Source organism: Lingula anatina, chromosome 3, assembly GCF_051362555.1.
Source record: "Lingula anatina isolate TDL-2025a chromosome 3, LinAna3.0, whole genome shotgun sequence".
Classification (NCBI taxonomy): Eukaryota; Metazoa; Brachiopoda; class Lingulata; order Lingulida; family Lingulidae; genus Lingula; species Lingula anatina.
In genome coordinates, this window is record NC_141769.1 from 9,676,566 (window position 1) to 9,930,790 (window position 254,225).

A 254,225-nucleotide genomic window follows, 5' to 3' on the forward strand; every position below is an offset into this window, starting at 1 on the left:
ATGATATAAAAGAATTATAATTTCATGATTTGAAACCAAAGTTCTGCGTCTGTACGCAAAACTTATCTTAAATTGAAGTTTTGTCAAACCTAAAAACATACAACGGAACTAAGTAAAAAAATGCATTGTTTGCTATTAGTAGTATGTTGAAAAGTCGTAACTTTAATGTGTCCACCAAATGCGCAGTATTCGATACGTACGTATATCTTAAATTATGCATGGAGATTTAACATGGCAAGAGATATAAGAAAGGCACATACGGTATTTTTCAAAAGAATGATGGGTGTCAAAAGGAGCACTAATAATAACTTAGTACATATTATGAAAACGGGAGAATCCTACTTTTTATTTAATAGAAAGCTAAGATTTTTTAAATATTGAAAATCCGTTCCTCGAAAAATTGTATTATATTACAGCGTGCTATACAGAATAGATCGGCTTCACAACATTTTTGATTGGGTAATGTGAGTACGGAATGGACTGGAGGCAGTTAGCTTGTCATTTATTTTTCACGAAAATATATCAGATAATTTTACACTGTCCTTGAAAAAGCAAAGAGTGAAAGATAATGGCTTTTGTACAACATCTTGTTGATAATTTTACAGTGCAATTCTATTTCAATTAGCCAACTTCACATAAACATAAGGAATTAATTGCCTAATTTAGACTTTCATCACATCTACTGGGGAGTAGCTGTAGAAACTGGAAGGTAAACAGACACAAATAGAAATTAAGAACCTGTAAACTATGTATTTTAGATGACATCAAGGATGAATTTCATTTTATTCTTAAATGTCCTTGCTCTAGAACGATTGGGCAGAAATACAGCAGAATTTTTATTATACGCAGCAAAGTGTTTTCAAGCTAATTAAATTGTTTTCACTTAACAATTTTTCAAAATTAAACGACTTAGGTAAGTACTTAAAATGTGCATCGGAGTTAAGATTAACATCAGGCAGATGAGTTTTTATTATTACTAATAGTAGTTGTAGGGTTGTTGTTATGACTTAATATTTTTACAGCAAGTGCTTTATTTGCGAGGTAAACATGTCGTAACCGTGCAAAGGCATTACACGCCGCATTGTAATGCCCAGGCCAATGTCAGAGTTCAGGCAATGACGTCACCACAGGATAAATTATCAGTTAAGTATTAATTACCCCCCAAAATTAGGCTTACGCTTACAGTAGGTAAAACGTGATGGGCAGATCTAGAGAGAAGAGGGGGTCGGATTATATTGAATTTAGGTTCCCAGAAAGTTGTATTCCCCTTAAAGTCATTCGAATGCAGTATTGGGATCAACGAAATTTTAAACGCTAGTTTAACAATTGAATAGACAGGCACCTGGCTTCGCAAGGATATAACCTCCTCCGGTAAGAGAGGTGAATGGGTATGAATTGTTATCAGTAGTTTGAAGAGTCACCTTACAGGTAGATAGTGGTAGCTCAGTTTGACAGCTTCTTGAACTGGCTCTCACCTCCGGTGGCACGATTGTCGTCACCGGGCCACGTGGTCACGTAACTTATTAACTTCCAGACCTAGCTAAAAGGGAGTTTTTTTGAAGCTCAAAATTTGCAAAATTACCTCCAAATTTGTGCATTTTGATAAAGATATCATAAGTAGGGCATGTTTTCTGCAAAATATGCTCCGTTCAGGCCATTCTGACGGCCTGGCGATAAACATGCAACGACCCTTGTTAGTTTGCTAATTTCGTGTTGATGGAGTAAGCCTGTGTATGTGGCCACTTAGGATCTGTTGGATGGAGGAGGCAAACGTCTGTTACGCCTCTCTTCTGGTCTTAAGTAGCTAGTATTCTAGCTGACAATGAAAGAAAATCCCCGACTACACCCAACATATTGCTTGAGTCTTCAAGGTTTTCAAAATAGGTGCGTTTTTGTATGCATTTTATAATATATATTTAAAAAAACATGCTTGAATTCACAGATTTTACCTTTTATAACGATGTTGTGATCTGCCATTTCCCTCTTATCAGTGAACTGAATTGTTTTTCTTCGCTCTGCCACCAGTAGCGCATGCATGCTTCCGTTTTTAATAGGAGCGTCAACAAGGTCGGGTCTAAAACAGTTTTTTCTGTTTTATAATCGTTCAGTTAATGAGAGCAAGAAACCTTTTTTAACAGCATTTCACTCTTCTCGTTTTATTATTATTATTATTATTATAAGCTCATTTCAGAACTATTTTTATGTTTTGTTGTTGGTTTTTCTGCTATTTTATTCTTGTGGACGCACATCGACGCTTGTGGACACAACCTTTGCCTCTCTTATCGGTGTGTTATCGTTCAATTGGCCTACAAACTGATGCACTCTATTGTTTTCAAACTTAGTACCCTCTCATGTCAAATATATATTTAAAAATCAACTGATTTCCCAACCAGTTGTCGCTTGTGGACGCTATATAGACAGACCAATTTTGGTTACTGGCCTCACAAGTCAACTGCCCCAAGACGTCATCTTGTGTTTATTCGCCTTTTTACTTTTAAGGAAAGATGGTAAGTCATAATCTTATTATTTTTAACAAATCCTATCTTTTCCGTTGTATCTAGCTAGGGGCCTATATCTAATGTAGTTCTCTATTTAAGTAGTGCATGTGCAAATCTTAATAGTCGAAGCGGCAGCGCATGTGAATTTCGGTTTCGATATCACTACTAGTAGTTGTAGTAGTCGTTGTATTGCGGATATCATCGAAATTCATAAGGGTGAAATGCCTTGTGGCAAAAATGCATGACCAAAAATATGATTACGCATATAATTCAAAGATTGTAGGACCCAGGCTTGCCTCACAATTTCAGATAATTAGAAAGTGAGATGTACAATGCAGGCAGACCCTTCACTCCCGCCGAGCAGCGTACAATGGGAGCGTTTCGATAGTCCATATTGGTCCAAAAAGTCGTAAAATTTTCTCAACTTTTCAGTAAAAGGGTTCATTGGTCCAAAGCTTCTATTGTCCGAAAATTCGAGGTTTATTGGTCCGAAGATTCGATAGTTCCAATTAAATCTTTTTAACAGTTTGACAAGGGGACTATCTCTTCCTAGGAGAGCACCCCCCCCCCCCCCCCCCCCCACACACACACACAGACAAATGCCCTCCAGTACACCCACATGATTACCCCTGACAACGGTTCGTAGGAAGATCCCCTGATATCCGACTTATATCCGACTAAGCATAAATCAACAAGTCGGTGAAAGATGACAGACCACTCCACCCTCCAGCGACCTATAATCCAATAAACCGAGTTCGTAACTTGCACAAAAGATAGTATTTAAAAACTCTTTTGAATTTCCGCTTTCTGTTATATATATATCTCTAAGACTAAGCATAATATTATATAAATATAATATGATTCAATAATACATATGTCTTATCTGTTATATCATAATTACATTTATATGTAGTTAATAGTTATTATATTTATACTATTATAGCAAAAGTAAGACATCTCTATTTTGTTGATGTCGCCTGGACGTTAAAAAGCCGGCTAGCCTATTTATCTAAACCAAATAAGCACGGGACATTAAAAATATAATGTAGAACTGCAGTAGTTACCTAACAAAGGGCGTTTTAGCGCCAAGGACAAATTACATTCTGACGAGACTTTGTTCTCTTGATTAGTTCCAAGTGACCCAGAAGATGCTCAAAGGGACACGTCATCTTCCAATCAAGACTGTTATCAGGAAGTAAATATCAAGAAATGTTATGTGACTGTGGTGCTTTACTTGGATATAGGACTTTTTTTGGTGAAAAACAAATACTTCCTTTCCGTACGTACGTCAACTAATACACTGCCGTCCTCTCGCAGCCTGTTTGCAACCCCGAGACGAAATTTGTGCAAAATTGTTTGTAAATAATAACTTTTGCTGACTCGTCACATCATAATTTTTAGGATGATGAGTCTTAATGAATATTTGATATATATTTTTTATCCCTATTAAAGGCCATAACATTTTACAGGCAACAATTTGCTATATTGTAATTATTGTTAAAATATTTAGGATAGTGGGGTTATATAATAAAAGCAGCCTTGTTTGGCCAAATCACGAACAACTGATATTCTTTGCCTGCACTCTTGTTGTGAATGGGACTATGAAAGTTTGTGGTACACTGGGATGGAGGAGACGTAAATGCTTTTGTGTGTGCATGAATTGACTGCAATTTAGTGTGAACCCCCAGGGAGTTAGGTCGATCTAAATCTAAATCTCTGGATCGATCTAAATCTCTGGGAATGCACCCACAGAGTTACCTCTCTTGGCATTAGTACTGCCACATGTGCCCTGCATAGTGCAATTTACCCAACTGTTGCTTTGAAATAACAGCAGATCTCACATGTATAATAGGCCTAAATTAATAAACAAATGATAACCAGCTAATCCTTAATGACTAATAAATGTGCCCACAGAGTTATATATAACTACATGTACTATAAATACAGCCAAGTTACATTTGACCAATGAGCAAATCTACTTCATTAGTCAGGAAAAAAGAAAAATATTAGGGGGGACAGGTTGCGAAAAAACTGATTGCGACTGTTACCGCAAGATCGATAACCACGCCCGCCACCTCTGTTCATCGTCGTGTAAACAAGATAAAACGATGTATTTTAACTTGCCTGGAATAACAAGTTGCAAATAATCTTTGGTGGGTGCGGTGGTATTTTCTTCCTTTGGGAACATATAAATCATGTAAAAACCATCAATTCTTGAAACCGACCGCCATTCCTTATTAGAAATAGAAGTCCTAATGGGACCTGTATTCCTGACATAGATATGGGTAGGACTTCCATTCCCAGCGGACCATTTACACAGGTGTGAATATTTCGTTTGAAAAATGAATAAAAAAAGATGGGATAAAACAGATGTGAGAACAATGTTAAACGACTTGATATTGAAGTGCGTTATCAGGGGCGGATTTAGGCCGTCTTCTGGGTCTTCCGGAAGACGGTCAGATTTTCAAGTTTACATTGAAGTGTATCTAATTTTTTCTGTCGGAAGACGGTCAAAAATGGAAAATGGATAACCAAATATAATATGGAAGACTGTCAGGAAATATTTCTGGATCCGCCCCTGGTTATTGAAGCTGGGCAGCATGATTATGTAAAACGGGTATCAACAGATATAGGCCTGAAAATTAGAAAAAGAAGAAACGCGAAGGATAGGTGCACAGCTCATCAAGAGTAGAAAAGTTAGCTGTGAGTGTGAAAATGTTCAGAATTTGACACATAAATAACAATGTGATTAGAAAACCAACATTGCAGAGAATAAGTATGCTTAATGAACAATATTCTACATATCTAATTATTGATCAAAGTTTACTTCAAGTCAGCATTAATTTATTCGATTTGGTGATAAAATAATTATGTATTTTATTTGCTTCCAGGTAAAATACCGAAACGACAGCACTGGGTACCTTTAAGCTCCTTTTCCAAGTATTATGCAGGTGACAAGCTATAATAATATATAGCGATGCGGAAAATTTATTGACAAAAGAAAGCTAATCTAGTCTTTGGTAATACTTTTTTGTGGTATGAAAACTATCACTGCAGTCAAAGTTGCCACTTTGAAGGGCGGGCAGACTTTCAAACTGCAGTTTTAACTTGTTCTGATCTCTTAAATCTTTTTAACACGTTCTCATTTTTTGCGGTCCCAATTATCACTTATGAAACATTTATTTCTCTTTGTTGTGAAGAATTCACCCCTTCCCCAAAACTGAGTCTGTCCAAAATTGCTGCAATGTTTAAAAAGTGAATGCATGGCATAATGTAGTTTCTTACTTTAAATACAGGAAAAATGGTCCGCCTTCTCTCATTGGACAAGAAAATAAAGCTCCAGAAAAAATGGCCATTGCTGTGCGACAATTTGCGTCTAGTGGGGAAGCCATTGGTGACCCAACTTATCTCGGCTGGAGTTATAACCCCACAACAGAGCAAGGAAATTGAAGATGTCCCTCTGAGTTACGACCGCATAGACAAGTTGCTCCACTTCATCCTAAGCACCGATGATGAGAAGTTCAACAAATTTATCAGTGCACTGGAGGATATTGATTACAAGTGGTTGGCAACTGATGTAAAGGAAACTGAGGTCACCGATGATGATAAGAAGAAATATGTTGGTTAGAAATGTTATATCTCTATCTTTTTATCATTATGTCGGGGGGGGGGGGGGGGGGGGGGGGGGTCCATATTTCCAAAAATATGTCAAAACCAGCTAAAAAGTTCCTTACACTACAAAACAATATTTCAAATGTTCTTTTTGAAAGATCATTGATAACTCAGCTGCTACTTGCATTTTATGATTACGCGATTTTTAGCAATTTAGCTCGATTTTCAAGATATTCTACTATTTCGGGACTATCTTCCTACAACATGAATGAAAGTTATATAGGCCCAAGGAGTTATAACTCCTTGATAGGCCTGACAAGTTATTTCAAACTCACCAAATTCAAATAGATTTTTATTTGGTTTTTAAGAAATTTGTGTAAAAGGTTTATTTGAAAGGTAGCTAAATACTCAAAATCATGGCGGCATTGACACCTAATATCAATAACATCATCATGGTAATTCATTATTCATAGTTTTGACGACATTTTTCCTTTTTGATTTCTCATGATTTCATTATCTTTTTAGGGTATCTATACTGTATTACTGAAAAACTAGCTAGACAATGATGGCATCTAACTTGTCTTGTAAGAGATGCTCTGGCATTGGAATATATCAGAATAGTTGCTGCTGTTGTAGCATTCAATTAGTTCCATGCCATAACAATATCCAGGGGTGCAACACACAGCAAATTGAAAGAAAAGGTTCAATCATTACATCTAGAGCTGAATAGAAATAGGGTAAATGAGAATTTCTTTCAGCCAGATGCTCCTGAGTTTTCTTTCCAAGAATTATTCTAGGAAGTGAAAGATAACTATGGCCTACATGTAGTTGAGAGTGTGAAACGATGTGCTAGTGCACATTTGAATGAGTGCATAGCTTTGACAAAGAAGATATTACCAGAAATGGCAAAGGTTCTGGCTATGCAACGCGGAAAATTCTATGGATTTGGTGAATATCCAGTTGAATATTCTGTGTTTGATCAGTGTGAAAACATGGATGAGACCCCTGTCCACAACCTTCAAATGGAACGGCAGTGCGGTGACACGGATCAAAGATGGAGGAAGAAACCAAAACTAGAGGCTGTGGCTTGAGGGACTGTGGTAAAACAAAATAGCAAATTAAGGAAAACTGTTTCTACTGAATACCGGTGTAACATGAAAATTTGACCCATCCCCCCCCCCCCCCCCCCCCAGTCAAACTTTCATAATGAAAATCTGACTACCCCTATGAAATTTTGACTCCCCCCTACAAACCTTTAGAAATCTTATTTTATTTGAGTATATGACTTAATTCTACAACCCAAAGACTCCCCTATGAAAAAGCTATTTATTTGATATTTGATAATCATTTCAATACCTTTCCATTAAGTATACTTTATTAAGAACATATTGGAAATATTAGAAAGTTTGATTGTAAAATATTGGGTGAAAAAAAACGAAAAAAAAATCTTGAAAAATCTCCATTTTCATATCCATGGTATTTGGACTCTCATGAAGACAAAACCCCATTTTATATTTAGTTACCATACCATCATTTTCCACATAGTTTGCATTGTGACGTATATTTTGTTAGTATTTGAAAGTTTAGTGACAAAAATTTGGTGAAAATTGAAATGATCACCAAATATCAGATAAACAGCTTTTCCATAGGAGATTCATTGTTTGGTAGAATACACATTTTTAATTTTCTTCTATTTTCATAAAAACCTTTACCTGCAAACTAGCAAAAAGTGCCAATGTATCCTCTATTATGCATACTACAAGATAAAAGTCATACACTCAAATAAAATAAGATTTATAAAGGTCTGTAGGGGGAGTCAAAATTTCATGGGGGAAGGAGTCACATACGATAGAGACACATCCCTATCACTGCCAAAATGTAGTCCTGTCTTCAGGATATTCAATATCAATGGAGGGAAGAGAAGGATGTTAGCTCCACAACAGTTTGGAATGAGCCTGAAAAAGTTGTTGGGGAAAAAAGAAAGAAAGATCCACCATAAGGCTAACTGACTTAAGCTTCCAAAAAGAATTGAATTCTTAGTAAATTGAATTCTTATTGAATTCCTGTCTTTTTGAACTTATTATGAATCATTATCTAGGTGTTAGAACATTTAGTTTAGTTTTCGTATGCATTTAGTCTGTCAGAATTGTTAGTCACAATGAAATTTGTGTTAAAATGTAAGCATAAACATTGATATGAAAAACCATAATATCTTACAAAATACAGAGTTTAAGTATTTTTAGCGATTTTTCTCCAAAATACTAAAACTCAAGTAGCAGCTCTGCTAATAGAGATAGACTAATTTGGTTTTTTGTAGTTTGTTTTTAAGATGTATAAGCATCTTTTTATGTGGTTTTGGCACTGTTTTGGGGAAAAGGTTTAAGGACCCCCCTACATTATGTTTACTGTAGTTCTGAAGAAGACGTTTGTCCTACAAATTGCTCTAAACCAAAATTGTGATTCTAGATACACCAGTAGTAGTCCGTTATATAACAAGAAAGAATGCACAATGTTTTAGTTACTTTTAAGTTGATCATATTATGAAAGAAAATACTTTTATGAAAAGCAGCCTTTTATATTATAAAGACATCGCGCAGTTTAAAAATTACAAATAGCAATGATATAGACAAGTTGTTAAAAAGGAACTAGTGTAGTAAATAGTTGAAGTGACATAACCTCATATTATAATTGCCCTTAATTAAAATGCTGCAATGAGAATATATAGCAAATTCGAGGTAGACTTATATCATATTCCTCTTAGAATAACAATATGTATGAAAAAAAAAAAAAAAAACAGTGAAGTGGAGTGAAATGCTGCTAAGGCAATTCATATAGTCATAGATTTTATGTGTTATGTACATATTTTGTATATTTCAGAAAACCCTCAACGGCAGAAAATGCAGATACTGCCTGACATGCCTCTGTATTTTACTGGCAGAAAGCACGAAATCAGCCGTATCATGTCAAAATTAATTGAGGACGATAGTACAAACCGTTTTGTTGTTTTAAAGGGTGCAGGGGGGTTTGGAAAGACGACCATCGCAACTGCAGTTGGTCACCGGTTGAGAGATAACTACGGACTGAGAGTTGTCATGAGCAAATTGGAAAACATGGAAGCAGTAGAAGATGTTGCCATGAATCTGCTGTCTGATGTTGGAGAACCTCTCGTTGCATCTGATACCCAAACAGAGAATGTTCTAGTAAGCCGCATCTGTCACAAAATACGAGATCATAATCAACCCATGCTGCTTATTCTGGACAGCTGTGAAAACGTCATGTCGAAGTCCGGGCCTAAGTTTAGGGAGTTTCTAGAAAAGATCTGCAACTCCTGTCCCCTTCTTCTGCTTCTCTGTACAACTAGAGACTACATTTCTGAGAATGGTGTCACTCTCGAGGTTGGATGTCTACTCAAAGAAGATGCTATTCATTTACTTCAAGCAATTTGCAAAACCCTTACATATGATGAAGCAGCAAAAGTCGCTGAAAAGTGTGGGAACGTGGCGCTCGTGCTCAATGTCGTTGGCCAGCTTTTTAAAAATGACTACAACAGAGCAGAAATCATGGAAGGACTATCATCAGATGCTGGAGTTGATTTTGAATTCTTTAATTTCGGGGATTCTCGGCCACATTTTAATATCTACAATTGTCTTAATGCATCTTTCACACGACTTCCGAAAAATCTACAAGATAACTTCTGCCTCCTTTCTCTATTTCCATCAAGTTTTTGTGTCCGACATGCAAAGACACTTCTAGGACTTTCCTCTGAAAATGAAGCCAGAAAGTCACTGCAAGTGCTTGAAGATAGATCTCTGATCAGTTGCGACCAGGTTGAAAAGCGTTATACAATGCACAAGCTGCTCCAGTCTTTTGCCTCTTACCAAGTGCAGAAAGTCAGAAATCAAGCTATGCAACATCATTTTCTGATTGCGGCAATGCATGAGGACATCACTAACTTAAATGACAAACTGCAACGTGACAGCAGTAGGGAAGCATCCATATTTTACCACAGGGAAAGAGATCTCTTCTTGGAAGTAGTCAACGCATTCAGTCAACTTCCTAAATCGTCAGAGCAACGTGTTTTGTATCACAGCGATATCATGATTCTTGCAGATGCCATGACAGACATCGGTGACTACAGACAAGGTCAACGTGCATTTGAAGCGTTACAAGATTTTGCTGGAGAGAACAGAAGTGTATTGAACCCCGCAATGATAAAATTCAAACTTGGCCGGCTCAGTGCCCTCTATCGAAACAGAGAAAGTGCTAAAACTAACCTGAATGAGGCATTAGTATTCTTTGAAACAGACTCAGTTTCAGAAAGTGAAAGCATCGCAGCAGAATGTTGGTATTGGTTGGCATTTACAGCTTTCGAGGAAAATGACAACGAATCATGCCAAACTCTGATTAAAAGGGCTTTGTTACACCTTGGAAATGAAAATAGCGATAAGTATGCTCAGTATCGGGTTATGCAAGCCGTGTCACTGTCTAAAGAAGGAAATAGCAAGGATGATGTTATAAAAATATTAGAAGAAGTGACTCCTTCATTCAGTGACATGAAAGCAAGTTACACCACCTGTCACACTATTCACGACGCAGCAGTAGCATATGACAACACAGGGAAATCAGAGGAGGCCTTAGCATTATATGAGACATGTTTGGAGATTGAGAAAAGAGTATTTCCTGAGCATCCAATAATGGCTGCCACTCTTGGCAACATGGCATCAATATGTCAAAGACTAGGAGACACAGACAGTGCATTGATTAGATATAGGCAAGGATTACAGATACATCAGAAAGTCTTAGGTGACCATATTAACACCGCCAATACTCTACATCAGACAGCATACACAATGCACCAGATGGGTGATGTGGACGGGGCACTGGACATGTACAGAAAAGCACTGGCTATGTTTGAGAAAGTTCTCAAAGACAAGCCTGATGCTAACATGGCCACTACCATCAACAACATTGGTGCGATCCTGGAGGAGAAGGGCGACATGAGGGGTGCACTAGAGTACCACAAGAGGGCGCTAGAAATAAGGAAAAGTGTGCTTGGAGATGAACATCAAGATACAGCAGCATCATTCCACAATTTAGCAAGTGCACAACTTAACTCAGAAGACAATGACAATGCAGTGATATCATGTATACAAGCTCTACAGATACGGCAGAAGGTACTAGGAGACCACGTTCACACCGCCGCTACTCTAAATCAACTAGCATACACAATGCACCAGTTGGGTGATGTGGACGGGGCACTGGACGTGTCCAGACAAGCGCTGGCTATGTTTGAGAAAGTTCTCAAAGACAAGCCTGATGCTAACATGGCCAATACTATCAGCAACATTGGTGTGATCCTGGAGGAGAAGGGTGACATGAGGGGTGCACTAGAGTACCACAAGTGGGCGCTAGAAATAAGGAAAAGTGTGCTTGGAGATGCACATCAGGATACAGCAAAATCAGTTAAGCGGGTAAAACTTGCACAGAGTCTACTTTTTGCACAATATGTGGTTCTGGAAATAATGGGGGAACTATTTAACCAAGTTCTCAGCTATTTATTTAACAAAGTTATCAGCTCTTCCTCTTCTTAAATGGTCTGATTAGTTGTTAAGTTGCTGTGGCTTGAATGAAGAATTCATATTTAACGACAAATTTGTCTTTTTTCACTTTTATAGTAAGCCCCAGTAGCACAGCGCAGTTGCCGAGGAATGTTAATGTTTATATTATTATTATTATTATTATTATTATTATAGGAACCTAGTGCATTAAGACAGTGTATGCATTTGTAAATAAAGAAAGCGATAAGGTGACATGCTAAAAGCATTTTAAATGTTTTTACATTTTAACCCCCTCCCCATTTTTAGTGATAAAGTTGATTTAGTTTATAATTATTCATTTAAAATATTCTATATCATAATTGCTATGCACATTGCTTTATTCGTATTCATAAGTATAAAGTATTTTTGCAATTTTGGTAATTTTTTTATGATATGATGTGCTGTAAATAGTTACAGAATCTATCTAGAGAAATTATCACATGTTATAAACACTCATTTGTCTTTTGAAACATGTTTTTATATCTTATGTAAGCGTACTGTTAGGCTTCGTTCACATGCAATGTCTATTTTCTATTTTCTATTTTCGGTATGTCTTATGATCACGGTCTGTGCACTGAATATCCCGCAGCGTAATTACTGGCAGCGCGAGCCAGTTACTATAAGTTACTATAAGTAACTGGCTCGCGCTGCCAGTAATTACGCGGCGGGATATTCAGTGCACAGACCGTGATCATAAGACATACCGAAAATAGAAAATAGAAAATAAACATTGCATGTGAACGAAGCCTTAAACTCGTTTAAAGATATACTGAATACGACAACCGCCAGGCCCGTATACAGATGTGTTGGTGGTTCAAAATTTTATCTGGATAATATAGTGTGCTATTTTTCACTTAAGGTCAACTGAAGGAATTAACAGGACACATTTTCAGGAAAAGAACTCGCTCTTTGAAATTGTTGGCAAAAAGCCTTATTATAGCAAGATTTGTTCATTATACAGACTTGACATTTTTAAATGACAGTGGAATATTTTAGTTTGAAAGTTATGTCTAGGTACAAATATGTAGTCAGGTGTGTCAATAACAATTAATTGACTGCCCTGTCTGAAGCACTGCTGCATAACGTAATGTGTGGTGATTTCTTTGGGTAGTACTTTTTTGGCAGGTCCAACTATGACTTTGGCAGAGCATGATTTTGTAAAGCAAACTCAATATTTCGGCAGCGCCTGCACAGAAGATTTAGAAATTTTACAAACGAGTAGTGGATGTTACAGTGCGTAAACTGGGTGAAGCAAGGTATTACAACATTGTTGTTCTGCGCCAGGATGGCGCACAACAGATAGCCATTGACATAGAGATTATTGTGTCACAAGGAACACTCCACACAGGTACACAGGTAGGAAAAATCAAAGAAAAGTTGATTGAAATTCAAGTAGGGGAAAATCAAAGGAAAATGATTTGGAAAAAAATAGTCCATGTCAAGTCTGCAGATTGGTGTGTAGGGAGAATGAGGTGGTTTCTGACATAGACAATTTACATGCTTGTAAGTGTTTATAAATTCATAGATTAAGATCTAGAAAGATTAATCAAATGGTTATGCATATTTTGCATATTTTATTGCCTTGTAAAAATAGGCCAAATTAATTTTCTTTACAATTGCACAGATGTGATTTATCACTACAATGAAGTGAAAAGGCTGATTATTTTATTCATTTTTCTATAATTGGGTGAAATCCACCTTTTTTTTACCTATATAGTATTCCAAAGTGACCTCTATGTAATGAGACTGCATGCATTTAATCCATTCTTTGAACCCAAACAATTTTAATTGATTTAATAAAAAGAATTATAGGATGAACAACGGTAGTGGTGGGATCATTTCAACCAAGAATAATTATCAATTTTTCGGGTACATATAATCTTGGGATCACGACAAATACATTTTTATGTTACATTTTGGTGGGTTTACTCTATAGAATAGAACTATAAGGTAGTCTGTTTATTACCACTTAATGGGAATGTTTTAAGATTTATTAATTAAAAAAAGTATATGTAAATTCAACATTTCCTGAGTCATTACCACAAGTGTACGGAATGTGTTGTTTTGGCACGACAAACTGTGATGAACGTTTTAAACTGACGTTTTAAACTAATCTTTGTTATTTACGTACCATCATTCTTTCGAATCCTAAATGCAGAAATAAAAAAATCGTACGTTAATTATTACCATGCGTTTGAAGTACATATCTCGCTGAAGCCGAATAAACTCCTTTGTCTGTTACAATATTACTTGCATATGCATGGATATGTTATTTTGCATGGATATGTTATTTTGGTAGAACTTGCGTAGGCCTACTGATTGATATCAAGATCATTTGGGGTGGGGGGGGGGGGGCATAGGGAAGTTTGGCGAAGACAAACGATGTTTTTCGAACACTATATCTGTGTTTGTCCTTTACTTATCCTTTCGCTTGGGTTAATGAGGAGACATAAAGGTCAATTAATCAGTCAAGTTATATTTTAATAAAAGCGGCCGCTACCGGCCAAATTTCGAACACTATACCGTTGTATCTGTGTTTGTCCTTTACTTATCCTTTCGTTTGGATTAATGAGGCGACATAAATTCCGTATTAGACTATAACAGATTTTATCTATGAGTAGTAACAGGGCATCTTATTAGCTCTTATTATTTTTTCTCCCTTTGGAGAGCATAAAAGATGTCGGATGTGAAGAACATATTTTTATAACCCGAAGTTTCTTTCTTTCTTTCTTTCTTTCTTTCTTTATTTATTTATTCGATGTTCTCGACTCTTACTTAAGAAAGTTTTACATGCAAGAATTCAATAAAGCGTTTGGGGACATGGGATGGTTTGTCGAACATCGAGTAAATATTTTCATCAAAAACCAAAAGTTTTCTATCTAAATTATTAGTATTATTATACTTTTGTTACTGTTTTATTCCCTTATTCTCTCATTTAACTCTATATTAAGATTTGCTGTTTGCATTATTTTTGTTCTTTCCCATGAAAAAAAATTGTAAATAAAATATATCTACACCGCTTGGACACTATTGCCTCTGTGCCTCACTTGTTTACCTTGGGTATGTATATTTAGATTTGTTTACAAAACCGTAAAGAGCACTGTAAACCGCAGTTTAAATCGATACGCTTCCCGCGGGGTCGCTGGCTTTGTTAAAAACCAAGGTGTTGACTGTGTTATTGACCCGTGGTGTAGAGACAGGCGTTGTGAAATTGGGGCAGACCAGGTAAGCTGCAATTCAAGGCACTCTTTGTCGTCACCATTGACTTGTCAGTCAACTAAAAAAAATATAGTTGACGACCAGGGTATCATTATTTTTACCCGCCTTACATTGAGGTGTATGCAATTTGCGCGTTCCTATTAGAAGAGGTACGATCGAAGGTAAGTACCACAGAGTCGTGGTTGTTGTGTTTAAGATGAAAATTGTAGATATCTTAGTGTTAGAGATAACGATGCGTCATGTAAGATTGTTTGATTTTGGAAGATGGACATATTATCACGCACATGCATATTGTCTACCCTCTACCCGGGCCACAGGATATTCACAGATATGTCTTTTTATAAGTAGTCGGTCATTTTGCTATCTCTGGCCTTTCTCTATATAATCTGCCACCCTGGTAGAGGGTATGCTACATATTGTCGGACAAGGAGATTTAGTAAATTCTTAAAAGTGGGATGAAAGAACACGGCCACGCCTTTCGGGTTCTTTCTTGTTTGTATATTCCTGCTCTTGCTGAGTCTCTTTAATGAGATATATGATTAAGAAATCGCTTGGACTTTTACGAGGCTGATCTTTATTTCGCAAGGTGCTATGTACATCGTTTACTAGAAACACGCTGCTAGATATATGTAGTTTTTGAGGTCTTATAAAGTAACAGGATGGTGGCGTCCAAAACCCGTTAACAAATTTTAATAAACACTCACACAGTCATATAACCCCACCAAACCTACGACCCGCCACATCAAGTACATGTAGAAGGCTAGCTACTTGGCTAGCTATTTGTACAGCTTAAATTGGGTTTTTAACCGAACTGCTTTTGACGTTTTGAAGTGCTTTGAATAAAACATGTGTATTTTCCAGTCAGAAACTGCTCAGTATTGTATAAATCCCGAGGTATACGTTTAAAATGCATAATTAAGTATTGGAGACATGCATAAGTAAGAGCTATACTGAAGATGTTAACACAAAGGCTCACTGGCGACTGATCAAACCCGCAGTGTTATTTATTCCTATAGGCCTACCTAACTACCAGATTCGGCACCGTATGAGCCCGAATTCACCGGCAGGTCGGACCACACTGCCCGTTTTCAAGGTCTGCGTCAGGACGCATTTCACAGTATCATATCCCGAACAAATTTTATGGGTGATGCAGTACTCTCCAACCCCGCTGAGAATCATCGCTATCACAGATCGCGTAGTAGGCAAGAGCGGTGTCGCGTCTGATACTTCGAAGCGCGTACTGATACACTCCTTAAAAACGGACATTGTGGTCCGATCTACCGGTGAATTCAGGATCATTCGGTGCCGAATCTGGTAGTTGGGTAGGCCTATACTGTACACAAAGCACACAAAAATATATTAAGCAACTTTTTACAGTAAGAAAAAATTGCGACCAGTTACGACAAATTTACTAGAGACCTTTAAATCAACAAAACAAAACTGAAGCTGATCTTTACTTTAACCATGGAGTTATAACAGTTACAACTCCTTGCTTTAACGAGATGAAACCATAATTGAATTTACGCAATCGTTTTTACTATTGAAATCATCAAACTTTAAAACTTGATTACAGATCTCTTTTATGAAAACAAGATACAGGTAATTAATAATTCTATCAAATTTGATATAATCTGATTGAAAATAAGAAATAAATTAAGTGTAATTTGGCCATGTTAATACGCTCACAATTGAATAAATAAATTGTCGCTGGTGATACTAGTCGATTACGATTGAACTGGAAGAGAAATGTTTTCAGGACGAAATGCGACTGCGGCCAAAGATGGTTGTCGCGTTCACGGTGTCACCTGTGCTTGACACTACATCCAGTTTATTTCAGTGTTATTGAGGTCATATCGCTAGCGCTTTCTATGCCAATGGAATCAAACGACGGTTCATAGTCAGCCTTAAAGCAACATAAAACATAAACAGGTTTTGTTATTATTTCTGCCAGGATATAATATCAAGGCTGCATACAAACGAGTAAGTGAGTACTTAATGACAGCCTCGCCTTCCTTAGACTCGGGGCGGAAAGTGTTGTTTTCTATGTTCAAACTATTGTGGAGTAAGGAGTGTATTTCAGCAAGAACGTAAATTGTCTTCAACGTCCTTGATTTCAGATAGGTACAAACATAACTGGTTTTAAGATGACCTCTAATGTTAACCTTTCTGCCCCCCCCCTTTTATATGCAAAATACGGATACCCACCATTACTTCTAAAAATAAACTGGGTGACCAAATGTTTGTTTATTCTATAACATATGCAGCAATAATCTTGGTTTGCAAAGAGTGCTGCAGTTGTCCAAATTACGTATATTTTTAAACTTTGAACTATGAGACTGAAAAAAACGGCACAAAATTTTTTATCTGAGAAGTACTTGTATTTTTATATACAGATTTATTTTGAAGGCTTTGTATTGAAGTTAAAATTGACATCAAAGAGCGGAGTAAACACGTACAAAGTACTCTGAATGCACGCTACACTCCATCCACATTCAAAACTTTGCTGTACGGCTATTGAAATTTCTCGCTGAATGCATCAAATTTTGGGCTGTATTTAGAAAAGAAAACTTCACAGGTTCAAGTGCTGTTTTAGTGCTGTATCATTATATTATTAATATCTAATATTTCATCTATCTATCTCGCCCAAATCTTCGGACATGGTTCACTATAAAATTACCCACGATAACCCAATGGCATATATGCACAAATAAATGTTCATGGCATTTTACAGGGTAAAATAACCATTCACAACAATCTATTTCTTCCGCTCTTACCTCGCATCTCACCGACTGCAACTGACGCACGAGCAACTCCCTTGCAAAACTTCGATTAAAAAATCCAGTTTTTCCTCTAATTGGACTTTACTTTGTCATTTATATTAAGGATGTCATCTTTGATAGTTTTAACCTTTTTTTTCAGTTTCAGAAGAAAACAATAATGATCGCCTTTGCCGTTGTCCTAATTGCCTCGGTTGCAATAGCAACCTCTACTACGGTGGGGAAGCTAGCGGAGGTGAATGCCGACTTCGGTTTTCGTATGTACAACCAAATCAAATCCAGCCAAGGTGTGACTGACATCTTCTTCTCGCCCATCAGTATTTCCACGGCCCTGGGGATGCTGCGACTTGGCGCCAAAAATTCCACCTTGGAACAAATATCGACCTCGATGAAGTTTAACACTTTGGGCAACAACCAAAACCAACTTTTTAAAGACTTGAATGACATGTTGTACAACACAAGCAACAACTACACATTGAAGTCGGCCAATAAAGTCTTTGCAGACCAAAGATTCGCCGTCAGGGACACATTCTTAAATGGAACCAGGGACTACTTCGGGGCGGAGTTAGAAAAGCTGGATTTTCAGGGGAACCCAGAGGCAGCACGAACGCGTATCAACCAGTGGGTTGAGGAGAAGACAGAAGATAAAATCGAAGACCTGATGTCGCCGAGTAGCATCACTCAGCAAACTGTCATGGTATTGGCTAACGCCATCTACTTCAAGGGACTGTGGACTCAGAAGTTTGATCGCCAACTTACGTCCAATGCAACCTTTAGAGATGGACAATATGAGGTGAGATTGGGGAGCGTTTTAGTATCAAGAAAATAGCAAATGACACGATGATAATGGAAAAAGAAAATAGTCGAATTCAAACGGCGCGAATAATTTATGAAAAAAGGTAACATCAGCGCAATGAGACGCTATATATGAATAATATAGCACTACACACCAGGTCTTATTACTCCTGGACCAATAAAACATGTAGTGGGATAGAAAACTGATGATCATATTTTCAGTCAATTGTTTGGACTGATATTTCTTCAGGTTTTGAAAATTTATGCCTTCTAGTAAATTGCAGTAAAGGCAATTGTTATCGTTTATAAGTTATAAATATAGAAACGTCAGTATGTACAACATACAACAAATAACCAAGCATAATAATTTACATCATAAAGTATATAAAAAAATAATTTTAAAAATTTCAGTTCACTGTGCCAATGATGACACTGACCGACAAAAGATTCAATTACGCAGAAAGTTCCTCATTGAAGTGCCAAATCTTGGAGCTACCCTACGCAGGAAGCGTAAGCATGTTTATCCTTCTTCCGACGAACACGAGTGGGCTTGACCAACTCGAGAATCAGATCAACGTGGTGAGCCTGAACAGCTTGATCGGGGAAATGATGTCCAAAAAGGTGAACATTTTCATCCCAAGGTTTGAGCTGAAGGACTTGAAGTTGAATCTGGCGGACTATCTGAAGGCGCTTGGGATGACCCGTATGTTCACTGATACGGCTGACTTGAGCGGTATTGGTGGAAACCCTGGAGATCTGTATGTATCGTCTGCCGTGCACAAAGCGTTCATTAAAGTAGATGAAGAAGGTATGTCGAACATTATAGGTTTCTTAATCTTATTTTAATGGACGATTCCCATATAAATCAACGTTCTTAGTATTTCATTAAAAAAAATGGAGAGATGTTTTATCGGGCGTCAAGGGGGGGGTACGAGGGTTCGTCACCTTAGCATATCTCTGAAAACACATTTAGTTTAATGACTTTAGTGGCAGAGCGAGGAGATCGCGCGTATGTTTTAAATCTTTCAAAGTGAAAAAATTGATAAAAGCAGTAAGAATGCCTATATTATTCTAATCAAAACTATAATTTTGTGCACTTAACAATGATTATTTTTGTTATGAAAAATGCTATATTCAATCTGAATTTACCGGTTCGCAGGGACCGAGGCTGCGGCCGCCACCGGAATAGGAATAAGTATCACGAGCGTGAACACCGACCCAATTCCCGTCTTCAGAGCCAACCGCCCGTTCATGTTTCTCATTCGTGACAAGAGTTCTGGGACTATACTGTTCATCGGGAGATTGAAGAAGACCCCAGCAAGCACCTCAACAACGGCTCAACCAACTAGCACCCCAACCACGGCTCAACCAACTGTGGGAAGTGGGGCTGGGGCTTTCATAAATGACAAGAACCAAGCCCTTTTCTTCGTCACAGCCGCCGTTTACCTGCTTGCAAGTTATTGGCCATTCCAGAAATAAAACTACATGTATTTGACGCACAGCAGCTTCCAAGCTTTTTTCTAGATTTTCAAATCTTTATAAGCTTTAAATGTTGCTAACAAAATTCTTTGGATATGCAAAACATTTGTGTTATAAATAATCTCTATAATATATCCTCAGACAAAAAATTTATTATGTTATATGCATGGAGTCTAGTTACCAAATCAGGTGATTCAGGCAGTGGTCTACATATTATACATATTTGATCTTTTCGGATTGAAAAAAGTACGAGCGAAATATACAAAATATAATATAACAATTTTATTAATCAGCTTTTTATATTTGCTGCACCTGAGCTTTATTTGGTATTGTGTTGTATAACAAGGGATTGTAAGTGATTAGAACAACAAGAAATAAGAAGCAATGCTGACACATTTTAATCAATATATCCATTGTTTATATAATCACTTTGATTTAGTTATGACTTTGGTTTCAGAAGGATCAAACAAGACTGGTCTCCTTGTCAAAATAAAATATCGGTGTTTTAAGGACCAACTTCTCTATAAAATTTTAAAAATACTATTAAGTGACATTCAGAAAGTTTCTCTGGGAATAGCTTGCTTAATCTAGCAGTCCATGATCAACACTTCCAAGCAGCAAGAATGGATTCTGTGTTGGTTTTTGAACATTGTCATTGTCACTCATGCTGTCACTATCTTCGTCATCCCCATCACCTGACATACTAGAACGTTTACAAGCATCTTGCAGTCTTGCTATCTCCTCAGTGTCAGGATGATTTCCCCAGTGATCTGTCAATATTAAGAAAAATAAAACATAGAGTGCTTGGACCTGGTAAGAAAATGTAGAGAAAATTGACCCTTATGAAACTACACAAGTTAAAAGGTGCTTGAATTTTGTGTATGGTTGGTTTAGCATTTTTTACATTAAAAAAAGAGAAAAACCTTCCAGTTACTCACAAGACTATGTAAAGAGCCAACCATGAAAAATTGTTGCAATTAAGGGATGCATCCAGTAAAGATACAAAAGAAGCATGAGTAAATTCCCTGTTACTATCTGAATTTTTAGTACTGGTTTCTTACACAACATGAACTATATGGTTGTTCTATTTGAAACTTTAGGGATTTGGCATTTGGTTTAGTTTAGCTAGATTAATTTAAGGCATTAATTACTCGCTAATATACATCTTCAAATGAATCTGCTAATGGGGGTAATATCCTGTTTATACCAGCAATCATAATGACAACCACAATCAATTTCAGCAATAATAAGGATAAAACATACTGCTAGGTCCAGATAAACCAACAAGAATCATACTATATTCTATATGAAATCTCCAGGAAAGTTCTCACCCTGTCATTCAATCTAGATAATGGAAAATTTAATCTCTTTGTGTTACAGCTTTGTGGGTGCAGGCATGCATACATGTACATACGTATATACAAACAAACACAATGTTTTCTCTCTACAATAGCACTCCCCCACTCCCAGTCCAGTTCTTACCACTGACCTCTATGTGCTGTGTAGCCTGGTGGACGTAAACACAAACTAAGTCTTCCCTCCAAGGCAAGTCTCAGGAGATTATTGGCAGCTCTATACACATCATTCCGAGCAGCTTTGGCTGTAAGGAATCCTCTTTTGGCAGCCCAGGCTAGGGTAAATGAAGACACAAAGAAAGAAGTACAATAATGAAAATAAAATATACAGTCTTTTACAGGTTGTGACCACCAACTAAATTAGGCACTTTTTATTGGAGTTGCACAGCCAGTCTGAGTTAAAGAGTTTACTGGTAACCATGTAAATTTTAGTCACCTAATTCTAAATTACTAGAAGCTCATTGTGAGAGTCACTGTATGCTTTTTCTAGTTACTAAAATTATAAGATGGAAAACACATAAAAGAGGGGAGTTTCCAGGAATATCTGAAATTCTCAGTAATATGGAATCTAATTATCTTATAAAACCTGCTTTCTACAATCACCAATCAGAGCATGGTCTTCATCATAAGTTTTGAGAGATTTAATTAACTTTGGAGGCTCAATGATCACACATGAGGAACCCCAGCCCTGAGTAAGAGGAGCTGTTATAAAGAAGACGTAAACAAGGTTTTACCACTGGCCTTGATACTGTCTACTGAAATATTGGGTGTGTCAGTGTGTCCTCAAGTCAAACTGTTCAAGATCTAATATATGTCTAATTTCACCTTATACTACAGTGGTCACCTTACCATCACAAATCTCCCAAGCTGTCCAACGCTGAGTATTCCCCTCATCATCTGAATGCTGTATTTTTAATATGTGCGTTAAAGGGATTCTCTCAGCCATATATCCCACAACAGAGTAGGGTTCACGAACTTGAGCAATTGGGTATATTCCCGATAAAATCTAAAATAAGAAACAAAATTTTCATACTAATGTCTGTAAAGATATGTTTTGTTGGTTGCCACAAATTTGTGTTCACAAACTCTATACGCCTATGGTTAATAAAACACACCCTTAGACATAATTGTACACCAGGTTAGGTGTATTGTACTATCTGACTGGGGTAAATATGTGAGGCTAAAAATGCGTTTTGCTAGGACTCATTTCATCCCTGTCTGATTTGATAAGCTGGTCATAGGGTGTAAATCTAATCCACTGCCATGACTGTAATTGAGAGGAAACATACGGCATTATATTGGCTCCCCTTGGTGAGCTAATCATAATGGTGATCATAACCATAATAAGACTGCCGGCTAATATTGGTGAAGCAAAGTTTGGTTAATCTACTTCAAAATAGATCTTTAATTGCAATACATTAAAGCTGGTCAAATAGTCACAAATTATCACCTGAAGAGGTTTTGGCACCAATGAGGGAAATACGAGTCCAGGACAGTCACATAGTCGTACTGTATCCGTGAGATAAATTGTTTGAAAATGTTTTGTATGACCAGGAGTTCTTGATACACTCACAACCTGTAAAAAATTAATTAAAATGTTTAGATTTGGATAACTAATATATAAACAAAAGAGTAGTAACATATCTATGGCATCATTTTCTTCAATTTTATTATTTTGAGTTAATACGTTTTAATCTTATTTATATATTCCACTGCACACTATGTGTGAAATATCTTTGTGTAGAAAGTTTTTTTTTAATCCAAATTTTCTTAGCTAACTAAACCCATTTGTCAGTTCCAATTTTCTAATTTTTTGGGTCACTCTCCATAAAAAAATGAAGACTTGGATTTTAAAATTAGAAATTTAGCATACCAATATGGGCTCACATATTTTTATTTTATTTACAGTTTTAAATAGGATTTACTCATACCTTGGTGATTTAGGTAAAATTGTTGAAATTAACAGAAATTGCTTTTCCAATATAAAGATGCAAAGATTTCATTCAATAAATATTTAAGTACCTTCCTGCCAACCAATGCATTCATCAGTGAGGATTTTCCAACATTTGGGAAACCTGAAAGTAATTTAAGTTTATAACATAAAACTAGCTGTTTCAGGGGTTCACCCTCACCATTACTACAAGTGCTTATTTTGTAAGTACATGTCAAGGAAAGTAATACACATTCCATTCTAAAAATTATTTTTTAAATAGAATCATAAAGTTCAAAAGTAATTTTCAAGTTGCAAAGTTCATACACTTTGAATGAAATGAAATTGTTAAACTAGAGTTTGTATCTTTTGATAAAACCATACATGAGTTTTAGGCCAAACTCTCCTTCTTACCAGTGACCTTGACCTGAGGTAGGAAAGTATTTTACCTAAACATCCTATAGTCAGCACCCCATCTTTGTATCTCTCGTGTTCCTGGTAGGACAAGTCTAAACTTTCCTGGCTAGCTGAGGCCACAGTGTCCTCCTGGTCACTATCACTTTCCACCTCATGCCTATCAAAATGACCACTGTCCACCTTTCTTCTCCAACTTGACAAGTCCACTGAAATTATTTTGAATAGTAAATTTGACATTATATTGAGAATTACTCTCTCCAGGACACTTTTTCTTCCCTTCCAAGTTGAGAAAAGGGGGAATAAAGAGTGTAAAAAGGCGCTTGAAAGAGGAAAAATTCTTCTGCAAACTAGCCTCTAGGATAAACACAGCTCCAAGAAATGTATATATCAGTCTTTAAAATCATATATAACTGAAATATCAATAAGAAACAATGGCTGTATGGAAAAGATGCTTAAATATTAAGCTAAACATTTTAACAAGTTGAACATTATTCCAAAATCTAAGATATAATTTCCCACACAATTCTAAAGATACAAAAGTACCTCTAAAAATAAAAATTTATACCTGATGGACTGTGATGCTAAAAAATTAACTTGATGCCCAATTTTATTTTCTAGCTGGTTTATGTGACTGTTGAGATCCTGAATCAAGTGAACCACTTTCTTTGCTTACCTTTATCTTTGACAATGCTTTCACACACATCCAGTAACTGTTGGGGTCCCACTGCAGTATCTACCCTCTTTTGTCGCTTTCTCTGTAATACTGTACAAAAAATAACCATCATGATGTTTACTTGATAAAACTAAATTTCAGTGACATGTTATTTAATTTCTGGGCCGGGTAACTTGAAAGCATTGCGTATTGCGAATAGCGATATCACATGGCGGCTACAATGTATTATATGGGGCGAGTATGCGTGAGTTATGGAATCGAGATGCTTGCGCTCGGTCACAATGCGCAATGCTTTCGAGTTACGGGGCTGGGTATTTATTGAGAAAAAAATGCTCATTTACCAGTACAGAGAGCAGATTAAGGAGACCAAGACAGAACAGATCACTCTTTAAAGGACAGAAGAAAAAAGGAAAGGAATTAACAAAGGTAGAAAAAGGAAGGCCTCGCATTTTCAACACACCAAATGATAGTAACCTTTTCCAGACAGACTGCTTCTTTCCATGGCATCTTTAGGCTTAGAGGTGAACAGCACAATGCTAAGTTCTGGAAACTTCCCCTGTAGGTACTCTCTCCAAGCCACAACCAGTGAGGGAGGTGCCAGATCTATCTTATTCAGCACCACAATAACATGTTTTCCCAGTTGCCTGGTGACATGGTCATAAAGTGCTGGGGAAAAGTGAAGAACCTGGAATGATGAAGTGCTTTTATTACTTCAGACTTACTATTACTATAAATATAGGTAAAAGATATGTGTTGCTAAGGTTGTTTAGCCTCCCCCAACCCCCATTTTTAAATATATCAGTGATAAACACAAGAAACAGGGGAGCCTAGAGAAATCACCCCCTTTTATTTTTCTCCCTCAAATTTGCTTCCTCACCACATCCAAGCAACTGATAGGTTTCTGGTGATACATTAATATTGTCTTTTATTTCCGTATGTACACATAAAACCTTAATAGCATATGTCTTCTGTATTTGTACAGATTGTTATGTAATTTAGGTCAGAGGCCTATAACTACAACAAATAAACTCATCATCAACTACTAGGGTGAAAATGAAAAATCTGTAATGGTCAAAATATTGAGAGTTTCATACAAGCTAGGTTAAATTATCATCCCAAAGGCACAGTTTTTGTTATCATATTCAGGCCTACCCAACTACCAGACTCGGTACCTAAGGATCCTGAATTAACCGGTATATTGGACCACACTACCTGTTTTCAAGGTGTGTGTCAGATCGCATTTCAGAGTATCAGCCAGAACACCGACAGGATGAGCCCTGGCATGCTCGGCTGTCACCTTGATTGGATAGTAAACGATTGTCGTAAAATCGCTATATGATTTTAAACCGGGTGCATAAATTTGAAAGCCACCTAGATGAACCTTTGACTGCCACATTAATCTAATACAATGCAAAAAAGCCCTATCAAAAGTGGTTAAAACATTCAAACCGAATGTCGTAAAGTCCCCATATATCCCCATAGAGACAATAAAATAGAGTACTCTAAAGTAAGAGTACAGTTTAAGGTTGTTCAGCCGAGCATGGATGAGCCCGCAGTCGTGCTACAAAATTTGTTCTGGGGTATGATACTCCGAAATGCGATCTGACACACACCTTGAAAACGGGTAGCGTGGTCTGATATACCGGTTAATTCACGATCCTTAGGTGCCGAGTCTGGTAGTTGGGTAGGCCTGATATTCTCAGGGTAAAACTTCTACTGCAAAATAATGCCATCAGACAGGTGAAAAGATATATATGTATTCTTTTCTTCAATTACTAATAAAATGTAGAGACTCACATATTCCCCTTCATCAAATACTGAATAACTTACTGGAAAGCGAATATCAACAATCAACAGCAAGATCTCAGACATCTCCAACACTCTCCACAGTTGCCTCCATGTCTCCAGGTTCAACTCGAAATAACTCAACTTTTCCACTTCATGTTGTTCAAAGATGTTCTCTAAATATTGCTGAAGGTGAAATATTCCAGTAATAAATTCATCAAGGTGGTATTATAACAAGTGGTATTTATCAGTATCTAATAAATAAATAAAAGTGGATGATAATTTTGAAACATTTGTGTACAGTATATGACTATACCTTTTTTTAACCTGTCAATATCTATGTTTTTAAACTGCCACACAATATGTTTTATTCAAATTGCAGTACCTGAAAATATTCTTCTTCATTATGCTCCAGCTCTTCCTTACTAAGTGTGTAGTTCCAGGGAGGTCTCTTGGGGATGTCAAGCACTGTACCAGGCTGGAACACCTCGTCAAAAGCAATTTCTAAAGATTCCTGAAAAATGAAATCATGATTTAGAGAGATGTAAAGAAATGCTTTATGGAAATATTTAGCTGACTGCATATTTTAAGCAAATAGCAGCCATATTCAATAGTACTACGAAAAAAAAAAAAAGTGAGGGCTTTTTATAACTTGCATATAATCTTCATGCTCAGAAATATTTTCTAAATTCCACAATGACAATTCTAACAATCCTTCACTTGGTTAAAAAGAGAGTTCAATGTTACATAAGTCACTTTCTACAAAAATCATTGCTTTTTCATCATTGTGCAAAAAGCAGCTAAAACAAATGAGTGAAAGGATCACATAGTAACTCTACCCACCTCAGGCAGCATATTAACATAAGTTGACATAGCTTCCCGTTTTCTTCTCTGAATTTCATCATTGGATTCTTTCAGAAAATGAAGCTTGTACCTGCAGAGAGACTTTATCTTGAAAGTTGCAATGTAGATACTTACCCAAGCCAGTGTATTTTCAGCTTTTATCAAACAGTTGAATAATGTGTTAAATAATTATAGTCTCACACATGGAGATTCTGTGTCATTATGTCTTAATGTGAGTGGCCCAACCCAATATATAAAACAAAGTAATAAAATAAATTGGAAAAAATTAATAATTGTTATCAGCTTCATACAAGTGATTTACCAACAGACAATGATTCTGAGAAACCATCTGCTCTTCACCTGCTGCAAAAGTGAATGACAATGGCACTTTCTTTTCTACTAAGTTATCTTTTTCTTGGATGGTGAGAAAAGCTAAGATTTTCAACTTTTGACAACAATAGCTCTATATTGCAGATTTATAGCATTATTACTGTATCTGATACCTGTTATGGTCACTTTTCTTGTCTACTGCCTGCGTTGCTGCAGTCGGTTGTTCATTCAGCTTTTCCACCTTCACCTTTTCCACTTCTGATTTATCAACAGATGGTTCATCTTCAGCCGACTGATCAGAACTTGCAGAAGCACTTTCTTTCCTAGCTGTGAGAGCATTTTCACATCGAAAAAATATATACTTCATATGACAGCTAAATCAGTAAGTAGTGAAACATGATAGATGTATCATCATAGGTGGCAGAAATGAATGAAAACTACCAGAAACAGCAGAATCATGCTGAAAGTACCATGTTACCTGTAATCTCTCAAAATCTGAGTAATCCCTACATGTGTACATTAACATGTTTCTGAGAAAGTCATTATTAAAACCACTAAGCCTTAAACTCTGTGGTGAGAATTTAGTTGTATCTCCACTAAACACAACTCAGTCATATAATAATTCTTTTTTTACTGTAGCTAAGTTCAGTGATACTGATAGAAACATTATCATATTAACAAAAAATAGTGTATAATGTGTGTTATGAATGTGATCATTCATGGTTCCAAGATACTGCACCAACCAAAGATTTCAGTGATGTTAATCACTTTCTTTGGAATAAAAACTGCATGCTACACATCTACAGCAATATGTATTATGCAACTCAAAGAAAAGTTTATGATTCTGTACGTAATCATTCTATTCAAAAGAGTAACCTTTTAATCGCAATCTCTTCTCCTGAAGCTGTTTCTTTTTAAGCTTCCCACTGAAAGGCTTCCTTCTTGGCATAGTGATAAATATACTGAAAAAAAGAATGTAAGCAATAAAACTCCTGGATGTACCTTCACAGGCTGTTTTAGGCAAAATGAACTTCAAAGTTTTGTACATATTGATCAAGGTGCCAATGGTATATAACTGATTAACTATATACATTGTACTGTACTCAGAGGTACTTCGGTCACAGCTGCAAAATCATTTAATCCACTGACCATAACATAAGATGTGCAATGCATCAAATCATTGTAACAGATCTACATACTATTACATATGTCCTGCCCGATTTATTAGAAGTGATTGGTACATGTTGCCCAAACATATGTGTACATTAATCTATTGACAACTCAACAATGTTTAATCACAAAATCTTCGCCCCTGTGAATCTATAAATACATATCTAACCATATGATCACATGTAATTTTGAAGCAAAAACTAGCTTCTTCACACACCTTGCTGAAGATTAGTTTTCACCTCTGTTTTTCCATGAAGGAAAACAAATTCCGATATCAATTTCTAGTCTCTGTGAAGTCATGGTGCAATCTCTAGGGCGCAGCCATATTTATGATCTCGCACTAAATATCAAGTAGCATTAATAACATGATTTATATTAATTTATAAAGATGAAATACATGTATTAAAATTATTTAAAAAACCCAAATTAATAACATTTATTTTTTAAATAAGAAACTTAAGCCTTTTTGGCAATATAATTCTCCTCAGCGATTCAGTACGGAGCTGCAATCCGCAAGATGCTTTCAGAAATTAGGTCGGTTGTTTTCTCCTGGTAAATACGATGAGTCACTTTTGACACTTGGAAGATGGTAGACGAGAATGGAATTTCCATTCAACATCAATCAGCTGTTAGGAGATGAAATAACATTACTTCATGGCCGAATAAAACCTCACAATAAGATACGAGACAGGTAAACTTGAAACACGACAGATTGTTACCAAGCTGTTGAATTGAATTGTTACTTGATGTTTAGAAATTAGATAATTTACCACCATTGTATAATTATGTCTTTTCGTCCGTTGCATACTGCCATTGAGAATTTATTTAAATCAACATTTTACAGGCCAAATGTCATTATGATGAATTATTGATTACAGTGGTAAGAACCACTTCATTTGTTATACTTAATTGCTCTTTATGTTGCCTGACATGGACTTAATGTGCTACCTCTTGAAAAAATGTCAATATTTAGATAACTGCAAAAAGGCATACAGCCATCAAATTGGTTGTTAATAAACTATGGGCTCACAAATCTTATAATAACCTTTCACCTACTGTATATTCAGTGAATCACTGCTGAAAGTTGCAAATGCCCTTTTCACATTGTATTATGCTTATAATTATACTTCTATGTATATGTACTTACATATATCTGAAGTGCAGCATTGTGAGAGATTGACAATTAAAGGATCTGGCTACTATGAAAAAGAAACATCAAGTCTTAACCTTGGGAACTTGTGAAAGAGAGTTTAACTCTCCACTGCATAAATACATGCTTGACTAATCAAAATGTTGTGATACAGATACATCATTTTACTCTAAAATGTGAAAAAAAAAGGCTTGCCAAGGCAAGATTTTTCATGCTAGGATGCTATTGGGTGATTATTTGGACTGTCGAGTATCATAAGTCAAACCTTACCTCACAGTTGATAGGTGTGCCATGATGTTTTCTATTTATTGGGTCTGTATACTCAAATAGTGAATTAATTTATTTATATTTTTACAGCTACCACCAGTACAGGGATCAACTATGCAAAGTGATAGACAAACTTGGTATAGCTTCAGCAAAGGTAAGGCTGCATGACAGAAGACATTGAGTGATTTTAATTTCTTGAATACATGTAACATCAAAAAAAAAATCCACAATATTTTTATTACAAATTTTTTTACATTTACCTTTCAAAAAGCTTGTTATAACTTAAGTGCCTTATTATTATTAATCTTTTGCCTGTGCAGTAGATTGCAAACAAATCCTGAGCTCCAAATGTCTATTTTCGTTGATTAATTTTACAAAATAGGCCAAGAGAGTCAGGGTGGGTTGCATTGGCCACAATTTCTGCAGATTTCAAACACTTTGAGAATGTTATTGTGATAACATATTTAACATGTAGAATGCACATTTAGAATAATAACAGGTATTAATACATCAAATATTGTTTTTCAGGCGCAGGGCCTTCATGGTGCCATCACCTCATCAAGCAAGTTGGAATTCTCGGATCACAACCTTTATGTGATGAAGGATGCAGAGGGAACAGAGTAAGATTGGGTTCCCATGCCTAGATCCATCTGGATTGGTCTCTCTCCCTGGGGAGTCTCACTAAATTGCTATCAACTTAACCGGCTTAAATGTCTGTCAAGCCTACTGAATCAGCTAGGGTAAAGATAATTACCCCCTAACAGTTTTACTAGGTGTGACAGACATTTAAGCTGGTTAAATTGATAGCAATTTAGTAGACTCCCCAGGGAAATAGATCAATCCAAATATCTGTGGGAATGGTCCCTAAGTGTTAGAGGATATCCAGCATTGGGTTAACTGTTTTTAGAACAGGTTTGAATGGAATATAAAAATGCCAAGGTCTTAGGGGAAGCATATTGTATCCTTTTTTTGGTCCCTTTATTATTATTTGTTTTGCTTAATACATCCCTTGATTGTCATTTATATATCCCTTGTTTGCATTTTACTTTTCAATTGGTTATCCCTGCTCATCTTTTATTTATTTCTCATGTAAACCCTTGTTTTTATTTTGTTTATTTTAAGTAGCTTGTAACCTGTTATTATAAAGCAGAGCTGTCAGCATTAGTCACATACTGTAGGCCATATTGCCCTAATTAAATTTTAACATTTACTGTTATGTCTCAGTCTGACAATCATTATTTGGATGGGATGTCTTTCATCGTACAGTTCATTTTATTGGACACTGATAGCTGTTGCATATTAGAAATATGTGTCAGTTATTTAACTGCCTTCATTTTAAGATTCTGAAATGACTTTTAAATTGTTTTTCATCTTACTTTAGGGGCAAAGGAAGTGCAGTGGGATTCATCAAAGTAGGATATAAAAAGCTATTTGTTTATGATTCCCATCACAACCAACATGAGATGGCGCCACTTTGTGTGCTGGATTTTTATGTCCATGAGTCGCGGCAAAGGATGGGCTGTGGGAAGAAATTGTTTGAACATATGTTAAAGGTAGCTACAATTTGGCCAGTCAGTTTGTATTTTTCATTAGCAATTGACAAGAGACACACATCTGTAGCAGAACAAGTCGGGGGGTTTTATAAGGGATCATAAGTCCTTAAATGGACGAGCATATCAAAATAATGAAATCTTGTCTATCTAGGTGCATGTAGTAGCCATCAACTGATACTGATTACAATAAACTTATTGGTAACATGATTTTTATGGACATTACATGATGGCGCAATACACCACACCAGTCATCATTTTATAATATCTTTTGTTATGATTCTGTTTTTGAAAAAAGGAAAAAAAAAAAAACGATGTGATCATTGTAAAATTGAACCAGGGTCAGTAATTTTTGGAAAATTTGTTCATTCATTTCTGTATTCTACTTAAAGCCAGTACATTGTTAGATCTTGCTGTCCTGAAGGAACAGTGGGCTAAAAAAATCTCATTTTAAATTATAACCAAATGACTCATTTATTTTTATGAAATCATTGATGGACTTAATTGCATGCTTGGAAATTTTTTTAACCGAAGTCATTCTTTGTATATATTTAGCCAAATCCATGCCAGTAAAGCCAGATTGATGTAGACAATATGATTCTGCATAGATTGATCTAGATCCTGTAATTCCACTATATGTATGATGATATATTATTCTTCATTAAGGCTGAGCATATTAAGCCCCAGCATCTAGCCATTGACAGACCATCACACAAGTTCCAGTCATTCCTTCACAAACATTATAACATGAAAGCAGAAATTCCTCAGGTCAACAACTTTATGGTCTTTGAGGGCTTTTTCAGGGACAGACCTCCAGGTAAATAATGAAATTAATTGTAAAAAATCTTCATTGTGTGTGTTTTTCTATATTTTCAAATTGTTGTTACTATGTGAGGCCATTTCACTGTTTCGAAAGCTGATTTTTTAAATTGTTAAAACTGTCCTATGATTGTTGTTATAAATGTAATTGTATATTTCATATATGCCAGCTGTCTTATTTTAACTGAAGGACACAGTAACTGGTTGTCAAAGAATCCATTTGTCTTTGATTATCTGTCTTAGTTCCATTTCTTAAACAGTATTTAAGTAAAATGATAAAACTATTGAAGTTGCATTGGAGAGATTGTTGTGGTTGGCACTTTTTGGATAAAAATGAGTGTTCTCCAGATTTTTTTTTCTTGTTCTAGAACCTGAAAGGAAGAGAGATTTTCATGGCAGACCACCTTTACATCCATATAGCAGAAGTAGAAGTGGAAAAAACAGGGGTATGAGAGAAATATAATGTAGAAGAAAATGTTTTTAATGTTCTTTTTAACTGAGTTTTATAATTTGTAGATGCAGAACAACAAACAACACATATAATCTTAATACATGACATTGTGAAGAATACATGTAAGAGTTATAAAATTTAAAACAAGCACACATACAACTATGTTTGAGGTTCATCAACCATAATTGCTTGAAAATAAAAGAAGACGACCATGAGGCTTGCATCAACATTTTTGTCAAATCACCTGGGCATGTGCGAGCACCATGTTGGCCACAAGCTAATGCTTGGAAGAAAATGTTCAGCTTGTGTTAAATAATTATCATCTATGATCCAACTACAAAGCTAATGAATATTTTTGCTCAAGTCTTATATTGTCTTTTATCTCCAGGTCATTTGTACGAAGAACAGAGCTCACACTCCGCCCCTGCTGCAACCACCTCAGGGAGACAGTCATCACTTTCTAACAGCAATGTACCACTTACTCCATTAGAGAAAGAGGTATGGTAATTACTCAATAAGTTAAAACAATATTTATTTAACTCACCTCAAGGAGACAGTCGTCACTTTCTAATAGCAGTTTACCACTGACTCCATTAGAGAAAGAGGTACGGTTATAATTGTATAATTAAAAACACAGTGGATTCATAAATCACCCATGGCAGGGAGACAGTCATCACTTTTGAACAGCAATGTACCACTTACTCCATTAGTGAAAGAGGTCAGTAATTTCTCACTAATGTTAAAGAGCATGAATTATTAATCCCTCCCCCCCCTCAAAAATGTTTTGTAACTTTTAATTTTCCACAAATCTGATTGTATTTACCTTTCTGACCTATTTTCATGTGCAGAGAGATCTTTTGAAAGATATCTTGGTTCCTAGATCTGGTTCACGGGAGCAGTTAGCCCAGTATGGCAGCCAACCCAATCTTACCAGGAGCAAGTAGGTCATATTAATGTTTAAAAAAATTTTTGCAGTAATAATTATTAATAAGAGAGATTTAACTCCTTTTTTGCCCATTCCCTTTTTCATATGTATCTTGGTTTAGATTTGATTATCTTCCTTGTGTTAAGCTCTGATTAAGGTTCACACTGAAGTGAAAATAATTAGTTTACTAAATTATAAAGAAATATTTTGATATAGCCTTAACTACAAGAATTCAGCTGCTTATGATGATTGTGTATATCTACTCTGCCTCATAGTTTCTGTTGAATGTTGTAAATCCTTTATCTGCCTCATTTCTTAAAAAATACTTTTTTTTTGTTTGCTCAATGTGTTTTTCTTTCAATTGAGTGTTTTGAATTATTAATTGTATGCAAGTGTAAACCTATATTTACTTTTAAGAATCAGTAAAAAAGTGAAAATTGGGCATCTATTTATACACAAATAAATTACATATGTTGGGCTTCATTTATTTCCAAGAACTTGCACAATAATCATGATATAAAGAGATCAAACTTATACACTTTAGTATAAATTTTTTAAAGCTAGTTAAAAACAAACATAGATTCATGCGTGTGTATGTGTAAATTGTTCAAAACCCAATTTTAAACCCTTCCAAGCCTTTAGTTGTAATGTTGTTGTTGTTCCAGTTCTCTGACTTTAGAGCTGGATAATCTGTCTCTCAGTGCCACACATGCAATGGGTGCTCAGGCCAGTAGATATAGCAGGTACACTAATGATGGCACACCTACCAGAGAGGAGAGGAGGTAAATGTCTCTACCCAATACTAAAAGGCATATAATATGTAGCAAGGCTTTGTATAGCTAATAGAAAAAAATATGTCATCAAGGTGTCCTATCCAAAACTGTTGAGAATATTAAGATTTGTAGTTTAAGCTTGTAACCAAGCTGTTGATTTTTAAGTTTTATTGTACACTACAAAGATTTTTACACACAATGGGTGGCAGTGAGGAAAGGAGGTATGTGTATTTGTTGTCATTTCACACTGTAAACTGATTTGAGACCCATCTTTTGCTGTTGTTGTGCATAGAATCATGTTAGATAGTTTGTGAAAAGCATTGAAGAATTTTTCAGGTTGTCTTTGGGCACATTGATGATAAAATTGATAAATCTTTGCTATTTTTAAAAATCACTATGAAATTAAAAAATATGTTCAAGATTTATTTTGGGGCTGTTTTCAAATGAATTCTATTCATTTTTTACAACAAAAGAGCTACTCCTGTAAAGAATCAGCAGCAGACAATGTTACAACAAGGGCAAGGTCATGGCAGTGTGCCAGGATTAGGGTCTCTCACAGGTTTAGGTCAAGGTCCTGGGCCAGGTCAAAGTTCAGGAGCCAGAGTGACACCTGTAGAAAATGCTGGTGGTATGTTGAAATTGAATACTGCTTTGATGTCGCATAGTGAAATTCGCGAATCATGCTATTTTGCAAAATTTACACAACAAACAGCTATGTGGTAGTGAGATTTGGTGTTGCTCAGAAGTGTCAAATAACAGTTGGAAGGTGCATGTAGGACATTGATGATTTTTCAAAAGAAAAGAAAATGCAATCCTTTCAATAGAAAAACAGTAACGAGAAGCTGTTGCTTTCCAAAAATCTGATCATACATAACATAAAAATGATTTGTAGAAAGTTTGCTCTTACTTAAATGCTTTAAAGGCCTCTGCAAACTGGCAAAAGCAGTAGTTTTTATTTATGAAATATCAACAGTCGGTGGTTACTTGGTGATATGTTAGCATGAGCCGAGCTGTAAACACAGAATATGTGAACCAATTGATTACAGATGATCTGTAATCAAAGTATTAGTTAGACATTTTATTTAAATTTTTTAACAGGATGAAAATGGTTCTCATAATAGTAGCATTATTATATTTTTTACAGGTTCTTCCCCACCCTTGTTAAAAAGAGGTGGCCCAACTGGTGTTTCAGGTGCCCTTAATACACACCAGGACTACTTAAGCAGAGGTGGTCACTTAAAGCTGTCACCAGCGGCCACTGCACCTACACAGGTGGTTAGTCCAGCTGCTGGCAGGTAGGTTGACTTGACATGAAATTCAGGGTACTGAAGGTGAGGCTCCTGTATGTACTCTCAGACTCACTCAAACACACACACACATTGTTTAATTGTTGTCTGTGGGTTTTTTCAGTTGTTTCTCTCACTGCTGTCTGAATTGTGGAAATTTGTACTTACAGTGAAACGAACACTTCAACTCCACCTAGAGCAGCCAAACCTTTATCTATGGCAACAACATGGAATATTTTCGGTGTGCCACAAGCCAGTCAGAGTCCAGCAAGTGCCAAAAAATGGTCCCATACAAAGCTTTGGTAATTAATATAGAGAAGCATCCAGATTTTCAAGAGTAGTCCCGTTAAAAACAAGAGTAGTCCCATTAAAAACTATGGTATGCTGTGGAGACTAGTGATATGTATTTGCAAGAGGGTAACAAGCTCAGCTGTTGGAAGGTGAATGTAGGAGATTGATGATTTTCATGAAAGAAAAGAACACTTTAATCCTTTGGATACCAAAACAGTTACTGACACTTTCCAAAAAATCTTATCATTTACATCATAGAAGTGATTTTTAGAAAGTTGGCACTAATTAGCTTTAAAGGCTAACTCTGAGGAAAGGGAAATTTGTGAAAAAATGCTAGCATGCCAGAGTTAACAGCTGTGATGGAAAGCACAATTATGGATAATTTTGCCATAAACATTATTGTTGAAAAATACACCTAAATCCCTTAAAGCATCCTTATCATGTAGACTTAGCATTCATGAAAAAGAAACTTGTCTAAAATACAAAAAGAAAGTTTTTAAAAGTTAAAAAACAATGTTAAAACATACTATGACAAAACTATTTATTAAATGATAGCTAGGACACAAAAACTAGCAAGTGCGTAGATTCTTGGTAACAGCATTTTTTTTTTGCCTAGAAATATATCCAAGCATGTGGTTTGGTTCAGAAACAAGTTGTCAATCAATACCTCAGTAATACTACTTCCCTTGTTGCGATTGGCATATGACATTCCCAGTGAAAGTTGAAAAAAAAACTTTTTTCTAGACATAATTATGAATGGCTAAGTGCCTGTAAGGCATGTCAGTGTAGTCTCACAGTGTACAGTACCTACAGTGGTTGTTGTTTTTATATACCTGGTTGTATTGTAATTATGTAGTAAACTTAAGGGAGCATTCAGAACGAGCTGATCTGTGGACTAGCGGATCAATTATGGCCGACCCACTTGAAAGCTTGCCGCATAATCCCCTAATAGACACTGAATAGATTCCCCGTGGGGATTACGCAGCAAGCTTTCAAGTGGTTCAGCTATATTTGATCTGCAGATCTGTAGGTCCGCGGATCAACTTTGGTTGCGAATGCTGCTCAGTACAGTAACTGTAATCTCAGAGACTGTCAAGTATGGTTGGAACAGGGTGCTGTCAGTGGGTCTGAAAAGTAAGTAGTTGATGGACTAGGTCATTCATAAGCTAAAGGATAAAGTTGGAATGTAACCATGTTTTGATTATAGATACGTAAAAATCACTAAAGATTTACAGTAGGTTTTATTTCTGTAGATGTAGGTTTAATGGCTCTATTCTTGTGTCATGTTCAAATAGTGCCTTATTATTGTGAATTTATACCACAACTTCACAAGGTACACATTCAAACATTTGCGTCCATTTTTACTTGTCACTTACCCTTTTTAGGAACATAGTTTTTATTTTTAAATTTTTATTTATAATAGATATATTGAATTTGTTCATTTATGTTGTGATATTTGTATTGGGTCATTTGTAAGTTTGCATTTTTATGACATTTTATGACCACATAGGTAATGTAGGTTGCCAGAACTACAATTCAGTGGGGTATTTTTTTTTTAATAAAAAATGAATTATGTTACTGATACATAGTGTCTGTAGTCTTGCCAGCAATGTAGATTTCAAAATGTGTTGATACAAATTCTGTGGCAACAGAAATCTGCATGTAAAGAAGGGAGTTGATTGTCAGAAAATTGAGAATCTTTTTTTTTGTACTATTTTATTTTTACAGTTGGTTTAATTTAGCTCATTGAAGTTCTTGGCTATTGGGATTATGGAATATATTTTATTCTTTATTAAACAAATGTAACATAAAGTAAAAAAATGTTCTTATGTCATATCATAGAGGTAGGTGTAATTTCATACATGAGAAGAAAAGTGTACTACTCCCGTACAGAGGTGCAAGTTCCCAACCCTATAAGCATCTGTTAATTAAAATTACCACTTTCTGCATTTGTCATTTGCCTGGTTTCTATATGTCACATTTACATGTAATTGGCTTTTTATAAAATAATGTATTTGAAATATTGTTCCTATCATGTTTTTGATTATTAAGTTGTATAAGAATACAGAACTCTCAAAAAGAAAGGTACTGAAATTGGCGTAAAAGTTATAGTGTTTCATGTCAGAACAATAATGACTCCACCTTTTTTGATGGGGATATATAATTTCTGAATAATTCAATTTTGTTGCTACCACTCAACAGGAATGTTTTAACTTTGAGAATTTATGACTTGAAATAAAAAGCAGTATCTGTAAAATTCACGATTTCTCCCCACTGAAAAGATTGCGTCAATTTCATAATACCTTTTACTTTGAGTAGACTCACTTTCTTGAAAGAATATTTCACTTGCTAAATAAGGTTAATAAGATTTAATCAAAACAATAAAATTGCCCATAAAATTATATTTATTTTAATCCCAAATATTTGTACACTATACAATATGATTAACACATGAAACATCACTTAAAGGTACAAACAGCAATATCACATTGACTTTTGATGATAAGTGTCAATTAAAAAAAAAAAAAAAAATAGGCAGTACAATAATACCCTGAGATTCAGTTCCAATGTATGCCAGCTTCTTCTTTTTAACATCTCTGTATGACTAGCAGGCAAAAATAGAAAAATTCAAATATGAAGAAGCTGGTTTGCATTAGGTCTAAAACTCGCGGATATAAATCCAATAATTTCATTCATTCAATTACCCTTGAAGTACAGGTCATGACCCAGTTCCTAAATATTGAACAAATATTTTTTCATACCTCTTTTCAACTCGTCAACATCTTTCAACCTGTCTACACCTTTCAAGTTTCAACAGTAATACAAACTGACCATGAATGCTAATAAAATAAATAAGATAGCTAACATACATATATACATAATTGGCAATAAATAAATACTATATTTTACAAATGTAGTTTTAACTAGAACCACATGGATTGCCAAGAACCATGTAATCTTTTGTTTGCACATTAAAAAATAAGATGTCATATTCACAGCGCCAAGGCAATTGTAAAATCCTTTGCACCTTCTTACAATCCTATCCTTGTCAAAATATAAACAGAGCAACTGAGGACATTTCTACCCCAAATAATCCCTATGATCAATTCAAACAGCTGAACACATAAAAATGCTCCTGGGAATGTTATGAATTTCATAACGAACTATTTTTATTTTTAAAATATCACATAAAGCATTTGATCACCCTCTCACACCTGATGTACAATTAACTTTCTATAGTCCCTAGTATTGTGCTGTGTATCATACTTGTATAAAAGAAAAATACAAGGATCACACATGACTGCTACATCCATTTAGTGTCTAAATGATGCCCAATAAACGAACAAGTCAACTACTCATATAAGTAAATGTATATTCCATCTATTCATTTCATACCTCCATTTACACTACATTCAAAGCATTTACAATGTCCATATGGTTAAAGCAGCAGTGCTTGTGACTGTCACAAATCACAGGTGAGCAATTTCCTTAATGTAGCCACAATATTGAACTTCGTAATTTTAATTTGGTTTCCCACAATAGTATAATCCTCTGCATAAAGCACAACTTTCGGAACGAGCTGACATGTTTTCCTCCACTTTATTTTTTAAAGTGCTGCAATCCAACAGCTTTGTAACAGCCATTCCCCTCAGGTTTAACTTTATACCTGACAATTTAAAAGAAGACCTAGAAGTAGCCTCACATTACACATTCAAAATATATAAGATATGAAGCAACCAGGTCTACTGGTGCCAGTAAAGAGTTTAAGTTATACCTGATGTGAATTCACCTCCATTAAGACTAAGACTGTGCACTCTGTCACAGCTATATACACGGCCCCAAAGTACACCATCAATTCACGTTCCAAAAATAACTATGAGAAAAAGTCATGCTGTTTCTATGGCAAGTATGTGAGTCCAGTCATGTCAAGTCATCAAGAATTTTGTGGCTCAGTTGTCTGAAGACTGTCATTCTGAATTAACTGTGCCTGCATTTCGACATCTTTGGAGTTAATTGCCTGTGCCCTCATTGTCTCCCTGTCAGCCCTAAAACAAAATGCATGAAACAACCACATGAAAATTAATCTATGATTAATAAAACAGATCAAGATTTTTTTCAACACACAAAAAGGACATTAATTTTCCAAAGGGAGGACAAATACAGTCCCAGGAAGAGAGGCTCAATTCCCTTTTTTGTCAAATCCAATAAGTATGCAGTTTTACCCTTTTCTATTTATTCATTTTGGTACAAGTGCATCTTTTAAAATGACTATGACCAAACTGATACTGTAAAGAATTTCAAATTAATAATAAAAATAGATGTGATAATTACAAAACTGATTCTAGACACTCACTTTTTCCCCAAGGCCATCATCCCATAAACAGCAGCTGTGACAAATATCAGTCCACAGCCAAATATAGTGGTTATCTCAGCACACATCAGCACAGGAAATACTGACAACCTGGAGGGGAAAAACAAACCAACCACATATATTGATATTTTGATGTATTGATACATATGTAGATACTACTGAAGTCGGACATGTTGAAATCTCTTGAGGTAATGCATGATCGAGGGCCACAAATTCTGAATCAACATTTTTATGGATTACAAACAAAACAATCCTATTGAAAATACTAAATTCTTTCAGTTCAAGTAATTACTGTATCCTTTACTTACACTCCATATGATATAGCTTTCTGCCAGTGTGGCCTTGCATCTGTGAAATTACTACACTTTTGGGCAAACTCTATACACGGACAGCAGCAAGGAGCTTCTACTATCATTATGATAAATGATATAGTCCTATAATGGAATTTCAAAATTTAACAAGAAAGCATGCTGATGAATGATACCATACAAGAATTTTTTTTAATCAATATAGTAAAACTATTAATTAAACAGGTAGAAATATATACATTTATATGAAGGCATCTCAGAGTACCAAGCCAGTACAAACTTTACTTACTAGTACACATTCAAATACAAGCACAAGATAAAAAAAAATACCTGTCAACTTTTAAGTTTTTTTCTGTTTCTTTTAAGAAAAATATATCTATCAAAAGTGTTTCTGACAAGAACCGACAACAAAACAAATATATTTGAAAGAGAGTCAGACATCTTTGGTTATTAACATAATATTCTGGGTAGACAGATAGCACATCATTCTTATTTGCATTAAAGATGTTAGATGATTAAGCCACCCTTTAAAATAATGGTTAGCATTCTGTTACATATAAAATAATCTAGACTATACTTTTGGAAGATAATGAGGTCATAAAATTACTTCTTTGGTCGAAACAAAATTACTTATTTGGTCGAAACACCTCTATGGTAAAGCATCCTCAAAGAAAAGTCATTGGCAATAAATATCTCTTTTTCACATTGATAAAAATATAATTCCAAGCAGTAATATTCCATCCAAAGTTTAAAAGATAGAAACATACACTAGGGACATTACAACAACCTATTTGGAGGAGGAAAAAGGAGACCTTCAACAATAAAAAATCTCATTAAAAAAAGTCACTTTTTGCCATTTCATTTGCTAAGTGGCATGCAAACTACCCATTAATTTTTTTTTCACATATACTAGTAAATACGATGTTCAAAATGACTAGACAAGAAAATTATTTATCACCCAATTAACATAAATCTACCTCGCAAGACAGCCAGACTCATGACCTTGGTACAAGTTCACTACTATTTATCTTTTAGTAAATTCACAAAAGCAACATCCCTTCAGTCTCATGGTAAAAAGTGAATCTATTTACATGTATCTCTATCAAATATTCAGCCATAACACTGCTCAATGCATGAGCGATATACATATTACTAGATACCTGCCATATGTCTTAGTCACCAAGTGACACCATTCATTAATAGTATGTTATTCCTTCCTTAAATATCTGATGAAATTTTGACATTCTATAAAGGAGTAAAGAGCATATTGATTATTCCTGCTTTTATATAATTATGCAATCATGTACTACGGACATGTCAGATCCTTCTTTAATGTATCATTTGTGATGGGTCTATTTACATCATGTATGCATGATGTACCTGAATTTTTTCCATATGGGCACTCATGTTTTACACCACACTTTAGCCTACATTTTCTGGCAAAAATAGATGATGGAGCAATATCTCAACTTTTATCACTCATTTCAATCACATTTTATTAGTTTTAACTTCATAATTTCAGTTTAAAAACCCAATTTTTACTGCTCATGAACAAGAGCACCACATGATATGAAGCATATACAATGAATGGCATCACAGTGTAAATACTCACATAAGGGTGATGCCTGCTACTAAACACATTGGAGTAATTGTTATACATGCCACTGCTCCAAGAACAAAGGCAACTAAAAGAAAAAAAAACACAGCATATGTATAACAAAATGTGCATACTTTAGCCTGAAATATAGAACCTAAAAAAAAATCAAACAGGTATACAATGCAACAATGTACAGATACTGGGTAAGTACTGTACAGTACTAAATGATGACTGAAAATAAAGACAAGTCATAATGATAAACCATTATATATTAAGAGACACTGTTTTATATTTAAATTTCATAAGCATTTTAATTATTAGTAAGAACAAGTGAACGTAAAACAGCCTTCTCTGTCAACAAAATGTCAATGACGGCAAATGTCATAAATGCAATCATTGAATCAGTCACTCACTTGACGATCCCACGGTCCCGAATGCTTTGGCAGCTATTTTGTACCATTTGGGCAAGTCATTATCTTGAGGTGGCGGAGGCGCTCCAACACTTTCATTCTGTCCCATTTTAAGTTAATATATTAATGTTTTAAAGAAAACACAGAACCTATATGTTTGACTGGAAAAAATACCGTCTTCTGTTTTCTGCTTTCGTGGGCAATCTCGTTCTCACCTAAACTAACAGGAAGTCGAGTAACATTTTGTTTATCATGAAAACGTGGAATGTTTTATTTTTTACATTCACACCGTTAATGATATAGAATTGGATGATTGAAAATTAATATTTTAAAATTTTCTAATGAGTGTTAGTTTAAAAAGTAGTGTATCAAATACCCGAATTTGGTCATAAATACCGTTCCGCTATGCGGTGTAAATAGAAAATCATATAGTTAGTTTTATCCTAGTTGACCGATTTAAACTGAGTGAACACGTGAACATTTAATGACCCGAAGTGAGTCTGCAAAAACCTTTGTATAAATTGTGGACCACAAATTACTTTCGGTCCATGTTCCTGTTAACGTCTGTTCACGTTGGTGTGTGAAGCACTAATACTGTGAAATGTTGGGGAGAACACTGAAAATTCTTCGTGCGGCCGAGGCTCATCTGGTGCAAATGCATCAGTTTGGAAACGTCAAAAAACTTTCCACGAAAGTTTCCGAGCAGTTAAATCAGCTTGCCTTCTTTGACGATGAATCCCAAGCATCAGGACAAGTTGCTCAAAGTTTCAAAGGGATGGATCCAGATTTTCCTTGTGCTACTAAAAAGTGAGCAAATTTTAAAGATCTGCCATTTATTGCTCTTTACGACTCTAAAATCCAAGTTTATAACTCCCGCTTGATTTTACTTCACTACAATGCTTCTTTTGTTTTATAGTTATACTTAGTACAATGTAACATGATTACATAATTATATAAAAGCAGGAATATGCTCATTAGTCCTTTATAGGATGTCAAAATTGCATCAGATATTTTAAGGAAACGTCTTCCTTATCACACCTGGATCTACATACGAACGGGTAAGAAAATTTTTGGATAAGTTTCAAATGGGCAAAGGAAGTAATGATTGGATTTTAGTGATGATCTATTAATTAATTTATTAATCAATGATTACATTTTCAGGACAGGTCACAAATGGGCAAGTTTCATGAAATTTTCAGGTTAGGTCAGAAATGGACAATTAAGGGAAGAATTGGTTAGATTTTGATGATGATCACTCAATTTATTATTGTCTTGGCAGTGCTTTTCTTATATGAGAATGTTATATGGGCTGAAATAGTCAGCTTAATTGGATTACACACCTTGGTATTGATAAGAATACAGAAATGCTGGTGATTATGGAAGTACGTTGAAAACAAGAGGAGGTGTGTCATTCAGTTAAGCTGATTGCACTTAGCAGAGTCCCTGCAGAGTTGGAGCTATCTACGAAGAGCTACTTGTATGGCATCTATGGGAATGGGGTCTTACGGACCGTTCATATGAAAAATCTAAAAATCTGAATACCCCATGGCGTAATTACTGGCAGCGCAAGCCAGTTATTTCCAAAGGTGTAATTATTTCTCGGCTGCGCTCGGAGGAGATTCTGACACTTTGACGAATGCGCAGTAGTATTTCTAAGCTGTGGAGTTCATCAGTTTAGTTGTGATGACTCAAGCATACAGACACGTAATATGGCTAATGGTAGTGCTTGTTGTTGCACAAAATCGACAAACACATTTTTCAAAGCAACTGGGACCGCAATTTACTTTCTAACTTCTTACTGCGCATGCGTCAAGGTATGAGAATCTCCTCCGAGTGCAGCCAAGAATTAATTACAGCTTTGGAAGTAACTCTCTCGCTCTGCTAGTTAATTACGCAGCGGGGTATTCAGGGCACATACCGTGATCACTAGATACCGCCAAATGGATTTTTAGATTTTTAGAAAATAGATTTTTCATATGAACGCTCCCTTAGACTCTGGTGTCCCAAAGTGTCAGCAGCTAGGGTGAAAGGTTTGAATTGACACAGAGTGCAGCATTATAACATTCACAAACACTGCTGGTGACTGTTTCATTCAAGTGCGAAAAGGTAAACGACCTCATTTTGGGCACATCTAAAGGTCTTTTAAGTTTGGTGTTTACTTTATACCTACTAGTCATAAAAATGATTATTTAGCAAAACTTTAAGAACCAAGAAAAGGTGCGCTGTTTTGCACTTCTTGCTGCACCATGGATATCTGTTTTAAATTCATCCATGATTATGCAGTGCAAAAGAAGTAGCTTTTTTTTGAGCCATCAGTATGCTTTACAGACAAGAAAAACGTGTTTAAATTTTTTGCCACCTGAGTTTTTTATCTCATGACTAATATAGTACTACGCGATTACATCTGAACATGTGAATAGTACAGCTGCATGACCTTTGTATCTTCACCAATATTTGTGTTAATGACAAGCAACTTTATGAATGACAGAAAAGATTAAAGAAGGTTTTGCCACATGACCCTTACTTAAATAAGGTACACTTGAAACTGTTACCTTTTAGCACCTTTTGAACTGTTTTTTTTTTTTAAGTGGTATAATGAAACCAATTTGAAATAAGGTTTTTAAACAGATTCTATTGAAAACAATGATTGCAAGCTGAGCATGTTTCAGACATCACAAGCAACATTACCATGTGCATTTGTAAGTTTCCAAAGACAGTTTGACACAAAACGTACTTTGTTGGAAATTTCATGGATGGTGACATTACTAATAATCAATGATAATTGACTACAGAATATATAAAAAACTTTCACTATGCAATTTTTTTCAAATATGTGAGGTGAAAAGTAATGGGTTGAATGATATTTTAAAAATATAATCAAGAAAGTAAAATTTTACTCCAAGGCATATTGAAGAAGATCAGTTCAAGGAACAGACTATAAATAAAGTACAAAGTCTGTGAATTGATTGTAGTTATACGCATGTAAATGGTATTACATTAAATGATCCCAATTTGTCTTTTCAGATAATTTTTAAGATTAACTAAATTTTCATTAATTTCAGCCCCTCAGCTGGTCCAGAGCCCGAGTATGACAATGTGGTCTCAGGTTTCAAACTTTACCACCATCAAGAGCCATTCTATTTCAAGTATAATGATGCTGTGTTACCAGAGCTGGAAATTGCCTACGAAACATGGGGAGAACTCAATGAAAGTAGAGACAATGCTGTCGTAGTACATGCTGGGCTGTCAGCTAGTTCTCATGCAAAAAGTCACAAGGTACTTTGTTAGGTGTTTTGTAGCAGGAATTCTAAGGTTTCAACAAAAACAGTTTCAATTCTTTGTACTGTTACTTATTTGATCATGCTAGTGACCCATCAGTTACTGTTGGAAGTTTTTGTGATGAGACCTTGTAATAACATTGTTCAGAAGTAAAATTAGAATGTCTAACAGTCCAAATAAACTCACAAGATATAACAGAAGAAGTTTTGCTTGGAATATTGAAATAATAAATTTAAAAGGCATTGGCAGATTGTATAAATGTTGTATTTGTTTAAATTGACTTGAGTAAAAAGTAAGTGGCATTTGTTGTTCGCATGCAACCTTTGTGGGACTTTTCTCAGTGTAAGTATATGTATGTATTTTGGGCAGTTAATATACATATAGTACATAAGGATATTAGAAAATCGTGAAAGCCCAGTCTGTTTTCAGTGTGATAGGTCATCTGGCTTTATTTCTGGCTTTATTTCAGTCAGGGCAAAATAATCAATTCAGATGTAGTTTAATCATACATAGTTTACAGACGTGCCAAAATAGAGCAACTATTTCAGTGTGTTATAAAAAGCATGCTTGTTTATAATAATTTTATAATGCCATGACTTGAAAACATCTCAACTACATGTTTGTACAATGAGTCCATTTGCCCCTTATTTCCCTTGTTGTTGTGTTTGTGTTTATATGTTATGCTTATAAATTCCTATAACTATGAAATTTTAGACAAGCACAAGCTGCTTATCAAGTTTAATACCAGTTTATTTGCCTGAGGTGCTCTACTTACAGGTCATGTCAACTAAGGTAATCCCCTATAGTCGTAGGTTGATATTGATACACTAATATCAACAATAGTTCTATAATTCCAGATAACAGGAAATGTTCTTGTGTAGTATCTGGCCCTTATTTCAGGACAATCCGAAGCCTGGTTGGTGGGAGAAATTTGTTGGACCTGGCTGTGCCATTGATACCAATAAGTTCTTTGTTATCTGCACTAACACTTTAGGGGGATGTTATGGAACCAGGTAACAAGCTAATGTGCTGCTGTCAAATAAATTAGTTCAGCATGGTGATGGGTGCTTAAGTGGAATGATGCAATACTTACCATGATATTAAAATACAGCATGTTGTAACTCGAGACATTTTGACTAATGAAGAAACTACAGTGAGAATCTTCATATAAATATGCCTGATATTCATACATATATGTAAATCTGAAGCTTTTTAACATGCAGATTATTATCAAAACACTGTCTAATTAACCTTTGCATCACAAGTGAAGAAACTTCCTGTATATCTTTTATTAATTTTTTTCCAGTGGACCCTCATCTATTAATCCTGTCACTGGTAAGGTAAGAAAAATTCCTGTAAAATAACTAATTTCTGTTTTTCTTCATCATTGTGGTTTCATTCTTCCTTAGTTGTTTAATCTCAGAAAATTTGTAGAAAATTAGTAAAGATCAAAGTATAGGTATAAAAAGACACTAATATATTTTTAGAATATAAGAAGTAAACAATATTATAATATAATTTTCAGCGGTATGCTACAACTTTCCCAGTTGTCTGTGTAGATGATATGGTACAAGTACAGTGGCTACTGTTGAATCACCTTGGAATCACAAAGGTAAGGAAAGAGAGAGAAAGAGGAGAATGTTAAGATCATACTATTGGTTTAGGTGAACTAAATTGCATGTTGTATAAGTCAGTTCACTCATGGATGTTTTTTTCCAGTTGCATGCCTCTGTTGGATCTTCCTTAGGTGGGATGTGTAGTCTTACAGCTGCTGTACAGCAACCAGAAAGAGTAGGGAGGTGAGAAATGACTTAATACATCAGTTATGCTTAGTGGTCATCCTGGGTCATCCAATTTTATCATAATTTTTACAAGTCTACAGTAGACTTTTCCCAGACCCCCCCTCCCATCCCCTTCAGAGGGTACAATGCTAAAAATGATGACCTTTGAGAGCAATTTAGATCCTCATTTTTGTTATATTTCAAAAATGTACTAGGGGCATTAACCCCATCCCCTCCAGCCTGCGGTTTGTGTACTGTGAAAATAGTGATTAAAATAGATGACCCCTTAGACACATTCGGTCAAACCAGGTGAAGCATTTCAACAAAAACAACTTTGTAACAAAACATGTTAGCTTGACTGTCTCAAAATGTGTACTAGTAGACAAAAACTATAAAGGTATCATTAATAACATTTGGCTTTTTTTTGTTTGTGATATGTAAAAAATCAATAAATGTTAAGCATAAAAAAAAGGTGATGGAGGAAATGTATTAAATGTTTTTTTTTTTTTTTTTTTTTTCAGGTTGATCTCAATATCGTCTTGTGGGCAGTCCCATGCCTCTTCCATAGCTCTGCGCTACCTTCAGAGGAAAACGATCATGACAGACCCAGATTGGAATAAGGGCTTCTATTATGAAGGCAAATATCCTAGAACAGGAATGAAGATGGCAAGGTGCTTAAATTTGTCATGAATAAAACATAATTTTGGCCCATGCTTTAGTCCATGACTACTGTTGAGTACACCAATTAAAGTAAAGGAAACGTGTCATCAGTCAGATAACAAAAAGAATAGCGTTGTGGTGGATAACTGGGAAAGTGCAATTTTAGATGGTATCTCGCAGGATATTGATATAAGATCCAAGTTTCCAAATATCTAATAAAAGGGTTATTGACTTTAGCTTTGGGTTAACATGTTGTTTGGAGACCTCATGCAAAGTCAAGAATTGAATGATACCTTTTCTCCCTAGGGAGATTGCCACCTTGGGATACCGTAGTGGACCAGAATGGGGCAAGAGATTTGGGAGGAAGATGCTGAACCCAGGGAAGCCAAGCCTTTGCCCAACGTTCCTCATAGAGAGTTACCTGGACTACCAAGGGGAGAGCTTCTGTACAAAGTATGATCCTAACTCTTTGCTGTACATTTCAAAGGTTGGTGAAATGTTTTGTTTTTTTTTTTTCTGTTCTTTTAAGATGAGTTTTTATAAGTTCATTTACAGAGCTTTACCAGATTATAACGGAGGGAAGCAATCATTGACAGTCCACTATCTCAAGATATCCAGATATTATAATTAACCTCCCTTTCATAGGTAAAATGCAATTTATGACATTGCTACGTGTTGTTATCAATGTATTCATTGTGGAATTTTGAATCTCACAGGAAGAGTTGTTATCCTTTTAAACTGTTGCTCACTAGGTGGAAAGTGGTATCTGATGTTTTTGTATAATGAGTCTATAGTATACATATGTTTGTGTGGTACAGAATGTTATATGTATTTGTTTTGCAGGCTATGGACCTGTTTGATGTGGGTGAAGATTATGGAGGCAATGTCCAAACAGCCCTGTCCAGGATTGAATGTCCAGTCATGGTCATTGGTGTGAAAACGGACATTCTGTTTCCAATCTGGCAGCAGAGGGAGCTAGCATGCAATTTGAAGGAAGCTGGTATGTTTTATAAACAGAAAACTGTTGTGAAAAATGTTATACATTTAAATTAACTTTGTATCAAAAAGAAAAGTGCAAAGTCAAAAAAAAAAAAAAAAAATGATATAGGTTTGTTCAAAGCCAAAAAATAACTAATAATTGTCTTTTTGTACATGATCAGAATAAATACTAGCATTATAGCATATCATATTAATTAAATAAATTCAATTAATGTCATTTTCAAACTGATGAGAAATTTATTTAAGAGGCAAAGTGTACAATTTTAAACATGCTACTTGTCATATTTTATATCTATTAGGCAACAACGCTGTGACCTTTTATGAATTAGATTCCATTTATGGTCATGACACATTCCTTCTTGATCTGAATGGTGTTGGGTCTGCAGTAAAGGTAACAACAATATATGAATTTTGTAGCATGAATCATTGCTAAATAATCATCTTATATATTTTAAGGTTAATATGGTGTAAATTTTCCTCATGGAATACTGCCTCAATTCAAGTGCATGTAACTGAACTAATTTCATTTTTATCAGGGATTTCTTGAGACAGAATTAGCAGAAAAGGGAAGAGCTCGACCACAGAAAGATTTGGATAACGCAGTGCAGTGACTTAAAATTGGACTAGCACATTCGTATCTGTTTACAACAAAAGCGAAAAGTGAACATGGATTTCCAGAATTCTAACAGCTTTCTCCCCCAACCACAACTGTCACAACAGTGGCAAATAGGGGCTTGATATCCAGACAGCCATGAACGCAAATGGCAGCATGGCTACCAGACACAAGTGCGTGCAGCATACAAGGTTTATGGACTTTAATGAGAGGGCAACTAATTCATTACCATAGACTTAGTGTACCAATGACATTACAAAAGCCTGTAGGTAGGCAGAAAACATCTTTAACAATAACTATGCAAACAAGCTAAACTATGATAAGGGGCCTATTGTTTAGTGTTACTGGTGCTAGGAATATTGAATGGAGATGGGAATTTTTAAACATAAATTTACATTGTATTTTCACATGAGAAGTAATATTTTGTAATAATTTTTCAATTGAGTGGTAAAGCTTTAAGGCAGGTTTGCCTATTTTTTCATTTATTTTTGTGGATCCTTTGTATGAAAGGTCATCATATTGCACCCTTTTTGGCAAGTACAGATTTTAAAGCTTCTGTAATGAAAAAACCTAAGAATTATTTATTCTCAAATAATACCAATTTCTCAATGTGGAAGGTCAAAAGTGCCAAGTCCATCAGTGTACATTTTTCATCACATTTATGCATCTTTGTTCTCGCAAAAAACATCTTGAAAATCATTGTCTTAATATATAAATGAGTTGTAAACTCTTTTACAACTATTGACATTTCATAATTTTTTCTTTCTGCGGAAAAAAATAAGTGCAGTATAATGAATTTCATAAAATGGATCATTTTGTGTGGGATTTTTTCCCTCTAAAGATGCCCAATTCATTTTCTTTGAATATTATTTACTTATATCAGAAAGGCAAGTTCCATCATTTTCAAAAAGTAAATTAAAGTACAATGTAGACATATTAAACTACACTTTACGTTACCCTATTGTAAAATCAGTGGTCTCAACGGTAAATTAAAAAAAAAAATGAAAATACATTTTTTAAAAAAACATTCCATTATGCCCCTTTAAAGCACACTTAGTAAAATGTTTTAATAAATCTACTATTTATTGACAAATTGCATGATAGTTGCAAAATTTTTTTTTTTTCAATGTTATGAGACATTTGTATAATTTAAACTTTTCAAATAATGTATTTATTTATAAATGTTCATAGGTCATGTTTATATAAATATATTTATTACATTTATCATCCATTCAGAAGTTAATCACTCACAAGTTTGTGAATAAGTAGGTATATTATTATCAGTGTTTGTTAAAAATATTTATTTTGCAGTTTCTTTATCACTGCACAGTATTGATTATAGCAATAAATGCAAATAATTATTATGCATATTCAGCTTTTGGTCCAACATGAATGTATTTAAAGCTGAGTTACACATTGCAATGTTCTATATCATGTAACTTGTTTATATTTTCATATAAACACCTGGAGCAAAGAATATCTTGCTGTACTGAGACCCAAACTTCCAGGTTTTCAATTGCAATAAAAATGTTCAATAAACACATTTTGTGTAGTGTTATTGCCAAAACCAACCAAATAGCTATGAGTTTTTGCCTTGAAATCATTCTTTTTTTCTTTAATGAAATACAATAATCTTGTATTTTAATGCATGTGTTTCAATTTCAAAAATCATGATAATTAAAATAAATATTCATTAATTTTCAAAAATAGAAAAAAAAACGACAATTAATTACTTGTATTTATTAAAGTTTATTTTATAAACTTGTATGCTGAACGTAAACCCTCAAATGTCAATGCAGCATTAATTTTTCATCCAGTTTGCTGTGGCCATTTTCCTGACAATGTCTCCATGCTGGGGATATTTTTGTAGTAAGTCCAAACCTTTCTCCTCACTAGTGCTCCAGTCGCCCAGTTCAAAAGCTGAAAAATGGATTAAGAAATTTAATATGTTAAGTAATAATCTACCAGGGTCACAAATTGATTTTTCACTTCATATTCACAAATATGTCTCTGGCTAATTCATGACACTTTTCTCTGCAGTAAGCTAAGTTCTTTAACCTGTAGCCCTGGTAGAGGATACCTTTAGGTAGACTTTTACTTAATTACGCTGTCATCGCTTTTAAACGAACTGAAATATCAAATATGTGAAGTAAAAGGGTAAGCTTTTAACTATACAAAATGACCATGTTCCTGGGCCTTTTAAAACATTAAAGAGGATCACCTGGAGCTAGAACTGCCCCAAAGAAAACAGCTTCCGATGTGTCCATCAGTTCAAAGGCGTACCATGTCCCATGGTGGACCAGCACCTGGTAGTGAGCCTCACTGTGGGACAGAGTGTCGCCAAAAATCTTGCTGGAATAATTTCCATCTTCATCAAGGAAGTGAAACTGGAATTAAAGAAGACATCTATGTGTGTTAATGTTTAGACACTTATTTACTATGAGATATTTAGTTGATGCCTTTTTTCTTACAGAAATGTGCACGCACAAACAGACACACACACACTCAGTGACATGCTAACATCCACACCTAAACATATATAGAAATATAGATAAAGAATATCATATTTATTCCCATCTCATATATACTCAATCTCTTTCAAAATATAAATAATGTTGCTCATTTATGAAGTGTGTGTTACTTTGCCTTCAATTTTTTATATACACTAATCTTGTGTTGAGAAGAAAATAAACATGCAATTGGTGGCAATTTCTTCTGATTATGTTAATATTACCTTTATAGCACCTCCTCCATGATAAATGAGCAGTTCATCAGACTTGTGGATATGCCATGCCAGGCCATTTTTGCCCGCTTTTAGAACCATATAAATAGAAGAGCCTGCTTGACGCTTGCCTTCATGACTGCAAAAATAAGATAAAAATTGACTTCACGTTGTTGAATCATTAATCTGAAAGGACACAATCTTTTTTATTGAAAAGTTGTCTAATGTGTGTTTTATTTTGAAAGCTATCTCATATTTTTCATTATTTTAAAAACAGTTCTATAATCATTTTGTCTGTAGACATGTAAATGAATAAATCAAGATAAAAGTTTTAAAATCATAGTACATGTGCCATATTCTTCATTTCTGATGTATGTATTCATATTTTTTTGTTTATCTTTTATTAATATAAAATAAATAAATCCCTTCCTTTGGAAAATTAAAATAAACTAAAAAAAAGCACTTAAAGAATACACACTTTCCCAAGGACAGCTCAATTCTCATTACTAATTGATTTATTTATGGATCACCACTGAAATTTGGTTATAAGTTACCCCATTTCCAACTTATCCTGAAAATGTCATCAAAGAGATGGACACAGAAACAAAAACATATAATAACCTCCAAACATGGAGGTTACAACTGCAAACCAATGGTAATTTGTAACCCTGTGTTATCTGTACCTTCCATTTGTGACTGTCACAGAGTGCTCTGTTCTCCACACTTCACTAAAGAATCCACCTCGACACACAGGGTGCGGAGCCAGCTGTAACTTTGATGCGATCAGTTCCATCATCTCTGTATCAAACCTAGATGAAATATTAATGAACAAAGATCAATGAATTGTTTTTTTTTTATCACAGAGGATTTAGGGAAAACAGTTACTTGTCAATGATCAATTCAAGTTTTTTTTTAATATTTCTGCAACAAGTTGGAAGATACTTAATGAGGAAAATTTCACCTTGATTTCTTAATACATAATATATAAATTGTCCTTTGGTTTAATTTACTATGCAATATCCTAATTCTTTTTCTAATTCATCAAAAGATATAATTCACACCAGAAATAGTATGAATTTCTGGACACTTAAAACAAAATTAAGAAACTATCTTTAATAAATAATTATATATAATGACCCTTTAAAATTCCTATACTACTTATGCCCACTGCTAGGGGAGACAAAAAGCCATTGTTTGACAAAATTTATATATTTCAGAAAATGAAATCAGAAGAAGAATTCAATTTTTTCAATTGAATTTCCTCACTTTTCTGGTCGGACCAGAACACTGTTCATAAAATCTGAAGAAGCCCTGTTAGTAGTGGCTAAAGCCTCAATAATGTCTTTATGCTGGGGGAACAATGGCACCAGTCCTCCCTCTGGTGGTGCTGACCAATCTTTGAACTCGAAACCTGCAGAACAAGAAAAAATATTTTTAAATAACAAGAATAACTAGAAAAGCACAGACCTCTGCAAGATCAGTTTAATTATAAATTAATTGACTAATGGACACCTGTCAAAATCTACTTGATTCCAAGTTAGACCATTTACCAAACAAAGCTACTCAGTGAATTTAGAGTAAAACAAAAATACAGTTTTGAAGTTATGGGGTGAACATCAACAAAATTGTGAAAAAAAAAAAAATTACTGTAAATGTAAACTTATCATGCTGATTTTCGAATGCAACCTGCCCCTTTACCAAACAATTAAAGCCACTCAGTCAACCTTAAGTAAAACAAAAATATGGTTTGGCAGTTATGGGGCTAACAACATGTGTCAGACAGCGACAGAGACAACATGGACAACATGGGTCAAGAAAAGACCAATCAGCATTTATAGTGTCTGTATATAAAAACTTGCCTGTTATAAAATTTACTAACCTGGTGCCACTACTTCACTATAGAAGGCATATTGCAGTTTGTCAGTCAGTTCATAAGCAAACCAAGAACCATGTGGAATAACAACTTGAAAATCTGCTTCTTCATTTGTCAAGGTGTTGCCTAGCAACTTACTTTGGTATTTGCCATCTGGGAGTATAAGGTGGATCTAAATATTACAAAACAGAAAAAGCTATTTTATCTTTTCAAACAATCGTTTTTATTTTGTGATAGGAAATAAACTACACCCTGGAGATGATTAAATTAAGCAGTCTAAAATGCTATTGCAAACAGTTTGAAATCATTGAAAAATTTACCTTTAAAGGAACACCATGGTGAAAGAAAAGAACTTCATCTGACTTTAATTTATGCCATGTCATCTTTTCCTCTCCACTCAACAGAAGGTATATAGAGGTTCCCGCCCTTCTGGTTTCATCACCAAATCTTCAGAAGAAAAGAAAACAGTATCAAGGAGCTTATCAATTGTTTGACATTTAGTTGAGAAGTACATGTGGTATAAAGAGATTCTTGATTATATATACATAGAACTATAGTATATCACAGATGAAACCGTGTTGCATCCTCATCAGAAAGGCTTTATATGATCCATCAGTGACAAGCAAAATTATCCATAATGAAAATGCAATTATTTGTAAAATTAAACGTATACATAAGTAAGAGAATTTTTTTCAAGAAAAATTCACTTCAGATAGGATATACCTTTAAAAATATTAATTTTAGTATGCACTTACTCTCCAGTGTCCACTTTGACCATATGTTCTGTAAACCAGGTACATTTAATCATTCCAGTGACTGAGTGAGGCTCAAAGCCCATACTTGTGGCAAACGTTGACAAGTTCATTCTAAAAATGAAGTAAACAACTGAAAACAATTAATTCTTCATTGTCAAGAATAACCTTGTGTCATAAAGGGTGTTACATATTTTTTCAAGTAAGACAGAAATATAGATATATATAATAATAATTTGATAAAATAATTTGTTTGTTATAATTCAGAAGTGGGTGCACATTCTGTAGTTTACATATATAATAATTTTCATGCTTAGGGATTATTTGTTAGGCAACATCTCTTTGGTTTTAAGATCCCCTTGTTTGCTGCATGCATGATGTATGAATATTTGGCCACTGATGTCCAATGTTTGCCTAAAATAAATGTGCATGTGTGTACAGGTAATATTTGTACAGTGTAGCTGCACCAGAATGTACTCTTTTCCTCACAACCATAGTTACAAATTAATTTAGCCACCACCCTCAACTTCAGGAGTTTTGTGTAGAAATAAGTCTATCAGCATTGGGCCTTTTGATTTTTTCCCTGCCATATGTAAAATTAAAAAAAAAAGTGCGTTTGCTACAGCAATTAAATTAAGTCTTTGAGGGCTTGCTTTGCAACATTGTTACATGTACAGGAACATTGCACAAAATTGTTTGATATACAGACGTTCACAATGTTCTTTAGAAAATGCTTTTAATGAATAAGCTAATAAATATGAACTGTCTTCTTTAACCGCAAGTAAAAGAAGATGGACCTTTCAGTGCCGCTCCGTGTCCTGAGGTTACCCACATGTGGACTGTTTACACGTTATCCCATTCTAGGTCACCTATTTTAACGGGCTGTTTTTTTTATTGGTTTTTGATTGGTCTACACAAAACGGTGTCATGATATACCACAATTATGGATAAAAGCTTACTTGATTGTGAAAGACATCCAGGGTTTGTTTCTTTAAAAAGAATAGTTAATGATAAATTTATAGTATTTATTTATTTTCTTTACTCACTAATGATATAGTATTCACATACTTGAGACATTTGACGTACAATTGGTATTACTTTTATGGTAATGTCATGTGACTTCGGCGGACGGAGACGAGCATGGAGGGAACATTCAAAAGCAATACGACTTTATCAGAAATATTTGTTGATTTTACGGTTTGTACCGTTGCAATTTTTGTAATTCTTTATTTTTCGATTATGATGTTCCATGAAGTAGAGCATAGTTAGCCCCTTGTGCGAGGTTCTTTGTTTATCAATGTATAATTCCTAGAAATTTGTTCCCTGTCATTGTATTCAAATTGTAATGTACTGTACTAATCACTTGGCTTTTTTCTAATAGAGCCAGAGACTTTAAGTTTGATATACAGATATCTGTTTAACTGGCTATGAATTAAGTTCTCTTTTAGATCAAAAGTTCTTCGGGTGACACCGTGCATGTCCTTTTTTCAGATGTCACTTCTTAAATCAGACAAAAGTCGCCCCACCTGATATCTACCCCCTAAATAATGGCATAGAAACTTGAAATATTTGTCACATAATTAAGAAAGGGATCAAGGAATGCATACTTAATTGAAATTTGGTTCTGACCTTTTCCCAGGCAGAGTAAAGTGCATGTGAAGTAGGCAAAGTGAAATAAATTTTGTTCACAGGTGCATGTAATATGGGAAATACAAATTGAGTCAATGTATATTTCGAAGCATATGCAGTAGAACTTGACATAATGTTGGCTTAATGGGGAACAATGGGAAGGAGGTGGCAGAAAAATTAAAACAAATGTATTTACCTAAATTTCCAAAAAAATCTGACATGCAGGTTAAAAGCTCAAGTCATTGTTCTTATAATATACATGGAATATATTTTGTTTTGCAGCAATTTGCCAATATTTGAATTAAATGAACAAGTTTGTTCTTTTAAATTTATATATTCATCCTTTCCTAGATCATCAAGATATTGCCCAAGTGGTAGTACTAGCTGTTATTAGCCATTTGTTAACTCTGGTCGGTTGACTATGCAGTATTTATATCCTTAGTTACGAAGCACCATGACATGTAAAATTAAAAGAAAGCTGATACTCTAGGGATGCTTTTTGTGTGAAGAACAACCAGCGCCACATTTAATCATCTGCAATACCAACTAATATGTGGTGTTTTGACTTGTTAAGTTGTATACAATGTCTTACTGAGTAGTTACGTTTCTTGTCCCAATAATAATGGTTTGAGTATCAGGAGAGAGAAGTGCATAAATTAGACAGCAGAGCTGCTCAGTTACTTGAGATACTGGGTTCTCATCCAGGCTATGGGCCTTCTGTGGTTGACATATGATGATGTGATCAAACTTTGTCCTGTCTGACTAGTGCAGTTGAACCATGCTTCCACGTTCTTTTCTATTTGTTTATTTTATTTTATTTTTCTTTCCTTATATTTACAAATGGATACATTTATTAGGAAATGATTGATTAACTGCAAATAAGTAAACACTGGATAAACCCAGGTTGCATATATAGTGTGTGTGTTTTTTTTTTTTTACCTTATTCTGTTGAAAATGCAACATTTGAAAGTTAAATTTTATAACTAAATAGTTATGATAATAACAAGAATGATTTATCACATGGACGATAATACTTTTTGTTAGTAATAATTCATTTCTAAAAAGTTGAAAACTTCTGCCATGTAAAACTACGGAAAATGGCTTTTATGTCCTGATTTCTTTTTAGGTTGGCTATGAGATATGAGCAGAGTAGGCAGACAAGCGGTAACAAGAGGGGGAAGAGGAGGACAACCACTTGGGTCAAGGGTTAAAGCTCAACCTGTGCCTGGTGGGTCAAGGGTTAAACAACAAAATCCTCCACTTGAAGATAAAACTAATCTGAGAGAACCCATGGCAGATAGAGGAGGTGAGTGATTTCATATATGTAATGTTAGCTCTTGATATCAATGTTTCAGGAAAATTATCAGAAGTTGCAATTTACTTTGCTGTACTTCCACAGGTTTAGTTGTGTACCTTATTGTATTAGCTTGCAACTGGTGTGTTCGATTTCAATAAATTGATTCAATATACTAATAAAGGGTCCATTCCCATGAAACTATTATTCCACATAGATTGATTTTTAACTCCCTGGGAAAACCTCTGAATGCAATCAATTGGAAACGAGGAGTCCTGTCATTCAGTTAAGCTGATTGTGTTCAGCAAAAGTCTCCCCAGAGTTCGATTGATCTACATAGAGCGATAGTTTCATTGGAAATTGGTCTTAACATGTATCAAGATAAACAGCATGTTGTATGTAATTACTATTCTAACATTTAGGTCAGCCTGGGGTCAGGTACATTACAGATGACCTCATCAGGAGAGTGACCAAAGAGCAGCACCTGGACCAGGTCACTGTCCTCAACCTGACTCTGTCAAAGGAAGGAGGGAAGAAAATAAAAGTATGTTTTAAAAAGATGCATTTGATTTTTTTCTCTCATTTGTTTGCATGTTGTTGTCATGAGATAATCTAGTGTTCAGATTTTTGTAGAAATGATCACTATGACAGTAACATTTTATGTATATTTATAGCTTTTTGTTATGAATTATTTGTGAAATGTTAGGAAAATGAGTAAATATTGGTATGAGTTAAAATGTTTTATTAAAGTTATTTTTCATACCATTTTTGGTGCATCTAAATTTTAACAAAATTTGTGAAAATAATCAATATCATACCTTATTTTACTAAAAGCAAAATTTGATACAAATTCACAAGATCTGTCATTTTTTATCATGTTTCAATTTTATTCCAGTACATAGAAAACTTGGATGGCCTAAGACGCTTACAGGTGCTGAACCTCAGTTGCAACATGATTGAAAAAATGGAAAAGTTGGAGAAACTTACAAAATTACGAGAACTCAACCTATCTTTTAACCGGATTTCAAAGATAGAAGGGATAGAGACACTAGCAGCCCTTCAGGTTTTGAATTTGACTGGAAACAACATAGAATCACTACCTCACTGGCTTGGAAAGAAGTTGAGATCTCTGAGAGTGATTAGATTAGCGAAGAACAAACTGCAGTCTGTAAGTTCCATCTAGTATGAAAAAGACTGGATTTATCAGGGCTCGACACTAACGCCTCTTCAAGACTGGCAAACACTCAGTTAGAACAGGTGAAGTTTCAGGGTGGGCTGTCCGATGAACAGGTCATGTTTTATGAGTATTTTTGATCAAAAATCTTGAAAACAAATCATTTTCATTGCATGCTGCACTTCCTGACACTGTCATTTGTTTATAATTATAAATGAATAGCCCTAGCCAGTTACAGGTTCTATTAATAGACAAGTTAGTGTCCAGCCCTGTTTATTGCTTATCTTTGATAAACGACTTGATAGGTCAGCTTTGCAATTTATGCCCTTTCTTCTTATGGATATGTTTAATTTTAAAATCATCTTATATCTTCCTGGGGAGCATACAGTCTGAGCAGTAATATATGAGGCACCCAGAATAAGTAACTGTAATTAACATGCTCTGTCTTGACTAATTGTTGAAACAATCTGCTTTTTAAGTCACTCATAAGTATTCTAGGATATTTTGGCGGTTTCTTACTAGTACTTAACCTGAAATTCTTTAATGTGGGTAAAAATGTTTTCTTCGGCTTATTATTGTTATTATTATGATAAGTTTTTATTGTTATTTTTTCCTTTTATTTATTTATTTATTTATTTTAGTTTTGTTTTATTTAGGAATCCTGGCAGTCAAGTCGGATATTGTTATATGATGCTCATATTAAGCCAAAATGAAGAGTAGGTCATACTATACTAGCTAGTGTTTGTCAGAATAGCCTCCACAGTAATTCACAAGCAGTGGTCATTGGGTGAGCATTTAACCTTAATCTTGTGAAGAATATTAGGTTTTTTGACTCCATGGGCCTTCCTTTTCCAGCTAAGTGAACTTGCCAAGCTGAAGAATCTCCAAGACCTCAGCCAGCTGACTGTGACAGAGAACCCAGTCACTGAGCTGCCTCATGCACGTCTTTACCTAATCTTTCATCTGCGGTCGCTGGAGGTCTTGGACGGCCAGCAGCTGGACATTGAGGAGAGAGAGGAGGCTGACCATAGGTTTCAACAAGGTTTGTGTATCTAGAGTGTATGGTAATTACTAGGATCTTTTCAATGTGAAAAAATTATCCATGTAGGACACAAACTTATTTGCCTGATATAATGTCGGTTGGTTTTTATGATATAAAACAACAACCTATTTTATTTTGATGAAATTAAGATTCTGATCCATTTATCTCACAGGTGTACACACTTGTGCAAGCACATGTGTGTGCACGCAGGCCTGCACAAGGCAGTCATTTTGTCTCTTCCACTGTCTTCATCCCCTTGAAAAAAAGATGCTTCTAAATGTCCCAATTTGACTTCAGATGAAATAGAGAATTTGGAAAGGCAGCTGGAGGACACTCAGCGCAGGCTTGAAGAGCTACAAGATGAGCACAACAAGTCTGTCCATGAGATACAGGAGAAAGAAAAACAAGAGAGGTCAAGGAAAAAGAAGGCAGGAGCAGCAGAAGAAAAAATAAAGGAGATGGAGAGAGAAATACAAACCAAAGATGACCTGGTAAGTCGGTGGGGTTTTAAGCTCAAATTGTGGAAACAGTATCCATGAATTACATCCAGTCACCATTTAAGTAGTCTTGAGACTTCAGAGACCCTTTTCAGGTTCAGTAAGAGAGCATTTGTTACTGAGGAAAATTAGCAGCACAAGTTATTTTGGTAATTTTGTTTGTGTTCATCTTAGAAGTGAGGCAATGGATGGGAAAAAAATTGTATGGATATCTTGAGGTAACACACCAAGTCAGTTTTAAAACTGCATTATTTCCTTATATTATCTTTCCAGCTGAAAAGGAAGACTGCTGAGCTGACCAAAGCGTGTCAGAAACACTATGAGCTGGAGCAAGAGTTGGCTTTCTTCAAAATTGATGCCAAATTTGAAAATTTGGGGAAAATTCCAACCCCAGGAAATGGGGTGAGTGCATATTTACAGCATTTGAAATGTGAATGAAGTATTTAAAAAAATATGGTTGTAAAATTGTTGTCTAATTTCTCCCAGTTGGGGACAATGTATAATTATATCTTTAATTATTGGTGTTTGACTTTGTACAACTTTATTAAAATAAAAAGCTATTTTGTCAGAATTTTAAATGTTATTTTAAAAAATCATTATGCCCTTTACATCAGTGCCTCAGGTGGTACTTTGAAAGAATAAAAGTGAAAATACAAAACTTATTTTCAGTAAAAATAGCATAAAATGTATCAACACAAAGGTTGCCATAATGTTGGGGATACCAATAGGTTGCAAATCTGATAAAAATTACATGTAAATGTGGCAATTTGGACCTGAAATTGATTCATTTTTGTGTCAGTCTTTCTAAAATTTACTTTGAAAGATTCCCCAGTCACATTCTTGGTTTTGAGGATCTTTTCTCTGTATAGGATGTTGAAGAAAGTGAGCTAGGTGCAGAAAGCCCATACATTGGCAGGGCAAGGTACAAAAGTAATGTGTATGCCTTTGAACGAACCCTTCCCAATGGGTCAAAGCCAGTTAAACTGCACCAGATTCAGCATGATGTGGGGGACTCTGGGATAGATCGTGAAGTCCGTGATAAACTCCACCGGGCTTTAGATAACCAGCTAGGTGACAAGCAAAAAGCCATAGACAGAGGTGAGTGGGAATGAATTAGGAATAAAATAAAGGTGCTCTTGAGTTATGCATCCATTTATATATATTTATATATTCATTCATCTATTTATTTGATTTTGTTATTTTTGTTATTGTTATTTTTGTATTTGATTTTTTTGCATTGCTAAAGGAGTAATTATTTATAAAAAAAAAGGATAAGGCTATTTTAAATTATCAGATTTTTTTTTTTATCTTTTACAGCAATGTTTAGATGTTGGTTTTGTTGTTTCAATGCATATGATTTTTACCAGTTTTGCCATACTTGCCAGTTAAAGTTGAAAACAAAGACTTATTTGAAACTGAAAGTTTCTTTATTTTATGATACAACAAGACACAAGGTTCACTACAACATCAACATGTTAATTGTGACAATTAGTTTTTGAAGGCTAATAATGAAATTTTACAAGAACTAACATTTAAAAAATACCTGCAGTGCTTTACAACTAATGTTATTAGAATATTAATAATACCAATACTGCAAAAAAAAATAAGTGAACAGGGATAAGTGATGTGAACACCATATGGCTTATCTTTGAATTAAGTCAAGAGTGCATTTTTAACATTATATATATATATATTAGGACAAAATGATTATATCTGACAATTCCATAAATTCCATAAATTGTACAGGAAATGGAAAAAAATTGATAATCTGTTCACAATGAAGCAACCAATACATAAATGAACAGGGGTTAGGGATATGAACTAAACACAATTCAGTTCATCTTTGAATTAAGCCAAGAATACATTTTTGACATTATATATGTATATTAAGGATGAAAATTGCTAACAGTACCATAAATATTGTATGGGGAATGAAAAAAAATCATTTGATATTTTTTTCACATTGAAGCAACCATTTTTTATTACTAGTACTTGTCTAAAGGACCTTCCATTTCTGTATATCATGTATTATCCTATCTTGGATATTTTGTGCCAGTTGTAATTTTTTTAGTTTGACTGGTCTGTGCACTTGTTACTTGTTTTACAACATTTTCAATTAAATAATTAAGCTCTACTTCTATCTCAAAGCATAAGATTTCATAAGGAAATACTGACACCAGGTACTTCCATTAATTTGTTTTTAAGGTCTGAATTGGGAAAGAGTTATGGCCCTTGCAGGATATAAAAACTAAAAATATAACCTTGAGACAGTTTCAGACACTTATATTATACCTTTAAGATTTATTTAAAAAAATAAATTCACGTGATAGTATACCTTTAAAATTAATTTTAAAAAATAAATCCACATGGTTTTGTTTCCCCCTGCAGTTATTTCATATTAACAAAAAGAGTGATAAGTAAAAACATGGTACAACAGCACAACAAGAACTGACAATTGTTTTCTTATATGAAATTCTGTACTAGGGCATAGAAACATTACATTTGGTAGACCTGTTTTCAAGCTTTACTTTTCTAATTTTTACTTTCACAGATGAAATTCACTAGTCTTTGTCTCAAAAACAAGAAACTGAATATTTTAGTTTACCTCAATTGAGCTGTGCTTCATTTACTTTGGGACTCCAGTGGCATGTCAAATACATTATATCTGTTATGTGGCCATTGTGTTGTTTTTGAAGGCCAGAGAAACTGCCAGCATGAAAATGCCTTGGAGACACCTAAATACAGTGGCCAAGTAGCAAAGGTCTCCAACTGATGCTACAGACAGGCCTACAAAGATCAAGCCCACACAACCAATCAAAGTTACACTAGAGCTCATGGCCACCATCTTGTAGCAAGAATTAATGCTCAGTAAGTCTGGATAAACAGCATATGCAGTTACCTTTCCACATTTGCTATGTGAAGCCAGACGAATACATATCAGAGCATTAAGAAATGCAGCCAGTGAGGTCGGTGCCACTATGAGGAGAAGGTAGGATTGGATACTACCAAAGAAACATGACCCTTGGCAGTAGAGCATTTTTACAGGGACAATATCCCACATGTCTGACACAACTCCAGCTGATACCATCAACAATGGGATTGTATATGTGGTTCCAACATATGCCAACAGATGTCTCTTTGGGCTTTTGCTCCAAGACAGGCTGGATGTTATGCCATGAAATGCCGTGAAAGACATACTTGTAAGCCATAGAAAACTTACCAGCAATAGGAAATGAGCCGTTGCCATCAGAGCCATGCATGCAGTGCCCTCTTCCAGGGCAATCATTGCTGGCAGGGAGGAGAGTAACTGACCCAAGAAACATATCATTGTGAGATGTATTATCATTCCGTCTGCGATATTCTTACAACCATACTGAATAACATATGTGATTAAATGAACTAGAAATATACCCCATGAAACAGGAGGTAAAACCCAAAATTCAAGAATAGCCATGGAAATTACACTATCAGACTTTGGTATACTTTTGGTTCGATTTATTGTTTTGGGTATGTATTTTAGGAACTCCGCAATACTTTGTTTGCAGATTAATACGTTGTCCTCAAAAATAACAGCTTGACTCCGGTTGATGGTGATTTTTGCTTCAGCATATTCAAAAGAAAAGTTGAAGGCATCATATTGTACATTTGTGACATCTGCCATTGAAACAACAACCGCAGAGCATGGGGAAGTTTCATAATCTACACCATTTGCAAGTCTGAATGCCTCACTTATTATTTCCAAAGATACAGTTTTATATGAAGGGGTATCATTGAAAACTTGCATGGAAAAATCTATTTTCAAAGGGCTTTCTGCTTGATAGAAATAAGTAAAAAATTCAACATCTGGCAAAATACTGGATAAATTTTTTCGAAGTGATGCCTCTGCCATTTTGATAGATTCATATGTTGCATGTTGACCTCCTAGTTTCAATGGGAAACTAACAACCACTCCTATTTGTGAGAATGGTTGCACAGAGAATGCTGCCTGGCATTCCATTTTTGAATTAAGGTCTAATCTTGTTAGTCCTAAATCTTCGAAACTGAAAATTATTTCAGGACATAAAAGACTGTTGCTGAGAACATGAATTGGGATATTATCATAGTCAGTAAGTGTAAAGATAATATCAATTCCCATGTATACCCCAGAAAATTGCTGAAGCAATGGTATACAATCCTTCTGCCTCGCATCATAGTCAAACCGAGGGGGACAGTCTCTGTTTCCACTGGCACACTGAAAAGAAAGCCAAAATAAAATGAACAACAGAATCCAAATTGGTGGAAGTGTGCTGTCCATGAAGGGTACTTATCAACAGCAACTTTTTTCTGGTAATTTAAATGCACGTAATAGATCTACAGGCCAAGAGTAAGATGGCAAGGCAAAGAACGTTGGTTATTGTGAGACTAAGCCACTTCCGTAGGCCAGTTTTCTTAATGTAATAAGTCTGTGAATACTGAAGGGATGACTTTTGCCATGGGTGAAAGTTTTCAGTATTATGTCTGATTTAAGGATTTTTAGTCTTCATTTTGATCTTTTTTTTTTTCATATGGTCTTAATGCGATGAGAAACTGCAAGGTACATTTTCAGGATTTTCAGTTTCACTTTCACCCATGCTGTGGCCTGCTTCAACACTTTTGCAGTGTACAACCCCGATTACTTTGAAAATTTTTGTTTAGGATTATATAAATTTTCCTTTTTACTGTGGGAGTTCTTTTCTGTTTCCATAAGCACAAACTAAGTTGACCAATAGTCATGATATTATCGTCAGATAAATGCGTAAGAAGATCCTGTTCTGCTATTTCTTCCTGTTATGACTTATTGTAAATGAGAAACACATGCAAAAGCTAAATGACATTCGTAAAAATTGATTTGAAATTGGTAATTGGTAAAATGAATTCAACAGTAATAAAAATCACTGACTGATGAAGTTCATCTATTCAGGTAGATTAATGAGTAACAAAGAAAGTCAGATAAAATGATAAAAGAGCTGCAATTGCAGTCTTGTTATCATTGTACCACCAGCGTTAGCGCTGGCGGTACACATGGTTTCGGTCCCGTCCGGATCGTTCCGCCGGCTCCGCCGGCTCCGCCGGACGGCTACCGTTACCGCTTCTCCTCCTAGACGGTAAGGGCCCCCGTACCCATCTCATGGATTTAGGTCACCTATAATCTCAACTCGTTCCACGTAAAATTTGGGCTTTGTCGGTATTGGGGTCTGGGTGTGGCACTCATTACAATGCACCCTTGTCTAAAAATGGCAAAATTAAATGCTAATTATCTACCCTACGGAAGGAGTTATGGGAAAAATTTCTATAGACGGCTTTCCAAAAGTCATATGTGTAGATTTCAAATATACCCTTGGATTTGACCTTTGACCTTTACTTCAAGGTCAAATGGGCCAAAATTTTCAAAAAAATGAAATTTTTTACGAAAAAAATTTTTTTTGCCCTGTTATTCAGACACTACACAGACTTAACCAATAATATTATTGGAAAGTGTTACCCTTCAGGTCATCTTTCATTTCCATGAATTTGGGGTCAATCGGTGCATTTTCACGGGAGTAGCGGCCATAAGATACCGAAACTGAAAACTGTCTCTAATTCGGGAACCGTTAATGCTAGAGACCCATTCTTTTTTGCATTTTGTAGAGCATGTAAAGCCCAACACTGGAGGTGGTCTCGTTTTTTTTGTATTCCATACGGTTTTCGAGTTACGCTGTATCAAAAAGTACATATTGGTGGTAAAAGCAAAATGTGCAGTACGGTAATGGATAATAAATTTTGAACTCTGGAAAAATAAAACATAAGGCTTGGCAAAGCAGACAACTTGTGTTCAAAAATGACATTATTTCATCAAATTTGAACTTCTGAAACTTCAGAGCACCTCCTATTTCAAGAATTTTGACCAAAATGACATTTTCTTTATTTTAATTAATTTTTTCTGTACGAAATTTAAGGCACATTATGGTAACTCCAAAATTATAACATTTAGTCCCTTATATCTCCAAAACTGGCAGAGATAGGTCCATAGTTACTATTGAAGTTGAATAGGAAGTCATATACTGGCTATCTTTCTGTGACCTTAAAATTGACCTTTGACCTACTTTTCACCATGAACTGAACTTTGCAAATTTTGCTTCCCTTTTATCTCCAAAACTGGCAGAGATAGGTCCATAGTTACTATTGAACTTGAATAGGAAGTCATATACTGGCAATCTAAATGTGATCTTGAAATTGACCTTTGACCTACTTTTCACCATGAACTGAACTTTGCAAATTTTGCTTTCCTTTTATCTCCAAAACTGGCAGAGATAGGTCCGTAGTTACTATTGAACTTGAATAGGAAGTCATATACTGGCAATCTATATGTGACTTTAAAATTGACCTTTGACCTACTTTTCACCATGAATTGAACTTTGCAAATTTTGCTTTCCTTTTATCTCCAAAACTGGCTGAGATAGGTCCGTAGTTACTATTGAACTTGAATAGGAAGTCATATACTGGCAATCTATATGTGACCTTAAAATTGACCTTTGACCTACTTTTCACCATGAACTGAACTTTGCAAATTTTGCTTCCCTTTTATCTCCAAAACTGGCAGAGATAGGTCCATAGTTACTATTGAACTTGAATAGGAAGTCATATACTGGCAATCTAAATGTGACCTTAAAATTGACCTTTGACCTACTTTACACCATGAACTGAATTTTGCAAATTTTGCTTTTCTTTTATCTCCAAAACTGGCTGAGATAGGTCCATAGTTACTATTGAACTTGAATAGAAAGTCATATACTGGCAATCTAAATGTGACCTTGAAATTGACCTTTGACCTACTTTTCACCATGAATTGAACTTTGCAAATTTTGCTTTCCTTTTATCTCCAAAACTGGCAGAGATAGGTCTGTAGTTACTATTGAACTTGAATAGGAAGTCATATACTGGCAATCTATATGTGACCTTAAAATTGACCTTTGACCTACTTTTCACCATGAATTGAACTTTGCAAATTTTGCTTTCCTTTTATCTCCAAAACTGGCAGAGATAGGTCCGTAGTTACTATTGAACTTGAATAGGAAGTCATATACTGGCAATCTATATGTGACCTTAAAATTGACCTTTGACCTACTTTTCACCATGAATTGAACTTTGCAAATTTTGCTTTCCTTTTATCTCCAAAACTGGCAGAGATAGGTCCGTAGTTACTATTGAACTTGAATAGGAAGTCATATACTGGCTATCTTTCTGTGACCTTTAAATTGACCTTTGACCTACTTTTCACCATGAACTGAACTTTGCAAATTTTTCTTCCCTTTTATCTCCAAAACTGGCAGAAATAGGTCCATAGTTACTATTGAACTTGAATAGGAAGTCATATACTGGCAATCTAAATGTGACCTTAAAATTGACCTTTGACCTACTTTTCACCATGAACTGAACTTTGCAAATTTTGCTTTCCTTTTGTCTCCAAAACTGGCAGAGATAGGTCCATAGTTACTCTTGAACTTGAATAGGAAGTCATATACTGGCAATTTACTGTGACCTTGAAATTGACCCTTGACCTATCTTACATCTTACGAAGAACTTAAATTTGATTGTACCATATATATTTTTTGCAAAAGTTTAAAAATTCTTGTTGATTGCATTTTTACAGCTTGTCAAGCACAAAACTGGTGGCTGTGTCCCTTATTTTGTGTATGTGGGGGTCTATACGAATGCGCTTGCTCCAGCTGGTGGTACAATATTCGGAGGCGGTATCGCCTCTCTGATCCTCTAGTTTAACTTGACAAACTCTGGGTGTAAGTTATAAAATAATTGTAGGCCTTGTTTACACTTTAAATTTTATGAACTCAGGAGAAAAGTTTAAAAATTACTCCAAATGCAGTCTTGATCACACTGACTACTCGGTGGTGAGTAGTGGTCATATCATTATCATATCATTATAAGCACTACAGTAATTACATGATTTTTTTGAATGGGGAAAAATGTGAATTATACGGATACTAAACATTCCTATTGAGTGTTAGCAACAAAATTTGAAAGCAGGCTTCTCTATAGTTTTTTCTGTGCAGTAAAAGCATCACAAATACTATATAGAAATATACTTTTTATGATTAGAAGGTGATGTATCTGAAAGTTTTATCATTTTTGCCCATAGAAAAGACCAAATTATTATGGTTACAACAGGATTCATCCAGTATATGCAATAATACAAGTGTCAAAAATTATACTTCTTTAATGGTGCAAGCAGCAGAAGACAAGTGCACATAGCTGACTTATCCCATGTGGCTGGCACTTAGGATAACTACACTTGTATTTCTCTTGGAAAGCGTTGATGCATACACTTCAGGCCTGTAGCCAGCAATTTCAAAGGGATGTTCTTTTTCTGAAAAATTGGACCTTTTACAATATAATCCCCATGTACCTAGGTCAAATTTTACCCAGAGTAGACCTTTTTCCAGCAAAAAGGGGGGTTCTTTCGAACCCCCCAAACCCCCCTGGCTACGGGCCAGCACTTTTTGTTAGCAAAATACAATTGCAAATATCCTATTGTTCAAAGTGTCGATCATGGGATAAGGGATGTAATAATGAGACCATGCGCATGACCCCATCCTGCTGTAGATCTGTTATCAAGTACAGGGCATCAAACCTTTTTTATGTACAGACACAGATGTGTCTGTACATATAGCCATCATCTGCGTCTGTCGTCGCCGTCGTCGCCGTCGCCGTGCACTTTTACCGATAACACGATAAGTGGAAAACCATTTTGCCTTTTGATTTGAAACTTGCAGAACTGATGAATATTCATAATACGCAGGTCAAGTTCGAAAATCAGCATGATCGGGTCACTCTTAGGGAATTTATGCTGTTTTTTCACTTTTTTCAACATATATGCAGCACCGATAACACGATAAGTGGAAAACCATTGTACCTTTTGGCTTGAGACTTACAGTACTGATGAATATACATAATACGCAGGTCAAGTTCGAAAATCAGCGTGATTGGGTCACTTATAGGGAATTTATGCTGTTTTTTCACTTTTTTCAGCATATATGCAGCACCGATAACACCATAAATGGAAAACCATTTGACCTTTTGGCTTGAAACCTACAGAACTGATGAATATTCATAATACGCAGGTCAAGTTCGAAAATCAACATGATCGGGTCATTTTTAGTGAATTTAGGCTATTTTTTCACTTTTTTTCAGCATTTTTGCAACACTGATAACACAATAAATGAAGAGCTGTTTTACCCTTTGGCTTGAAACTTACAGAACTGATAAATATTCATAATACGCAGGTCAAGTTCGAAAATCAGCACGATCGGGTCACTTATAGGGAATTTATGCTGTTTTTTTTTCACTTTTTTCAGTATATATGCAACACTGATAACACAATATAAGAAAAACAGATTGGCCAATTGTCATTATACTCACAGGAGGGGCCAATCTTACTAAAACGCAGGTTGAGTTTGAAAATCAGCATAATCAGTCCATTATTTTAAAAGGTAATGCTGTTTTTTCACATTTCCTCACATTCAATTCTTAGGCATGTTAACAGTCTCATTATTGAACTAATAAGATACGTAAATGTGTTTGTTTGGCATTTCCTGCATCTTTACAACATTGTTAGTTGATTTTGTAAAAATGATGGTAAACTTGTTATCATGTATTGTGTAATAAAGTGTCAAAAATGGAAATACACTCATATCATTGCAGTTTGTCAGATGCATTCATCCACTATGTTCAGAATCTCAGAATGGAGGAAGTTGGGCATTTAAAACTGTTCTATTGATACTTTTCCCATCTCATCAATTTTCTTCATTGGTCATATAAAAATGGCAGTAAACTGTTTATTTTGTTTTATGTTTAAAAAGTGTTAAAAATGGAAAAAAAACCCATTTCAGAACAGTGCTGTATTGTTTACATTTTGGCATTTTCAATATGTGACTTTGAAGTTCCATGGGCCTGAAGGCTTTTGCTAGTCACATTTTCTGAATAACCATGATACTAATATTTTATAATTAAAAATTGATGGTCATTATGCTGTAAAACATTATGTAATATTGCATGAAAATTTGAAGAAACCCCTATTTTGGGCACTGCTCCCATGATGACCATTTAAGGAAAATCATGTCACTTACTGTTCTCAAACTTACAGGAAAGAAACATGGGACTAAAATACAGCTCCAGTAGGCAATGCAGTCTGTTTGGTAAATTTTTCTGGCAATTAAACAGTTTTTTGTGAAAATTTAATTTTTCACTTATTGGCATTTTCAAGGTGTGACTTTGAAGTTCCATGATCCTGAAGACCTTTGCTTGTCACATTTCCTGAATATCCGTGATACTAATATTTTATAATTTAAAATTGATGGTCATTATGCTGTTAAACATTATGTAATGTTGCATCAAAATTTGAAGAAACCCCTATTTTGGGCACTGCTCCCATGATGACCATTTAAGGAAAATCATGTCAATTACTGTTCTCAAACTTACAGGAAAGAAACATGGGTCTAAAATACAGCTTCAGTAGGCAATGCAGTCTGTTTGGTAAATTTTTCTGGCAATTAAACAGTTTTTTGTGAAAATTTAATTTTTCACATATTGGCATTTCCAAGTTGCGACTTAGAACCTCCACGGGCTTGAAGACCCGTGCTAGTCACATTTTGTGAAAATCCATGACACTTATATTTTATTATTAAAAATCGATGGTCATTATGCTGTTAAGCATTATGTAATGTTGCATCAAAATAGAAGAAAACACAATTTTTGGTGCTGCTGCCTTGATGACCATTATGGAAAAACCGTGTTACTTATGACTGTCAAACTTTCAAAAAAGAAACACAGGACTAAAATGCAGCCTGAGTTAGAAAAGCAGTCTAATTGGCTTCTTTTTCTGGAAGTTATACATTTTAGTGTTATATTCATTATCTTTTTTGGCATATTCATTGTGGGACTCGGAGCTCCCATGGACATGAAGCCAAATGGTAATCATATTTTCTACATGTCCATCCTATTTATAGTCAATAAACAAAAATTGGTGATAATTATTCTCTAATTTATTATGTAATGTTACATCAAAATTGACAATCTTTTTGCACTGCTACTGCAAACATTATGAAAAGAAAACTGTGCTAGTTATTATAATTTTAAACTTACAAGTACGATTTTTAGGATTGGCCTTCAGCTCATGAGAAAACCAGCTCTGTTGGATTATCATGTTTATTGTATTTATGCATTTTTTGTGAAATTTTCATTTTTCTCATTCTGGCACTTTCTAAGTATAAACTTGAACTCTGATGGGCCTGAAGCCTTATGCTTTTACTTTCGTCTGTGTTACCTGTTGTGCATAAGTTGATGTTGACTGTGCAGTTAAACATAATGTATTAATTATTGCATCAGGATTGGTAGTCTCCTATTTTGGGCATTATGGTTTTGTGCTTTTCTTAAGGTGTGACTTATGGGCCTGAAGACCTTTGAGTGGGTCAGTCTATAAATTACCCTTGGGTATCACTAGATTAATTTCAGAGTTATAAAGTCATTTGCTTTAATAGGCCATTAAATGAGATTACGTAAAGCACACTTGTTGATATTTCCCTGTAAACTCCCAAAGGTAAAGCTCTCTGCTAGATTAATAATAAGGAAGCAGTGATAATTATGCAGGTAAATTTTGTTTAATATTGCAAATAAGTTTTAAATATATATATATATATCAAACTGGAAGATTAAAAGTTTGAATAGCAGCTTCATTGGAATTATATTTACCTCAAGCTCTGCCAAGGAGGTTATATTTTCACCCCTGTTTGTCTGTCATCCACATGACACAAAAGGTTATGGACTGATTTTGCAGAAATTTTCAGGAACTGTCGGAAGTGGGCCAAAGAGGACAATGATTAATTTTTGGTGGTGGTCCGGATCAATAATCAATCAATTATCAATAATAATCAACAATTGCTGCCTTGGCAGAGGTCTGCACTCTCAAAGTGCTTTTCTAGTTTTGTCGTTTTCCTTTATAATTTTTTCTCAAACACTTGCATTTGTGACTTTTAGCCCCAGGCAGGCTGTCATCTGCCTGGGGCTCTGCACATTTTCTGTATTTCTACATAAGCAGTTGTATTGTTTTTTATGTCTTTAAACATTATGTAATATTATTTTATGCACTGTCATCATTTTTCAAATATTGAGACTTTCATAAAGCGAATTTGAACTCTCATGGTCCTGAAACTGTAATCTTATTGAAGGGGTGGATTGAGACCATCTTCTGGGTCTTCCGGAAGACAGTCAGGTTATTAAGTTTATATTTACTGGTATCTATTTTTTTCTGTTGGAACACCATCAAAATGGAGGATGGATCAACATAGATACTTTGTAATACTGTCAGAAAATATCTCTGGGTCCGCTCCTGTTATTGACCATGTTACCTGTTGTGCAAGATTAAAATTCAGTGTTGACTGACAGTGCTATTATAAGCATTATTTATTATTGCATCAAAATTGACAAAATGACCTTTTTTGCATCTTTATTTTCTGTTTTTTGTCTGTACATTTGACAGCTTTGCTGCCTTGTTTTTTTTTTTTTTTTTTTTTTTTGTAGTTGTAAAAAACAGCACTTCTACAATTCTACAACTTTTATCTATATTTCACAGAGTGTTTCTGTGCTATTCATTATCATCATTCAAATCATGATTTTCATTATATTAAGTCTCAGTGTTTACTATATGATATACCTACCTGGTCAGTGCTGGACTGGAACTGTTGTGAATCTTTGCAGTGGTACTTGCTGTTTTCTTTGTCCAATATTGGGCCAACAGATAGAAGTGAGGAGAATGCGACGATGGGACTGAACTCGTATCCAAAATCTCCTGTCCTTGTTTTTTCTGAAATGTGAATGATAACTTAAATTTAATAGCTCTTCCAGAAGAAGCTGCTATAAAGATTGAAAAAAAGATTGTTTTGAGAAAGAGAGAGAGAATTTCATTCACATTATTAAGGATGGTAAAAAAAAATTAAAAAATTACATGTTTTATTAATATAAAGGAGCTCAGTTTTTGTCCCTCAGTAAAGTAAAAACTAAAGTCAAACTGATTATCAAATGGGTTCATTCTCAATGAAACTATTGATCTATGTAGATCGATCCAACTCCATGTGGACTCTCACTGAATGCAATCAGTTTAACAGATTAAGATGCCTCTTGTTTCCATCATACTCTCATGATCACCAGCTTTTCTGTATTCTACTTTATGCCAAGTGGAGTCGTATTCATCTGATTGCGTTCAGCAAGAGTCCTTGCAGAGTATAATCAATCTATATAGAATGATAGCATCATTGGAAATGGGCCCTATCTCTTTCAGAACTGATGTTAAACACATAAAAGACTGCTTTTGCTTACCATTATTCCCACAGCTATATGTACCATTATAGAAAACGCCTTCAAAACAGAGAAAACAGAAAAAGTTTTTAAAGAGTGTTCCATCCACATTCACAATATTGATTGGTCCTTCTAGACAAAGATCCTCTAACACTTCATATGGTATTTCAACACCATTCCACTGAAGACTGGAAAAATATTTGATCACTGGTTGCTGCATGATCTTGGCTTCGTTTTCTTCAGTCATGCACAGTCGCATGGCCATATCTGTTGTCGCAAAATAGTTGATGAAGCAATCTGAGTCGGCTTGTAAAACTTCACCAATGACTTCATCTGCGGTGGACATGTTTTGGAATTTCAGTGGGCTTTGGGTTGCGCAGCCAAAAGTGGCATTCCAGGGATCAATGTCTGAGATATTGTGGCATTGTGAACAGAATATGTTCTTGAATGAGAGTCCAGACTCTCTGTGGTACGCAGGAGTATAATGTAAGGTAAGGTCAGTCATGTTGGAACTGTTAGTTTCACACTTCATTCGAATGCCTTCATCCCGCCAACTCTCTGGGCATGTCGAGACAAACCAAAAATAGGGATGATTGATCTGTTCCTGTTTCTCTGCCAATGGAGGCAACTGGCATTTCATGTGAGCTAGGGTGAGATTAAAGTTGATATTTTGCTGCACATGGTTTGAACCACATTTTTGCTCCTTTGGCCAACAACAATCATTAAACATGTGGCAGAATCTGTCACATGAACATTGAATTTGGAAAAGCCTCTCTGCATAAAAATCACTGGCTAGACAGAGTAGTACATTTGGTTTTGGAACATCGATGGCCTTGGCAATCTCAGTTAGACTCTTATTGGCCTCAAGGGTAGGTACTGTTGCAACTTCATTATTTTGATATTCATTTGTTGCAGTGCCTTGAAACTCAGTCAATTCATGGTTTAGTAAATGACGTCGAAACCTGCCAGTTATCCATTGTTCAGAAAAATTCGAATTATGGATTTGGTGTCTTTTGTTAAGACCTCTTACCCTTGCTCTTGTTTTGGCCTCCTCAGGTTTGATGTCTGCATTTCTGGTGTTTACAAGAAACTCTTTCTTGTCTTTCATTAAAGACCGATTTCCCTTTTTTGTGGCGTTCAATTCTGATGTTGGCTTTGAGCTCTCTTCGATACTTTTTGAATGATAAAGTATAACTGTTACAAGGAGAAAAACTGCAGCAAAATCTTTAAATTTCCCCATTGGAAAATTTCCCGATGAAAGTAGAAACCCTGGCCTTGTTTTTCTCTAGACACCAAAAAAAATTCAATTTGCTTGGTCTGAACGGTTAGCAAATTTGAAATGAGGAGGAGCAACTGCCGCTCTTTAAATAGTTTTTGGCAGCATACTTTTGACGTTGAAACAGCCAAAAATAACAACTGCAATTAGTTGTTTTTCACTTATTTTGCTTCACCAAAGGTTAATTATCTTGGTTGTTAAATTGCTGGCACTAGACTTGAAAGACTTCGCAAGAGTCCACTAAGTTCTTAAGAAGAGTTCATAAGAAGACTGAAAAATAATTTTCAATTTTTGCAAAAATTCTGATTATTGAATACTTTACCTGATCCACTCAATCTTTTAATTTTTCTTCTTGTCCAGTTTGAATATAATAGTATGATCAGGATATCAGGTTCTTTTTTGTTCATATTTTTGGCAATATCAGGATTGGATTGAGACCGTCTTCTGGGTCTCCCAAAGGACGGTCAGATTTTCAAGTTATCATCGATAGGTATCTAATTTTTTCTGTCAGAAGACACTCGAATTTGGAGGATGGATCAACAAAGATAATTTGGAAGACTGTCAGAAAATAGCTCTGGATCCGCCCCTGAATATTCTTATTCCCCCCCCCCCCCCTCCCCCCAAGATTGTGGAAGGGAAATAGCGTGTGGACACCTTTGTTGATATTAAATAGTTTATGCAGGTTATGACTTATTAATTGTTTGGCGTAAGTTTTTGTTTGTATTATTATATTGTTTATACCTATATCATCAATAAACTGAGCTGCCCAAAGGCAACTCCCACATGCACCGAAAATAGTTTTTACCTATCAGCAACATTTTTTTAATGAGCACAATTATATAATACCAATTTTCAATCGTATTAATTTTCATTTTGTACTTTTATTTGTATAAATATGACAATAAATTAAACTATAACTATTATTATTATTATTATCTACAGTCAACTGAGCTGCAGTGTTTGTACTTGCTATTCATCCAATGAAATTCTTAATTTTGGTTAAAGCTGTTCTTTGCCAGGTTGGCATAAGGGGTATGCTTTGTTATATTTCCTATTTTTGCAATACTAAGCAATAAAATGAATATGTCCTCTTATTTTTAATCATTTATTTATTTAGCCCCATTCTTTCTTCATGATGTTTTTTTTTTCATCTGATGCATATGCGTGATAAATCATAAAGTGGTCAGTGCGTGACAGGAAATTCATGAAGTACTAGAAAATTAAATTCTCATAACATCTACAGTCAACAGGTTGAAAATGCTGAATTCTTTCAAGTGAAAGCCAATGAGTGTTGAAACTGTTGAATTCTTTCAAGTGAAAGGTAATCAGTGTCACTTAGTCTGTTTGATTTTCATTGGCATCTGATTGCATAAAATGTGACGACAGGACAATTAAATAGAGACAAATACCTCCCACAGGGGGTTGGCACATGCTGGTTATATTTAGAAATAATGTGTATTTGTGGTTCAACTGAAAGTTCCATGGGTTTGGTCTGAAAATACCAATTTTCTGCTAACATTTACATTTTGCTTACTGTGTACTGCAAACTCCTATGTGTCCTTATATATTATCAAGATCATGACAAGTCACATTTAGGGTTCCCCTGAACTGATGATTACTTGATTTGGTGTTAATAAGTGCACTCTTAGCAAGGTTTCCTTTTATTTATTTATTTATTTATTTATTTATTTATTTACTACTCCAATATATGATTTAATACGTACATTATTATGGTCATTTAATAGAAATTAAATACAGTTTGCCACAGACAAGAAGTTTCAGGTCTGTATATATTGTAATAACTAACATGTGCTGTGCCATTTTTTTTTATCATAATTATATGATACTATTGAAAAGTATAGAAATCCACATTATGGTGCTAAGACATGTCCATTTTATTTCATTTTTCAGCCCAGGAGAGACTTAGAAAACTTGCAGCAGACCTTGAGCTGACAGAGCAGCAGGTGCTCAGGGCCACACAAGAGTTACACCGTATAGCAGCCGCCGCACAGCGCCCTCTGTCCGAGCAAGACAAGCAAGAGATACGACAGAAGCTGAGCAAAAAGATGATGACTGTGAGTTGTTCATACTTATAATAAAGTCTTCCTTGCACTCATACACTCATACACTAAGGTCTCTGAATACTCCATTTATTGACTGATAAATATCTGTCAGGTTTCAGTCCTCTGCAGTAATGAGTCCAATGCTGTTGACTAAAATGGTTACATGATTATCTTTTTATTGTGATAAAACAGTTATTATATACCAGGCTGCATATGACATCCAATAAACAATTCAAGACAATACATTATGCGGATGTGACTGAACATTCTTAACAAGAGGAAAATTCAGTTAATTAATATCTTTGTTAAATAATGTCTTTTTTACATGGGATAGGTCAACCAACTTAGAGACTCTGCCTCTCAGATGGAAGATGATATGCAGCATACTCAAGAGGAAGTGGAACAACAGAAAGAGGGGATCAGAAGGCTGAGAGAACAACTGAAGAAACTAGACAGCAAGGATGTGTTATATGTTAGCTATGATTTAACTATACATTTGAATTTTTAAAAAATAGCCTTGGCAAGATGCAAATTAGCACCTTTTATAGGTTAATTTCAGTTGGCACCTCACTTTGTTACTTTTCACAACTGCTTGGATTTTGATTTCAAATGTGACTTCATATTAATATTTATATCCAGAGCTATTTATCAATGTTAGATCCAGTATTGGGCAGAGATGAGAAAACCATTTTTGATCTAAATAAAAATACTTTCAGTGTTAATTATAAGGAGGATATTTTAATTTTTATTCATACTTTCATTCATTCATCCACTTCTTCATTCAGAACCAGGTGAAGGCAGAAATGGCAGACAAGGAGCAACAGCTCCAGCAGAGGACCCAGATGTATCACGACCTACAGAACCAGCTGGAAGACATGCTGGCGAGAATAGCCAAGGAGCAAGCTGAGATTAAGAGACTTGAACAGCAGTTAAAGGAAGGCAAGTTAAATTTATTTGCAAAATTCAGTATTGCGTGTTCCAGAAAAAAAAGTACAGATTTTCCTGTTAAAAAAAATATTATAGATGACAGGACACTTAAACAGTGGTAAATTGATAACTGTAATGTAAGGAATTATTGGAGAAAAAGATGTTTGTGTTATTATGATAAAAAGTTACCTTTATCGCTGATTTTAGCTAACTATGACTCCTCTTTTTCATCATTTGTTTTGCAGCTGTACATGCATGAGCAAGATAATGACATAATTTTTAACAAGCTTATATTAATTTTTAAACAGTTTTTAAGAAACCTGGAACATAATATAAACTTGTATTTCAATGCTTTGATATACAAGAAAAAGTATTCTTTAATAATAAATGTATATAATTTTTGAACTCAGGTCCAGTCAGTTTTTTCACAGCACAATTACATAATCTCAATTACAGTTTTTCTCTCAATGATTCCAGGCCAAGCCACGCAGAATGAAGAGATCAAAGCTGAGCTGGAGGACGTCATTAGTGGCCTCCAAGACTATCTGACCAGTGTGAAGAGGAACGCTGAGAGCCAGCAGCAGGAGGTGGATGACCTAATGCTGGAGAGAGAAGAGCTGTTAAAAAGGCTGCAAGACATGGAGAATGAGATGAGCATCATGGACTCAGAAGCTGGAGATTATAGGAAATTGGCTAAGGTGTGTATGAAGACATAGTGATAATTGTTTGTTTTTATGATCTTGTTCCACATTTTTATATATTTTTTTTAATCATTTATAAATGACATTTGATTACATCAAATAAATAACACTGGTAAAAATTAATGTTGTTTAAAAAAGTATAACTTTTAAAAGTGCAGGATGCATTAATGATAGCTGTTTAATCTGTATAATTTTCATTAAGGACCTAAAAACATACTTATTACAAGGATCTGTAAGTAAACCTTGTATTTTCTTAGAAGGTTTAGAACTGTGAAACAAAAGTCAAATTTATCTGTGAATTTTATTCCCAACTTTCCTACATGATACAACTAAAACTTTCTCAAAAGGTAAAGCAAAAAAAAAAGTAAAAGCCTACATTGGGGGCATCAGGTGATATTCTTCACTTTTATCAATAAAATGATCCCTCATTCTACAGAGATTGAGAGAGTTAGAGGAGTCACTACAGGCACAGCAAGACATCAACGCCACTCTTCAGCAACAGCTTGACCAGAGTGTTGGACCCCTGGACAATACTACTGCAGAAGATCTTGACCGCGCACAGCGACAGATAGATGAGCTGAGAAAGACACTGATGAATGAAAAGAAGAAAGCTGATGTGAGTTCTTCAGAAATGTACTGATTTCTGATTTAAAAAGACTGTTTTACCTAAATAGAAATTATGAACAGCTCTTACTTGGTTGGTGGTAATGATATATTAAAGTAATGAGAAATATGAGAGAAAAACTGTTATGCCGTGGGCATACAGTGCATGTAAAACCTTAATATAAAGATATTTTTTCTTGAACATTTCAGCAGTTTTCCTTTTTTGGCCAACTTAGGTAAAATAGGTTTTGATAATTTAGGTTTTGGGAAGTGGTACATGTTTACAATTTTGAGAAAAAGGAATTGAAATATTCACGGAAATTAAATACTTGCTATATGTTTGTCTAATAGGGTTCCTTTAACTTTTTCTGTCAGGCTGAAAGACGTGCTATGGAGGATGCTATGGCCAATGAGAGGGAACAGCTACAAGCTTTACTGGCAGAGGCCACTGCAGGGAGAGAAGACACTGGAGAACTCAGTAGACTGGCTGCCCAGCTGGCAGCTTTACAGGTAAAATAATCCATTGGGTTTTTGCTATTGTCGAGAAAAAAGTTTGTAAGGTTGGAATCAGAGAATTAAGTTGAGGAAAAGGGTCTTAGAGTACTAACAGGCTGGCCCTTGGCTGGCATTTGTACATGCAAATAAGTCAGTTTTCAGTTTTGGTAAAGTTTCTGTTAAGAAATTAAAAATTATTTCCTTCAGAATGAAGGTATTTAGCTTACAATTTCAATTTCAAAAATGCTAAAACAATTAAGAAAGAATATTTTTCATTCAAAGCATTTTTTGACCTTTTATTTATTGAATTTTTATTATGTGTAAAAGGAGTCCATTTCTCACACTTGAAAACTTTTCCTACCCACCAAGTAGAAGTTGAAATGAAGTTAGATATTTAGACATTATGGAAATACAGAATTTTTAAAATCATAAGTACATCTTCAACTCAAATAGAAGGATATTTCTCACTTTTGACATTTTTTCCCTCTTCCCTCCCCCAGGCAGACAACCAGGCACTCAGAAGCAGGATGAGAGACCAAGAGAGGGCAGCACAGGACAGGCTCCAGGAGACCATCTCCCCTGATGATCTGTATCAGAGGTTGCAGGAGGTCATAGCTCAGTTAGACAGGGGACAGGTAAAGTTGACTTTCCAATTGCTATTTTCTTTCTCACAAACACACAGAGAGAGCAGCATGGGTACAAGTACAGTGACCTTAGTATTACTAAATGTATGAAAAAGACTTGTCAAAAGTCATCATTTTGAATATTTTGACTCCATTAACTTGATCACTGAAAAATTATTGGACAGTTTTAGATAATTTTACTTATTAGACAGATTTTCCTCTTCTTAATTGATTTTTTTAAAAGAGATTTCATGAAATTTGTTATCGTGTATTTGGTAGTAGTATATATTGCTAGAATGTTTGCCTAAATATAATTTTAGCCTCCCAGAGAGAGTGAAATTCAAGATGATATAGGTGGCGTTCTGGCAGATTTACAGCAGTACTTACAAGAGAGACTTGATCAGCAGAACAGAGAAGCAAAGGATGCCAAGAGGAGCCAAATCAAGGTTCTTTTTCAATTTTGCACTATCACAATAGTCAGTTGTGCTTGTTGAATAATCCTTGCAAAATTGTTTTAATGTCTGTAAAAGGTTCAAAGTTTATAATCTCCATTAGAATAGATGTTGTAATGCATCATAGAGAACATTATCATCTGAATTTCAGGCAGAGGCAGAGTTGAATATTTTGAAAGATAGACTGAAGAAATTAGAAGACCAGCTTAGAAAAGAAAAGGATAAAGCTGCAAAGCTTAAGGTATGGAAGAATTTTATTTTAATACTTTCACGTAGCAAGTATATGTTATTGCCTGTGTAAATGCTCCCAAAGCAAGAGATCTTTGTTGTCATGCCAAGTATCTACACATTTTGATTCAAATTAGGTGATTCCAAAAAAAGTTCCATTTTTAACTGCAAGTAAAAGTTATGGAAAAAAAGTTGTAGGTTAAGCTAGGTATTTTAGATGGAGGTCAGTGTATGCCTTTGTTTTTAAGGTCTCTCTCCATGCCTTTGTTTTTACCTTGAATATTGCAGGCTGACAAGAAGAAAAAGGAGAGAGATTCAGAAATAGATAAATTGCATGACGAGTTGGCACGACTGAAGGATGCCCTCAAAGCAGCACAGTCTACCCCTAAACAGGTAGTTTTCATCGTTGCCAAAACTATGATATTTTTAGATGTGCAACTTGTTTATTGTATTTCTGAAGACAATAACATGTTATTTTCACCAGAATTAAAAATACATGCAAGCATAACATTATTGTATATTACAAATCAATGTGGACTCTTTGGTAGATGGGTAACATAGAAAATGGTGTCATTTTAGGAGATGGGTCAAGTATACTTTTGAAGAAAAATATAAAATTCATTTTTCTACTTTTCCAACTTGCACATTTTTTTCTAGTTAGATTTGCCATATTATTATTATTATCATAACATTTTTTTCAAAGGAGTTTTATGGTATTTTTTTTTTAGTCTGGCCTCCCAGCAGAGTTCCTCCAGCCTACTCCAAGGTATGACACAAGCACAGAGGCCCCCAGTTTTCAAGATTCTCTCACCACGGAAGAGAAGGCCATGTTTGACCAGCTTCAGAAAGAACTGGCAGAACTCAGAAAACAAATGGCTGAGGCAGACAGCAATGCTGCCAAGAAAGTGTGTGAACGGTTTTTAAGATTTCCCCTTGGTTACTCTGATTAATGTGACAGTGACTTTGGAGATTTTTGGCAAGACTTAAATAGGTTACTTAAACAAGTGCATGGTTTGCATGTGTGTTTGCTTCCTAAAAGTTTTACACATATGTTTGCATCTAAATAAGTAAATTAAAAGTTAAATAGTAATGTCATCAAAGATGGGGATATAAAAGCACTCAACTTGTAAATTGGATAGCAACACCAGTAAAAGAGAAATACTAAACCAGTTTCTTTTCTTATTTATTTGTTTGTTTTTTAGCTTCAGGATGCCAATCAGCAGATTTCTCAGCTACAAAATGAACTTAGGCAAAAGGAACAAGAAAAGAAAAGACTGTCTCAAAGGGTAAAATCGGGATTTTTTATGTCACTTAGCTAAGTGGTGTTCATGTGTATTCAGTGTGCATTAAAATGTGATAAGTTGTTTTTGTGTGCTTATTTAGCACATGTTTTGTGTATATGTGCATGTGTTTGTGTGCAGGTGTGTCGCTGTTTTCAGGCCTTTCCTGTAAAAACTGTATGTGTAAATAAGTGTATATAGGCATGACTGATTTTTGTCAAGTCCATGCGTATATTACTACATCAAACTCAAAAGATAAATGAAAATAGAGATTTAAATAAATAGATAAATTGAGTAAATGAATAGATAAAAGGTTTTAAAAAATAGGCAAAAAAGGGTGAAAATGAAGATTGTCTTTATTTTCCTACAGAAGCCTCCAGATGACCCGCGAGTGAGACAGCTGGCCAATGAACTGGTCCAGACCCAGGGGGAGCTGGACCTTCTGCAGCAACTCCTGGCAGACAAGGACAAAGAAATCCAAGATGAAATGAGGAAGTCCACCAGGTCTAATCAGACTGTGGGTAAGTTGCACCTGAACATTGCTATTTGTTTGTTTTTCAATTTAAATGGGGGAAAGTGTCAGGTTGCCCTTTTGTTTCGAATAGGAAGCCCTTTTTCAGGATTTTAGGACGGTGAAATCATAGTTAAAAGCAATCCAGCTTGATGCAGTATTTTCTTCCCTCTATTTTCTTATGTACGGTAGTTCTTATACCTTATTTAAGCTGGTTCTTTATAAGCATAGTTGGGCTATTTTTTTTCACAATCCATTGTAAATGAATAGTAAAATAGTAAATTGAAATACATACTATCTAAAATACTTGAATATATGTTTTAGCTGCCCAGCAGGAAGAGATCACAGGATTACATGACATTCTAGAGGCACAGAGAGATGAAATATTACGTCTGAATGATCTGCTGGACAGACTGACTGGTGGACCACAAACAGGTGAAACACATAATAAACTTCAGATGTATTGATTTGAATATCTAAGTATTCATAAATCCAGTTATGTTATTTTCATTCCATCATTCAAATTTGATTTTAAAAAAGATTTGGGTCCTATTATTTGATGCAATTTTTTTTACTTGAAAATATATACCATACAGGTTCTTATATATACTCTGTGCACCTGTCTTGGAGTACACATTTTATATGGAATTATGCACCATGTAAGTTTTCATTTACTTAAAGGTCCAGGCTATGATGAGGAACTCCAGAGGCTATCAGATGAACTGAACAATTTAAGGAACAAACTCTACCAACAGAGACCACAAATCCAGGGTCTGGGCACCCCCCAACGAGGCCCTCAACCTACACAGGTTATAGCACACACACAAGGAAATATTTCAATAATTGGCAGAATAAAATCTTCCATCTTTCTTTTGTTTTAACCAAATTGAATTTTCTTTTCTGTTGAACAGAAGCTTCCCAGACATTCTTATGTCCCATATGTGCGTTTTTTCTGTCATTTTTTCTTTTAATTGTTTTCTCTTAATTTTTTTAATCTACACCGTCGCAATTTACTTGGTTTTTCAGCCCATGCCTGTTGGGACAGGATCTCCACAGTTTGATCCATACTCAGCACGATCTGGAAGATTCTATTCTCCTGCACCTGGGGGAAGAGGGATGCCTGAAAGGCAATATCCTCAAGGTATGTATACATACTAGAATATCATTTTTTTTTTCTGTTTCTATACATTATATTTAGATGCTTGAAATTTGTTTTTTAATTATGACTTCTTTCTCTGTATCTCAGAATAAGATATTTGTTGTATATTTGAAATTAGATATAATTGTTATTTTGATATTTTAGATAAGTTTTTTTGTAAAAATGGTAAGAAGTGATGGATTAACATTATATGATACAGCCCTATAACCACATAACAAGTTTTGGTTGAAAAACATACATGGATATCAAAATTTCATCCATTAACATTATGATATGTATATCTTTTCAGGTGAAGGTGGTGGAGATGGTGGTGGACACCCTTCAGGCACTGGACCTGGATCGACCTTCATTCCAGGTCAAGGTCAAAGAGTGACCTTTGGTCCAGGTAGTCCAGGAGCTACATATATTGTCAGAGATCAGCCTTCATTGGCAGGTCAAGGTCAATTGTATGTACCTGTCTCACAAGCTGGGGTCAGTGGAGGTCAACAAGGAGGTCAAGGTCAAGTAGGCGGTCAAGGTCAATCTGGTGTAGCTTATGTTCCTGTAGGTCACCCAATAGCAGTGCAACCATCTGGACCAGTGCAATATGTCCCAGTAACTCCTGGTCCTGGACAACCACCTGGTATGCTATTACCACTTTATATTCATTATTGGTGTTGGTGGCGTAGTAATATATACTTTGAGTTTTTAAACTTGCTTTCCCTCTCCTTGTGATTACTTTTAAAGAGGATTTCATGTTTATTTTATGATGCTTATATAAAGGAATGATTTAAGTTTTACAAATGCCATCACAGATCTTGGTAAAATGACACCATATCTGCATCAGTTTTAACAGATATATGTCCTTGTTGTAGCTTCTCTTTTAATGCAAAATTTCTTCAAGACAGATCCATAAATTCAATAAATGTGGAGAAAAGAGAATGTTGCATTCAATGATATACTGTGTTGTGATGTACAGGTAACTGTACTTAGATTCAACATCATTTCAGGAGATGGCCAGAAGATGGCAGCAGTGAATCTACCAGGACAAGAAGTGCTTTTCTGTAATGTGCCCGAGCACCATGACATGGTAATAGTTTGCCTTAATTCATATTTTTATAAATGAAAATGGACACAGTTTGGTCACCAGTGTTGCACTGGAATTTTGCAAAGGAACAAATAAAATTAAGAGAAGTAAACATGTAGAAATAATGATATCATTGTTTCATTTTTACCATTTTTACAGGAGGATTACATCGCACAGTTGCAGGAGAAGATTAAAGAATTAAAACAGAAAATAAAGGTACTAATAAAGAGAAAAACATATTCCTTAGGCTTACTCCTGTTAAACTGCTGTTCAGCAGTTATTTTAAAGGAAGCAAAATAAATTATTTGACTTAACTTTGCACCTAATTTAATAATTTAGTTTGCAGAGGGTTAAATTTCATGTTTGACACTGGTTTCTCCACCCTTAAGCTTTTTTTTATCATTTTCAGAAACTGGAAAAGAGAGAGATTTTATCAGCAGAAGCAGAGAGGAGCGCAGTGAAAAGACTGAGAGCTGAATTGGAGGTATAAACAGGGTAACATCTATGATACATAGAATGAGTATTTTTTCTGTTTTGAATTTTAAGTTAACCAGCTTGTCTGTCTGTCACTTTTCATTAGATGCACTTACTCAGAAACATTTACTTTTATTTCTGGTAATATTCATGGGACAGTTTAGTAGAATTAAATACATTATAGATATTTTAATAATAGACCTACTTGATTTCTGCTGTGTTTAAGGAATTCAAAGCATATTGTACCTTAATGTAGCAATATAAATTAATATATAATGATCATTTTTCTGGAAATTTCTTTCCTTAATTACCAAGGAAGGTATATCCTATCAAAAACCTGTTGGCAAAAAACACCTTATTATAAACTTGAAACTCACTAATAGTGTATAGAACACATCATAATATTCTTTATTGTTTAGGATATGGTAAACCTTGGCAATTAATAATAATTGATAAGTGTTGAAATTTCCAGGAAAACTAATATTTACTATATATATGTTTCACACCCATATTGTGTCTTTAGGATCGGCGTGATGAGTTGGAGGGATTGGATCTTGCAATGGAAAGACAAAAAGCCTCCCTTCTCCACATGAAGGAGGTGGAAGAAAAGTTGAAGGAGGAAAGGGAAGGAGCCCTGAAGGAACTGGAAGAACTCAAGAAAACTAATGCCAAAACCAATAGAAGAAGGTAAGTTTATGTATATGTCACAGGATAGTTGGTCATTCAGTAGAATCACAGACCTTATTATTAATTGATGGAAGAACCCATCTTACAACCTTTTGTGTCATGTTTATTAGCATTATTAAATGACTGCTATTGTATGTAATTTCCATATGTTCTTTTGTGCCATACTTAAAGTTTCAAGTGATTGGGCCTTAAATTTTAAGTTAAATTCAGTAAAAGATATGCATTCTTATATTGTATTTTCAGAGAATTCCTGGAGGGACGATCACAGTACAATGTGGCAGACTCAGACTACGAATACGACTACAATCCCAGACAGAGGAAAAGTCGTCTGAACTACTTGGAGGACGAGATACAGTGCCTGGAGGAGACCCTTGCCAAGAGGAGGGCAGAGTTGAGGGAGGCAGACAGACTGCTACAGGAGTGTCAGGGGGACTTGCAAGATGCTAGAAATCAGGTGAGGTGGATCCTTTCTGATAATTACCTCCTACAAGAAAGGTCAGGTTTTAATTGGTGTTCAAATATCGCTGTCAAAGGTAAAAACGCCAAGGTTTAAAAATATTTCCAATTTCTCCAGGCCAAGACCACCATCCAGCAGTATGACCAGGCCAGAGAGGGCCTGGCCACCACTGTCCAGCAAGCAGAGGAGATAGAGAGGAGGTCCAAAGAAGCTGGTGTCCAGCTGGTTCAGGCCCAAGATCAGATAGAGGACCTTCAGAAGGAGATCAGGCAACTGGATATGGAGAAGGCAAAGAAAGAGGCCACTCTACAGGGTATCCTTAAGGTATGGGATATTTGTTTGTGGTCAGCGCATGTGTGAGCACAATTGCCTTCTGCCATTATTGGAAATTGAACAGAACGTACTTAAAGGCTTAAAAGGCTGCCACTCTTCAAGATTTTGTCTTCCGTTAAACATTTAAATTGAAAAATTTATTTTGTTTGTTTGCAGTTTTATTTTATTGCACATTTGTTTTGTATCATTTTATGTGCTTTAGTTATTTGTTTATTTATATTTAAACAAACTTCTGCCAGGTTATCTCTACAAAAGATGAAGAGTTTCGCAACTTGGATGAACAAGTGAAAGATTTGGAAGAGAGGTATCTTGAACAAGTATAATTTTAAAGTAAAATTAATTTAAAAACAAATGGACACTTCCCATTAAGTCCCTATTGATTAAGATTTACAGCATGCCAGAAATCATAAGTGAAAGGCATTTTGTCTATAATTGCCATGCGTGTCTTGTGTTTTCAGCGATAGATTGGATGCTAAAGAAAGTTTTTATTTTCAGACTGGATCAAGTGGAGGGTGAGCTAGGTCTGGCAGAGGAGAGAGAGAAAGAGACTCTGGCCAGTCTCAAAGACTGCGAAACTTTGCTAGAAAATAGAAGAACAGAGCTTGGAAAGATCAAATCACAGGTAAAATACAGTACTGAAACTTTCATGGTATGCAGAAAAATATGTATGTTTTAAAGTAAAGGGGTTAATGGCAGTTTTTATACTTAGTCTATATACTTGCTCTACTTTAAGTCTGCATTTTCCGTTTTTTCACCTAGATTGTCACTGAGTGGACACAAGACGGTAATTTGATACAGATTTGTTTGCAGTTTTATTTTATTGCACATTTGTTTTGTATCATTTTATGTGCTTTAGTTATTTGTTTATTTATATTTAAACAAACTTCTGCCAGGTTATCTCTACAAAAGATGAAGTTGCTATTTAGTATGTCTTTTATTTATTTGTTTGGTTGTTTATTCATTTGTGTCACTTATTTTTATCTAGATTGACTCTGAGAGGACACAACTTGAGAACTTAGACCACCAGGTGGGCAGGAGAAGCACAGAACTTCAGCTGGTGGAGGAGAGCCTGGCCAGGAAGCAAGGAGAACTCAACAAACTGATGAGAGAGGCAGAGACCGAGGCTAGTAATAGACACAAGGAAATACAGGTAACATTCAGTCATTACTTTATTTAGCCTTTCCTTATGCCACTGTAGCATAGTGGTATGAATATATCATCAAAGGTTAGGTAAGCTAAAAGAAAAAGAGACAGAAAAACATAACATTTTTGCATAATTAATAATCGGTTAGGGAGGAAAATGTCTTTGCTGTAGTAAAAATGTGGAATGTATTGCATAGATTTCATCTACATTTTGTCACCATTTAACAAATTTTCATGGTATAAATACCCTGTTACAGAAAATTATGACAATTGATAAGGATCCATATCACACTAGTTACATATAGGTGTCATATTTAGGTATTTAAGTTAAAAATAATTTTTTAACTTCACTAGGAGTTACGTCTGACAGCACAGGAGTTGCAAGCACAACAGCGCACTCTACAGGCAGATATTGGTGACAAACAGGACCAGTTGCACACCATTAAAGAAAATATCCAGGAAAATGAGGAGAGCCTGCAGACCTTGACCTCCACGGTCAGCAAGAGTCGTGCCGAGCTGAAACATGTAGTGGACATGGTCAAGATGGAGAAATCGGAGCTTGATCAGGTCAGAGAGCAACATGGAGCCAAGCTGAAGGAACTGGAGAGGACGCAGATTGCTCTCAGGGAGGTGAGGTCAAATTACTGCCTCTCCTTAAAGAACTTGTAGGATTTAGCTAAGAGAAGTAATCAGAAAGAGCATGTTGTTAATGAATGTGTCACCAGATGTGTTTATTGGAATGGAAAATTTAGTGAATTTCTCAGTAATACTATTCAGTTTTCATCACTTATTGAGAAAACTGTTATGTTCACCTGTATTGAAGTATATTTTTACATTTTGGTGGCTTACAGATGCTGTTGTCAAAGTCCCTGAAGTTTGTAAAAATTGCCATTTTACCAAAACCCAAAGCCAAGAGGCAGCACAGTTATCAAGGACCACTACAAGTCACAAATAAATAATAACTAAAAAGTAGCAGGAGCAACAGTTTGAAATAAGTACTAAAGCTCACACTGATATACTATCCATAAGTATTTAGTCCTCAGTATTAAAAATAATCAATATTAATATCTTTAGGAAAAAGAAGACTTGGAATACATGCAAGGAGAAACTGGCAAGAAGCAAGTGGAATGCGAGAGGTTAAAACAGACCTTAGAGACTCAGAGAGAGACCACAGAAAGCCTGAAGTTGGAAAAAGAACTTTTGGAGGACAGCATTAACACCCTCGCCAAGGAGAAAGACCTCATACAGGAGAGCTACAAGTCATATGATGATAAGGTTAATCAACTGAAAAGGTAAAATCTGTCTGTTCTTTGCCTTTTTCAGTAAATTTCATGAGCAAAAATTTCAAGAGCATTTCTATTAGAGCTAACGGTACTCATGGTTTAAGTCCTGGTCCGTCTCATAATAGTTTGTGGACACCTTTGTCGATACTAAATATGTAGGTTATGCAGGTTATAACTTCTAAATACTTGGGTGTAAGGCTATGTTTGTATCATTATATTATTGTTTATACTTATGTCATCATTACAGCTGCGCCCCCGAAAAACAACTTCCACATGCACCAAAAATAGTTTTATCTGTCAGCAAGACATATTTTGAATGAGCACAATACAAGTTTCATTTTATTCTTCTTTTTGTATAAATATGACAGTAAATTAAATCAGAATATTATTATTATGATTATTAATATCATTATTATCTAAAGTAAACTGAGATGCAACTTGCTTGTACATGCTGTTTACCTAATTAAATTCTTAATTTTAGTTAAAACTATTCTGGGCCAGGTTGGCTATTGGGGTGTGAGAAACGATCTTTGTTATAAAATATTTCTTATTTTTGCAATACTAAGCAGTAAAGTGAATATGTCCTCTTATTTTTTTAATAATTTATTTAATTATTTAGCCCTTTTCTTTCTTTTTGAAGTTTTTTTATGGTCTGATGGACGTGATAAATCATTAAGTGGCCAGTGCATGACATTAATTCATTGAGCACTAGAAAATAAAATTCCGTGACTTCTGCAATGGACAGGTTAAAAATGTTGAATTCCTTCAAGTGAAAGTCAGTAAGAGTTGAAATTGTTGAATTCTTTCAAGTGAAAGGTAATTAGTGTTTGTGGCCATATCACTTAGTCTGGTTGATTTTCATTGGTATCTGATTGCATAAAACGTGACGACAGGACAATTAAGTAGAGACAAATACCTCCCACAGGGGATTGGCTCATGCTGGTTACATTTAGAAATAATGAGTACCTAAGGTTCTACTGAAAGTACCATGGGTTCAGACTAAAAATACCAATTTTCTGCCATGATGTACATTTTACTTACTCGTTGTGTACTGCAAACTCCTTATGTGTCCTTATATATTATCAAGATCAAAACAAATCAAAATTGGGGTTCCCCTGAACTTATTATTACTTGATTTGGTGTTAATTAGTGAACTTTTAGCAAGGATACCTTTTATTTCTTAGGTGAAAATGATGGTAAATCTGTTATCACATATTGTGTAATAAAGTGTCAAAAATAGAAATGAACTTGATCATTGCAGTTTATCAGATCCAATCAGTCACTATGTTCAGAATGGAGCAAATTAGACATTTAAAATTGAGCTATTGTATTCTTTCCCATCTTGACAATTTTCTTAGTTCATCATATCAAAATGACAGTAAATTATTATTTGGTTTTATGTTAAAAGTGTTGAAAATGAAAATAAACTCATTTCAGGACAGTTATTTTTTGTTTACATTTTGGCATTTTCAAGGTGTGACTTTTGAAGCTCCATGGGCCTGAAGACATTTTCTAAATATCCATGTTACCTACAGTGCATAATTAAAGATTGTGATAATGCTGTTAAGCATTACGTATGTAATATTGCATCTAAATTGAAGAAAACACTATTTTGGGCACTGCTGCCATAGTGACCATTAAAGGAAAACCATGTCACATGCTCTTCTTAAACTTACAGGAAAAGAAACATGGGACAAAAGATTCAGTTGAAAAACACAGTTAAAAAACCAGTCTGATTGGTTAATTTTTTTGATAGTTATAGTTTTTTTGTGAAAATTTAACTTTTAACGTATTGGCATTTTCAAGGTGTGGCTTTGAACCATGTTTTGTTTATAAAATGTTAACTAAACAGTTCTTCAAATTCTATCCCATCAGTTTGGTATGAAATATAAATGGAATATGTATTCTTCAGAGCACATCTGCAACTTGAAGACGGCATTCTTGCTGGACAGAGAAAGCAAGAAAGGTTAGAGACTCAACTGAAGGAGATTGAGAAGGAGGTTACCGAGGCAACAGCTGATAAAGAGGCTCTGGAACGGGATTTAAAGACCTACACTCAGCATATTAAAGGTGAATATGTGTCAGTTGGTTTATCATTTGTTTCATTTAAGATTAAAGCAATTCTCCTTTTTTTTTTTTTTTTTTTTTTTTTTTTTGCAAATTTTCTTTGGAGTATTACAGAAAAACTGCTAATATTAAAGTGAAATACTATCAAATGAAATTTTCTTTCATATTTTTAGGTAAAAAATCTGAATTAAAAGGGTTGAAAGAAAACCTGAACGAAACTGAGCAGAAGAAAGAACAAATGGAAAAGGTAATTTACCCAAAGAACATGTTAAATTTTGATTCTACAAATGTAAATTTGCCCAAGAAATTGATTTTTTTGGTTGTATTAATAAGTCAGTTCGGAATCCATATTTCAGACAGGGGCGGATTTAGGCCATCTTCTGTGTCTTCCGGAAGACGGTCAGATTTTTAAGTTTACATTGTCCAGCATCTAATGTTTTCTGTCGGAAGACGGTAAAAATTGGAGGATGGATCAACAAAGATAATTTGGAAGGCTGTCAGAAAATACCTTTGGATCCGCCCCTGTCAGAGAAGTTAGCAATCAATCACTAGACAACCGCATGATATTCAACCATTCATTGTATTAAAGGGGAAGCTTGTCATGTATGGATAGAAATGGAGTCATAAGTGAAAAACATTACCATCTTGTTTGTGATTATTTTCCCATCCAGCAATTGAAGGAGACCAGAATGGCCACAGATGGTGCTCTGGTGGAGTTGCAGCGTGTCCAGGACTCAATACGTCAATCTGAGCAGACACAGGAAGAATGCTTCAAACAGCAGACACAGAAGCAGGACCTTATACGCCATCTGGTGACAGAGGTAGAAGAAAAGGAGGCGGAGCATCAACGTATGCAGCAGGTACTGTATTTCATTTTTCTGATTATTGAATTACATATGTATAAAACTAAAAAAATGTTGACTAGCTGTGAGAATAGTAAAAAATAGTGAAATTTAATCTCAAAAAAAATTCTTTGTAGTACACTAAGTTGAACTTTCACAGCCATGAATGGAAAGTTATGAAAGGTCTTAGTACTACTGATTATATCTGCAGTAACTGACCCGGCCCGCACAGTCAATCAACATATTCTGATCATCTGATAGTATTTCATTTAAACTCCTCAACAAAATTTTAGTTCACAAAATGCAAACAAAGTAATTGAGTTAATACTCATAATATGTGATCCTTGAATAGTTTCTGATTCAAAATGATTTTTTCTCTGTTTTCATTTTAGGTTCTCCATAGAGTGAAAAAGGAACTTGAGAGAGAAGAAACTAAGTTAAGCAGAGTAAGCATCTCCCTTGGCTTGTGTGTCAGTGTGCACGACAGGTGTGTGTGTGCATGCATGAGAGAGAGAGAGAGAGAGAGAGAGAGAGAGAGAGAGATTAAGTTTTAGTCATCTTCTCATTTTTTCCCTATGTTACAACCCATTGCTACCTCACCTTAATTGGTAGGATTTTCCCCACCTTTTTTCACTAGCATCTCTCTTTGGATAGTTATTTGGTCAGTTTTGTTACCTTTAATAGCTACATGATGAATATTGAATAATTGCTGCTGCATTGTTGGGTTGATATGGAATGTTAACAAATAAACAATGATCTATAATTTTATTCTTCTTTAGCTTCTCAGTAATGGTCGTCTTGAGTTGGAAAATATTAAGACAGAGGCTGCTATGAAACAAGATGAGCTGGATCAAAACGATAAACAACTTAAACAGTTTAAGGTATGTATATTAAGTTTGAATTGTAAGCCTGTTGAAAAATCCCTATATTTACAGACATATAATTTATCTCATTTCATTTAATTTATTTTGACTGGGCTCCCACAGATTTAGATCGATCCATCTGGATCAACTTAACTCCCTGGGGGTTCACGCTAAATTGCGCACAAAAGTTAATTACCCCTCACAGCTTTTTAGTAGGCGGGACAGACATTTAAGCTGGTTAAGCTGAGAGCAATCTAGTGAAACTCCCCAGGGGGATAGATCGTTCTAAATATCTATGGGAATGGTCTCTTTGTTGACAGAACATGCATTTTCTGAAACCTTAATACATTTTGAATTACAATTTTTTTCAAACTTGTAAATTTTTAAAAATGATATTTTAACAGAAACAAATGGAAGAGCTTCAACATACGGAAGAAAAATTTGTGGAATTGGAACAAAAAGTCAGTCAGTTGGGTAAGTTACATAAATGTACTAGACACATGTTCTGATGAGGTTCCTTTTGCCTCATAGTGGATAGTTAAAGATTACTGTATTAGATTAACAACTCCAGGGCCTGTTTTCAAAAGAACTGTAAATTGGTGTTAACTTTTCGACCAAAATTTAAGTCTACTATTTACCAACATAGAACAGTAATATGTAGTCTAAACGCATTGCTAATATTTCAGACCAGTATTTATTTATTATGTATTTATCTTTAATGAAGTAGACTAAATTAAATATCCAGCTGAAATTCTTGTATGAATCTGGTCCCTAAATGGTATTGGTAACCAAGGGATCATCTTGACACTTTACTGATTATTGTTTTTATCTTTTGGATAAAAGATAGTGCATAATGCATTGGTGTCAATTCATCTAAATTTTGATAGAAGGAGCATTATGCTGTTGAAAACAAATAATGTGGATAGATAGAGCAACTGAAGTTCTATAAATATGTATGAGAGTCCTTACCTCTGATAAAAGCATTTTTATTAGTTAAATGATACAATGTTGAGGAAACTGACAAAAACATGCATGAAAGGCTGTATCCACAAATTAAACTGTTGTATCAAAAACAATGTTTGATGAATTATATCCTGTTTCAGAAACTGCAGTTTCAGAGGCCAGTAATCAGAGGTTATCTTTGGAACGGGTAGGTTCATGAAAAAAAGTGAAATATGGGGATAGTTCTGGCAAAACTGGGTAGAGACAGATTGTATTCTTGATAATCCTGGATGGAGAAGAATAGATGAATAGCAGTGTAATCTAAAATGCTATACATTCTTAAGTCTTTTCTGTCACATTCTGGAAGTTCATATTTCTTTGTGATTTCTCTTGACATCATGTCACAAGAAGTCTTGTAAATTTTAAAGGATCTTTCTAGATCCTTTTACCAGTAGATCTCAAGTAGATGCTGTTTAATATCTTAAATCTTTTAATGCAACTTGATTTTTTTTCATTTATTTTTGAAGTCTTTAGATTAATAATACTGTTTCACAATATCTTTAAACTCACATTTTTATGAATATTTGCTTTTTTGATTGGGCCTTTAACAAACCTGCTTATTTGTCATATTAATGTTAATTTGTGATGTGATATTTACATGTTTTGCTTTAGCATTATCATAAAATGGCATTTGTCTTCTGATTTCATTGTACCACCAGCGTTAGCGCTGGCGGTACACATGGTTTCGGTCCCGTCCGGATAGTTCCGCCGGCTCCGCCGGACGGCTACCGTTACCGCTTCTCCTCCTAGACGGTAAGGGCCCCCGTACCCATCTCATGGATTTAGGTCACCTATAATCTCAACTCGTTCCACGTAAAATTTGGGCTTTGTCGGTATTGGGGTCTGGGTGTGGTACTCATTACAATGCACCCTTGTCTAAAAATGGCAAAATTAAGTGCTAATTATCTACCCTACGGAAGGAGTTATGGGAAAAATTTCTATAGACGGCTTTCCAAAAGTCATATGTGTAGATTTCAAATATACCCTTGGATTTGACCTTTGACCTTTACTTCAAGGTCAAATGGGTCAAAATTTTCAAAAAAATGAAATTTTTTACGAAAAAAATTTTTTTTGCCCTGTTATTCAGACACTACACAGACTTAACCAATAATATTATTGGAAAGTGTTACCCTTCAGGTCATCTTTCATCTCCATGAATTTGGGGTCAATCGGTGCATTTTCACGGGTGTAGCGGCCATAAGATACCGAAACTGAAAACTGTCTCTAATTCGGGAACCGTTAATGCTAGATAGACCCATTCTTTTTTGCATTTTGTAGAGCATGTAAAGCCCAACACTGGAGGTGGTCTCCGTTTTTTTGTATTCCATACGGTTTTCGAGTTACACTGTATCAAAAAGTACATATTGGTGGTAAAAGCAAAATGTGCAGTACGGTAATGGATAATAAATTTTGAACTCTGGAAAAATAAAACATAAGGCTTGGCAAAGCAGACAACTTGTGTTCAAAAATGACATTATTTCATCAAATTTGAACTTCTGAAACTTCAGAGCATCTCCTATTTCAAGAATTTTGACCAAAATGACATTTTCTTTATTTTAATTAATTTTTTCTGTACGAAATTTAAGGCACATTATGGTAACTCCAAAATTATAACATTTAGTCCCTTATATCTCCAAAACTGGCAGAGATAGGTCCATAGTTACTATTGAACTTGAATAGGAAGTCATATACTGGCAATCTAAATGTGATCTTAAAATTGACCTTTGACCTACTTTTCACCATGAACTGAACTTTGCAAATTTTGCTTCCCTTTTATCTCCAAAACTGGCTGAGATAGGTCCATAGTTAGTATTGAACTTGAATAGAAAGTCATATACTGGCAATCTAAATGTGACCTTGAAATTGACCTTTGACCTACTTTTCACCATGAATTGAACTTTGCAAATTTTGCTTTCCTTTTATCTCCAAAACTGGCAGAGATAGGTCCATAGTTACTATTGAACTTGAATAGGAAGTCATATACTGGCAATCTATATGTGACCTTAAAATTGACCTTTGACCTACTTTTCACCATGAACTGAATTTTGCAAATTTTGCTTTCCTTTTATCTCCAAAACTGGCTGAGATAGGTCCGTAGTTACTATTGAACTTGAATAGAAAGTCATATACTGGCAATCTAAATGTGACCTTGAAATTGACCTTTGACCTACTTTTCACCATAAACTGAACTTTGCAAATTTTGCTTCCCTTTTATCTCCAAAACTGGCAGAGATAGGTCCGTAGTTACTATTGAACTTGAATAGGAAGTCATATACTGGCAATCTAAATGTGACCTTAAAATTGACCTTTGACTACTTTTCAACATGAACTGAACTTTGCAAATTTTGCTTCCCTTTTATCTCCAAAACTGGCAGAGATAGGTCCATAGTTTCTATTGAACTTGAATAGGAAGTCATATACTGGCAATCTAAATGTGACCTTGAAATTGACCTTTGACCTACTTTTCACCATGAACTGAATTTTGCAAATTTTGCTTCCCTTTTATCTCCAAAACTGGCAGAGATAGGTCCATTGTTACTATTGAACTTGAATAGGAAGTCCTATACTGGCAAACTAAGTGTGACCTTGAAATTGACCTTTGACCTACTTTTTATCATGAAGTGAACTCTGCTAATTTCTTTCTCTTTTAACTTCAAACTTGACAGAGATAGGTCCATAGTTACTCTTGAACTAGAATAGGAAGTCATATACTGGCAATTTACTGTGACCTTGAAATTGACCCTTGACCTATCTTACAAAGAACTTAAATTTGATTGTACCATATATATTTTTTGCAATAGTTTAAAAATTCTTGTTGATTGCATTTTTACAGCTTGTCAAGCACAAAACTGGTGGCTGTGTCCCTTATTTTGTGTATGTGGGGGTCTATACGAATGCGCTTGCTCCAGCTGGTGGTACAATATTCGGAGGCGGTATCGCCTCTCTGATCCTCTAGTTTGTGTGGCTCTTTGTTCTCTATTATTAACCAATCTCTCAGGACCAAGACAAGCTGCTCTCTGAGTTGGAAGAGGTCAAACGCCATCTACATGTGACCTCACAGGTAAATGTTGATTAGTAGTTGATTGAATTCACATAACACATTCTTATAGTAGGTACTTCACTATTGTTATTATTATATGTTTATTATTTTATTTTAATATTATTCATTTATTTTTATGTACAGACACAGATGTGTCTGTACATATAGCCATCATCTGCGTCTGTCGTCGCTGTCGCCGTCGCCGTCGCCGTGCACTTTTACCGATAACACGATAAGTGGAAAACCATTCTACCTTTTGACTTGAAACTTGCAGAACTGATGAATATTCATAATACGCAGGTCAAGTTCGAAAGTCAGCATGATCGGGTCACTTTTAGGGAATTTATGCTGTTTTTTCACTTTTTTCAGCATATATGCAGCACCGATAACACGATAAGTGGAAAACCATTTTACCTTTTGACTTGAAACTTACAGAACTGATGAATATTCATAATAGGCAGGTCAAGTTCGAAAATCAGCATGATCGAGTCACTTTTAGGGAATTTATGCTGTTTTTTTCACTTTTTTCAGCATGTATGCAGCACCGATAACACGATAAGTGGAAAACCATTTCACCTTTTGACTTGAAACTTACAGAACTGATGAATATTCATAATACGCAGGTCAAGTTCGAAAATCAGCATGATCGGGTCACTTTTAGGGAATTTATGCTGTTTTTTCACTTTTTTCAGCATATATGCAGCACCGATAACACGATAAGTGGAAAACCATTTTACCTTTTGACTTGAAACTTACAGAACTGATGAATATTCATAATACGCAGGTCAAGTTCGAAAATCAGCATGATCGGGTCACTTTTAGGTAATTTATGCTGTTTTTTCACTATTTTCAATATAAATGCAACACTGATAACACAATATAAGAAAAACGGATTGGCCAATTGTAATTATACTCAAAGGAGTGGTCAATCTTACTAAAACACAGGTTGAGTTCGAAAATAAGCATAATCGGGCCATTACTTAAGAAGTTATACTGTTTTTTCACATTTCCTCAGATTCAATTATTAGGCATGTTAACAGTCTCATTATTTAACTAATAAGATGCCTAAAAGTGTTTGTTTGATATTTCCTGCATCTTTACAACATTGTTAGTTGATTATGTAAAAAACATGGTAAACTTGTTATCATGTATTGTGTAATAAAGTGTCAAAAATGGAAATAAACTCATATCATTGCAGTTTGTCAGATTCAATCATCCACTATGTTCAGAATCTCAGAATGGAGGAAATTGGACATTTAACACTGTTCTATTGATACTTTTCCCATCTCATCAATTTTCTTAGTTGGACATATAAAAATGGCAGTAAAATGTTTATTTTGTTTTATGTTAAAAAAGTATTAAAAATAGAAATAAACCCATTTCAGAACAGTGCTGTCTTGTTTACATTTTGGCATTATCAAGGCGTGACTTTGAAGTTCCATGGGCCTGAAGACCTTTGCTAGTCACATTTTCTGAATATCTGTGATACAAATATTTTATAATTAAAAATTGATGGTCATTAAGCTGTTAAACATATGTAATATTGCATCAAAATTTGAAGAAACCCCCATTTTGGGCACTGCTTCCATGATAACCATTTAAGGAAAATCAAGTCACTTACTGTTCTCAAACTTACAGGATAGAAACATGGGACTAAAATACAGCTTCAGTAGGCAATGCAGTCTGTTTGGTTTTTTTTTTTTTTTTTTTTTTTTTTTTTTTTTTTTTTTTTTTTTTTTTTTTTTTGGCAGTTAAACGTTTTTTGTGAAAATTTAATTTTTCACATATTGGCATTTTCAAGGTTTGACTTTAAAGTTCCATGATCTTAAAGACTTTTGCTTGTCACATTTTCTGAATGTCCATGTTACTAATATTTTATTAATAGCATTTGATTGTCATTAAGCTGTTAAACATTATGTAATGTTGCATCAAAATTTGAAGAAACCCCTATTTTGGGCACTGCTCCTATGATGACCATTTAAGGGAAATCATGTCACTTACTGTTCTCAAACTTACAGGAAAGAAACATGGGTCTAACATACAGCTTCAATAGGCAACGCAGTCTGTTTGGTAAATTTTTCTGGCAATTTAAGTTTTTTGTGAAAATTTAATTTTTCACTTATTTGCATCTTTATTCTCTGTTCTTTGTCTGTACATTTGACAGCTTTGCTGCCTTGTTTATGTTGCATGTTCACAGTTGTCAGACTGGGTTGTTTTAATTTAAATATACATACATTCCACATCACCAGTCACTATTATTCAGTATAGCCAGCACTCCTCTGATGGTTGAGGAATATGTTATTTTCATTCAGGTACTTAATAGGTTTAAAATGGACCAGGTGTTTCATGTTTGATGATTGCTCTAGCACTGCAGCACTATATTTGCAACTAAGTTGGTGTGTTAGAAAAAATTATTATTAATTCTAACTTATAATTTTTTTCTTACAAAATGGGTAGCTAGTTTGCACATGTATGGTTTGTTTTTTTACTGTACCCTTTATTTGACCAACATTTTTACTGTAAACATTTTGACTGTTAAACTCTCATTATAACATTTGGTTAAAAGAAAAGAATGCTGTGTTTTTCTTTTAATATAACAAGGTTGAAAAGTTGATAATCTTTAAAAATCTCAAGGGCCAGTTTTTATAAATAAATTAATTTCTTTTCTTTTTTTTTAAATTTAGACCTATTTAGTTATTATAACTGTTATTTTATTTTAAGGAATATGAGCAACTGCAGGAGAACTCTGCCAGGGAGATTGCAGACTTGGAATCTGTTGCCCAGGACCACTGTCGCCGTGCCAACCGTCTTAGCCAGGACCTCAATGAACTGAGACAGGAGTACATTGAGGCCAAGAGGAAGGTGAGCCATTTAGGAATACACAACTTGCTTTTTTAACTAAAAAAGAATTGAGTGGTTTAATTTTTATAAGTAATTTTGGGATTTGTGAGTTTTAAAGAGATGTTCCATAAGTTGTACAAATAGAGTCGGTATCTTTTTTTTTCTCTTTTTAATTACTTGATAAATTTATAAGTGAGAAATCTAGAAAAAACTTGGACATTTGAATAAGACAAGCATTTAGAGTGTGTGAGTTATCAAGATACTATTTTTAGTTTACTTTCATCAAAATCTCAGACTTGTTCACAACTGTAGTTGTCAGTAATCTGTACTCTTTAAAATGAGAACTTTTGATGTCAACCATGCTGCCCCACTTTGCTCAACAGGATTTAAAAAAATATATATATATATGCATCTAATTTTCATTATATATAATATTTACTGTTTGCAGATCCATTGAAACTATTTTCTCATTTGTTTTTCTGTTGTTGTTCGTATAGCTGATGTCACAGGCAGAGATACTTGACAAGGAGCAGAAATTAGAAGAGACCATTTTTTCTCTTAAAAATGACATAAGACAGGTAAAGTTTTAAACATTTTTCTTTTTATTTACTTATTTTATTTTCGAATTATTCAGATGTGCCAGCATTGAAAAAATTGCATCTTTAAAATATAAAATTTATTGATTGTGCATCACATGACCTCGGGACAACTTAAATCAGTTCACCTGAAGGCCTTGTGATAATGTGGAAAGACCATGATCTTAGTTTCAACACAAGATCCAGTATTTTTTTTTCATTATCATCTGCAGGAGTTTGAGGCTGGTATAGAAGACCTGAACAAGTCTCGAATGGAAGCTGAGGAAGAACTTGAGCAACTTCATGATCAAAAAGAACAACTGGAGATGCATTTAGATACTCTGAAGGAAAATTTGTCAAATGTAAGACTTTCCTGCTAATTCATTTTCTTTTTCTTTGAATACTTTTTTATTTTTGCGTGTTTTTGATATTTGTGTGAAAAGAAATTTAACTGCCCTTTTTCACAGAACTTGTCAGTGTCGGGGAAGTGACGAAATTTGTGTGAAGCTTTTTTTTTTAATTTTTTTTTTTCAATTTTGATTGCATCCAATCAACACTGTGACAGTTGTCTTAGGTAACTGGTACATATTTAATCAAGGGAGCTGAATGAAAGTATGTTGAGTATTTTGATAATTTTTACACAATGTCTCTTACATATGCAGTGCACTTAAAATAATGTGTGCAATAAGTAACTTTGCTGTCATCATCCCAAATATGCCAATAAAATATAGCACAGGTGCTGAACTTACAGGTACTTGCCCCAATTCTAGTGTGCATCATAAAAGTTCAACCAAATAAGTGTACTGTGGGTAAAAGAATATCTGAATTATCAATACTATGCTTACCTCTGTCTTTTGAGTTCAACCCTCATGGTAATAAATAGCATCACACTTCACACTGAGTCTGTGACATTTATGTTCTATTTGTATTAATGAAGTTCTATTTTTTTCTACATTTTATCCTTCCTTGCTATGCCCCATCTTCATTCACTTACAGATCAGGTCTGATGCAGACGTAGGTACATCAACAGATCTGTCAAGGATGACATCTGCTCTCAGAGGAAATGAGGAGCCAGGCAGGAAGAGCGAGGAGTCAGAATGGAGGAAAGAAGCAGTCAGAGAAAAAATCAGACAGGAGCAAGAACAACTCAGGGTAAGCAAGATTATGGAGAGGAGACATTATTGTTAGGAAAATGGTGATGGGTTTGAAAACAGGTTTTGGGTGGATATATGAATAATGAAGACCTGCATAAGTATGTAGGTAGATATGAGAAGAGAACTTAGTATATGATAAACAGGTCCACATTAGGATAAGGAGACAAGGCATTTGAAGATCAGTATGAGATCATGGATATCTAAATTATGGAGATTCACATTGAAATGAGACAAGGATTTGTAAAAAGGTGGAAGGATGGGCTGAGAGATTGACCTTATTATCATTTTGAATGGGGCTCACATTTGTATCTAAGAACATAGCTTTTCAATCATTGATAACATTTCAACTTTTTTTTTTTATTTTCAGCTCCAGCTGAGACAACAGATGTCCAAACATTTAGATGCTATCAACACTGTGCGGCAGCAGTCTGAGGGAACTTTGGACAGCTTGAAAAGAAAGCTTTTTAACTTGCAGGATGTAAGTTTAATATCTGGTGCACTTTTTAATACTACAACAAGGAATAATAAGCCTTTTTTCTCACTACTGGTATATAATAGACTGTATGTGTGTAAATGAGATATTGTTCATTACTTAATTGAAAATTATGTCATAAAAAATGAAGTTTCCGACTATACTAAAGAAAAACTATTGGTTGTAGGTGTTATCTAGCTCGAGGGGAGAAATGTCTGATTCTTTGTCACCTAGAAGATCACAGTCACTCGTGTCCTCAAGATCAAGGTCCAGATCACCAGCCAAGGTACAATTCTTGGACAGATCAGAATCTCAGGTTGTTATCTTCTTCATATTGTGTGGCAATACTTTTTTGATATACAGCATGTTCAACATTAAAAAAAAAAAAAAAAAAAAAAAAACATTTAACACAAAACTTTTCAAAGATTTGTTGTTCACTTTATATTCTGACTATGAAAGAGTCAACTGAAAATACCTTCTGTCAGTTGAGCATTCTATACCTGAAAAGCAAATGAGAGTTTGTACAGGTTTGTTAACCAGTTACTCCTCCAGAAAATATTTCTCTGGCCTAAATAGAATTTTTTTCTAATGTTAATATTTGTGTTTCATTCTCTTTAGGATGGTCAAACATCTAGGTCCCCTGTACGAAGCTATTCTGCCAGTAGGTCCAGGCCCAGACACAGACGGGAGGACTCCATGGATAGAGTGCCTGTCAGAGGATCCCCTTCAAGTGAGCATGAGTTGTATATCTTGTCCCATAATTAAGCTAAATTGGGTGGTATTTTTTAATGTAGTCTCTGAAGCTTTTTATAGCTTAAAAAAGAAGACAGAGTACCTGTCAAAAGATTTGTTTGATGTAGTCTTTTTTCCTAAATAAGATTGAAAACCCTCAAAATGGATTGCCTTAAGCTTTATGTGCCAGGTTTGTTTGTTCAGAAAACATATCTATATTTAGTTAACTTAGCCTAACTCCGTTTTGACTGTTTTCACAAAACCGTATAAAATGGAAGTAGATTTCTATGAACTTTCTGTGGAATTTTTGAGAATTTACCAATCATTTCACTTTTTGAAGTACTGATTAATTTTGCTAATTCAATTAATTTGTTTTATTTGCTGATCTGTGAATATGATGCAGTCAGGATATGTCAAAATTATACCAAAATTTCAGGTCCTGTTTCTGTGTTAAAACTGAAGATTCTGTCATTCTCATTTAGGGCAAGGCATACACACAAGCAGTGAAGATAGAATACAACAGTTTATGGAGTCTATATCAAGACTTAAGGAAGAGACCATGGAAGAGATAGAAAGGACTAGCAGTACTTATTATACTTTCAAGCCTTCAGTGTGAGACAATTTGGCAGTGTAGCCATTGTTTGTTTATTATTATTATTATTTATTAGTTACACAGTAACAGCATGTTAATTTTGCTCAAATTATTTCGTAAACAGTATTTCTGTATTTTATGTTAATTATTGAATCCTGTTATTTAAAATACTGGCACATATGAATGTCGAGATGTCTTCCTCTGCAAAATTAACTTAGGAACATTTTACTGAATAAAATGGAATCTCCAGTTAGTTCACAAAGTTTGCTTTGCCAGTGGTAATACAAGATCATGAAGACGATGCCATAGGAATCATCACCATTAACTGATTCTAGGACAATTCCCCCCCGGACAATTCCCCCCCGGACTATTCCCCCCGGACAATTCCCCCCCGGACAATTCCCCCCCAGGACAATTCCCCCCCGGACGATTCCCCCCCCAAGAAATATATATTTATAAACAAATATAAAGTAGAAAGTGTAAAGTTTAAAACATTTCATCTATTTTATTAACATTTTTAGTGTGATAATATAACTTCATCATGAAACAAATTATTTTATAACAAATTCCCTTTTCATTGAGTACAAGTACAGGAAGATTTATTAAGTATCTAATCGAAGTATAACCACTTATCCTTCAGGTAAAAGTGGGGTAAACAGATGAACAGGTAAACAGATATTTTATAAATATTTTAGTGTGGTGGGTGATGGGTGGTGGTCAAGCAATTAAAAGTGACAAATAGTCCCAGGGATACCTGGATAAGCGAGAAAATCTGTTTACCCCACCTCTCCCTAGAGATGCACCTTGATTCAAGATTTACTGAATCAAGGGGGGGGGGGGGAGAAATAAAGCAATTAAAAGTAACAGTTAATTCATCAAAGGGCTACCTGGATGAGTGAGATCATCTGTTTACCCCTCCTTTACCTGGAGATATATATTCTTTGATCAGATTTTTAATAAAATGTTCTGTACTTCTATCTCGAAAATTTCATGTACTTGTACTCCAAGAAAATAAATTGTTTAATAAAATAAATATTATCTATCCTTGATTTGCATCATCACACTAAGAAATATTCAGAAAATGGATGAAAAGAACTTTGAACTTTGTATTCTTTACTTAATATATGTATATAAATATATATATTCTTCGGGGGGGGGGGGGGGGGGGGGGAATTGTCCGGGGGGGAATTGTCCTGGGGGGGAATTGTCCAGGGGGGAATTGTCCGGGGGGAATAGTCCGGGGGGGAATTGTCCGGGGGGGAATTGTCCTGATACCCCATTAACTCTCTGCAGGAATTTGTCTTGCCTTCAATATTGTAACTGGGATGTGTACACAGTTACAGGCACATTTTACCCATGACATTGTGTCAGTGAAACAAAGCTTTCATCTTGCCTTTTACTTGTGCCTTTTATTTTAATCTTGCGATATTTGTTTCACTTACATTCATGAATATAGTGCCTTTTTATGCAGATTAGATTTTTAAGCCTGAAAATGCATTTTAAATGCAAACAATCCCGAATGTAAAATTTATACAGCATTGACCAAATTTTTTAACTTTCGAAGCTAACATGGTGGAAGCTATTGTTTGTCCATCATTTTTATTGTTTATATTACAGACTTTTACATATACATGTGTACATGCATGACAGTGTTATGATCTAGTGCTGTCTTGAGTAATAGATTAGAGTTCAATGTTTACTATATTAGCCATCTTTAATCTTTTTTGATACAGCAATTACATTCTGAATTTATTTTAAAAATTTATCTTTGTAATGAAATGTCAATTTAATGGCAGTCCTTTACAGAATAGACAAATGTTTGTGGTTGAGAGAGTAACAATGTAATTGCAGCACATGTATTGAAAAGTTACTTTTCAACATTTAGCAATAAACTTGTTGTATATTTTAAACTGTTTAACCACTTCTTTTAGTCCGTCTTACAATAAGCAATAAAATCCTGTTATTTTTCATTTATATGGTTTTGATATCACTTCACCTTTCATTGGCACAGCTAAGAGACACAACATTGCCTTAGTAAAAAATTATTCCTTTATTGGCACTGTTGTTTTGTTAGAAGTTAGAGACACAAAATATTGCCATACAGATTTAAATATTCATATCTGACATACAATACTGCTGTTGACATCTTCACAAATTTTAAAATCAAAGCAGCATGAAGTATGTTGCAGTTTTATTGACGCTGATCAATCACATTGATTGACAACTGTAAGAAAATGTTTTCTTAGATAACGGCTCTCACCATCGTCTGGAAATAGGGCCCCATAACAAAATATCAGGCCTGCAATACTACTGCAATCTGCAGTTCTTTGCAAATTTGCCGCAATATGGCTGCAAATTAGCAGCAATAAAATTCTTTTTGCAAACTCTTTCATTTTGCAAGGAAGTCTTATAAGGTTAAAATCTATCTGTACATCATACTTACGTGAGGAACAAATTTACATTGTCTTCCATTTGAACCACCAACAGCAGAAATAGCAAAATCCCCGTCACTGTAACAATGACTAATCACAGTTATACACTGTTTTGGAAACAGTATTTTTTGTGCTTGTCTTATTATCCAATGGACAGAAATCAGATGGGAGAAAAAGCCTACACCGGAAGGCTGCATTTAGTATTAACACTGATTTTAAATGTTTGCTTCGACAATTTAATGCAAAAGGAAGAACAACAGATGAGCATTCATATACAAATTCAATCTCCTGTAACTTTTATCTAGTATATAAAGAAACTTTACTTTATCTCTGGCCAAGCCCTTGAAGGTGTCCATCCCTAATTATAATATTGTTATTTAAAAGCAAAATTACATAGCTAAAGTTCCTAGATTCATAGAAAAGTTCATAGAAATTCTTTCCAGCTGGGACAATTTTGCCTGCAAGCTGTAGTAGTTGACTGTGCTAAAAATTCTATAAACCTGTGGTCCCATAATTTTTATTAAAATTAATTATCTGCAAACATTGCATTAAGCACTAACATCATTCTTCCTAGGCAAGAGATAATTGATCGGCAGCTAATTTTGTACGGTACGTGTGCTATATCTGCAGAACCAGGTTTCCCTTGGACCCCTGATTGCTGATGACATCTATGTGTGCTTGTGGCGCCTCCTTCAGGTCATATTTCCTGTGTACCACTGGTTTCAACCAGCCCTGTTCCATACCAGCATACATGAAGCTTCCCATCATTTCCCATTCATGCTGCAATGTAAATTTTTGATAAAAATCAGTCTGACTCAGTCATACCCAAGTAATAGTACGACAAGCAATACACAACCCAATGAGTGCTGTTTACCTGTCACAAGTTAAGGCACAGACAGAAGAAATCAATGCATTTATTAAATGTGTTATCAAGTAATTTAATTGTTTGAACCACAACCACATGGCTGTTTTGTACAATAAATAGATAAAGTGTCTGAAACTAAAAAATTTTTGATTTGATGCTTGGAACTAATGAACACCTATTAGGTTGATTTTTAATATTTTCAAACATTTAGAACAAAGGACAATCAGTGAGTGAATATATACAAATTTTTAATCATCACACAATGAATAAAGCAGGCATTGGAAAATTTACCTAATTAATAAACAAAGTTATTTGTAACTGAATTATATTGCAGAAGAATGCTTAATGGGGAAAGCTAACATGAAAAATCAAGCTCTAAAATTACGGTATCAACATTAAAGAGTAAAAAAAAATTTTAATAAATAAGCATACCGGTTCAGTCACCATGAGCATGACTCCAATAACTGATGTTTCAACTGTCATCAGTTGACGAGGGTTGATCTCACAACTCCCACGATTACCTATAATCTAAAATACAGTACTTGGGGGTAAATGTTTGAATTCAATTTATGAATACAATAAATGCGCACTCTTGTCTTTTATCTACACAATAATGAACATTCATTATCTGTCTTTTAATTTGAATCTCTGGTCGCATAAAAATAAAAAGATCATCAAGATGTGATGTTAGTAAAAAATATTATTACAAAAACAATGTGATGAAAAAAGTGATAGAATACATAATGGTCCCCAAGAAAATGTACAACTTACACATTATACATGGATTTAGCTTATAAAATGTTCTATAAAAGTATAACAATTTGTCTACCAGAATGCGGCCATGTTTCTTGCAAAGCATCGTGTCAGCAGGCAGGTTTACATTGGCCAGCATCTCCAATATAATATCAACTCCCTTACCATCTGTGGCCTCCTATAGGAAAATACAGATTGAAACATAAATACAGACAAATAAGAACTTAAACATAGTGAAAACATGCCCATAGAAAAAGTGAGGATCAACCCATATGCCTCTTAGTTTTTTCTCATCCTTCTTCATTAAGCCTAAGAATACTTTTGTCATCTTAATTCCAATTTCCTGTGACAGGACACATCAAACATCACCTTTATTTTGTCCAGGTACCCCTCTTCCTTGTGATTAAAAGCATGGTGGGCCCCATTCTCCTTGACAAGATGCAGGCCCTCTGCTGTGCTGGCAGTACCTATAACCTGCAGACCCAGGTTCTTAGCTATCTGACAAGCTGCCAAACCAACCTAAGAAAATAATATACAAAAAAAAAATAAAGTTTAATCTCATTTCTAGATCTGCAATTTCTGTAAATACTTATATTCTAAATATATTTCATACTAGGAAAATAAATTGTGGCACTGAGAAACCTTCAAGCAATTAAAATATAATAAAATATTTTTGCTGACTAGAAGCCTCAGAGAGGATGAAGACACCAACTTGTAATGCTGAATAATTATATGCAAACTGCCAATGCCTGGGGTCAATAAACATGTATTTGCCAGAAAAAATTACTGATAATACTGATCCACACATTTGAGTATCTTAACATGATATTTAAAAAGGTATCTTTACTATCTAGATGATTTCTATAATATGGTATCTGTATTGTGATGTTTACAATGAAAACTTACTCCCCCACTTGCACCATGGACAAGCACAGTTTCTCCTGGTTTAGCACTGCCCCTAAAAATAGTGAGCGAAATTCCTCTTACTAGTACAAGGAAAATACATATTAACCAGGCCATTGCTGTGGGGCAAACAAACTGCCCTTTCTTCCTGGCAAAGGTCTATCTAGGTAAAAACTGATCTAGTTAGTAATACATGAAAGTTTCTCGGTAAAAGGTCCCATGTTCCAGATAAAGACCCCTACCCCCTTTGAAATTGCTGGCTATGGGCCTGTTACCAGTAGTTCCAAAGTTATGGCTAGTCATCAGTGAGTTTCAGAAAGATTCTATGAACTGCTGTTATCAGTATGCTTCTACCATTTCCAGTAATTGCCCAAACCCAGGGTGTAGTAACTTCCATCAGCATATGACAAGTTACCAAACTAAAGAAAATAACTGAACTGTACCTAATAACAAGGGCCCTATATGCAGTGAAGTAGGGGACTCCAACACAAGCTCCCTGTGTAAACTCCAAGTTTTTATGGAGTTTAAAGGTTGTCCTGTCATCAGCCACTGCATACTCAGCATACCCACCAGAAGCTGTGCGAACTGTGTACACGTGGTCTCCTTTCTAGAAAAATTTGTTGCAGAGGTTGGAGCTTTGAATATGAAATATTCATTTATTTACGAAAATATTAAAGTCTAAAAACACTCCTCCCCCCCCCCCCCCATGCACACACACACATGCACACAGACAAATAAACTTTTTATCATTGTATATATTATACAATTTGTCAATTAATCTACAATTTTTATCTACTTAAACAGATAATTAATCAACGTGCACTTCAAAATTCATGTAATCACGTTTTTTCCTGGTTGCAACAGATGGGTTGTTATTCATCATGATATCATATAATACTGGTATCTGAACATTCCCAAACTCATTTCTTCATTAAATTGCAAAGCTGGAAACATGAACTTCTACTGTCTTTAACTCTAAAACTTATGGAGTTAAACCAAACAGTGAAGTGAAGTCACAGCAATCACTTACTTTAAACTTAGTGACCTCTTCCCCTAATTCCTCCACTATTCCTGACACGTCCATGCCAGGGGTATAGGGCAATGGTGGCTTCACTGTGTGCATTCCTGTGCGGATATATGTGTCCACTGGGTTTATCCCTGCAGCTGCTACCTTGATCAAAACCTGGAGAGATGTACTTAGATGAATATATATTAAGTTTTGAATAAACTCAATGTAACTTATTTCATTAACATTTTCAGTCTGTCAGTTAAGTGTGTATGTGTGTGTGTGCGTGTGCGTGTGTGCGTGCTTTAATCATACTTTCTACACCAGACCGAGCTGGTGAAAATGTACAGAGATAGATAGTAATAGTTATACGTAATACAAAAAAAAACTTTAACACGTACAGATAAATAGCACCAAAATCACATATATAGACATGCATGCATTGCTATATACACATACACATCCAGTATTTCAAAATCATAAACTAGGTGCAATCTTTATGAAGAATCAACTGTTCACAGCATCGATTGCATGCCAGCATCATACTATAAGTATTGTACATGACATAAGATATAGAAATTAATTATGCACGACCCTGTTTTCTACTATGTGAAATACAGTAATTATTTATAGCCACAGACATCACTAAGTGGAAGATGCAGTACAGTTTCTTTTCTCAAAAGCAAAGTTAAGGAATTTGGCCAAAGATATTATCACTGTTTTGTTTGGGTTGGTCATTATCATTATATGGTTTGCCCTCAACATAGTGACCTGTTTCAGTATTCAAATTGTGGCTGCTAATTTCTAAATTTGGTTAGGGTTAAATGTTTTCCTTTACCTTGAATTATATCAAGGTATTTTTCTTTCTCAAAAATAAGTTTAAAAGTTTTACATGTTCTAAACTTGAGATTTTCTTGTTATACCTTCTGCTATGCCATAGTTGTATACTACTGTCTGTAAGTCTAACACTAAAATCTTTGTGAAGTTTTTAAGAGCATGCTTTTTATGCATTCAAAGTCTTTTTTGGTGGTTTCGTTTAATCAAATTAAGTGTCTCATATTAAGGATTTTCTCAAACAGCCAACTGTAAAAGAGTACATTTCAATGCACGGATTTCTACATGGCAACTCACTTCTTTAATTTTTTTTCCCATTTTTCATACTCCATGTGAATGACCTAATTAATTACTAACCACCTGACTATTATTCTCACCTGACATTTCCCAGGTTTTGGAATGGGGACATCTTTAGCCAGCACCAACACCTCAGGTCCACCAAACTCACTCACTCGGATAGCTCGCATCACCTGGGCCATCAAACCACGAGTTAAGAATGGCATCTACAGCGTATCTTCCCCGGAAAGAAAACAAAAACCAAGAATATGCATATATATTAATCAGAGGATATTGGTTGAGCACCCTGAATGTTTAGGATGTTTCAACTAAGTGATACTACACACAGCTACAGTACCTTTAACGGCACTTGGACCTATTTTATCAGCAGGTTGTTTCCAGTTACAGAGAGACTTATGAAGTGGGGGTTACATGTAGCATTCAAGTAACCTTAAACATTTTAACGTCCAAGCTACATGTGAAATTCATATTTGATGGATTCTGTTATCTACATGTATAGCTAGCTTACATATAGTATGACAATGCAGAATACATAACAGCCAGAGCATTGTCAATCTATCTGGAGTATCTAGATTATTAATGTTGACTGAGACCTCGACTATTCGCACAAGTGACTGCGCAGTGCGCGGTCCACGATATAGCAGATATTACACTGCACCGACACATGTATAATATCGGTCGGTATACCATGACAGAATGAAACTTGATATTTCCCTAAATTAGGGCTTAATACTAAGTGTTGTCATGTTGTGTCTTGGTATACTTTTAGCTTTCTAGCTGAAACTAGTCAGGTGTCTTCTGACCAGCTTTAATTACCGGTAGCTAGAAAGCTAAAAGCTACGACTGGCCTGGTACTCACCTCAATCTTGCACACGTTTACAAAGTCGACCTAATTTTGTAAGTAGGTCAGCTGTTAGTTACCAAAGGTCATTTCATGTCAAGGCAATTTACTTACTATACAGTAGTTTGTTAGGAATAGAAGTCGTCCCGTTTCCAGAGTCATGCCTTGCTTGTGCTATACGTAAAAAAAGCAGCACAACAGAATACAAAAGCCTTTGAACAATCTCAACGGTGGCTAAACGGTGTCTCAACGTTATCTTTTACAACTGCAGTAGAATCTACGTCTGTATACTGGGGTCCGCCATATAGATAAACGTCACAATAAAATATTCGCCCCGATAGATACGTCTGTATACATACACGTCTCAATAGATTGACGTCTCGTTAAATTTACGTTCCGATAGATCCACCAACAGATTCCTATAAACCCACGTATCTTTAGATCCAGGTACCGCTAGATCCATCTATCTGACATCGTAATCGGCTAAAAGGCCCATATCAACTTGCGTTGTGAAATTTAGAACACATTTTTATGTTCTTTTTTGTTTTGTTTTGTTTAGAACACATTTACATGTAAATTCAGAACACTTTTTACGTGTTCGAATGTTGCATTTTGAGAACGCTTTAAACAGTGTTCTGACGCTAGAACAGTAATTAAAGTGATAATAACTCTTCGTTTCGGCCAAAAAATGAATTTTCCTGGAGTAAACAACAATTTTCCCATACTTACCAATGGTTAATGACTCCATTTTTACATTCAAAGTTAGTCCCTGGTTTTTTTCTAAAAAGTTTGGTTTTTTGTTAAAATCTCTTAAGAGATTTTAACAGAGTATAGCCATCAATGGAGGTCACGTGGTCTAAAGACAAGCTCAGATATCAGAATAATAGCTATAACAGCCGTTTTTGTGGGAAAACAGAATATATTATATTTTCATGAGTCATTCACAATGTTTTTATTGTGAAATACTGATTTCATACGAAGAGTTATTATCCCTTTAAGCGTTGTGAAATATAGAACACACTTTTGTTCTTTTTATGTTCTTTCACTGAGTATTGTGTGAAAACGATCTAGTAGAATAATATATTGCTGACTGCGTACTGCCGTTTTAAAGAAGTGCATTTTATGTACTGAGTAGTATACCAACCATTTCGAGCAATAGTGTACCTGTAATGGATCTATCGGTATTTGGATCTAAAAATACGTGGATCTATAGGTATGCGGATTTAAAGGACGTGGGTTTATGAGGACGTCATATCTATAGGAACGCAAATATATAGGACAGCAGAAAAAAATCGGATCTATCGGTATTTAAATCTAAAAAGACGTTTTTTCCGTTTTTCCTTTATGTATCTATCGGTAACGGGAGTATAGGGACGTGTAATATTTTGGGACTAAATTTTATCCGTACGTACCCTGTATACTAAACCAGCAGGCGGTCCCCAGCAGGGGTGACTGTATTCACGTAAGGTGCATGTTCATGCACTAGTACATGTAGTTTGATTCCCAGCTCTCTGACCTCCATGACAACATGAAAGACCCCTATTCCTTTTTCCGAGGAAAATTAGATTTGCTGGATTTTTGGGGGAAAATACACATATATATATACTAGCTTTCAAATAAAAAGTAGACAAAAACTTTAATTATAAGAGATTTTTGTTAGATTTAGAGACAGCAACATTCAACTTTGGCATATAGTAATTATATAAAATTTGATAAAAATTCAGGTACCAGAAGATAGTTTCAAGAAAATGCCCAAAATTGGCAAATATATATAACAGTTTCCCTACCATTTCTTTTAACTTAAATATTTATCTTGATATAAGTACAAAGCATTTAAACAGTTACACTCACACTTTAACAGCAAAAAAACCCATTCCTTTTTCGTTATTTTATTCACCACATCACTTGCTTCTTACTTAATTTTAAGCCAGTGCCCCGTATTATAGCTGCTATGTATCATAGGCATTAATAGTGTTAATTGATGGCAGTGGACCCATAGCAGATAATGACATTTTACCTACTATCAGCAGATTTCTGACTTTTTGGGAGCCACAATCGGACATCCCCAATTAGTTTAGTGTTTTCATGCATAAAACATTTTTGATTATTTTAGCAGAGTCCCTGTACGTAATGTGTATAGAGCTGCATCTGGCAATCAATGTGAAATTGTGTTAGAGAAGATTTCACAATTTTATTTCATTCAAATTTTGCTCATGCTTTTTGGGTTTTGTATACACTTTAACCCAGCAATGCACTGATCCTGATCATAAAGATACAGTGTGTAATATCTATGACTGTTTAAATATAAGCTTCTAAAATCTGTCATCAATTTCAGTTTTAACTATTTATTCACTTCTTCCGGTACGTGTATTACATTTAACTTCATTTGGGCTATATAAGTCCCAAGAAATAATTGTGATAGACTACATGTATGACCAATAATTGTTCTATCATGGTTAAACCAACTCATTTTTGTCATCCTATTGAATAAAAGATGATGACAAATATCAAAGCAAAGTTTGTTTTATCATCTTAAAGCCATTAATATAAGCTGTATGGTTATGGATTAAGGCAAACACATAACAGTATTCTAAAATCTATCTTATCAATGTGCCATAATAGGCCTGTAGTTGCCAATTTCAATACAAGGTAAGAGACTGACCCTTTTAACCCTTGCATGACCCAAATTTCAATTCAGATTGGACCTTTTCTGGCCAAAAGGGGGCTTTGTCAATGAGTGCTTTCCCAGAGATTTAGATCGATCTAAAGATTAAGTTTTAGATCAACCTAACTCCCTGGGGGTTCACGCTAAATTGCAGTCAGCCAAGCGGGCACCATAGTTAATTACCCCCTTACAGCTTTTAGTAGGCGGGACAGACGCTTAAGCCGGCCAAGCTGACAGTAATCTAGTGAGACTCCCCACAGGGATAGATCGATCTAAAAATCTATGGAAATGGGGTGAATGACATCCCCCTCCCCACTCCACGGGTCTGCACCCATCAGCATTGAAAAAAAGAACAAAGATCTTAAACTGTCTTTTTTTCAGCAGTTAGTTTCAATTTGGACATGCATTTGAATGCAAAAACACATCAGCAATTCCTTGGCCTGCTTGTTGAAACTTGCTGCAGATTTGGAGAAAATTTATCCCTCTTGCATGCATTACCATCCTGTTGGCTTTCTGAAGGATTTATTTAAAATTCTTGACAATGAGTAAAATTAAGGCACCATCTAGTGTCAAGCAGAAGTCGATAAATCCATCTGCCAGCCATACGTGGTGATCATACAACTGTCAAGTATGTCCAAGAGAAGTCAGTGTCTAATGTAGGATGGAAACATGTGGGACAGACTGTCATCAAGAAGGACAGAAAGCTGTAAATGCCGGCGACAAGCAGAAATGACAGCAACACAAGACTGTTGAACAGGGCCCCATAACTGAACATGGCCACCTGTATCTTGACACTGATAGCACTGCATCTTGTAGCACTGAATGTATGCTACATCTAAAGACCCCATTTTACCTGAAACAGATAAAGATGAAATGAAGGTTAAAATACATTCCACACAGCTTCTGATCATGCATTATGTCAATGTGAACCATACCAAGGCCTGGAATTTTACAGGTAATGCAAACATTCTTGACCAAACAACCATTTCAGTTTTTCCTTTTAATGCGTGAAATGTGTGCCATTATGAATGATTTTAAGTTAACTTTTGGGATATAAAAAAGGGTTACCAAACTTACAGGCAGCTAAAATGTTTAAGACTACAATCCTATAGCCTCCAAGCTTTCAAATTCACCCAGCGTTTATTTATTAAATTACAGTAAAATTCAATAGCCAATTTTCCCATTTATCTGTATGTAAATACCCACTTCCTCCTGGGACATATTTAAAGTAAGTGGCATATATTTATGTATTCTTTATAAAAGACCATCTGGGGTAGATCCAGAGATATTTTCTGACAAGCTTCCTTATCTTTGTTGATCCATTTGCCATTTTTTGTAAGTCTTCCGAGAGAAAAAATTAGATACCGTCAAAATAAACTTGAAAATCTGATCATCTTCTGGAAGACGCAGAAGACGTCCTAAAACAGCCACTGATTATGGTATCAATCTATATATATGTACAAAAAGTTTAATCTTAAAACACTACAAACAAAACATATAGCACTGACCTCATTCTTTTAGGCATGAAGTAAAAAAATCCGTACCATATTTTGAATGACACCAGTACTATATCTGCAGAACAAGGTTTCCCTTGGACCCCTGATTGCTGATGATATCTGCATGTGCCTGTGGTGCATCCTTCAGGTCATATTTCCTGTGTACAACTGGTTTCAACCAGCCCTGTTCCATGCCAGCATACATGAAGCTTCCCATCATTTCCCATTCATGCTGGAGTGTAAATTTCAACCATAAAAAGAAAATTCTCCTTCTTCACGAGGAAAACAAAAAAAGACAATTGTACTAGACTAACAGAAAAGACAATCTAGGCATATCAGATATTTTTATGATTTTTACTGAAGTCAGTTGATTATACATGTACAACAAACAATTAAGTTGAGGTGCACTGAATGCTTTTTAATACTTACAGATTTTATAGTACATGATGTTTTTTTTTTTTTTTTTTTTTTTTTTGCAGGGGGGGAGGGGGGAACTTAAACAGATTGTTTCAGATTATGCACAATGCTGCATACTGTTTACATATCTACCATAACCGTTATAAACATTGGATGTGCCATACTTATCATTGCTACACAACAGAATATGCCAGTTTTACAAAATTAGTCAAAAGAGCTTGCCTTAAAAACTTTCCAGATATTTTTAGTGAAGTGCTACTCACTTTCAAACAAAATTAAGAAAATTTAAACTTCACACAAGGGGAAAATTCAGCAAAAAATTTGATCAAGGTAATACATTTTTTATAAACTGAATTATGTAAAAAAAAAAAAAAAACTTAATGGGTGTAAATTATTTACCTGTTCCGAAATTTGTTTATTAATGGTATCAATGTGATAGAGTATAACAAAGTAACTTGCAAGTAAATATAAGCATACCCCTTCAGTCATCATAAGCTTGACTCCAATAACAGAAGTTTCATTTGTCATCAGTTTGCTAAAGTTGAACTCACAGTCCCCACGATTACCTATAACCTAAGACACAAAATTTTGAGGTTAATTGTTGAAATTCCATTATGACCACATTTTTGACACTAATCTATACAAGTAAAATCAATCAAGAATGAAAATTTAATAAATGTTTATTCAAATTTGATTTTAGGAATTTAAAAAATAAAATAATCATCAAGCATAGTTAACAGAAAATACACAGTATGAATTTAAATACAGCATGAGGAAAAATTGTACATAATGGCCTCCTTGAACTTTTTATTAGTTTAAAGAATCTTGAATGTTATAATATTGAAAAAAAATTATACCATAATTCGACAATGTTTCTTGCAAAGCATTACATCAGCAGGCAGGTTTACATTGGCCATCATCTCCAATATAATATCAACTCCCTTACCCTCTGTGGCCTCCTATTAGAAAATACAGATGAAAATATTGACAAAGACATCACCTATCAAAACACATATAAGAAAAATCATGCAAAATGAAAATGAAGGTATCAGTAATTTTTGTATTTTATATAGGTACGTAAGTCTCTTTCTCTTTTACCCTTCTCCATAATGTTGATGCAATCTGGAGTGAAATTCCTATCCCCTGTGACAGAACACATTAAAAATCACCTTTATTTTCTCCTGATGCCCCTCTTCCTTGTGATTGAAAACATGGTGGGCCCCATTCTCCTTGACAAAATGCAGGCCCTCTGCTGTGCTGGCAGTGCCTATAACCTGCAGACCCAGGTTCTTAGCTATCTGACAAGCTGCCAAACCAACCTAAGAAAATATACACACAAAGTTCTGAATATACTACCCATAGAGCGCATTCTCAACGAATTAAGCCAGGCTTTACAAAGCCGGTGACCTAAAAATGGCGGACGTACATGAAAGAAAAACCGCCTAATCTTTTAATAGTCTCTCCGCCTCTCACACGCCTCCCCACACGTCGTCCCTGCGGGGTACAGTAATTAAATCTCGGCTCCGAACATTAATATTTCCGTGAATATCTCTGTTGATATTATCTCCGTAGATAGTCGATTCATTGCTGCTCTACGGGCCAAATTATTCCTTTTTCGTCTCTGTTTTCAAAGATAATAGAACAGAAGAGCTTTTTTCCTTCGATCGCCTTCAGCCGCCATGGTTTCTTCACCACGAGTATAACTGATGAGCATGCGCACTTAATATTTCTCAGGTAGCTTCCGCATGGCGAACGGAGCCGAGATTTAATTACTGTACCCCGCAGGGACGACGTGTGGGGAGGCGGAGAGACTATTAAAAGATTAGGCGGTTTTTCTTTCATGTACGTCCACCATTTTTAGGTCACCGGCTTTGTAAAGCCTGGCTTAACTCGTTGAGAATGCGCTCATAGACTAACATTGTCTGTCAATATCTGATTAAGATGATTTTCAACTACTGTTCATTATACATATTATCTCAAATGGATGGCCATAGTACAATGTTCAAATAAAATGTGAAGTATTTAAGAGTCATTGACAATCAAAAAGCAAGTTTGTTAGATTAATGACTATACAACCTTCATGACAGAATAAAGAATATAAATTACAAGTATAATATATGTAAATCAGTAAGAAAAGCTGAAAATTAGCGTTTAGGATAAATTACCACTTTCTAAAAAAAAGATTTCACCTATTACTATTGGTAAACTAAGGTTGTAAAATATGAGGTATCAAAATTGTGATATCTTAAAGAAAATATTGCTGTGTTGTGATCTAATTTAATGTGATATCTATCATGTGTTAATTACCTACATGTATCATGTGATATTGCTATAATGTAGTTATTATAATAAAAAATCAATAATGCATAGCATGGTAATATGTTCTTGATGATATTGACAACCCATACTTACGCCACCACTTGCACCATGCACAAGAACTGTTTTTCCTGGACTGGCACCACCCCTAAAAAAATTTGAAGTGAGAAAACTTTGCAATAAAATTCTTATAACTAAATTCCAAAAATTACACATAAAAAATCAAAAATGGAGGTAGCCAACATAAAGGGGTTCCTTTCTGTAAGAGCGTGTATGCTGCGTAAAAATTTCTTGCATTAGCACACATATATAGGTAAAATATTGAGGCACTAATTGTCCACATAAGTAAAATGAGTCAGGTGGAAAGAAGATAATATCATGGAATTATACAATGATGTGCTCATTGACCATAGTGACATACATACATATTACATAACTGCAGAGTTCATTTATCTGTCAGGTAACTGAAGGAAATAAACTTACCCAATAACAAGAGCCCTATAGGCAGTGAAGTAAGGGACTCCAACACAAGCTCCTTGGGTGAATTCCAAGTTATCATGGAGTGTAAATGTTGTTTTTTCATCGGCCACTGCATACTCAGCATACCCACCAGAGGTTGTGCAAACTGTGTACACATGGTCTCCTTTCTGTAAGAGGTGGAATATGAACTTTTTCATATTACCAGGAGCCTCTTTCACAAAAGAGATTATTTACCTAAAGATGAATATATGAATATATGAAAGAATTTGTTTTTTCAGGATGTTTTTTATCACTTATTGAATGAGTTCCATTATACAACATTTAATTTCAATCTGCAAATCAATTCCCTTACTTTAAATTTAGTGACCTCTTCTCCTAATTCCTCCACTATTCCTGACACGTCCAAGCCAGGAGTATAGGGCAATGCTGCCTTTACAGGTTGATTTCCTGTTCGGATATAAGTGTCGACTGGATTTATCCCCGCAGCTGCTACCTTAATCAAAACCTGAAGAAAGCCATAAAGGATGTAATTAGATGAACAGCAAAGGACAAAAAAATTGTAAACACTAGTACATCTAGCTATAATATAACAGAATTTACACCTAAAGTTTCTGAGCCACATCTTGCTGAATTTATCCACCATCAGCAGCCCAATGTCTTCCGCAAATATGTCAGTGGAAAGCATGGAAAAGTTAGGCGAGTTAACACAAAAGTAGACAATTTTGATAACTTTTCACAAATAAAAAAGAGAGATTGAAAGTGGGAGCATGCTTTTACTCTTTTTTTTTTTTTTTTTGGGGGGGGGGTATTTTAAGCAAACCACCTACAAATTGTTTTATAACAGAATAGAATAAAGAGCACTTCCTCAAATTGCAAAAAAAGTAATCAAAATTGCTTGTAATAAAAAATTTTTGAAGTAAATCTTTTTCTGTGTACATATATACAGTCCATTGATTGCCTGTGTCATTATGTTTGTACATGTATAAGCTCCATACATACTAATACTAGTTTTATAGTTTTCTAATTAAGTCAGTGGCCCAACTGACCAACTGACCATTATTCTCACCTGACATTTCCCAGGTTTTGGAATGGGGACATCTTTAGCCAGCACCAACACCTCAGGTCCACCAAACTCACTCACTCGAATAGCACGCATCACCTGGGCCATCAAACCACGGGACAGATATGGCATTCAGGAAATATCATCATTTGAAAGTAAAACCAAAGGAAAAAACTCATAGGCTGTAACCTGAACAATGAATGATCTAAACTGGCAACATCTTAAGCTTCAGTAAGAATTTTAAGTTTCTCATTTTTAGAGATCAGTGGAAATTCCTCTCTTTTAATTAGTAACAGTAGTACATGTATGAAAATCAGAATACAAATAGAGATATATATTACATAACTATCTGCCTACATATGTGAACCTCGACTGAGACACAGGCCCGTAGCCAGGGGGGGTTCGGGGGGTTCGAAAGAACCGCCCTTTTTGTCAGAAAAAGGTCCATTCTGGGTATAATTTGATCTAGGTACACAAAGGTTTCATTATAAAAGGTCCACTTTTTCAGAAAAAGAACCCCCCTTTTGACTTTGCCAGCTACGGGCCTGATACATGTATGTTATAAAGCAGCAAAGCTGTAAAACGTACAGACATTCAGCAGAAAATAATGTTGATAGTGCACAAAAGAGAAATTGATCATAATGACCTTATAAATCATTTCTGTGAGTTTGAAAATAACAGACTCATTCTATGATATTTATTGTGTAGTTCTCAAATTTGAAAATAGGTTGATTGTCAATTTTGATGCAATACAACATAATTCTTAGTAGCACAATCACCACCAATTTTTGATTTAATCAATAATATGTACTACAAGTTACATGCATGGACATTCAAGAATTATAACTTGCATAAAGTTTCATGAGTGAGGCCCATAAAAGTTCAGACTGAAATTCCAATATGTGAAAAATGAAAATTTCACAAAAATATGCCTATTAAATGATCAGAATAGGCTGGAAAATGAAATATGTTTTAGCTCTTAAAACCATTTTCTATTAATTAAATGTTAATAAATTACATATGGTTTTTCTTTTATTATGTTCATGGTGTATTAAAAGTTCACAGCGAAGAAGACATGCAGGTGATGGCTTTATGGAGGCATATTTTCTGTGCATATAAAAAGCAGGCATAATTTTTGCAGAGCTACTGTAGATACAATTAAAATTTGTCAAAATAACTCCTCCGTTAAATCTTACAGTGTAAAAGAAGCAATTAGGCAAATACTAGTAGGCCTAATGTAATCATGAGTACCGGTCTAGTATCCATTCAGTCAAAACATGTAATTTTCCGAGCTGTATGTTGATACTCACTGACTCAGTTTTTGGCTTTACAGACACGCTACAACACAGTAACTGTATACCTTGCATATCAGGCCAAAACCTAGCACGAAAATTCCCGAGTTTGCACTCCTATTGACGGTTCTGCATGATATGTACTGGTGGTTAGCACAGCCAGGACATATCAGAACAGTCAACAGAAGTGCTAAAGCATGAATTTTCGAGCTAGCCAAAACCCTGGAAACCTGAGGCAAATATAGGCTACATGTACTGACTGTACTGTCTGGACTATACCACGCAGATCTTGGTCTTGCAGGACAGTTGACATGTGGTTTACCATGAAATGATTCATAGGTCATGTGAATTATAGTAATAAAGCTACCCGGTATGACATCACCTTTCAACACTCTTACCTTGATAGACATAAAAAAAGTAGGTCAGGCTCCGGTTTCACACACACACAAAAAACACTTATTACGTCAGTTCCCTGCTGAGGACGTGTGATGTAACACTGTTCCTGATAGGATAAGATGTGTACATGTGACCATGTTACATTACTAGCAAAGGTGTCAGCCACTGGGATTTTTTCTAAATACCCGACGTCGATATATTTACATTCTCGACGGAGGTCATGTTTTTGCTCTGTTTGTCTGTCTGTTTCAAACTTTGTCCATCCGTCTTTCTGTTGACAACCTTAAGACTATACACCCAAACCCAATATAGAGGTGCATTTCACATGCTGAAGTGTCAAAAAATAATAATGAATGAATTCAAAATTGTATTCAATATTTCAAAACATATATGAGTATAGAAGAAAAATCCACGACTGTCTCAAGTGAAATTTTTTATTTTTACCATATCTTTAACATTGCGCAAAGAGCCCTATATGGTAACGTATGTTCCAAAAACCGTACGGTAACGTATGTTTTTGCCATTTAATTTTCATTTTTAAGCCGCGTTCCGATATGTTTTTTAGTGGTTCAGTCATGGTAAATTAGACATGACGTAAGGACGTTTTTATAAATATTTAAACTGTATCTCAAGGGGCTTTGCGTCATGGCTTATTATAGGTAACGTATGTTCCCTAGAAAAATTGTCAAAATGTTTCATTTTGTTCAAGTACTTGTGTGCAAGAGATACAATGTTTTCTTTTGCTGACCGAACAATATATTGTGGTTCCATGACATGTGATAGTTTGACATTTCTGATATAATCTTTTATTTGGGCTTGGACCTAAATAGAGAAGGTCTCTATTTAGGTCCAAGATTTGGGTCATGAAGGGAAACATGTTTATTTAATGCTTATTTTACTGTCGGTAAGGTGTATTTTCCCCATTTTTCAATATTCTGTGACAAGCAAACTTAAGTCGCTCAAAAACAATTAACTTGTCTATACAGAAGATTATTATAATTTTAGCAACGTTATACTTGTAGGAGATAAATCAATGAACAAAAGCAGTGATGACTGAATTTTCAAAGTGAGTAGAACGTTTCACAGTTGGACGTTTTGTATTTGTGACAGTAACGTATGTTCCTTTTTGGGGTTAAACGATGAATTATTTTTGATTATTCATGGTTTCAGGAGAGTGAAACTTTTATACAAGCTTCTTCATGTGGGACCCTAAAATAATCAAACACAGTTAGCAATCTGTGCAGTAAATATTTTTAATAACATGCTTGTGACATCAATTGCACCTCTATATTGGGTTTGGGTGTATGTAGCGTTTTGCTGATATTTATAGAAACTATCGTGATTGGAAAAAGTAAAAAAAAAAAAAGAAAAGATTTTTGTCTGTTACCCAGGCAGGGCCTACATGTACATGCAGGGATTTTTATGAAATTCCAGGATAGGTCAATTTTTTTCTCAATATCTCAATTTAATTTAGCAGTTTTAAAATTGATTCTTATATAGCGTTATCATTGAGCTTTTTTATTAATTGGTTAACAGTAAGTTAATAAATATCTGAAGAAGCGAGTTAACTTTGAATTGTTATGTCTAAAAATTTATTTTTCAACACGTACCTACTGATAATGAGAAATGAGCTGCCTTGGTGGAGATCTGTGCTGTCTAAGTGCTTTTCTAATTCCCGATCTTGTGAACGTAGCCTACTTGAGGAGCGGAACATTGAAATATTCGTTATAATGCCAGTCCCTCGTTTATAACTTCTCAAATGGATATTATTTCTTAATTGGTATAGATTTCAAAAATATGTCTTTGAATAAATCTTTGCCGACTAAACTCAGAATTTGCTACTTTTCGTCTTGGTATTTACCAGGCGCAAATATTTTAGCATGATACCCCATTCGTCCTTTCAAAAACACAGGAATACAAGCAAAACGAGGCAAATAAATAAAAAATAAATATTAAAAAAAAAACGTGTTTCAACCATCCCAGTGTCCTACATGGTAAAATTATTCTCGTATGCCTGTTTCTGATCAGGACAATTAAAAACCCCTCACTTATCAACCTCTTACATCGGCTAGCGACCTCTTTCCCCCTAACTGTGTTAAATGTGTTTCTTAATTGATCTCATTTTTATCTTAAAATCTCTACAAAAATCATATAATATGTCTAGATACGTGTTATTTCATTTTGTGAAAAATGTTTATTTGTAATTTAATTAACTGGCAACTGGACAGAAAAGAAATTGGACATTGTGACAGAGATGAATTTACTAATTTGTCTTTCTCCTTCCCCTATTCTCAGATCGTCATTTGTTGAAGTTGTCATTAAGAAGTACATGTAGCAATAAATCTTTATTTTGAGGATAAAAGTATGATTAATCCCGCTTTTTTTTTATGGCGCTTTCGTCAGAACTGCGCAACGCTCTGTTTCAACAAAACATACAAACAAGCGTTAGGCAAAAATAAAAATGTTTAAAATCTTAGATTTAAATATTTGTTCGTCTCCTGGTACTTAAATAACCCAAAATAAAATTGATTAACCCTTTATTGTTATTATCAATAATAAATTACAATATATGGTGATACATATTTTTGTTCATATTGTGAATAGGAAGTGACAAAAATCATTTTGTGCGTTTCATTATCGTTGACGTCTAATTGCCGTTAATATAATATGTGTGGTTTTGTATCAATACATACAAATATATATATACAGACTGACATCCAAGGGAAAACGTTTTCTTAAAACTATACTTTAGCAAAGCAGCAAAACCGTCAAATGTACAGACACAAAGAAAAAAAAAAAAATAAAAAAAAAAAAATAAAAAAATATGATATTACATGATATTTAATAAGATAATGATTATGTTCAACTGTTCATATGGAAATGCAAAAAATGTTACTAGGACATGGTTTTAAGTCCACATGGGTTTGAAGTCACAACTTGAAAATACCAGTGAAAGAAAAATAAGAAATTCACGAAAAACTGCATAATTTCAATAAAAAACACTATTGTTTAAATTTGATCTGCATATTATAAATGCTATTAACCACTTCAGCAAGTTTGAGGAAAATGAGGGTCATATTTCTTGTATTTATTGTGATAACAGTGATAAGTACATGTGTACACGGTGTCGCAATGTGTATACATGTATGCTTTCTTTGAGTGGAATTTTACCACCTTATTGTTAACCCAACTTAAGAAATGATATTGGACGAAGCCTGTTTTCAAATCCCCATCCTCCCATTCCTACGCATAAATTCTGCTTAATCTATGTAAGTTATAAGCCTACTCTTACAAAATATATAAAAAACGTAAGGATTTACAATCATTTATCCGCTTCTTTAGAAATTACTCTCTGTATTTATTGTCAAAAAGTAAATATTTTGGTCTGCTTGTTTAAACTTGCTGCAGATTTGGATACATTTTCTCCCTCTCGGATGCATCACCTGATGCATCGCCTTCTTGTTTCTTGGTAAGATAACGCTCCCACAAAGCCTCCAGGATATCCGTGGCGACCCCTTTGTTTGTGTTCTTGTCAATCATTCCAAGGAGAAAAGCACCATCTTGCGTCAAGTAAGAGTCCACAAATTCATCTGCTAGCTGTCGCTGGTGTTCCTCCGGCTGGAGTCTGTCCAAGAGAAGCTGATGCTTGATGGGAACGTGTGCGCGACAGACTGTCACCAAGAAAGACAGAAAGCTGTAAATGTTGGCAACAAACAGAAATGACAGCCACACGACAAGAATGTTGTATAGATCGTCCATCAGTGGACTTGGTGAAGACCCTGGGCGTATCGTGGCGAAGCAATGAACTGTATAACGTTGAACGTTACCTATTTGACGGATGGTGAAATCACACAAGTAAAACGGACTTTCGCTTTTATTCAATGTTGTGCTGTTGGTGTTGTTAGGATTTTCTAAGATCCGTTCCGGTACAGTATTAACCGTCATGTTCTTGAACAGAATGGTTGACGGTCCAACTTCGCGCCCCAACGCAGAGGACATCACGTTTAACTGGAAAGTGATGTTGTAAATGTACCAGATTTTCAACACGATGAAAACAAGGATAAGATAAAACCCAAATAACTTGTTGATGTGAAGACACAAATTGTCTAAAGGGGCGCAGGGAAAGTTTTCTCGTTTCTTCTTCAAATTTCCAAAATATTTGTCGAATTGACGCACGAATTTCTCCACCATTTTCTCATTCGAGTCATGGGTGACGTCATCAACATTGATACCAGTTCGACCAATGGCTGCTTTCCAGAAAAATATAGGGACGATAAAAAGTATAGCTTGAAACAAAAACCATAGCGGCATGCGATGGTCAGGGCGAGGAGTTTCAGGAATTTTTATTTCAGTTTTGTTAGGCTGTCTCATATCGCCAGGTTCTAGCCATTCGTATTTCTGTCCAGGTCCGCCAGGTGCACACACTGCTTGTACGTAACTGACGTGTGCTCCTGTAAAATGGGCAGGTGTCCAACACGAAGAAGTGACAGTAGGTGGCACTGGTACGTACACAAGAATTAAAAGGAAACTTATCGCCGATAAAACTGCCAAAAATATTGGAGTGTAAATGTAGTTAAGGCGAAGAAAGAAATCCCCACTTCCGCGAGCTAGCGAGCGTCCCAGTTTGCTAATGGCGTCTAAAGATCCCATCTTACCTGAAACAGTAACAGAAATTGTAAACGTTACACGCATCATGCAAAATTTGTAATCTTGTTAAAATACATGGAACTTTTACGCTTAAGGCAAACATTCTTGACCAAACGATCATTTTGGTTTACCTTTGTGTTGTAAACTTAAATGGTTACAATGCCATAAATCGAAAATCAGTGAGTAAGTTATCAATTGAAAAAAATACATTCCACGTTCTTAAGTGCTAGTGGCATTGTCAACCTGTTCATTTTTTATTTTCACAATCGAAAAGTAATTTGTCTGTGGCGTGGATAAACAGCTGCAAACTGAAAATTTAAAATAAGACGTAGTAAGAGAAGTATTGCATTTGGCTGTTAAATTTCAGTATAGACGAAACTAGAGAAATAGTCCGATTATATAAATAAACAGTATGGAATGTTTGATTGACAAAGCAGAATGTAAGAAATCTATGATCACGCAAAAGACAATTGAAAGAAAATAAGAGAGGGAGAGATACAGTTTAAATGGCCTATATTCCGTATATTTACGTGAAAAGTGAGGGACGGTGAATAAATGTTTTTAAAATACTCCAAATCGTCGTCACAGTAACACTTGCAAAAATTGTGCACTGCAATGAATGGTTTCTAAAGTGAACTTTTGATAGCGAGTGGAAAGTTTCCAAAAGTTCAGACTGGTAATGTTTTTTACATTATTATTATCTGGCTTGGTTTTAATCTTTTAAAATCTCCTTTCCAGAAGTAAAATCCTTATGGCAAATAAATAAGCTTTATTCCGGAAACATTCCCCTATATTTATATGATGTGTCAAAGTTTTTGACATGTTTACTGTGATATATCTAGGGAACTGTAGCTTTTTCCCGCTTTTATACCTTACTTTAACCGCGAAAATGCCCAACACGTATCTCAAATATCGCAATCTTTATCAATCTTTATCTGTTATTTCACCGTGTTTGACAGCATATGTCCAAAGTTTGGTTTGGCATGGTTCGCTCACTATCTTGCTTATTTCTCCTGAGATTTATGGAGTTGTTCTTAGAGTCATATATCAAGCTAGACAGAGCGTAAGAAAATGAAGAAAAAACTGAAATTATAAAGAAAAGGACTGATATCTCACACGTTTTATGAAACTTTAAATTTTAAACGCCTAAACATAATTCAACTTGCATTTTTATAGTTCTGTCTGATATATAACCGCAGTGGCTTGCGGTTGACAAACATGTACTTTTAAAGTCAATAAACATTCATTGGACATGAAGTCCCGTATTACATTCTGCATGTTCATATCATTTGACCCTATAGACAAAACACATCTCGCACTAAAAGCGTGGTTTTAACGTACTACGGGGTATTTAATGAAAACGCTAATTTTATGTTTTCTGTTAAGATGCATGTATATGTATACATACGACTTACTGAAAAGAATAAGTATGCATTGTGGCGTAAACCGCACAAATGCCCGGTATCTCAAGGATAGCAAGCATTATAATGGTAATAACATAGTGTTTGGCATCATATGTCCAATGTTTGACGCCTGAGAATCGCTCACTATCTTGCTTATTTCTCCCGAGATTTATGAAACTGTTCTTAGAGTCATAAACCAAGCAGACAGCCAACAGGAAGATGCTCCAATGAAGATAAAGAAAGCGACAGATATCCCACACGTTTTATGAAACTTTTAAACGCCTAAACATAATTCAACTCGCATTTTTATAGTTGCCTGCCTCAAATATAACGGCAGTGACTTGCGGTTGCCGAGCGTGTGCTTTTAAAGTCCATAAACATTTACCCGGACTTGAAGTCTCGTACTACATTCTGCACACTCATTTGACCCTATAAACAAAATACATAACGCACCAAACGCATGCTCTCGGACACGGGTATTTAATGGATAGGCTCATTTCATGTTGTCTGTAAACATAGATGTACTAGTATGCATACGGTTAACTTAATAGGGTAATTATGCGTTTTCAGGCACAATCGTTTAGAATTAATGTATAAATGGGTAAATGAAACAAAAAAGAAATAATTAAGAGAATGAATAGATAACTAATAGTAAAATTGAGAAATGTATGTTCGAGCCTCAAAATCTACTACAAACTTACATTCATTGCCTTTACTATATACCAGTGCGAAAGGTCGACGTAAACAGCGCAGCGATTGCTGCCATCGGTATCTGCAGGACCAAGACCCTGGCACAACATAAACTATGATACGTACTACATGTATGGTCCCACGCCTAGATTAGAACCAGAGGTTGTTTGTTTTTAAAATAATTGACTTTCATACTTACGCAATGACCTGGGATTTTGGCCGTGTATTCTGTTCCTTGTTATCACGATCTTCTTAGAACTAACTGTTAACTGGTCGAAATGTATGCAACAAATGTATGCGACTCGGGACTCAGCAGAAGTAATGGCTCCAGCAGCTTGGATCTAACTAAAACTTCTCAGGTAGACTGACCCGCTTTAAATGTAGTGCAGTGAGTAATACATCTGACCTACATTAAACCGGTGTGCTTTATTTCCACACTGTTTATTCTCAAGAATATGTTGAAATACGCGTTGTTCAAGACATGCAGTGCGAAAAGAATACCGTTAAGTTTATGCAATCAAGGCCTTTCCAGGAAAATTTCGCAACTCCGACATTCAAAAGTTTAAAAATGTTTCAGGTGTCTGTGCAATACCACTCTTAATTAGGATGGCGTGGGGTAATAGAAGACCGCGACACTCAACATTTTAGCGTCTTTAACCCGTTATTCCCATCTTCTGCCAGCATTTTGCTGATTGTCGAGCACACGTGCAACTATTAGTAATATTACCTCTGAAAGTGTTAATTTTCATTGCACTTAAAGGGAGAACAACTCTTCGTATGAGATCTATATTTCACAATGAAAACATTGTAAACAGCTCATAGAAATATAATATATTCTATTTTACCACAAAAATGGCAGTTAAAGCAATTATTCTGAAATCTGAGCTTGTCTTTGGACCATGTGACCTCCATAGATGGCTATATTATGTAATAATCTCTTAAGAGATTATTACAAAAAAAAAAAAAAAAAAAAAAACTTTCTAGAAAAAAAAACAGGCACTAACTTTGAATGTAGAAATGGATTCATTAACTATTGGTTAGTATGAAAATTGTTGTTTACCCCAGGAAAATTAATTTTTTGGCCAAAATGAACAGTTGTTATCCCTTTAAATTATAATATGTATTATATATAAAAGAAGCGGAGAGTTATTCCCAAAATGTATAGGCCCTTAAAATGTATCAAACAATGCTATGCGTTAAACATTGACCTACATTTAACCGGTGTGCTTTATTTCCACACTGTTTATTTTCAAAAATAGCCTATGAGTAAATACGCGCTGTTCAAGACTTGCCGTGAAAAAAAGAGTCGAAAGTTTACGCAATACAGGCCTTTCTTTGGGTGGGTCCCTAAAGACAAAAAATCTTTCCAGGAAAATTTCGCAACTTCGACTTTCACATTCACAAGGTTTAACATGTTTCAGATGATTGAGCAATATCACACTTTCACGGATGGCGTGGGTAAAAGTAAGCTGCATTGCGACATATTGCATTTTGGTGTCTTCAACCCGGAATTCCCATATTTTTCCAGTGTTTTGATAATTGGCAAACACATGTAACTAATATCAATTCTAGAAGGGTTATTTTTATTGCATTTATATTAAAATAAGTTTTATATATAAAAGAAACGGGGAAATATATTTCCCATATGTACTGGCCCTTGAAATTCTTCGAAGTGCACTGCTTGCTTGCATTTCATTTGCAACAGTAAAAAAATTAATATACGAGTATGTGATTGGATATTTATAGAAATAAATTTGAATGCTAATAAAGAATCATTAAGATTTGACATAAAAATTGGATTACAAAACTTGTAAATATAGCCTACAGACAGCAAACAGTACGTATTTAGAATACATCTTAGGATACATGTTTCTTTTTATTTATTCATTATTTATTATTATTATTATTATTATTATTATTATTATTTTATTTTATTATTTTTTTTTTTTGACAAAACTAGTTTTAAATGTCAAGACATATAATTATTTTTGTTTCCTTTTTGTTTACACCTGTTGTAAATTTGGGTATATTTTAGCACTCTCAGATACATCGCCTTCGTGTTTCTTGGTAAGATAACGTTCCCACAAAGCCTCCAGGATATCCGTGGCGACCCCTTTGTTTGTGTTCTTGTCAATCATTCCAAGGAGAAAAGCACCATCTTGCGTCAAGTAAGAGTCCACAAATTCATCTGCTAGCTGTCGCTGGTGTTCCTCCGGCTGGAGTCTGGCCAAGAGAAGCTGGTGCTTGATCGGAACGTGTGCGCGACAGACTGTCACCAAGAAGGACAGAAAGCTGTAAATGTTGGCAACAAACAGAAATGATAGCCACACGACAAGAATTTTGTACAGATCGTCCATCAACGGACTTGGTGAGGATCCAGCCTGTATCTTTGCATAGCATTGGACTCTGAAGGTGTGAACGTTACCTAATCTACGGGTGTAGAAATCACACAAGTAAATCAGACTGTTGGTTGTATCTGTTGTTGTGCGGGTGGTAGTGTTAGCATTTTCTAAGATCCGTTCCGGGACAGTATTCACCGTCATGTTCTTGAACAGAATGGTTGACGGTCCAACTTCCCGCCCCAACGCAGAGGACATCACATTAAACTGTAAAGTGATGTTGTAAATGTACCAGATTTTCAACACGATGAAAACAAGGATGAGATAAAACCCAAAGAACTTGTTGATGTGAAGACACAAATTGTCTAAAGGGGCGCAGGGAAAGTTTGCTCGTTTCCTCTTCAAATTGCCAAAATATTGGTCGAATTGACGCACGAATTTCTCCACCATTTTCTCATTCGAGTCATGTGTGACGTCATTTACACTGATACCAGTTCGACCAATGGCTGCTTTCCAGAAAAAAATCGGGACGATGAAAAGTATAGCTTGAAAGAGAAACCATAGCGGCATGCGATGGTTAAGACGAGGGGTTTCAGGAATTGTTATTTCAGTTTTGTTAGGCTGTCTCATATCACCAGGTTCTAGCAATTCGTATTTCTCTCCAGGTCCGTCGGGCGCACACACTGCTTTTGCGTAGTTGACGTGTGCTTCTGTAAACTCGGCAGGTGTCCAACACGAGGAGGTGACAGTAGGTGGCACTGGTACGTACACGAGGATCAAGAGGAGACTGAGCAGCGATAAAGCTGCCAGAAATATTGGGGTGTAAATGTAATTAAGACGTAGAAAGAAGTCCCCACTACCACGAGCCAGCGAGCGTCCCAGTTTACTGATAGTGTCGAAGAATCCCATTTTGCCTGAAACAGATATAGAGACAATGAAACGTGCATCTGCACATGGACAAATTATTTGATAGTACATTTGTGTATGATTTGACAAATCTTTTGATCTCCTGATTGCAAAAAAATTAATGTTACGCATAATTTTCTTTCGACATATGTTTCAGTTTGTGTTTCAAACTCAATAAAACGCAGTTATTTGAATTGCTGTTATTCCGGTGAAAAACGAATCAGCTACTTGAGGACACGACAAAATATCAGTACTAGTGCTAATAATTTTACAAATTAACGGCACACTAAGGCCCCATTCCCATAGATTTTAGATCGATCTATCCCTGTGGGGAGTCTCACTAGATTACTGTCAGCTTAGCCGGCTTAAGCGTCTGGCCCACCTACTAAAAGCTGTAAGGCGGTAATTAACTATGGTGCGCGCTCGCCTGACTGCAATTTAGCGTGAACCCCCAGGGAGTTAGGTCGATCTAAATTTTAATCTCTGGATCGAACTAAATCTCTGGGAATACACCCTTACCCTTGCTTTTTATTAACTTCTTATGTACCAGTATCTTAAGGAAAAATTACGTGCCAGAGTTAGTTGAACCCCACTCTCAAAACGTGTTCCATGAACAGTTAGAGTGTGTTGTGGCAACTGCACCTAACTCCTGGATGTTTCAGCAATAAAAACATACACAGAGGTTGTTTGGATTTTAACACGCACTTACATTTCTATACAATACCTGTGTTATGCTCAGTTATTGGACTGTTTTTCTTTTCCTTGTATTCTGATCTACTTAGAACTTCTTGGGGCGTACGCACTTCTGCTTTCGAGTATGGGAAGATCTGACTCTTGATTGAACAGTTAACTTAAATAACTCTCCTAGCCACCTTTATATGTAGGTCGTTAAGTGCCCTGCCAAACATAATACGGGTGACCTATATTTAGCTGCTCTATATTTGCACTCAGTTCATTTTTAATGTTATTTCGAAACAATATTTTAATTATTAAGGGCACTGTAACGGTTTATTATCATCCAGATACCGAAAATGGGGTTCCTGCTGCATCTTATTATTCAATTATGCATCTGCCTTTTTGCTGATGTAAAACAATAAAAAAAAATCCCCGTAAAATATGTGAAATATCGGCGTTTATATTTCACTTTGCTATACCAAGGTCACTCACAGCTTTTATCATCAATTTAACACTTTTCAAGAAACCAATTTCTCCATTTTTACCCTAAAAAGGCAACTATGACGTCACCCGTAAGATGACGTGTGTAAATTTTAATTAATTTAGTCATTGAACACTGAAGATTTATGCAACCCCCCCCCCCTAAAAAAAATTCATGAAAGACAGTAAATAAGGAGTTTTTTTTTTTGGCAAACGCTTACAGTATCCTTAATGCACAATATGTCTTATCTTGTCCCATATATTAATGTCGCATAACCTTATCTTTGCATGGACGCTGTATGGAATTCACATTTTACAACTCCGGAAGAAACTTTCGCAAGCCTTGAAATACATGCGCAATGTCTGTTGTTGCAGAGTATAAATTATTAAGGGTTTCTCCCACAGTTAAATTACGCAACTTCTTCCTCTTTTTTCACTTTTCATACACACAAGTATGATTGATGTCAATAAGAATTGTATTATAATTATTTTGGCGTAAACCTAATGGTCCATTGTGCAATTTATAGGCGAACTTTTACTGGGCCAAATATTGTAAAACGCCGGTTGAGCTAATTAGTTGTCATAAAACAGAATAAAATGTTAATAGGTTACAGTGATAACAACTGTTCGTTTTTGCAGGAATGCTGCAAAAAAACGAATTTTCACGGGGTAAACGATCGAAGATTTCGTATCCTTGCGTACCATTGATAAATGAACCCATTCCGACATTCAAAGTTAATTAGTCCATCATTTTTTTAGTTTGGTTTTTGTAATAATCTCTAAAAAGAGATCATTACAAAGGTTAGCCATCTACACTGTAAAAACAGTGTTTAGCTCTGAGACACATTTCTAAGCGCCTGTTTTGTCTCATTTTTTCCACGCGTTTAGCACCTAAGCACGTTTAGCCTATTAACATGTTACACGCTTTGACGTGCTTGACGCCTAATAAATGTAGGGTGTATTTGTTTAACTTTAAGGTTGTAACGTTTTCAACTGTTTCAGTCACTCTCTCTCACACACACACACACGCGCGCGCGCGCGCGCAAAGTCACGGTCGCCTTTAACTGCTATAGTTATCTTTACCTATAACAGGGTACCGTGAACTGTCAACATAGTTGCTTCACACCAACATCTTTACAGCGGAACTTATTCATCCTTGTGTTAGCTGACCTTGCGAGGAAGTTAATTGGAATATATTTCTGAAAAACAAGTTAGGAAAATTCACTAGTTTACTAAAGACACGAAACAACTATCACTTTTACTTTAAAACATTTTTTTCATATTTTGATAAAATGCGTTAAGGTATTTATGTTCATTTATTTTTTCCGGAAGTAATGAACAATAGAACATCAGGATGATGGTGGGGTATTCATTATAATGGTTTATTTAAGCTTTCATCACATGCTGGTTATTTTGGTAACGATAGTACGAATTTTTTTCAAGTCGCACCGCTCTAGTCGCCGACTAACCCAAGCCCATTTTGGAATTAACCGCTAACTGTAGATCATACAGCATAAGACGTGTTTTGGTGATAAATTAAAAAAGTTTTCAAAACATTAAATGATGTTTTTTCAGAATGTTATAAAACGCTTATGAACCTGCAAGGGCATCATTTTGCATGGAGTTAAAGACACCCATAACGTTACCATGACGTTATTCTATACCATCACCATCATGTAACCAGCTGATAAAGTCGTGAAAACGTTATTTGTTATTTGGATTATTACTTAATAGGCCTATTTTAAATAATCACACGTTACTGCAAGGAAGGACACAACGCGTTCGAGCAGGCTGCTTCTCGCCTCCAACAGCCCCACATGTTTACAAGGGAAAGTGTTAAGCAAAATTGTTGAGTCTTGTAATAAACTTGTTATGGGATCGTATATATGGGATTGTGAAGCATTTTTTTCTGTGACGAGCTTGAAAAGCTAAACATGTTGTTTAGCAGCTCCACGCGTTAAGGAATTCCACACCTATAGCAGCTCCATATGTTTAGCAAGCTCACGCGCTTAGCAGGGGAAGTGCTTTGCCAATGTGCTTAGCTTGTGATAGACTTGTTATAGAATCATATGCCGGTGAAGCTAAACACATAGCTAAACGTGTAATACTGCCAACGTGTCTAGCTTTTTCTTCTGTGAAACGTTTGAAAAGCTATACGCGTTTAGCATTTACACAGATTTCTAAATGCGTATAGGTGCCTAACGTGTGTTGTATGTATTTAAATGCTAAACACTGTTTTTACAGTGTATGATAACCTGCGCCAAAAGACTTAAGTCTTTACTAAAGAGCCTTAGAGGGTTTATTTATTTATTTATTTATTTATTTATTTATTTATTGTGGACGGTAACATTTTAGAAAAAAAAAACATTACCAACTAGAAAGGCACTCCGAGAGCGCAGACCTCCGCCAAGGCAGCGATTTTTGATTATTATTGATTATTGGTTAATTATTGATCCGGATCACCACCAAAAACAAATCATCTCTTCCTTGGCCCACTTCTGACAGTTCCTGAAAATTTCATCAAAATCGGTTCATAACTTTTTGAGTTATGTTGATGACAGACAGACAAACAGGGGTGAAAACATAACCTCCTTGGCGGAGGTAACAATTATTTACCTTCCATAATGAGCAATTAATATTAGAATTTTCGTAATGTAAGACCTTCACGACCTCACTTTACAATGAAAGATCTGTTATACATACATGGTGTTCATATACATGTATTGAACAAACAAAGAATCTGATACTTCAGACTCAATGGTGGGATAAAGTTGATAAGCCAGGGTTAAGAAATACTGGAAATTTGGGGGAAAATCAACAAGATTGTAAAGGATACAAAATTTTCACACTGGATCAAAAAAGTCAAGGACAAATTATGTCTTATATGACGTTCTGAATTTAGTAAATAGGGAAAAGCCTTCCTGGCCTGAGATGCCGTTCGACTCTTGACAACGTCATGTAACTTGGGTCACACTACAGAGACAGAAGAAAGACAGTGCGGTAAATTGCAATCGAGGGGGAGTTTGAAAGGTCCCTCCAGCCACCTACACCCCTTCTGTCCATTTTTATTTTGTGAGAGTAGCATTTTAACCATTCGCATGAAGGTTGGCGTGAAAGCGGGTATTTCTGAAGTAAAACTACTTGGCCTGTGGTACCGTTTTCCGCGTTTCCCGACATCTGTGGGTCTGTTCTGTCGTTCCTCTTAAAGCGAGCTAAGTATGGTCCGGGAACAAGGTGTCGCTAATTGCTAAATTTTATTTAATGATTTCTTTAGCTTCATCGACTTACAGCAACTTTACTACTGTTTTATGTGCATAAAACTCAATATCCCACTAACATTTTCAATCTATTTATGAAATATACCTATAAGTGTAACTTCCGGCATCTTGCGACATGCTGGAAGTCGGTACTGTCACGTGAAGCTTGCCACGGAAGTTCCTCGGTCGATTTTACCGACAAAAAAAGTTATCAAAAAGCACCTGACAAGGATTACCGTGGACAATGATCCACAGTTTGTTCATCATCAACAATGCTGGGTAAGATTGTCCATTGCCCTTCTAATAAATTTTACTGTATGTTATATGTTTTAGCAAATTTTGACAAAGCTGTTCACTAAATAGTGACAGTGATGTATTATAAATGTGTTGAGCCTGATGTTGATAAAGTTACAATTTCTTACAGTACAGGCAACTTCTTTGTTGTTGTTGTTTTTTTTTTTTTTTTTTTTTTTGTTGTTTTTTTTAATTTATGTATCCCACGTCGATGTTGTTTGATTTAATTATCCAATTATGAACACGTTTTTCGTAAAAGTTGTCGAAGGAGAAGGGAAAACGGGGAAAATGGGTCTGTCTGATTAACGTCAAGAAACGTCCACAAGCATAAAATCAGTTTACATATACAATTCGTTTCCTTTATCGTTTAGTAAGCCTACATGTTAAGATACTGTATGCTGTTTTCCGTCCTACAGTCACAGTGTATAATACTTTTCTTATGTCAAATCTGTATATATTAACAGATTTCCCGACCATTTTTTGCTTGTGGACGTTTTTTTTTTTTTTTTGATGTTAATTAGACAGACCGGGGAATATTGCCCTGATGCTGTGGTAGTAATGCCAAAAGCTTATTATTCTAAGAGTGAGAAAGAAGGCTAGCAAGTCTACTTATTCCGAAAGTAAAACTGAAGGCTAGTGTGTCTAATTATCCTGAAAGTGAGAATGAGGGTAGTGTGTTTGAAATTTTGAAAATTGAACTTTAGCAAATAACCTAATAGCAGGTTGGGTTTATACCTAGCACAGTAACCAATATGTACATTGTACCGAAACAGTACAGTGCATAAATAAGAACATCATTTTTAGCTTTTGTTGAACAAATAAGCTCACAGATATGAAATTATTATTTTTGTGTAATTTTCCTGGTTTTAGGGATGTTTTTATGGAGAAGCATTGGAAGAGTGTCATAAACAGATCAATATGTGACTATTTCTTTGAAGTGCAATCCAAGGTAGGCTGAAACCATTTATATTATTGTGATATATTTATTTAAGGATTTCCATTTTTATCTGACTAAACAAAATGATGCCTGGACAACTAATATCCATTATACATATATACATATATATAAGATACTGTTCCTTTGAAGCTGCAGGGTTTTGAAGACAATTTCATTGTGTTTATCTCAGTACCCCCTTATGCTTACATTGCTTTAGATATGTCATTTGAGGACAGATTCCAAACAGCTCTGAGAAGGCATCAGTTTGTATCATTTTGAATCCATTTTTTTTATTAAATCATTTGATATTTCTAAAAAGATACCATTTAGTTATTAATTTTTAGTTTTTATTTATTTTGAAAAAAAAAAAAAAAAAAAACTCTACACTTTGTGCCTCCATGATTTTCCTTACTGCTTGCATGATGTCTTCACATTTTTAAAGTGGTTGTCTGGTGAGAATGCACCGTAATTGTATTACAGTAAATAAAAGTTGCCATTTTGTTTGTCATTTAACAAGAGATTTGTTTAAGTACAAGGCCAGACATATCATGATGGGATGGTAAATTGAACACCTCATGCAGTGCATTGTGTCAAAGATGATTATTATGCATTTTATTTTTGTTTTTGCACAGTGACTCTGCCTTAAGATTATATGTGCATGCATTGGATGGATATAGAGATCAAAATATAAATTTATACAGCTATAAAAAAAGGAAACTTTGACGGCCAATTCTGATTTGAAAAGAGCCTCTGTATTTTATAAGTTTTTGGTGAACTTAAGAATTACGCCAAGAGTTGTACAAGACATTTTATATTATTTTTGATTTTTAAAGATTCTTTTTGGATAAGCATTCACATATGAGGATTTTGTATGCAGGTATGGTGGTAATTTTTTTTAATTATTCACAACAGGCAGCCACTCCTGAAGATGTACCCCCAGTTATTTCCACTCCTCACCACTATCTTATCAATATCTACAGAAGTCAGTTACATCTTGTTGCCGTGGTCACTACAGAAGGTATGGAATACTGAATCTGTTCTTGCATTTTTATACGACTTTAACAAGTGATATTGTGCAAGTTGTGAAAATTTCTGCTAGTGCATGGAATGCTGTTTATTGCTCATTCATCACTATTTAAAATCATCCTGTCCTTCACTGTTTATAAATTTTCTCATTAATAAATATGCATGTAATTTAAAGAAATGAATTGCTGTCTTCTCATCTATGTATTTCTTATTTCTTTCTTTCTTTATTTTTTGTAGTACCACCCCTCTTTGTGATAGAGTTTCTGCACAGGGTAATGGACACATTTGAGGACTATTTTGGAGACAGTTCAGAAGCCACCATCAAGGAGCAGTATGTGGTTGTATATGAAGTAAGAGGTTCTCTGGTACAAGATGTCACCTTGGTTGTTTAAAAAAAAAAAAAAAAAAAAAAAAAAAAAAGAACAATGATGGCAAACTTTATTGACCTGAAGTGTAAAACCCATTTTTTAAATTGAATAAATAAGGTGTTTTCACATTAGTATTGATATTTCAGTTTAATTACCAAACAAATGGTCCATATTGTAGACCCTATGATGATGAAAATGGTCCATATTGTAGACCCTATCATGATGAAAGAATACCTGAATGAGTGTCTCCAAATGTCTGCCAATTATGTATGATCACTGTATTTAGATATTGGAAAAGTATTGTACGGGCAGGCAAAAGAGATTGCTAGTTGAATTAGTCTAATGTTTGAAAAAACAAGGGGTAAACTGAATATATGATCTGTAAGGGATATTTTGTGGGTTGCTTAATTGTGACAGAAATATTAGCATTTGTATTTCATTGACTTGTTTCTGACTCTTGAAAAAATTCAATTTCAGCTGCTTGATGAGATGTTGGACAATGGTTTCCCACTGGCCATGGAGGCCAACATCTTGAAAGAGCTCATCAAACCTTCCAACATTCTGCGAACAATTGCAAATACTATGACAGGAAAATCTAAGTAAGTTTTCATCTATAATAAGACACAGTAAGTAATACATTTTTCATCTTAAACATATATTCAGTTGTTCAAGAAATCATTTAGGAGTGGTTTTCCCCTTATAAACTTTGAAAAACATGATATTACTGTGATAGTAATTTTTTCCCACAAAATTTATAGTCAGTATTAGTCCACTGATATTCAAATTACCTCAAAATTAAGAAAAAGGTGAAAAATCATTGGCATGTTTTTGTAAATTTCTTTTCATTATCCAGTCTTACAGGTAATTTAAAAATCTAAAATGAGTTTGTATTTTTCCAGTGTCAGTGGCACATTGCCCACAGGGCAGCTGTCCAACATCCCGTGGAGACGGACAGGGGTCAAGTATACTAACAATGAGGCCTACTTTGACATCATTGAAGAGGTGGATGCCATTGTGGACAAATCTGGGTCGACTGTTGCTGCAGAGATACAGGGGCGTGTGAGTGACTTGATTTATTATATAATAGTTGATCTTCCCCAGTTTAAGGAAAGTGGCACTGATAAAATAATTTAAATACATGTGGTAACAATATATCATTAAATAAATGAATGAAAAGATTCATAGATTGATAAGAAAACGAATGGAAGATTGTTTTCCTTTATTTGTTTTTGATTTTTTTTTTCTGTTGCTAGTGACAAAATATTCAAATCATAGTATATTTGCCTGAGAATAACACACAATTGGTCCTTGAGTTTCAGAGTTTACAGAATAAACTTCTTTCATTAGCAAGCCTCTGTCGGTTTAGGTAACAAATCTCTTGTAAACTCCCAAACTCACAGTGCACAAATGGCTTCTTGCAGGCACTGCAAAATTTCTCATGCCCTGTGCCCTTTTACCTTCTTCAGGTTGATGCGACTGTAAAGTTGAGTGGTATGCCAGATTTGACCTTGACCTTCATGAACCCAAGATTGTTGGATGACCTTAGTTTTCATCCATGTGTGAGGTTTAAGAGATGGGAGGTGGGTTACACTTCTTCAGTGTTCTGTATTCAGTGTATTGTATCTTGATTATTGAAAGGCCACATTTGGCTTAAACTTCTTTATTGGAAACTGTCGCGAGGAATCGCTTTCATATTCAGAATTATAAAGATTGATAAAACAAAGTCCCCTAAAATTTTGAAAAAAAAGATTGTTTGCTCTTAGATTAAGAAAATTAATTTGTTGAAAAAAATTGTAACATTGAAACTCTGGATTCATTTCAGGCAGAACGTGTGATTTCATTTGTGCCACCAGATGGCAGTTTTAGGCTTATGTCATATCATATTGGTACTCAAAAGTGAGTGAGATTCTCTTTGTCTTATTTTTTTTTTCCTCTCAGACTCATTACAAAGAAATTAATTGCAATGCACATTTTTTTAAATTTCATAATGTTGTCTAATTTTATAGTGTTGTCTTTTGTATTGGATTAATTTAAATGACGTAAATAAAAAAGATGGTCATAATTTACCTTTCAAAGTTGGAATGCTTTGAAATTCTTAATAGTAATAAACAGGGTAAAAAACATACATATATTTTACTTCCATTTTTTCCCACTGCATGTTTTTGTTATCTTTTTTTTTTCAGTTTGGTAGCTATTCCCGTTTACTTAAGACACAATATCTCATTTCGAGAGGGGAGTGGTGGAAGATTTGATGTATCAGTAGGACCAAAACAGACAATGGGCAAAACAGTAAGTCTTTTGTACATGCATGATGGATGCCCCTTGGCTGCATTTGTTAAAAGTAAATTTGTTAAAATTTTATTGTCATTTAGAGAAATATTTAGTGCATGAACATAACTATTATATACATTCATCAGGCGACCAGGTATCTTTCCATCTTATAAGGAATAAATTGTTTATTGTTAATGTTGATTAAATATGCTGCATTGTAGCTGAAATGTTGAACTCCAATGTTTAATTTTTCAGGTGGAAAATGTCTCCCTAGAGGTTCCCTTCCCGAAGTCAGTGCTAAATGTAACCCTCACCCCAAATGTAGGGAAATACACCTTTGATCCAGTGAACAAAATAATGGTGTGGGAAATAGGGAGGATAGACCCAACAAAACTGCCAAATATTAGAGGATCTGTAAGTACCTCTGTAAATTAAAATTCTTTCAAATGCGAAATGGGGTTTCTTCCTGAAGACCTTCAAGAGAACTTCAGAGCTGTCTCTCTTATCCCAGTTTTAACTTGTCTTCGATCTGGTTTTTAAAAGAGAATGGTTTAAAGTTAGATACAAGCTTCCTAGTAGTTTAAGTCACACCCATACGAGTCTAGGTTATGCCATCATTAAGTTTATTGCATTGTTTCTACACCCAAGCATTCGCTTATGCTTTAGTTACATAACAATACAGCTAAGTGACACTCCATTCAGATGAAAATATCAAAATGTTTTATCATTCGATTATCTTTTTTTCATTTGCCACATGATCTTTATAGAGTATGAACAAATGAGGTACATGATAATAAAATTTCTTGCAACCCTTTCCAGATCAGTTTACAAAGTGGTGCACCTATTCCAGAGTCTAACCCTACCATATCTGTGAGTATCCCTTGTGCATGTCTATCAATGCATTTACCCTGAAAATTGAATTTCTTTTAGAAAATTATCACTCAAGGTATTTGGTGTAAACTGAAAGCTTTCTGTATTAAGAGTAATAGTGACAAACAGTTCTCGATAACTGCAGTTTTAACATTATAATTGGATCCAATTAAAATTGGATCCAATATGCAGCATTTTGACAATATTTATCTTTTTGTAAACTTTTTAATAAAATGTTCTTATTTTGGTATAGCACTGCACTTAAAAAATGTGCATGAATTTAAAGAAACTTTCTTAAATTTTCACTATGTGATTACAGGTGAATTTCACTATCAACCAGATGGCTATCTCGGGACTAAAGGTGAACAGGCTGGATATGTATGGGGAGGTAAGTTGATAGGGTGAGGATTTTTTTTAACCTTTTTACCCAAGCTGTAGGGCACTCCTTAGCATATCAGATGGCCCTCACTTTCACTCTTAAGTTTGATCATGCTGCATTCCTTAGGAATAATTTCAAATAAATCCAGTTTTTGAGTTTTTGAGTGTTGTGTAGTCACTGTCAGCTTTTTGGCATTTAAATGAGTCCAAAACCTGAAAGTCATGTTTAAGAAAATAGTCAATAGCAGTGTAGCTTTGAGGTTTCAATATTCCCAAAAGTAAAATGTTTTTAAGATTTGTCTTCCAACTTACTGTCATTTGCTTGTTTTCAGAAATACAAACCATTCAAAGGTGTGAAGTACATCACAAAAGCTGGAAAGTTCCAAGTGCGGACATGAAATGACTGCTTGTAGATATTAGCTCCAATCAAATGACAGTTGTTGTCAAGGTCATTTCAATATTTTTCATTGGCTTACTTTTTCCATGCATTCTGTCATTCACATAGTCATGGATCTTTATTTAAACTTTTATTATTAAATGAAATATAATTTTCTCAGCATGAGAATATGAATGATCATTGATGGAAAAAGTATATTGTAAAATAAAAAGAACTCTAACTGCATCAAAATATTTTGAAAAATCGAGTGTAAAAAGATGCTCAGTAGATAATGATCAGCCAGATAAAGCAAAGTTGTATGGTGAACAAGCAGCTGCAAAGAAGAACTAGAACAAAATACAAGCAGCAACTTATCATTTATATTTTAAACATGCAACAAGGCAAGAATTACCCAGGTTTGAAGGTTTAAAGGATCAAGATACTACCACACTGTTTAAGTGTTCCTATGGAAAAATATTAAGGTACTGGTATTACTTGGAGTGTGGAAACAGATTAAGGCAAAGTCCTTCAAATTGGCAGATACAGGGCCTTTGTTACAGTAGTCATTATAGAATTAAAAATGTTACAATTCCAAATATAATTTATATTTGAAAATATTTATGACATCTGTGTCGTTCTGAATGTATCATAATCTATAGTAATGGAGGGTCTGATAGTCGCATTAAAAGAAATTCTGAAAACTTGGAATGCTGCCATTTGTATCTGTAGTGTGACTCAAATTATGCGTATGGTACATTAAATAAATAAAACTGTAAATCCAAAACTGTCTTTTAATTACTGGATGGTTTTTTTCTGTAAAAATGACCCACAAAACCAAGTTTTATGATGGTTAGATGAAATCTTGTTAATAACATTTCCATCTTTTATAAGATCACTGATATGTAAAACTATACAACAATCTTTTAAGAATTTTTTGCACAATGCATATTTCTTTTTCAAAAATTCTTTTTTTTCTCAAAAGCATGTGCAAGTTAAAAACAAAAGCATTCTTGGATCAGTCAAAATGTCAAACAATACAAAAAGAAGCAAGCTCTTAAAAACTTGGAATAGTAATTGTTTTGATATTATCACACTGCCATGAAACATACAGAGATTATAAAACAATTCACCAACAAAAGTCACTTTTTTATGGTATACATTATTTCAATTGTGTTTGTTACTGAAATGCTACACTATAAATAAAATAAAGGGCTTTGTCACTTCTTCACATTTATCATGTATAATATTATTTCTATATAAATACATGTCACCATTAACTTTCATTTAGAATCTGTAACAATCTTTACTGTTTTCAGTGATGTCATATTTCATTATTTCTCTTTTACATTGAAACTATGCCATCTTTGCTTTGTTTTCACTATCTTGTGGCTATATATTGGTTCTCAGAGATCCATTTATTACAAAAGAAAATGTCTTCATTCTTCATTGGTTGTTTTGTGTTCTGTTTTGGTAGCTTGCAGGTCTTTTGAGATCACCTTTTTTGTTGTTTAACATCAACAACCAACCCCTGCTCTATTAACTTCAAATCCTCCATATCATCCTTAATTATGCTGATAAGATGTTGCAGTCCTTCTTGTTGCTGTTTCAAGTGCTGGAAAAAAGACGTAAACAAATTATTAATTTCCATCTCATTTTCTTTAAAAAAACATGATGTGCAATGACATCTTATTTAATCTCACTAATCAACATTTGCTGTTAGTTTCTGATAACAGATATGCATTGTGCTGATTCTTCTGTAAAAAAAAAAAAAAAAAAAAAAAAAAAAAAAAAAAAAAAAAAAAAAAAAATGAAGGTAGCAACAGTATAGAGAACAGATGCTCCTACATGCATATGTACATCTTTACATATGAACAAGTGCACATTATTCTAACCAAAGGCCTACCTGTCTTATTTCTAACTGCATGGCAGTATCCAACTGATAATTGGCCTCACTCCTTGATGTAACAAGTTGGTTCTGCATCCTAATTTGTGACATGAGCTCATTCAAGCGTCCCTGAATAGAAAAGTATGATATACTTTAGCAATCAAAAAAGAAATCCAATGTCCTTTTATATAAAATTATGTGCAAAAACTAGTCTAATGTTTCAAAATTCTGAAATTGTTGTGAAATTTACCATATAGCTACCTGTAATCTTTAAAGAACACAGTTTCATTTTTCTTAGAGAGAAAGTAAAATTAACGCAAATAATATTAAATGGAAAATTAAGTTTTCAATAATTTTTTGTTAGCCAATTGCCCAATGAGTAAATCACAGGGCACAGTTCCTTGCCCATGACAACCAGTACTACATGATATACTAATGGCTACTGCCGCAGATCACCTTGAATTGTGTGGGTGCATTCAGCTCCCCCTGCAAAGCTTCTAACTGAACTCTCAGTTGTTCTTCATCTGCCTGGATGGCATAGCCCAGCTTCCTGTAGATCTCCTGACGAACCATCACCTGGGGCAATGGAAAGATTGCAGTGTTTAAAAAAGATACTTAGCACATACATTAACACTGCAGATTTGAGGAATTTGACTGATGACAGGGCACATATTAAGAATACATGATACTGAAGATAAATAGTCAAAACAGAGGAGTTCTATTTTTCAATGTAGTATTAAAATCAAACTATCAATTTTACACTTGTTAAAGAGATGTAATGTCATGCAATATTGAAAATGTAATAAAATAAAACTTAAAAGTTCTTATTTTTATAATATTATTCAGCTATTCAATGTGCACTGGGCAAGAATTATAACTAAAGAGGTACAAGGGTAATAGTACATTTGCTTACCTGGAGAACTCTGTGCCCCAGCTCTAAGTGTTTGCGCTTGTACTGCTCTGTTCTTGCCACCATGTTAGCAAGGTTACGCTGTTGTTCAGTGATGTCTTGTCCAATAAGCTATTCAGATAAATATCAAGATTTTTCTAAAGTAAATGTTTTAAAGTTCACTTGAAAACACTTTTCTCGAAGTAAAGATGCTCTTGATATTAAAAAGCCATCTTATGGATGCATTTCAAAAACAATGTTTATATCTAGAAGTGAGAATAAAATTTCAGATTATTACACAAAAACAAGGTCCTCTACATTTTTTCAGACTAAATGCCACTTAGGTTATGGTAAAAAGAAGCATGTGAAGAGACAAGTTACATTAAAAGTTTGGAGTAATATTTCAAAAGCAAAGCTTTTCCATAGTTTTGCTTTGTCACATCTCCAACTCACATCTAGTCTACTTTGATGTAGCTTAGTCTGCCTTTCCTGGAATTTTAGCCTGTCATGAAGTTCCTTGAAACCTTTCATGGGGACTGGTATCAGGCTCTCGGGGTCAGGGTTGTCAAGTTTTGCCTGTTGCCACAGCAGTGGATCAATTCCTAAAAAAATAATGCGGAAAAGTAATTCAACAGGACTGGAGTCAATATTGTTCTTGGGTTCTTGAATTAATGAGAAAATATTGTTACAGTTGATATTGTTTACATATTACCATTTTTCAGTTAATGCTAGAAATTATTATTTCAATATTAAAAGGACAAGCTATTTTAGAGGGAAAGAAACAGAAGTTACACTGTAGCAACAGCCACAATAAGAGCATGGTAAAAATGGCAAATTGTTCCTATAGTCTAAATAGGTTTTTCCTTCCTAGAATCTTTATCATCATTTTACCAATAAGATGTTTAAAAAAAATTAACAAGACCAACCAGCAGGAGGATTATCCAGGTAAAACTTGAGCTGTTCTGCAGTGAAGCCCGTCTTTGGGAGAATATTCACAACTTCCATCTGCCCCAGCTGTGTTTTAATATTGGCTTGGTTCATGAATGCATAAAGCTCAGTAGATGGAATTCTTCTGGACACGCCCGTCGGCTGTCTTTCCACTACATAGATTATTAGCTCAGTCCTTTTTGATTATAAATAAATAAATATAAATATCAAACTGATACTTTATGAAAAATGCAACAGTACATTAACAAAGACATCAAATTCAAATTTGAAGCTTGTTATTTATATGAAAATGTGTATTCAAAATCTTTATTAAATACTCAAATGATGTACATGGGAATTTTTTTCTTTTTGAATATCACCTCCTGTGGAGGCAAAATCAATGAGTTGCTCTAAAACAAATTACACAGTTTAACAATTGGAGTTTATTTCCCAAACATCAAAATACTTACTGGTCATCTGGAAGCGTAACTGTGTTCTCTACATGCACAGATAATGTGGGTTTACTTCCCATCAGTTGTCCCAACTTGTCCACTATTGCTTGTTGTACCTGGGACACCTCACTGTGTTTCTTCTTGAAGACTATGCCAAGCAGACCATCTTCATTTTTACTCTTAGGAAGGCAGTTATAACCCACAGCCTAAAATGGAATGTTTTTGTACATAAGTCTCTATTTAAAAAAATGTGTGTGTGTGTGTGTGTGTGTGTGTGTGTGTGTGTGTGTGTGAGAGAGAGAGAGAGAGAAAAAGAGAGAGAGACTAATCTAAGGGCAGCTGTCTTAAACGTCTTTTACACATGTCTATTTATTGTGTTAAAACACTCACCTTAAACCTACAGAAAGGGTTGTCTGGTGTGAAAGCCACAGGGGCCCCTTGCTGGCTGTAATAGCCCTTCCCAACCCCCCAGAATGCCTGCATTTGGTTCCACTTAGCAATGATGGCATCTCTCTCATCACCAAAAATGATTGGCATGGATACAGCAGCAGCCATATTAGCAACAGAGTTGGACTGCTGTTGCTGTTGTTGTTGTTGCTGCTGCTGTGAAGCTAAATTGAATGAAAAAATTTGATGAGGTTTCAGAATTCTATATAAACAATGCAAAAGTTTGACAATTTTGCAAAGATGTATTGCACACTGATATTCACATGGATTAACTAGAAGCAGAGCTTGACATAATTAACAATAAATTGCATCAAACAATTGAGCAATAAACTATGATCTTCATTTAAATTTGAATTTTTAAATTTAAAAGTGCAAATCACTCTGATTATATGATAAAGAACCCAATGCCATTCACAAACCTAGTGTACTGCTTGCGCCACCCAGGGCAGATCCAGTGCCAAAACCTCCAAAGCCGCCTCCTGAAATCAAATGAAGTCTAAGTACATATGGCAAGTACACATGAAAGTTTCCTTCAGGACTCTATGGGACTCTATGGGCATTCCCTTGGACGTTCTATGGTATAGATAAAGTACGAGGTGCTGAGCTTTACGAGAAATAGAGCAGATAATTGGTGAGGCGAAGCCGAGACAATTATCTGCTCTATTTCTCGTAAAGCTCAGCGCCGAGTGCTTTATCTGGCTTAAAGCACGAGTAATTAACCCTGAGCATTGGTGCATGGAACGCATTCGTGGATGACGTGACTTTACACGAAATAAAGCACGGCGCGACCTATTGTCTTTTGACGGGACAGTGCTTTAAAGGATATTGGACTAATTTCCTCCAGGGTAATATGCCATTTTGTGATGGCACATGGTTACCACTTCTGTTCTTCTGTTCAGTGTATCTGGTGTAAGCATAATTTTAATTATGCTAAAACAGCTTTTCATCTGGATAAAGGTTACACAGGTTTTGGTTCCTCTTAAGTGTTGGAGATTTTTTGATGATGTCCTGCCTTATTTCATACTTAAAGGGATAATAACTCTTCGTTTCGGCCAAAAAAAGAATTTTCCTGAAGTAAACAACAATTTTCCCATACTTACCAATGGTTCATGAATCCATTTTTACATTCAAAGTTAGTCCCTGTTTTTTTTTCTAAAAAGTTTGGTTTTTTGTTAAAATCTTTTAAGAGATTTTAACAGAGTATAGCCATCAATGGAGGTCACGTGGTCTAAAGACAAGCTCAGATATCAGAATAATAGCTATAACTACAGTTTTTTTTTTTTTTTTGGTAAAACAGAATATATTATATTTCTATGAGTTATTCACAATGTTTTTATTGTGAAATATAGATCTCATATGAAGAGTTATTATCCCTTTAATATTACTTTCTTTTAATCTCCAAATATATTTTGACAGCTCAGTTTCTGACAAATATTTTTTGTCCCTTAATGATTTAGTGAAGTTGTTAAATCCTAACTTGAATTGCCCACCACAAAAGCCCATTTACTTCATACTGTAACTGCTGCTTGATACACAATGTTGTTAGACAAACACTCCCCTTGTAGGGGACACTTGTTTGGCAATCTAAAACTGCAGTTTTTATCTTGTGTATTTATTGTCACTTTTTGAGTATTTTCTTATTATGGCCCCGAATTATTTGTTTTGATGTTCTTCATGCAATTGTAACTAACCTTTACTGTAAGTTTGCTAACAAATATTTTATGTCGTTTCATCCTTTATCACAAGGACATCTTGCGGCAGTGTCACATGTATGTGACAGAATGAAACGGTAGTTTCTGCAAAACATCCAGCAGATCTGTATGAGTGTCCTGTATAAGAGTTCACATTTTTGCCTTTGAAAGTGTTGTGCTTCGAGAATTTATTTATTTATTCTTTTTTCTTTTTTTTAGGAAATTTCAACTGAAAGATTTATAATTTGAAACCAAGTACTGCATCTGTACATGTTTTGTGCTGGCTTTTTAAGTAAGTTGTTTCTGTTATGCCCCTATTTCACTCAAACCAGGAATCCCACGAATCGCCAGGAATTGACAAATTTCAGGATTCGTGGTTGAATCGTAATCAGTTCATGAAGTTCTTAACAGATTTGTATATATTCGTAGTCAGTTCTTCCAAATCTTGATCAATCGGGAATTCGTGGCAAAAATTCTGAGCTGTTCAAAATTTTGGCCACGAACTCCCGATTCCAAAAAATCATATTCAATTCGTAGCAAATTCGTATTTCATTCTTAGGCATCGTAACTGAATCGTAATCGATTCGTAGGCATTCGTATGTATTCTTAACTCATTCGGGGATTCATGAATCCCTGCATTGACTACGAATCGGCTACGAATCAGTCATGAATCCCACGAATATTTGCCGAAGCATGTACGGAGAGGAAATAACACGAAATGTCAAGAATAATCCAGAAATCACTTTTATTCGTACCCAATTCATGCATGCATTCAGCGTATGCTTAACTGATTCTTTATTGATTTGTAACGTTCTGCAGTATTCGTAATAAATTCTTGTAAATCATAGAGAATTCTTGAAAAAATCGTGCGATTCCAGTAGTAGGAACTGATTCTTTATTGATTTGTAACGTTTGTGCAGTATTCGTAATAAATTCTTATAAATCGTAGAGAATTCTTGACAAAATCGTGTGATTCCAGATGAATCCCGCAAACATTCGTAATACTATTGCACCTGTATCGTAACTTAATCGTAGAGCGTAGCGAATTAAGCCAGAAAATTTGCAAAATCTCACGAATCCTGAAATTTGTCAATTCCTGGCGATTCGTGGGATTCCTGGTCTGTGTGAAACAGGGGCATTAACAACACAACACAACACATTAACAACACATTTGCTTCTTAAAACCTACCGCAGTGGGGATGGAGGCAAAAAAGACCTATCGCTGCTTTAAAAACCAGAAAAGAAGCAATTAATATGTAATTTCCAGGCAGTTGTCATTTCAACTAGCTTGGGAGAAAGAATTTCCATGAATCACTTTTGTTTGCAAGGCCATGGCTAGCCAGTCGTTGTAAAAAGTTGCTCTAATCAGCCAGATACCCATCACATGAAAGTCAGTGACTGATTCACAGTATGACAGTGGTGGCAGTGACAGTGACCATTTTAGAAATTTACCATTAGATGAAATAAATAACTTTACCCTCCTACTAACATTTTAACATGAAGTACTGGATTTAAAAGGTTAATTATGAAAAATACCGGTAACTGCGACAATAGAGAGGTACTACTACTAGTGGGGCTTACTTGTAGGTATATAATATAAAATTAATGTGTTAGCAATGAGCTGTGATGATAAAAGTACTGTTTCTTCTTTTACTTCCTGTTATTTATAACTTTTTTAAAATAAGATTTAAAATATAGTATTTCCATTAATATCATTTAATTTATAACGTACATGTAATTCCCTTTTTTCAAATTTACTAGTGCTTCCTCAGTCATTAAAAACAGGTTATCTGAATTAGATAAACATTTCAGTTTTTCTTGGATGAAATCCAAAATTCACCATTTTGCTTCACAACTCCCAAGTACAGGGGCAGATCAATAAATAAGTCAGTTTTGAAAATCCCTGATGGATACCTTTAAGTAAAAACTGATGCGGAGATACATTTTAATATTTAGGTTATCTTTGCTTCACAGAAAACTGAAGCCATCTATATGTAATTTCACAGAAGTACCACATGGTATTCTGGTTTTTTTTTTTTGGTATAGCTTTACTTCATACAAGAGTGAAACCATTTAAGCATCTTACACACATCTTGTTTCTTAGTTGACAGTAGTTTGACAACAGAATAACATAATTCTACTGATCTTGATAAAGATATATATTTAATATCAAATATATATGAGCAAAACCTCACCCACAACATATCATACAGATAGCTAAGAGGCTGATACTACCCAAAATAACACAGCTTATTAGGAAGAATAAACTTATTTGAGAGGAAAACTTCAACTTTGTATTTTCACAGATGTACACAAGGTACTTTGTAGGAGTCTCTGCAAACATCTAGCAGATTTATGTGAGTGTCCAGTATTTAAGTTAATAATTTTGCCTTTGAACTTCATCTACATGCTTTCCCTAAGACCCAATTCAGATTTTCATGTACATCTTACCTGCTGGGTCAGTCTAACTCTGGGGGAATTCCACTGTATAGTGCAATCAGTGGAATCAGCTTAATTGTCTGACACGCCTCTTCGAGCAGCTAGGGGGCAATTAACTATTGTGTGCTGAATGGGCTGACAACACCGATTTCACTTTATCAAGAACCCCTGCACAGTTCGACCAACCCAGTCAGTATGCTTTTATCTGAAGGCTTGCTAAGACAGTCACCCTCACTGTGAAAATAGCATCCAAAATGAAGTACTTTTAATCTATAGTGAACAGCCATCGATAATACATATTATGCAACGAAGTTTAAGGGTTGTCAAGGCATTCTACAAATCGCACATAATTCTGAAGAAAAGATGGGCCAGTGTCATTCCAGCATGGCCTTCGTATATGCTTGGGTCATTATTTACTGGGCATAGAAAATGTGCTTCATCACATGGGGTCCATTTCATTGGGTTAAGAATATTGAAACTGTCAATGATTTCTACACTGTATTTTACCAGCTGCTCTCTGATGATTTCATTGACTGCCGCAACCATGTAATCATTCCCGTCCATCTGGCCCAAAACCCTCGGCAGAATATTTAGGTATATGAGGCGAATATTTGAAACATTATGGTTTTCCCTTACATTGCGTAGGAAGTCCACAAAATGGGGCAAGGAATGATTAACAAGATTGTAGGCACTCTGGTGTGTAAGTACTAATTCGTGAATCCCAAACCCCATCAAAACTACATCATCTCTGGTGGCGGGCTTTTTGTCAAATCGTGAGAAAAGTGATCTGATTGCTTTTTCGCAGTGGGAAGCATGGGGAGTCCATCCAAATACAATTTTGCTTAGACCCATAATTTTCTTTCGATTCTTTCTGGAGTTTGTGTGATTTAAACCAGTGGTTACATTGACTGTATCCAGTGACATATGCCTATATTTTGACAATAGCTGATTCAAGTAATTACTAAGATATCTGAGGTGTGAATCTCCAAAGACTCTAAAAGTAGTTTTCCTGTTGTAACATTTCCAAAGGTCTGCCTCACTGATGAACTCGAAAATACATTTGCTTTTTGTTCCCCATTTCCACTGTCCTCGAATTTTCCACCAGCGTCCATTGAGGTATTCCGCAATATTTGTTTCAAAACAGTCTCTTTTTGTCTTTTCTTTTTCCAATTGCCATTTCTCAAGGGGAACATAATTAAAAGAGTGTATAATTCTATGAATTCTGTTGGGATGAGCACGTTTTTCATTATCATGATGTCTGAATGCTTCAAAGTCCGTGTAGTCTAAGTAAATTATACCCTGTATACCAGAATGAACATCACAATATGCAACGTAGGTTCCATTAAAGAAATCTCTCACCGGACACACCATGGATTCATTTCCTGTCACCTCAACTCGAAAATTACTTCCACCGGACGACAACACAGTCTTGTTTGCTGATACCTGTTTTCTTTCTTCTATATAAATATACAGTATATGGTTGTGAGACGCTGTCACATTAAAATTGTACTTGTATCTTGTATTGTTGTCAGTATCACCTTTAGAATCAGTCTGAGGGTTGAAATTTGACCAGGCATGTTCTAGCTGTGCCTTTTCAGCAATGCCATTTCTAACCTCGCCATGTTGATCTGCAAGATCATTCTCTTCCTGCCCTTGGACCCCTTTATGTTTAAATTGCCTGTCATATTTTGTTGCTTGCTCAAAATATGGAGCTTTTTTCAATAAATGATGGAAGGTAATGCCTCTACTGTAAGAGTTCAGCATGATTAATAAAGTAATATATACTGCAGTGGATACAACTGCAAGTACCATAGCATAAACTGCTTGAGTTGAAAGCTGCTTTCTCATTTTTCAAAAGTATGACGTAAATGAAAATTCTGACTTGATTACCTTTTTCTTCCAAGTTTTCATGTATTCTTGTTTTTCTTCTGCAATGACATTAATTACAGCATCAGATTACCTTCAAGTTATTAAAAGTCACGTTTCTGATGATTAAATCCTTTTTCAGACGTATAGATTGGAAAAAAAATAAAAAAAGGTTCAAGCAGCCCACAACAATGTTAAGGAATATGCCATAAAACTGACTTTGTATGCCCTGAAATATTTAAGACTATTTGGCCTGAGGGAGCGTATGGTTTGCAGATGGACATCCTGAAGCCTCAAGGCATTATATCCCCTTTATAGCAAGACAACACATTATCACCTTTTCCAATTTTTTGTACTAATTTGCAATTGCATATTGTGCTTTCTGTATTTGTAAAGAGCTTTGTGTAAAACTGGAAATTTGTGTAAAATAACAAGTTCAGTTCAAGAGAAGCAAACATGTTTTGGGAGGCAGGTATGCATTGAAGTCAGTCACTATTAATTTTGAAAAGTTTGAATTTTTCATTTATTGCAATATGCCAGTTGATGTTAGAATGGAGCAATATACATACTAACCACATAACAGGATCATTATTTTTATGAAGTTGCTGAATTTTTGGCTACATTCAACGCACAAGTTGCAAACCACATTTTTGCTTTCATATTTACTGAGTGACTTTATTTCATTAGAATTTTCTCCCAAATGCCTTTTTTTTGTAAAATATTGTAACGTCCCCCTCCCCTCCGTTTTGCATTCCAATACAACATTTTCACCTATTCTCTTCAGAAATTCACTTTGGAAGGGTTAGCGGTTGCGTACCTGCCCTCCACCTTTATTTGGTTCCCCCTACTACAATTATTTCCGTCAATTGCAAGAAACTTTAATCTAAAGATGACAAAACGACCGATACAGTGCATCGACGATGCATGGAAGCCGCCATATATGCCACTTCATGCTGACCTACGCCGTACGCGAAGCTCGTGCTTCGCGCGACTGATGACGTCGCCGCGTCAGAGTATAAATAGAGTGGCGCGCTGTATGAAAGGGAGCATTTACACAGATTCTAGTACGGTGAGAGCGTTTTTGACAGATTCGAGTACAGACTGAGACCGGACTTAGAAGAGAGTTATCAGTAAGCGTCAGGGCAGCCCCTAGGGGCTAGCCCGCTCCATTTTCTTCTCATTTTTAGGGGGGGGGGTCTTATTTTAGAGATTTAAATGTTTGGTAGATTGAACGGTAGATTATAACCGTTGCTAGATTGACGTAGAAGTTTTACGGAAACTTTATTCCCATGTAGCCCCAGTTTTCATTACTAACTAGAACAGTTTATACTGAGTCCGATTATGGACACAGACTAGTTAAGTTTGTTATTGCTACTGCAGTTGTTTTATTGACAGCAGTAACTATTTAAGTTCGTTATTTCCACAGCCGTCCATTCCTTGACAGCAGTGAGTAGTTAAGGCTAAGCGTAGGACAGTTTTTATTTATTATTTCATTTTCGCTTATTTTCCTTTCTAACCATTCCATGTTGTCATAAAATGACCACGTCATTCCAGTCATAGTTAAGTCATGTTGTCCTCGGAGACAACATCAATTATTCTAGGTTGTCATCTAGTGACCACGTCATTCCAGTCATAGTTAAGTTTGGTTGTCTTTTAGGGACAACGTCATGTTGTCGTCAGAGACCACGTCAGTCATTCCATCTTGTCACCTAATGACCACGTCATTCCAGTCATAGTTAAGTTTGGTTGTCTTTTAGGGACAACGTCATGTTGTCGTCAATGACAACGTCAGTCATTCCATGTTGTCAACTAGTGACCACGTCATTCCAGTCATAGTTAAGTTATGTTGTCTTTTAGGGACAACGTCATGTTGTCGTCAGAGACAACGTCAGTCATTCCATGTTGTCATCTAGTGACCACGTCATTCCAGTCATAGTTAAGTTAGGTTGTCTTTTAGGGACATCGTCATGTTGTCGTCAGAGACAACGTCAGTCATTCCATGTTGTCATCTAGTGACCACGTCATTTCGGTCATAGTTAAGTTAGGTTGTCTTTTAGGGACATCGTCATGTTGTCGTCAGAGACAACGTCCGTCATTCCATGTTGTCATCTAGTGACCACGTCATTTCGGTCATAGTTAAGTTAGGTTGTCTTTTAGGGACAACGTCATGTTGTCGTCAGAGACAACGTCTGTCACTCCATGTTGTCATCTAATGACCAAGTCATTTCAGTCATAGTTAAGGCATGTTGGTTGTTTTAGGGATAACGTCGTAGGGTCATATTTCTCACTTATAATTAAGCTTAGTTTAACTACAGCGTAACTTAACTCTAGGTCCTTGTTTTGAGTTATCTGCTAATGGAATCAGTGTTCAGTGTTACACTGGTATATGGGGGTATGATTTCAGTGTACGCAAGATAAGTTGTTACGATAGTATATGGGGGGAGAGATTTAACCGCATTTATCTAAAGTTTAAAGACTGTGTACGGGAGGGCGGTTTTTAAGGAAATAATGTTATGCACGCCGGCGAGCTATGTCGGCTATGGATAGACAAGGTCGGCATAGTGAGTCTTTCAGAGGGAGTTAGGGACCTCTTTATATTTCTCTAGCTAGTGTAGGCAATGCTAAGATATAAAACCTTTGTAAGAAGTAAATTTCATAGTTGAATAATCAGTGTTTAGCACAGTGCATAGTGGGAGAGTTACTCTCCGGTTAAGATTACTAATCAACGTGATTTGAGTTTCTTTGAGTTAACAGTTGGCTGGGCGGAACCTGTTCAGTGTCTTCCGGGCCATGGGCTTATGCAGCATAACGGTCTGGGACCCCTTGGTAGAGCTGTGCCAAGGATGTTGCAATTATTGTGTATGACGACCCCGGGTGAAAAGCCGGCCGGGTCCGGGGCGCCATAGTAGAGCGGACGTCCACTTGGGTCTGATGCCGAGTTCCAGCCCAAGAGTGTTCCTCCCGTGTGAAGGGAGTCGAGTTACCCCGTGTGAAGGGGCAGATTTTGCTTTTGTTTCTTTAGTTCAGTGTGTCCATCCGGAGGAGTCGAGTGGATGCAAGCCGACTGTGACCTTAGAAACGGAGACGTGGTGAAGATTGTCCAACCCCTGCCACGGGACGTAAGGCCGTAGCGGGCCGATCCCTTACGGTGCTTCCCTGCAAACCCCCGTCCCCGCCCATGCGAGTTCGGAGATTTCACACGGAACAGACGGTGCTCAGGGAGTGGAAAATGTGGGCTTGTGATATGCGAAGATTAACCTTGCTCTTTTGGTGCCAACGATCACTGGTCCTGAGTCAAAGGGTTTCAGCGCCGCCAAGATCTCCACTGATTGGTTTGAAGGCCGCGGCAATCCCCCGCGCCCTTGTCACTGGTGACCGGAAAGATTGTCAGTATTGAGTTGGTATCACTTGACCCGCACCCTTGCGCATTTCTGGTAGAGAGTATTGCCACATCCACATCAGAGCTGGTGAAGCTGGAATCGGGCTGTCGGGAGAGGGTGCACACCGAGAGCTGACTTGGATTCCCCTAGCGACTGCGGCCGTGCGATGCGGTATGAACTCCCTACCATGAGGACATCATCTTGAAAAGAGAATTACAGAACGGACAGCACCACGGAGATGAGTGACACTACGCGAGCCACGACGCTACCATAAGAAGACTACGTACGGTAATTCATATGAGAAGATACGCGATCTACGGGAACCGCTGCGCTACCCATAAGAAGGCTACACGAGCCACGACGCTACCATAAGATTGACTACGTACGATAAACCATATGAGAAGATACGCGATCTACGGGAACCGAGACAAGAAGAGTACGCGAGCCACGAAAAGAAATGTCTTCGTTGTCTTCGTTTTACTACCCAGATGCTGTCGTCGCGCGCAACATTTGAAATTTATGAACTTTAATGACCATAAGTCACGTCAAAGGATACTTGAAAATGCATGAACTATTGTGGCCATAAGTCACGTTTATATTGCATGAATTTTTGTATTCAATGTTTGGAGATTTAATAATCATATTGGAAATGTAATACATGTCTTTTTATTTCCGAAGGTTGGGGATAGACTTTCCCCAAGGTACAGGCAACATCAATCCCACACCGCGTCGGGGTGTCGTCGCCGATTCGAGGCGGACGGCCGCGTCGCGTCACAATATATTTCACTGAAAGTGATTTCACATTTATATAGCTTTGCAATCGAGATTTTATTCTGCATGATATATCATCATTACTTTCTCTCTAGGTATTCCTTTTTTGTTCTGTGATGACATTTATTAACAAATACTGTTTCCATTTGATTACTTCAGGAGATCGACTTAAATAAAAAGTCACATTTCTGACTATTAACTAGTATTGAAGACGTAAAAAGTTCATTTTTGAAAGCAATAAACTCACACACCTCAAAAAATTTAACTGTATGCAGGACCCTATTGTAAACAAATTATTTGGCCTGAAGTGTTTCATTGTACTCCATGAAGCCATAAGGCATCGTATCTTTTTATTACTACTACTACTAGGTATCACACAATTATCTTTTCTAATTTTTGTAATTATTTGCAATTGAATATTGCGTTTTCGGCATTAATAAAGAATTTAAAATTTGTCTGTATGCGAGTTGAAAATTTGTGTAAAAATAGCAAGTTCAGTACAAAAGAAGCAATCATATTTTAGACCGCAGGTACGCACTGAAGTCAGTCACTACATATTTTGAAAAGTTTGAATATTTTATTTGATGCTGATTGCAATATGCCAGTTTATGTTAGAATGGAGCAATGACAATGCCTTCTATATATATATATATATACAAACTGCATATATCTATGTATTCAATTTCTGATCACCAGCTTTGTCCAGATGCATTTAACACATCTGTTTTCTACCTTATCTACCAGGCCATGTTTTTTTTTTCTAAAAGCAAAAGAAAAATTGTATATTATTTTTTAGAAACCACATAATAAGATCATTATTTTTATGAAAGTAGCTGAATTTTTGGTGACATTCAACCCACAAGTTGCAAACCATATTTTTGCTTTCATATTTACTGAGTGACTTTATTTTAAATATCAGAATTTTCTCCCAAATGCATTTTTTGTAAAATATTTTTTATTGCTTTCACATTTGTTTACATTTGCCAGCTTTGCAGTGTACTTTTTATTTTACAACGTGATGTATTATCATTACAACGTGATGTATTATCATTACAACATGATGTATAATCATTTCCCTTTTCTTTAGGTATTCCTTTTTCTTTCTTCTTTGATGATATTTATTAAAAATGTTTTTTTCATTTGGTTACTTAAGAAGTTCAACTTAAATAAGGTCACATTTCTGGCTATTAACTAGTATTGGAGAAGTAAAAAAAAATTTTTAAAGCTCATTCACCTCATAAAAATTGTCTGTATGCAGCATCCTATTGTAAATTACTTGGCCTAGAGGACTATGTTTCATGGATGTATTCCATGAAGCCGTAAGACATCATATCTTTTTTATACCTAGACATCACACAATTACCTTTTCCATTTTTTGTACTAATTTGCAACTGAATATTGTATTTTCAGCATTTGTAATGAACTTTAAATTTGTCTGTATGTGAATTGAGAATTTGTGTAAATTAGTAAGTTTGGTGCAAAAGAAGCAAGCATCGTTTATTCAACTTTTAAAAGCCAATGCATGGAATGTACTGGAACTCACTTTATCATTTTGAACTCAAACTAATTATCCACACTGTCTGACAAATGTCAAAAGTGTGAGAACTTCTCAAAATAAATTCTTAACAGTACGATTTGTCAGTTACTCCCTCGCTCTGTATTGTTTTGGGTAAAATGTGTAAACTAGTCTAAAAACGAGACAGCACTGTTCTGAAATGTTTTTTTTCCATTTTTAACAATTTTTAACATAAAACAAAATTAACAGTTTTCTGCCGTTTTTATATGATCAACTAAGAAAATTGATGAGATGGGAAAAATATCAACAGAGCAGTGTTAAATGTCCAATCTCTTCCATTCTGAGATTCTGAACATAGTGAATGATTGAATCTGACAAACTGCAATGATATGAGTTTATTTCCATTTTTGAAACTTTATTACACAATACACGATAACAAGTTTACCATCATTTTTACATAATCAACTAATAATGTTGTAAAATTGCAGGAAATGCCAAACAAACACTTTTACGTATCTTATTAGTTAAATAATGAAACTGCTTACATGCCTAAGAATTAAATCTGAGGAAATGTGAAAAAACTGCATTTCTTTAAAATAATGGCCCGATTATGCTGATTTTTGAACTCAACCTGCGTTTTAGCAGGAATGACCACTCCTGTGAGTTTAATGACAATTGGCCCATCTGTTTTTCTTATATTGTGTTTACAGTGTTGCATATATGCTGAAAAGCGAAAAAAAAAAGCATAACTACTAAAATAGTGGCCTGATCATGCCGATTTTCTAACTTGACCTGCGTTATAGTAAGATCGATTACTCCTGTGAGTTTCATGACAAAAAGCTTATCGGTTTTCCTTGAAATGTGTTTACAGTGTTGCATATATGCTGAAAAGTGAAAAAACAGCATAACTTCTACATTAATGGCCCCATCATGCTGATTTTCGAACTTGACCTGCATTTTATGAATATTCATCAGCTCTGTAAATAAACAGCCAAAAAGTAAAACTGCCTTTCACTTATCGTGTTTACAATGAAAGTGCATGGCGCCAGTGACAGGGACAGTGACGGCAACGACGGCGACGACAGACGCAGGTGATGGCAATATGTACAGACACATCTGTACATATTAACTGTACTGTTTGAGAACAGTAAGTGACATGGTTTTTCTTAAATGGTCATCATGGGAGCAAAGCCCAAAATAGGTTTTTTTCAAATTTTGATGCAATATTACATAATGTTTAACAGCATAATGATCATCAATTTTTAATAATAAAATATTAGTATCATGGACAAATAGTAAACGTGACTAACAAAGGTTTTTAGGCTGATGGAACTTCAAAGTCACGCCTTAAAAATGCCAAAATGTAAACAAGACTGCACTGTTCTGAAATGGGTTTATTTCCATTTTTAACACTTTTTAAACATAAAACAAAATTAATAGGTTACTGCCATTTTTATAAGATCAACTAAGAAAATTGATGAGATGTGAAAAATATCAATAGAACAGTGTTAAATGTCCAATTTCTTCCATTCTGAGATTCTGAACATAGTGAATGATTGAATCTGACAAACTGCAATGATATGAGTTTATTTCCATTTTTGACACTTTATTACACAATACAAGATAACAAGTTTACCATCATTTTTACATAATCAACTAACAATGTTGTAAAGATGCAGGAAATGTCAAACAAACACTTTTACGTATCTTATTACTTAAATAATAAGGCTATTAACATGCCTAAGAATTAAATCTGAGGAAATCTGAGGAAATGTGAAAAAACAGCACAACTTCTAAAATAATGCCCCGATTATGCTGATTTTCGAACTCAACCTGCGTTTTAGTAAGACTGACCATTCCTGTGAGTTTAATGATAATTGGGCTTTCTGTTTTTCTTATATTGTGTTTACAGTGTTGCATATATGCTGAACAATGAAAAAAACGCATAACTACTAAAATAGTGGCCCGATCATGCTGATTTTCGAACTTGACCTGCGTTTTAGTAAGATTGATTACTCCTGTGAGTTTCATGACAACAGGCCTAATGGTTTTCCTTAAAATGTGTTTACAAGGTTGCATATATGCTGAAAAGTGAAAAAACAGCATAACTTCTACAATAATGGCCCCATCATGCTGATTTTCGAACTTGACCTGCGTTTTATGAATATTCATCAGCTCTGTAAATATAAAGCCAAAAAGTAAAACTACCTTCCACTTATCGTGTTTACAAGGAAAGTGCACGGCGACGGCATCGGCATCGGCATCGGCATCGGCATCGGCATCGGCGACGACAGACGCAGGTGATGGCAATATGTACAGACACATCTGTGTCTGTACATAAAAAATCTCATGACAACCACATTTGAGGTTTTGCTATGACATCAGTGTCATTATAAAACACTAGTACGGGTCAAAAAATATGTACTACCCAAAACACTGAAAACAGGCAGCTCAAATTGGTCATGAATGGTTGTGTGCACACACACAGACAACTTAGAACACCTAACTACACCTGCGTGTGCACATACACAGACAACTTAGAACACCTAACTACACCTGCTGAGTAAACAAAAATGGCTTTCTTCCGAAACATTAATTTTCAGATTAAGATAAGTGCTCATCATAAAACTTTTAGGGACATTTGTTGTAATTTGGAGGCTGTAGAGGTGCAGCATGTCTCATAATGAGGGATAACATCATTTTCAGTGTGTGAATGGTATAATTTCTATTCACAACACACATTGGAATTGCCTATCTTTTCCATGCAGTACAATTATTCCGCACAGTACAATTATAACTTTCTAACATTTTCCCCTTCAGACAGGTGGTTATACATTGGACCTGTCCAACAAAACCAATAATTTTTTTTTGACATGAAAGTTTTTTAAATTTAAGTTTATATTAGCAAATTAATTTCTTTACGGGTTATCATGTATTTGATTTTTTAAATATATGAATAGAGTAAATCAGTCATTTTGAAAAATTTCCCTCCTTTTATTCAAATTGTCACATTTTATTACTAATTTCTTCCTTACATCAATATCACATTGGTATATGACAGCACTGCAAATTTATCAAATCCCAGCACTTAATTTTGAACTTTAAATAACATAGGTGACGCTAGAGTCATTAAATAAAATATCTTACAAAATTTTAAGTTATATATTTGAAAATAAACAATATTTCAATTAGATCTTTTACTTTCCTACCTCGAATGGTTTATGCGGGGATAGCATAAAACACATTTAATTGACAGGCAGTATGTTGTCCTGACAATGAACTACATTTATCCAGTTCATCTGGTCTAAAACTGGCTGTTATGCCCGAGTACTAGTATGTTGTATAGTTTCTATTTTGGGAAGTCTTTATTACTAGATAGGGGCCAGTGTCAAGGTCAGTCAGATAACTGGTGACAGAGAATGCTCCAACTGGTTAAAATGTGTAAATTACATCTTCAAAATCATAGGTAGCCCAAGCGGGTCACTGGCAGAAAGGGTCTGGTTGCCAGACCTAGCAGTCCACTAGCCCTAGGCTAGCAGGCTGCCGCTAATGTCAGGCCCTGTGTAACGATTTTTTGTAAGGGTAGTTTGATCTTGTCCACACACAATGAGACAATGAGCATTAGGCCTTTTTACACCAAAAATTAATTTATGTGAAAATTTGAAGACTAAGGATAATTTATATATACCGATAATAAGTAATAAGAATGACCTCTGAACTGACCTGTTGCTGCTGTTGATGTGGTGAGTGTAGGAAAACTGCTGGACGTGGTGCCTCCAAAACCACCAAAACCTTCAGAAAAAAAAAAGATTACTTTCAACAATCCTTATTAATTTACAGGAATTAATTTGCAAAAAAAAATGTAGAATATCCCTAGGCAAAACAAGTCTTACAAAGAAATTTTTTTTAAGATAACAGAAGACTAAAAGGATAACAAAGTAATCAGACATTCCATGGCAAGATTGTAAAAAACACAGTTCAAATGCACCTCCAAAACCAGTAGCAGCAGATGTGGTGGTGACTGCTGTAGTCCCAAACCCACCAAAACCTGTCCCAGCTGTGGTTGTCTTTTGTCCAAACCCAAAACCTGAAAAGAAAACATCATTATGATTAATGTACTGTTATACATGTATATCATATATACATGTGAGATGCACTAGTACCCTCTTTTTTTTTCTGATTCTGTCCTAAATTCCTTTTTAGTTAAATACAAATCCTTAGATACCATGTGTAGGATTCATGAATGTAGCAAAAACTGTAAGTGCAGAGTTAACTCATTTTTAGTGTCTCACAAACAAAGCAAATGTGAAAGCCTTTATAAATACAAGAAAGCCTAGGCCCAAGAATGAAGTTACTAATTACTAATTAAAATGTTGGCTTTTGCATTAGATGGCAGTTTTCTGTACCCAAAGCGAAATCAGCTGTCACCACCACATCACCGGTTATGGTTTGGACACATTTCAAGTTACGTGAATTTCCAAATCAAATTATTTTTGCTTTGGGCATTTGTAGCGAATTGGTTAATCTTGATCAATGTTCAATTTACAGTGTAGTCTAAATTTCACCTACCTGTGCTCTGGGTGCCAGCAGTTCCTGTCGTGCCAAACCCAAAAGTAGGAGCTGAAGTGGTAACAGTGCCAAATGCGGGTTTCGCAGCCGTGGTACCAAAACTGAAAGCCATCTTTCTAGTAGTGTTAAGATCCGCGCAATTTTACAGGGGATTTTTCAATGCTTCCCGAGTTACTTCTTTTCAAATCTCCTGCCTAAGAAGACCACACATTGACGTCACCGTGTTGTCTTCTCTAACACATTTTACCGATCTTCATAACAAAAAAATGCCCCCCCCCCTCCCCCACCAATACAAGCAAGCAGGTTCTTTGTACCACTTGTGGTAGCCCTACCCATGTAGACGCCGAGTGAAAGAAGATAAAATACTGCTGATGGATTTGACAGGAAGGGAGGAGGGGGGGTGACACTTAAGGCCCTATATGATAAAAAAAATTATAGGGACCCTTCCCCGTAGCCTTAAAAATGGGCCTTGTGTGTTGTTTTATAGATCGGAGTGTATATAAAAATCTTACTTCCAGCATAAAAATAGAAGAAATGTTTCAATATAAGATAAAGACAGATCAATTGGTAAACGTTGAAATGTGGTAGGCCTAATTTAAAATCTGTAAATATAAATTAATTCACAAAAACACATAGGCCCCTACATGTATGAACAAAGTTTCGTCTTAGCGATAAAATCAAAACTTTTAGACCACTTTGATTTGCCTAATTACCAGAATTCTTACAAGTTTTTTTTTTTTTTTTTCAATTTAAAGATCCCGTGCTCAGTGATCCAAGTAGCCTAAAAGTAATGTTTAGATTGCAAGGAGTAGATCGGAGTAGGCCCTAGGGCCTATAGATATTTTGGTGAAATATGTAATGTGGTGATGTAGAATAACATGCCCACACACAGACTGAAGCTTTGAACGTGGATCAAAAGAGTTTTTGCCATTATTGTTTTTGAAAGCGCTAAGTAAGCCTACATTTGTATTATGCAGCGTGCTGTGTTGCGTCATAGATGAAATGACGTAATTTTCACAACAACAAATGTTCATGTAACTACGGAGACATAAACAGATAAAATCGACGATGGGTAAGTTTGTTTTTTATAACCACGTAACAATGTTTCGTATAAAAAATACAACCTCTGTTTGAAAGCTCCTTACTAGTTTTTTGGCATTGGTTTGTCTTATGTTTCAGGCTTATTTAGAAGAAAAGAGTTACAGGACCTCGCCAATAAGGTTGATCCTGAACATTATTATAATGGAAAAGAAATGATCACATTGAATCACAGTCTGAACCAGGTTCTTGTGACTATGAAGCAAACCCTTAATGATGTGAACCAGAAAACCCTTCACATTGCCGATCTTGAGGACAAAATGGAAAATATGTCCACTCATATCACAGAATCAGAAAACAACATTGGTGAGTCAACGGTTCCATCTCAACTTAAAAACATTCTTGACGGCCAGACTGCGTAAAAGGAATTGATAATGATTAAAAACATAAACTGTTGATCTCTATCCAAAACATACAGTTCAGTATAATTAGTAATTATCAGAACGTCATGCTCTCCCACCTCTCTCCCTAAAAAAATTGGAAAACCATATATTAAGATGATGCTTTTTGTCATGTGACTCCATTGACAGCAATGATTGAGAAGAAATGTGATGAAAAGAATCAGGAACTGAAGCTCATAAACCAGCAAAACGCAACGCTGCAGGAGGAAAAGCTGGCCATACTACGTAAAGTTTCAGAGCAGCAATATGAACTCGGTATGCAATTCACTGTTAAGTTATTTTATTTATTTATTCATTTTTCTTTGTAAATTGAAATATTAGGTGGTTGTCGCTACGTAACGAAATATCGCTGCGATAACGAGACTGCTATCGATATCCAAAAACATGTTGTTTAACTCGGAAAAAATATAAGTGTTTCACAGGTAAAATGTTATCTTTTAGAAATTCTTAAGAAATACCTGAGATCTAAATGCAAGAGGCTTGCCCAACAAGACAAGGCTATTGCTGCCTTAAATGAAGTTCTCACTGCAAAAGACAAAAGCGAAATTCTGGAGGCCCGCGAAAAGGCAGATCTTAAGAGAAAAGTGAACAAATTAGCACTGGCATTGGCATCACGAGACCGGGAAGTAGAAGAGCTGCATTTTATGCTGACCAAGACAACGGTAATTTTTCTTCATGTCTAGATTTTTGTTTATCTTTTTCAGTAAGAAGGAGAAGGGGCGTTTGGCATGTTGCACATTATACAAGCATCGTTCTTTACTTGGATTGTTATAGATAGTGTAAATATATTCCACAAGCTAGTTTTACAAACTGTTTAATCCTGCGTGTTTGTTTTCAGGGTGAATTGGCAAGCCTCGCTATGAAGACAAGTGAGATGCAGAAAACTGTTTTAGAAGAACTGGATGCAGTCAACAAAGAAAAAACGAAAAGTATGTTGGTTAGTTCCAATTCAATAATCTGGTGAATCAAATACTATTCGAAACTTATGGTGTACTTACATAAAACAATATTTGGTTTTTGTTTTGTTTTTTATGTCAGTAAATGCCGATTGAAAATTGATGTGAACCTTGCTAATTAATTTTTCTAATTTTTTAAATGAATAGATCCAATTAGAGCTTTGATTAGGGAAAACTATATTTAAGATAATAAGAATTTTTTTTTCATTTTGTTAATCCTGTAGAGCGTAACTAAAAAGTTTGCATCTGATTTTTTCACTTATTCTAACATCGTTTTCTCTCTATTGGTAGAATTGCTTTTTCATTGCATGTGATCTTATTTCAATACGTTCAAAATATTTTAGGACGCGTGATCAATTTCTTGGAAAAACAAGGGTTCATAGTCTCGTTACAAAAGGACAAGTTCGAAATGCCACAACAGGTAGAGTTGATGTTCCACTTTGGAAAACAATTACAGTATGTAAAGGAAAACTTGCATGCCTTGTCAACATCAGTATATAACCATGACTATTGTACATAATACATGTCTGGCGACACTCACTTAGTATTATTCCTTCGTCAATGTCTGGGGATTCTCTTTACTGATTATCATTATTTTAATTTTTGTATATTTATTGTGTTTTTTAAAATATATATTAAAGTATTTTTCTCAATTTCAGCTGTATGATGCAGAACTTAAGAGATGCCGATTAGAAGAGGAGAAGGCACTCATCCAAGCTAAGATTTCAGAGCTGAATCAATTGGTGGCGTCGTTGAACAAAGAAGGGCGTTCAACACCAGGTGGCGTACAGAATGTTCACGGAGTAAAGGAATGCATTGGTGAAGCTGTTGCACCTCAGGTCCACGAGATGGCACTTGGCATGGGCGGTGCTGTTTCCGATCCTACTGTTTTGAAAGACGGAGATTTGGTGACCACCTGCTTATCACAGCCTAGCCTTCCCTCTCAAGACATATTGGCGCCAGTTAAGTTTGGGCTTTGAAGCATAACCTGGCAACAATAGAAATACTATTGTTTTGAAGTTTTTTTTTTTTTTTTTTGTGGTTCAAAACTTCCCCTTGCAGCTCATTAGAGCAACTGGAAAATTGTGTTCTATACCTACAGGCTATGGCAGGACTTATTATTATTGTTGTTTTCATTTACATGTATCATTATTTACAATATATATAAATATGTGGTTTTCGTTTTGAACAGTGCAATATCTTTCAGGACGAACTATTGAACATGGCCCCCTCTCAAAGTATCCACAAATGAAAATTTGGATCTCCACCAACTTGATGATTTTGTATGCAGTTTGTAATAATACTGGATATAATTTGTAAATAGGCTAATCTATTCACATGTTGTGTAATAAAAATTACTACAAAACGTATATATATTTATGCATTCAGCGTTGTATTTTAAGCTTTGTGTGAATGAATCACTGTCGATCGCAAAGTGCTTATTTTTTGCAGTTGGTAATATGAAGCATTTCGCATAAATATGTGTCAAATGAGTATAAAGCTTTTATATTTATTTAAAAAAAAACTTAAAAGCACTACTGCTTCTACTAAGATTGAATGAACGAACAACCTATGGGACACAAATTACCAAATGCAAATTCCAATCATCACGCGTTTACACACACACACACACACACACACACGTCACCAAGACACTTAATTTGATTAACAGTCGCAAAACAGGTCAAGTTTTATTGACGCTGTCCACTACCTTACATCAGGCACAGAAGACCCAAAAGTGAATTGTTACTGGGTGCGGTACTCATTGCGTTTTTCTATATAAATAGAACGGCTGTACATGTACATGTTCACGGAGAAAAGCTGACAAAATGTCGCTAGCAAGGCTATGATTTCCTATTGGTTCTCTTCTTTGAATATGTCTTGGATAGTTTTCTTTAATCACTAGACTGTGGATACCCATTTTGATACCCATTTTGAATAGGCATTTCAAATGACCGATTTCACAGAATATATTTATATCACAATCATCGATACCCTTCAACTAATGTGGATGTTTCATAGTGACTTGTTACAAAATACGTATACTTATTTATCATTTAAAAGAACAGAAAAAAGAACTAATGTTGGGTGATAATCATGCCACGCATTATATTACAGGGGCGGGTCCAGACCTATTTACTGACAGTCTTCCAAATATCTTTGTTGATTCATCCTCCAATTTTGACCGTCTTCCAACAGAAAAAATTAGATACCCGTCAACGTAAACTTGAAAATCTGACCGTCTTCCGGAAGACCCAGAAGACGGCTTAAATCTGCCCCTGTTATTAGGTGTCTCTATTTACGTGAAGGACAATCAGCGCGTGACCTTGTGATAAATTCAAGTCCTGTTTTCTGCCGATTACACTATCTCTAATAGTACACTCTACTTTCTGACCACAAGATGCTCTATATGTAGTAGTCTGTTACAAAAAGTTAGTGGGTCCCTGATATCAGAGGGCAAATACAGTGTACATACACAGCAAAAGTTGACTTGGCTTGGATTTTTATGCAATATATCTCTCGACTATATAACATTTGCGCGTTATGTGTTTGTCAATGCTTCAACTAATCCTATTTTAAATGAAAAAAAATACGCATATAAAGAGTCTTGAAAACATTACGAAGTTTGTTTCTTTCCGCAACCTTCATTTGCATAGTCTACCATTGTAGATGGCCAGTCGTAAATTTGGGAAAGTTTGCAAGCGCTCTCACATTTTTTTTAAAAAATCCACCACTCTACACGAAGATCGTGTTACATCGCTTGAGCTTTGTTAACAGTTTTTTTTGTAGAAGCAGAGGGCTCGATGTGAGTAATATATTTGGTGTTGTCTATTTTATTTTGATGAAGGCAAGAGGAGATTGAAAACAATCAGTGAGTTACATGTACTAAGTGGTTAGTTTAGATCCTGTTTCAGCAAAAGAAAGTGGGTCGGGCCCCTTATAGCCAATACACATGTACATGTAAAAGGCATTTTGCAGTCGGATACAGATCCCATCCAGTCATAGGTATGACGTATGCAACAGCTGTGATTTTTGTTCTTTTGGCAACATTTAGCATAAGCCAATTGACGACAAACGCCCAGGTAAGATACATGAGAATGCCCTGAAGTTCATCACGTTGCTTTAAACAAATTGTCGATTCATTGTCCAGCTTATTTCTCATAGTTACGTTTTGTTTTCTTCGGCTGTAGCTAGCTTAATAAGATGCTAAAACTTTCAAAAGAGAACAAAGTTCACTTATTTTGAATTCCACGATTTACAGAGTCGAGATTTCACAAATTTTCTTACGATATAGACTTAATCCTGTGTTACGTGTACGTCAAGATAGTGTTTAAAAGTTAAAGTCTATTTTTGCAGAAAATGAATATAGGCTCATCCGAAACTTTTTTGTAGCAATGCTATCAAAATGGAAGGGATGGAAAAGACGGCACTGATGGAAGAGATGGCAGAGATGGTAGAGACGGGCTTCGAGGAGAAACTGGACCACCAGGACCAAAGGGAGAAGCAGGTGAGTTTCGGATACTATCAGTTCATTTTCTCACAGCGTGGGCATTTTTAATTGGGGAATTATTACATCGTATACATGGATGCAAAGTGGAAAGTTGTGTTTTAAAGATCCCCGTATTTCTATGAAAAAAACCTTTTTACTGTTGGCCTGCTGAATGGATTTTGAGTCATTTATCGAAACCTTTAACTAGAGGTGGATTTTAAAGCAATGCATGAACCTGTTGGGATGACTCAAACCCAGATCTTTTGTGAATGGAAGAAGGCGAAGTGAAGTGTTGAATCAATGAATCAATGGTAACTAGTAAGTGAGAAGAGAAAATTACGACCGGAAGTAAAAGTAGCAAATTTCAGCAGAGTAGGCTATTTTCCAGGATGGACAGGATAAAAATTGACTGCAAAGTTGAAAATTACTGATATCCCTTGTTTAACGTGCTGTTGAAGGCTCTATGAAAAGCAAATTATGGACTATTAGTTTTTACGGACAGAAACTGAGAGTTCTGGAGAGCTTTTCCCAATTGTAAAAAATATCACATAATTACTATTATTTATCTATATGTCAAAGTATGGCATTTTTGTCGTTCTGTGGTTATTCAATTCAGCTAAGTCTGCATAAGGTCAAATCACCTTGAAGTCTCATTTTCATATGCATATATATCCTAATTTATTCCAGGAACTCCTTGTTCCCCAAGAAACGTGAAACAATTTACATGGACAGATATCAACGACGATAGGGATGTCGGTTTAATTAAGGTAACAGGCACGTTAAAAAAACGCTTTTCAATTCAGAATTACGTGCGTGTAGTAGGCTTGTTAAGGGTCAAAAATTGGCCAAACGCTGCATTTTGTATCGCTCGCAGGAAAAAGCCGAATATTACAAAATTAAATTTGCTGGTTATTTAAGGCTATGATGCTTGCCACGTCAGTCTCAAACTGTAAATAACCAAATAATGAGAAATCGGTTAGCTTTTTATTTTAGGGTGTTAGGGCCCTACCGTATTTTTATGCAAAAGGTAATTTGCTAAGTCCCACGAGAGCCCTCATTTGTTCTCGTCTCGTGACATCCCGATTCAGGGGTCAAGTCGTTGTCGTGATGGACTGACGTGCGACATCCGGGACTCGAACCCGTGACTTTGCGTTACCAAGGTTGATGACGCTACCGACTGCTCCGTGCCTGACCCATTTTACAAATTAATTCTGGCCAAAAAATGAAACGACAGCTACTGTGTCTCGAACCAGCGTCCGAGAGCCTGCCTGTCCGCAAGTAAGCAGACTTACAACGCAGCCACGACGGCTCCGTTGGTTCGAAATGATCAGATGGAAACTTTCAACCTCCTCACGGAGAGCGCCAGGTCGCAATGGATAATCCGGGTGCCGCATTTCAGCCCACGCAACCCCAGTCCCCGACATGAACGGTAAAGTTCGTGATGTACAACGAAGTCGTGTTTGACAACCCGACCCGGAGCTCGGAGCTTATTTTATACTACGATTGATTTTGGCTTTACCCATGACATTAAAGAGTACAATGGGATCAGAGGCGGTTCACAACAGGCGGGGTTTACTTTTAGCGAGACCATGAGAGGAGAGAATAAAAAATACATTCAACTTTTTAATTACTGGTGCGATTGCAGCCATGGAAATTTTGAGTAAAACATATTTGGCAAATAATTTCGTCGAGGAGATATCGTTTTTCTACCGAACACGGTTAACAGGTGGTGTGACGTGCTGTTATACCGGAAAAGCTACAGAATCAAAACAAGTTGGATCGTGTTCTTTGATAGGCCTGCTCTGTACGTTCCTAGTAAGATGACTTCGGATGCTTTTATTCTCATTTGTTTTTGCACTGAGATTGCGTTTGGTTTCACCTTTGACGTTGTAGAGCACGATGAAGTCCACAGCTGTTCACACCTCGGCGGTTTTAGTATTGAGTAGTCTTTACTCCTTCAAATGTCGACTGCTGACTTGCCCCGGCTACTGCTATGAACATATGAACAGTCTTGAGAAGCAAGGGCCCAAGATAGGAAAGATGGGGCATAAAAAGACAAAACGTGTGCCTGATAAAAGGAGTAGAGGTGACGCGACTTTTGTAAAAATTGAAGTTTTCTCGCTGATAATCCCACCAAGAAGACAGCACATTTTGATGAAATGCAAGCCATACGGAGTTAGTTATAGCTCAATATAAGTTCAAGATCTGTGGCACCAATATAACTGAAGAGAAAGGAAATATAATTGTCGACGCAGATGTAAATTTTCTAAAGTATTCCGTATTTTTATGCAAAAGGTAATTTGCTAAGTCCCACGAGAGCCCTCATTTGTTCTCGTCTCGTGACATCCCGATTCAGGGGCCAAGTCGTTGTCGTGATGGACTGACGTGCCTCATCCGGGACTCGAACCCGTGACTTTGCGTTACCAAGGTTGATGACGCTTTGGATGTCTCATTTGCATCCATGCACGCTACCGACTGCTTCGTGACTGACCCGCCCACCCTCCGTAGGTGCGAGTTTCCTCTTATAGTAAACAATCGCAATTTTTACAAATTAATTCTGGCCAAAAAATGAAACGACAGCTACTGTGTCTCGAACCAGCGTCCGAGAGCCTGCCTGTCCGCAAGTCCGCAGACTTACAACGCAGCCACGACGGCTCCGTTGGTTCGAAATGATCAGATGGAAACTTTCAACCTCGTCACGGAGAGCGCCAGGTCGCAATGGATAATCCGGGTGCCGCATTTCAGCCCACGCAACCCCAGTCCCCGACATGAACGGTAAAGTTCGTGATGTACAACGAAGTCGTGTTTGACAACCCGACCCGGAGCTCGGAGCTTATTTTATACTACGATTGATTTTGGCTTTACCCATGACATTAAAGAGTACAATGGGATCAGAGGCGGTTCACAACAGGCGGGGTTTACTTTTAGCAAGACCATGAGAGGAGAGAATAAAAAAATACATTCAACTTTTTAATTACTGGTGCGATTGCAGCCATGGAAATTTTGAGTAAAACATATTTGGCAAATAATTCCGCCGAGGAGATATCGTTTTTCTACCGAACACGGTTAACAGGTGGTGTGACGTGCTGTTATACCGGAAAAGCTACAGAATCAAAACAAGTTGGATCGTGTTCTTTGATAGGCCTGCTCTGTACGTTCCTAGTAAGATGCTTTTATTCTCATTTGTTTTTGCACTGAGATTGCGTTTGGTTTCACCTTTGACGTTGTAGAGCACGATGAAGTCCACAGCTGTTCACACCTCGGCGGTTTTAGTATTGAGTAGTCTTTACTCCTTCAAATGTCGACTGCTGACTTGCCCCGGCTACTGCTATGAACATATGAACAGTCTTGAGAAGCAAGAGCCCAAGATAGGAAAGATGGGGCATAAAAAGACAAAACGTGTGCCTGATAAAAGGAGTAGAGGTGACGCGACTTTTGTAAAAATTGAAAAGTTTTCTCGCTGATAATCCCACCAAGAAGACAGCACATTTTGATGAAATGCAAGCCATACGGAGTTAGTTATAGCTCAATATAAGTTCAAGATCTGTGGCACCAATATAACTGAAGAGAAAGGAAATATAATTGTCGACGCAGATGTAAATTTTCTAAAGTATACCGTATTTTTATGCAAAAGGTAATTTGCTAAGTCCCACGAGAGCCCTCATTCGTTCTCGTCTCGTGACATGCCGATTCAGGGGCCAAGTCGTTGTCGTGATGGACTGACGTGCCTCATCCGGGACTCGAACCCGTGACTTTGCGTTACCAAGGTTGATGACGCTTTGGATGTCTCATTTGCATCCATGCACGCTACCGACTGCTCCGTGACTGACCCGCCCACCCTCCGTAGGTGCGAGTTTCCTCTTATAGTAAACAATCGCAATTTTTACAAATTAATTCTGGCCAAAAAATGAAACGACAGCTACTGTGTCTCGAACCAGCGTCCGAGAGCCTGCCTGTCCGCAAGTCAGCAGAGTTACCACGCAGCCACGACGGCTTCGTTGGTTCGAAATGATCAGATGGAAACTTTCAACCTCGTCACGGAGAGCGCCAGGGCGCAATGTATAATCCGGGTGCCGCATTTCAGCCCACGCAACCCCAGTCCCCGACATGAACGGTAAAGTTCGTGATGTACAACGAAGTCGTGTTTGACAACCCGACCCGGAGCTCGGAGCTTATTTTATACTACGATTGATTTTGGCTTTACCCATGACATTAAAGAGTACAATGGGATCAGAGGCGGTTCACAACAGGCGGGGTTTACTTTTAGCGAGACCATGAGAGGAGAGAATAAAAAATACATTCAACTTTTTAATTACTGGTGCGATTGCAGCCATGGAAATTTTGAGTAAAACATATTTGGCAAATAATTCCGTCGAGGAGATATCGTTTTTCTACCGAACACGGTTAACAGGTGGTGTGACGTGCTGTTATACCGGAAAAGCTACAGAATCAAAACAAGTTGGATTGTGTTCTTTGATAGGCCTGCTCTGTACGTTCCTAGTAAGATGCTTTTATTCTCATTTGTTTTTGCACTGAGATTGCGTTTGGTTTCACCTTTGACGTTGTAGAGCACGATGACGTCCACAGCTGTTCACACCTCGGCGGTTTTAGTATTGAGTAGTCTTTACTCCTTCAAATGTCGACTGCTGACTTGCCCCGGCTACTGCTATGAACATATGAACAGTCTTGAGAAGCAAGGGCCCAAGATAGGAAAGATGGGGCATAAAAAGACAAAACGTGTGCCTGATAAAAGGAGTAGAGGTGACGCGACTTTTGTAAAAATTGAAAAGTTTTCTCGCTGATAATCCCACCAAGAAGACAGCACATTTTGATGAAATGCAAGCCATACGGAGTTAGTTATAGCTCAATATAAGTTCAAGATCTGTGGCACCAATATAACTGATGAGAAAGGAAATATAATTGTCGACGCAGATGTAAATTTTCTAAAGTATACCGTATTTTTATGCAAAAGGTAATTTGCTAAGTCCCACGAGAGCCCTCATTTGTTCTCGTCTCGTGACATGCCGATTCAGGGGCCAAGTCGTTGTCGTGATGGACTGACGTGCCTCATCCGGGACTCGAACCCGTGACTTTGCGTTACCAAGGTTGATGACGCTTTGGATGTCTCATTTGCATCCATGCACGCTACCGACTGCTCCGTGCTGACCCGCCCACCCTCCGTAGGTGCGAGTTTCCTCTTATAGTAAACAATCGCAATTTTTACAAATTAATTCTGGCCAAAAAATGAAACGACAGCTACTGTGTCTCGAACCAGCGTCTGAGAGTCTGCCTGTCCGCAAGTCAGCAGAGTTACCACGCAGCCACGACGGCTCCGTTGGTTCGAAATGATCAGATGGAAACTTTCAACCTCGTCACGGAGAGCGCCAGGTCGCAATGTATAATCCGGGTGCCGCATTTCAGCCCACGCAACCCCAGTCCCCGACATGAACGGTAAAGTTCGTGATGTACAACGAAGTCGTGTTTGACAACCCGACCCGGAGCTCGGAGCTTATTTTATACTACGATTGATTTTGGCTTTACCCATGACATTAAAGAGTACAATGGGATCAGAGGCGGTTCACAACAGGCGGGGTTTACTTTTAGCAAGACCATGAGAGGAGAGAATAAAAAAATACATTCAACTTTTTAATTACTGGTGCGATTGCAGCCATGGAAATTTTGAGTAAAACATATTTGGCAAATAATTCCGCCGAGGAGATATCGTTTTTCTACCGAACACGGTTAACAGGTGGTGTGACGTGCTGTTATACCGGAAAAGCTACAGAATCAAAACAAGTTGGATCGTGTTCTTTGATAGGCCTGCTCTGTACGTTCCTAGTAAGATGCTTTTATTCTCATTTGTTTTTGCACTGAGATTGCGTTTGGTTTCACCTTTGACGTTGTAGAGCACGATGAAGTCCACAGCTGTTCACACCTCGGCGGTTTTAGTATTGAGTAGTCTTTACTCCTTCAAATGTCGACTGCTGCCTTGCCCCGGCTACTGCTATGAACATATGAACAGTCTTGAGAAGCAAGAGCCCAAGATAGGAAAGATGGGGCATAAAAAGACAAAACGTGTGCCTGATAAAAGGAGTAGAGGTGACGCGACTTTTGTAAAAATTGAAAAGTTTTCTCGCTGATAATCCCACCAAGAAGACAGCACATTTTGATGAAATGCAAGCCATACGGAGTTAGTTATAGCTCAATATAAGTTCAAGATCTGTGGCACCAATATAACTGAAGAGAAAGGAAATATAATTGTCGACGCAGATGTAAATTTTCTAAAGTATACCGTATTTTTATGCAAAAGGTAATTTGCTAAGTCCCACGAGAGCCCTCATTCGTTCTCGTCTCGTGACATGCCGATTCAGGGGCCAAGTCGTTGTCGTGATGGACTGACGTGCCTCATCCGGGACTCGAACCCGTGACTTTGCGTTACCAAGGTTGATGACGCTTTGGATGTCTCATTTGCATCCATGCACGCTACCGACTGCTCCGTGACTGACCCGCCCACCCTCCGTAGGTGCGAGTTTCCTCTTATAGTAAACAATCGCAATTTTTACAAATTAATTCTGGCCAAAGAATGAAACGACAGCTACTGTGTCTCGAACCAGCGTCCGAGAGTCTGCCTGTCCGCAAGTCAGCAGAGTTACCACGCAGCCACGACGGCTCCGTTGGTTCGAAATGATCAGATGGAAACTTTCAACCTCGTCACGGAGAGCGCCAAGTCGCAATGTATAATCCGGGTGCCGCATTTCAGCCCACGCAACCCCAGTCCCCGACATGAACGGTAAAGTTCGTGATGTACAACGAAGTCGTGTTTGACAACCCGACCCGGAGCTCGGAGCTTATTTTATACTACGATTGATTTTGGCTTTACCCATGACATTAAAGAGTACAATGGGATCAGAGGCGGTTCACAACAGGCGGGGTTTACTTTTAGCAAGACCATGAGAGGAGAGAATAAAAAATACATTCAACTTTTTAATTACTGGTGCGATTGCAGCCATGGAAATTTTGAGTAAAACATATTTGGCAAATAATTCCGTCGAGGAGATATCGTTTTTCTACCGAACACGGTTAACAGGTGGTGTGACGTGCTGTTATACCGGAAAAGCTACAGAATCAAAACAAGTTGGATCGTGTTCTTTGATAGGCCTGCTCTGTACGTTCCTAGTAAGATGCTTTTATTCTCATTTGTTTTTGCACTGAGATTGCGTTTGGTTTCACCTTTGACGTTGTAGAGCACGATGACGTCCACAGCTGTTCACACCTCGGCGGTTTTAGTATTGAGTAGTCTTTACTCCTTCAAATGTCGACTGCTGCCTTGCCCCGGCTACTGCTATGAACATATGAACAGTCTTGAGAAGCAAGAGCCCAAGATAGGAAAGATGGGGCATAAAAAGACAAAACGTGTGCCTGATAAAAGGAGTAGAGGTGACGCGACTTTTGTAAAAATTGAAAAGTTTTCTCGCTGATAATCCCACCAAGAAGACAGCACATTTTGATGAAATGCAAGCCATACGGAGTTAGTTATAGCTCAATATAAGTTCAAGATCTGTGGCACCAATATAACTGAAGAGAAAGGAAATATAATTGTCGACGCAGATGTAAATTTTCTAAAGTATTCCGTATTTTTATGCAAAAGGTAATTTGCTAAGTCCCACGAGAGCCCTCATTCGTTCTCGTCTCGTGACATCCCGATTCAGGGGCCAAGTCGTTGTCGTGATGGACTGACGTGCCTCATCCGGGACTCGAACCCGTGACTTTGCGTTACCAAGGTTGATGACGCTTTGGATGTCTCATTTGCATCCATGCACGCTACCGACTGCTTCGTGACTGACCCGCCCACCCTCCGTAGGTGCGAGTTTCCTCTTATAGTAAACAATCGCAATTTTTACAAATTAATTCTGGCCAAAAAATGAAACGACAGCTACTGTGTCTCGAACCAGCGTCCGAGAGCCTGCCTGTCCGCAAGTCCGCAGACTTACAACGCAGCCACGACGGCTCCGTTGGTTCGAAATGATCTTATAGTAAACAATCGCAATTTTTACAAATTAATTCTGGCCAAAAAATGAAACGACAGCTACTGTATCTCGAACCAGCGTCCGAGAGTCTGCCTGTCCGCAAGTCAGCAGAGTTACCACGCAGCCACGACGGCTCCGTTGGTTCGAAATGATCAGATGGAAACTTTCAACCTCGTCACGGAGAGCGCCAGGTCGCAATGGATAATCCGGGTGCCGCATTTCAGCCCACGCAACCCCAGTCCCCGACATGAACGGTAAAGTTCGTGATGTACAACGAAGTCGTGTTTGACAACCCGACCCGGAGCTCGGAGCTTATTTTATACTACGATTGATTTTGGCTTTACCCATGACATTAAAGAGTACAATGGGATCAGAGGCGGTTCACAACAGGCGGGGTTTACTTTTAGCGAGACCATGAGAGGAGAGAATAAAAAATACATTCAACTTTTTAATTACTGGTGCGATTGCAGCCATGGAAATTTTGAGTAAAACATATTTGGCAAATAATTTCGTCGAGGAGATATCGTTTTTCTACCGAACACGGTTAACAGGTGGTGTGACGTGCTGTTATACCGGAAAAGCTACAGAATCAAAACAAGTTGGATCGTGTTCTTTGATAGGCCTGCTCTGTACGTTCCTAGTAAGATGACTTCGGATGCTTTTATTCTCATTTGTTTTTGCACTGAGATTGCGTTTGGTTTCACCTTTGACGTTGTAGAGCACGATGAAGTCCACAGCTGTTCACACCTCGGCGGTTTTAGTATTGAGTAGTCTTTACTCCTTCAAATGTCGACTGCTGACTTGCCCCGGCTACTGCTATGAACATATGAACAGTCTTGAGAAGCAAGGGCCCAAGATAGGAAAGATGGGGCATAAAAAGACAAAACGTGTGCCTGATAAAAGGAGTAGAGGTGACGCGACTTTTGTAAAAATTGAAGTTTTCTCGCTGATAATCCCACCAAGAAGACAGCACATTTTGATGAAATGCAAGCCATACGGAGTTAGTTATAGCTCAATATAAGTTCAAGATCTGTGGCACCAATATAACTGAAGAGAAAGGAAATATAATTGTCGACGCAGATGTAAATTTTCTAAAGTATTCCGTATTTTTATGCAAAAGGTAATTTGCTAAGTCCCACGAGAGCCCTCATTTGTTCTCGTCTCGTGACATCCCGATTCAGGGGCCAAGTCGTTGTCGTGATGGACTGACGTGCCTCATCCGGGACTCGAACCCGTGACTTTGCGTTACCAAGGTTGATGACGCTTTGGATGTCTCATTTGCATCCATGCACGCTACCGACTGCTTCGTGACTGACCCGCCCACCCTCCGTAGGTGCGAGTTTCCTCTTATAGTAAACAATCGCAATTTTTACAAATTAATTCTGGCCAAAAAATGAAACGACAGCTACTGTGTCTCGAACCAGCGTCCGAGAGCCTGCCTGTCCGCAAGTCCGCAGACTTACAACGCAGCCACGACGGCTCCGTTGGTTCGAAATGATCAGATGGAAACTTTCAACCTCGTCACGGAGAGCGCCAGGTCGCAATGGATAATCCGGGTGCCGCATTTCAGCCCACGCAACCCCAGTCCCCGACATGAACGGTAAAGTTCGTGATGTACAACGAAGTCGTGTTTGACAACCCGACCCGGAGCTCGGAGCTTATTTTATACTACGATTGATTTTGGCTTTACCCATGACATTAAAGAGTACAATGGGATCAGAGGCGGTTCACAACAGGCGGGGTTTACTTTTAGCAAGACCATGAGAGGAGAGAATAAAAAAATACATTCAACTTTTTAATTACTGGTGCGATTGCAGCCATGGAAATTTTGAGTAAAACATATTTGGCATATAATTCCGCCGAGGAGATATCGTTTTTCTACCGAACACGGTTAACAGGTGGTGTGACGTGCTGTTATACCGGAAAAGCTACAGAATCAAAACAAGTTGGATCGTGTTCTTTGATAGGCCTGCTCTGTACGTTCCTAGTAAGATGCTTTTATTCTCATTTGTTTTTGCACTGAGATTGCGTTTGGTTTCACCTTTGACGTTGTAGAGCACGATGAAGTCCACAGCTGTTCACACCTCGGCGGTTTTAGTATTGAGTAGTCTTTACTCCTTCAAATGTCGACTGCTGACTTGCCCCGGCTACTGCTATGAACATATGAACAGTCTTGAGAAGCAAGAGCCCAAGATAGGAAAGATGGGGCATAAAAAGACAAAACGTGTGCCTGATAAAAGGAGTAGAGGTGACGCGACTTTTGTAAAAATTGAAAAGTTTTCTCGCTGATAATCCCACCAAGAAGACAGCACATTTTGATGAAATGCAAGCCATACGGAGTTAGTTATAGCTCAATATAAGTTCAAGATCTGTGGCACCAATATAACTGAAGAGAAAGGAAATATAATTGTCGACGCAGATGTAAATTTTCTAAAGTATACCGTATTTTTATGCAAAAGGTAATTTGCTAAGTCCCACGAGAGCCCTCATTCGTTCTCGTCTCGTGACATGCCGATTCAGGGGCCAAGTCGTTGTCGTGATGGACTGACGTGCCTCATCCGGGACTCGAACCCGTGACTTTGCGTTACCAAGGTTGATGACGCTTTGGATGTCTCATTTGCATCCATGCACGCTACCGACTGCTCCGTGACTGACCCGCCCACCCTCCGTAGGTGCGAGTTTCCTCTTATAGTAAACAATCGCAATTTTTACAAATTAATTCTGGCCAAAAAATGAAACGACAGCTACTGTGTCTCGAACCAGCGTCCGAGAGCCTGCCTGTCCGCAAGTCAGCAGAGTTACCACGCAGCCACGACGGCTTCGTTGGTTCGAAATGATCAGATGGAAACTTTCAACCTCGTCACGGAGAGCGCCAGGTCGCAATGTATAATCCGGGTGCCGCATTTCAGCCCACGCAACCCCAGTCCCCGACATGAACGGTAAAGTTCGTGATGTACAACGAAGTCGTGTTTGACAACCCGACCCGGAGCTCGGAGCTTATTTTATACTACGATTGATTTTGGCTTTACCCATGACATTAAAGAGTACAATGGGATCAGAGGCGGTTCACAACAGGCGGGGTTTACTTTTAGCGAGACCATGAGAGGAGAGAATAAAAAATACATTCAACTTTTTAATTACTGGTGCGATTGCAGCCATGGAAATTTTGAGTAAAACATATTTGGCAAATAATTCCGTCGAGGAGATATCGTTTTTCTACCGAACACGGTTAACAGGTGGTGTGACGTGCTGTTATACCGGAAAAGCTACAGAATCAAAACAAGTTGGATTGTGTTCTTTGATAGGCCTGCTCTGTACGTTCCTAGTAAGATGCTTTTATTCTCATTTGTTTTTGCACTGAGATTGCGTTTGGTTTCACCTTTGACGTTGTAGAGCACGATGACGTCCACAGCTGTTCACACCTCGGCGGTTTTAGTATTGAGTAGTCTTTACTCCTTCAAATGTCGACTGCTGACTTGCCCCGGCTACTGCTATGAACATATGAACAGTCTTGAGAAGCAAGGGCCCAAGATAGGAAAGATGGGGCATAAAAAGACAAAACGTGTGCCTGATAAAAGGAGTAGAGGTGACGCGACTTTTGTAAAAATTGAAAAGTTTTCTCGCTGATAATCCCACCAAGAAGACAGCACATTTTGATGAAATGCAAGCCATACGGAGTTAGTTATAGCTCAATATAAGTTCAAGATCTGTGGCACCAATATAACTGATGAGAAAGGAAATATAATTGTCGACGCAGATGTAAATTTTCTAAAGTATACCGTATTTTTATGCAAAAGGTAATTTGCTAAGTCCCACGAGAGCCCTCATTTGTTCTCGTCTCGTGACATGCCGATTCAGGGGCCAAGTCGTTGTCGTGATGGACTGACGTGCCTCATCCGGGACTCGAACCCGTGACTTTGCGTTACCAAGGTTGATGACGCTTTGGATGTCTCATTTGCATCCATGCACGCTACCGACTGCTCCGTGCTGACCCGCCCACCCTCCGTAGGTGCGAGTTTCCTCTTATAGTAAACAATCGCAATTTTTACAAATTAATTCTGGCCAAAAAATGAAACGACAGCTACTGTGTCTCGAACCAGCGTCTGAGAGTCTGCCTGTCCGCAAGTCAGCAGAGTTACCACGCAGCCACGACGGCTCCGTTGGTTCGAAATGATCAGATGGAAACTTTCAACCTCGTCACGGAGAGCGCCAGGTCGCAATGTATAATCCGGGTGCCGCATTTCAGCCCACGCAACCCCAGTCCCCGACATGAACGGTAAAGTTCGTGATGTACAACGAAGTCGTGTTTGACAACCCGACCCGGAGCTCGGAGCTTATTTTATACTACGATTGATTTTGGCTTTACCCATGACATTAAAGAGTACAATGGGATCAGAGGCGGTTCACAACAGGCGGGGTTTACTTTTAGCAAGACCATGAGAGGAGAGAATAAAAAAATACATTCAACTTTTTAATTACTGGTGCGATTGCAGCCATGGAAATTTTGAGTAAAACATATTTGGCAAATAATTCCGCCGAGGAGATATCGTTTTTCTACCGAACACGGTTAACAGGTGGTGTGACGTGCTGTTATACCGGAAAAGCTACAGAATCAAAACAAGTTGGATCGTGTTCTTTGATAGGCCTGCTCTGTACGTTCCTAGTAAGATGCTTTTATTCTCATTTGTTTTTGCACTGAGATTGCGTTTGGTTTCACCTTTGACGTTGTAGAGCACGATGACGTCCACAGCTGTTCACACCTCGGCGGTTTTAGTATTGAGTAGTCTTTACTCCTTCAAATGTCGACTGCTGCCTTGCCCCGGCTACTGCTATGAACATATGAACAGTCTTGAGAAGCAAGAGCCCAAGATAGGAAAGATGGGGCATAAAAAGACAAAACGTGTGCCTGATAAAAGGAGTAGAGGTGACGCGACTTTTGTAAAAATTGAAAAGTTTTCTCGCTGATAATCCCACCAAGAAGACAGCACATTTTGATGAAATGCAAGCCATACGGAGTTAGTTATAGCTCAATATAAGTTCAAGATCTGTGGCACCAATATAACTGAAGAGAAAGGAAATATAATTGTCGACGCAGATGTAAATTTTCTAAAGTATACCGTATTTTTATGCAAAAGGTAATTTGCTAAGTCCCACGAGAGCCCTCATTCGTTCTCGTCTCGTGACATGCCGATTCAGGGGCCAAGTCGTTGTCGTGATGGACTGACGTGCCTCATCCGGGACTCGAACCCGTGACTTTGCGTTACCAAGGTTGATGACGCTTTGGATGTCTCATTTGCATCCATGCACGCTACCGACTGCTCCGTGACTGACCCGCCCACCCTCCGTAGGTGCGAGTTTCCTCTTATAGTAAACAATCGCAATTTTTACAAATTAATTCTGGCCAAAGAATGAAACGACAGCTACTGTGTCTCGAACCAGCGTCCGAGAGTCTGCCTGTCCGCAAGTCAGCAGAGTTACCACGCAGCCACGACGGCTCCGTTGGTTCGAAATGATCAGATGGAAACTTTCAACCTCGTCACGGAGAGCGCCAAGTCGCAATGTATAATCCGGGTGCCGCATTTCAGCCCACGCAACCCCAGTCCCCGACATGAACGGTAAAGTTCGTGATGTACAACGAAGTCGTGTTTGACAACCCGACCCGGAGCTCGGAGCTTATTTTATACTACGATTGATTTTGGCTTTACCCATGACATTAAAGAGTACAATGGGATCAGAGGCGGTTCACAACAGGCGGGGTTTACTTTTAGCAAGACCATGAGAGGAGAGAATAAAAAATACATTCAACTTTTTAATTACTGGTGCGATTGCAGCCATGGAAATTTTGAGTAAAACATATTTGGCAAATAATTCCGTCGAGGAGATATCGTTTTTCTACCGAACACGGTTAACAGGTGGTGTGACGTGCTGTTATACCGGAAAAGCTACAGAATCAAAACAAGTTGGATCGTGTTCTTTGATAGGCCTGCTCTGTACGTTCCTAGTAAGATGCTTTTATTCTCATTTGTTTTTGCACTGAGATTGCGTTTGGTTTCACCTTTGACGTTGTAGAGCACGATGACGTCCACAGCTGTTCACACCTCGGCGGTTTTAGTATTGAGTAGTCTTTACTCCTTCAAATGTCGACTGCTGCCTTGCCCCGGCTACTGCTATGAACATATGAACAGTCTTGAGAAGCAAGAGCCCAAGATAGGAAAGATGGGGCATAAAAAGACAAAACGTGTGCCTGATAAAAGGAGTAGAGGTGACGCGACTTTTGTAAAAATTGAAAAGTTTTCTCGCTGATAATCCCACCAAGAAGACAGCACATTTTGATGAAATGCAAGCCATACGGAGTTAGTTATAGCTCAATATAAGTTCAAGATCTGTGGCACCAATATAACTGAAGAGAAAGGAAATATAATTGTCGACGCAGATGTAAATTTTCTAAAGTATTCCGTATTTTTATGCAAAAGGTAATTTGCTAAGTCCCACGAGAGCCCTCATTCGTTCTCGTCTCGTGACATCCCGATTCAGGGGCCAAGTCGTTGTCGTGATGGACTGACGTGCCTCATCCGGGACTCGAACCCGTGACTTTGCGTTACCAAGGTTGATGACGCTTTGGATGTCTCATTTGCATCCATGCACGCTACCGACTGCTTCGTGACTGACCCGCCCACCCTCCGTAGGTGCGAGTTTCCTCTTATAGTAAACAATCGCAATTTTTACAAATTAATTCTGGCCAAAAAATGAAACGACAGCTACTGTGTCTCGAACCAGCGTCCGAGAGCCTGCCTGTCCGCAAGTCCGCAGACTTACAACGCAGCCACGACGGCTCCGTTGGTTCGAAATGATCTTATAGTAAACAATCGCAATTTTTACAAATTAATTCTGGCCAAAAAATGAAACGACAGCTACTGTATCTCGAACCAGCGTCCGAGAGTCTGCCTGTCCGCAAGTCAGCAGAGTTACCACGCAGCCACGACGGCTCCGTTGGTTCGAAATGATCAGATGGAAACTTTCAACCTCGTCACGGAGAGCGCCAGGTCGCAATGGATAATCCGGGTGCCGCATTTCAGCCCACGCAACCCCAGTCCCCGACATGAACGGTAAAGTTCGTGATGTACAACGAAGTCGTGTTTGACAACCCGACCCGGAGCTCGGAGCTTATTTTATACTACGATTGATTTTGGCTTTACCCATGACATTAAAGAGTACAATGGGATCAGAGGCGGTTCACAACAGGCGGGGTTTACTTTTAGCGAGACCATGAGAGGAGAGAATAAAAAAATACATTCAACTTTTTAATTACTGGTGCGATTGCAGCCATGGAAATTTTGAGTAAAACATATTTGGCAAATAATTCCGCCGAGGAGATATCGTTTTTCTACCGAACACGGTTAACAGGTGGTGTGACGTGCTGTTATACCGGAAAAGCTACAGAATCAAAACAAGTTGGATCGTGTTCTTTGATAGGCCTGCTCTGTACGTTCCTAGTAAGATGCTTTTATTCTCATTTGTTTTTGCACTGAGATTGCGTTTGGTTTCACCTTTGACGTTGTAGAGCACGATGACGTCCACAGCTGTTCACACCTCGGCGGTTTTAGTATTGAGTAGTCTTTACTCCTTCAAATGTCGACTGCTGACTTGCCCCGGCTACTGCTATGAACATATGAACAGTCTTGAGAAGCAAGAGCCCAAGGTAGGAAAGATGGGGCATAAAAAGACAAAACGTGTGCCTGATAAAAGGAGTAGAGGTGACGCGACTTTTGTAAAAATTGAAAAGTTTTCTCGCTGATAATCCCACCAAGAAGACAGCACATTTTGATGAAATGCAAGCCATACGGAGTTAGTTATAGCTCAATATAAGTTCAAGATCTGTGGCACCAATATAACTGAAGAGAAAGGAAATATAATTGTCGACGCAGATGTAAACTTTCTAAAGTATACCGTATTTTTATGCAAAAGGTAATCTGCTAAGTCCCACGAGAGCCCTCATTCGTTCTCGTCTCGTGACATCCCGATTCAGGGGCCAAGTCGTTGTCGTGATGGACTGACGTGCCTCATCCGGGACTCGAACCCGTGACTTTGCGTTACCAAGGTTGATGACCCGCCCACCCTCCGTAGGTGCGAGTTTCCTCTTATAGTAAACAATCGCAATTTTTACAAATTAATTCTGGTCAAAAAATGAAACGACAGCTACTGTGTCTCGAACCAGCGTCCGAGAGTCTGCCTGTCCGCAAGTCAGCAGAGTTACCACGCAGCCACGACGGCTCCGTTGGTTCGAAATGATCAGATGGAAACTTTCAACCTCGTCACGGAGAGCGCCAGGTCGCAATGGATAATCCGGGTGCCGCATTTCAGCCCACGCAACCCCAGTCCCCGACATGAACGGTAAAGTTCGTGATGTACAACGAAGTCGTGTTTGACAACCCGACCCGGAGCTCGGAGCTTATTTTATACTACGATTGATTTTGGCTTTACCCATGACATTAAAGAGTACAATGGGATCAGAGGCGGTTCACAACAGGCGGGGTTTACTTTTAGCGAGACCATGAGAGGAGAGAATAAAAAATACATTCAACTTTTTAATTACTGGTGCGATTGCAGCCATGGAAATTTTGAGTAAAACATATTTGGCAAATAATTCCGTCGAGGAGATATCGTTTTTCTACCGAACACGGTTAACAGGTGGTGTGACGTGCTGTTATACCGGAAAAGCTACAGAATCAAAACAAGTTGGATTGTGTTCTTTGATAGGCCTGCTCTGTACGTTCCTAGTAAGATGCTTTTATTCTCATTTGTTTTTGCACTGAGATTGCGTTTGGTTTCACCTTTGACGTTGTAGAGCACGATGACGTCCACAGCTGTTCACACCTCGGCGGTTTTAGTATTGAGTAGTCTTTACTCCTTCAAATGTCGACTGCTGACTTGCCCCGGCTACTGCTATGAACATATGAACAGTCTTGAGAAGCAAGGGCCCAAGATAGGAAAGATGGGGCATAAAAAGACAAAACGTGTGCCTGATAAAAGGAGTAGAGGCATAAATGCAAGCCATACGGAGTTAGTTATAGCTCAATATAAGTTCAAGATCTGTGGCACCAATATAACTGAAGAGAAAGGAAATATAATTGTCGACGCAGATGTAAACTTTCTAAAGTATTCCGTATTTTTATGCAAAAGGTAATCTGCTAAGTCCCACGAGAGCCCTCATTCGTTCTCGTCTCGTGACATCCCGATTCAGGGGCCAAGTCGTTGTCGTGATGGACTGACGTGACTCATCCGGGACTCGAACCCGTGACTTTGCGTTACCAAGGTTGATGACGCTTTGGATGTCTCATTTGCATCCATGCACGCTACCGACTGCTCCGTGACTGACCCGCCCACCCTCCGTAGGTGCGAGTTTCCTCTTATAGTAAACAATCGCAATTTTTACAAATTAATTCTGGTCAAAAAATGAAACGACAGCTACTGTGTCTCGAACCAGCGTCCGAGAGTCTGCCTGTCCGCAAGTCAGCAGAGTTACCACGCAGCCACGACGGCTCCGTTGGTTCGAAATGATCAGATGGAAACTTTCAACCTCGTCACGGAGAGCGCCAGGTCGCAATGGATAATCCGGGTGCCGCATTTCAGCCCACGCAACCCCAGTCCCCGACATGAACGGTAAAGTTCGTGATGTACATCGAAGTCGTGTTTGACAACCCGACCCGGAGCTCGGAGCTTATTTTATACTACGATTGATTTTGGCTTTACCCATGACATTAAAGAGTAGAATGGGATCAGAGGCGGTTCACAACAGGCGGGGTTTACTTTTAGCGAGACCATGAGAGGAGAGAATAAAAAATACATTCAACTTTTTAATTACTGGTGCGATTGCAGCCATGGAAATTTTGAGTAAAACATATTTGGCAAATAATTCCGTCGAGGAGATATCGTTTTTCTACCGAACACGGTTAACAGGTGGTGTGACGTGCTGTTATACCGGAAAAGCTACAGAATCAAAACAAGTTGGATCGTGTTCTTTGATAGGCCTGCTCTGTACGTTCCTAGTAAGATGCTTTTATTCTCATTTGTTTTTGCACTGAGATTGCGTTTGGTTTCACCTTTGACGTTGTAGAGCACGATGACGTCCACAGCTGTTCACACCTCGGCGGTTTTAGTATTGAGTAGTCTTTACTCCTTCAAATGTCGACTGCTGACTTGCCCCGGCTACTGCTATGAACATATGAACAGTCTTGAGAAGCAAGAGCCCAAGATAGGAAAGATGGGGCATAAAAAGACAAAACGTGTGCCTGATAAAAGGAGTAGAGGTGACGCGACTTTTGTAAAAATTGAAAAGTTTTCTCGCTGATAATCCCACCAAGAAGACAGCACATTTTGATGAAATGCAAGCCATACGGAGTTAGTTATAGCTCAATATATGTTTAAGATGTTTGGCACCAATATAAGGACTTTTAACTGAAGAAAAAGGAAATATAATTGTCGACGCAGATGTAAACTTTCTAAAGTATAGGGGCCTATTTATGTCATTTAAATCACATCTACAAAATAACCAAATTAGCTCATAAATAAATTGTAAATTTCCTCAACGAGTAACGACTCGTCAGTTTTTTTAATGAATAATGAATGTTTTAACATTTATTATTCATTAAAAAAAACTGACGAGTTAAAACTTTGCATTTAATTTTAGAAGGTGTGGTTTACCAAATCAACGGGAACATCCATGCTCCGTGTTGGTTTCCATGGCAATATCCGTGTTATGGCCACTGCTGGTAAAACTGTAGCCTGTCGCAGATATTGGTTTACTTTCAATGGCACTGAATGTGACAGCCCAACGTTTATAGATGGACAATTTTATGCTGACAATACATATAATGTCCACCATCATTCTACCAGTAAGTTAGAATACAATATAATACTACTTATGTAAAGTGGCACATGGAAAATAGAAAACTGAACTTAGCAAATTGCTACAGAAGAAGCAAAACACATGGCCGCGTGGGCATACATGTGTGTGTGTGTGTGTGGGGGGGGGGGGGGGGGGGGGGGGCGGGGGGGGGGGAGCTAACCATATAGAAAAAAATAGTGACGAGGTGATATGACGAGGGTGCTCCCTAAGCATTCTCAAACCCCACTCTGCTTCCTGCGCTAAAGACTCGTGGTTGATGCCAGAAGTGGTAGGGCTAAGTGATTCCCCACTACTTGTACGCCATGCCTTATGTTGATGTTTTAATAAACAAAGAATAGATAAATGGATAAAAATGGAGAGTCAAAATACATAGGCCGTGTATGAATTAGTAGGTCAATGAAAACACCTAGCTGGTAATCAAGTTATGGAAATTAAATTTTTTTGCATGCTTGTTTCTAATTCTTGGTATATTGTTTTCTCTGATAGTTCACAGTTATACTTCTATTGCAATTTTTCAGTTGACGGAATCTGCGAGAACCTGGCAGCCGGAGAAGTGGTGATTGGTTTTCATGTTGGGCAATGCAGAAACCGTGCTTCTGAAACGGCCAATGCATACACAGGATGGGCCAGTGCTACCAGAATTATCGTGGAAGAGTTCTAAAAATTGCTCAAAAAGCGTTTTTTACTTCTGCAACATTTTTCTACTGAATGACATAAATTCCCTTTACAGCGGAAGATTACACTCTTTCATAGTATGTCTCGAGAATTCAAGGAAATACACGTTGTATAATGTTGGGCATTTTTATTGCACTCAGTAAATTTGTTTCACTAAATAAAGATTTTTCTCCTCTACCATGGTTTTATTTTGTTTTATAAAGCAAAAGGAAAAAACCCCACATTTTATATAGAAGCATTTACTTTAACATGGACAAATGGCTTCGAATATCATACCAGTAAAGTTGCCTGTTCCAGTTTGGTTTTTCACATAGCCCACTAATTACATCATACCAGAAAATCGGGATTATTTTAACCAAAGTGACTACATGGGCTTATGGTTGACGGGACAGTGGTGTGCAGAGAATTATTATCATTTATATATAATTTCTATTTCCATTACGTTAACAAGCGAACAAAAATTAAAGATTTTCATTATTTGTGAATGGAGAATCAAGCCCCAACGGACCATAAATATTTCTTTAAAATTAGTGATTTTAATGAGCTTCTTGAATGCTCTCATTTCAGTATACATTAACTGAGCCTTCTGCTGTATATTGAATGATATACACACTACTTTTTGTTGTAAAGTTAATTACTTACACTTACACTAATTACAATTAGCAATAAAAGGGAAATCAAATAGATGAAAAGTTAGAGTGATATTGAGTGTAAAGTAAGTTTCATCAAGAGTCAACAAGTGTAGAACATGTTTTTAGTGTCAGAAAAAGATGGAAAAGGTCAAAGCCAATATCATTTAATGTGATTGGTTAATTTCATAACAGATTTTTATTTTGATCAACTGTTTATTACATGATAACTAAGTTTTGGACATGATTCAAGTATGAGTAATGCAAATAGTATTTTGGATAAGTTTAGTTGAAGACGAGGCTCTTAGACATTGCCTAATAAGGGAATGTTCTATGGTAAAATCAAGATGACAATGGAAAGTTTCTGGAAATCACGCCATAAACAACCAAAAGAACATAATTACACGCGTGATCAGTACGGAGAATTAGAGTATAAATATGGGTAAAATTGTATGAAAAGTGAGTGGTGAATAAATGATTGAAGACTCCAGAACCTCGTCGTCGTTATAATATTTTGATCAGCACTCTGGTACATTATATGGGGGAATGTGGGACGATTCTGACAGGAGCAAACATGTAGCTCCCTGTGCTCTGGTTAACAATGGGCGTGCTATATGTAGCCTACATATAGAAATTAAGGGAATTAAAAGATTATTACATAGATTTTGGTTAGGGCCGACACAAAGCCTCCAGTGTTTATAACAAATGTATACGATTACAGCTAGACCTATTGTGTATACTGTCTTGGCCTCCTACCTGCAGTTCTATCAAAATGTTGCCCATATGGTGGACAGCCTGTATTTGAGTTGTAACATTTGTGTTAAGTATACACACAAAACAATCTGTTTTAGGCTTTCTTCTTTCATTCTTTTTTTTTTCTTGGAGAGCCCCCCCCCCCCCCCACCACCACCACCACCACCACCACCACACATACACATTTAAAAAACAGTAGAAAAAAAGAAAACAACTTATATATAGACCTATAGACTGTTCTTCATTGTACACTACTGTAGCTACACCCCTTCTTGTCTTTGCATACGAAAAGACGTAAAAAACCAGGACTCACCAACATGTGCCTGATCACGCTCGGCTGCCACCTTGATTAATTACCGGTAATATACCTGTACCTGGCCAAGCTGTATACCACATTAAAAGATTTTACATATAGAACATCACACTACATGCAGTCTATTGTAATTTTTAAACACGATTAAAACCTATTTACTGTTTTATCAAATAATTTATTGTGATTTTATTAAAAAAATAATTAATCCATTATGATGGCTTTTTTTTCTTGCACTGTGTAGACCAGTGTGTTTACAGCATGTATACATCGTACTGTACATGCGTGTGGTTATAAGTTCATCGACCAATCAAGGTAACAGCTTAACGTGTGTACATGCTCAACGTGCTATGGCTTGGGGAATTCACCACCCTTGACTATTGCCCACAAAAAATAATTAAAAGTTCAGATGTAAAGGTTTGCCTCACCACATGCGAATGGCATGGTATGGACACAACCAAGGGTACGTAAAAAGTGATTTAGAGGCAGCTGTAGTATGGTGCTTGTCCTGACCAGTCCTCTCTATGCTGTATCGATGACATGTTTTGATAGAAGTCCACCGCTTATAACATATATATAAGTATTTTCTTTTGTATCCTCTGAGTATCGACGAATAAAAATGAAGATCTAATACACAAAAGGTTGTTTAATTTATGTCTAAATAAAGAAAGCTTAATAGATGAAATCATTTGAATATGATAATTTTTCAAAATTTTCTTTTGGGCCTAAGAGGCACTATATCTTCATTTTCAAGATGGAGGTTTTCGATAGGAGCAGCTGGTCTTCTTATCTGACTTCTTGGTTATATTTATTGGTCGTTACGCTCTTAATTTTGGTCCAATGTTGGGCTGAAGATGTGGTGAATAACCAGAAATTCAAAATTGACGGAAAGGTCACCATCCCCTCAAACGTTGAGCGAGAATGGGTCTCCTCAACCCGTGTGACGGTAGACGGTGGACAGTACATCGGGTTTTTAAAGTAAGCTTTTCAGGCGTGTGTCGAGTCAGTTTGCTTTAAGTGAGTTTGTAGTTTTGATGTTCAGCTTTTAATTGCTGATTTACTGATTTCATTTTTGCACCACTAAGCAAAAAATGTTGACCAGTTTTCACTTTAGCTAATTTTGATAAGCTGCCTATGTACTCAAAACGCAAATAGTCCCTTAGTTAATCCATTATTTCACTGCATTTCAAATAGTGAGAGTATCTGGTGATATGACTTATTTTAATAGGTCTGATGGGACTTTCTCTGTACACCTACCATCTGGTTCCTACGTGTTGGAAGTATTGAACCCAAACCATGTATTTGAACCAGTTAGGGTGGATGTGACATCAAAAGGCAAAATACGTGGAAGGCGGGTAAATAATGTGCAAAGTTCTCAAGTGCAGCAAGTCCCATACCCCTTGAGGTTCAAAGCTAAGGGTAAAGCATCCTACTACATGCCCAGAGAACAATGGAGGGTAACAGATCTCCTGATGAATCCAATGGTAAGGAGATAGGAATGAATCGCCCTAACGGTGCCGTTTGTTCCCCATTCTAAATTTATTTCATTCCTTTGTTATGCTGGGTGGTTTATTTCGCAACGTATCATTGCTTTTAAATTTTATAAATGTTTGTTCAAAGGAAATTGGCACTGAAACATGTTAGTTTGGGTAAGACCAAACTCTGAATTTGAATGAGAGGGATGAACACATGCAAAGAAAAATGATTCTCTATACTATTTTAATAATGTTTTTTTAAATGAAGTGTTAGGTTAGATGGATCCCACAGTCACTGTGGCTTTATTGTACCACCAGCGTTAGCGCTGGCGGTACACATGGTTTCGGTCTCGTCCGGATCGTTCCGCCGGCTCCGCCGGCTCCGCCGGACGGCTACCGTTACCGCTTCTCCTCCTAGACGGTAAGGCCCCCCATACCCATCTCATGGATTTAGGTCACCTATAATCTCAACTCGTTCCACGTAAAATTTGGGCTTTGTCGGTATTGGGGTCTGGGTGTGGCACTCATTGCAATGCACCCTTGTCCAAAAATGGCAAAATTAAATGCTAATTATCTACCCTACGGAAGGAGTTACGGGAAAAATTTCTACAGACGGCTTTCCAAAAGTCATATGTGTAGATTTCAAATATACCCTCGGATTTGACCTTTGACCTTTACTTCAAGGTCAAATGGGCCAAAATTTTCAAAAAAATGAAATTTTTTACGAAAAAAAAATTTTTTGCCCTGTTATTCAGACACCACACAGACTTAACCAATAATATTATTGGAAAGTGTTACCCTTCAGGTCATCTTTCATCTCCGTGAATTTGGGGTCAATCGGTGCATTTTCACAGGAGTAGCGGCCATAAGATACCGAAACTGAAAACTGTCTCTAATTCGGGAACCGTTAATGCTAGAGACCCATTCTTTTTTGCATTTTGTAGAGCATGTAAAGCCCAACACTGAAGGTGGTCTCGGTTTTTTTGTATTCCATACGGTTTTCGAGTTACGCTGTATCAAAAAGTACATATTGGTGGTGAAAGGAAAATGTACGGAAGCCCACTGGTGCCATATGTAGAAAAAAAAATTATCTCGAAATTTCGAGATACTATTTTGAAATTTGAACAAAAAAATTTACCACCAGCGTTAGCGCTGGCGGTACACATGGTTTCGGTCCCGTCCGGTCCGTTCCGCCGGCTCCGCCGCCATGTTACCGTTACCGCTTCTCCTCCTAGACGGTAAGGGCCCCCGTACCCATCTCATGGATTTAGGTCACCTATAATCTCAACTCGTTCCACGTAAAATTTGGGCTTTGTCGGTATTGGGGTCTGGGTGTGGCACTCATTGCAATGCACCCTTGTCTAAAAATGGCAAAATTAAATGCTAATTATCTACCCTACAGAAGGAGTTACGGGAAAAATTTCTATAGACGGCTTTCCAAAAGTCATATGTGTAGATTTCAAATATACCCTCGGATTTGACCTTTGACCTTTACTTCAAGGTCAAATGGGTCAAAATTTTCAAAAAAATGAAATTTTTTACGAAAAAAAATTTTTTTGCCCTGTTATTCAGACGCCACACAGACTTAACCAATAATATTATTGGAAAGTGTTACCCTTCAGGTCATCTTTCATCTCCGTGAATTTGGGGTCAATCGGTGCATTTTCACAGGAGTAGCGGCCATAAGATACCGAAACTGAAAACTGTCTCTAATTCGAGAACCGTTAATGCTAGAGACCCATTCTTTTTGGCATTTTGGAGAGCATGTAAAGCCCAACACTGTAGGTGGTCTCGGTTTTTTTGTATTCCATACGGTTTTCGAGTTACGCTGTATCAGAAAGTACATATTGGTGGTGAAAGGAAAATGTACGGAAGCCGACTGGTGCCATATGTAGAAAAAAAAATTATCTCGAAATTTCGAGATACTATTTTGAAATTTGAACAAAAAAAATTTTTATCTCGAAATTTCGAGATAGCATTTTGAAATTTGAACAAAAAAAAAATTATCTCGAAATTTCGAGATAGCATTTTGATATTTGAGCAAAAAAATTTATCTCGAAATTTCGAGATAGTATTTTGAAATTTGAACAAAAAAAATGCTATCTCGAAATTTCGAGATAATTTTTTTTTTCAACATATGGCACCAGTCGGCTTCCGTAAAAATGTGCAGTACGGTAATGGATAATAAATTTTGAACTCCGGAAAAATAAAACATAATGCTTGGCAAAGCAGACAACTTGTGGTCAAAAATGACATTATTTTATCAAATTTAAACTTCTGCAACTTCAGAGAACCTCCCATTTCAAGAACTTTGACCAAAATGACCTTTTCTTTATTTTAATTAATTTTTTCTGTAGGAAATTTATGGCACATTATGGTAACTCCAAAATTATAACATTTAGTCCCTTATATCTCCAAAACTGGCAGAGATAGGTCCATAGTTACTATTGAAGTTGAATAGGAAGTCATATACTGGCAATCTTACTGTGACCTTGACATTGACCTTTGACCTACTTTTCACCATGAACTGAACTTTGCAAATTTTGCTTCCCTTTTATCTCCAAAACTGGCAGAGATAGGTCCATAGTTACTATTGAAGTTGAATAGGAAGTCATATACTGGCAATCTTACTGTGACCTTGAAATTGACCTTTGACCTACTTATCACCATGAACTGAACTTTGCAAATTTTGCTTCCCTTTTATCTCCAAAACTGGCAGAGATAGGTCCATAGTTACTATTGAACTTGAATAGGAAGTCATATACTGGCAATTTTACTGTGACCTTGAAATTGACCTTTGACCTACTTTTCACCTTGAACTGAACTTTGCAAAATTTGCTTCCCTTTTATCTCCAAAACTGGCAGAGATAGGTCCATAGTTACTATTGAACTTGCATAGGAAGTCATATACTGGCAATTTTACTGTGACCTTGAAATTGACCTTTGACCTTCTTTTCACCATGAACTGAACTTTGCAAATTTTGCTTCCCTTTTATCTCCAAAACTGGCAGAGATAGGTCCATAGTTACTATTGAAGTTGAATAGGAAGTCATATACTGGCAATCTAAATGTGACCTTGAAATTGACCTTTGACCTACTTTTCACCATGAACTGAACTTTGCAAATTTTGCTTCCCTTTTATCTCCAAAACTGGCAGAGATAGGTCCATAGTTACTATTGAAGTTGAATAGGAAGTCATATACTGGCAATCTTACTGTGACCTTGAAATTGACCTTTGACCTACTTATCACCATGAACTGAACTTTGCAAATTTTGCTTCCCTTTTATCTCCAAAACTGGCAGAGATAGGTCCATAGTTACTATTGAACTTGAATAGGAAGTCATATACTGGCAATTTTACTGTGACCTTGAAATTGACCTTTGACCTACTTTTCACCTTGAACTGAACTTTGCAAAATTTGCTTCCCTTTTATCTCCAAAACTGGCAGAGATAGGTCCATAGTTACTATTGAACTTGCACAGGAAGTCATATACTGGCAATTTTACTGTGACCTTGAAATTGACCTTTGACCTTCTTTTCACCATGAACTGAACTTTGCAAATTTTGCTTCCCTTTTATCTCCAAAACTGGCAGAGATAGGTCCATAGTTACTATTGAAGTTGAATAGGAAGTCATATACTGGCAATCTAAATGTGACCTTGAAATTGACCTTTGACCTACTTTTCACCATGAACTGAACTTTGCAAATTTTGCTTCCCTTTTATCTCCAAAACTGGCAGAGATAGGTCCATAGTTACTATTGAAGTTGAATAGGAAGTCATATACTGGCAATCTTACTGTGACCTTGAAATTGACCTTTGACCTACTTTTCACCATGAACTGAACTTTGCAAATTTTGCTTCCCTTTTATCTCCAAAACTGGCAGAGATAGGTCCATAGTTACTATTGAAGTTGGATAGGAAGTCATATACTGGCAATTTACTGTGACCTTGAAATTGACCTTTGACCTACCTTACAATGAACTTAACTTTGATTGCACCATTTTTAGTTATATATATTTTTTGCATATTTTGAAAATTCTTGTTGATTGCATTTTTACAGCTTGTCAAGCACAAGACTGGTGGCTGCACCCCTTATTTTGTGTATGTGGGGGTCTATACGAATGCGCTTGCTCCAGCTGGTGGTACAATATTCGGAGGCGGTATCGCCTCTCTGATCCTCTAGTTTTATCTGGCTTAACACCTTGTTTGACATGTTAAAATGGACTGAGCCTAAAATTACTTTGATGTATTAGTACTGTATTCTTACACATTTTCTTGGTACATGTTAGTTTATAATCAGCTAATGGAGAAGTTAATTCAGAAACCAGATTTAAAGGAATATATGATTGATTTTTATCCAGAAAAAAAGGAATATAGTGGAAGCACTTTCTTATATGTGTCTAGTCCATATATCGTGTTTGTATTATAGCATGTTTTAGTAATCCTGCCTTACTTTTATCATGTCTATTTCAGGTGCTTATGATGGTATTACCTTTGATATTCATAGTAATTCTTCCAAAGTTAGTAAATACAAATGATCCAGAGACACAGAAGGTAAGTGGTTAACATGCGTTGCAAGTAACATTATAGTCATTACTTTCGTAAGTGTCACTGCCATATCTATAGGCCCATTAAAAATTAATTTCAAAGGAAAATTAATGCTTTGATTTATAGGTCAGGCCCGTAGCCGGGGGGGGGGGGGGGGGGGGGGGGGGGTTCGAAAGAACCGCCCCTTTTGCTGGGAAAAGGTCCACTCTTGGTAAAATGTGATCTAGGTACATGAAGTTTTTATGGGAAAAGGTCCACTTTTTCAAAAAAAGAACCTCCCTTTTGAAATTGCAGGCTACAGCCTGTAGGTGCTGTTTGATACAAATATAAATTGTTTGAAAGGTGTATTAAAATTATCTAGAAATAAGAAATTTGTATTAATTGCTGTTGCAGGTTTGTGTTTGTATGTAAAAAGTCAATATTTTTTATATAAAATGGTGCAGTTTATAATGTTTGCTTGATATCGTTTTAGTTTTCATTGTTGCTAATGTGTGAAGTAACTCCTCAAATGTAACTGAGATGTTTCTCTTCGCAGGAAATGGCCAACCAGATGAACTTCTTAAAACCCAATAACCAGCTGCCTGATTTATCAGAAGCATTAGCAGGATTTTTTGGTGGAGGCAGTTCTTCAAAAAAGACTACCAAATCAAAATCAAAGAAACTGAAATCTCAGTGAGATGCTCATACAAGGAACAACTGAATATGCCTGTAGCTGATGCCATTATGAAATGGTATTAGTAGGTGAAAATACCAGTGGATATGAAAATACATTGACCTAAGTCACCTTACAGTAAAAATTACAAGGAAAAGATTCAATATTTATTTATTTAAATTATGGGTCTCCTCTCACAGGTGTGTTGAAATACACCACACCTTGGCCTAAGCATGTAATGTTATAAAGAATGAACACTATTAAATATGAAAGTCAGTTAAATGGTCGAATAAATAACTTTAATGTAAAGTGATGTTCTTATAATTTTGTTACAAATCTTTTTTACAAGTGTCATCATATTTATATTGCAAAGATACATTGTTGCTCACAGTTGTTTCTTTTTTATGCTCCATTTGAAATATAAGTTTAAAATATTTAATGTGATGTAATATTGCAAAACCTTTTAGTCAGTTGAGGTAGGATCTTCCCTCACTGCCTTAGATATTTTTAATGTCCTTGACAGCTTATGTAGGTGATGTAAAAATCATGATTCGTGATATTTTGATATCACCCTTATGAAAAGAAATACAAAATAAGAAGCAGTGAAACATGGCAGTTCTATATAGAACTATGAGAAACTGAATATCACTTTTAAATCCTGTAATAGTTTGACCTGATAATGTAGCTTCATTGTCAAGTATTATTTATAATTGTGAATCTTGTATTTTTTTTTCATTTAAGTCAATTCGTACTAAATCTGAAGTGGTATTTTTTACACTGGATTTTCTCTGACATGGAAACGTTTGACTGCCTCCCTAATGATGTGCTCTGGATGTTGTTTTTTAAATTATTATTATTATTTAGACCAGCATGCCCTTTATTATATAACAAAATTAACTAGGCTGATACAAATGGGAACACTGATAAGCCTCTGTAAACGTGATTTTGTTTTAAAATCTCTTCTTCAGTGTATGATTTCAGAAGATACGGGCCTGTCATAATTTGTTTTTGCCCTAACACAAGATAATACCCTGGTATTTCTATGAAATTTTTTGATACCAAATAAAAGAATAAAATCATGTTTCATTTTATATTTACAGTGGTGGCGTTGATTTCACGGTAAATATTAAAGGGATAATAACTGTTCGTTTTGGGAAAAAATGAATTTTCAATGTGATCATTAAAGAACTGGCAAAATGCCACACGGGGCATTGTTTAGAAATTTAAGGTAAGAGCGTAGATTGTCCTGGGAACAACGAAGGCTGATCGTGGTTGGAGAAATGAAGTACCTACATGTAGATCACTGCTTCATTACTTAAGACCATCTCGGTAGAAACTTTGCTGCATATCGCGTATGAAATGTAATTGTGTTATGTTTTCCTTGCATTCCTTTATATTCCAATAATCTAAGATACAAAAATGTAGAATAACACATATTTGAAATCAATACTAATTCATATTTGAATTAAATTTACCGCGCACGTGATTATGTATGCAAATAACATGCACGAAGATTTTACATTTAACACAGGTTTACGTGATACAGATATTATCGTGGATTCTAGGTCAATCAAATCGCTGGACTGAAATATTCTGGACGTAAATAGCATTTAAAGACATTTTACTGTGCACGTCTGTCTTATGCGATCTAAAGCGATTTAATTAGTTACTATCCAGTTTTGCCCTCTACCTAACTATTATTGTAACTGTAATATTTGGCACGAAGGTGTATCTTAGAATAAATCCCCCAATAGTTATTACAAATATTTATTTGGATTATGCTTTTATTTGTTTCATTTTCGCTTGACCGCCTGTATAATTCATAACATAGGCCACTCCAGCATTCTATATATACAGCTATTTTTAGATCTGACATGACGTACTCTAGCTCACTCATTGAAAAATTGGTAATGCGGCAACAACACTCACAGCGAGTACTGTGGCAACCTGCGTTGCTAACAATACGCCTTTTATGAGAAAAAAGGAGAGTCAGTTGAAAAGGCTATAAAGAATAGCTTGAAAAGAATTGTTACCTCAAGATCTGTGGTATGTTACTGGTAGATCTGCGATCAGGACTACCAGGCGGGTGCTGTTGGCTTGCCAAGTTAGATCACTGTAGGAATGCGAGTGTACACGTTCAGGGAACACTGTAAGTACTGTCGAATACAATGTAGGTAAGTGCAACTGCATAAAACTACCTAAAATCTGATTGAGACCTGTGCTTTTAACACTTCAGCAAGTATTTTCAATGTTAGATTCAGTACCAGTATATTAATTTTCGGTTAAAACGTATAGAAGGCCCCAGGTCAAGTTCGTCATTTTGCTTGACGATACGTCAGACTTGAACCATAAACCGACACTATAAAATTATTTTATCTGCTTGCTGCTTGGTCTTACGCGCGGTATCAGTTACTAGTGTTTATTTGCCGTCCGTCGACATGTTGTAGATGTAGCAAGACGTAATGAATTTTAAAATTGTATATGGAAAAGCCAAGTAACCCACTGGTGGCCCAAGGTGTGCGTGCAGTTAACCCACCCCACCCCTTCCAATACAGAGGGCAATGAGTAGCCACCTCTGTACTAATTTTTATATGTATACTGAAGACAAATAGAAGAGTGATAATAATTCGCTGTCCTCAGAAATTCAGGTGCCTTTTCCTTTATTTTCGATCCCTAAAATTGTTTTCAATGCACAAACACCGAGCGAGACGAGTGAAAATAATTGGCTATTGTAAAACTCTTCTCCACTTCTACGAAGTCGCCATGAATTTGCAGTGAATTTATATTAAGGACATGTCATTCAATACTTAAACAGAACATAAGACATATGAGTATGCCTACACGTGCTATCGCAATCTAGAATTCAGGTTAGACGATCCTAGGTACACGCCCACGGTGAGCACTATAATGACCAGGTTCACATTCCTTTCTATACAGAATTTATAACATAAAAACATGACCGATGGTAGCTGGGTTTGCTCACAGTTTTAACAGTGTACAATGTAGTTCTACGTTTACGTACTAGTAGTAAATGAGCACGAATATTTAATTTAACATCTGAATGCAGCACCTTTTTCGAGTGTTTTTTCTTCGCTTAACAGCCTGTATTGTCTTTGCACTGGCGAATCTAGCATTTTGTTAAGGGGAGGATGGGGGTACATGTACATTTAGGCAAAATGACAAATGATGCGAAGAAAACATAAAGCAGCTGAGGACAATTTTACAATACTATACTTGTTTGTAATGCTCTAGTATGGAAAATGAAAAAAAAAATGGATTTGTCTAGTTTTGCTCGTTATTCAGTTGTTTTGGGAAGGATCAGGGGGTACATGTACCCGTATGCCAGATTTTTGTGAAGTAATTTACTCGTTTTCGACAATTTTTTGGAATGGAAGTTAAGCTGTAGAAATTCGTTTTTATTGAGCCATATTGTCGCTTTATCCCCCCCCACACACACACAAAGTAACTGTTGCAACCAGTCCATGATAATGTATGAGTCAATCACCAAACTTTCACGTGGCGTTACCCACTGATTTCATGTCATGATAGACAGTGAATAATTCATTGATTTAATCAGAGCACCAATCTTATGAAGTATTGATATTAACATGACGGCATTTGTATTTAGAACTCAACACAGAACAACTCCTTGTACTTCCCGCTGGACCGATGTTTGTAGTTTATTCTCACCCATATGCCCAAAACTAACTACCGTTGTGCTTTTTTAAAAATTTTAATGACAAGTAAGAATAGACGATGAATTTTGCCAAATCAGACTGATTAGAAATCAGAGTATATGTATGCAGGGAAAACCGCCCTTCTGTTTGCAAACCTATAGGAATGTGGTTCATCTGCAAAGACCCGAAAAACGTCACTTTAAAGGCACGTGTACTTTAAACTAGGGTGTAATCATTAGTATAGACAAGGTAACAGGGGCGGATCAAGAGATATTTTCAGACAGTCTTCCAAATTATCTTTGTTGATCCATCCTCCATTTTTGACCGTCTTCCGACAGTAAAAATTAGATGCCCATCAATGTAAACTTGAATTCTGGAAGACCCTGAAGACGGCCTCAATCCGCCCCCGAGGTTAGATACGAACTATTTTCGGAGTTTAATTATCGCTTCTGAGCACAAAACCTTCACTGCAAGTATTGATACAAGAACGAAAAAAAAAAAGAATTATGAATTGTATTCTGAAAAATTGTCAAAACTGTGAGACACAGTTCTATGCTGCGTTTGTGCACAATCGATATCTTCAGTTATCTCTTGACTTTAGCTACAGGTTTTGAGCCATCCCAACAACTTTCATGAAAATTCCCTTCCAAACGAAATACATTACTTCGGCGCCAAGTAAAGACATGTTCTAGTTGCAGAACATTACCGGAGGCTACGGTTGACACCTGACACGTGGCTGGGGTCACGGAAGAGATCAGGACTCAGTTGTTACCTGGATCAAGGACGACTTGCCTGGATATAGTACATATATAGCAGGTCCGTTGCCGGTGGGGGGGGGGGGGGGGGGGGGGGGGGGGGGTCGGTTTCGAACCCCCTTTTTGCTGGGAAAAGGCCACCCTCTGGGTAAAATTTTATTGTTTCATGGTAAAAGGCCCAGTTTTTCAGAAAAAGACCCCTTCTTTTGAAATTGCTGGCTACGGGCCTAAATAGCCGGGAGCTTCACATCGTGTATATATTCTAATAGTTGGTTGCTATAAAGCTGTGATTTCGTTTCTTGAGTTCACACTTTATGCTAGACTGAAATGTGAATTGTTGAAATTAATAGTTTATTTTTTTTACCCAAACTGAGAATTTTAGACTGAAACACAGCTTACTTTCTGTACCGACACTAAAATTTAATATAATAGAATGCCTCAGCGTCAAGTATTTACGTAAACATATTTAAACAAATAGCTATTTGTTATGATTAATACCGTAGCATTGGATGTGTTAACAGACAAATGAACGAACTGGTACGTCCCTTTTGTACTGAAGCAATTAATAGCTTAGGCCACACTTTTTTTATTTTTATGGATGACATCCTCTGAGTACCCCAAAATCGGTGCGAGAGGGCGAAAAAAAAAAAAAAAAAACAGTCCAAAAAAAAATACTGCATAAGTAAAGGAATACTGTCAGTACACAGCTGGAAACACGAATCAAACTAACAATATGTCTATATCCATTTTCTCAAAATATTAAAGCATTGCGAATACTTCGTAGAAATGTAAAAAAAAAGTCACAAATAAATATACTTCATATTACCAAATCTATTCAAGGTTATTTCATGCATTTTGTTGGTATAGCAATTAATAAAACAAATATCAAACAAACAGTGTGTCTTTATTTGTATTCTCAGAATATTAAAGCACTTTGAACACTTCACAGAAATGTTTAAAAAATGATGCAAAGATATGCTTAATACTACCAAATCTATTAAAGGTCATTTCGGACGATGCTATTTTGTCTACTTCGACTCACACGCAGCAGCCAAACTGTCAGGTGGCCTGTCCGACCTTCAGCACACCAAATACCTCGACGCCCTTGTGGACCCATTTTTCGCTACAGAAAACCTGGTATGTGCTGCTTTGTACAGAATGTCACAGAAAGTTTTCGGGCGATAATCGCTGGCTGCCGCCAGCCTTTCGCATAATTGTAAAAAGGTGATATCTCCATGCCCAATATCAATGGCATACCAATCCAAAACGACGGCGCCCGTTCTCTTTATGACTTTTATTGTAGTGTAATTTGAAAGTAATCCTACAGATGAATTTGACGGCAAAGCGGCCACATTTGCACGTGGCGATAATATGCATGCGCAGAAAGCTCATTTCCTGGCAAATTCAATAACGACGTTTGCGACAACCGACTTCGGGGGCTGGGGGGGGGGGATTTTTTTTTTCGGAGAACGGGCAAAAATCGGTGCGCGCGCAGGATGTCATCCATAAAAATAAAAAAGTGTGGCCTAACCACAGTTATTTGATTTGGTATCTTATAACCGTTCTTATATATTACAGAGAGATTGCATCCAGGTTTTACAAATGGGCTGTGGAAGTAGCAGCAGATTAATACAGGTAGCGCCCATCCAACAGACACCGGATCAAGGTGAAACGACTTATTACAAGGCTGCTAATATACACCGAAACAGTTCACCGTTCGACCATTCACGTCAACAGAATCAGTATCAACAATATCAGCAACATCATCATCATAATCAAAATGAATACCAGCATTATCAGCCGCAGCAAATGCACCAACATTTTCCACCGTCGTACCAAGAGGTTCAACAACAGCATCAACAACAGGCGCTATTAACCTACCAGCCGTACCAACAACAAATACAGCAACAGCAGCAAAGTCATCGAAAGCAAGTCCAACAACAGCAGCAAGTGCAACATCAACAGCATGGGAATCAAGACCAACAACAGCGGCAAATGCGATATCCGCAACTGCCAACACAACAAGCAACAATGACAGACGAAAACGAAAGCTTCAACGCTGTCACATACTGTACCGCAAAGGACGTTCTGGAACGGAACACGGAGACAGGTGCCGTTGTTTGGGGTATTTACAAAAAGAAAATATATAATATCCCTGGAGTGATGCAGTATTTTCGCCCTCAGATGCGAGATGCTGTGAACAATATGATGCCCAGCAGCCGGAGGTACATCTACGCTGTCAATGCCCAGTATTACACTGGTCAGTTAGGTAATTTTATGACGCATCTTTTACAGTATGGTATCCCAAAAGAATCCATTCAAGAAGTCATAGATAATTTTTGCGTTGGCTATTTAAAAATACCAACTGCTGCTGAGTTCGAAACGGAATACAAAAAGGAAATATATGCTATGATCAATAGGCTGAACGAAGACAGTGGAGCCTCGCAGACGGAGAAAGATTTGCTTCTTGTTTGTAAACGTACGCTGCAACTTCTTGGTAATGGAGAGTCTATAGCCATCACAGGGATTGATCCGAATGGCAAAGCTTTTCCCCTGCCTGACGACTTCGGGTACTTCAGTCCAGAATGCTTACGAGAATGGTGTTGGAATGATTCGTACGAACCCTTTGAAACCTCGGAGGAGCCATGGTATGCTTATGAGAAAGCTGACGATCCTCTTCCCGAGCTTTTAGGCTCAACGGAAGTGTATTGTGCCTGGTTAAATGACTGGGAACCTTTTGATTTTGAAATAGAAGGAGAAGCAGCATGGGAGATTCTTCCCACGAACGTTATTCAAAATGATGAACTCACACCGGAGCAAATTGAAATTATCAAATTTCGTGAGCAGCGATCAGATTTGACGGATCCAGTTCGTATGGCTAACCGCCGAAAGAGGCTCGCAAAGTATTTTATGGAGAAATATAATTGGGATGAATCCCACTTAAAGCCGTATGAAGGGTGGGCAGAACGACTCCAAGACAACGAAAATATGTTAGCTGAATTATCTTAGCTGTTAAGATGATAACCAAATTTAATTTTTAAATATAGATATATATTCATTTTAATGACTTTCTTTCCTTCTTTTTTATCGATATTTTATACTTGTCTGGTGGCCATTTTTCTTGTATACTTTTAAACGCAATAGACGGAAAAGTTGCCTGTAAAACCCTCAAAGCGAATATTCCGCTCTAGAGGGGCTTCGCCGAAGCATTCCCAACAGGTAAATCTCTTATTACAAACGGCCCGCTTCGGAGGAAGCTCCATTAGACCCCCTCCCCTGAAGGACCCCACGGCCGTAAAACAGGAAGAACCTTCACCATTGTTACTTATTCACCATTTTTTAAGTTCAAAGCGAATCCAACTTGGGCACACGGGTCATTCATTGTACCGAGTACCCATTATGAATTTTCACATATACTGTATATAAGTAAATGTACTGTATATAAGTAAATGCATAAATAAATGACCTGTAAGATGATCATTGGCAACACGGTTGCCAAAGCAACGGGAGAGTGCTACATTCTCTATAAGGAAGATGCAAATCTTGACCCACAAATTCTTTGCTTACTGTCAGTCACATCTAACACAATCTCTCGCTTGGTAATAAATAAACATTGATTCGGTTAACCTCGCTTGATCCTGTACCTCCACTAGCACTTTGATTTTGAGACTGGGAGTACTGGCAATGATTTACGTGTACCTCTGGCGAGTATACGCTTTATACGCTTTATTATCGTGTATACTGATAATAAAAAGTATATACCAATAGTTCTTGCAACACAGGTTCCTTTGGATGATACTTGAAGGTTCACGTACCTCCATAGTTTCATGATCCACATTTGTATATAGTAGAGATGAAGTAAAAATAATTACAGTATTAAATGTACGATGTTTAATAACATTTTGATACATAAAAAGATAAAGAATAAAACCTTATCTGATCAGACCATTTCAATGAAGTTTCATTGCAGAAAGCTTCAGAAATTTTGCAACTGCTAAGTATAATTTTTATTGTGAACTATTTTATCGAAATGAGTTTTTTCACAGGCTTGATCGAAATATTGAAAAGTTGTCTTTACCAGATCTTGTTTTTCAAATTTTTTATAAAATTGTTTCATTGTCAAGATGACCGTAGAAAATCATTATTTTGCTTATTATTATGCAGAACGCTTTGCATTTAAGAAAGTGAACTCTGGAAATAAACCTTCTCTAGACATCCTACCCAAGACACTCCGCATTCGTATATATATACTGCCATCAGGAAGTAGATCAATAGTGTTGATCCTTGCTTGAAGTTGTGCAGAATCTGTCACTGTACGCTTCAACAGATCGAGTGAACTGCTGGAAAGTTCTCATAGAGGTAAAATGAAATTTTTTGAACTGAAGATTTCAGTTGAAGATTTGAGATAACTTGTAGCTTAATTGTATCATGCGCGTGAACAGAATGAATCAAGCAAAATGAGGCCAGGCAGTGATGCCCCATGGTATAAGTGGCAACATGTGCCTCAATGGAGATTACCCCTCTAGGGCACAATTGAGCATGTGCAGAATGCACATGTGCGTAATTAAGCTCTGGAGATTGTTGTCGCCATAAAATGTCGTTTGACTACGCCAAACTTTCCTTTGTCACAAATATAACCTTGACAATGCGAATAAATGCGGCATAAAACTTTGCGAATTTCGTCATTAGAAATGCAAATCTAAAAAATACATTTTCTGGAAACGAACATTTCATAGTGTGACGATGCTTCAGTCCTGGTACAGTGTGATATATGACCAATTGTGAACTGCGGAGAGCAACTGAGTCCCTGTTGTGCATTCTGTCTTTAACAGAAAAAAAGTTAAAGGGATAATAACTCTTCGTTTTGGCCAAAAAATGAATTTTCCTGGAGTAAACAACAATTTTCCCATACTGACCAATGGTAAATGAATCCATTTTTACATTCATTAGTCCCTGGATTTTTTCTAAAAAGTTTTGTTTTTTGTTAAAATCTCTTAAGAGATTATAACAGAGTATAGCCATCAGTGGAGGTCACATGATCTGAAGACAAGCTCAGATATCAGAATAATAGCTATAACTGCTGTTTTTGTGGTAAAACAGAATATATTATATTTCTATGAGTTATTCACTATGTTTTTATCGTGAAATATAGATTTTATACGAAGAGTTATTATCCCTTTAATCATCTATCAATGGATATTCATCAAAATATGTTATCAACATTGCTTTGATTAGAAATCGACCAAATTTTTTCACCTGATTTTGTTCAATTTTTAAGATTTGGTTTTCAAATATTTTGGCCACTGTTCGGATCGTGGGGATTTCCCATAAACGCCGACAAGACCATTGTACATTTGAACAGTTGCGAAGAATACCGACAACTCAGATTTTACAAACGCTATATGCTAAATATTGTGATCAAGAAAAAAATTGATGGGCCCAGTGTTTGAATGAACTTATATATGTTACTGCTAAAATTAATGTGTGTGCGTGTGTGAGGATCGAATATCTCGCACTGTGTGATTTTCGACTCGAGCATCTGTTAAGTGTGATAACAAGCAACAAAATTTCGAAAAATTTTTTTTATTAAAATACATATTATACGTGTGTTTAGCTTCTTTTTATTTATTTATTTATTTATTTATTTATTTTTATTTATATAAGGCCTGTACTCCCAGTCACACAATGAGAGTATTGTTCTGTTCATGAACTTAACATCAAAAGCAGACTCTTTCCCATTACCTTGTACTAGTATATGTGAGAGCACTTACATTAACATGCCCATCAGTTACATTTCTTTCTGTACATTCTGGGTGATTAACAGTTACAAAGGCAGGTAGGCGGCATTTTCTTTCCACCTGCACTTTTAGTAACAAAACCCTGCAAACCAGCGTGCCCAAGGCATGGTAATATACATGTAGCTGAGCGGATGCCGTCGCCGTCAAGCACTCTGATTTCAGGGTGATTCCCGGTCACCATCAGGGCATATTGCGGTAGATGGCGGGGAGGATTCGCTGATGTGCACAGAATATTAATTCTTATCAAACAAATAGCGCCGTGGTTTGGGTTGGCAGTTCAGAGTTCTTCCCATTACAAACTCAAGTGCGTGTCCCCGTATCATCACTGATGGAAATCTTTCCTTTGTCGTTGAAAATGATGTGCAGTGACGTCATATTGTGTGAAAACTCTTGCCCCCTAAAAAGGAACATGTAGTTAAGAAGTTTCAGAGCACGATTTAGAAATTGCCGAAATTCGAACAGAGCATATGCACAACGGGAGTGACGGGTATATTACTTGTTGTTATGGCAACGTATAAATACAAAGGCACCAGCAACGCTCTAGTGACTTGAGTTACTCGTACACCTGTATATGCTAACACCACCTGGTTAAGCAGAAAAAAATAGAGACTATTGCGACGCGACATGCTAAAGGTGATGGTGCGCATGGACTTAGACAATTCCTCCTTTCTTCCTTACGAATTGTGTTGAATCGCCGCCAGTAGTCTCAAGTTTGCTGTAACCTTACCAAGGGTAGTAGCAACCAACACAGGATACAACCACACCCTTTTTTGTTTACACTGAACTCTACATGTTAGTGTAAATTCGTCTCGGTAAGTGTATTTATTTAGTCATTGTCACTTGATTTACGTTGACATTTGAATGGCTACAAAAGTCATTTTAAACTCGACACGATATGTTTTATTATCGCGTTGAAAAGAATAGGGCTAAGTTTAAGCCTTTATCTATTTAAATGTCGCGGATATGTCTCAATTACTTAATGCCTACTTGTATTTAATTTGTAGATTTAATTAGGTGCAATAAATTAGTGAGATTCAAGCAAGTCAATGCATTGTATTTTAAGCCTTAACTTACAACCGCTACTCAGAGTAGTTATACATGTAAGTTTTCTGATCCAAAAATAGACATATTTAAGCCAGTACATTTCAAGTTTAATCAATTTAAACATTGAGCGTGCTGTATATATTTGGGGTTGGATACGCCTATAGATCTCATTTTTGGATAGGATGTCAGTGCGAAGACCTGGTATACTGTTGAGACAGCAGCTGTAAGTGTTCTGTGTTACGTCTTTTTTTCTCCTTTTTGTGGACAGCAGATAATCAAAAAAATACCATTTATATAACTGATATTAGAGTATCTGTGTGAAGAAAGATTGTGGACTGTATTAGTAGCTTTCTAAAAGTATTTGTAGATCCGTTGTTTATAACCTTATCAACAATAAGGTAGGCCATAGGCCATAATCGCAACGGAAACAAGGGGAATGACAGAAAAGGACGCATAGAATATACAAACATAATTTCAACAAGCCTTTGCTGAAGTGCAGTGTAAATGGATTACTTTGGTTAAAATGGCTAAGTGCAATCAGATTAACACGCCTCCTCCTGGCGTTCAGAAGAGTACAGAAAACTGGTGATTATACGAGTACGTTGGAAACAAGAGGAGGTGTGTTAATCTGATTGCATTCAGCGAGAGTTCCTGCAGAGTTGGATCGATCTACTTAGAGCGATAGTTTCGTTGGGAATGAGCCCTTTATTTGCAAATGAGTGAAAATATAGCAAAGGAATGTTTTTCTATTTTACGTAATGACCTAATAGCCTACCATCGTTATTGTGATCGTATCGCCAAGGAAAAAAACCTAAGAATTTTATTCTTTAAAACCGAAACAATACCCACATCTAGTATTTTAAGTTTATTAAGTGCAAGTATATAATTCATATCTTAAGTCTATAAAAATTTTCGGTACCATTGGGTTCTCTCCTCCCTTTTTTAATCGCGTTCCGATCAGTTAACTTAGTATGAACCTTAAGTGTCAGTTGCTAGATTGCAACTCCCAAATTATTCCCCTTTAATCCATCCAACCGCCCCTTGGTTTGAGGGATCAATTCAGGGATTGCAGCGTCAATACATAGAAGGGGCTAGCACTGAAACCCCCCTTCTGAAGTAAGATCAAAAATGTTTTCTTTTTTGTATAAATCCATCAGAAGGCGGGTTAACATATCCAGGTTGCGTTTTAATCACTTGTCGCACACGTCTTTTACCTCAACTCGGGTCACCAAATTGCGAACAGTAGCGCTTATGACAGGCGCAATACGCCCGGATTACATGATAGTTTGCAATAACATACTTCTGACGAGATACCTGGATGTCATTCTCTGCCGAAGACAGTGTCGTCAGATAGCCATTATGGGTTGGAACGGGAGAGTGCTCAGACCGACATATGTCAGACATGTCAAACAGCTAGTCAGTATACTTTTCTTACGTGTCTGGGCTGTCTGATCACCTTGGGTGTTGAAAGAAAAACCATAAATTAAACCCGTGATTTTGTGCATGGTGGGAATTGGATTGAAAACCATCTGTTTAATTTCGTCAGTATTTTTCGAAAATGAATACTGCTCTTACTTGATTTGTGCGAATCATTTGATAATCTTCAAATTTACCAGTACTGGTAAAAGCGTTCTGAAACGTCAAGAGAGTCTTGATTTTGAATCTAAATTTTCGTTCCAGTGCAAGGAATCACTTATAACATTCAGACAAACAGACACTTTTTACCGTTTTATAGTTTGATATGGTCATGAATATGTTGGGTCTTTAAGGCCACTTACAGTAGTGTTATTCCAAATTGACTTCAACACAACACGGCGCAATATGCAAATTCAAAATCGTTTTATCTTTCGTCTAAAAAGGGGGTTTCTCGGTGCATGGTGAATAAGAGCATATTATATTAAACATTTCAAAACAATGGGTAATTGTTGTCTGTATTGACGTTTAATATGTCAATACGCCCATTTAATACCTACGCAGATTCTGAAGATTTTCTGAAGGTATAACAGTGGTACTGGTAGCGTATCTGTGTGAGTGTGGGTCAATGCCGTAAATGACTGAGTGATTCTGATTTTTAAATTAGATTTTATATTCTCAAAACGTCCTTTTAAGCCTATGTGATGATAAAAATTATGACTGATTAACCCGCTGATTGTGTAGAAACTTTAAGTTGTGGTAGTTTAAGATTTCATTCAGATTCTAAACAAATAACTACTTTTAAAATGCAGATGATGTGCATCCGGTTGCACATAAAAAATAACAACATTCTTAAACGATTTAGATTTATGACATCCCAAGACTTACATGCTATTAATTTTATAACCAAAACATGGTAGTACCAAAGAATATCTACGCATAATAAAGCCAGCGTTCGGTGTGATTCTATTTATACTTGATTGTTTGAATATTTATTAACATACGGTATAGCTATGTAAATTCTCTATAAGCAACAGGATAAGTACTGTATTCTTAATCTTATGAATCTGGGAATATAGTAAGCAAAATATACAAAAGACATGTGAACATCCACTTTGCATATTTAGTCGTATTTATGCGAAGGCAATCCATTCCACAGGCATCTGTCTTTTCTCGCTTCAAAGAAACAGTTACTGATGTACTCCAACGTGAAAATAATTGTAAGGAGCCGGAAGGTTTGAAGTAGACCTACTTAGTAAACCGTTAAAACATTTTAATTTAATGGTCAACGCTAGCGTTTTGCCCGACTATATGGTTGGTGCACGGCATCTTTTATGTCCTTCAGACGCAAGGCAATGTGTCTGGAAGAAGTAAACTGACCTGCAAGGTCCGCCCCGTGGTCAGGTAGTAGATATTGCGTAGATATTTACCATCTCTCAGGTGAGTAATCAAGACAGCGCTTTGCTTTGTACACCTGTGGTGAAGATATACACTTTTCCATCGCTCGTTTGTCAAACTGCTGTTGTTGATGTTTACATGTTTAGGATTAATAGCTTTGAAGTGGGAATAATTTGTTTGTGGTTTTTGCTAGTGTGACTTTAGATGTAGAATTCATCGTAACCACGAAAGCCAAATTTATTTTTTGTTTTACCACATAGGCCATCCCATGGTGCATGACGTCACAGCTTCTGAGTCGATTGCATAATAATCAGATCTGAAGAAAATGTTTTAATTCTTTTCTATTTGACAGCGATTTTAGTATTTTTTAAAATATAATTTGATTATGCATTTAGTATTTTTGTAAATATATATTTGTGGCCCAAGTGTTCTTTCTCATAAGTAAAAACATGAATTATCTGATCTTACAAATAGGCCCTATCTGGGCACACTACGGTACTGTCGTATACATTCCACAGTGTCAGTACTTACCAACATTTTAAAAACGACCTTGGATGAAAAAAGTGCCCAGACATGGAAAAATGAGGGTACTATAGTGGTAAGTTCTGTCGCAATGATTAAAGAAACCACATCCTGGCCAAGTGCGGTTTGGTACCTGAGCACTTATGACAAGTCTTAAAGGTGGGTACGTTACGCGGATCACATCTTTTAAGGAAATATTGTCTCTGCAAATCTCTTTGAGACTGATACATTTGAACTACCTGACCAATACTGCAATATACTTAAGTGTTCAGTGCTATTATATCCAAAGCCCACCGAAATGGAGTACAATCTCTTTGGGAGAATTGCATACCGTAGTACTTGTGTGCCAATTGTAATGCAATCATCAAACGAGGATTGTGTAATATTGAAACATCGTGCTCATGCAGTACAAACCGAAAGATATTCTACAAACGGAAACTACGAAAAAGTACAAAAACTATTCTAACTCTAAAGAAGCTAAAATAACTTCGAATTATATGGGTAGGACGATAGGCAGTTTCCTAAAATCTACGCATGGAAATGCACGAACACAGAGAAACGCCTGCAATTCATTCCAACTCCTGTCTTCCGAAGAATCAGAACTACATGTAAGAGCTACCGTTAAGGCATTTGACTTGCGCAGTGGAAGTGCATTAAAGATTGATATTTTGTACTAAATTTTGTTATCTATTCAGTGAAAAATTGCGTTATAAATACCATCGTGTTTATTATACACGTATTTAAAGCGATGTGGTTACCTTGAAGCTGATCTTTGTTTAAATAATCATTATTTTGAATTATTACCCCTTTTGATCTTTTGACAAAACACAAACACGTGTAGTGTCTGACACAAGGATTTATTTCGCGTGAATTCAAATATTCTGCCTCACTTTAAATCTTTATGTGTACGGTTTTGACGAATAAAAACATTTTGGGTAAGGGTGCAGCATCACCTTTAACACTGCACTGCTGGGCGCATTATTCAGTGCTATAACTTTAACGGACATAGACAAATGGTCTCTCTTCTTGGTATGTGTAAGCTGCCTTTGAAAGAGAATTTTAGTGTGGACGTGACCTGAGGATAAGATAAAAGCAAAATTCCTATTTAGGGAATGAGTGTTTGTATACAAATGACCTCGACGGGGTGAAACTGAAGAACCATTTTAGGCAATTGTTCCATGACTTGACATCTATTAATTCTTTTTCATTGTTGTGTGTATATTTCTATAAGCTGGCATGCATTTTGTAGTAAACTATGTGAGGACGTAGGATAAGCTGTGACCTCATTTTATGCATATATACTGAGGAAGACGCTCTGATAGACATCGAAATATTGGAGGTAAATAGCAATTTTATATTTCTTCACTCATATATCGTATCCGATATGTGCGGCATTCATTGCTGACTATGGAGGGGATTCATTCAAACAGTTCAAAAATAAAAATGAGCATAACTTGACTGAAGCTTAACTTTTTATCAGAGCATGTGCAGGCAATTTTATGTGAGCACAAATATATTTTCTGAAACAAACACCCTGATAAGACTTCACTCTTAAAAAAACTTTTGAAAGACAATGTGTACGGATAACCAACGTAACGTAACTAATCTATAGGGCCTCGGGTATTTCTGGGTAGACATATCTCATTACCTAAAGTGCAGAAATTTAAAAGAGTTTGTTAATATATTCATTTGGAATGAAGCAACTTTGTTCACGTGTTTTTTTAATTATTCTTTAAATTACAACAAAAAGGGGTCTAATGTACTTTCGTATTACTCGCCCATGGTTGAAAGGGTGTTCCCCAACAGCATGGTGACAGATAAGAAAGAATTTCGTCGTTCCCGAAGAGCTGAAAAAAAAAAACATGCTGTTGAATGGATTAAAAAGGCAAAATTGGCCATCAAACTGTTGAAGACGTCATCAAAATCCATTCTCATGGAGTGTAGGCGCCAAGGATTTGTTCTCGGTGCTTTTGTTTCAAAATATTAAAAACAATACAGCTATTTTCCGTATTGTGAGTTGTCAGGTTTAAAATAGGCAGTAGAAGGCATGACATGTAGATGAGCAATACCAGTTAAGGTATGGCGCACTTTCCTTCTTAATTTTCTCGTTATGAGTCATTTTAGGTTGTGCAATAGTTGGTGAATCCCTGAATTCTCAATAAGCGCGTATTCCAGCGAGATTTCCAGTAAGATAAATGAAGTTCGTCATTATTATGCCACCAAAATTTCGAAAATAACATATTTGTGGTTAAAGATCAAGACGTTCCTCATTAATGCTATGGATTTATAAGAAACACATCGGTATAGGATTGGTGCAGTGCGCTGCCGACTTTAAATGACTTTTTACATGATGGATGCAATATATATTTCACTTTAACGAGCTCGTTTACCATTCGCTACTGTTTCTTCTTAAGACACAGGTGCATTGTCACCATGCGTGTTAGGTGCAGTAAAAATCTTAAATAACGGAACGGCTACGTGTTGGACGTGCACAAAACGTGTAATTGGACATTTCCTGCTTTGTGTGACCTAAAGAAAAGTTCTTAAGGTGAGATAAAGTATAAAATCAATGTGCATATATATCTGGAAGGCACTTAAATTCTTAGGTTAAAACTGTAACCGTATAGTAGTGTTAATATGCTCGATTTGTATTTGATCTTGTTATTGGAATTGTTCAGCTTTCACTCCAGGGCAGCCATGGGTGACTCGTGAACGCCCATTTACTTGAATTAAAGAACAATCATAGTATTATCAGTTAGTTTGAGAGATGTTGAGAGATTCTTTAAATCACTATACTGATTCGAGGTTCAGGTTCTATTACTCTGGCAGAATCTAAAATGAACTCTTATCGGAAGTTTTTTAATTAGCTATCGCTTTGGACATTAATTACTAGACTTATGGTTATGTACTCCCCGTAGGCCTTTTACATGCGCTGTGATGCGCTCACTTGTGTTAAGTCAAAATGGATTATATAATTTGAGTTAAGTTTTCTTTGCTTTGGCAAACCTAAGAGCAACATCTGTTTTTTTTTTTTTTTTTTTTTTTTTTTTTTTTTTTTTTTTTTTTTTTTGTAATTTTCAAAAGGAAATATTATAGTATATGGAAACATTTTTCGTAAAATGGGAAATGGAAAAGTTGCTTTTGAGTATTAGGCCTACTAATGGTTTCGTTAATAGACCGTCTGCGTGCGTCATATATCTTATTCGTACAGAATGATTCCAATCGACTGATATATATGACAGCTTACTTCACTCAAGCCGTTGAACTTTGCCTGAAAATGATTCTGTCTCTTGCAATATGTCATTCAGTGTTAAAGCGGCTTGGCTAAACCCGCCCTTTGGCAGATAATGTAAATTTCGTATCGCACTATAGGTGTCAGGCCAGTCGAACGTCAAATTTTTATCAGTCGTTTATTTTCATATCTTATTATTAGGGGCCTACCAATTGCGTGCCAAATAAGTATATAAGTTGATGTATATATGGTGTACATTCAAGGAAGAACTTGGAGGATAATATTTTATTCAAACAGGTTTACTCGCATGAAATTCAAAGTTATAATCTATTAAGTGCCTCCAACATGACAAGGGTAAGGCAGAAAAAATATGTCACGGTTTGACTGTGTACGGCAAATATTTTCGAGAATGGCTTTGGCTATGGAAGCGTGTGGTTGAACAAATATGTGCTGAAAGATTCATCCATATTTTTAGAGAAAGGATCGGGATTTAGCTTAGACACAAATTAAAAACGACATAGCTGGCACCAAATTTAAACCGCAAGCTCAATGTCAATTCAAGAAAAACAAGGAAAAAGGAAAAAGACATTTGAATGCAATTAAAGACAGGAATAAATACTCAACTCCAACTAGCTTCCATATAAGAGAGGACAACTTAAGCATTGAGATGGGTAGGCACTCAAACTGACATAATCAGACAGAAATTCTGAAAAGTGCAGTCCTGGGAAGGTAGAAGATGAAACCCATTTCCTTGTAACATGTCCTCTCGATGCAGGTGCGTTGTGCTCTCTTTTGGTGCATAATAGAAATTGCAAAAATTCTGACAGTATTAAAGGCGCATGTGAACTAGTCACCCTTATGGACAGTAAAAACGATGGACATATGACTGCACTAGCGAAGCTTTTTATTTTTTGGTTAGCCTTTCAGAAGATAAGAGGGACTGTGCTGCATCCATCCCAAATACGCCATTTCACGGATACTGAATCTATTTCGTACACTTTCCCAGTATTCATTGATATATTATACAGAATGCTGTATATCATATTTAGTGTCATATCTCGCAATGTAACATGTCACATAAGATGCCATGTGTCACTCACCATGTCACATGTCGGATCCAATGTCACACATTATGTGCAATGTCGCAATCACAAACAGTGTTACATTGGACACAACGGTATCAGCGCAGTAATTAAATGATAGATTGAGGTACCAAGCCAAGAACTCTTTTAAAAAGTTCCGTCAGTCAATCATCGCATTATCATTACCCCACCCCTAATGCTAACACAGTAAATGTGAATCATTATTGTTACTCGTACCCCCGAAACCCTAGTACTAGTGATTTATAAGACATCTCTTTTAAGCCTGTCCACACACCTTATTTTCCGAAGTCAAAGTGAAAGCCCGCGTGACAAAGGACATCACGGACCCTCATCACTTATTTGTGGTCATCTTTTATCATGTTTACAGTCGTAGCGGTTATAATGTAGTTATCATAGGTACATGTAAATGTTATACGACAGTGGTGAGACCTCAAGTGATGATTGAGCTTGTTTGTTTATCTTTTTTGTGTGTGTGTATGTAATTAATCTTTTTGTCAGTGGGTTCAGAGTGACCATCTCGTAATGAAGGCCCAAGTCTAGTCACATGTTATTAATAGTAGGGAGGTTTAAGGGCTTGTTGTAATGAATTGGCGTACGTCAAAGAAAGTATCTCAAGTTAAGTCAAGCTTGTGAGTCAGATTTTAAAAGAATATGTTATTCAATAACACCTTCGGAAATGCTAGAAGCTAGATGAGAACATATAATTTTTTTTTCAGCTTAAATGGGAAGTTTATTTGAACGATATCTTCGACATTCTTCAGATGCACTATCAGATGGAATTCAACCTGTCGGTCCCTTATACGCCCGAAGACATGAGATCATATCTAAAATAAGGAAATTTAAAATGAAAAATTCCAGGTGGAATTATTCAAATTGACTTAACCACAACACGTGGTTGAACCATTCAGTGCTAGGGTAGCCAATGAGCAAAAGTTGTGTGAAATAGGTCTTCTTTTCCATCATACAAAAACCTTTAAAGGCACAAGTAATGAAAAAGAAGTTTGTGGAAAAAGAAGTTTGTGGCGTGAAAATAATGAAGAACAGTTTTGGTCACGAAGTATTACTGTCTTATTTCACATATTCCTCTTTTATTTTGCGTATTTTTAACATACAAACAATAATTGTAAGGCTTTTGCTTTTATTTTTGTTTGAATTATGTCAATGATAATAACGAAAGAAGTAAGAGTTACTTACAAGTTAACAGTAAAAGTCGGTTTCAGAATGCTGCTCTGTCACACTGCGCATAAACTTAACGGGCAGAATAAATGACCATCTTATTTATCCACATTTCAAATATAAATATTAAGGATTGGTAAACACTGGATTTTAACAAGGTTTTAATCTAATTTGGAACCTGCTTTTTGGCATAAATCATACTAAAAGCCACAAGTGAAATGAGCCCCACATTATTTATTTGTCTTTGTATGTGCGCGATAAGGGTGAAATTGTATTACATATGCACAGGCTGTTATCTTTTATTTTTGTAGTTAAAATGACTACGGGCTGAATTGGGGTAACGTCTGATAGCTTTTTTATGGCATAGTTCGAGTTAATTGTATCTTCAACGCTTGACGTGAATGCCAATCTCTTTTCATTGCTTCGTGTATTACAAAGATAACGACAAACCTGAATAATAGTGAATAGCTTCAGCAGTCTGTGATTACGCATTATAAAGGTACCTACATACTTTTATATTTTTCATCGAATTACGTCTGGTTGCTGCGCGGTAGTCACACTGTTCCCTTATTTTTCTAGTAGGGGATCCATTATGTTTGTGGGAAATTGATTTAACCTTTTCATTAAAAAAAGGTACTTGAAATTTGGCATTTTGTAAAAAAGTATTTGGAACCAGAAATTTCCGGCTAAAACTAGTTTTTTTTTTGTACCTTTATAAGCACCGCCACATCCAGGGGCGCAATGCCTATTAGTATTTTTGTAGTTGCTTAGATGAAGGAAGTTCGCTTTTGTATTAAAGAAAGTCAGAGGTCAAGATATAATTCAATGATATCTATTATCTAAATTCCAATTGACATTTATAAGGAAAAAAACGTCTATGATAAAATAGGAGCTTAAGGTTCTTTATCGATCATTGAATCGAAAAATTTAAATGTTATTCTTTTGTGAAATAAAAGTATGAATTCAAGTTTTTTCAATCATTACTTATTTTAAACATTAGTTTGATCTTGACAGGAAGCTTGTAAGTCTCAGATTTTACAGTCATTGTATTGACGCACATATTCGCCGACCTCTCATTTGCTGACATTTTACCCAACATTTTAAGTAAAACGAAGTCTGGAGTTACCTTACACCCATTTCATTTGTGAAAAGAATCTGGAGAAACTGGTTTTGAAAACAATCCGCCTGCTGCAGTAATACTGGCGCAGTGAGCCGCCACGGTATATTTAATAACCAGTTCTATTTCAGCTTCCTTAAGGGTCACTAATTCATCTCCATATCTTTTTAGAGTAATCCCCACTCCAGTGGTCTCGTTACAAAGACAGGCCATTTAAATGGAAATTTCAGTACTTCAGATCAATGCCATAAAAACGTAAAGTATTCAAGGGATTGAATACAGGACAATATTATGCCTTTAAATCTGCCATGACCCGCAATCCTGTATACAAACTCGCTTTCTGTGTGATGTGATAGGCTTCAGACATTGTTAGTTTGCCACTACTTGTGACTTGAAGGTTGTGTCTGTGGCTGAGCTGAAGTGAGGCGATGGTTGTTTTTCAACGGTAGTGCTTATTGACCATGTAAACGCACGTGACAAAAGGTATGCTCAAACACAAATAAGACAACATTGACTTAAGCAATTTGCTTCTTATTATAAAGTACTACATATGCAACGGGCAGTAGGGGCTGGTCAGGTATATCGCCAGCCACTTTTAAAGGATATATTACATGTACCTATGGAGAGAGCCACAGTTCTAAGTCTATATGTATGTAAGTACGTGCAGTGTTTTCCAAAAAGTTATGGTTTCTTTTATTGTGTTTATGACATGATTTTTTTCTGTTTTGTTTTTACTGATGATTACTGATGATTATTTTTACTGATGTCTTGTGCTGGTATTCTATATGACATTATGAGCATTATAAGACAATCACGCCACTGTAGCATACGGTGCGTCTGAAGAGTGGAGAAGTTTTCTTAAAATGTGCCGGTGTGAACACATGTCCTAGCTGCGTATAAATACAGCTAGGAATCTAGGTCCGGGTAGGACAGTGCATCCTAGGGAACAAACGTCCATAGGACATGTTTTCCCAGGGTCTCCGTTCCTGGGGGACATGCATTCCTTTCACACCGGCTTAAAGGCACAATGTTTACCTGTGTCTCCCTGCCAGTGAGGAACGCAAGGCGAAAGTTGGTCTTAACTCATAATAGTCTATTTACATGTCACTTCTTTAGGTTTAAAAAGCCAACTATTTCTTACTCTTTGTCAAACCGCCCGTTATTTACATAGAGGTGAACTCCATCCGTTTTTCATTCGTTATCTCTTGTACATGTATGCAGATGGTAAAAAAATGGTTCGCCACACAGGTTAAAGGGTAATTGTCTTTTTTAGGGACGATGTACTTTTTTGTCAGATTTCAAATTTATCCCGGGTCAAAACAGATCGTTATTGTTGGCCTTAAGGTAAAAGCTTCCAAGAAAATATATATTTTGTGAAACGGGACGCTGCTTGCTTTGATATAGGGAGTTAACCTGACCTCTGCAGACCCTTAAAGTTGATCTAGAAAACTCGTTTGGATCTAGTATTTTGAACGAATTGAAAGGCTGAAGTAGACATGGGGCATTGAAGGAAACGTACTGAAATAAGATCAAAATCCTTTCTAACAAATTATTTTACAATATCAAATTATTTCCTTTGTATTTTGTTAAAGACGCATTTTATTTTTTTGACAAAAACAAAATGTCTTGTGTCTTTCAACTGAAACACAGGACACAGTGATCATTTTTACATTCTGAAACTTAATGTGTATTTTATACAAAGGCCAAATTCCTTTTCACTGCAGGTGTGAACGTTATTGTAAAAAGGTGCGTGGAGTTGAATAATAACAGCGCCCCACTGCATTCTTGACTTGGCAGTGACGCTTCCTGTTGACACTAAAATTTATCAGACAAAGATGCAAGTATTCTTTTTTCTAAAGACAAATTTCTTAATTTAAGGATAACAGGATTTTCTATTGTTTGAACCCGTGTCTGGGATTATGCACCACTCAGGAGGTCCTCACAGAAAGTCTATGTCAATAGTGCTGACAAGCAGCAATCCAGCTCCCTTTTTTCAAAAGCTCAATACACACTACAGAATTGAAAATATAAGATAAAAATAACAATACAGTGCTCCTTTGACTGAAAGAAGGAGACATACCGTATAGACTGGTTACCGCACAAAATAAATTATGTCAGTTTGTCAAGGATTTATACGACACTATGACTTAATGGCGGGCGTAGCCTTTATTAGAAATTTTGGGGAAATATGGGGAATATTGGCACGCACGTGCACACACACACACACACACACACACACACACAAAGAGAGAGAGAGAGAGAGAGAGAGAATAACAACTCCAACAGTTTGTCAAGCATTCGGATTGTAGTGGATTGATTGTGCTGATATACAGCTTCTATTATACACTGCCAGTCATGAACTCTGCCAATTTTAATGTCAAGATCCCTTGACCTCAAATAACTTGCCAGATATAATAGCCCTTATTCAAACAACGCTGGTAACATATATATTATGACAACATGAAATAATGTAGTTGTTGTGCGTTTTCCATATAATGACTTAATCTGTCACAAAGAACATTGTCTCTCATGTGATATTAGTATTAGATTTTTATTGCACACAGGGCAGGGAAATATCTTATCAATGTGGGGTAGTACGTCAGTGATCCTCTATGTTATGAAATTGCAAATATTGTGGATTGATAATTGCAAAGCAAATGTGAAGGATTTTCAGAATTCACCCCGGTTGCACATGAATCCCAAAATTTAAATGCAAGAGATTTTAACATAGTTAATGTGGGGTATAGAAATACACGTAGTCGGCCGTACAAGAAACCAGGGAAGTCTATCTTGTACAAGATTATTGAAAATAATGAGCCGTAGATTATATTACCCTCCCGTCGGCTAACTTTTTACCTACCTGATTTAAACTGTATACGATTTTGCCTTAGCAGGTGTGTGAAATATAATTTAAGGGGTCAAACATATCTGACATTACAATATAAGGCAATTAACCTTTAGAGTGATAGAAATAGCCGATGCCATTCCTTAGTGGGAGGGATATACCAGTAAATGTAAAGACGGATATCCATCCAAGTTGAGTTGAATGAAAATGCATTTGTTTTGCGTAAATTAATGAAGTGAAATACCACGTGTATTTTATTTCAGGATTAAATGTTATTGCTTTTTGACAAGAACAATAAATAATAATTAAAGCGACCGGTGTGGCTCGCTCCGTATTGTGATGCCGGTTATCATAAAAGTCATGATGGCAGGAATTTTATCAGCTTTTTAAAAACAAAAGATGTTCTTTTTTATAACTTGTAGGGTTTTTTATGTTTGAAAATATTGTTTCCTTATTTTTTTCTCTTTTTGTTTTTAGGTACCCCAAGTTTGCTTAAACCCTTCGAGTGTTCTACACGACGACTGTGGGGGTCTATCAGAGGTGACACTGAGACCTAAAACAAGCCAAACAGCTGATTAACTTCTATCCTTAGGCTTAAAGAGTATAATAAGCAAGACAGGAATACTATACAGAAGAAATTGTCTCTACCTTTTCCAGTTAGCCACCTGGATATCAATATACACGTACGAACAGTAAACATCGCACCTTTTTTCGCACGTCATGTACAAAAGGTAGAAAAACAAGAGGACAAATCTTGAGTGGATTACCTGTTATTGACTCGCATAATACTGCGTTGACAATGGCAAAGGTCGGAGAGCAACATGCGACCTATTTCAACGATGTAAATTATAATAGTCTAAATAGGCAGAGTGAACTGGAGTATGACTTAAATATCGACCCGGTTCAGGAGGCGCTGCGGAGGCAAGTCAGTCGGTCTCTTGCTACAGAGGCGGCCAAAAGGGTTAAATCTTCGTCCACGTCTGATGGAACCTCGACGAAGTCAAATACATCAGAGAAAAGTCAATTTAGTCAGGAAACAAAAAGCACAGGCAGCAAGAAGGTGTCTTCCGCTCACTCGTCAGTCAGAAGTAGAGACTTAAAAGAACTATCTCTTATCACCGCAGAGATTGATAGCTGGGATGAAAACGCACCCCCTGGTCCTGCCTTAGGCAGTAGTACCCCCGGGAACGACGCAAAAGACCACAATACCAATGGTTCTGACGCCAGCGAGAACTTACGTTCTAAAAAAGCAAACATGAACCGACTTAGTGAGCTTAGTTTATCCGAAGAGGTGATGACCGATCTTGGTATCGGCGTGCTAGATGAATCCATCGACAATTCACCCCAGTCTGGCGGTAAAACGAGCCAAGGAGGAGTAAAGCACGCCAAATCAGGTCACCTGAGTGGCTTGGAGAGCAGGGCCCAAGAAAACGCAGGGGTCGATTACTGCGAGGTATCTAGTTCTGAGATTCTCGAATTAAAGCAACAACAGGCTTATGGACAACAACAACACCAACGACAGCAAAACCAGCAACAACATTTGCAGCAAAGTCAACCACAGTCCCATACAAGACAGAGTGAACTACCCCCACAGGAAGAAGATATTACATATGAAGCACACGGATCACCAATAACTGTGCAAGGCCAGATAGTAAAGGGGGCCCCTTTGCAATTAGCTGGTGGGGCCAAGCACGCCAACCCAAATCAGATGAGATCCATGGAGAGTAGGGCTCAAGAAAATGTTGATGTCGATTATTGTGAGGTATCTAGTTCTGAAATTCTTGAACTTGAGCAACAACGAGCTCGTGAACAACAGGAGCAAAAGCGACAGCAAAGCCAGCAAAAAGGCATACAGCAAAATCAACAACAGTGCCATACAGGGCAGAGAGAACTACCCCCAGATGAAGAAGATATTACATACGAGGCGCACACATCGCCAATAACTGCACAGGGACAAACAGTAAAAGGAGAGCGCGTGCAGTTTGCTAGCGCTACCTTGGAAAGGGGAATGCAAAATGAACTTAACAACGACAGCCGGTCATTTTCTCAGGATGACCTCAGGACAGTCAGTTCCACGCCAGCCATCTCAGCAACAATGACCCGCCACGATTCGGGGTTTCTTCAAGAGGCTAAGGAAAAGATGAACACCTTAAAGAAACAAATACAACGCACCCAGTCACAACGTGAAATGCAGTCCGGAGAGAGAAACGTCGTTGTTACAAAGAAATCTGCACATAATCTACATTCGTCTGCTTCGTCCCAGGCTCAGTCTATCTCTAATACAAACCAGGAAAGTTTCTCCTACGGTTCACTGAAACATGAAAAAGTCTCGTCAAGAAATGTAGTATCTTCTACGAAGGAAAATGTAGAAGGGAAAGATCTATCTGAAAGAAACTTCAGCTCCAGAACACCCCCACAAAATTTGCCAGTCCAAGAAAAATGGGAGAAATCCGGCGCTCATCGTGTCTTTGACAGCCGATCGCCAGACGCGTTCAGCCCTACTAAATTTGAGGAATTTCAGACTCAAAATCTCAAGTCCAGGACTGAATCTGTAACAAAAACAGGTCTAGGAGAAGTCCCACAGCAATATAAAGAGACTAGAGACGTTGAAATAATTTCATCTTCGGCATCCCCAGCTGTATCGAAGCAGGATACCTATGAGAGAGTAACAGAGACAAGACAAAATGATGTAACAAACGAACGCACGCGGGTGAAAACCAATGGCAGCATCAGCTCTACTACTGCAATGTCGGCGCAATTTCAGCAAAGTGTTTCAAGTGGTAATTCTCGCCCCGGGATCAAAACAACGACAAATGTTAAGAAACCAGAGTTTCAAAACACCGCTGAAAGAGAAAAGAATTATTCAAATAGATCCCATTTTGAAAAGAAAATGCACCAAGAAGACGTTTTTGACGGAGAAGTCTCAACCATTTATCAAAGCCGCACACAGACGAAAAAGGAAAAGAACTCTAAGAAGGAAAAGAAAAAGGAACAAAACAAAGGAAAAAACGACGATAGTCATTTTAGAGAATCGCTCATCGTCAGAGCTGAACCTCGTGCAGATTTGGGTGAAGGGGTCGCTGTTCTGGATCTTTCAGGTAAAGATGGCAGGGATATAGAGGCCAAATATCGAGCGCAGTATGATCACCGCATAACACCAAACGGTGACGTAGACGACGGGGACCTGAGTAGCAGCAGTCAGTCAAGTGATGATGAATACGTATCCAAAATGCACTACACACCTAATCACTCTCAGCAAGCGGTAGGAATACCCAATCAATCCAGTCACAATAATGTTTCAGTTGTGTCCGTGTCACCGCAGAATTCGTCTCATAAAACGGGTTCACCTGAGAGAAATATTAACTACCCCGATGAACCGCAGCCTCACCGTTCCGCGCCATATACGTCAAACATGAATATTTCTTTTCAACCACAATTAACCGCCCAACAGCCAATTCGTAATAAAAGTGAGAATAACCCAGGACTAATTAAAGTCACCAAGGGTAACCCTATGCAAAGTGAAAATCCCACTGTTAATCCGGCAGTCGGCAGACCGTATCAAGACATACAAGTTGCGTCTTCAGCGCCGGTAAAGGAAGAAATGATAACGGCTAAAAAGAAACAAAACGAAGCTAATCCACCACGTCCTGAGACGATGCTTTCGTCTCCTACTTCGACCATAAATCCTAAGGAGTTAAAAAATGTGGCCAAAAAGCACAAGGTGGGTAAAATATCTCACAAGTTTGCCGACAGGGAGATAACATTAACTGGCGGCTCTAGACCCACTGTGTTAAAACACTCCGAGATAGAGCGTCACAGGCCTGACAGCAGCCTAGATGGTTCTTTGAATGAATCAGCGATTAGCGAGTCGTCGTTCACATCAGAAGGGGAAGAAGAGGAGGGGATAACACGGTTAAGGGTCACTGCCGCACCTGAGCGACCTAACCGGTATTCACCTGCGTTTCATATGACGCCACAACAAAGTGCGGCTGATGACATGCGCACAGAGGCCCAACCCAGATCAGTTAGCGTCAACACCTCGCCCGGAAAACAGGTGAAACCAGTCCCCGCTTACGAAAATGGAAGCCATCAATTTCGCGAGTCTCCTAGTCCAGATGATCCATTATACGCCCAAGAGCCCTTGATAATACCTGAAGTCGACGAGAGAATGCAGTACCAACGATATCCCAGAGTAGATCGGACACGAAGTCCATCAGAACATTCATCCACGTCCAGTCGGTCATCAGTTAGCATAAGACACGAGCCTATACACCAGGAACCGGTTCAGCGTATGCACGTACAGCGTGTTTATACTGGGCCCGTTGTACCGAATCAACAAAGTCCTATTGACCGCCGTATGATGAATGGGCACACCGTACATGGACAGAGATACTATGAGGAGACAAAAACTGTGACACAGCAAGGCCCGCACCAGAATAAACCAGTAACTCAGTCACAGAAACAATCGGTGCGAGAAGTGTACACATTAGACGGCGATGGAAGGCCAGATCAAATAAGAAAACAGTACATGTCAACAGACAGCGGCATTGGAATGCCTAGTCCTAGCGAAGAACGGTACTCGACGATCGAGAGAGAATACGAAGAAAGGAGTATAAAATCGCGACGAGTAAGTGCAGAGAACAATAACAACGTGTCCAGGGTGTTTGTAAACAGCCCCTCTCCTGCCCCCCAGCAGCGCATTGACGTCGAATACGTGAGCCGTACGTCAGCGACGCCATCACCGACTCGGTCTCAAGTTCATTCTCGTAGTGAAAGCCGTAACGAGGAGATATACCAGAGATCGCCGTCTCCATTTGATCGTTCTCGCTCTCCGTCAATTTATATAGCAGTGCCCGGGTCATCAGAATATTCCACAAGTTCTAGAGAGTACACTACCAGTACAATGTCGCCAGTGCGTACTCAAACTCAGAATCGTATAGTGACTCCGTCATACGTGCTTGAAAAACATCGCCTAGAAACTGAGATTGTTCAGGGCAGCGCTCCCAGCGGCGTTAAAGTCGAAGCTCCTGCCGGGCCCACTCCGTTGTACAGAAAGATAGAAATACTCCCGACAAAAGCCGCTAAAACCACACGGCACGACAGAGAAACCGAAGTGCTGAAGCAAGAGCTTGTGGAAACGATTGTAAATGAGTCCACGTCCGACTACGACGAGTACGTGGAAGTGAATGATTTTAACCGTGCCAAATGGGACGTGGTAGAAGAGGCACACTTGGAACGGAGTCCTCAGAGAAGCCCCGAGCCAGTTGGCGCACCTGTGACAGTCATACAAATCAACGGTGCAGACTCCAAGCATCACGATGAAAACACATACTATGCCAAGCGCATAAAAAGTAAGACCGTAACGAATCAACACCAACATGTGGAGACTACAGATAGCGTGAAACGCAAGACCGCAGGCAAAAAACACCGTGCAACGTCTCCGGATAGGCCTGTATCTGAGGAGCCGTTGGAGATGAAACGAATGAAAAATGTCGAGCGCGGCACCAGTCCCGATCGGCCAGTCTCCGAGGAACCTATGAGGCCCAGGAAAACGACTAATGTCGAACGTGGCACCAGCCCTGATCGCCCCGTCTCCGAGGAGCCTATGAGACCCAGGAAAATGCCTAATGTCGAACGTGGCAACAGCCCCAATCGCCCGGTCTCCGAGGAGCCTATGACGATGAGAAATGCCGGTAATGTCGAGCGCCCTACGAGCCCGGAACGCCCGGTGTCAGAAGAGCCAATGACCATGCAAAGAGTAGAAAACGTCGAGCGCCCGACGAGCCCAGAACGCCCGAGATCCACTACTCGTTTATACGTGCAAACTCCTAATGATTTACCCGAGTTACGTCAATTCATAGAGGAAAAAACAACGACTAAAAGAACTGTCCATACCATGGAAATGGCAGAAGAGGATATTTTAAGCAGCACCAGCAGCAGCGAGGAAGATGAATACTCTGATGAAGAAGATGGCATCCCAGTTGACGAAAACTTTAACGTCGATAAACAATTCCCCGTCGAAACTAGCAGTGAACAACGTATGATCACAAATAACGTGGAAACAGCTGGCGCACCGAGGTACGTAGACATTGACGAAGACGACAATGTGAACGTTTTTGACCAGCAGTTTTTCGTGAACAGAGAAAACCCACTGTATCACAGCGAAGAAAACCTCAACCGTGTGGACGAGTCTGAAATCGTAGCCACGAAAATAGAGAGAGTAGAGACTGAAGCCAGAGCTCAGGAAGTCGACGAGGTGGACCATGTTGTTAAAGTTGATAAAGAAGAAGTCGAACAAAAACGTAATCAGCCTGAGGAAACAGAGGGTGAGTTTAACAGGCCCATGTAAATTAGTATTTCTCTTAAAGTAGTCCTTTTAACGCTATGAAATCTAATAGTAATTAACCCGTAATTTAAGTCTTGTAATTTACGAGTATTTATCCTACATATTTGAAAAGAAAGTGGAGCACTATGTGATAATGCAAATATCCCTTTGTAACATGATATGTCCTTATTCACAAGGGCTTTATTTGCGACTGTATGAGTCTTTCAACACTTTGCATGTTATTGTCTAAAATATTTGTACATTTTATAAGGCACCTCTGTTGATTTCGTTTTTTAAAGCATCCCACGTTTTCCCCTAAAATTGCCGTATCCATTAATTTCAAAACCTCTCAATTTGTATTATAAACTTGGCCAAAAGAAAACCACGTATATGTAAATGTTACCTGACACCAAGTGGGGCAGAGAAAAACTGGTTCTACCCGTTCGAAGAATGTCACATTCCCATCTTGACAATAACTACTTCCAACTATTATAGCCGCTTGAAAAATTCAACGGCAATAAAAGCTTTTATACAGTCATATCGTCTTTCACACTCATATAAAACATCAACTGAGTGGTAAATACATGTTTTTTAAATCAAAATCGGTCATGGTCCCAAATCTGCCCTATAAAGATGAAAACTCATTCTTGACATTCTCATTTATATGATAAGTATTACTTGTGAGAATATTCCAGATCCATATTGTAGCTGGCAGAGACACAGTAATTCCAGTCTTATTTTTTTCATCTTTTCTAATACACCCATAGTGTTGCGTGTGTTGAATATAAATGAACCGCATTCCTACTTATAATTGAGGCCTGCAAGGATTTTATTTTATGTTAAATATTTGCGATAAACTCGTCCAGTTAAATATCACGAAGTCATATCAAAGAAAAATAACTAGACGTGGAAAAACACTAACGCCATCTTGTGAATTTCAAATGCTAAGCAAAACTTTTAATATTTGTCGTAAATTTAACTTGCATTATAGAACCGGTAACCAGGCTATGCTTACACGAATAAGATTTGCACAGTATTTTTCAGTTTGCCCTAAAAATTAATTTCATCAACATTTGCTTTCCTTCCATTTACATGTTAAGACTAGAATATTTCTTATTTGCCATATGGACGTAATATATGCACCTGGTGCCCGAGTGTTTATTTCATATATGTCTTTGTGTTGTAGCACTCCACTTTATGAGACATATTATACGACTGAATTAATTATCATTCAGTACTGATAATAATGCACCCCAGGCAGCTTAGTTTGGCGCAGGCATACCTCTTTTTTTTTTTCACCGCAATATGAACTGCTCCACGTCATGATCTTGCTTGACTGCTAAGCAAATAGTACCCAGTCAACCGCTGACTTGCTTATATACTGTAATACTTGTTGAAGTGATATAAAACACACCCACTATTGTCTGGTCTGTACAACAGGATGATGTTATAGCATAAGCGGTTTCTAAAGAACGAAGCTGTGGTGTATATCGTTTTCGTTAATTTTGAACAAAATCCGGATATGTCCAGTGATATTAGTGACAAATGAAAAAAGAAAAAAAAACTTGAATTTTACATGATTATATAAATAAATGTACCTATTGCACCGAAATTAGGAGACTTGAGGAAAACAACTGGCCATTCTGCTTCATCTTACAATTTCAGAATATCGTTCTTTAGCAACTTTATAGTAAACGATGTTAGGACTGGCTTCAACCGACATCTTCTTGGCGCCTATTGTGGTGCTTTGCTGCTGAAATGTGGTCTTATCGAGCCGATATCATCTGCCTATTATGAATCGGAGTCATGTAAAAGGAGTGTTTGAAACCACTATTACATCAACCTAAGTGAGAAAAATTGCTCATAAAGGTGTTGGGGACAAAATTTTAATACCTTAAACCGAGTTTTACACGGACTCATTTTTCTACTTCGATTCCGAAGTTAGATATGATATGTCATTTAGCCAATTCCTTGGTTCTTTATACAGCCAACTTTTAACGTGACACGAAGAGAGAGTGCAATTTCCAATAAAAAGGTGTCGCCTAGGAAAAACACCACGGAAAAGCGTAGATTACATTTTTGACTGATAAATATTTTGTCAATTGCCTACTCCCCAAACAATTAGTTTAATTTGCCTGAATCTATCCCTGTGTTACCTACAGTGTGAAAATTCCAATACAAAGAATGTATGTAAGAATTATTAAAAATGGACTAGAGGAATAAAATAATACTTTTCTGTTGGCACGCCAAGTAAATTTTATCGTTTTATCAATTCAACAACCTAATTATAATCTTTTCAACGCCACCTGCATTGTCTGAGATGTAGAAATTGTGAGGAAAGGATTCAGCTAGGTGATGATGGCAATAAATAGCCAGATATCCTTTAAACATTCACCATTTTTATTTTACTGATAATTGTTTTTTGGTTGGATGCCAAATCTAACGTATGTATCATAAATTTTAACAGTAGAACAAGACGTCTTTTTTATGTAGCTGTAGGCTAAGTAACATTTAGGACTGGAAATTCTGTATGACACACGCAGTTAATACAACTACATGTCTGGTGCAGGTGTAGGTCTGTGTGCTCAGTATAGACTAAAATGAACGGCATCTACGTCAACTTTTCATGTCTTCCAGCAAATTCTTAAAAGCGTTGCACAACCGTTAATTATCATGAAACATTCAAAATGCATGCTTCTTAAATATACATTATTCATTGCGGAATTTTTTAGTTGCCAAATGTTTTTTAAACGTGTTTCTTTAAGTCCGGGAGGGACAGGTCTTAATGTTGTCATTAGTGGTCTATTAAAGAATTCATCATCTTGCTGACGTGCCTAGTGACAATATATATGTGTGTGTTATTGCAATTTTCATCGTCCACGCCCGATGACTCTGCTGCCTCAGTTGACATGTCCACTTCTTTTTTTTAAAGAACCGTGAGCATAAATGGCATTTTATCGCTTCTCAGTAAATCAGTAAAACTTTGGCCCCTTCGTAATCAGAAGCATTTGCAAACCAGGTTAGAAATTATACTCTATTGTATGTATTAAGGCACTAGTCCAATTTTGATGATAGTTTGAATGCATGTTGAATTACCACCGATTTTTCATAACAAATTATGCATATTTCCCATTCTTTAGAATAAATTGAACTTAATCAGTTATCATACCGATGGAAATATTATTTATTCCCAACGCCTTGAGCAAAAAAGAATTATTATCTGTCAAGAGAAATAATCCCTTGTAAATTGTGGTTAATGGGTTTTAAAAATGTTTTTCTATTCAACAGTGTGTGCATGTTCGTTACACACGGCGATTGACGACGCTCTAGGCGTAACAAAATAATCACGAGCCATCTGCATGTTTTCCTACAGAAAATAATCCGTTACGAACTATATATTTGTAATCTCTTGGAGTACATTGACAGTGATGTTAATTCGAAATAATAGCACCTAGGGCGGTCACCTAAATGTATTAAATAATAGATATCTGAAGGAGGGATAATTTCTTCTATGAGTCTGCTATTAATAATGGTACTGACCTATCCGCCTACTCTGTCTGCGTGTTAAAAAGAGACCGCTGATGAAACGTTTGTGCCTCATGTTAACAACGACAAAAAAGTAAATATATAAATGAATTGAAAGGAAAACCAAATAACTCAATAACTTTCCCTTAAAGCAGTGCTAGGCGTTTGTTTGTGTTTCTAATGTGCTATGACCTTTACTTATACAAAAATCACCTCGTGGAATGCGATTTACTGTATCCCTTGAAAGTAATTATCTACTGATTTTATTTCATAATTAACGGTTGTTGACAAATTCTTTGTGAATATGAGTACACAAACGTATGCATAATTGTATTGGTTTATGTTCATGTGCAGTCTACGTACAGACGTATAGATGTAATTTCTAAGAAAAGGTGATATACAAAACAAAAACTAATAAAAAATGGATAATTTTTCCAGATCTTCTACGAGATGTACTTGGTGCTGATGCCGCCTCCTTCTTTTACGAGTACCAAGGAACAATAGGAAAGAACAAGGGGGTACGCGTCACGGACTACATTAAGCAGCAAGACGCACAGGCCCTCCAGAAAGCCGCGCAGAAAGAACAGCAGGAAGCAGAAAGGGAAACTCACGAAGAGTGGTCGGAGGAAACCAGAATCAGAACTGAGGAAGTCAACCAGAACTTCGCCGCCATTAGAATCGACGGACAGTTGGTCCCGATTCCCCGAAACGTGCGCCAAAGTATCCACGTGGACCGAGAAGAGGAGGAGATACAAGGAGGGGGTATTTTGCTTAACCACGCTGACGGCTCTGGTTATAAAACAGACAGTAGCACGGTGAATTTTGACACTGTCAATGAGTGTGTAGACCTTGGCATCGAAAACGGTGTCGCCCGGGTTGCCGTCAAAGTGACATGCGAGAGGATCGTTCCCGTGAACCCTGTTCAGGATGTCTGGAAGAAGAATGCGGTGATCGTCACCCGTCTGATTGAGTTTGACTTGGAAGCCAACCCCGAGACCCGGCGGATGTATGAGCGCATTATCAATTCCCGAAAAACAAACAAGCGTGAAGTCGCATACATCGACTCACGGGGCAGGGAACACATTGAGACACAAGCTGATAGAACGCTGAACGCTAAAGAGACTATGAAGGTTTTCTCTACGTTAATGAACGCAGCTGGCGAGAAAAACGAGTTTGAAAGACACAATGTGTTGCTTTCAAGACAAGATAGCAGTGCTTCGGATATCTCGTTTGCGGGCAGCGAAAATAGAACGAACAGGAATGTTTCTTACAGAGACTCCAGAAGAGCTGAGCTACAAGGTGGGTCAAGCAGAAATTTTTCTCATGAAGTTTCCAGAAGATCTGAACAACAGCCTGTTTTAGACAGAAACGTTTCGTATGGTACCGCGAGAGCTGGACAACAGTCTGCTTCAGAGAGCAATTTTTCGTACGGAACCACAGGTAGATCTGAACAAAAGCCTCGTTCAGAGAGCAATTTTTCGTACGGCACCACAGGAAGAACTGAACACCAGTCTCGCTTAGACAGTAATATGTCGTATGGAAACACGGGAAGATCCGAGCAGCAGTCTGGTTCAAGCAGCAGCGGTACCTTCAGTGCTGCGGCCTACGGGCGAACCACGCATATGCCCTCAGTACCAAAATTCCCCTCCAATATACATATGGACAATAATTATCCTGTAGTTCAAAAGACTCAGAAAGGGATGGAACTATTGCGTAAATATGGCGGCGGACTTGATAGAAACTCCAGCAGTACAATGAATCGCAACACATCTGAGAAACACAGTATGTCAAGGAGCCATATGTATAGAAGTAGTGATGATCTTTTGTCGTCCAGCTATGGAGAAATGGACCACACAAGGCCAGGCAGCGCCAGTGGTAATTACGCTAGTAGCACGGAGAGACTTTCAGTGAACTATACCAGCGGCGGAAGTGGTGGTGGTGGTGGCGGCGGCGGCGGTGCCCGTTCTGGAAGCGCTATGAGCAACCATTCGGCCCAGTATGGCGGTGGCGGTGGTGATGGTGTCCGATCTAGTAGCGCTATGAGCAGCCATTCGGCCCAATATGGCGGTGGCGGTGGTGATGGTGTCCGTTCTAGTAGCGCTATGAGCAGTCATTCGGTCCAGTATAGCAGTGGAGGCGGCTTCGGCGGCGGCGGCGGAGGAGGAGGAGGAGGAGGAGGTGGCGGCGGTGCCCGTTCTGGTAGCGCTATGAGCAACTATTCAGGCCAGTATGGCGGTTCTAGTCGAGCTTCCAGTCGCATGAGTGGGGACTTTGGCATGACCTCCGGTTTAAGCGGTCAGTCGTACCTCTCTTCACGGGAAATGTATGGCGATGCCAGTCAGTTTTCGTCCTCACCGCAAGCTGCGGGTGATGGTCTTTATTGAGCTGGCGACTGTAAACTGTAGTTCGGATGACAAAACCGTGGTGACATTTGATATGGAATATGTTTAGTGACATGTCAGTTTTGTTTTAAATGATATAATGAAATTTAGCATGATGTGCACCGTTGGATATTTGGCCTAATACTCAGTATTGTTTCAATTAGGCAATATTAGACGAAAACGTAAAAAGCAACAATCTACACATTTTCCATGTCAAGTGTTATCGCTATACATTTGACTAATTTTTTCCTCAGGTATATTGTCGATCTATTAGTGCCATATTTTATAAACTGCCTCTGTTCTTTAAGTCTCCCAATATACGAAATCAGATCTATTGAACTCAGATGCAAAACATTAAGATGTGCTGAAAATCTGGAATATGACGGTTTTTATAAACACATAAAAATAATTCTCCATTCAACTTAAACCTCTGGAAATTGTATTTTTTGATGGATATATTTTTACATTTGAGTGGTGTAGGCATATATATCATTAAAAATTTACTTTGTAACCACGAAGAATCAACATTTAATTTACCATATGCCTAGAATTGTTTATATAATTATTAAGAATAATCTGATGTTCGAAAAGGCGGGATATAAATTCCCTTTTAAAATTTTGTGAACGAGAAATTTAAGGAACATCGCATGACATAGATGTGAGTTAAAAATGTCATCAGTATTTGAAGGAGAATACAGTGGAACGGATTTAACTGGAGTTATGAAAAGTTAAATTTGGATACAGTTATATTGGATGTATAGATACATGTAATGGCACTGAGAACGAGATGTGGCATTGGAAAACATCTATCATCTTATGCAAGTGTATAACCTGGAAACTCGTGCTGGGCAATATGTAATTTCACGCTGTGCCATATACTCATGCCTGTATACAAGTGTGTATCTTATTAACTCCTGCTAGATATTTTACAATTTCTCTTTGTGCCATACTCCTATAAATATATAGCGAGCTATTTATGACGTTAGCTGAGCGCAGTTTTGCTTTAATTATTTACCAAATATTTCTGCGACACTGGAAGAGTATTGAAATGAACAGAGGGGAGAGCCAACTGTTTGTTTTTCTGAAGTTGGCGTATGGAAACCAAAAAAGTGTTGTCGCCTTTATTTCTGTATCTTTCGTTTAATTTCATATTATTCTATTTATTTGCATGAAACGGCATAATAGTTTGCAACCTTACTCTCTCTGTTATATCTCAAACTTTTCTTGGGACAAAAGTGGCAAAATAAGTTTTGTAATTATTACACAGTGGGTTCAGAAAATTATGGAACTATGTTTGATTAGTTCAATGCTGGTACTCATTTTTTCTGTAATCACGCTTTAAGGTTGAAAAAGTTGAGCGGGACTCTTGGATAGTTAAATTATATTAGCTTTTGCCATATTTAATTGTATTTTGGATTACCACAAGACCATTTGTTATGCATAGTTAAGAATAGTTAAACATGTTAACATTTTTGTACCTATTTATGTCATTTAAGAGATATCTCATCACTAATGATATATAGTGTATCATTAAAATGCATGGTGTTTATATTCTAGTATTTCACATCTTTTTTGGTATACATTACTGCGGTCTGAAGAGTGAACTCAAGTCAAATTCCAGGATCAAATGTTCTGTATTTTATTAGATTAACAAGTAAATAAAGCCATATACGTAAAAGACTGTCAGTCTTCTTCTAAGAAAACTCATTGTGGATGTAAGGGAGGGTTGAAAATGTTAAAATAAACCCAAATACATGAATGGCTGGCTTCTATGAGAAAAATCATACAAGGGTAGATCAAAAATGTTTAATAATAAGTATTTATACTTTTCTACTGGGCTTTTGGTAGTAATATAAGAATATGTATACGTTTTCAACGTGATTGACTCAAGCAGATCGCATTTCGTTCGAACTTATGCAATTTAGAAAGAAAGAAAATGAACATAAATAGATATGCACGTGTGAAAAAATCCATATCCAAAGTTTATCTTTAGTTTTTACATTCCACAAGCTTTAAATTCCCATTTTGGCACTTAGCCTAAGAATCACGTCTTTTTTCGCTGCAGCACGCTTACATCTTACAAGACGTTTGAGATGCAAAGCTATTTCTGATGCAAATTACCCATTACGAAGCTCAAATGGGCGCAGAAAGCTTTAAAACCCACTGAAGAATGCAACATACATTTCTAAATTTGCATTTTAACACAGTTTCGTTAAAGACCTCTTTTCATTTGATTCATAACAAGCCACGACAAATTCTTCGTCAGGCGAGTACTTCACAGGAAAGACGTACATGAAGCAAATAATTCTCTCTCAATTAACAGCAGATTAAAGTCGGATCCGAGCACATAATGATAAAATTTTCAATTCGATTTGGCTTTGCATACCGACAGTTATTGAAATAAAACATTTTGACAAAAACTGCTTAACACTTTATTATTGCTCAGTTATTTTTCTGCATATACGGTAGTTCTGTCACAATATTTAATGATGGCGCTTCTCTAAATGGAACACAGTCATGGTTTGTACTCCTTGTTATAACCTTACAATGCACATTAGTTGCAGAAAGGTTGCGCCTACGTGGTGCAACTAATCTCTTCGGCACTTGGAACTTTTAGCAATGTATTACAAAAAGAAAATGAAAAGAAGTACATATGCAAAGTGTGAAAAAAATCCAAATCCAAAGGACAGTGTGCATGTTTAGTATTTAATTTTTCCAAGCTTTAAATTAACATTTTGTCACTTAGCCTAAGATCCATGTCTTCTGTTTGTTAAACTGATAATAAGTGCATGTAGGTATGTCTGTTCTCGGAATTCTCAGAATTTTCTCTGACTTACCAATGTATAATGAATTCGTTCCAACATTCAAATTTAGTCCATGCTTTTTTTTTCTAAAAAGTTTGGTTTTTTGTTATAATATCTTAACCCCATAGGATCCAGTTAATGCTGACCCATAAAGTTCTGCTGTGCCCAATTAATTCTGTGAGGTAGCCTTGAAAAGCCGGGTCACTTCAGTAAATTGGCCATAATTTATTTGTTTGCCTTTATTACCCATACAAAGTATACATTTTTAAAAAGCCAACATTTCAAGCTAAATAAAAATAGAATTACATTTAAATTCAACGCACTGTACAAAGAATTATGGCCGGTTTAAAACTACATTTTTATTTGATAATGGGTGAAATAAAACAAAGTTGATTTATCTTATGCACATCAATTTTTTATTTCTCCATAAATTTGCCTGAAAATTCACAGAGATGATGTCAATTATAGTAACTTTCAATCCAGGAAATTTCAGCAAGTTATCTCCATTAATTTCCAAGTTATGCTCGTTTTGCTACCAGGTATACCTACTTGAGCCAGCTTTTCAGCCCACCTGAACATCGTGGCCAGAGCTGAATAGAAGTCAATTTTTAACACCATCTATGGCAAAAACATATTTAAAACTTTTATCATGAATAGAGGAATATCTTCCCCTCTGTCTATATCATTGTCACTCGAAAACACCTGATCAGTGTTGTAGTTTTCAATCATTTCAATAACAGTATCCATTCGCAGGCCTCTTCCATAGTGAGAAGTCGCCATTTTGATTTTACTTTCTTCAGCTAAGTCTAGGAAATAGCCGATTTCTCGCTCATATATATTTCTATCGTCCTTTATATCATAAATAAATGAATATCATCGTCACTGTCTATGTCACTGTCACACGAAAACTTCTCATCAAAGTCCGGGTTTTCAATCATTTCAATAACAGTATCCCTTCGCAGGTCCCTACCGTAGCGAGGAGCCGCCATCTTGATTTTACTTTCTCCACCTAAGTCTTGAAAATCGCCGTTTTCTCGCTCATATATATTTCTATCGCCTTTAAAAATGGTGGCAATGAGAGACAAGAAACATACCCGGATGTTAAACTATATATCATTTTATGACTCACGATACAAAAGAGCACAGAAGACGATCTTTCCAAGATACGCACATATGCGGTTCTGGGCGTTTGGGGTAAGCGATAATTGAACCGCACATATGCGGTGACGGGCTCTATGGGGTTAAGAGATTATTACAGAGTATAGCCATCTATGGAGATCATGTGGTCTGTTGGCAAGCACAGATTCCAGAATAATTGCTTATAACTGCTGTTTTGGAGGTAAAAGACAATTTATTTTATTTCTACAAGTTGTTTACTATGTATTTATTGTGAAATATGAATCTCATACAAAGAGTTGTTATGCCTTTAGAGCACTTCTTCGCGCCTGCGTAAGTGTAAGCGTAAAGAAGGCAAAACAGGCTCCAGCGTTTTGTAACTATCACTTAAGTCGGCGACAAGCATTAGATTTAAAACAGAATTCATTTATTCAAATGAAATTATAAATGGGGACACGCTAGCCATTCTGTGTTCCGCCCTCCTCGGGTCGCGTGAGATGAATGTGTTACAGACTGTTGGAAGACGGCCCATATCACTCATGCTGTAACCTTGGCAAGTTTTAGCGCCGGTCCTGTTCACCTCCGATTTATTGACCTCGGTTTCGTTCCGGTCTAGAATCAGTCTAATGGACTCACATGCCGAATGTTCTTCAAATAGCTTAAACTGATAGATCTTTTATTCACTGAGGCCACCGTCTGATATCCAATAAATTCAATGCAATTATCGCCAGCATACTGCAGACCTGCAATTGCAATTGTCAATTGCAATAAAAAGAAAATTTTCAACGAAGTCTTTGAAATGTACATCCGTTTAACCAGCTCAAAAGCAGTTTTAAACTTTTTCAGCTTCACGTGAACTCGACCAAATACCCAGCGCAATAAGTAGCAAATGATTTATTGCTTGAAAAAAGATGATATTCAAAGCACAAAGCTGGTGAGGATGATGTTGTTTCTTGATGAAAAATAACACGCATGCTACCCCGAAAAGCACCAAAATAATGCCCCATACGAGGTCTGTTTGCCATTCCGGCGGATATTTTTAAGTATAAAACACAATATCGATTATGTGTGTGTGTGTGTGATTGTGTCCATTCCTTTCCATTCATTTTCTCTTGAAGTAGAACTATCGTCTGGTCATCAAATATTTTGTATGTTGACAAAACATTCATTAAAGAGGCATCCAAAAAAGGCTAGTGTCTTCATTAAAAAGAATTAAATCTGTTTACAAATCTATGGTTGAAATAGAGTATAGTTTGCTGAGATACAGTGTATAGGCCTATACTAAGGTATAGATTGGCACGTGTTTCATGTGAAAAGAAACAATTGATGTAAGTTGATGTAATGCGATGCCTGGTGTAGTTTCTTTTGATATTTCGACAAACGGCTCTTTATGTGTCCTGAATTCAATCACCAAGGTGACAAATACCAAGTGTCAGCATTTACAGCGTTTTAACGTGTTCGACTCACTCTGATGGGCGCTAATGATGTCTGTTTTATGTTAATGCCTCCATTTGTTAAATCGGTCTTTTATACTCCCATAGAATGTGGAAGAGGTATGGCAACAGTATGTGTAGATACCACGTCTCTTCGTATGTTCAGTATGTTCAGTTGATGGTATACGGGTAGAAATTTCCAGAACGCTGTGTCGGGTGGGGGAAGGGGGAGAGAGAGAGAGAGATAGAGAGAGGGAGAAAATCTCTTTTTAGTCTTTAAGTTTAACAACATGAATGCTGTAGCGAAGCTAGATAAATCGCCACCGTTGCACTCGCTACAGGACACAGGTTTTCTTAAAGGACGCATTTTACAGTTTGATAGTTCAAGTTGCCGGCGACAGGATGATCACGATGCAATTTTTTGCTAACTTATTAATTAGAAATTTCCCATTGATTAAAAATGCGCTGGATAAAAGTATAACCAAGGTATGTTTTATTTAATAAAATATTTTCCCAGTTACAGCACTGTCAACACTTCTCTTTTTTTGCATAACTTATACCTTTCTGGCACATGATAGCGGATTCTCATCGTTTTTCATAAACCATAGTTCTAAGTTTAACTGTGTTGATACGAAGTGTAGAATTCAGAATAAACTTTAAAATAAGAAAAATAATGTTGGATACCGATGAGTTAGATAAATCCAAATGAATGTCATTTATCCAACACATTTGACAAAAGTGAAGATGTATAGCACTTTACACGAAGAAAAGCTTCAGTCAGCGATAAGACACTTGCTTGGGGCACAGCGACCACGCGTCAGTAGTCTAACAAGAAGGATGATACAACAAGCGGTTGGGCGTGTCTGAGGCCCATGGACTAGCCTGAAAGCTAATCTTGTTCTTGGTGGACCTGAAAATAATTAACTAGAATAAATTTTGATACATAAACATTCAAGATGAAAGATATACGTTCATTTCCATTTAAGATGAAAGATTTACTTTAAACGAGTTAGCGCAGTATACGGGCGCATGTTCGTGAGCGCGCGTTAGTGTCATTTAGCGCTTTCACGCCCTTTTACCCATTCAAATACAAATGTACGTTTCCTCATTTTACCACAATGTGTTTGATTTGCTTCAGTTAATCCAAAATGTGTCATAAAACGCCATACTTACATGTCAATGAGCCATTGTCTTACATCTTCAAAGACTGGCAGGTCAACCTGCTTACTCAGGTACTCCGCTATAACCCCCGACTAGAACAGTATATATATATATATATATATTAATGAACAATGCACATCTTCTGGAAATCAATCTTATTTTCTATATAAATGTGTCGTGGAGGAGTTAACAAAACAATTCAATTATTTCAAGGTCAGCTTTAGAAATCAGATGTTTAACAGGTGTATTTCTGTAAATTACCAAAATGCTCTTTTAACTTACCGTGAGAGCGGTGGAGAACGACGTTCCTAAAAACAAGAATCACATTTCAGTCTTAAGGGAATGCATTCAATATGTACACGTTTCATGAATACGCATTATAATTTATAACGTGTTTTCCCATTGTAAAAGTGGACCAAAGGGTGATCTTGACTTCTCTTTTTCTAAAAGATCCGTTTGAAAAAAAAAAAAAAAAAGTTGCCTCTGCAGTTATTATAAACCAAAGACTCATGGTGAAAAAAAAAACAGAATCTGTTCTGTGATCAAGGCATAGAAATGTGTTATCCAATGTGCACTACCTACCAGTATAACCGCTGTAATATCCACTGTTTTGCGTTGACTTAAAACCACGTATACTGGAGCCCTGGAACGGAATGAAAACGCCATTATTCTGATCCTGTGTAATTATTTCATTTCCAAAATCTCCAACCAGTGTACCAAGTTTTACTTTAAGTGCATGTAGTAAAAAGACATTCACAGGCTTCAAGTTTCTTTTATACCATCTTTTATACCAGATCAGACAAAAATGTTCTTTTCTATATCATTTGTTGATCAGCAACAATTGTCACAATTTTTTTCTTTTTTTAATCATTTAAACATATTTGGCGTATTATTTACAGTGTAACTCACCGGTGCCAAGATGTCAACACAAGGACCATAATTCGTATTTTCACAAAAGTCATCATTACGCCCAGAGCAACCGACAGATATTCTAAAAAGAAAAGCTGATAAAAGTTCACACTAGCTCACTGTCTAATATTCAGAATCATTGAGCAACAAAGAAATCGTTACATCGATAAACATGCCGTGTAACCTACATTACAATTTACTCCCGGGCTTTATGGATTTGTTTGATTCTGGGGCCGGTTTCACAAAGCAGTAGTTAGTTAGAACAACTAACTACTGAACTACCTCGCTAACGAGCAAACTTAGCGATTTTCGAGGGGTGTTTCACGAAGCAGTCGTTAACTCATCGCTAAGTTCAGTCGTAAAGTTCGGTCGTTAGTTCTCTCGTTACTCACCGTAGTCTCGAAACCGTCTGCCGGAAGTGGAACTCTTGCGTAAAAGTGTCACGAAAGCACTAACTCTCCAATTTTTGGTGGCTGGAAATGCATAAGAACGTCTGCTTTGAGGTCGTCGTAAAGGATCTCCACCACCTTTTTGCCGCTCTTTTTGTCACAGCTAGGCGCAACCTCTCGTAAATTGCATCATCGTGTGTATATTCTAATAGATTCTGCCTTTCATGAAAACGTCTTAGTCTACGTTGCCGTCTGGCGGTACGGATAACAAGAAAAGTAGCCGCCATATTGGATACAAAGACAAACGACAGACAACGGTAACTAAGCAACCTTTTTATTTCACTCATTACGCATGCGTACGATGAAACTCTAGAGTTAGCGACTGGTCTAACCAGTCGTTAAATATCCAAGGCAACAACGAGACAATAACGAGCGAGAGAACTAGCGACTGCTTCGTGAAACGGCACTATAACTAGCGAGAGGCTAACTACCGATCGCTAACTAACTACTGCTTTGTGAAACCGGCCCCTGAATCGTTCTTACTTCCCAAGAGAGCAAACAGACTGCCTACCTAACACAAATATCTCATCTTCTTCCTTTATACATACCTGTCAAAGATCTATGCAAAAAAAGCACCGGTGTAACAAAACTGAGGGTCAGTGTATCAGAAAGTCCGCCTTCCATTTAGTTATAATGGTTAGGGTTAGCCTGACCTCAGTGGGTCAAAATCGAAGGCGAGGCTTACCTGTACAAATGAATGGGAAGCGGACTCTCTATCATGGAGGACTCTGTGTCAAGTGCCATCGGCCAAATAAAGACTTAAGTTAAGATATTGATAAAGCAGCGACTGCAATTCATTAAAAAGATTTACTCACGAATAGTTGGAGCCTGCAGGATAAACGTCGCAAGCAGAGACGTTGTTGTTCCCGGCGGCTGCCACTGGGATAGCTTTCTGTGTATACAGATAATGATTGAATTAACCCTTTTTTGGGAAATAAATCAGTACGTTTGGCTAAAAATGCATAAAAGTAACTGTAAAAATAACATAGCGCGCAACCAGAGTAAAAGAATAATCAATGACAGTTTATTCCTAAAATGTCAAATTATTTTTCTTTTTTGCATAATTAATTCCAAATCAATTTTAAAATGCATGATGTTGTTTTGAAGTAAGCTTAAGAAGTAAGTTCTGTACTTACGAATTTCTCGACGAATTTCTGCATTTCGTCACTGATTGCAATCGAATACTCATTTGTTGTTACGGATAAGCTGAAAATTCATATACATGTAAGTATAAGTATATGTAATACTGAAAATTCATAAAACAATTCTCATTTAAATAGGTCCTGTCAATAGTGAAAGGTAAAACTAGCAACATATTCTCAAAAACAAAAATAGATAAATAAAAATGAAAAAATATATATATAAAGAAAGAAAAGAAAAATAAGAAACTAACTCTTACTTGATTACTGATTTAGATCCGTGGGTGGAATCTGCACCTTCGCCCGTCAGTCTACTAGCTATGTAATCTAGCCCACAGAGTAGAGTGCTGAAATACCAAATAAACAAAACACGGCACAGTTGAGCTAATTAATAGAGGTGGACCTCAATACACGAACTTTTTTCTTTTTTCTTTTCACATAGAAAGAAAATTAATATATGCTCGTCGATATTTAGTTTCTTACTTAATTATAAATTATCAGAGAACTAAAACTGTAGGGGTGATAGGGGTGATTTAATGGTGATATTACTAGATGTCTCCGGATCCATTTTCGTCTAGAATCTTCACTGCATTCAAAATGCTGCCCTTGCTAACAGAAGCTATCAGTCCTGAATCACAAAAAAGAACCACTTAGAAAACCAACTTTAGTTCATATGCAACAGTTGGACTTATATAAATATTGTTTGTATGCTATTTTTTAATCTCTCTCTCTCTCTCTCTCTCTCTCTGTGCGTGTGTGTGTGTGTGTGTGTGTGTGTGAGTGAGGGCGCACGTGCGTGCGTGCGTTCTACATGTACTGTGTGCCGTGTGTTATGAGCAGGGTCTTACCTGCTACTATAGAGCCGTGTCCATGGGTATCAGGAACGATCCAGGTGTTCGTATTGCCATCCACGCAGTTGTGCGCCTAAAATAATCCAAATCAATTCTATGTTACTCTTTTTCAATCAATAAATAGAAAAATACATGAATACATGAATGGTCCAAGGAAGAAATATGGAAATAAAGACTGAATACTGCGGCAAAACTTAACAAATTTTTATCATAAGGGCCCTTGGTGTTTTAAACTGAAGAATATCCCGTGACAAAGGGTCCACCTCTAATTGGTTTGCACAGCTACATGGCCCCGTCCTAAATTTTGACCCGTACGATTCTAATGGGGGGGAGCATGCTGTCTTTTACATGTACAAGGACTCTCAGTTTCTTTACACCGGTGTGACAGGAATGGCTGTCCACTAGGAACAGTAGTCCGTTTCCCATTATTTTGTACAGGTGACATTCGTCCCATGAACTAACCCAAATAATTTGACTAACCCTAATCTGCCCTATTCATATGGGACACCAAACGTCCATTACTGGGACTACCATTCCTGTCACACCTGGCTTCCATTTCTAGGACTTCTATACTCTCTACTAGAGGTCTTTTAGCTATTACAAAGTTCCAGATAACTACATGCAATTTTGTAACACGTAGAAAACCTCTGGTAGAGAATAGGTCTACCTTTTTCATTTCTACCTACTATAACGTGACAAGACAATAGATTAAATCTGACACTGGAATAATAAATCCTTCACTCACCCATTTCACTCTGTTTTGAAAACCCCTGTGGTCTCGATTTATCCCACTTTACAGCAAATTGGGAAAGAGAAAAAAAAGTTATATTATCAATCAGAAAACCACGAACATCTAGTTAATCGCTTCATTGTATTTTCTACCGTTAATCCCCACTCATTGCATTTTAAAATCTAACACGTGACATGTAATCCATCTAAAATTATTACTATATATATATATATATATATATATAGAATGTATATATTAACATGTATATTTAAAAAAGACAACTTACGTATCCAGAACAAAAACGTCTACTGGTGACCTGAATTCTGTTGAAGATAACGAAAAGATTAAAGGCGACACTCAATCAGATCAAATCAATGTATGTATTGTAGTATTTTAACATGCAATAAGCATATAGCTACTTGACGGTTTCACGTCAAACTAATCTTAACATCTCACGCACGCACACACGCACGCACACTCACTCAAAGAACTCCCAATAATTCTGACCCTGTTCAGTTCAGAAATGTCTTTTTTCAATTCATAAACATGAACGGAATGATAAATAAATAAAATAAAATAAAAATAAAGCTAGTTTTTAATTAACAAAGCATAGCACGATTTAAAATGCGTGTTTTAAACACTAAAACTCCATTTGTTGCAAAGAAGAAATAACAGATCACGAGGGTTGTAATGATTGCAATAGACCAAAATTCGACAATCGCTTTGTGGAATGCCTTTTGGTATACTGAAGTTGTGTAGGTGTGGTTGACCTCATGCATTTAAGGAAGAACTTAAAAACGAAAATCTAAATGTTTTTTTTTTCTGCTCCAAGAATTCATTCTCTTCTGTTTCTGATTAATTAAAATTATTTTGAGATGGCCCTCTGGATAGAATGGCGTTTACAAGTGGCCAAAATGATAAAATTATCAATCAATGAACAAGAAAAAAGCCTTACCTTCTGTTCTAAACGTGCTATCTAATTTTCCATCCCTTTGATCAATGCGGTCTAAGAACTAGATTAAAATCGAAAATGAATAACGTTGCAGAGTTTAGATAACGTTTTTAAAATATATATTTAAATTGTGTATCCCCGGTACATGAGTGATTTGATTCAGAGGAGGGTCAATATGTGACGATTGTCAGAAACGGATAAACGTACATGTATCTCTTAGATACTGGAATATGCATTCTATAGCAAACAATTGGCATGCTTAATTTTGTTACATTTGTTAAATACGTTGATGTCAATTTACATGAGAACAAGTTGTAAAAATAGAGGAAACTGTATTGCATGTCGTAATTACCCAGTCAAACTCATTACGATTTATTTCAGTTCCAGCAGCTTCAACCTTAAAATTGGGCTCGATGTAGTCGATGTCGTCTCCATAATCTGCCAAACTCCTAAGGATGCTGGGAAATGAGATTTGTATAAAAGTAATAACGATTTTCGATAAAATGTCCTTCCAAGTATGTAAAACAAGCAAAAACGATAATTCAGAATTAACAGATCATAACAAATCATAACATAACACATCACACTTCATCGAAAAACAATTGATGTCCAATTTCATCGAGTAAGGTCCTTTTCCAAGCCATTGTTTAATGTGACCACCGTTAGTTTAATTATCACACCGTTTATTTGATAGTCACGTTCTTGGCTGAACAACATATACTACAGACTTGACATTTAATATGGAATATTTCAGTTTCGAAGGTATACCTAGGTAAAAATACGTTTTCTTTTCAAAATACTCCGATTTCATATAAGATTTATGAATGTAAAAGTGTGCAGTCAGGTGTGTCACTACCAATTAACTGACTTTCATGCCTGTTGCGCTGCTACATTATGTAATTTTCAGTGATTTAATTGGGTAGCGTTCCTTTGGGCTGATCAAAGCTTGGCTTAGGCAAAGCTTGGTTCTGCCAAAAAAGTATCCATATTTCGGCAACTACTGCATAGAAGAATTTGAAATTTTGCATGCAAGCGGTCAGTTTTGCAGTGCGTAAGATGAGTCAAGTAGTGCACTACAAATTTGTTAATCTTAGGCAGAATTGCTCGAAAAAGACAGACATAACCAGACAGATCATAGCGCCAAACGGAACGGTCCCCACAGTTTTATAGAGTAATGCCCAGACTGATGTACCTACACAGAAGTCACCCCCAATGTATCAAAATTTTACCTACAGGGTACAGGATGCACTGTCTTTCGGGATACGCTGCTGCAACCTAACAAAAAACACTTAGTCTGTTCAGAACGAGGGGTAAATTGCCACTAAAATGCGTTTTTCAAAGCCCTTAGCGAACAACAAACTGGTTTTAGCAGGTAAGAACACCAAATGACCTCCGAGGTACCCACTGTATACAGCAAAACATCGTCGTCTGTTTCTCTAATGAATTGGGGGCCATGAACGATTCTAGGTAGAACACTGAAACTGCGTGTCTTTCTTTATTGCGGTCAGATTTCACCTGTACCGCCCAATTAGTCAAAACAGAGTTTACAGATATCCAGAAGAGGCCTACGACGAAGCATATGCGGGGTCTAAAGTGACAAGGGTGATTGACAGCGTCAGCATTTGGAGTAGATTCCACATTGGTGCCAAAACACCAATGGTAGTCATCGACGAAAACCTGAACCAGATCAAATAAGGGAATAATCTCGGGACCACTTGACTATCATTTGATAGGGGGCACCTTAGGAACAATTCTAGGTTGCACGATGAGGTTGCAGGTTCACACAGAGCACTTTTAATAGCAGATAACTTACAGAACCAAGGGTCATCAAAATCGCCACATTTGAAGCACATAGACAATATTTCGGTAGACCATTACTCACCATTCAACTGCCTACATGTCCTACAACAAAACTGGACCAGATTGGACAATTTTAGACCGATGCCTGGAATGCTATTCCAGATTGAACTCTAAAAACCTACCCCCAAGAAATGCCTTGCCGCTTGAGAGCGCTGGCAACAGCCACGAAGAGGCCAGGCGTAACAAAGACCATTACTGTGACTAGCAACTGACATGAGGTTCTTTTGTGGAGCGTATTACCCTTTTACAGACGATAATTTGGAAAATATGGAGATCCAAAATATCTCTTTTAATGGGAGTCGTATGACATAGAATAGGCAATGTGTTTTTGTTTGCTTCTCTGGCGAATACCATAAATGAACTGATGTCACAATGACATCAAAGAGATAATGTAAACTTATTAAAACACGATTTTAATCCTTATTTTCATTTATCGGTCAGCAAAATAGGAAAAAACTGATAAAAAATTATTTCGAAAAAAATATTCCATATTAAATGTCAAGTCTGTATAATACATAATTTCATTCTTTCATGACCAACGTGCTATTTGTTTTATTTACCTTTTAATTCTCCCTTTATTCAAAACTTTCAGTTTGTAGTAGCTTCTTCCAGGGAGATTATACACGGGACCATCAACGTCGATATCGGAGACGCCAAGTGTATTCTTAACTACCTGCTTGTGGCTTTTAACTAAATCCAAGTGAGAACGGAAGAAAGATGATAATTGGTGTTTTATACCCATTTCAATTTAGAATCATTGTATTAACTGTTGATATCAAATGCATGTTAGAATTGAAGTTCTCGAATTATGTTACATATGTATTCATTTTTTGTATGTTGTTACGTTTCTCTATTATCTCATAAACAAATAGTCAGAATCTTACTATGTAGAGTAGAATGAATGACAAGACAGAGGAGGTAAAACGAATACCTTGGGCCTTATCCTTTCCTTTCTTCATGGCAACAATGTATTCTCCTTCTATGGCATTCTTGGGGTTTTTGGCCTCTCTGATTTTTGCCTGTCCCGGCGGGGTTTTCTTTACAAACCCCATGTCAAGCTTCACAGCTACAATATTACAATTATTGCTTTGGTTAAAAAAAAAAAATAAATAGATACATAAGTGTGTAATAAAATATACTCATTTAAGATATTGAATCATTGATACATACAAAAGGCATGAAAAGGCATGCAATGTTTACTTGGAAATTGATAATGCCAAATGTGAAATGCCAGTTGTGCGGAAGTCGGTATATGGACATGTCTGTAGATGGATATTGGGTTATGTGGTTTGTATTTTAGGCGTTTATCCTACTGTTTTATTTGGTGTTCTTGTGGGTACGCGAAAAGTTCCTGTTAGAATTTAGTGTTCTGAAACACATTAGCTGATCACGACTTCACCATTCTTTTTATCTCGATTACTGGTACTTTCACAATGGCTCTAACCTTAATAGTGCGTGTGGTTTGATTGATGGAATTAATGTCTATTTGTCAGTGAATTATCCTTAATGTGGAACTGGATACTTGTAATTCAATTAAAAGAAGTTGAATAACAATGTGGTTTCACACTTCGACCAACTCGCTGCATTAACTTGTATTTTACTCATTTTTGTACCCATTACTATTGTTTTCAGAAGTTATTCTGTTGATGATAACAAATTAATAGATTTACACATCTTACGGTCTCTCTAACTACTGACAGCTTTACCATTTTGACAGCACGATTTCATAATTTTTACGGCTGTTTCCCCACTTCTTGTTCCCACACTTTCCATGTTCCACACAACGCAACCGATGTGTGTCTCCACACATGAAGTACTTTTAAGTACTTAAAAGAGTTTTAATTTTTTATCAGATAGAAAGCGTGACAATATAAACAATAAAACCAAACACTATTGTATGGAATAATGTGCATGCGTTGGTTGTTAAATGCATATATATCGTAATACGAAATCTCTCTCCGAGAATATTTAAGTCAGAAATCGCAATCGGTCAACAGAAATTCAGAGGTTTATCTAGAGCGCGTGCTTCAGTTTAAGTGTTTTCAGAAGAGTGGAGAGTGATGTTTACGTTGGTATTTTATTTTTAAAATACACACTCAAAAAATGCGTCACAAAAGTGTATTTCTGGTCTTCAGTTTGCTTGCATTATCATTAACTTCAGAATTGCGCTAGGTGAAAGAAGTCGCCTGTAACCACTAAATGCATTCGGAACACATTTTGCATGTAATAAAATCCTGGCATAATCATCAGCAACACTTAAATAAACTGCCATAAAAACAACACGTTCACGTATCATCGAATCATCACGTACCTTCCGATAGTGCCAATGAGCAAATCAAGCCGATCACAGCTAACCTGCAAATAGATCAGTATTATCCTACATTATTGTACAACACTGTTTGAGAGAGAGATGGGGGGAAGGAGAGAGAGAGAGAGAGAGAAAGGGGGAGGGGGGCGAAGATGGCCCCAGTATACAGAATTGGAAATATAATTCTTACAAATGTACGTACGTCCTATCAAAAATGGACCTTATTAATATGCTCTCCTAATGCAATGCAGTTGCACAACAAGGAGAAAGAGCTTCTTATATTTGGCGCCTCTTACCTCATCATGTTGGTTTGTCGAAATCCTGCTGCCGTCTTTTTCTGGTGACTTGTTGTGGCTATTTCCTTCACCCGTGTGCCGCCAAAACGTTAAATGTGTACAAGTGCACGCTAGAGCGCCCTTTTATAACACTTCCTACTGCCTGCGTCACGCGTGCTGCCATTAGCCGTGTTTTATTTCGAACGAAATTCAAGAACCGTGACGAACATTAAAAACGCGCTTCACGAAGATCTTGTGGTTTCAAATGAATTATTTGCAAAGACATCAGTGGCCGTGGTTAACGTTTTATTTTAATTCAGAGCGAATTCGTTAAAATATTTACATCGATTTTAAACAATTTTGAGGAAAATGCTCCTCGATGAATTCACAATTTCGTGTTTGAGACTGGCATTCATTAAAGTTTTTGCACTAAATGGGTAGTGAGAAAACGAGTTTATTAAATGCAGAGCTGTGTTTCTAAATCGAAAATGAGAAGAAAAAATTGTGTTTAGCGTTTTTATGTATGGTGATGGTAAAGCTGCCATAAAACTAACCCAGTAATTGAGGAATTACACGTTATCATTTCAACGTAAACAGCAATTATTTCTTGGGTAGATTAAACATTGCATCTAAGGGTTGTGGCATCATTTAATCTTTAAAATCGTGTCTACTTTTACACTAAAGAGGAAACAAAAATAAGACAGATCCCAGGTAATTAAAAATGTGGTTCCATAAGTATGCTACGCCTTTCACTTAAACATACATTTCCTAGTTTGCCATTTGCCTTTAGTTTGTGTTCATCTCTGTGACAAACAATGTGCTTTATTTTGCCATAAGTCCATATTTGTCAAGCCTTGCACTGGGCAAAACAGTGGTCAGTATTCACTTCACTTTTGATGTTTTTAACTCGATTTTATTCAAACGAGGTTTGAACAATCTGGATTTGTTAAGTCGGTGATTTTAAAAATAGCTTATTAAAGCATATTTGAACAGCTACTGAAGTTTATAATCATCTAATTTTCTCATAGTTCCTTCGATGATATTGATGTTTCAGTTAAGTTTCTTAGTATTAGAGAAAATGTTATCGATAGCATTTTGATCAACTCACAAAGTCCGTTGACCCGCATTCAGAGTATCTGTACTAATACATACTAATTTCACTAAACAATGAAGTCCATACGTGTTTTTCCGATTTTGGTCTTTAATATAATCGTCTTAATTACAAATCATTTGATTGAACGGACACATGAAACGCTACATTTGAGGCCTTTGAGGTTCTATTTGCAAGGTTTTATCGGAAGACACTTTAAACTTCATCTTAATACGTGACAGGGACTCTCTTTAATCACTTCCTCATTGGGGTTAACGCGTGAAAATGGACATTTAATGTTGTCTGCAGTGCATAGAATCTTAAATATATGTTTATCATTTTGAATTTTTCTCTCGTTTGAGGCCTACCTATAATCCATTAAAAGAAATTGTCCAAAATTAGTCATTCTTATGGCCATATTGAGATACCTTGTCATACCGCACATATCCTAAATAGTGAGATGAAAGACAACGTGAGTTTTCTTTATTCGCATTATTCTAAAACAAACGGTAATACACCTCTTAAAGTAGGAGTAAAACTAAAGACAGCGTTGAATCTCGAGGGAGCAAAAACAAAGTCGTTATATTTCGTTCATGCTCTGCATTTTCCTTTTATTTGCCAGTTATGTATTAATTATTTTATATAAGTTGGTCCATCATTTGACACTATATGATTTCCAGAATTAGAGAAATCCGCTTTGTTAACCTTTTTCCCTCACAGGCCCCAGATCTATTAAAAGTCACTAATTATGGTTTCGCTATTGGCTTCCTCCCAGGCTGAGGAAAAGCGCTAATAATAATAATAATAATAATAATAATAATAATAATAATAATAATAATAATGTACAAAGTCACTATCAGGGCTTGAGTCTATTATATATATATTCAGTAGTACGATTAGTTGAAAGTAATATCTTAAAAGTGAGCATTTGAAAATATTGACTTCTTTGATAAAAATGAGCCCCAAACAGCAAGGCAGCTCTTACTGTACATGTAGCACATGTATGGCGCTCCCCTCTCTGCCGTTTTACATTTCATTGTAGACAAAAGCATCAATGGTTGCTCTCAGACAGTAAATATGAATAGGAATTTCACTTTTATGCCCCATTATTGAATATCATGGCATTTATTTTCAGTTACTGCAAATTTTATCATGGGCGTAATGTTCGCCATGGCATCTAGGTTTTTTAGCTATTCCTTATGAATAATTTTGTAATTTTGTTTCTTTTTATGACATTCATATGGGAAACGGACCAATTTTAACTTTGAAGTGAAAAACTCCGTTTATGATATTTTACTTTTTAAATTTCTTTGTCATTTTTACAAGTTGCAAAAAATCAGCAGTTCATGTATTTAAATCAGATGTTGAATTTTGATAACAAAGCATTTATCTATTTTCTCTTTTTTTTCTGAAACTTTAAGCCTTTTGTCTTCTTTATCAAATCTCTCACGTATTCTTAGTATAGAAATACCTTACTTTGTAAGTAAAGAGGGCGCTCTTGTCCTTCTTTAACCAAATGAAGATATCACTACGCTGAACGAACGAATGAACCACGTCAAAATCCCACCCTGGCATTTGTCAAAGCAAGTTCACTATTCATGTGAAACATTCAGATCGGAGAGAGAAAAAAATCTGGTTTTGATTCAAACAATCCTCAATCTAAAGATCGTCAAATTTGTTTGTCAAAGGTGTACTGGTATTGGTGTCGCAGCTATAGGTCTGTAATCTACGGATGTGAGTTCTCGTCTGCCAGAGACCGAAGGGACATTCGGACACGGCTTTACTTTCGTGTCACTGAGCTCTTATTCAGTACGTGCAGAGCATACATTGGGAATGTTGGCTCGATTGTAAGGCTCTGGTTTATTCCAAGCCAAAACCTTTTGCAGGAAAAAGTCTTTTTTGGTACGTTGGACTAACAGGTCAACTCAACACCGTATATTTTGTTTGTTCAGCATCAATTTAACGGCCTTCTATGTAACTTGAAAATACTTTTTAGTATAGTTTTTTATAGAAATCTTTTCAAATCAATTTCACACGTAAACCAGAATGACAAGACATTTTAAGGTGACGTGATAAATGTACATGTGAAACATTTTCGGCTCTCTTCAACAGAGGAAAACTTATCAGAAAAAGGAGCATTTGGATATAGCAAGCATTTTGTGTATACAAGCAATTTCATAGAGGTCATTTAGATAAGGTTAACATAAAAGATCTTTCCATCATTTCTTTAAAAAACGAGTAGGGGTTGGAAAATTGGAACCCATGTAATAAAGGAGAGCTTGAAAACTAACATCCTGGTAAGACCAGACAAATATAAGTAGCTATAGACAAAAGAATCTCACAAATCTATAACATCCTCAACCACTGATGTCGCGAGTCTATGAACTCAATAAACAAGGCTACGTTCAACCACCCAGCACTCTATTTTTTCTATTGTGTAAGCCTATGTATCAGGTTTACTGCTTCAAGTATCGCTAAATGAAGCAATTAATTAATTAAAGGAAATGTTTAAGTGTATGACATTGAGTGAGCAATGAGTGTAATGGTGAAATTATGCAGTTCGCAGATTGTGATTAATATTACTATGAATCATACCCATAACGGTCGTTTTATCGCCTATGAATATATGAACAAGGGGATAAAATTGTTCTTTTTCTCGTGGTAATATATTTGATTGAGGCTGCCTGCGAGAACTAAATAGTGGAGACACTGATGCATACTTGAAAACGGAGACACTAAGAAACAGTCTGAAAACATCATAAACATATGTCAACCACGTTGCAACTTTTGAAACACAACTCCAAAGCATGGAAGT

The 254,225-nt window shown here is 36.6% G+C and overlaps 18 protein-coding genes and 2 long non-coding RNA genes across 31 annotated transcripts; 11 read left to right on the forward strand and 9 right to left on the reverse strand.

Annotated features, from left to right (window-relative positions):
• The first annotated feature begins 14,806 nt into the window (after nt 1–14,806).
• Nucleotides 14,807–20,405, forward strand: LOC106151835 (leukocyte elastase inhibitor-like). 2 transcript variants are annotated; one of them, XM_024077864.2, is made up of 4 exons: nt 14,807–14,932; nt 17,846–18,496; nt 18,910–19,306; nt 19,658–20,405. In XM_024077864.2, the coding sequence occupies exons 2-4, from the start codon at nt 17,864–17,866 to the stop codon at nt 19,975–19,977; spliced, it is 1,350 nt and encodes a 449-aa protein (XP_023933632.2). In that variant the 5' UTR covers nt 14,807–14,932; nt 17,846–17,863; the 3' UTR covers nt 19,978–20,405. The 2 variants fall into 2 exon arrangements, with proteins under 2 accessions (XP_023933632.2, XP_013380714.2); XM_013525260.2 differs by lacking the exon at nt 14,807–14,932 and adding an exon at nt 14,939–15,087.
• LOC106173553 (guanine nucleotide-binding protein-like 1) lies at nt 20,238–28,840 on the reverse strand. 2 transcript variants are annotated; one of them, XM_087007950.1, is made up of 14 exons: nt 28,698–28,840; nt 28,187–28,272; nt 27,484–27,637; nt 26,981–27,071; nt 26,523–26,651; nt 26,183–26,323; nt 24,827–25,037; nt 24,353–24,442; nt 23,712–23,885; nt 23,355–23,407; nt 22,783–22,908; nt 22,182–22,338; nt 21,467–21,607; nt 20,238–20,747 (listed from the first exon to the last, which is right to left on the reverse strand). In XM_087007950.1, exons 2-14 carry the CDS (start codon nt 28,257–28,259, stop codon nt 20,560–20,562), a joined length of 1,728 nt encoding a protein of 575 aa, XP_086864076.1. In that variant the 5' UTR covers nt 28,260–28,272; nt 28,698–28,840; the 3' UTR covers nt 20,238–20,559. The 2 variants fall into 2 exon arrangements, with proteins under 2 accessions (XP_086864076.1, XP_086864077.1); XM_087007951.1 differs by lacking the exon at nt 28,698–28,840 and adding an exon at nt 28,650–28,672.
• Nucleotides 28,841–28,971: 131 nt separating this feature from the next.
• Nucleotides 28,972–38,013, forward strand: LOC106151826 (alpha-tubulin N-acetyltransferase 1). Its single transcript, XM_013525246.2, has 12 exons — nt 28,972–29,171; nt 29,988–30,051; nt 30,426–30,517; nt 31,279–31,450; nt 32,114–32,264; nt 32,635–32,712; nt 33,106–33,215; nt 33,566–33,657; nt 34,308–34,424; nt 34,889–35,043; nt 35,560–35,710; nt 35,872–38,013. Exons 1-12 carry the CDS (start codon nt 29,080–29,082, stop codon nt 36,005–36,007), a joined length of 1,410 nt encoding a protein of 469 aa, XP_013380700.2. The 5' UTR covers nt 28,972–29,079; the 3' UTR covers nt 36,008–38,013.
• Nucleotides 38,014–38,379: 366 nt separating this feature from the next.
• LOC106151827 (calcium channel flower) lies at nt 38,380–42,921 on the reverse strand. The gene is made up of 5 exons (XM_013525247.2): nt 42,683–42,921; nt 42,285–42,357; nt 40,673–40,798; nt 40,347–40,454; nt 38,380–40,038 (listed from the first exon to the last, which is right to left on the reverse strand). The coding sequence occupies exons 1-5, from the start codon at nt 42,786–42,788 to the stop codon at nt 39,927–39,929; spliced, it is 525 nt and encodes a 174-aa protein (XP_013380701.2). The 5' UTR covers nt 42,789–42,921; the 3' UTR covers nt 38,380–39,926.
• Nucleotides 42,922–43,121: 200 nt separating this feature from the next.
• On the forward strand, nt 43,122–51,552 carry LOC106173556 (uncharacterized). The gene is made up of 11 exons (XM_013554723.2): nt 43,122–43,486; nt 45,742–45,955; nt 46,859–46,971; nt 47,265–47,298; nt 47,484–47,570; nt 47,678–47,757; nt 48,261–48,410; nt 48,706–48,886; nt 49,243–49,399; nt 49,698–49,789; nt 49,935–51,552. Exons 1-11 carry the CDS (start codon nt 43,281–43,283, stop codon nt 50,007–50,009), a joined length of 1,389 nt encoding a protein of 462 aa, XP_013410177.2. The 5' UTR covers nt 43,122–43,280; the 3' UTR covers nt 50,010–51,552.
• Nucleotides 51,306–56,233, reverse strand: LOC106173557 (uncharacterized). The gene is made up of 9 exons (XM_013554724.2): nt 56,156–56,233; nt 55,362–55,472; nt 54,927–55,053; nt 54,613–54,778; nt 54,000–54,144; nt 53,417–53,542; nt 52,746–52,872; nt 52,233–52,398; nt 51,306–51,931 (listed from the first exon to the last, which is right to left on the reverse strand). Exons 2-9 carry the CDS (start codon nt 55,469–55,471, stop codon nt 51,813–51,815), a joined length of 1,086 nt encoding a protein of 361 aa, XP_013410178.2. The 5' UTR covers nt 55,472; nt 56,156–56,233; the 3' UTR covers nt 51,306–51,812.
• Nucleotides 56,234–56,399: 166 nt separating this feature from the next.
• LOC106173545 (uncharacterized) lies at nt 56,400–104,618 on the forward strand. Of its 4 annotated transcripts, XM_013554704.2 has the most exons (53): nt 56,478–56,555; nt 57,339–57,397; nt 58,114–58,293; nt 58,704–58,825; nt 59,177–59,449; nt 60,311–60,497; nt 60,795–60,988; nt 61,268–61,396; nt 61,864–62,092; nt 77,544–77,707; nt 78,030–78,167; nt 78,481–78,634; nt 79,100–79,320; nt 79,760–79,939; nt 80,302–80,436; nt 80,922–81,056; nt 81,365–81,490; nt 81,648–81,737; nt 82,013–82,117; nt 82,453–82,629; nt 82,927–83,010; nt 83,375–83,525; nt 83,840–83,950; nt 84,197–84,324; nt 84,542–84,656; nt 84,964–85,296; nt 85,664–85,743; nt 85,900–85,956; nt 86,150–86,224; nt 86,738–86,901; nt 87,145–87,355; nt 87,476–87,682; nt 87,931–87,995; nt 88,187–88,313; nt 88,677–88,841; nt 89,189–89,464; nt 89,909–90,126; nt 92,030–92,187; nt 92,358–92,431; nt 92,856–93,044; nt 93,419–93,472; nt 93,806–93,907; nt 94,294–94,363; nt 94,993–95,039; nt 97,890–97,952; nt 100,653–100,793; nt 101,270–101,350; nt 101,581–101,709; nt 102,344–102,499; nt 102,869–102,979; nt 103,161–103,289; nt 103,592–103,703; nt 104,188–104,618. In XM_013554704.2, exons 3-53 carry the CDS (start codon nt 58,128–58,130, stop codon nt 104,319–104,321), a joined length of 7,242 nt encoding a protein of 2,413 aa, XP_013410158.2. In that variant the 5' UTR covers nt 56,478–56,555; nt 57,339–57,397; nt 58,114–58,127; the 3' UTR covers nt 104,322–104,618. The 4 variants fall into 4 exon arrangements, with proteins under 4 accessions (XP_013410157.2, XP_013410160.2, XP_013410161.2 ...); XM_013554703.2 differs by lacking the exon at nt 57,339–57,397 and having other exon boundaries at nt 56,400–56,555; XM_013554706.2 differs by lacking the exon at nt 57,339–57,397 and having other exon boundaries at nt 56,400–56,555; nt 103,161–103,259.
• Nucleotides 104,619–106,328: 1,710 nt separating this feature from the next.
• On the reverse strand, nt 106,329–122,463 carry LOC106151828 (zeta-crystallin-like). Of its 5 annotated transcripts, none has more exons than XR_015333472.1 (10): nt 122,353–122,463; nt 120,669–120,805; nt 119,955–120,107; nt 119,606–119,769; nt 119,219–119,270; nt 117,976–118,125; nt 117,664–117,765; nt 117,284–117,379; nt 116,402–116,621; nt 114,406–115,746 (listed from the first exon to the last, which is right to left on the reverse strand). XR_015333472.1 is itself a non-coding variant. In XM_087008856.1 (10 exons), exons 2-9 carry the CDS (start codon nt 120,792–120,794, stop codon nt 116,460–116,462), a joined length of 1,005 nt encoding a protein of 334 aa, XP_086864982.1. In that variant the 5' UTR covers nt 120,795–120,805; nt 122,353–122,456; the 3' UTR covers nt 114,406–115,746; nt 116,438–116,459. The 5 variants fall into 5 exon arrangements, 4 of the variants coding, with proteins under 4 accessions (XP_086864983.1, XP_086864981.1, XP_013380703.2 ...); XM_087008856.1 differs by having other exon boundaries at nt 116,438–116,621; nt 122,353–122,456; XM_087008857.1 differs by lacking the exons at nt 114,406–115,746; nt 116,402–116,621 and adding an exon at nt 106,329–107,509 and having other exon boundaries at nt 122,353–122,456.
• A 2,407-nt stretch (nt 122,464–124,870) lies between these two features.
• LOC106173559 (innexin-11-like) lies at nt 124,871–129,484 on the reverse strand. Its single transcript, XM_013554727.2, has 2 exons — nt 129,290–129,484; nt 124,871–127,005 (listed from the first exon to the last, which is right to left on the reverse strand). Exon 2 carries the CDS (start codon nt 126,998–127,000, stop codon nt 125,744–125,746), a length of 1,257 nt encoding a protein of 418 aa, XP_013410181.2. The 5' UTR covers nt 127,001–127,005; nt 129,290–129,484; the 3' UTR covers nt 124,871–125,743.
• On the forward strand, nt 129,317–132,529 carry LOC147762886 (uncharacterized). Its single transcript, XR_015333481.1, has 2 exons — nt 129,317–129,449; nt 131,126–132,529. It is a non-coding gene; the product is annotated as an uncharacterized LOC147762886 (long non-coding RNA).
• Nucleotides 131,049–133,236, reverse strand: LOC106173560 (innexin-3-like). The gene is made up of 2 exons (XM_013554728.3): nt 133,060–133,236; nt 131,049–132,343 (listed from the first exon to the last, which is right to left on the reverse strand). The coding sequence occupies exon 2, from the start codon at nt 132,336–132,338 to the stop codon at nt 131,094–131,096; it is 1,245 nt and encodes a 414-aa protein (XP_013410182.2). The 5' UTR covers nt 132,339–132,343; nt 133,060–133,236; the 3' UTR covers nt 131,049–131,093.
• A 3,631-nt stretch (nt 133,237–136,867) lies between these two features.
• On the forward strand, nt 136,868–143,884 carry LOC106173552 (AP-3 complex subunit mu-1-like). Its single transcript, XM_013554719.2, has 13 exons — nt 136,868–137,026; nt 137,912–137,990; nt 138,891–138,996; nt 139,242–139,354; nt 139,850–139,971; nt 140,272–140,431; nt 140,839–140,952; nt 141,195–141,268; nt 141,556–141,661; nt 141,899–142,057; nt 142,463–142,513; nt 142,833–142,901; nt 143,224–143,884. The coding sequence occupies exons 1-13, from the start codon at nt 136,992–136,994 to the stop codon at nt 143,287–143,289; spliced, it is 1,254 nt and encodes a 417-aa protein (XP_013410173.1). The 5' UTR covers nt 136,868–136,991; the 3' UTR covers nt 143,290–143,884.
• Nucleotides 143,628–164,300, reverse strand: LOC106173551 (nucleoporin p54). Its single transcript, XM_013554718.2, has 12 exons — nt 164,100–164,300; nt 163,519–163,617; nt 163,254–163,322; nt 148,287–148,346; nt 147,811–148,031; nt 147,439–147,626; nt 146,968–147,164; nt 146,495–146,643; nt 146,066–146,173; nt 145,609–145,728; nt 145,171–145,281; nt 143,628–144,879 (listed from the first exon to the last, which is right to left on the reverse strand). Exons 1-12 carry the CDS (start codon nt 164,209–164,211, stop codon nt 144,760–144,762), a joined length of 1,554 nt encoding a protein of 517 aa, XP_013410172.2. The 5' UTR covers nt 164,212–164,300; the 3' UTR covers nt 143,628–144,759.
• Nucleotides 159,044–163,241, reverse strand: LOC147762887 (uncharacterized). Its single transcript, XR_015333423.1, has 2 exons — nt 162,077–163,241; nt 159,044–162,032 (listed from the first exon to the last, which is right to left on the reverse strand). It is a non-coding gene; the product is annotated as an uncharacterized LOC147762887 (long non-coding RNA).
• A 725-nt stretch (nt 164,301–165,025) lies between the features above and the next one.
• Nucleotides 165,026–167,918, forward strand: LOC106173544 (uncharacterized). The gene is made up of 6 exons (XM_013554702.2): nt 165,026–165,503; nt 165,728–165,853; nt 166,040–166,260; nt 166,437–166,527; nt 166,899–166,975; nt 167,214–167,918. The coding sequence occupies exons 1-6, from the start codon at nt 165,353–165,355 to the stop codon at nt 167,532–167,534; spliced, it is 987 nt and encodes a 328-aa protein (XP_013410156.2). The 5' UTR covers nt 165,026–165,352; the 3' UTR covers nt 167,535–167,918.
• A 1,479-nt stretch (nt 167,919–169,397) lies between these two features.
• On the forward strand, nt 169,398–189,848 carry LOC106173532 (collagen triple helix repeat-containing protein 1). Its single transcript, XM_013554689.2, has 5 exons — nt 169,398–169,637; nt 169,948–170,062; nt 170,732–170,811; nt 188,759–188,963; nt 189,496–189,848. Exons 1-5 carry the CDS (start codon nt 169,563–169,565, stop codon nt 189,636–189,638), a joined length of 618 nt encoding a protein of 205 aa, XP_013410143.2. The 5' UTR covers nt 169,398–169,562; the 3' UTR covers nt 189,639–189,848.
• A 2,220-nt stretch (nt 189,849–192,068) lies between these two features.
• Nucleotides 192,069–199,113, forward strand: LOC106173558 (endoplasmic reticulum membrane protein complex subunit 7). The gene is made up of 4 exons (XM_013554726.2): nt 192,069–192,322; nt 192,573–192,828; nt 197,296–197,376; nt 197,906–199,113. The coding sequence occupies exons 1-4, from the start codon at nt 192,099–192,101 to the stop codon at nt 198,044–198,046; spliced, it is 702 nt and encodes a 233-aa protein (XP_013410180.1). The 5' UTR covers nt 192,069–192,098; the 3' UTR covers nt 198,047–199,113.
• Nucleotides 199,114–199,913: 800 nt separating this feature from the next.
• Nucleotides 199,914–205,512, forward strand: LOC106173539 (uncharacterized). 2 transcript variants are annotated; one of them, XM_013554696.2, is made up of 2 exons: nt 199,914–200,196; nt 204,033–205,512. In XM_013554696.2, exon 2 carries the CDS (start codon nt 204,057–204,059, stop codon nt 205,461–205,463), a length of 1,407 nt encoding a protein of 468 aa, XP_013410150.2. In that variant the 5' UTR covers nt 199,914–200,196; nt 204,033–204,056; the 3' UTR covers nt 205,464–205,512. The 2 variants fall into 2 exon arrangements, with proteins under 2 accessions (XP_013410150.2, XP_086863746.1); XM_087007620.1 differs by having other exon boundaries at nt 199,914–200,171.
• A 9,507-nt stretch (nt 205,513–215,019) lies between these two features.
• LOC106173549 (uncharacterized) lies at nt 215,020–236,011 on the forward strand. 2 transcript variants are annotated; one of them, XM_013554714.2, is made up of 3 exons: nt 215,020–215,177; nt 222,580–228,428; nt 232,391–236,011. In XM_013554714.2, exons 2-3 carry the CDS (start codon nt 222,902–222,904, stop codon nt 234,334–234,336), a joined length of 7,473 nt encoding a protein of 2,490 aa, XP_013410168.2. In that variant the 5' UTR covers nt 215,020–215,177; nt 222,580–222,901; the 3' UTR covers nt 234,337–236,011. The 2 variants fall into 2 exon arrangements, with proteins under 2 accessions (XP_013410168.2, XP_013410165.2); XM_013554711.2 differs by lacking the exon at nt 215,020–215,177 and adding an exon at nt 219,638–219,740.
• Nucleotides 236,012–240,156: 4,145 nt separating this feature from the next.
• LOC106173531 (uncharacterized) lies at nt 240,157–250,490 on the reverse strand. The gene is made up of 18 exons (XM_013554687.3): nt 250,342–250,490; nt 250,049–250,092; nt 248,669–248,803; nt 248,298–248,427; nt 246,230–246,335; nt 245,881–245,938; nt 245,212–245,248; nt 244,941–244,986; nt 244,193–244,268; nt 243,894–243,972; nt 243,605–243,691; nt 243,342–243,411; nt 243,021–243,097; nt 241,757–241,838; nt 241,430–241,490; nt 241,130–241,155; nt 240,860–240,939; nt 240,157–240,596 (listed from the first exon to the last, which is right to left on the reverse strand). Exons 1-18 carry the CDS (start codon nt 250,347–250,349, stop codon nt 240,512–240,514), a joined length of 1,287 nt encoding a protein of 428 aa, XP_013410141.2. The 5' UTR covers nt 250,350–250,490; the 3' UTR covers nt 240,157–240,511.
• Nucleotides 250,491–254,225: the final 3,735 nt, after the last annotated feature.

Excerpts from the sequence above, each read along its gene's own strand:
- LOC106151835 (XM_024077864.2), top strand. The coding sequence starts at position 17,864 with ATGATCGCCTTTGCCGTTGTCCTAATTGCCTCGGTTGCAATAGCAACC. Across the intron at positions 18,497-18,909 it reads TTAGAGATGGACAATATGAG|TTCACTGTGCCAATGATGAC; the intron begins GTGAGATTGGGG and ends TAAAAATTTCAG. Across the intron at positions 19,307-19,657 it reads CATTAAAGTAGATGAAGAAG|GGACCGAGGCTGCGGCCGCC; the intron begins GTATGTCGAACA and ends ACCGGTTCGCAG.
- LOC106173553 (XM_087007950.1), bottom strand. The coding sequence starts at position 28,259 with ATGCCAAGAAGGAAGCCTTTCAGTGGGAAGCTTAAAAAGAAACAGCTT. Across the intron at positions 23,408-23,711 it reads GCTGACTATAGGATGTTTAG|GTTTCCCAAATGTTGGAAAA; the intron begins GTAAAATACTTT and ends AATTACTTTCAG. Across the intron at positions 22,909-23,354 it reads ATGCATTGGTTGGCAGGAAG|GTTGTGAGTGTATCAAGAAC; the intron begins GTACTTAAATAT and ends AATTTTTTACAG.
- LOC106151826 (XM_013525246.2), top strand. The coding sequence starts at position 29,080 with ATGGAATTTCCATTCAACATCAATCAGCTGTTAGGAGATGAAATAACA. Across the intron at positions 30,518-31,278 it reads AAGGATGCAGAGGGAACAGA|GGGCAAAGGAAGTGCAGTGG; the intron begins GTAAGATTGGGT and ends ATCTTACTTTAG. Across the intron at positions 33,216-33,565 it reads TTACTCCATTAGAGAAAGAG|AGAGATCTTTTGAAAGATAT; the intron begins GTATGGTAATTA and ends TTTCATGTGCAG.
- LOC106151827 (XM_013525247.2), bottom strand. The coding sequence starts at position 42,788 with ATGGGACAGAATGAAAGTGTTGGAGCGCCTCCGCCACCTCAAGATAAT. Across the intron at positions 40,455-40,672 it reads AAAGCTATATCATATGGAGT|GTTGTCAGTATTTCCTGTGC; the intron begins GTAAGTAAAGGA and ends TTTCCCCTCCAG. Across the intron at positions 40,039-40,346 it reads ATGATGGCCTTGGGGAAAAA|GGCTGACAGGGAGACAATGA; the intron begins GTGAGTGTCTAG and ends ATTTTGTTTTAG.
- LOC106173556 (XM_013554723.2), top strand. The coding sequence starts at position 43,281 with ATGTTGGGGAGAACACTGAAAATTCTTCGTGCGGCCGAGGCTCATCTG. Across the intron at positions 43,487-45,741 it reads TTTCCTTGTGCTACTAAAAA|CCCCTCAGCTGGTCCAGAGC; the intron begins GTGAGCAAATTT and ends CATTAATTTCAG. Across the intron at positions 48,411-48,705 it reads ACAGGAATGAAGATGGCAAG|GGAGATTGCCACCTTGGGAT; the intron begins GTGCTTAAATTT and ends TTTTCTCCCTAG.
- LOC106173557 (XM_013554724.2), bottom strand. The coding sequence starts at position 55,471 with ATGAACTTGTCAACGTTTGCCACAAGTATGGGCTTTGAGCCTCACTCA. Across the intron at positions 53,543-53,999 it reads GTTCTGGTCCGACCAGAAAA|GTTTGATACAGAGATGATGG; the intron begins GTGAGGAAATTC and ends TATTTCATCTAG. Across the intron at positions 52,873-53,416 it reads GTGACAGTCACAAATGGAAG|TCATGAAGGCAAGCGTCAAG; the intron begins GTACAGATAACA and ends TTATTTTTGCAG.
- LOC106173545 (XM_013554703.2), top strand. The coding sequence starts at position 58,128 with ATGAGCAGAGTAGGCAGACAAGCGGTAACAAGAGGGGGAAGAGGAGGA. Across the intron at positions 61,397-61,863 it reads TTCCAACCCCAGGAAATGGG|GATGTTGAAGAAAGTGAGCT; the intron begins GTGAGTGCATAT and ends TTCTCTGTATAG. Across the intron at positions 100,794-101,269 it reads ACATTGAGGCCAAGAGGAAG|CTGATGTCACAGGCAGAGAT; the intron begins GTGAGCCATTTA and ends TTGTTCGTATAG.
- LOC106151828 (XM_087008857.1), bottom strand. The coding sequence starts at position 120,794 with ATGCCATATCTGTCCCGTGGTTTGATGGCCCAGGTGATGCGTGCTATT. Across the intron at positions 119,271-119,605 it reads TATAGGGCTCTTGTTATTGG|GGGTGGTGCCAGTCCAGGAA; the intron begins GTAAGTTTATTT and ends AAATTTTTTTAG. Across the intron at positions 118,126-119,218 it reads TGCATGGTGCAAGTGGTGGC|GTTGGTTTGGCAGCTTGTCA; the intron begins GTAAGTATGGGT and ends ATATTTTCTTAG.
- LOC106173559 (XM_013554727.2), bottom strand. The coding sequence starts at position 127,000 with ATGGGATCTTTAGACGCCATTAGCAAACTGGGACGCTCGCTAGCTCGC.
- LOC106173560 (XM_013554728.3), bottom strand. The coding sequence starts at position 132,338 with ATGGGATTCTTCGACACTATCAGTAAACTGGGACGCTCGCTGGCTCGT.
- LOC106173552 (XM_013554719.2), top strand. The coding sequence starts at position 136,992 with ATGATCCACAGTTTGTTCATCATCAACAATGCTGG. Across the intron at positions 141,269-141,555 it reads TATCATATTGGTACTCAAAA|TTTGGTAGCTATTCCCGTTT; the intron begins GTGAGTGAGATT and ends TTTTTTTTTCAG. Across the intron at positions 141,662-141,898 it reads AACAGACAATGGGCAAAACA|GTGGAAAATGTCTCCCTAGA; the intron begins GTAAGTCTTTTG and ends TTAATTTTTCAG.
- LOC106173551 (XM_013554718.2), bottom strand. The coding sequence starts at position 164,211 with ATGGCTTTCAGTTTTGGTACCACGGCTGCGAAACCCGCATTTGGCACT. Across the intron at positions 148,347-163,253 it reads CACATCAACAGCAGCAACAG|GAGGCGGCTTTGGAGGTTTT; the intron begins GTCAGTTCAGAG and ends ATTTGATTTCAG. Across the intron at positions 146,174-146,494 it reads TACATCAAAGTAGACTAGAT|CTTATTGGACAAGACATCAC; the intron begins GTGAGTTGGAGA and ends TTATCTGAATAG.
- LOC106173544 (XM_013554702.2), top strand. The coding sequence starts at position 165,353 with ATGATCACATTGAATCACAGTCTGAACCAGGTTCTTGTGACTATGAAG. Across the intron at positions 165,504-165,727 it reads AGAATCAGAAAACAACATTG|CAATGATTGAGAAGAAATGT; the intron begins GTGAGTCAACGG and ends CTCCATTGACAG. Across the intron at positions 166,976-167,213 it reads AGTTCGAAATGCCACAACAG|CTGTATGATGCAGAACTTAA; the intron begins GTAGAGTTGATG and ends TCTCAATTTCAG.
- LOC106173532 (XM_013554689.2), top strand. The coding sequence starts at position 169,563 with ATGACGTATGCAACAGCTGTGATTTTTGTTCTTTTGGCAACATTTAGC. Across the intron at positions 169,638-169,947 it reads AATTGACGACAAACGCCCAG|CAATGCTATCAAAATGGAAG; the intron begins GTAAGATACATG and ends ACTTTTTTGTAG. Across the intron at positions 170,812-188,758 it reads GGGATGTCGGTTTAATTAAG|AAGGTGTGGTTTACCAAATC; the intron begins GTAACAGGCACG and ends ATTTAATTTTAG.
- LOC106173558 (XM_013554726.2), top strand. The coding sequence starts at position 192,099 with ATGGAGGTTTTCGATAGGAGCAGCTGGTCTTCTTATCTGACTTCTTGG. Across the intron at positions 192,323-192,572 it reads CAGTACATCGGGTTTTTAAA|GTCTGATGGGACTTTCTCTG; the intron begins GTAAGCTTTTCA and ends TTATTTTAATAG. Across the intron at positions 192,829-197,295 it reads ATCTCCTGATGAATCCAATG|GTGCTTATGATGGTATTACC; the intron begins GTAAGGAGATAG and ends TGTCTATTTCAG.
- LOC106173539 (XM_013554696.2), top strand. The coding sequence starts at position 204,057 with ATGGGCTGTGGAAGTAGCAGCAGATTAATACAGGTAGCGCCCATCCAA.
- LOC106173549 (XM_013554714.2), top strand. The coding sequence starts at position 222,902 with ATGGCAAAGGTCGGAGAGCAACATGCGACCTATTTCAACGATGTAAAT. Across the intron at positions 228,429-232,390 it reads TCAGCCTGAGGAAACAGAGG|ATCTTCTACGAGATGTACTT; the intron begins GTGAGTTTAACA and ends TAATTTTTCCAG.
- LOC106173531 (XM_013554687.3), bottom strand. Across the intron at positions 244,269-244,940 it reads TTCAAAACAGAGTGAAATGG|GCGCACAACTGCGTGGATGG; the intron begins GTGAGTGAAGGA and ends GGATTATTTTAG. Across the intron at positions 243,098-243,341 it reads AGAAATTCGTCGAGAAATTC|AAAGCTATCCCAGTGGCAGC; the intron begins GTAAGTACAGAA and ends CTGTATACACAG.